Source organism: Pleurodeles waltl, chromosome 7 (assembly GCF_031143425.1).
Source record: "Pleurodeles waltl isolate 20211129_DDA chromosome 7, aPleWal1.hap1.20221129, whole genome shotgun sequence".
Lineage (NCBI taxonomy): Eukaryota > Metazoa > Chordata > Amphibia > Caudata > Salamandridae > Pleurodeles > Pleurodeles waltl.
Window position 1 is genome coordinate 77,463,307 of NC_090446.1, and position 243,793 is coordinate 77,707,099.

Here is a 243,793-nt window from a genome sequence, read left to right on the forward strand (position 1 = left end):
GACTGTTCTGGGATTAATTTTATTGTGATGGCCCTAGCAGTATGGACCTGGCATTTGGTACCCGGATCCTGTTTGGCAGATATCAGCCACAAGTGCCTCAATGTCCTGAGGCCTACTGTCACAAGTTCCATAAGTTGGGTTTCAGGCCAAACCCTTCTGATTATACATTACCAAGTGGCATTGTATACAGTCAGATTTAGGGGGGGAGTTGGATAGGGGTCCTGCTCCAATCATTGACTTGCTTCTTTTGGCAATCTGGCTTTCAGCTTTGATCTGCATTCTTTACTTGTTTATCATGAGCTGACACACCAGAATACATTTTAGCTAGAACTCTGGGCCAGACATTTGACCATCTCGTGATGCAAGATGTTCAGTTTCACTAACGTGTGCAACATGTCACCAGCAAAGGAAAAATGCTTGGTAAAGGAAGCAAGTTATGCTATTTTATGTGACTGAATCTTACAACCACAGAACATTTTCCAGACAGTTTGATTTTAGAAGGTGTAAGGGTAGGAAAATGTTGGAAAAATGTGAGTTCATAGGAGACAATCAGAGAATGGGAGAGGATGAAATGTGGGTCATACCCAAAAGGTAAAAACATTGTGGGCATTATATTTCCACATAAACCCAGTAGCTTTCACCCCTGAATTACACACCTAACTTAAGTATCAAACATTTTTGGAGTAAGTGTTCAAGTATGGTGGGGAATGTCCCCAAGCACCCCATGTTTTCATAGGGTTTAGGGGAAAAGGAGAAATAAAAGGGGAATATATTTTTCCTGATACTGCCTACACCTGCACATTGTCTGATAATACCAATAGAGCGAGTAGAAAAACAACTAAAAACCAGTAATTGTTAAGAGTACTCCAGTAAATTTAATTTTGTGAATTCCCAAAAAATCCTAAAAGAGAGAAAATCGCAATTCATACACTTACTCATTTTTTTAGGTTGAGGGTGCAGGCGCTCTGGCCTGTTGTAATTTATCTGTGGCCTTTTAACCACACCCACTGCACGCCCATCAGTATCACTCGTTCATGGGCTTGCATTTCAAAAATCCTTTGCTATCATTGGTAAATGCTTGATGCTTATCCCTCCTTAGGGCAGTTTTGTCACCGCCTTGGCCATCTGCCCTGATACATGGATAATTGCATGTTTGCCGACGTGTTTGACTGCGATCGAACTTCTTTTTCCTTTTGTGCCTCTCCTTCGCGCTCATGCTGATGGTGGCCGTGGCATATTGAATCGGCTAGCTTATGTCAAGTGTTTTACTTTTCATTTTCAATTTATGGGACAAGAAAAGTCCGGTTAGGAACTTACAACGGTAATAGCTGGTGCTCGAGCAAACGAGAGACCTACTGTATTGCAAATGCTTGTTTTAAATTTACCATGTTGTACAGCTCATCTGTGGAAAAATAGGGCCAGCTGTGGAATTACCCTTAGAATCAGACAAAACTCTGTTCTTGAGAGATAGAAATCTAAGGGGGGTTTGGACCTGAGTGATGGGGGGTTACATCAGAAAAGTGAGCTAGAGATGGGGAGGGAAAGAGGTTACCAAAGAGAGTTGAAAGATGGGTCGGTTGCTTGAGAATAGGAGAAGGAAGGTTTTGGGACACAAAAGCCTGAGAAGCATAGCTGTAGCCTAATCATTGTCCCTTGATGTGATCAATGAACCTAGTGTAAGAGATCTCAAGAGTCAATTACAGAACACACCACTTAATGCCTTTTAGATAAGTCAATTTGCCTTCTCTAAAAGTAGTCAGCAACGCTACTGCCCAACTCATCTCCAAAATGAAGAAATGTGATCACATCAATCCAGTCCTGACCTCACTGAACTAACCACCTACAAAGAACAAGTACAAAGAACTGACACATCTACAAGCAGGAATTTCACTGGTGCAGGAGGGGCCTGTAGGAAAGTACCATCTTGCCTGGCATGTTACCCCCATTTTTCACTGTATGTATGTTGTTTTAGCCCTTGTGTCACTGGGATCCTGCTAGGCATGACCCCAGTGCTCATAGTATGTGCCCTGTATGTGTTCCCTGTGTGGTGCCTAACTGTATCACTGAGGCTCTGCTAACCAGAACCTCGGTGTTTATGCTCTTTCGGCTTTCTAAATTTGTCACTGCAGGCTAGTGACTAAATTTACCAATTCTCATTGGCACACTGGTACACCCATATAATTCCCTTGTATATGGTACTTAGGTACCCAGGGTATTGGGGTTCCAGGAGATCCCTATGGGCTGCAGCATTTCTTTTGCCACCCATAGGGAGCTCAGACAATTCTTACACAGGCCTGCCACTGCAGCCTGAGTGAAATAACGTCCACGTTATTTCAGAGCCATTTTACACTGCACATAAGTAACTTATAAGTCAGCTATATGTCTAACCCTCACTTGGTGAAGGTTGGGTGCCAAGTTACTTAGTGTGTGGGCACCCTGACACTAGCCAAGGTGCCCCCACATCGTTCAGGGCAATTTCCCCAGACTTTGTGAGTGCGGGGACACCATTACACGCGTGCACTATACATAGGTCACTACCTATGTATAGCGTCACAATGGTAACTCCGAACATGGCCATGTAACATGTCTAAGATCATGGAATTCTCACCCCAATACCATTCTGGTATTGGGGGAACAATTACATGATCCCCCGGGTCTCTAGCACAGAACCCGGGTACTGCCAAACTGCCTTTCCGGGGTCTCCACTGCAGCTGCTGCTGCTGCTAACCCCTCAGACAGGATTCTGCCCTCCTGGGGTCTGGACAGCCCCAGCCCAGGAAGGCAGAACAAAGGATTTCCTCTGAGAGAGGGTGTTACACCCTCCCCCTTTGGAAATAGGTGTGAAGGGCTGGGGAGGAGTAGCCTCCCCCAGCCTCTGGAAATGCTTTGATGGGCACAGATGGTGCCCATCTTTCCATAAGCCAGTCTACACCGGTTCGGGATCCCCCAGCCCTGCTCTGGCACGTAACTGGACAAAGGAAAGGGGAGTGACCACTCCCCTGACCAGTACCTCCCAGGGGAGGTGCCCAGAGCTCCTCCAGTGAGTCCCAGACCTCTGCCATCTTGGAAACAGAGGTGTTGGGGGCACACTAGACTGCTCGGAGTGGCCAATGCCTGCAGGTGACGTCAGAGACCCCTCTTGGTAGCCAATCCTCCTTTCTTGGTAGCTAAACCTCCTTTTCTGGCTATTTAGGTTCTCTCCTCTGGGGTATTCTTCAGATAACGAATGCAAGAGCTCACCAGAGTTCTTCTGCACTTCCCTCTTCGACTTCTGCCAAGGATTGACCACTGACTGCTCCAGGACGCCTGCAAAACCGCAACAAAGTAGCAAGACGACTACCAGCAACATTGTAGCACCCCATCCTAACGGCTTTCTCTACTGTTTCCTGGTGGTGCATGCTCTGGGGGCTGTCTGCCTTCACCCTGCACTGGAAGCCAAGAAGAAATCTCCCGTGGGTCGACAGAATCTTCCCCCTGGTAAAGCAGGCACCAAAAGACTGCATCACCTGACCTCCGGGTCCCCTCTCATCCTGACGAGCGTGGTCCCTGGAACAAAGGACCTCTATCCAAGTGACTCCCACAGTCCAGTGATCCTTCAGTCCAGGTTTGGTGGAGGTAAGCCCTTGCCTCCCCACGCTCGACTACAGACCTGTGTATTGCGTGATTTGCAGCTGCTCTGGCTTCTGTGCACTTCTCCAAGGATTCCTTTGTGCACAGCCTAGCCTGGGTCCCCAGCACTCCGTCCAGCAGTGCTCAACCCTCTGAGTTGGACTCCGACATCGTGGGACCCTCCTTTGTGACTCTGAGCTAGCTCCGGTTCACAAATCTTCTAAGTGCCTGCTCTGGTACTTCTGCGGGTGCTGCCTGCTTCTGTGGGGGCTCTCTGAGTTGCTGAGCGCCCCCTCTGTCTCTTCCTCCAAGGGGCGACATCCTGGTCCTTCCTGGTCACCAGCAGCACCCAAAAATCTCTACCACGACCCTTGCAGATAGCAAGGCTTGTTTGCGGTATTTCTGCGTGGGAACACTTCTGCAACCTTCAGCACGCCGTGGGACATCTTCCATCCAAAGGAGAAGTTCCTAGCTCTCTTTGTTGTTGCAGAATCCTAAACTTCTTCCATCTGGAGGCAGCTTCCTTGCACCTTCATCCGGGGTTTCCTAGACTCCTGCCCCCCCCCCCCGGACACTACCGCGACTCTTGGGCTTGGTCCCCTTGCCTTGCAGGTCCTCAGGTCCAGGAATCCGTCTTCAGTGCTTTGCTGGTGTTTGTGGTTCTTGCAGAATCCCCCTATCACGACTATTGTGTTCTATTGGGGTAGTAGGTGTACTTTACTCCTACTTTTCAGGGTCTTGGGGTGGGGTATCTTGGACACCCTGACTGTTTTCTTACAGTCCCAGCGACCCTCTACTAGCTCCCATAGGTCTGGGGTCCATTCGTGATTCGCATTCCACTTTTGGAGTATTTGGTTTGTGTTGCCCCTAGACATATGTTCACCTATTGCATCCTATTGTAATTCAACACTGTTTGCATTACTTTTCTTACTATTACTTACCTGTTTTGGGTTTGTGTTTATATAACTTGTGCATATTACTTACCTTCTAACTGAGGGTACTCACTGAGATACTTTTGGCATATTGTCATAAAAATAAAGTACCTTTATTTTTAGTATCTCTGTGTATTGTGTTTTCTTATGATATTGTGCTATATGATATAAGTGGTATAGTAGGAGCTTTGCATGTCTCTAGTTCAGCCTAAGCTGCTTTGTCATAGCTACCTTCTATACGCCTAAGCTGCTAGAAACACCTCTTCTACACTAATTAGGGATAACTGGACCTGGCACAGGGTGTAAGTACCACAAGGTACTCACTATAAGCCAGGCCAGCCTCCTACAGGGCCCATGTCCTGAACTTTTAAACAACCCCACAGCTGACGCTGCTATACGCTATCGACATATTGCAGAGTAAGTGAGGCCTATCTCCACACTATGCTGAGACTGACCGTGCTTTCGTGGGAGATGGTTATCACGGACCACAAGGAGGCATTGCCATGTCTTTGCAATGGTTGCTCTTCTCTTTTCCAAACCCTCCTTCTTGGGTCATATTTCAGTCCCCTTGCACCCTGGCATAAAAAAGGCAACATTACAGTATATGGCCCAGAAAGGAAGCACAGAGAAAAACTTACTAGGCTGTTTCTGCACTGCTAGATACTTGGGTATTAGGGCTGGACAGAGCTGCCTTTCTGCTATGTCTGGAGAGTGCTGTGAGCTTGGAGCTCTCTCCTCTGAAACTTTCCTTCCTTTATCAGCTTCAGGTCTCACTGTCCTTCCAGTGAGAGTGTGTGCTGCAGCAGAGGGCAATGATGACAAAGGTAGGTTGCTCTTCTGTGAACCATGCACCTTTCCTCTATTAATTTCTCATAATTTGTATCTGTGTGTATGAGAGAGACAAAGCACTGCTGATGCATTTGCCTTTCAGTTCCTGGGTGAGCAGAGATTGTAGCAGCCATGATTACATGAGTGATGGACGATTTTAAAGCTGCGCTTATATTTTTACATCATATTTTTCTGTGAGTGGTGCTACCACCTTTTTCAGCAAAATAATTGTCCATTGTTTCATTTTGGATATTCTGACAATGCAAGGAGCCTTGAGTTGAATAGAAATGTCTGTAAAATCCTCAGTATCCTTTGTCAGCTTGGCAACACAGTTTCTGGTTCCTTAAACACTTAGGCCCAGATTTAAGAAGCTCTAGTGCCAATTAGAGTCCGTTTTTTTTTTTTACACAAATGTGGCATTAGGCTTCAAAAACTGCAGCGCCATATTTACAAAGTGGCGCAATATATGCATTGGGCCACTTTGTAACCCCTTGCGCCACATTATGCCTGCGCCAGGCATAATGTATGAATGGGGGGCATTCTCCTATTGGGGTGGGGGGAAAGGGCATAAAGAAACCTAGAAGATTTCTGTGTGCCATTTTTTTCGGCACTTTTAATGCCTGCTGAGAGCAGGTGTTGGAAGTTGGCTCTGTATATACTATTTCAAAGTAAGAAATAGTGTGCACAGAGTTCAAGGGTTCCCCTTAGAGGTAAGATGGTGGCAAAAAGAGATAATTCTAATGCTCTATTTTGTGGTAGTGTGGTCGAGCAGTAGGCTTATCAGAGGGTAGTGTTAAGCATTTGTTGTACACACACAGGCAATAAATGATGAACACACACTCAAAGACTGATTCCAGGCCAATAGGTTTTTATATAGAAACATATTTTTTCTTAGTTTATTTTAAGAACCACAGGTTCAAGATTTACAAGTAATACTTCAAATGAAAGGTATTTCACTCAGGTATTCTAGGAACTTTGAATAATCACAATAGCAAATACAGTTTTGACAACAATGGCAATAAGCTATTTTAAAAGTGGACACAGCAAAAATCAACAGTTCCTGGGGGAGATAAGTAAATGTTAAGTTCACAGGTAAGTAAAACACTTACAGGATTCAAAGTTGGGTCCAAGGTAGCCCACCATTGGGGGTTCAAGGCAACCCCAAAGTTACCACACCAGCAGCTCAGGGCCGGTCAGGTGCAGGGGTCAAAGTGGTGCCCAAAACACATAGGCTTCAATGGAAATAGGGGTGCCCCGGTTCCAGTCTGCCAGCAGGTAAGTACCCGCGTCCTCGGAGGGCAGACCAGGGGGGTTTTGTAGGGTACCGGGGGGGACACAAGCAGGCACAGAAAGTACACCCTCAGCGGCACTGGGGCGGCCGGGTGCAGAGTGCAAACAGGTGTCGGGTTTCTGATAGGAATCAATGGGGAAACGTGTGGTCTTTAAAAGTTGCTTCTTTGTTGCAGAAAGTTGCAGTTTGTTGAACAGGGCCGCTGTTCTCGGGAGCTTCTTGGTCCTTTAGATGCAGGGTAGTCCTCTGAGGCTTCAGAGGTCGCTGGACCCTGTTGGATGCGTCGATGTTGCAGTTTTCTTCGAAGTAGGGAGACAGGCCAGTGGGGCTGGGGCCAAATCAGTTGTCGTCTCCGTCTTCACTGCAGGGCTTCAGGTCAGCAGTCATTCTTCTTCTTTAGGTTGCAGGAATCTATCTTCCTCTGTTCTGGGAGCCCCTAAATACTGGATTTAGGGGTGTGTTTAGGTCTGGGAGGGCAGTAGCTAATGGCTACTGGCCCTAACGGTGGCTACACCCTCTTTGTGCCTCCTCCCTGTGGGGAGAGGGGCACATCCCTAATCCTATTGGGGGAATCCTCCTTCTACAAGATGGAGGATTTCTAAAAGTAAGTGTCACCTCAGCTCAGGACACCTTAGGGGCTGTCCTGACTGGGGGGTGACTCCTCCTTGTTTTCCTCATTATCTCCTCCAGCCTTGCCGCCATAAGTGGGGGCAATGGCCGGAGGGGCGGGCATCTCCACTAGATGGGATACCCTGTGGTGCTGTAGCAAAGGGGGTGAGCCTTTAAGGCTCACCACCAGGTGTTACAGTTCCTGTAGGGGGAGGTGAGAAGCACCTCCACCCAGTACAGGCTTTGTTCCTGGCCACAGAGTGACAAAGGCACTCTCCCCATGTGGTCAGCAACATGTCTGGTATGTGGCAGGCTGGCAGAAACTAGTCAGCCCACACTGGAAGTCGGGTATGTTTTCAGAGGGCATCTGTAAGATGCCCTCTGGGTGTATTTTACAATAAAGTGCACACTGGAATCAGTGTGCATTTATTGTGCTGAGAAGTTTGATACCAAACTTCCCAGTTTTCAATGTAGCCATTACGGTGCTGTGGAGTTCGTGTTTGAAAGACTCCCAGACCATATACTCTTATGGCTACCCTGCACTTACAATGTCTAATGTTTTGCTTAGACACTGTAGGGGCATAGTGCTCATGCACATATGCCCTCACCTGTGGTGTAGTGCACCCTGCCTTAGGGCTGTATGATCTGCTAGAGGGGTGATTTACCTATGCCACAGGCAGTGTGAGGTTGGCATGGTACTCTGAGGGGAGTGCCGTGTCGACTTGTCATTTTCTCCCCACCAGCACACACAAGCTGGGAAGCAGTGTGTATGTGCTGAGTGAGGGGTCCCCAGGGTGGCATAAGTCATGCTGCAGCCCTTAGAGACCTACCCTGGCATCAGGGCCCTTGGTACCAGGAGTACCAGTTACAAAGGACTTACCTGGGTGCCAGGGTTGTGCCAGTTGTGGAGACAAAGGTACAGTTTAGGGAAAGAACACTGGTGCTGGGGCCTGGTTAGCAGGGTCCCAGCACACTTTCAAATCATAACTTGGCATCAGCAAAGGCAAAAAGTCAGGGGGTAACCATGCCAAGGAGGCATTTCCTTACAGCAGGTGTTAAAAGGAGGCAGACGGTTACTCATAAAGGGCCTCAATGGGTTTGCAGGATTAGCGTAATAATTTTTACACTAATCCTGCAGGCTCCGAACTAGCATCAAAAATGTTGATGCTATTTCCCTAACTATTGCAGTGGTGTGCTGTATCTTAGATACTGTGTACACATTGTGGGGTTAGGGGGGCACTAAGGGGAGCAAGAAAAGTGGCGCTGCCCTGGGTGCAGCGCCACTTTTCTTAAATCTGGCCCTTAGTTAGAAATAATTTTAACTGCTCTCGACTACTTTTTCAGTGACCACTTCTTGTTTGCTGTTTTCAATTTCAGTTTTGATGAAACAAAATACTAGATTCCACTGACTTTCCCAGTATTTTTCTTGACCTTGTTATAAAGGTCCCAGCCAGGGAAGCTTGCACTACTGCTGTCAGCATTTCTGAGGGGGTGATGGATGTCTGCACTGGTGTTGCTTATACTGTAATGTTTGCCTGATACTTCACAAATATTGTAACTAATGTAAATGTGTTCTATTTAATTCAGAAGCATCAGTGGCACTCAATATTAAGTCAGGTTGTATGGATCTATTGTGCTTGAAAATGTCTCACCAATGTCCCCTAAAATGTGGGGCTCTGCGTTTCACTTTTGACCCAGGCCCCACGATAGCTTCTGACAAGCCTGACTATAAGGTGCTGCACAAGGGCACCCACAGTTAGCCGGCACACAGACATTCCATCCCAGAAAGGAAGAACTCATAACACTTATATATAAGACTTCAAATCACCAACTTCAAGAAAAGATCCACATGAAACACTTTCTCTCCAACAGCGGCTCAGAACTTCCTCCCAACTCATACCGAGCTGCCTCCCTGGCAGAATTCAAAACTACTCTAAAGAATCATCTAGCTGCCTTCCTTCACTCATGTCGAAGTACTCCAATTATGTATTTCTTTTATTTTGACTGGTGTTTTATAGCAGTTGCCTATATTGTCTTTGTAATATATTTGTTCTCACATTGATATGATCTTGAGGTTACTGATTCCTTCCAGTGCAGCCTAAATCTCTTGCTATGTCCCTGTATTTGCGTCCAGCTGTTATTTTATGCTTCCAAACCCTAAACTGGTCACCGGGCCTTGCCGGGGCGTGGTCTATTGGTAGCCTGACAGTGAACAGCCTATCAGAAATACCCAATATATCACTATCTGCTCCTGGTGGTTCTGTCTCGTCTTGGATCCTCAAACTGCAGGATATCTCAAAAAGCATCCTCTATATTTCAAAATGTGTTGTGAAAACAGAGCTTTACTTAGCGCCTCTGGTTTAAGTCTCTGTTGTTTTCTTTGAAATACCCCTCCCCTTCCCTCCTTTGTTTGCTTCCTCTATTTGAGCACAATCTTCTGAATGTCACATGCATGTTTCCCTTAATCCCTATAACTGTGTTTCTAAGAACTGCCCCCAACTCATATCAAACGCCAAACATCTCCTTTGCAGGTCACACCCCTGCAAACTAACAATACGTAAATTCCTCGTGCTCTCCCCCTCCCAGTGATCCCACATTGTAAGCGCTATATAACTGCAAATACTATACGGTTACATCGCTTGCCAAGATCCTTCACAGCGCCCTCTGCTGGTTCAACTCATAAGTGCAGCACTGACACAAACCAGCTGAAAGGGGTAGTACATGATTGGCTCCCATTCTCCTGATCCACCCAGAACTAGATCTGACCGGCTGCCTCCTGCCTCTGTACCAAATCCATGAGTCAACCAGCACTAGACACGACAGGTTTTGCCTGCACCAATCCCCAGCGCAAGAGATGCGTGATTGACAGCTGTGTACCCTGCTCCATTCGCTTGATGCTCCCATCGCTAGAGGTGGTTGGCTGCCGTCTGACTCGGTACCAAATCCATGAGTCACCCAGCACTAGACAGGGTAGGTTTTGCCTGCTCCAATGCCCAGCACTGGAGCTGTGTGATGGGCAGCTGTGTGCCCTGCACCATTCTCCCGCTCCTCCCAGCGCTAGAGGTGATTGGCTGCAGTCTGTCTGGGTGCCAAGTCCATGAGTCATGCAGCACTAGGGATGACTGGTGCTTGGTGGCTGATTCCTGCACCAGCCTTCTGAGCCGTCGAGTGATTGGCTGCCCTGCGCCCTGCACCAGTTGTCTGAGCCGCCGCACCTAGAGGTGTTTGGAGGCTCTGTGCCCCCCCACCAGTGCCCTCAGCTATCCGTCGCTAGATGTGATTGGCTCTAGCGCCTATTACTAGAGGCACACAGCGCTAGAGGCGGCCGCCCGCTGAGAGTCATTGCGTCAGTTCCCTCATCCATGCAGGTCTCGAGGTGATAGGACTGTGCCCCTAGGCCCCCCTCGCCAGGTGCGCTGCTGACTACAACTCCCCGTCATTAACGTAAATTCACCAAAATGGCAGGGGTAGCGAAAGTGTCATCGCACACCCATCGCGCGCCCTTTGTCCTTAAATGTCACTCTCACACATGTGCTTACACACACACAAAGCTACACACACTCTCCCATGTAAAAACTCACCCTCCTGCAAACACGCACACAACATACATTTAAAAGCATTTTTTTGTTTAAAATATGAGCTGTCGCTGTGTTCCAGGCACTGACTTTGCCACTTATGTGGCCAGGGGTCGCAGCTGCGACCCCATGACGTCCCTGCTCCCTCTTCTCCCCCTAAGCTCACCCGCCGCCACAGGTGTCGCACCCTGCGTCCGTGACGCTCAGTCACCACCTCTCGGCTCCAGGGGAGACGCCCTCCTGCGCCAGCCCTCGCCCACCACGCCCTCCTGGTCCGGGTGCAGCAGCCGGCGCTCCCTCCTCCTCGCCCCCTCTGAGGGATGCTGGCGCGGCCTCGGCTTCATTGCGGAGAGACTGATGCAGCGTGCCCCGCATACTGATGATGCCAGCCCCCACCCGCCAGCAGCAGTCACGAGCCCGCTCTCCGGCCCCCTCGCGCCATTCCCTCCCTCCGGCCTGCTCCCTCGTCTCCATCCCGCCCGCCTCGTCCCTTTCTCCCCCTTGTCTCTTTTTATTACCCACATCCCAGCATCTCTCCCTTGCCTGCCCGTTCCCTTTCTCTAGACAGCTACCATTTCCCCCTTTTCTCTCTTTCTCGGTTACTTCCATTCTTCTCTCACATGTGGTTTCCTCCGCTTCTCTCCCTCCTCATCCCCGCCCCCTCCCCATCCTCCTCCTCTTCCCGCATACCTCGTTCCTCCCAAGTAAGATTTTTCTACTACGAAGTTATTTGGCTTGGCTAGTTAGAGAAATGTTGCCAACATTTTCACATGTCACCCCAGCCCAGCTGTGTCTCCCCTCTCGCCCGGGGTCCCTCCCCTGGCGCGGAGCGGTCCCCCGCATCACTCTTTGTTATTCTCCGCCCAGTCTCAAGCCACGCGCCCTGCTCGTCCCCGGTCACAGGACCTACCATTAGCAGAGGAACACCCATCTTCTCTTGAAAAACACGGCCGGTGGGAATATGTGTGTCCAACATGCAGCAGATCAGGCGGGGGCCCTCAGGTTCCCGCCCTTCCCATGACAAAAACATACACACATTATTGCACTTTGCTTGTTTTATAGAGCCAAAGTGCCCATACGCACATCTTCCCAGGACCTCTCTTAAACATTTCTTACCCAGGTACAGGGGTACAGTAACTAATGAAAAAAAAATAGGTGCTAGAGCTTTTTGTCAGGAGACCACTGCAACTTGCACCACACAATGCCCCTGGCAGGCTGCCAATGTTCATAACAACACAACTATTAACCATCACCTACCTACACATGTAACAATTCGGTCTATTTCAGGCCTCTAAATCTATAAGAATGGCTTGGGAGGCAGGTAATATTCATTTAAAGCAGGGGTCCCCAACCTGTGGTCCGCGTACCCCTGGGGGTCTGCGAAGCCTCCTCAGGGGGTGCACGACTGCTTAGGAATGTAAATAATATAGACAGATTAGGTCCCCAGCTTTCAGTATTGACTTAGTGGGGGGGGGGTCCCTGGATTCCAGAGATTCAGTGGGGCTCCCCAGGTCCCAGTAATGATAAAGTGAAGGTCCTAAAAAGTCAAAAGGTTGGGAACCACTGATTTAAAGTATATTGGATTATTAATTAACTGTTGTTGAGGTCGCCTCTAAATTAGCCAGACCGTGCCACCTTCTGGCAGTCTGTTACAAGCACCACTGTTACCAATGAAGTGCCAGTCCTGAGCACCCAAAACCACCGGCTCACCATGAGCACTGCGGGTATAGCACTAAATGATGCCAACCACTGTCTTTCCTTGCTAAAATCTTCATCTGGCGACCCACAGCAGCAGTCTTCCAACACTTAGAAAATGGTGCAAGAGACATGCCCTGTAACCACACAACATCCCTTCCTGGCACAGACAGTTAGCTCCACTCCTGGATAGAGGTGCCCTATTACAAAAAAATGAGTCATCAGGCAAATGGACACCTAGGTTAGCGGTCAAGTGTTGGGCATGTTGAACTCTTGAGGTCTGTCTTGGGCCTTCCAGAAGGCCCCCATGCATGTCTCTAAGGGCTCTCACCCGAAGATCCACGGATATTGAGATCCTATGGGATTCTTTACAAATCAAGCTGGAGTCCCCCAGGGTAGAGTACACCGTTGTTGATGTGGGAAGGCTCCCACAAGATCGTATGTTCTAATTCAGAGGTCATCACCAAATATGCTTTGGTCCAGTTCATCGCAAGGGAAGCCTATGAAATGAAACACTTACGATCTAAGCTACAAATCAAAATGTCTCCAGAGAGAGTGCCTGCAACCCTCAGTAACTAACACGAGCTTCTAAATCCCTGTCAAATGTTTGATCCCATTGTCTCAAGGTTAGCAGATAAGTCCATGTCAATATGGGCCCTGCTTTCAAACCCTGAACAATCCATTTACAGTCTAATGCATCTGGGAGTTGTAGGCTTGGCTCTTGTCACTTGAACCAAATGGACACAAGACACCTGAAAAGAGTGATCAGTAAAAGGAAAGTCCAGGACTGGAGCACGGCATCCTTCATGAAGGAGAGTTGTTTGATAATTTTAAATTGACTGACGTCTGCCATCTACAGCTGTTGAGTTTCCCATGTCTCTAAACATCTGATGCGAAGACGTGGATGGGGATCTCTGTGGTGGTTCAATGGCTTGTAAATTGCTGCGTCCTCTATGCACCCTCAAGTCATCCAGGCATCCGCTTAGCAAAGGCCGTGTTATACGGGGAATGTGGAGCGCCGGAGAGACTCATAATCAGTCTGTGACCTAGAAATATATTAAAAGAATTCTTGTTCGCATCATAGTCATGCTCAACTCATAGCCTTCAATGTGCAGGCTTCATACAGCTAGGGTAACCCCCTGGACATGACCTGAACAGCTGGCAGTCTATGTCCTGCAACGTTCGAATGCATATTTCACAGGAAACAGGATTAGTTTCCTACAGGACACCCACAGCTTTCTAATGTAGCATATTTCATAGGGTAACAGGATCCCAAACTCACAACAAAATCCTGCAACTTTCCATACCTTGGCCTGGGGGAGGACCACTTACAACTATTTAATACAAATGTTTCTGTAGATTCCTTCACAGGCCCCAGAAAAGCAACTTTAACACATGGTAGCCCCTCGCCCCTGCCGAAGACACACATTCGGTGCAAGTCATTATTTGAAAATGCAGCAATCTCCAACCAGTTTGCTCACAACACCTGTCAGTCTCTCAGGTGTAAAGGAATCAAATATCTTACACAGAAGCTCAACTTTGAGTCAGGGGTCTCTGGGGATAAGGCAGGGGTGTCCTGTATCTGTTCTACCCATCCTATCAGGGGCACCACCTGATCTGGGAAAGCTGCTGAAAGAGTAGGCGGGCGTTGCCACTGGACCAGCCCAGGTCTGCTCACCTTCCTTACCAGGGAACCACATACATTCATGCCACCTGGAGGCGGGATGTGATTTCCAGCCTGCGTCCCTGTGACAAAGGCAGTTAAGAGAGGCGGGGTTTTCCCACCTTAGGGGTCCCAGGGCTCCATCTAGGCCAGATGTTCTGCTCGATGAGATAATGAGGCTCATGGGTGGGGGGTGTTTGGGGCTATAATTATGTTATTAGCTTGGCTTTGTGTAGGTCATACAGTGACTTGGGGCTTCTGTGATGGGCTAACCAGGAAAGGGTGTGATAAAAAGTAATTATCAGGCTACAACTACTTGCCAGGAATACTGTGCGCAAACTCTGACATGCACAAAAATACACCTGTGTAAACCCGGAGGCCTTTCGTGCGCACCCTTGAGCTCAGAAAGACCATCTAAAGATCCCTTGCAAGTAATGATAATAGCAGCACTCTCTAGGGGGCTGATGTGAGAGCCCCTGGCACCACTTTAGAGCTGCCTTAGTGTCATTTTTTCATGCTGAGGTGGCCTTTTCCCCGCACCATATTTTCAAAGTAGCGCAATGCATTTTGTTACACCTTGCACCACATTATGCCAGCGCTAGGCATTATGGGGGTCATTCTGACCCTGGCGGTCCATGACCGCCATGGCGGAGGGCGGCGGAAGCACCGCCAACAGGCTGGCGGTGCTTCCTGGGCGATTCTGACCGCGGTGGTAAAGCCACGGTCAGAAAAGAAGAGCCGGCGGTTTCCCGCCGGTTACCCGCTGGCCCAGGGAATCCGCCATGGCGGCGCTGCTTGCAGCACCGCCATGGGGATTCCGACCGCCTTCCCGCCAGCCTGTTTCTGACGGTGTCCACCGCCAGAACCAGGATGGCGGGAACGGGTGCTGTGGGGTCCCTGGGGGCCCCTGCACTGCCCATGCCACTGGCATGGGCAGTGCAGGGGCCCCCTAACAGGGCCCCACAAAGATTTTCACTGTCTGCTTTGCAGACAGTGAAAATCGCGACGGGTGCCACTGCACCCGTCGCACCCCTGCAACTCCGCCGGCTCCATTCCGAGCCGGCTTCATTGTTGAAGGGGCTTTCCCGCTGGGCCGGCCGGCGGTCTTCTGGCGGTCGCCCGCCGGCCCAGCGGGAAAGCCGGAATGGCCGCCGCGGTCTTTCGGCGGGAACCGCTTGGCGGGCGGCGACCGCCGACCGCCGCGGTCAGAATGACCGCCTATGTATGCAAGAGGGGCGTTCCCCTGTTAGGAGGCCCAAAAAAATGGTGCAGTGAAATTTAAAAGATTTCACTGCGTCATTTTTTCTGCCGTTTTTAACACCTGCTCAGAGCAGCCGTTAAAATGACGCACCCATTTAAATCAATGGGCATCCTTGTACTTGGCTACACTAGCGTCAACATTTTTGCTGCTAGTGCAGCAAAGCGCCACAATAGCGTCAAATATTTTGATGCTATTGTTTTAACTACCGCCATGGTGCACCATATTTTATGGTGGCGTTTAGGGGTGTGAGGGTGAGCGCAAGAAAAGTGGCGCTGCATTGGATGCAGCACTACTTTTCTTAAATTCGGTCCTTAGACTCTTCCAGTTTCTTGGGTCCCAGGCAGTGGCTTTACTACCAAATAAGAGAGAGTTAAACCCAGAAGTGTGAAAAACTTTTTATTATTCACTAGCACAGTTTTTGCAAAGGTGAAGCTTTTTTCCTGTTCTTCAAGACTGGGAAGTTGTGAATTTCGAAGCTTACACGTACCCCACCCAGGCGAAGTTTTGTTTCTACACTGGGAGATAATTTTCCCTCTAGTCGATCCCAAAAACTCGAAAATGCATGCAGAACATTTCTCGATATTTCTCCATCTGGTTACAGCTCGTGAATCTTTTCTGTACAGCTGCAAATATTTCCGGAGTTCTTATCTTCAAGTTTGACTTTTGTAGGGATTTTCTATGCACAGCAGAATTGCAGTGAAGGAAACTAGCTCTGTTTCTGAGGAATATACCTTAGGCAGAGCCATTCCGATGCTTGCGGTACAAATTGTTGCAAAACACAGTATTTTCACAAATAAGTGGCAAAGCAAAACACTTTGAGGCGTTCAGTAGAAGTTTGTGGAAGCTGCAAAAAAGTATGAACCTTGGCATACCCCCCCATGGGTGTAATCGACAAATCGAGAAATTCAAGTATCGGATTGGCTGCGGAGTTTTCCAAAAGTCTGCCTACCTCTTTATCCAGCATTTCCATGGTCAAGATATCCCAGAGTGGACTCTCAAGCCAGAAATGGAAGGTGCGTGGGCTGCACTCTGGAAGGGAATGCTGGTATGTGCCGGGTAAGGAAGCCTCAACAGTGCCATCTGTAAAGTGAGGCAGGCAGGGTAAGGCCATGCTGGGAAACATTGTGGTCAGGTTACTCTGGCTGGCCAGCGGTCTCACTTTGGGTACCTACCTGCAGTTTAAATTAATGATAACAAAGTTGTGAGCCATGAGGCTGTGCAACTTCACGCAGCTGCTGACCTCTGACCTCTAGTTAAAACTAAGCCTGACCTTGTCCAAGGTAACTGCTGCCTTCTTGGATCCTGATGGTCAGAACTCAACAGAATCACAAAAAGTAATCTAGGACAGGTTTGGCTTGAGACACAGAGCCGTGTAAATATATCAGGAGTATGAAATCTGTACCGAGAGGTGAGAATGGTTCAAGGTTTAGATGCTTCTGGATTTGAAACCAGAGAAAGAGTTGAGCATTTTAAAGAAGAGCCATAGCTGAAGAACTTTAAGGGCCTGATTAGATGTTGGCAGGGGGAAATACTCAGTCACATCCTTTACGGATATCCCGTCCACCATATTACGATCCCATATTATCCTATGGAGATCGTAACACGGCGGACAGGATATCCTTTATTTTTGTGACGGAGTATTCCATCCGCCGAGATCTAAATCAGGCCCTAGGTCGTGAACAAGGTCAGATTGGCTTTTATGCCACGGCTGCATGGTCCTGGTGGGTTGCCCTTACCATTTGGGGTCCCTGTTTACGTTTTATAATTTGGTCGGATCCATACGTTCAGATTTACATTACTTTCAGATTTAGTTTTTCTAATTTTGTAATTTGGATTTTAAATCTGAAAGGTATATATGTATGTGTATACATCTGTATATTTTATGGAGTTTATAACTCTAAAAAAGACAATACATTTTACACAGTGGCAGTCCCCACTTTGTAGTTATGGTTCAGTTGCACTTTTCATTGAAAAGGCATTTTTTTGATTTGCCTGTAACTTCTGACCCCGTTGATATATTTCCCTGACATTTAGCAATCTACTAATTCTGTCAGCTAAGTTTCAGCATAACATGTTTTGTGAAGATCTGTCCATGGGAAAAAGTTAATTGGGGCTAAAAAAAGAGTATCCTTTCCCTTAGGAAATTTTGCAAAAAGCTGGACTAAAAAGCGCTGAATGGATTTATACCCAACATGACATGAAAGCAGAACTCTACTTGAAAGCATACTTTTTAATTTGGTGTAAATCTATTCACTAGTTGTTGATATATTCACATTTTAAAAAAGGTGCCAGGTGGGATTTAAAAGTTTAACACTTTTGTATATCGCTCCCAAATCACGAATCACATTTTGAATTTTTTTCACAATGTGATTGGTTGGATTAGGTATGAAAATTAATGTTTAAGCCGTCTTGATACTCCAAGGCAGTACTAACTCTCGAGTTTCACACTCTAAAAAAAATGCCCACAGCTGTGAGGGGCCATCCCTCAAGGTGACCAATCCAGGCCAGTAGTATATTTTCCAGACGTGTGGAAAATATAATGCACTCTTGTGAAAAAAGAAAGTGTACAAAAAACTACAATCAAAACATTACGCTAACATGAGGGCCTGGCTTTGTTTGTAAGGAAGGATGTAGAGGGGGGAAAGGCCTTATGCCCAATCTCTGCTGCATAGTACCACCTAGGTTAGGCACACGGTTTACTCACACACCAGGCCATGTGCCCATTCCCTGCTGGGCATCGCCAAAGGTTGAGCACAGTGGGAGATGGGCAGCCATGGCAGGTTGGGTACAAGGCAGGTCCAGAGACTCTGTACAGCAGTTTTAAAAATGAAGCAAATCCGAAAAAAATACAATGAAATTTACTGAAAAAAGCTCAGTAAAAAATTGAATTATGGTTCTGGCTCAAACTTTTCAAATCACTAAAATTCACCTGTTATGGAGTTATGGTTAGCAACACCCACAACACATGCCATAACTTGTGCCACCCACCATGGTGCCATATTGTCATCTTGATCACTCTTTTGTTGGCCAAATCGCTTTTTTTGAGCATTGTGGATGGTGTTAGTTATGGAACACGGTGTGTGCATCGGTAACCATAACTGGCATATTTCAGTGGTTTGATGAATTTGAACTTGAACCCGGTCTGTGTTTCTTCAATGAATACACAGACACACATAGACACACACACAGACACACACATGCATTCTACTTCAGACAAAGCAACATCTGCTAACACCTCTTTTCTCCCTTTGTCTTCCACAATTGCACCAACTGTAATAACACAGATCTTTTCCGCATCCTAACCATCATATATCTCCCTAGCCTTTGCTTCACATACCCATCTTCACTTAAAGTATGCAGCACAACTAGTTTTGCCTTGAATGTACTCAACATCAAATGTGAAAACCTGCTTTCTAATTCTCGGTGACGGAGTCCATGCCTTTTTTTCTTAAATCTCTTTCTCGATGGTTAGCAACCAGTTCTGGCTTTAAAAGTCTCACCACACACAAAACCTTAATCCTCTAGAGGCAAATGCGTTTGTTCTTTCACAATCATCACCTTCCTCTAACAAAACCGCACTGAGTCCTTTGCACTAGCGTAGTCAAGTGACCAGGAATGAAAGGTTGCAACTTCGGTGACACCACCAAATCCATTTTAATCATCTCATACTCTCTTTGGCGCCCCTCACACCACACATAGTAGGATTTTACTTAAGAAAACTCTTATCCATGCTAATTTTCTAGACAAATCCACTGCAAACTCACCATAGAAAGCCACCATGCCTATGACGGCGCCAGCAAGTCTTCTATTTTTGTTTTCACTTTTTCACCAAATCCAAATTGGGCTTTTGATATTCTGTTCCCTAAGTAATTAATTCCCATCCTCCCAAACCTGGGCTTTCCCACCCTACGTGTCAGGGCACATCGCTCCATCCTTTCCTAGACCACCTTCACCCATGATTGTGTTAGGCCTTCTATGTTCATGCCCTAAAATATCACTTCTAGATGAACCTGACTCCTTGAAGAGCTCCTACAAATCCCTGTCATCACTCTGATACTTCATGTTCTGACCATTTCGAAAAATTGTCGATTGCTGCAATGATATACTTAGTCACATCCCAATTGCCCAAAATTGGTCCCAGAATATCTGAACTGAGATCCTCCCAAGGATTTTCTGGACACCTCCTGTCTCCAAGTGAAAGGCGGAACATTGATTGAGCCTTATCAGAGTTGGTATATGTTACACTGTTCCTTACACATTTTTCTACATCCATATCTAACCTGGGCCACCAATGAGATGACCTTGCCCTCCTTTTAAGTTTATCAATTACCAGGTGACCTTCAAGATTAATCTCTAAAATCTTTTGTCTCAATGTCTTGGGAGGTAATACTCTGTCACCTCTAAGAATGTGACCTGTTTCACTAATGGATCATTCATCCTTAATTTCTCCAAACTTCCTGCATCCTTCCTGCAATTTATTCTTCTCTGGCCACCCATCGGTAATACACAACTTTACTATTTTAAGATCTTCATTCTCCTCATAACCCTTCTCCCAATCCTTATCCACTATTGCCATGTATTCTTCACCAACCATGGCCATACTGTATTCGTCCTAAGAATTGTTGATGTCCTTACTCAATGGTAAAGGCAAATGACTTAAATAATCAGCTACGTTATTCTTGCTACCTGGTAAATATTCCACATCATATGTATAATCTAGCAACCTGAGTCTCATTCTTGGTATGCGGGAAGTAGCTATAACTACTCCCTTAGAAGTGAGCATTTTCACTAGTGGCTTATGATCAGTATGTAAAAAGAATCTGCTTCCCCACAAACACTGCCTGAATTTCTCCAAGGCCCATACTGCCACTCACATTTCCTTCTCTATAACTGAGAATTTTTCTTGTTGCAGAAGCAGCGAACGAGAAGCATATGCAACTGTAATCTCTTTGCCTACCGTAGAGATTTGGGTTAAGACAGCTACAAGGCCTTTGCCACTAGCATCTGTTGTTACAATAGTACGAGCAACTACTTTAAATTCCTGTAAAGGAATAGCATTACATAAATCCTACTTGATGGTTACAAAATCAGCTTGCAACTCCTCATTCCACTTATATTCTTGCTTATTCTTCGACACTTGTATTAACCCATACATTTACATTACAAAATTCCTTACAAAGTTTTAATACAATTCTGCAAGGCCTAGAAATTACCTAACTGCATCTTTAGACAAGTGAGCTGGAGCATTACTAACAGCTTCTATAACACTTTTCTTAGGGGAAATGCCCTCTCTACCAACTTCATGACCTAAATATGACACAGATCTCAAAGCAAATTTGCACTTCTTCAATTCAGCTTTAAGTCCATTTTCAGCTAATTTACTCAACACTTGTTTCAATATAGTATCATGTTCACGTTTGTCTTGGCCCATGTCTAATATATCATCTTGAAAGTATGTTACATTCTCCATACCCTTGAATAATCTATGCATTAAGCGTTGAAAGACTGCTGAGGCTGATGCCAGACCAAATGACATTCGAACAAATCTATAACAACCAAAGGGAGTGATGAAGGCTGCTAAGCTCCAGCTGGATGGATGCAACTGAACTTGGTGATAAGCCAATGTTAGATCTATGGTGGGAAACCATTTACATCTTTTGGATTGTGATAAGAGCTCATCAATCCTAGGAAGCGGGAAGGTGTCAATAACAATATTTTTGTTCAAATCTCTTAGATCAATACATAATCTTATATTACCATTAGATTTTCGTACAACAACTATAGGGGCCAACCATTCCACACTCTCCACAGATTCAATAATACCTTTATTTTCTAAGTTATCTAATTCTTCCAAGACATTTTTCTTGACTCCCACAGGTATGCCCCTGACTTTGTGGCATACAGGTACAGCTCCATCCTTCAATACAATCTTATGCATAAACCCACTTAATTTCTCTATTCCGCTTGAGAATACACTGGGAAATTACCTTACCATTTCTTCTTACATAGTAGTAGCAGGTTCACTTAAGAGCATGACCTGGTCATTACTGTTGGGATTGAGTGTAATGCCCAAGGCTCCCTGATCCATCTATCCCAACACAGAAGGACCCCTTTTCAGCTACATATAGTTTCCCTAGTGCTTCCCTTCCTTTATATTGGAATAAAACCTCTCTGTATTCCAACATTGGGCTGTTATTGCCTGTGAACATAACAGGATGTACATCAGTAGGGTTCAATTTATCTCTCAGCACTTTAACAAATTCGTCTTCCCACACTGAGCGTTGTATTATAGTGTAAGGTGACCCTGAATCAGCCGCAATTTGTAGTCCAACTCCTCCAATAATCATATCGCATAAAGGTTACTTTTTCTTTGTTATATCCATCACATCCAAAACAGCATCTTCAATGATGAAGATGTCATCATCACTCAAGGACTCATAATCTCGATCTAACTCTTCTTCATCATTTTCCACAACACATTTACCAAACCCACCTTTGTTTTTCTTTTTCCTGCATACTTTGGCGAAATGGCCAATAATTCCACAAAATGAACACTTGGTTTTATAAGCAGGAAAAATTATCCTTAGCTATGTGATCTCTACTTCCGCACCTAAAACACACAATACATTTGTCTTTTACATCTAACTTGTTTCTCTCCCACTGTTTCCCACTTTGTTTTTTTTCTGCATGTTTCTCATACTTTTTTATACTCCTTAGTAGTAGACACTTTACATACAGAACCTGCTTCCCGATTATTTTTTAGTGAAGCCTTAGCACTCCTTTGAAACATTTCTGCTTTTTTTTACTATTGCAATGATTTCATTTAAGGGTGCTTCACCAAACCCCTACAGTTTTTCTTGAATGCTCACATTGTTAGAGTGCAGAACAATTTGATCTCTTATTAGGTCTTCCAGTAATATGCCAAATTTGCAGGACATAGCTAACTGTTTAAGTACTGCAATGTAAACTTCCACTGACTGATTGTTTTATTTGAAAGAAATAAAATCTTTCTATAGCGACACACACTGCCGGTTGGTAATATGCATCTAGATCTTCCAAAGCTTCCTTAAATACATCTGTACTCATGTCTGGTCTTGGTTTCTTTTCAATTTGGCTACATACTCATAAGCCCTCTGGACCAAGATTGTGCAATAATATCCTCTTTTTCCTAGATGAAAAAACTTCTTCCCCATTCTCTTCCTCAATGGCAGACACATAATTAACGAAATAGTCCTTCCAATCTGACCATTTCATTTGAGGCTCTCCTACCCTTGGAACAAATGGTATAGGTGGGTTTAATCCTATGTTTGATACACTCATGTTCATACTATATCCCCTACACTCACTATGAAGGTGTTAGACATTGGCTGAGTCCTCGATTATACAACCTCAGGAGTTAATGGATTCCTTTTTTTTTTTTTTTGCACCAATGTGTTTCCCTATGCTTAAATGATAAGGATGTGTGAAGCAAGTAACATTGTTCAAAATTTACAGGGTGTGCACATCACCGATACACACTGCGTGATGTGATTTTTACTTTATTTAAATGGTAAAAAGGGTTGTGCATCACCGATATGCCTAATGGTTATCCGATTAGTGCAGAATGTGTGTATCACTGATAAACGTCAACATTGCCAATTTTTCCGAAGATTATCGTCAGACTCGTCTATTAAAAAGATACATGGTATGCGCATCACCCAACACGCATTGTGTGATGCACAATTTACTTTATTTAAAATAGTAAAAGGTGTGCACATCGCCTATGCACCTCACCATTATTCAAATCGAAGACGGGCGTTGCCAACGTTACTGAAGAGTTAGCGTACATCCTTCACTCAAGATGGCTGTACTTTGCTTTACATTTCTGCGTGTGTGACATCAGAGTGTCACGTGATAACATAAGGAGCCATTTGTAGATTGCGTGCAACAGCAGCGCATGCAGGCTTGCCACAGAATCTCATGTAGTATGAGGTAAGGTAGATGGGTGACACTCCAGCATAAGAAGGCACAGAATCTCGTACAGCGTAATATAAGGTAGACACGCGCGACAGTCTCAATGTAGCGCTGTTTTCCTCACCTTGTGGTTCTTCCCAGCCAATGTATGAAACTACGCCCATAGTAATTGCTACTGCTCACCATGTTGTTCATTGTTGAGCCTTATATTTTTCAGCTCTTACCTGACGGTGTCTGTCAGCCTGTTCTTCCTCGCAGCACCTGGTTGAGTAAAGTTATAGTATTTATTGGACAATAGGAAAAGCACTTCTTATCTTTCCCAAGGTAACTGCCAACTCCACTGTCCACATCCTAGAATTCCAGAACTCCCAAGGTCACTTAGTTGCCTAGGCGCAGGTATCCTATATGCCACAAAATAAACATATAATGCAAGGCACACAGTTGCAATCTCCCAAATGTTGTACATTCAGACTTTCTGAAAGATCCAGCTCCATGAGGTTTTTCAATTCCTGTAGCTTTTCTGCTCACATCATAGGGTCATCCTCTGCTCTTTTGTTTGTCCTTTCATAACACATATATCTCTCCTCTGCTAATGCCCATTCCGATGTGTCCCTGGTGCATTCATGAATAGTGGGTTTGTTGTGGAATACTCACCGTACAGCACTCCTTCTCTTTGCGAGCAGTAACCTCAGTGCTGCACATCTATGATTAATCTTCTTGATCTTAGGACAGGAATAAAGTCCAGGAGGCAGGACTCTCTAGCCTAATGCCTGTCACCTCTGTCAGTTGTTAAACTATTTACCTCCAGTAGAACTCAACCTTAATAGAGCTCCAGGTCATGTATAAAAATCCAGCATCCCTCATTCTGCATCTGTGATACCTGTCTAACTTAGTTGGATATATTTTGCAAAGTCTTGTGGGTGATAGCTAAGTGCGGTGTAGTATATAGAATTGTGCATGCTTAAACTGGGAGTTAGAAGACACCTCTTGTACCTTAGCACTTGCTCCATCCCCTTCTCCCTCTCACAGTAGCTCCCCACCTGTTTTTTAATGTTACTTTTATCCAATCCTTCTTCAGATCCTCCAATAGGTGGAACAACAACCGTTGGGGCACTCTCATATCTAATAGGACATCCAAAGTCCGTATCCCTTCTGGATTAATCAGGAAACATGTCCATACATCTTTAGCTGTCTTGGTCAGTTTGGTGATCTGCAGCAATTGGCTTGGGCCCACCACAAACAATTTCCCCACATCTGTAAATGCAACTTTCCCTTCAGTACGAGGCACCTAGGATTTCACCACCTCCCTCCCTCCATCTTGCTTTGGACATGGTACTACTAATCGTGAAGAAGGGTTGCCACCACCAAACCAGCAGCTTTTTAGAAAAGTGAGGTCTTCACCTAATTACCTTAACCACCATTTCCTGTACTGCTGGCTATTTGTCGCACTAGGGGTGGCCATCGTTTATCTAGTTGGGCCTCTGCCGCTATCAAACTAGTAGGTTTGCAGTTCCAAAGACCCCTCCAGTAACCTCTTTTCCCTATTATCATCCTTTGCATGCTAACTAGAGACGTGTTGGATGTGCACCACCAAGTAATACATTTCCAAATCAGGGAGTCCCAAAGCACCCCCCCTTCATTCCTAGCTTTAGGACAGTCAGCCATACTCGGCTTCTTTCACCTGCCCCTACTAGAGAAACCAAGAGGGTATCAATCTCTCTAAAAGTGACCCTTTTTATCTGACACATTGAGTTCTGCAAAACATAAAAACATCGAGGTAGGAGAACCATCTCACTATTGCAAAGCTACCTAACTGAGACTGGGAGTATGTTCCAATAGCGACTCTGAGACCTGTCGTCACCTTGCCCAGGTTGTAGGCATATTGTTTTTCAGCTGGCTGTGCTACTTGTACCCCAAGTAGTGAAACTTTTAATTATCCCATCTCAGTCCCAATTTGGGGAGTGCCTCTGAAAGGTGTCCTTCTAGCCCAGCCAGTCGGAACACCACTGATTTTCCCTTATTGATGTATAAGCCTGAAGCATCATCAAACACTAGGTATTTGGCTAATAGTCACGGAGCAGAAATCAGGAGCTGCTGTAGGTACGTAAGAGCGCCATCATCCTACAATGACACTACATTGGCTCTGTTTCCCACCTGAATGCTCCTCTCCTGCATTGTGATCCACATATGGGCAGCCAATGGCTTCTTTACTAACGAAAATAGGAAAGGAGAAAGGGCACAGCCTGCCCGGTTCCCTTCTCTATGCCCCAATTGTTCGAAAGGTACCCTCCAGATCTAACTCTTGCTGTAGGACCTGAGTATACAAGGGGATCAAGCTCAGGCAGCTAGAATCAAAACCCATTTTTGAAGGGCCACCCATATATAACCCCAGCCAATAGTGTCAAAAGCTTTTTCAATTTCAAGGGTCACCAACAGTTTTTCTATGTCAGAGCACTGTATGGCAAGCATACCATGTGTTAGTCTCAAAATATTCATGAGGGTTCTTCATATTGGTTTAAATCTGCATTGGTCTTAATTGAGAAAAGAGCCAATCACCTTTTGTAGCCCGTTAGCTATTGTTTTCAATAATACTTCAGCATCTACACTGATCATGGATAATGGCCGGTATGAAATTAGAAGTGAATAATCTCTGTCAGGTTTTGGCCGCATCACTATGATTGGCTCTCTCAAAGTTTGAGGTAATCTATCCAGGTATTTAGCTTTCTGAAATACTTCCACTAATTGATCAAGGGGATCCATATATATCTGATAAAACTCTGGCAGAAGCCCCTCAGATCCCGGTGCCTTATTTCTTGGCATCCCGTGGATGGCTATCATTATGTCTTCTTTCAAAATATCTTCATCCAGACGCTCCACCTGCTCTCCATTAAGCCTCAGAAGTGCTTTTCTACTCAGAAAATCATCAAACTGCATTTCCTGATTAATTTCTTTGGTGTCAGTGAAATAAAGGCACAGTCACCCCTCTTGCATATGTCGAAGAGGTGAAGGAGAAGAACTGCCCTCTACATTGTTTCTTTGAGTTATACTACTCAGTGTCTATCAGGTGTGCTTCCTGCAGGAATGACATTCTAATCCTATAATGCGTGAGTTAAGTGAGCATCTCTGTTGCATGATGTAATCATGCATATCCCTGACATTCCAAGACATTACCTTTACATTTCCCACCATGTCTGTTGGTCAGTATTTTTGGTGAGACATTCATGGAGGATGTATTGTGGACAACCACCCAGTTTCTTATTAAAACATACTGCCATGTTTCATGTTTGATTACCCTGAGTTTAATTCCCTAGCATCATGCAGGTCACCATAATTCCCTACTCCTGTGTAAACACCCTGATCTATGTAACCACAATGTTTTCCCATGTAACCCACACCTGTGATATCTGCCTCCCCTCCACACAGTGTATCATAACTCAAACTCTAATTCTATGTAACTGCTTAACTTTTGATTCATAGAACCAAATTAATCGGGTATTTTTCAGTCTCCAGGTCCCGTTTGCCCAGTAGGGCTCAGACATATTGTGAAGAGCTGGCCATCCCAGCCACCCTACCAATTAGATCCTGCTAATGAGCTGGTACAGAATTACAGTGTTGACATTGTCTCCCCTGTTGATCATATACCATTAGTGTCCCTCCCCACTTCGTCTTCCGCAGGCCACTTCAAAGCCAACCAGGTGATATAATTTCCACATGCCTTATGGCTCAAGCACCTCACCGAATCTTATAAAAACGTCATCATTTTTTAGCCTGTGTGCCATTCATATGACATTCACTCTATGCCTTGTGATCTTAATCCATTCTTCTGTTTCTCTTTCCAGAGCTACGTATACTTCACATACAAGTGTCATTCAATCTCCAATCTTAGTGATCTCTGGGAAAGCCGACTCTCGCTGTCTTGCCATTCCCAGAGTACCATCCTCTCCTGATTCGTTGTCTTGCTCCACCTCCTCCTCTCTGCCGACCTTGTGCAAACCCTGCTCCCCTGTCCTCCATCACTCGATTCACATTGCGTACTGGTCTTGTGTCCACCTTACCTGGGGGCTTTTTCTATAACAAAGATCTCAGACAATTCTCCTTGTCCCTTACATCTTAGAGACAATTTTCAAGGAACAGTTCCGGGGTATCTTGCTCTGATTACTCTGAGAACCCCAGATCCCACATAGCGAAGATGACATCTCCATGATCTGCCCTTTGTATCTTCCAATTCTTTGTCTACCTGTTGTGCCGGATCCATGACCGTATGGACCGTGGCCTGAAGAGCTTCCACCTCCTCGGTCAGGCTGGTTACCTTCTCCTCAGTCTCTAGCGAACGTTCATTAACTTCACAAAGTTCAGCCGCAAGAGATTTACCTCTATGGTCCAGGGAGTGTCCATGTGCAGTTCTGGAGCTTGCTTAGAGTGTTCAGCGGCCACGAGGATTTGTGCCCCAGAAGGTACCAGTGCTTCTGATAGGGATTGGTCTTCTTATTTATCTCAAACGATAATCACAAGCATCCCCAGCAGAGGGTCTGTGGGAGATTTAGATGATATCCAAGGTCACTCTTTATAGACACTTTCACCTCTCCTGTTCTGTGCAAAGATCTCTACCGTACATCTAGGTTTTTATCTATTCGTATTACTATATATATTTCTATATGACTCTCTCCCTATCGATGTATATATGTGTGTGTACACACACATAGACATGTCTATGTGTGTCCATGTCCATGTTACATATATCTATGTAAGTATATCTAGAGAGAGAGAAGAGAGATAATATAAATATATTAATGTTAAAAACACAAAATTATTTTACTATTTTAAAATGTAATGAACAGCGAAAAAAATTAAACTTTTACGTTATTTAAAAACAATTAAAATAATGTTAATTGATTAAACAACGCTTAGAAAAAGTTAGTATAAAAACTGTAATTGAGGATGGACATTTTTTAAAATGATTGTTTAAAAACTATTATTTATATATTTTTTAAAAACAATATAATTAATTAATTATTTAATGGTCACATAATTTGACGAGTTAATGCACTGTCAAATTGTACTTTATTAATTCTAGGTTAAACATATTTTACATTTATGTACATTTCGACTTTACTTAAAAAAAAATGTTTTTTTTCTTAAGAATAATGATTAGCTTAGGGAGTCCTCCGCAGTGGTGATGGGGTTCTCCACCTGCATGTTGAGAGTTATGAGTCGTGACTTTAGAAGGCCCTGCCACCTGACCTGGGGTCGTGAACTCATGCAGGTCTAAACCTAGGAAGCAGTGAGCATCAAAAACTGCTGAGTTACACATAGGTGTACAACTAAACACATAAAAGAGTAAATATACATAGTTATATTTACCTTTGTAGATAGACCCCCTAGAGTGCAGCCTAAATTCAGTTAAATTCAAGCTCCAGATTTTAGTGACTTAAAAGTAAACATCGTTTATTTAATGTTACAGAAACTGATGGGGCCTGGTGCCAAGTCACACACCAGGCGCAGAGCTGTGTGGGCGAGCAAATAATCCTCTCCCCTCTGGCCGACCTGAGCGGGTTGCAGGTGGCGATCTTTGTAAACATTCTTTTCATGAGCATGTCGAACGGAATTCGCTCATTATTTTCTGTTCTGGGCAGGGGGCGCGCACCACGGCATAGCGCGCCCCCAATACAGGTGCGGGCCGGATCGGACTGGTTTCGGCCGGCAGCCCAACTGTGGCTGCCGCGAAATTTTTTGAAAATCGCACTCACCCCGAGGGGTGAGCCGATTGGCTGAAGGGGGTGTGGTGGGGGCTCCCAGGTAATCAGCAGGGGCAGCCCGAGTTAGTTAAAAGGGGGACTAAAGTCCCTCTAGGGTCAGGTTGTTTTCTTGACCCTGGGGCTGCCCCTGACGATCGACGCTCTCCTCCAGAGGACTGGAGGACTTAATGGTCGAGATCTCCTGGTTAGCAAAGCGGTGTCCAGGGGCTGTCATTGCATGGTCCCATATAATTCCTAGGCGGATTTGGAGGTCGGGGCGCTCAGCGAAGGCCCTTAATGAATCAGCCAGACGGCTGAACAGCCGCATGAAATGGCTTTTGAACACATCAGCGCTAAGGACTGTTGGGCATGGGTGCCTACAAGAGGAGGCAATGTTTCATGAAGATGGAGTTCACCTGTCAGATGGTGGTCATACTGTGTTTGTTGAGAACCTGATAGCATTTTCAATACAGTGTCTCTCTCAGAACTGAGCTTATTGTCCTCAGGGGGAGGCCTGGTTGGTCGGGAAACCAACCAGGCCTGTGGGAGGGAAGGAGTCATGTTTTGGCACAAAACAGGTGGATAACCTTGGCATCAAGAATACTAGTGCAGGCGAACTCAAGACGGTATCATGAGCTTGTTGGCTCAAACCAGGGTGGCGGTGCTGTGGGTTTAGGAAAGGGGCTTGGGACGACCGCGAATGTCCATAGCTCCCCCCACGGTACTCCATTACATGGCCCTGGAATTTTTTAATTTGGGGGGATGAGACTGCGCCAGGGGACCAAGGTATGGCCCGGTTGCCCAGTATCATTCCCATTGGGTGCCAGGGGGGATCCCTTGCTTAGGGTTGGCTCTGGCATGGTTGGATTGGGGGACAGTTTTCATGCTGGCCCGCGCCCCCTCTATCTTGAGGGGGCAGGTGAGTCTCGCCTTGTGAAGCGTAATTGGTTTTGGGGGAAACACGGCCCCCAGTTTACAGACGATGCCACAGGTGCCCGGTGGGTGGACAACCATGACTCCTTTTTAAGATTTGAGATGTATATTGTAAATAATTATGGAAATTTAAGGATGAAAAGAAATACTGTACATATGATGATATTTTTATGTCGTGTTTATATGGTTGTGAATAAATACGGCCTGAGAATTGTTATATTCTCTATCGCAGGAAGGTTTCAGTCTGCTTTGTTTACTGTGAACATAAAGTATGTTGCTCCAAGTAGTGGATCATAGAGGGAAAACCAGTGTGAACTGTTTTTGTTTGTGGGTATCGATGCGGTCCCCCACCTGTGGGCAGGGGGCGCGCACCACGGCATAGCGCGCCCCCAATACAGGTGCGGGCTGGATCGGACCGGTTTCGGCCGGCAGCCCAACTGTGGCTGCAGCGAACATTTTTGAAAATCGCGCTCACCCCGAGGGGTGAGCCGATTGGCTGAAGGGGGTGTGGTGGGGGCTCCCAGGTAATCAGCAGGGCAGCCCGAGTTAGTTAAAAGGGGGACTAAAGTCCCTCTAGGGTCAGGTTGTTTTCTTGACCCTGGGGCTGCCCCTGACGATCGACGCTCTCCTCCAGAGGACTGGAGGAATTCTTTCCCGCCCACCCATCCCCAAAGAATAGCAGGATTAGGAAGACCTTAGGAGGGAAGGAGTCATGTTTTGGCACAAAACAGGTGGATAACCTTGGCATCAAGAATACTAGTGCAGGCGAACTCAAGACGGTATCATGAGCTTGTTGGCTCAAACCAGGGTGGCGGTGCTGTGGGTTTAGGAAAGGGGCTTGGGACGACTGCTACCGCGAATGTCCATAGCTCCCCCCACGGTACTCCATTACATGGCCCTGGAATTTTTTAATTTGGGGGGATGAGACTGCGCCAGGGGACCAAGGTATGGCCCGGTTGCCCAGTATCATTCCCATTGGGTGCCAGGGGGGATCCCTTGCTTAGGGTTGGCTCTGGCATGGTTGGATTGGGGGACAGTTTTCATGCTGGCCCGCGCCCCCTCTATCTTGAGGGGGCAGGTGAGTCTCGCCTTGTGAAGCGTAATTGGTTTTGGGGGAAACACGGCCCCCAGTTTACAGACGATGCCACAGGTGCCCGGTGGGTGGACAACCATGACTCCTTTTTAAGATTTGAGATGTATATTGTAAATAATTATGGAAATTTAAGGATGAAAAGAAATACTGTACATATGATGATATTTTTATGTCGTGTTTATATGGTTGTGAATAAATACGGCCTGAGAATTGTTATATTCTCTATCGCAGGAAGGTTTCAGTCTGCTTTGTTTACTGTGAACATAAAGTATGTTGCTCCAAGTAGTGGATCATAGAGGGAAAACCAGTGTGAACTGTTTTTGTTTGTGGGTATCGATGCGGTCCCCCACCTGTGGGCAGGGGGCGCGCACCACGGCATAGCGCGCCCCCAATACAGGTGCGGGCTGGATCGGACCGGTTTCGGCCGGCAGCCCAACTGTGGCTGCAGCGAAAAATTTTGAAAATCGCGCTCACCCCGAGGGGTGAGCCGATTGGCTGAAGGGGGTGTGGTGGGGGCTCCCAGGTAATCAGCAGGGCAGCCCGAGTTAGTTAAAAGGGGGACTAAAGTCCCTCTAGGGTCAGGTTGTTTTCTTGACCCTGGGGCTGCCCCTGACGATCGACGCTCTCCTCCAGAGGACTGGAGGAATTCTTTCCCGCCCACCCATCCCCAAAGAATAGCAGGATTAGGAAGACCTTAGGAGGGAAGGAGTCATGTTTTGGCACAAAACAGGTGGATAACCTTGGCATCAAGAATACTAGTGCAGGCGAACTCAAGACGGTATCATGAGCTTGTTGGCTCAAACCAGGGTGGCGGTGCTGTGGGTTTAGGAAAGGGGCTTGGGATGACCGCTACCGCGAATGTCCATAGCTCCCCCCACGGTACTCCATTACATGGCCCTGGAATTTTTTTATTTGGGGGGATGAGACTGCGCCAGGGGACCAAGGTATGGCCCGGTTGCCCAGTATCATTCCCATTGGGTGCCAGGGGGGATCCCTTGCTTAGGGTTGGCTCTGGCATGGTTGGATTGGGGGACAGTTTTCATGCTGGCCCGCGCCCCCTCTATCTTGAGGGGGCAGGTGAGTCTCGCCTTGTGAAGCGTAATTGGTTTTGGGGGAAACACGGCCCCCAGTTTACAGACGATGCCACAGGTGCCTGGTGGGTGGACAACCATGACTCCTTTTTAAGATTTGAGATGTATATTGTAAATCATTATGGAAATTTAAGGATGAAAAGAAATACTGTACATATGATGATATTTTTATGTCGTGTTTATATGGTTGTGAATAAATACGGCCTGAGAATTGTTATATTCTTTATCGCAGGAAGGTTTCAGTCTGCTTTGTTTACTGTGAACATAAAGTATGTTGCTCCAAGTAGTGGATCATAGAGGGAAAACCAGTGTGAACTGTTTTTGTTTGTGGGTATCGATGCGGTCCCCCACCTGTGGGTTACGGATGGCGAGATTCGTTATTAACGCTAGTAACACTTGGAGTGAAACGGTTGCAGCATTTAGGTCTGGTTACAGGCAGCTTTAGCTGCGTGCTAGACTGCTTGCAATCATTAAAGGGCGGCATATAGTGACAGGCTTTGGTTTTGCCCCTTTCTTGTGCTCACAAGCCCACAAGCGGGCATATGATTGAGCAGCACTCATTGAAGCCCATCTATCGCTTAGTTCCATTGTTTGAATCCAACCAGATGGGGGTAGTGGTGGTTTGTGGTTCACACCGCCTGTGTGCAAAAAGTATCAGGCATGAAGTATAGACAAGGTAGGTCCAAGGGGCGTATTTAAGAAAAGTGGCCCTGCACAGAGTGCAGGGCAACTTTCCTTGCACCCCCCCAAATTTCACCATGTGTGCGCCACATTTAAAATACGGCACACCATGGCGGTAGTTAAGGGACTAGCATCAGAATTTTTGATGTTAGTCGGGAGCTTTTCAGGATTAGCATAAAATTTTTTGACGTTAATCCTACAAAACCCATTGAGGTCTCATTGTAATCAATGGTGTGCCTCCTTTTAACGCGTGCTCTGATCAGGCGTTAAAAGTGCCGAAAAAAATTATGCAAAGAAATTTCTTGGATATCTTTGAGCCATTCTTTCGCCCCCCTCCCTAATGGGGTAACACCCCCTTTGCATCCATTATGCCTGGCACAGGCATAATGTACTGCAAAGGGTTACAAAGTGGTGCAATGCATGCATTGCGCCACTTTGTAAATATGGTGCAGTGATTTTTGCCTTGTTGGGCCACAATAGCGTAATAAAAATGATTGTAATATGGCGCAAGGCGGCGCTAGGGGCTCTTAAATATTCCTCATAGTGTTTAGACAGTTACAAAATGTGATACCAGGTATCCTGCTACTCGGGATACCAGTAACAGTGGCAGAACCCATTGTATCTTGAAATTAAAGTTCTTATAGCACAGCACTCATCATTGTAAGTCCATTTATAAATGTAATACTGCTTCGCATAAAAATACACCAGAGACTGTACTATTGCCAATACACCTTGGATGAAGGAACTAACATCTAAGCAAAAAAAAATATGTGAAGCATTACTATGTTTATATATGGAGTTACAATGAAGTGTGCTGTGATAGAAGAACTTTAATTCCATTGTTTATAATCAGGACCAAAAGTTATTAAAACAAGTGCTAACACCTGGTTCTGCGCAAAGGCTAATTGATGACCTTTAAATCCTTAATTGCAGTATTCAGGTATTAAACTGATACAAGTTTGCCCATAAAGTATTAATCAGTGTTGAAGTGCCAAATAATGAAATAATACTCTTATTGTCTGTGCCACATTATCCTAATTTACCCTTTTTATTTCAATAATTTTGACAAACCTGCAGCATTATTTTGGCTTCCTTTGCCACATACTCCCTTTGGTTTTGCCTCTAACCGATGCAGACATTAACAGGAACACATCTTAAATACAGGGCGGAGGAACTTTGCATGGTGTAACACTTTGATGTAGTTTCATATCTGAATGAGATGCTGTTAAGGCAGACCTCAGTATCAAATGGGCATTTCATGGTGTAGCTCCAAGACAAATACAGAAGGGATTGTGAACTCTTTGACAAATACATAAGTAAGAGGTTTTTCTTTTTGCACTTGCTCATAAATACATTAGGGAGGCATTTTACTTTGTTTCTGGCAAACACTATAGGAAGGAGCTTTACAAAGTCTTACTCAAAGAGGCCCTCCTGCATAGTTCTTCTGCTCAGGAGGGGCTAGACAGGTCTTGTTTTCATTGTGTACATTTGTAATTGCATGTTTGGCATTGAATTATGTATGAATTAAAGTCCTTTTTTTGTTTTAAAAGTAAAAAGTCTGGCTATGCGTTAATATATTATTCCTGTGTATTTTGCATAGTCTTAGGTTCCACCATACACCTCTTCAGTGAGTAAGCTTTGGACAGCTCTGCCTCCCTACCCTCAGGACAGAGTACTCAAGTGGTGGGCTTGGTATTCAGGTTGGGTTCCATTCAACCACGGCCCCAGGACACCAGAGGTGAAAGACTCCAGTTGTCATAACTGGAGCCCAGCAACCCCCGATTGCCCCGGGGACCCGCTTGCTAGTTCCTACATTCTCATGCAAACTGCAAGGGAAGTGTATTGTTAATGCCCTCTGCCTCTGAGGAAACCAGCCCTATTCATGTCCAACTTCCCTACCGCCCCCTGGAGTACCACCGCAAGCTCCAAAATCTGCAGTGCCAGCAGCTGCAGATAAAAGCAACAGTGCATCAAGCCACATGTGCCAGGAGCAGCCGAGTCGGCACAATGCGGCATTAGTGCTGTGGAATACCGACACCTAAAATGGCCACCACGTCCAAGCGTAGGGCCTTATTATGACCTTGGCGGAGGGCATTACTCCGTCACAAACGTGACGGTTATCCCGCCCGCTGTATTTCAAGTTCCATAGGATATAATGGACTCGTAATACGGAAAGCGAGAAATCCGTCACATTGTGACGGAGTAATCCCCTCTGCGAGGGTCATAATCAGGCTCTTAATGATGTGGCAGCTTATGGAGTGGGTTGATGGGGTTATGTATGTTATGAGGATTTGCATAGCGTACTTATCACCCGAAGGGGTATCCAGGTTGTGAGCTCCCTGCCTCCGTGATTGTTATGTATTGCTTTGACTCCCGCAGGGCTTCACCCAGAGTCACCTCCTCTCCATCCCACTACGCAGTAACATTGGTGGGTGGTGTGTATGCTCTGCCGTCGGCAGCGGCTCCTCCGTTATGGCTGAGGCGCGTTGCCCCACTGCTGGAGCCAGGAGATGAATGTATGCAAAATAAAATGATAATAAAGCAATTCATAAAACAGCTTAGTTATCATTTTATTTCATGGGATGGAGCTGGAGCAGAGTCTTGAGGGCATGGCCAAACCTCTACAGCAGCAGGGAGTGGCCAGCACAGGGCACTGCAAGTGCGCATGTAGGTTTGGCCAGTCGTATTAGGACGGCCAAACCGACATGCTCACTTAGATAGCGCCAGGTTTGCTGAATGGAGAATTGTGGCAAGGGCTCCCTCCCCCTGGTGGAGTGTAAAACCAACCCGCTTCATCCAATCCTGGTGCTGCTCTCATGCTGGATAATACCAGCATGAGAGCAACGTCTAGATTAGAACAGGTGAGTCCGAGACCCTGTGCATCAGGAGCTGGAGTCAGAGAACAACGAGGCGGCGAGGCGGTGTGAGGCAGGTAAGTTTTCTTTTCATTTTGAATTATTGTTCCCTGGCTACCCCACACTTTTCCCTGCTATCAGCCATCACCGTCTGCTACGCTGCATTATCTAGTGCATGAGTTTGGAGCTTTTTGGTGCATGAACGAGGGTGTACTACTGGGCACATGTACAGGATTGTGATCCTGTCTGGTGGCAGGCCAGCAACTCCAGTCAAGCTTGTAATGCAGCACATGCTGGCTGGTGTGGCTCCCAGGGATGATTCTCTGGGCTGACATCCAGGACAAACAGCTGCTTGAAACTCCTCAGGAGCTAGTCATGTGAACTCAGAGGCCTGGAGCAGTTCTTGGGTTTTCAAAAGTTAATAAACTGGCAGCCTGGGTCATTAATGCCCCACCCAATCTTTGGACATTCTCATCACGAAAAGCAAACTGTCAAGGCTCCCAAGTGGAAGAAGACTTGGGAATGGTTACTGCAGAACAGTCTTAAGAGGAAAACTCTCCAATCATTACATAAGCACACAGTGAGCCTTCTGCCACAGACACAATAGAAACATTATGGGATCTGTTAAAGCCCTTTTGGTAGAAAAGCAATAGACCATAACTACCAACAGCACTTTCACTCTCCCACAGACTACCAGACACACAGTGCTCCCACAGCCTGCCAGACACTCACTGCTCCCACAGACTGCCAGAAACACACTCCTGGAAGCAGTTTCACTCTCTCACAGACTGCCAGACACACACTGCTCCCACAGACTGATAGACACACACTGCGTCCACAGACTACCAGACACACACTGCTCCCACAGACTGAAAGACACATACTGCTTCCACAGACTACCAGACACACACTGCTCCCACAGACTACCAGACACACACTGCTCCCACAGACTACCAGAACACACGGCTCCCACAGACTACCAGAACACACTGCTCCCACAGACTGCCAGACACACACTGCTCTCACAGACCACCAGACACACACTCCTCGAAGCACTCTCACTCTCTCACAGACTACCAGACACATACTGCTCCCACAGCCTGCCAGAAAATCACTGCTCCCACAGACTGCCAGAAACACACTCCTGGAAGCAGTTTCACTCTCTCACAGGCTACCAGACACACAGTGCTCCCACAGCCTGCCAGACACTCACTGCTCCCACAGACTGCCAGACACACACTCCTGGAAGCAGTTTCACTCTCTCACAGACTACCAGGCACACACTCCTGGAAGCAGTTTCACTCTCTCACAGACTACCAGGCACACACTCCTGGAAGTGCTCTCACTCTCCCACAGACTACCAGACACACACTGCTCCCACAGACTGATAGACACACACTGCTTCCACAGACTACCAGACACACACTTCTCCCACAGACTGATAGACACACACTGCTCCCACAGACTACCAGACACACACTGCTCTCACAGACCGCCAGACACACTCCTCGAAGCACTCACTCTCTCACAGACTACCAGACACATACTGCTCCCACAGACTGACAGACGTACACTGCTCCCACAGACCCCCAGACACACACTGCTTCCGCAGACTACCAGATGCATCCTGCTCCCACAGATTGACAGACACACACTCCTGGAAGCAGACTCACTCTCTCACAGACTACCAGGCACACACTCCTGGAAGCACTCTCCCTTTCCCACAGACTGCCCGACACACATTGCTCCCACAGACTGCCAGACACACACTCCTGGAAGCACTCTCACTCTCTTATGGACTGCCAGAGACACACTCCTGGAACCTCTCTCACTCTCTCACAGACTACCAGATATACAAGGCTCCCAAAGCCTGCCAGACACACAGTCCTGGAAGCAGTCTCACTCTCTCACAGACTACCAGGCCCACACTCCTGGAAGTACTTGCACTCTCCCTCAGACTACCAGACACACACTGCTCCCACAAGCTGACAGACACACACTGCTCCCACAGATTGCCAGACACACACTCCTGGAAGCACTCTCACTCTCTCACAGACTACCAGACACACACTGCTCCCACAGACTGACAGACACACACTGCTCCCACAGACTACTAGACACACACTGCTCCCACAGACTACCAGCCTTATACTGCTCCCACAGATTGACAGACACACACCTGGAAGCAGACTCACTCTCTCACAGACTACCAGGCACACACTCCTGGAACCACTCTCCCTCTCCCACAGACTACCCGACACACATTGCTCCCACAGACTGCCAGACACACACTCATGGAAGCACTCTCTCTCTTATGGACTGCCAGAGACACACTCATGGAACCTCTCTCACTCTCTCACAGACTACCAAGCCCACACTCCTGGAAGTACTCTCACTCTCCCTCAGACTACCAGACACACACTGCTCCCACAAGCTGACAGACACACACTGCTCCCACAGACTGCAAGACACACACTGCTCTCACAGACTGCCAGACACACACTCCTGGAAGCACTCTCACTCTCTCACAGACTACCAGACACACACTGCTCTCACTGACTGACAGACACACACTGCTCCCACAGACTACTAGACACACACTGCTCCCACAGACTACCAGATGTATACTGCTCCCACAGATTGACAGACACACACCTGGAAGCAGACTCACTCTCTCACAGACTACAAGGCACACACTCCTGGAACCACTCTCCCTCTCCCACTGACTACCAGACACACACTGCTCCCACAGACTGCCAGACACACACTCCTGGAAGCACTCTCACTCTCTCACAGACTACCAGACACACACTGCTCCCACAGACTGACAGACACACACTGCTCCCACAGACTACTAGACACACACTGCTCCCACAGACTACCAGACATATACTGCTCCCACAGATTGACAGACACACACCTGGAAGCAGACTCACTCTCTCACAGACTACCAGGCACACACTCCTGGAACCACTCTCCCTCTCCCACAGACTACCCGACACACATTGCTCCCACAGACTGCCAGACACACACTCATGGAAGCACTCTCACTCTCTTATGGACTGCCAGAGACACACTCATGGAACCTCTCTCACAGACTACCAGGCCCACACTCCTGGAAGTACTCTCACTCTCCCTCAGACTACCAGACACACACTGCTCCCACAAGCTGACAGACACACACTGCTCCCACAGACTGCCAGACACACACTGCTCTCACAGACTGCCAGACACACACTCCTGGAAGCACTCTCACTCTCTCACAGACTACCAGACACACACTGCTCTCACAGACTGACAGACACACACTGCTCCCACAGACTACTAGACACACACTGCTCCCACAGACTACCAGATGTATACTGCTCCCACAGATTGACAGACACACACCTGGAAGCAGACTCACTCTCTCACAGACTACCAGGCACACACTCCTGGAACCACTCTCCCTCTCCCACTGACTACCAGACACACACTGCTCCCACAGACTGCCAGACACACTCCTGGAAGCACTCTCACTCTCACACAGACTACCAGACATACACTGCTCCCAAAGACTGCCAGACACACAGTTCTGGAAGCAGTCTCCCTCTCTCACAGACTATCAGGCACACACTCCTAGAAGCACTCTCCCCCCCCCACAGACTACCAGACACATACTGCCCCCACAGACTGCCAGACACACACTCCTGGAAGCACTCTCGCTCTCTCACAGACTGCCAGACATACGCTGCTCCCAAAGACTGCCAGACACACATTCCTGGAAGCAGTCTCGCTCTCTCACAGACTACCAGGCATTACTCCTGGAAACACTCTCGCTCTCCTACAGACTGACAGACACAGACTGCTCCCACAGACTGCCAGACACACTCCTGGAAGCAGTCTCACTCTCTCACAGACTGCCAGGCCCATACCCCTGGAAGCACTCTTACTCTCCCACAGACTGCCAGACACACACTGCCCCCACATTCTGCCAGACACACACTTCTGGGAGCATACACATCTCCCCTGACTACCAGACACACGCTGCTCCCACAGACTGCCAGCCACACACTCCTGGAAGCACCCTCCCTCTCTCACAGACTACCAGACTCATACTCCCAGAAGCACTCCCATACCATTCACCAACTAGCAGTCACTCGCTACCCGAAGCGCTATTGCATCACTCACAAACTAGCAGTCACTATATCCAAAACACTCTCACACTCCTCATACACCAGCAGCAAAGCTAAAACCAATAACTCCTCAATTGTTGATGAGTTTGCTTATGTGGGATTGTGAACAGGCAAATAGGAGAAGGCAAGAATGAATTAATAAATGACTGACAATGCATTAGTGATGAGTGAATGCATGAGCAGATGGATCTGTTGGCTTTGCCAATATGTTCTATATAAAACTGTGTTTTTGCAACATAAATGTGATGCTTCAGATTGGAAAATATTTTGGGCGGTATGGAGTACTTGCCCTGGTGTCAAAGAGGCATCAGTGAAACCCTCACCATCACCTTCTGTGTCATCGTGAGTTTTCTCAGGATTTACACCATTAATTTGCTTAAGCCTGCGTTTCCATATTGTGAATTTGCCAGGATTCGTGCATAAAATGGATTCCATTTGATTTGTTGTTACCATGAACTCGAATTGATTTGCAAATACTTTAAATTCCACAGCAACTATGCCTACCATGCTTTTTTCGGTTCTGTGTATTGCATGAATTAATCAGACTGTATGCATGCTTGAATTCCTCAAGTTGTCTTTATGTCATTAATGAACAATAGTTTCTGCATAGGAGAGATTCCACAGAAAGTATGTACATATTAGGAATATCTCAGCAGGTCAATACGCCTTTGATAAGACGATTTGAGCATGCCATGAATTTCCACATATATGGTCAGGTCATTAGTTAGCCAGCCTTCCTGCTTTCCACAGATTCCTGAGAATGCATATGCATAATGCAAAATAATCACGATCCAATGGGACCAACACATTCAGGGGATGTGTTCTTATCTACACAACAGATAACCTGGATGTGGACATTATCTGAATTGTCTGGGTAAGTGCATGGATTTGTGAATACCACAGATCCTGTGTGTGTTTCTGGATGCTGTGAAATAAGCGGTATATTTATGTGCCATGAATATGCATCGTCCAGGGTTCTGCATATCAGTAGATTTCCAGGATATGTGACTAAGATGATTCTACAAAATATATTCTCCTCATCCCTTCTTTAGGATTAGGGCATGTCAGGATTTCCTATGGAGCGTGAATAATCCATGCAATCACAGAATATGCATGATAGGTACATACAATAAAGCAGCTAGGATTTGGACATGCTACACATTTCTCACGAAACAGTTCTCATGATTTGTGCATGCCACATATTTCCAAGAGTCTGTGACTACAATGTTTCCCTAAAATGTGCATAATTTAAATAGATATATATTTGTCATTAACCAGTTAGGATTTCTACATACCATGAGTTCCCCACCACACACTAGAATGGAACTATGCATCCCATAATAGTTACACAGATTTGAGTATACCCGGAATCTGGCATAGTTTATGCATTCCATAAATTCTTTGTAATAGAAATTGAGAATACCATGGGATTTCAAAGATCTGTGTAACTGTAGGCTTTCTGGATACCTTGAACTCCAGATGATTTGCAAAGTTCTTGAATTCCAGAAGATGGGTGCGTTAGCACAGCATGCATTTCAAGGAGATTCAAAATTCCACTAATGAATTGGGGGCTGTGAAATCATGAATCATGAAGGATTTCGGCTAATCATGAATTAGAGAAGATTTATGTTGACTGCACACTCGCCAAGATTTTTACATACCATGAGATTCATAGAATTTGAGACTAAAAAGAGTCAATGAGGTATTGTTTACACCATAAAGTTCCCAAGATCTCCCTAGGTCATTAATTAGCCAGGGTTTCTGCATATCACATATTTAATGAAGCATTTGCAATGCAATAGGTCTCACATTTGCTATTGGGGCTGTACTGGGGTTGGACTTTTCTTGCCACATAGATTGATCAACCCTGCTGCATAATTTGGTCCTCTCTGCCACATAATTCCAATGGCCCTGCATACAACTAAAACACTTCCATTTACCTTTTTTCTCTATCTGCAACAAAAAATGGAACTATTGCCATTAATTATTAATTGTATTCATATTATTATTTTGGTGCACCCCCCACCTAGTGTGGGGTCCCAGAGATGACATAAACAAAAAGAACACATCGTGCTAGCCGTTTTGATGGTGGGCCCATTGTGCTATGGCCACCACACAGTGACTTATGGGCAAACATGTTTTGCAAAAGAAATGGCAAGCAAAGCATTATGGGACCAGTTTTTGGGTGCACTGAATATTGTAGTATCTTGACTGTAATGTTCTAAACAGACCCTAGAGGGCTCCATAGTAAACATAGCAAGCATCTGTAAGAAACATGGTCATGTAACCATATAGTCAGCCCCGTCAGGGCATAACCACCTGAAAAGAGAATGGCAGAATGTAATACAATGTAACCATATATTTAGCCCCTAGAGATCATAATGCATTACACATTTTCACACCGACTAGAATAATATTACAAACAAGGCCCTTAAAACACAACTACTCCCAACTGTGAAACAAAAGTTACTGCCATGAGAGAGCCTAAAAGACTCCGAATGGTGGGAGGAGTTATTATTTTGGGGTCCCCCAACCTAGTGTGGGGACCCAGAGATGACCTAGACAGAAAGAGCATGTCATGCTGAACAGTTTGGTGGTGGTCCCATTGTCGACGGACCACCACAGGAGTTATGGGCCAAAATGTTTTGTAAAAGAAATACCTCACAAAGCATTATGGGGCGAGTTTCCAAAGAGCAGTGAATATTGTAGTATAGGCTCTCCCGCTGTGAAAGGACAGCCACGTTGAGGATTTCTGTGTTTTATCTGTTTAAAATGCACCAGTTTGTATATTTTTCAACTGTTACTCATGTAAAGTGCTCCTCTGATCGAGTTTGTGCTATATGAAACTTCAAGTACGTAAGTGGTACTCATGTAAAGCGCTCCACTTTTTGAGGTCGGGCTATATGAAACTTAAAAAAATAAAATAAAATAGAAAAGGAACCCCTCCTCTCCACCTTGCAGCCTTTGAGCGTAGACACCACAAAGTAACAATGGCATGCCCACATACAAGGAAAAGGAAGAACCAACATACAGGCACGGAGCACGAAGTGGAGAGGCAAAAGAAACAAGCATTTTCAATGCAATAGGTCTCGCATTTGGTTGATGTGGTGCTATTGGCTTTGTAAATTCATACTGGACTTTTCTTGCCACATAAATTGGTCAACCCTTCCTCATAATTTCATCTTTTCCTGCCTTATGATTCTGGTGGCCCTGCATATAACTAAAGCACTTCCATTTACCTTCTTCCTTTATCTGTAGTAATAAATGAAAATGTTGCCATTTAGAATCCTAATTTAAATCAGGCATGCTACTTCCAAAAGAATACCACTTCCACCTCCCCACCGTCAGAGTTGCAGGCTGGCTAACACAATTCCCCCCAAAAAGACACAAGACAGCCACAGAGGAGAAATAAACTAAAAGGTTACCCAAACATATCAAGAGTGTTCAAACAATCATAGTGTAACAAGGATGTTAACATGGCCTGAATTATGGTCATAATTGAAATAAGGAGAGATTATTAAAACATATACAATTGTCATTTAAACCTTTATCAGAAGTAATCTTTTGGCCTTAGACTGTAATGCTCAAAACAGCACCTAGAAAGCAACATAACAAAAATATCATTTGTAAGAAACGTGGTGTTGTAACCATATTGTTAGACCCTAGAGGACATAACCCCATGTAAAAAAACAGAAGAAAGTAATGCAGTGTAACAATATACTTAGCCCCCAGAGAATATATTTAGAACTAGCAGGCATACTGCAATGATATTACAAACAAGGCTTTTAAAACAAAACTTCTCCTAGCTAAAAACCAAAACATTCCAGCCATAAAAGACATTGAATGGTGGGAAGGGTTATTAACATATTGTGGGGATACAGAGATCATGTAGACAGGAGGAGCACATTGTGGTCAATGTTTTGAAGTTGGGCCCATTGTCCTAGGACCACCATAGGCTGAGTTATGAGCAAACATGTTTTGTAAAAGTAATGCTCTGCAAAGCATTATGGGGCAAGTTTCCGTGCCACAAATATTTTAATATGTTGATATGACTGTAATGCTTAGAACAGCCCCTATAGGACACCACAATGAAAATAGCATTTGCAAGAAACATTGTCATGTAACAATATATTTAGCTCCTAAAGGACATAAACACACAAAAAGAAAATGGCAATAAATAATGCAGAGTAACCATATATGTAACCCTAGAGAGCACAGCACATTACATATTTTCAGATGTATCACACTTACATCAACGATGTTACAAACAAGGCCCTTAAAACACAAGCTAATCCCAGCTGAAAACAAAAGTTCCAGCCACAAGAATACTTGAAAAGACACTGAATGGTGATAGGGGTTATTATTTTGGGGTCCCCACTAAACTAGTGTGGGGACCCAAAGATGCAAGTGCATCGTGCTGAACATTTTGGTGGTGGTCCCATTGTGCTATGACCACCAAAGGCTGAGTTATGGCAAAAATGTTGTATAAAAGAATGCTTGCTAAGCATTATGGGTCATGTTTGCCCGAGTGCAGTGAATATTGCAGTATTGGCTCTCCCGCTGTGCCGGGAGAGCCACTTTTGCTTTGAGGATTTCTGTTTTACGTAGAGCATTCACCAATTTCAATCAAGTGTTTTAAGTGAGAGCCACAAGAAATGACTCTGATTGGGTAACTGTGAACAATATTACCAGTGCTTCAATACCACTGATCGAGTTCATGCTGTTGTGCTTGTTCGCGCCGTGAGCGCCATGGCCGCCATGCAGCAAGAGGAGGAAAGGCATATCGGCAATCGTGCAATAATGGATGTAACAGAGGCAGTATGCAAGGTGTGACAAAAACAGCCTCAAAAGTGAGACAAACGTGAAGCAATTACCAAGGACATCAAGTGATTTTTGAAAGGCTAGCCCACGGACGAGTGAAAGTGATAGGCGTGAGGTGGGCGTGGGTAAAAGCCCACAATACTTACAACAGGTCAAAGCGCTTGCGCGCTTGACCTAAAAAGTAGAGCGCCACACTAAGGCATGCAGCTGATCGTGTAATAATCCATGTAAAGAGTCAGTCTCCATGGCGGTAACAAAACAGCTTCAAAGCGGGGCAAGCATGAAGCATTTACCTACGAAATCAAGGGAACTTTGAACTTTGAAAGGCAGGCCAAGGAATGAATGAAAGAGATGGGCATGAGATGGGTGTGGTGAAAGCACATAGAAGTAGTGTACAACATGTCGTGCGATAGCGCACGCCGCTGCCTAGGCCCGACCTAAAACATGTGAGTGCACCATGAGTTATCCAGTAATAACGAAATACCAGGAAACTCAAAGGATTTATAGATATAATGGACCAGGAAAGATTTCTGCATGACATAACTAAGGCAGGATGTTTTACATAACACATATTGGCTAGATTTTATGCAAAACCTGAATCTGTTGGGTAAATGCATGTGGTCAGTAGATCAGGATTTGAAAAAAAACACGAATTCTCTTTTAAGGTCTGCATGCCATGAATAAACAATTCTTTTTTTACATTTGGGGCTCTGTGTGGTTTTTAGGTCTCCCCTGTGACAGCTCATGCAATGCATGTACTCTTGCTTGTGAGAGATATTAAATACACAAGGGGCTTGGAGCCCGTCCATTGCTTAACATTTGTTAGTTTCATTGTCACTCTTATTTGCTGCCTTCTAACTGACCAGAGTGTGTTGGTTTCACTTGCACTTCTTTTGACTGGAGCATGGACTAAGTACTGATGGCTTCAGCTTGAGTGCTGTCCTTTTGCTTATCGCACTATGATTCATGTACTAGTTTTTTTTTTCTTCTTCCCTGTTGTCCATTTTGTAACTCCTGCCATTTGTAGCTATTTTTACTATGCCACATGCACTTTGAAGAAGCCTTTTTTCAATTAAAATAATGCTTATTGTGACATTAGATGTTATCTGCTTTTAGTGTGACAGCTGCTGTTATCTGCTTCCAAATCTATTTTCGCTAAGACATGGGAGCAATTGCTTTCTTTATGCGATAGGATTTTTTGCCTCCTGTATGTTTTCTTTTTCACACATGGTTATCTGATTTGTTGTTCTGAGACCTAACAAGCATTGGCAAAGCCTTGAGACTATTGACTCTGCAACAGCCTTTTGTTCATGCTGTATAGCATGGGCATTTCTTACTTTGGCACTGATTTGTAACCATGCTGTATAGCAGCATGGCTTCTGTGCAGCATTAAAGACTTTGATGCATCCAACGCTAATGCGCTTTTAAAAAGAAAATTGTATTAGCCCTGGCTTTGTCATAGTTTTAGCCACAGTGCAAGGCATCGGCACTGTTATACAGCATGGCTACAAAAATTCCCACAGCCTATAGCTCTCACAGGGGAGACCTATTGGTTTTGCCAATGCTTGTTTTTCATATCATGAATTTACTAGGATGTATGACTAGCATGATTTTTCTGTAATTGGCAAATACCATCTCTTCTCCAGGATATGCCCACACCACTAATAAGCCGTAACATGTCCACATGTCCCAATCATATACATTCAAAAAATTGCTAAAATGTGCATCTACTCATTCTACAAAATCTCCAGGATTTATGCACAACCAGTGAATTCCCTTAGATTTGTGAATATTATGATTTGCACCTCAAATTTCCTGAAATTTATGCTTTCAGTTCCTTATCTATACTTAGCTAGGCCCTCTGCATATCCCAAAGCCTTCATGATAAATCCTCACTATATATTAGAATAGAATTTTGCTTACAATGGAGAAATACCACTTTTAAATATTTAGGTGTGCATATCTACCACAACGATGCAGATCTAAAAGAAGGAAACTTAGAACGAATGATCAGATCAGTAAAAAGCTCACTGCCCTTCTGGTGCTCCTGACCACTATCACCGATAGGTGGAGTCGCAGTGGCTAAAATGATAGTACTCCCCAGACTACTATACTATTTCACTGCACTGCCACTAGTACTACCAAAATCACTCTTTGTACAACTAACAAGAATACTGACTGACTTGATATGGGGAGGGAAACGACACTGTGTGGCCTTGGCCAAAGCTTACCTTCCTCTAGAAAAGGGAGGGATGGGTGCCCCACAGTTCGAAATGCATTACACAGCGGCGCAAATACACTGGATTATGAAGTGGCTGGAAGACCCACACTGCCCAGAAATCAGCGCTCTAAGCACAAATATAGGACACCCAGATGTACTGAGATGGCTCCTAGGTCACAAGGTCATCCCCCAACACAATAATGTATTGCTAAAAACAGCCGAATTCATATGGCGCCGATATGTAGACATAGGAACACGCACTCCGCTATATTCACCCAAAATACCACTACAGGCCACACCAGGAGTAGATAAACTGCACAGCAGACTAGATCTGTCAACCTGGGTCACGAAAGGTGTTCAGACGATAGGGGACCTCTTCTCGGAGGGGCAATTCCTCACGTATGAAACGCTAGCTGAAAAGCACAATCTAGGCAGCGGCGAATTTATCGAATACGGGGCAATACAGCGGTTGATACAAAACGCATGGAGAAGCAGTAATAAAGAACCACAAACATCACCAGTCCTACACGACCTACTCCAGGGCTCGGGAACACAGTCAGATATTTCTTGGGTATAAAGGATTCTACAAGCCAACCCAGAGGTAGCACAATCACAGGCCAAGATCAAATGGGAAGAGGCAATGCATACACCTCTGAGCACACAAGCATGGACCATGGCTCTCACAACTACACGCGAGATATCACGCAATGCCCGCTTCCGCTATACAAAATTCAACTACCTACATCAAACATACTTAACACCAGCCAGAATACAACGCATGTTTCCGCAAGCAGGGTATGACTGTCCAAGGTGCGGTCACTCACCAGCTGATTTCTACCACATGACATGGGATTGCTCACCAAAACTACACATATGGCAAGATGTAACCAAACAGACCGCACTCCTGACCGGGCTGACCCTATCCCCAACCCCCGAATCCTGCATCCTAGGAATACGCAAAAGACGCAGTAAAGATAAACAGAAACAGAGATGTGCAGACCTGGCGTTCATTATATTAAAGCGACTTATTGCAACGCATTGGAAATTGCCGAGTGCTCCCAGCGTATGCCATTGGTTATAGGACTTACTAACATGGGTGGTGGCGGAGATACAAATGGTGCGCGCGCTCTGCGATAGGGGAATAATAGTAAAGGGAGTGGAAATATGGGAAGCATTCATAGAACAGCTGGAAGAGAAAGAAGACACCCCCCCCCCCCCTGAACTGCACACACACATTAAATTAAATGGCCTGATTGTTACCTAATAAGATTAACAGCACAATTATACCGATACAGAAGACCTACCCAGACATGGAAAACGCGCGAAACATGCACAAATATCATAGCTACAACACACAGAACCACACAGACCCCCCACACTCCACACTATCACCCTCTACTGGACAATAGGATCAATGATCAAATACCTCACCACTCTCCAGCAAGCCCCTCTCCCTGTCCTGACTGGCACTTCGACGTCTCAAAGAGCCTCATATATCTCTTCAAGGTGACTTTTCTTTTCTTTTTCTATTGTTACCTTTAGTCGTTATTGCAATACAGAGCGAAATGTTTACTCGTACTCGTTTGAAATTTGATAAGGCGATTAACCTAACAAAGTATTAAGATGTACACAGAAACGACTAAAGCCAATATTGTAGCCTACTGCACTATCATGATCATGCTTGTAAACATTGCACTATATATAACAAAAGTTAATAAACAGATTAAAAAAAATATGTATATATTAGAATAGAATTTTGCATGGCAATAATTTCCAAGGTATTGTGGGTCAGATTTACAAAAAAGTCACACAAGGCAGTGGAGGCAGTGAAGGTGATGCGCTGCCTGCGTGGTTTGAAAGGGAGAGAGCAGACCAGCACCACATCTATTAGGATGAGGGGTCTCCTCCTGTACAAAAATTAGCTTTAAAGAAAGCATTTTCCTCTTTGTATGTGTACTGTAGAATGCAACACACATGCAAAAAGAAAAAAACAAGAAGAAATAAATATTTCTCATAGTTCGGCCATCCCCTGCGCACATCCTTTGTCTACAATTAATTGTAGATAGGGGTTTGTGTCAAAACTCATAGGTTGCATGGAAACATCCATGCACCACCCATGGAACAAATGCTTGATGCAAAGTAACACATGGCATGGCATTACAATCCAATGCAATTGGTGATTAACATTGGATCGTAAGAAGGAACCCAATGTTTTGTGTTGGTCTGCGACAAAAAAGTAGGCAAACAAGATGCAAGTCCTTTGTAAATCTGGGCCTATGCATTTCAGGAATCACTCAGGATTTGTGCACATCTGGAATTCCCCAGGAATTATGTAGTAAAAGAATCAAAGGATGTCAGCAGCACAGAAACATTGTGTAGACTTTGAAGATACCAAGAACTCTCCAGATTTTGTGAACATTGTAAATTATCCAGGGTTTGTGCAAAGCATGACCATTAGGGGATTTATGCGTTTCATGAATTAGGATTTCTCCACTCATTAATTAGTCAGGATTTGTGGGTACCACAATTCCACCTGCACTTCTCCATATCATGAATTCCCAGGAACTGTGCATTCCATGAATTTGTGGGACTGCGGTGTGATAGTTGTGTATTCTGGTCCGCGTATCTTAGTCTACTTAGTGAACATTTGCTCGGACTAGCAGACCACAACCCCCAATGCATCAAATGCAGTTTAGTTTATATTTACTATTCCAAAAATATAAATGTGTAGTACAGCATGGATGCCAAGTGTTCAGTATTTAAGTGGTCACACAGCTGATATAATTGCTTTAGAAAACATTACATACATTTTAAGCAAGTATGTTACTACAGGTACAATGGAATTTTTGAGAATGGAGTGTGATGAAGGACAATAAAACATAGTGGCCAACAGAATGCCTTTGGTCCACTCATAAATGTTAAAGTTTCAAAACAAGGAATAATCTTCAGGCCATCATGAGGATGAAAAAGGCTGAGCGATTGTACATCAATTCCTAAATATGTAGTGGAGAAAGGGATGTTTAAAATATTGAGCCAACAAGTTCAGATAGACTTTTAGTGCTGAACCCATGAGTAAGGTCAAATGAAATACAGTAAAATGATGTAGTGCTCAATGTAGGCAATGCCCTGTTTAAAAATAGAAGCCAATTGCAATTAAAAAATCTGTAAATTTGAAACGTTAACTAAGAAGTGATGCTTTAAGTCCCAGCAACTAAAGGATTAAAAAAAGTACTCTTATGTATGTAGTATGTATACTAATAATCAGGCAAGATTTTTGCAGGCTATGAATTCCAGTAAAGTTTTGCAATGCAAAGAATGTGGAAATTGGGTGTATTATATAGTGCAGCTGTGCAACATCAGAGTGTAATACATTTACATTTCGTTTGTCAGACTTTCAGCTCAACCCAAGGTAGCTGTGGTTTTGAGCCGAAAGACACAAAGGAACAAGACTATAGCATTTAAACAGCATCAAAACAATTGAAGAAATGGACTAGTCACCAAAGAAATCTGACACCAATTTATAAAAATAGACTGTATTTTTGTATATTTTTAGACACCACAGTGAAAAAAAATACACTGGAGGGTTCTGGAGGATTAGAATTTACAAGGTATAGTGTTAGACCTGACAGTCTTAGGGTGGTCACCCCTAACATTTTGCCTGCCTCCACTTTTTTTACACTGTTTTTGCTGGTTTTAGGACCCTGTGCACTTTACCACTGCTAAACAGTGCTAATGACATTGGATCATACCCAATTGGCTTATTTAATTTACTTATACGTCCCTAGTAAAGTGCACTTTATGTGCCCAGGGCCTGTACATTAAATGCTACTAGTGGTCCTGCAGCACTGCTTGTGCCACCCACTTAAGTAGCCCCTTAACCATGTCTCATGCCTGCCATTGCAAGGCCTGTGTGTGCAGTTTCACTGCCAATTCGACCTGGCATCTACAAGTACTTGCCAAGCCTAAAACTCCCCTTTTTTCTACATATAGTTCACCCCTAAGGTAGGCCCTAGGGCAGGGCGCTGTGTAGACAAAAGGCAGGACATGAACCTGTGTAGTTTACATGTCCTGGTAGTGTAAAACTCCTAAATTCCTTTTGCACTGCTGTGAGGCCTGCTCCTTTCATAGGCTAACATTAGGGCTAACCTCATTTACTGTTTGAGTGGTGGCTTCTCATCTGAAAGGAGTAGGAAGGTCATATTTAGTATGGTCAGAATGGTAATACAAAATCCTGCTGACTGGTGAAGTTGGATTTAATATTACTATTTTAGAAATGCCACTTTTAAAAAGTGAGAATTTCTCTGCACTTAAATCCTTCTGTGCCTTACAATCCACGTCTGGCTAGGTTCAGTTGACAGCTCCCTTGTGCATTCACTAAGACAAACCCCAAACACAGGATGCTCAGCCTTAATTGCATACATCTGCATATTGAATGGGTCTTCCTGGGCTGGGAGGGTGGAGGACCTGACACTTACATGTCAAAGGACAGTAGCCTGCCCTCACACAAAGGACTGCCATACCCCCTATTGGGACCTTGGCAGACAGGATTGAACTGAAAGGGGACCTTGTGCACTTCTAAGCCACTCTTTGAAGTCTCCCCCACTTCAAAGGCACATTTGGGTATTTAAACAGGGCCTCTGCCCCTACCAACTTAGACACTTCCTGGAGAAGAACCTGAACCAGAACCTGCAACCTGCCAAGAAGAACTGCCTGGCTGCCCAAAGGACTCACCTGACTGCTTTCAGAGAAGGACTGCTGCCTTGCTGTTGCCCTGCTGGCTTGCTGCTCTCCGGCTGTGCTGAAGAAGTGCTCTCCAAGGGCCTGGATAGAGCTTGCCTCCTGTTCCCTGAAGTTTCAGGACCAAAAAAACGTCATTCCTGCAAGAAGAACTCCATGTGCGGCGAAAACTGACGCACAGCCTGCCAGAAGCGACAGACAGACTGCATCGCGGTGAGAAAATCACCACATGCCGAATCGGACCGACGCAGCCTGACTTCACACGGAGAAGATTGACAAAGCGCCTACGTAGCAACCGGAAATTCGCCGCATGGCCCACTGGATCGATGCAAATCCGAGCCGGAACAACGCAACCCGATTTCCTGAGAGGAATCGACGCAGCGCCTGCTGTGCAATAGAAATTTCCACGCAACGCCCACTGGATCGACGCAGCCCCTGCGACTTCATCCTGCCGGCGCCGGATTTCAACGCATCATCCCAGGGGCGTCCAAAAACCCCGCAACCCGAAGAGGATCCAAGACCGTGCGCCAGAAATTGACGCAAAGCCTTCCCTGCGTGAAAACTAAACGACGCATCGCTGAGTGCGGCCCAAGAAATCGACTCACACCTACCTGTTTTCCACACATCTCTTCCTTAGTTCCTTGCTGAGATTTGGAACGCAAACCAGGTACTTTGTGCTTGCAGGAGACATTTGTTGCTTTTAAGGGACTAAAGACACTTTATATCATTTTTACAGTGATATCTCAACATATACTTATTGGATCTTAATTGTTTTGACCTGCATTTATCCAGATAAATATCATATATTTTTCTAAACACTGTGTGGTGTATTTTTGTGGTGTTCTACTGTGTTATTGCATGATCTACTACACAAATACTTTACACATTGCTTCTAAGTTAAGCCTGACTGCTCAGTGCCAAGCTACCAGAGGGTGGGCACAGGATAATTTGGATTGTGTGTGACTTACCCTGACTAGAATGAGGGCCCTTGCGAGGACAGGGGTTAACCTGACTGCCAACCAAAGACCCCATTTCTAACATTGGTGATCAGCGGTGAGGATAGGACTGGTATGTGTGCAGTGACATACAATAGCTAAGTGTTCACTACCTACCCACAGTTGAAGGTCAACTTGATTTTTTATCTTTTTCTGCAATTTCATTTTCTGCCTGACATTTTTAACTAAAATCCTCACTCAACATGTCTCTGGATGGGTCTCGAGCTGGAAATGAAGATTTTGACTTAGCCATGCTGGAGACATATACTGTCAAACATCTGAAAGGGTTTTGCAGGGATATGGGAGTACCCACACAAGGTGCCTCTAGAAAGGAGGAATTTCAAATGGCACTGAGGGCCTGGGCAGAAGCCCATTCAGAGGAGGATGTTGAGGAGGAGGAGCAAGAGGAGGGCCCCTCAGAGGATTTTTTGCCATTAGGGGAGGATGTTACCACTGTGATTGTCCCCCCTGCCAAACCAGGGAGCACTGTCCCTGACCATGGCCTGACTGCAGAGAAAAGGAGGGAGGAGAACTAATTCCAATTACAAATGGCAAGGTTAAAAATGTAAGCTCAACAGAAGGAGAGGAGGACAGAGAGAGAAGCCAAAGCAGGTGAGATAGCCTTGGCTGAAAATAAACTTTTGTTGGCTCGTGAACTGAGTCTCAAGGAGCTGGATATCAAGGCAAGACAGTCTGAGTCCAGCAGAGATGGTGGCAGCATACATGCAGGACCTGTTGGGGAGAAAAAGGTTAGTGGACCCAAAAGTGTGGTGCCAAGTTATGTGGTGGGAGATGTCATTGATAAGTGGTTGGCTGCCTATGAAGTTGCACTAAGGACTCATGGGGTCCCTGAGGAGCAAAGAGGGGCAGCCTTGTGCTTTTATGTACCAGTAGTGGGGAGGGACACACTTCTTACACTAGATACACAAGATCAAAATATATGCACCCATGAAAGTCGCTTTACTTGCCAAGTTTGGGGTGACTCCAGAGAAATACAGTCAGAGGTTCAGGGACAGCACCAAACTTTCCACACAAATTTGGGTAGACTGTTTTGATTTCTCCAATAAGGCACTGAATGGATGGGTGCGAGCAGCAAAGTAAATGATTACAAAGGATTATATGATTTGATTCTGAGAGAGCATATGCTCAGTATTTGTTTTACAGAGTTGTGCCAGCACCTAGTAGACAGTAAGCTGACTGATCCCAGAAGTTTGCTGAGGAGGCGGACCTCTGTGTTAGCACCAGAATGTCCAGAAAGGTATCTGGGGGGACACCCACAAAGGTATTCAGCGTTCCCAACAGAAGAGAGAGGGGGGTGAAAAACTTAAAGATAAGGAACTCTCAAAAGGCCCCAAAAACAATTCCCACGGGGGGTGTGGTAACCAGACCCCGCCAAAATTTGTGAAGAAGCCAGGGTACTTTGATAAAAAGTTAGGGAAGTTTATCTCCAAATGCCCTGAGTGCTACCAGCATTTACACTCTAAGGGCGACTCCCAGTGTCCCAAGAGGGCACAGCCCACCACTGGAGGGCAGACACCTGGGTTGGCTAGTGTAGTGCTCGGGGTTGGGGAGACAGTCCCAGTAAGTGTTCGGGAGCAGATAGAGGTGTCCCTAGTATCCCTGGGAGATAAGGAAATGGTGCCAAAAGCCCACATGCCTGCCAATACTTCCAAGTGTAGGCAGTGGGTCACCATTGATGGGCAAAGGGTGGAGGCTCTGCGTGACACAAGAGCCAGTATGACTACTGTCAAGAGTCAGCTGGTGTCAGCAGAGCAGATAATCCCTAATACATTTCACCAGGTCATAGTCGCTGACAATTGCAAGAGTCACCTACCGGTGGCTCTGGTTCCCTTTGAGTGGAGGGGGGTCTCTGGTACTCTAAAGGTAGCTGTGAGTCCTGTCATGCCTGTAGATTGTCTGTTAGGCAATGATTTTGAGCATACTGCCTGGAAAGAGGTAGAGCTCAGATTCCACCTGGAGAGGTTAGGTTTGCCTGAGTGGGTCTGCATGACCACAAAGTCCATCGCTGCACATGAAGGGAGCCAAGGGCGCCTGGAGCCTGGAACAATGGCCCAGACAGCTGCACAGAGGAAGGGCAAGAGGCGCAGGAAACCTGCCTCAGATATCCCCACTGTGGTGGACGGGGTCCCAGAGGAGGATGCCCCTGAGCAAACTTGAGAGGATATTGCCGACCTGGGGAACCTGCCTGAACTTGCTGGCTGGCAAGTAGAGGGAGGGCCAACCAGGGAGGAATTCTGCAAAGTGCAGAAGGAGTGACCCACTCTTGAGGGTCTGAGGCAACAGGCCTCAGCTCAAGCAGCAGGAGAAGCCTCTGGCGATCACCATATATACTGGGAGAATGATCTCCTCTACAGTGAGCCTAAGGCTCTGGCCATTGGGGCAGCACTTGTGCTGGTGGTCCCCTGGTGTTACCGGGCCTTCCTACTGGGCCTGGCTCACGACATAGCCCTGGCAGCACATTTGGGCCAAGACAAGACCTTTGCCAGGCTTGTCACCCACTTACATTGGTCTAGAATGCAGGTAGCCTCAGACCATTTCTGCAGGGCCTGCCCCACCTGCCAGGCTACTGGGAAGACAGGGAAAAGGCTTAAGGCCCCCCTGATCCCACTCCCCATCGTTGGCACCTCCTTTGAAAGGGTGGGCATCAATGTCATTGGTCCCTAAGACCCCAAAACCGACCTAGGCAGCAGGTTTATCCTGGTTTTGGTGGACCATGCCACCCGCTACCCAGAGGCAATCCCTCTGAGGACGGTGACTGCACCGGTGGTGACCAGAGCCCTGATGGGAATATTTACCCGTGTGGGGTTCCCAAAGGAGGTTGTGTCTGACAGAGGCACAAACTTCATGTCAGCGTACATGAAGTTCATGTGGGATGAGTTTGGAGTAACCTACTGGTTTACCACCCCTTACCATCCTCAATCCAATGGGCTTGTTGAGAGATTCAACAAGACCCTAAAAGGCATGATCACTGGCCTACCTGAGGCCATGAGGCGTAAGTGGGACGTCCTCTTGCCATGCCTTCTCTTTGCTTATAGGGAGGTGCCCCAAAAAGGGGTGGGGTTCAGCCCCTTTGAACTTCTCTATGGTCACCCTGTCAGGGGACCAGTAAGCATTGTGAAAGAGGGCTGGGAGAAAGCTCCCAAGACACCTCCCCAGGATGTGGTCAGTTACATGCTGGCCCTCCGCAACCAGACCCACACCTGGTCACAGGGTTGATGTCCTCAGAGTCCTCTTGGTGCTGGCAGAAGTCCAGTTGCTACAGGACTACCAGTCGCACAATTTTGCAGTCATGGCCCAATCCTTCCTTGGTCAATAAATCATCCTCTTGAGGCCCTAGATGCACTCCGATGACACTCCTGGGTTCACCAAACTCAGGTGCAACTTTGCGCAATGGGTCATGGTCCCTAGTGCTTCACGGTGGTACTTGGTGGCACGCTGAATACTTTGGGCTACCAACTTACCACAGCAGGCTTCTTCAGTTGTTGTGTCCCTGTGCTGTGAGCAAGATGCCAGTCAGCTGGCCCTTGGAATCTCTTGGCCTTGGCTGGGTTCTGGAGACAACTGCTCCTTGAGCAGGACACAGCAGGCACAGTGCCTCTTCTTTGCTAGCTAGTAGGTGTAGCAGGTGCAGCCCATGACGGTGCAGTCTCTCTTTGCTGTTTGCATAGTGCAGCAGGACAATTCTTCCTGGTTCCTTTTTCCATTCCAGTCGATATATGAGTCCTTCCTCAGTCCTTCTTCCATTCCAGTTGAGATATGAGTTTGAGGTACCAGGGGTGCGTTACTTATGTTCAGAAAATGCCGGCAGGGCATGATGCGGTTAGTAGCCAATGGGCTATCAGGTTCCCTCCGACCTGATGACCACTTCCCAGGATGCACCATTCTGCCCACTTCCAATATGGCAGGACCCCTCTCCCGACATGTGGAGCTCTCCAGCCCAACTCAGAGGTGGGGCTACCCAGCGGCTACATGCCCCTGGAAAACCGGTTTGGCAACTGGTTTCCACTCTCCTGTCCCAGGTGCCAGCCTATCTGCCTGAACAATGGAGCAGCCCCTCTCCCAAGTGTTACGAATTTGCCCATTTGCTCATCTTTTGGCCAACACCTGGGAGGTGACATCTCCTTCCACAGCAGGCCTCTATTATTTTTGTTCCTGGGACTTATTAGCACGTCTTCCTAGCTGTCTCTCTGCGACAGGACCCTGTGTTCAAACAATATGGGGCGAGGGAACTAAAGACAACACAGTGGACACTTTGCTAAAGTCGCACATCTTGTTACATTCATTTTGAGCGGACATATAAGTCAGGCATAGTTTATTAAGTTGTTTGATACCCTGGATGACCTACTTTGGTCGCAGTGTTCCATAGTTAACACACATGAGGGATCAGCGTGTAACTTTCTATTCGCCGATTGGGTGACCAAGTTTTACCACAGTAAAACTGACAGTTTCACGTTTTTACTATCAGAACATGTAAAATTACATGATTGCCAGTGGGATAGGTTGCACCCTGCCTTAGGACTTGATAGGCCTGCCACAGGGGTGATCTTTTACATAAATCAGAGGAAAGTCTGGGTTTGCCAATACTTTAAATGGCAAAGTCGGGCTAGTAGTTTGAACTGCTCTTCCGGTCTGCGAATGGCAAGGCTGGGAATCTAGTTTTACTCATGTCACACTTAGGGAGGCACAACCAGTGCAATCCATGAGGGGACCCTCTAACTTACATTCCTTGGTTACCATTTTCTAGGGATTTACAGGTAAATTAGCTTAGCCAATTGGGTATGAGCCAATTCGACATACCAGTTTATGGGTCTGGTTAGGAGGCTTGAGTGCACTCTCAGAGTTTAAAAAACAGAAAAATCCAGTGGCATCTGGCGACAATATTCAGCGGCATGGCAGGCAAACTGGCACTGAGAAACACCAGCAATGCCCTTTGGCCCAGTGCCAAAGCTCTCAATGTGGCTTGTTATAAACAGTATTTTTAATGAGCCACGACTGAGATCTCTGGAGTGGAGCCTGAAGACAGTGTGAGCTTCTCACACTGCTTATCAGTGGGTCAAAGAGGTGCCACTGCCGACTAGAGCAAAATGAAATTAAATGTTAGGCCAACATGCAGTCACTCAATCGCTGTCATGCATTATACTAACATTTTAAAGTTAAACTTTAAAGTTAACTTTAGAACGTTTATGTAATGTATGTGACTATTTATACTGTTTAAATATGTGTAATAAAAATACAATATTTACTTACCTACTGCTTGCATGTCATCTGACTCTGGTGTTCTTCTCCAGTCATCCAGGGCCCTTATGCAAAATCCTCTAACCAGTCCAGATGCTGCTCTCATGCTGTTAATCAGCATGAGAGAAGCGCCAGGATTGGTGGTAGAGGGCTGGCCCGGCACTCTTTCAGGCACTTGGTGCCTTTGCCTTCTATCCACTCAGCTGTCTAAGACAGCTTGGGTTGGAGAGGTTTAACTCCTTCCCTGCCACGGACGTAACAGTTACGTCCTTCGCTGTGGCGCTGAGGCGCCAAGGATGAAACCATTACATCCTGGACCTGGCTCATGGGGGGAGCGCTGGCACTCCCCCCCTCCCATGGGCGGGGATGGAAGGGGAATCGCTTCACCTTCCACCCCCATCCCACCTCACTGACATTTGATGATGTCAGCGCGCAATGGCGCGCTGACCTCCTCAGAGGCCGCCCCCCGTGCTGAAAGCTCAGCTTCCAGCGCGGATCGGAAGAGAAACGCAAAGTATTTCTCTTCTGATCGAGGGGGTGGGGGAAGGAAAGGAAAGGCCTTTCCTTTCCTTTTATGTCTCTTTGAGCATTTCTGGAGCCTGATCGTGAAGCGATCGGGCTGCAGAAATTCCCACTAGACACCAGGGATTTTGTTTTTGTAGTATAAATAATGAAGGGGAGCGACCCCTTTGGCAAGGGTCTATTTTAATTAGGCCGATCAGCCCCAGGGAGAGCAGAAACCACTAGACACCAGGTAGTTTAAAAACAAATTGTAAACAATGAAGGGGAACGACCCCGCAAGGTTAGCTCCCCTGGGGGAAATTGTTTATTAGGCCATTTCTGCACCCCCGTGGGCAGATCGGCCTATTTTTATTTTTACTTAAACAAAGAAGGGGAGTGACCCCTTGAGCAAGGGTCACTCCCCTGAGGGGCAAATTCTTTTTAGGCCATTTCTGCAACCCCCCAGGAGCATAGTGGCCTATTTTTATTAGGCCAATCTGCCCCCCGGGGGCAGAAACCACTAGACACCAGGGATTCTTTTTTCTATGTCAGTTTCGTGCAAGGGGAGCGACCCCTTAGGCAAGGGTCACTCCCGTGGGGGCCACATTTTTGTTAGGCCATTTCTGCCCCCCTTGGGGGCAGAACAGCCTATTTCTATTTGGCTAAACTGCCCCCAGGGGGGGAAGAAACAAATTAGGCACCAGGGATTGGCATGTGTGTGTGTGTTTTGTTTGGGGGCAGCCCCTTGGGCAAGGGTCGCTCCCCGTGGGGGCACATTCGTGTTGGCCATTTCTGCCCCTATCGGCCTATTTTTGTAACGCTCGTCAGAAAAAGATGGTGGGGGTATGGCCATACCCCCACCCTAAATAAATGAGGACAAAGTTGTTCTGCCCACTGGTGGGCAGATTGGACAATTACCCCCAATCTACTCCCCAGGGAGCAGAAAGCCTACTAGATGCCAGGGAATAAAAAAATAATAGTGGGCTGGTGGCTACCAACCAGTATGGGCATGGTTATGCCCCACCCCAACTGGAGTGGGTAGCAGTCTTTCAGCTCTCCTCCCGCACACTAAAAGATCTTATCCCAGCTGCAAGCAAAAGGACATTTGAATATTTTGGGTTTGCATTTGGGCCATGAGAGCTTGTCTAACTCTCAAAATCGTCCCACGTGGATTGGTGAGGGCTGCACTTTTTGGACTTTGGTACGCTGCCATGTAGAAAAATCTAGGAGACCTAGACACATTTGAAAACTGAACATCTGGGTGAGTCCAGGGTGGTGTGCTTCACATGCACCCGCACCATTTTCTTACCTAAAATGCCCTGCAAACCTCCAAATGTTCTTGAAATCACACATTTTCCCCACATCTATACCGATAAAAATTCTGCCCCACTTCTCAACCTAAAAACGTTTTTTTTCAGACTGCCCTTTTGGCCCCGCTTAGGTTCCCCCTCAATTTTGACATGTTTTTGGCTCTTCCCTGTCACAGGCACTTGGCCTATCTACATAAGTGAGGTATCATTTTTATTGGGATGCTGAGGGGAACGTTGGGTGGTAGGAAATTTGTGCTGGTGCAGTGATTCCACTCAGAAATGTGGGAAAAATGTGATTTTTAAGCTAAATTTGAGGTTTGCTGAGGATTCTGGGTAAGAAAACACTGGGGGATCCACGCAAGTCACACCTCCCTGGACTCCCTCAGTGTCTAGTTTTCAGAAGTGTCTGGGTTTGGTAGGTTTCACTGGATGACTGCTGAGCCCAGGACCAAAAACGCAGGTGACCCCCCCCCCCTGCAAAAACAGGTAGTTTTGTATTTAATAATTTTGATGTGCTCACGTAGAGTTTTGGGGCATTTCCTGTCGTGGGCACCAGGCCTTCCCACACAAGTGAGGTACCACTTTTATCAGGAGATGTGGGGGAATGCTGGGTAGAAGGAAATTTGTGGCTCCCTCAGATTCCAGAACTTTCTATCACCGAAATGTGAGGAAAAAGTGTTGTTTTGCCAAATTTTTAGGTTTGCTAAGGATTCTGGGTAACAGAACCGGGTGAGAGCGCCACAAATGACCCCATTCTGGGTTCCTCTAGGTGACTAGTTTTCAGAAATGTCCAAGTTTGCTAGGTTTTCCTAGGTGCCGGATGAGCTAGAGGCCAAAATCCACAGCTAGGCACTTTACAAAAAACAAGTCAGTTTTCTTTGGGAAAATGTGATTTGTCCATGTTGTATTTTGGGGCATTTCCTGTCGCGGGCACTAGGCCTATACACACAAGCGAGGTACCATTTTTATAGGAAGACTTGGGGAAATGCTGGGTCGAAGGAAATTTGTGTCTCCTCTCAGATTCCAGACCTTTCTGTCACCGAAATGTGAGGAAAAGGTGTTTTTTTTGCAAATTTTGAGGTTTGCAAAGGATTCTGGGTAACAGAACCTGGTGAGAGCCCCACAAGTCACCCCATCCTGGATTCCCCTAGGTGTCTAATTTTATTAAATACACAGGTTTGGTAGGATTCCCTAGGAGCTAAAGGCCAAAATCCACAGCTAGGCACTTTCCAAAAAAACACGCCAGATTTCAATGTGATGTGTCCGTGTTGCATTTCCTGACACAAGCATTAGGCCTAAGCACGCAAGTGAGGTACCATTTGTATCGGGAGACGTGGGGGAACGCAGAATAAAAGGACAAGTGTTATTGCTCCTTGTCATTCTCTATATTTTTTCCTTCCAAATGTTAGACAGTGTGTAAAAAAGACAAGTATTCGATAAATGCCTTGTAATTCACATGCTAGTATGGGGACCCCAGAATTCAGAGATGTGCAAATAACCACTGCTTCTCAACACCTTATCTTGGGGTATGTCCCAATAAAATGCCAAAATTGTGTTGAAAAGTTTGGTTTTCTGATTCAAGTCTGCCTGTTCCTGAAAGCTTGGAAGATTGTGATTTTAGCACCACAAACCCTTTGTTGATGCCATTTTCAGGGGAAAAAACACAAGCTTTCTTCTGCAGCCCTTTTTTCCATTTTTTAAAACTAAATTTTAGCTGTATTTTGGCAAATTTCTTGGTCTCCTCCAGGGGAACCCACAAACTCTGGGTGCCTCTAGAACCCTAGGATGTTAGAAAAAAAATGACACAAATTTGGTGTGGGTAGCCTATGTGGACAAAAAGTTATGAGGGCCTAAGCGCGAACTGCCCCAAATAGCCAAAAAAAGGCTTGGCAGCCGAGGGAGAAAAGGCCTGGCAGCGAAGGGGTTAAAGTGCGCATGTCAGGTTTGCCGTTGCAAGACATGGGACATGCGCACATTAAACTGCTGTCACCACTCCTCCCTGCTGCCACTCTGCATCAATTGCTCTGTTCCACCCTTACAGCTCGGGCTGGCAGAGGAGAAAATAAAATAGTAATGAACTCAGTTTACTACCATTTTATTTTCACTTTTGCTGCACCTGCAGCAGAGGTGGAACAATGCTCATCCGCCCAAGTATAGAAGCTCCGCTGGCAGCATCAGTGCAAAAACAAGAAGCACTTTCTTACAAACAAGTAGTTATATTTTGTGCAAAACCTTCAGTAAATGAAGGTTGGTGTGGAGCAGCCACAATTTGTATGTGCCAGAAATGTCACTGGATAAAAAACTTTTTAGCTATTGCGTCAAGAATTTTCAATTCTATTAAGGACAAGGAGGCGAGGATTATGCTTCTCTTCCTTTACTGATCAAAACACAGCAGCCAAAGAGTTAACACCATTAAACTACAAATCCCATAATCCTCAGTAGTCCATACTGGCCAATCCCAGGCAGTTCCCAACTATAAGAGTCTCCATGTTAATCTCTCCTCCTCTTTCTTTGCGATAGACGAACACAACAATCCTTCAACTTGCCACGTAACATGTTGGCGAACTCGGAGCACAACTGGAAGATCGAAAATCCGGTCTGAACTTCAATCACCTTTGGAAACGGTACCTAAATGAAAGAGACACATCATAATATCTTTGTAATGAATCAATCTCAAGGGGGGGAAAAACATGAATTTGAATGTAATTCATCATCACGAATTATATGTGAACAATTAAACATCAGACATTGCAATTGTCAATAAAATACGGGCGGGATAATCCTCGCCTCCGTGTCCTTAATAGAATTGAAAATTCTTGATGCGATAGCTAGAATTTTTTTTATTCTATGTCTGGACCGGAGGCTTCGGATTATGCTAGTTTAAAGTTGATCCACCACATCAGATGCTATATTCACAATGGTCTTATGATAAAGTACCTTAACCGCTTCTGTGCCTTGGACGAGATCATCTCGTCCAAGGCTACAGTTCCCCTGTGCCAGGAACTGGAACTTAGGCAAGAGTCGCTCCCCTTGGGGGAAAATTATATTTTGGCCATTTCTGCCCCCCTTGGGGGCAGATTGGCCTATTTTGATGAGGCCAATCTGCCCCCAAGGGGGGTAGAAACCACTAGACACCAGGTAATTTTTTTATTTTTATTGTTATTGACAAAAGGGAGCGACCCCTTGGGCAAGGGTCGCTCCCAGGGGGGGCATATTTTCGGGAAGGCCTTTTCTGCCCCCCCTGGGGGCAGATCGGCCTACTATTAGGCCGATCTGCCCCCAGGGGGGGCAGAAACCTCTAGGCACCAGGGACCATTTTCTTTTTTTTTTTTTCATTTTTTTTTTTTGGTGGGGAGCGACCCCTTAGGCAAGGGTCGCTCCCCTTGGGGGAAAATTATATTTTGCCCATTTCTGCCCCCCTTGGGGGCAGATTGGCCTATTTTGATGAGGCCAATCTGCCCCCAAGGGGGGTAGAAACCACTAGACACCAGGGAGTTTTTTCTTTGCGTGAATTTCACGCAAAGGGAGCGACCCCTTAGGCAAGGGTCGCTCCCTGGGGGGGACGGCAATTTATTTTAGGCCATTTCTGCCCCCCCTGGGGGCAGATCGGCCAATTATTAGGCCGATCTGCCCCCAGGGGGGGAAGAAACCTCTAGGCGCCAGGGCAATTTTTTTTTTGTGTTTTTTTTTTGTTGTTGTTTCTTTTTTTAGAGATGGGGAGCGACCCATCAGGCAAGGGTCGCTCCCCTGGGGGGGCAAATTGTATTTAGACCATTTCTGCCCCCCTGGGGGCAGATTGGCCAATTTTAGGTCAATCTGCCCCAAGGGGGCAGAAACCACTAGGCACCGGGGATTTGTTTTTTGGCGCCAATGTCACGCAGGGGGAGCGACCCCGTAGGCAAGGGTCGCTCCCGGGGGGGGGGGGGGGGGTGGGGGTTGGGGGGTCAAATTTATTTTAGGCCATTTCTGCCCCCCCGGGGGGCAGATCGGCCTATTATTAGGCCGATCTGCCCCGGGGTGGGGGGGCAGAAACCTCTAGGCGCCAGGGGAATTTTTCTTTTTTTTCTTTGTTTTTTTTTTTTAGAGATGGGGAGCGACCCATCAGGTAAAAGTTGCTCCCCTGGGGGACAAATTGTATTTAGACCATTTCTGCCCCCCTGGGGGCAGATTGGCCAATTTTAGGTCAATCTGCCCCCAAGGGGGCAGAAACCACTAGGCACCGGGGATTTGTTTTTTGGCGCCAATGTCACGCAGGGGGAGCGACCCCGTAGGCAAGGGTCGCTCCCGGGGGGGGGGGGGGTGTTGGGGGGGCAAATTTATTTTAGGCCATTTCTGCCCCCCCGGGGGGCAGATCGGCCTATTATTAGGCCGATCTGCCCCCGGGGTGGGGGGGGCAGAAACCTCTAGGCGCCAGGGGAATTTTTCTTTTTTTTCTTTTTTTTTTTTCTTTGTTTTTTTTTTTTAGAGATGGGGAGCGACCCATCAGGCAAAAGTCGCTCCCCTGGGGGACAAATTGTATTTAGGCCATTTCTGCCCCCCTTGGGGGCAGATTGGCTGAGTTTAGGTCAACCTGCCCCCAAGGGGGGCAGAAACCACTAGGCACCGGGGATTTGTTTTTTGGTGCCAATGTCACGCAGGGGGAGCGACCCCGTAGGCAAGGGTCACTCCCCGCGGGGGAGGGTGGGGGTTGGGGGGGCAAATTTATTTTAGGGCATTTCTGCCCCCCCCCTGGGGCCGGCTGAGCTACAGGCCAAACACCACAGGTAGGCACCTTGCAAAAAACACCTCTGTTTTCTGTGAAAAAATATGTTGTGTCCACGTTGTGTTTTGGGCCATTTCCTTTTGTGGGCGCTAGGCCTACCCACAGAAGTGATGTACCATTTTTATCGAGAGACTTAGGGGAACGCTGGGTGGAAGGAAATTTGTGGCTCCTCTCAGATTCCAGAACTTTCTGTCACCGAAATGAGAGGAAAAAGTGTTTTTTGGGCCAAATTTTGATGTTTGCAAAGGATTCTGGGTAACATAACCTGGTCAGAGCCCCGCAACTCACCCCATCTTGGATTCCCCTGGGTTTCTAGTTTTCAAAAATGCACTGGTTTGCTAGGTTTCCTCAGGTGTCGGCTGAGCTACAGGCCAAAATCCACAGGTAGGCACTGCTTTTTATAAAAAAATGTGATGTGTCCACGTTGTGTTTTGGGCCCTTTCCTTTCGTGGGCGCTAGTCCTACCCACACAAGTGAGGTATCATTTTTATCGGGAGACTTGGGGGAACGCTGGGTAGAAGGAAATTTGTGGCTCCTCTCAGATTCCAGAACTTTCTGCCACAGAAATGTGAGTAACATGTGTATTTTTAGCCAAATTTTGAGGTTTGCAAAGGATTCTGGGTAACAGAACCTGGTCCGAGCCCCGCAAGTCACCCCTCCTTGGATTCCCCTAGGTCTCTAGTTTTCAGAAATGCACAGGTTTGGTAGGTTTCCCTAGGTGCCGGCTGAGCTAGAGGCCAAAATCTACAGGTAGGCACTTCGCAAAAAACACCTCTGTTTTTTTCCAAAATTTAGGATGTGTCCACGTTGCGCTTTGGGGTGTTTCCTGTCGCCGGCGTTAGGCCTACCCACGCAAGTGAGGTATCATTTTTATCGGGAGACTTGGGGGAACGCTGGGTGGAAGGAAATTTGTAGCTCCTCTCAGATTCCAGAACTTTCTGCCACAGAAATGTGAGGGACATGTGTTTTTTTAGCCAAATTTTGAGGTTTGCAAAGGATTCTGGGTAACAGAACCTGGTCCGAGCCCCGCAAGTCACCCCTCCTTGGATTCCCCTAGGTCTCTAGTTTTCAGAAATGCACAGGTTTGGTAGGTTTCCCTAGGTGCCGGCTGAGCTAGAGGCCAAAATCTACAGGTAGGCACTTCGCAAAAAACACCTGTTTTTTTCCAAAATTTAGGATGTGTCCACGTTGCGCTTTGGGGTGTTTCCTGTCGCGGGCGCTAGGCCTACCCACGCAAGTGAGGTATCATTTTTATCGGGAGACTTGGGGGAACATAGATTAGCAAAACAAGTGCTATTGCCCCTTGTCTTTCTCTACATTTTTTCCTTCCAAATATAGGAGAGTGTGTAAAAAAGACATCTATTTGAGAAATTCCCTATAATTCACATGCTTGTATGGTCACCCCGGAATTCAGAGATGTGCAAATAACCACTGCTCCTCAGCACCTTATCTTGTGCCCTTTTTGGAAATGCAAAGGTTTTCTTGATAGCAATTTTTTACTCTTTATATTTCAGCAAATGAATTGCTGTATACCCGGTATAGAATGAAAACGCACTGCAGGGTGCAGCTCATTTATTGGCTCTGGGTTCCTCGGGTTCTTGATGAACCTACAAGCCGTATATATCCCCGCAACCAGAGGAGTCCAGCAGACGTAACGGTATATTGCTTTCCATAATCTGACATTGCAGGGAAAAGTTACAGAGTAAAACATAGAGAAAAATTGATGTTTTTTTCACCTCAATTTCAATATTTTTCTTTTTCAGCTGTTATTTTCTGTAGGAAACCCTTGTAGGATTTACACAAATGACCCCTTGCTGAATTCAGAATTTTGTCTACTTTTCAGAAATGGTTAGGTTTCTGGGATCCAGCATTGGTTTCATGCCCATTCCTGTCACTGACTGGAAGGAGGCTGAAAGCACAAAAAATTGCAAAAATGGAGTATGCCCCAGTAAAATGCCAAAATTGTGTTGAAAAATTGGGTTTTCTGATTCAAGTCTGCCTGTTCCTGAAAGCTAGGAAGCTGCTGAGTTTAGCACTACAAACCCTTTGTTGATGCCATTTTCGGGGGGAAATCCACAAGCCTTCTTCTGCAGCCACTTTTTCCATTTTTAAAAAAAAAAACGAAATTTTCACTGTATTTTGGCCAATTTCTTGGCCTCCTTCAAGGGAACCCACAAAGTCTGGGTACCTCTAGAATCCCTAGGATGTTGGAAAAAAAGGACGCAAATTTGGCTTGGTTAGCTTATGTGAACAAAAAGTTATGAGGGCCTAAGCGCGAACTGCCCCAAATAGGCAAAAAAAGGCCTGGCACAGGAGGGGGAAAAGGCCTGGCAGCGAAGGGGTTAAATGTACTATCTGAAGACCAATCTGCCGTTGCCATGATATCCTCTAATCTGGAACCCGCTCCAAAGGATTTGGAAGCCATAGCTCCCCTAATGGAGTGAGCCCCAAATGACGAGGTATCAATACCAGCTTCTCCCAAAAGCCATTTGACCCACCTAGCCAACGTTGCCGACGAGACCGGACCAAATGGCTTCTGAAGGGATATTAACAACTGACCTCCTGCATCTCTTCGAGATTCACGAGTAGAATTCTCATAAACCTTCAAACATTGAACCACACATAATTTTTGATTATGAGGAAAAGCAGGATAAGAAATACATCTTGATGCCGTCTTTGTTCTTCTAGAGATAGTGAAAGAAACTCCTGTAGGAGTAAATACTCTACCTGTCAAATCCAAAGCCTTTACATCAGAAACGAGTCTGCATGAAATAAGGCACAAAGGAACAGCCAATTTGGCCGACAGCTGTTTACGTGATAAATCATCATTGCAAGGCCATGCCCTAATAAAACTAAGGACAATATCAAGGTCCCACAAAACTGAGTAGCGTGCTTGAGGAGGTTTTACCATTCGAATACCTTGAAGAATCTTGGGGATCAAAGGATGCTCACCAACAGGCTTACCATCTACCTGGGGGTGACCTGCAGAAATAGCAGATCTGAAATTATTAACCGTTCTGTAGGCGAGACCTTGTGAAGCTAATTCTGAGAGAAAATTAGCTATCATGGAAATCTGGGCCCCCATGGGATCAATATCCCGTTTACTGCACCAACCCACCCATCTCTTCCAGGATGCTTCATATCGTTTATGGGTGGAGGGGGCCCAGGATTGAGACAAATAGAACAAAGGGGGTCATTCTGACCTCGGCGGTAAAATGCCCTTACCGCCGGTCATAAGACCGCCATAACACCGCCGCGGCCGCGGTCAACCGCCACGGTCATTCTGACCCACAACGGCCAAACCTCCAAAAATCCGTCCTCCACTGCAGCCCGCCACATCGGCGGGCAGCGATAAACTGGAGATGACCAAACCTCCACCGTCACGCCAACAGAAATACGCCCATGCCATTACGACCCACGAATCCACACGGCGGTCATTCAAACGCGGTATTCCATTGGCGGTACACACCGCCGCGGTCAGAATACACACACATCACCAAAACACAGCCACATTGGACAATTTGAAATACACACACCTGATACACATACACACACCACTCCCACACAATCAACCAACTATAAAACACACACCCACATCACCCACAAACCCCTGCGACCCTAATTACTGAGAGAAGGAGAGAGAGACACAGCAGACAATCCATAGCAAGACACACTGAGGCACACTACACCATCACACACACCACATAGTAGCACAAAGCACCACTCACCAACACACTCCTCATCACATACACCACCCCACACCTCACCCACACCACCCCATGGCACCCCAAAGGCACCCACGCTTTTCGGACCAAGAACTCCGGGTCATGGTGGAGGAAATCCTAAGAGTGGAACCCCAGCTCTTCGGCTCGCAGGTGCAGCACACCAGTATAGCCAGGAAGGCGGAGCTATGGCAGCGGATCGTGGACAGGGTCAACGCGGTGGGACAGCATCCCAGGAATAGGGAGGACATCCGCAAAAGATGGAACGACCTACGGGGGAAGGTCCGATCGATGGTCTCCAGGCACAACATCGCGGTCCAGAAGACTGGCGGCGGACCCCCACCCACCCCTCCCGAATTTACATCGTGGGAGCAAGAGGTCTTGACCATCCTGCATCCTCAGGGCCTCGCTGGAGTAGCCGGAGGAATGGACTCTGGTAAGTCCCATCTCAACTACTATATCCCCCCCACCCCACCAGCATGCCAACCCACACCCCCACCCTCACCCCCAACCCCCCAGCACACATCCTCCCTGACAATGTCTCACCAGCACAACCCACCCATCCCAACACCAACTCCTGCATGCCAACACAAATCATGGGCACCCATCACCTAAGCATGACCACTGCACTAACCCCTCCCCCCCACTAAATACCCTCACAACACCTCCCTCCAGGGAATGCCTGCACTGGGGGACAAGGGCACCCACAACACGCATGCTATTGCACACACAGAAATAATAACCAAACTCTCTTACCCCATGCAGGACCCGAACGACAACACACCAGCCAGGAGGGTCCAGAAGTGTCCATCCCACCACCGGAACAGGCCCACACTGAGGATAGCAGCTCTGTCGACAGTGAACCTGATGACCAGCCCGGACCATCGGGGACCTCTGGGCAGTCGGTTCCCCTCAGGCAGCCACAGGCCACACCAGACCCGACCCCCTCTGCCGACACCAGCACAGCTCCCACCCAGCGGGCCCATGCCTCTGTCTCTAGGACAGCTCAATCAGCGGTGTGTCTGCCACTACAGGGCACCCAGGCTAACCCAACACCCCAACAACAACAGGGACCTGGGGGCAGTGGTAGCGGGCACACCGTCCAGGGGACAGAGGCCGGGGGAAACCGGGCAGCTCGGAGGGCTGCTGTGCAACAGGGGGGGGGAGGAGAGGCCCAGGGAACCCACTCTCCAAGAGGCCCTCACCACCATCATGGGGGCATACCACCACTCCCAAGAAACGATGGCGACGGTACTGGCCAGGTTCACTGAGATCCAGGCACAGCAGGAGGAACGCTACATGGGGTTCAGGGAGGAGCTGAGAATCATCGGGACCGCAATGGGGACCATCGTCCTGGCCCTCCACAGGATAGAGGACGCGTTGCGGGACCATGGTGCACCACACAGGGCCCCTGTCACTAGCCCGGACCAGGAACAGCCTACCACCTCCGCCGGCGCTAGTGGACAGGAGGTCCCAACACCTCGACAGCCCCCCAGAACCCCACCTCCTGCTGAAGAACAACCACCCCGTAAGAGGAGCCTGAGACCAAAGAAAAAGACAGAGTAGGATGTCAAGACCCCCGCCTGCAGGACATACCCCCTCAAGTCTTCCCACTGTCCCACATTGCCACCCTGTCCAACCATGAACTGCCTATGCTCCATCCTTCCACAGGCAAAAGGACAATGCACCTGTGAGACTGAGAACTGGACTCTGCCATGTATATTCCTCCACCCCCACCCATCACCCTTAGAATCACATGTACCGATATCTAGCACTGTAAATAAATCACATTTTGCACACAAATCTGTTTTGAGTCATGCTGTATTATTGACAAATGTATTACATATTACTGTTCGATTTCTGTTCTGTCAATTAGTCATGACAACATACCAATGTCAATACGCTGTATTTCATGGGCGAACCAAGCAGAAGTCAGGTACTGAGTCAGACAGCACTGAGAAGGGAAGGGAAAGGCAAAAATTAATGAAAAACATCTGTGGGGAACTACAGAAAGTACAGATGCAGGAGGCTATAAGCAATTGTGAAATGGCGTGGGTGATTCTTACCTGGGTGTTACTGGAAATACTGTTGTATCACTCTGTCCCTATTGTCTGTGTCGTCCTCTGAGTCTTCCTCCTCCTCACTCTCCACAGGCTCCACGGCTTCTACAACACCACCATCTGGACCATCCTCCTGCAGGAAAGGCACCTGGCGTCGCAAAGCCAGGTTGTGAAGCATACAGCACGCCACGATGATATGGCACACCTTCTTTGGTGAGTACATTAGGGATCCACCTGTCATATGCAGGCACTTAAACCTGGCCTTCAGGAGGCCAAAGGTTCGCTCAATCACCCTCCTAGTACGCCCATGGGCCTCATTGTAGCGTTCCTCTGCCCTTGTCCGGGGATTCCTTACTGGGGTCAGTAGCCACGGCAGGTTGGGGTAACCAGAGTCACCTATTAGCCACACACGTTGTCTCTGTAGCTGCTCCATCACATAGGGGATGCTGCTATTTCGCATCACATACGCGTCATGCACTGACCCTGGGAACTTGGCATTTACATGGGAGATGTACTGGTCAGCCAAACAGACCACCTGGACATTCATCGAATGATAATTTTTTCTGTTTCGGTACACCTGCTCATCGTCTTTTGGGGGTACCAAAGCCACATGGGTCCCATCAATGGCACCAATGATGTTGGGGATATGTCCAAGGGCATAGAAATCACCCTTCCCTGTAGGCAAGTCACCCTCCTCGGGGAAAATGATGTAGCTCCGCATGAGTTTCATCAGGGCAGACAACACTCTGCTCAAAATCTTAGAAAACATAGGCTGAGACATTCCAGATGACATGGCCACTGTGGTCTGGAATGACCCACTGGCCAAAAAATGGAGGACTGACAAAACCTGCACCAGAGGGGGAATCCCTGTGGGTTGGCGGATGGGGGACATCAGGGCTGGCTCCAGCTGGGCACACAGTTCATGGATAGTGGCACGGTCAAGTCTGTATCGAAGTATTATATGGCGTTCTTCCATTGTCGACAGGTCCACCAGCGGTCGGTACACGCGAGGATTCCTCCTTCTCATCGCAAGTCCCAGCGGACGGTGCCTAGGAAGGACAACATGGAGCACAGAGTCAGGCAAACCACAGGTACGTACAGACAGCTTGCACAGTTAAAGAATGGCAATGGGTTGAAAGGCGTGTATGTGTGGCAATGCAAGGCCTAGGCCTGTGTGTCGCAGTCAAAATTAAGCCATGTGGGCCCTTGAAATGGCGGCTGCCTGACCTGTGAAGTGGGACAATGGGATGTGAGGTCAATGCGCTGGCGGGGCACACCGTGGCGGTAGGCGCTCGAAGACCGCGGCGCAAAGCCGCATTGGTTAACATTGAAGCCTATGGGTTTCAGGAGCCAATGACGAAGTGCGCCGGCGGTCGCGGTACGCACCGCCGCGGTACGCACCGCCGCGGGCGTGACTGCCATTTTCTATCTGCTTAATCACTCGAGACCTGATCATCCACAGGAGAGGACCTATACTGCAAGTGCTGCTGTGACCTCGGTCTGGAAGAGACAATGGCTGCTGCGACTGGGGAAAGGGCCCCTGCCTTCACGTCTGAAGAGTTGCAGAAGCTCGTGGATGGGGTCCTCCCCCAGTATGCGCTACTCTACGGTCCTCCAGACCAACAAGTGAGTACACCGGGTGCTAATGGAATGGGCTATGCCTGTGTGGATTGGGGTGGATGTAAGTTGGTGGGGTGGGGGGCGAATGAGGAGTGCAACGCCCGACAGATGAGAGCATGTGCCATATGGCAAAGTGGGTGGGTGGGGGCCAATTACATCTAACATGCAGGTCATTGATGATTTCCTCCTTTCCACCCTGTACATGTCTAATAGGTCAGCGCCCATCAGAAGATCGAGATTTGGCGTGCCATCGCCAAGGAAGTCCGGACCTTGGGGGTCCACAACAGACGGGGCACCCACTGCCGCAAGAGGTGGGAGGACATCCGCCGCGGAACAAGGAAGACCGCAGAAACACTGCTGGGGATGGCCTCCCAACCTAGGAGGGGTGCCAGTCGCACCATGACCCCCCTGATGTCCCGGATCCTGGCGGTGGCCTACCCTGAATTGGATGGGCGCTTTAAGACATCACAGCAGACACAAGGGGGTGAGTATCAGCACATTCTCCTATCTTTCTGCGCAGTGGAGGCATCTGGGTGGGGGAGGAGGGCTGTGGGTGACATTAGGCCAGGGCGCTTTCTGTAGTGTAGTCCTCTCCCTTAGGCATGGCCCTGTGCCCCCGGCCCCCACCTCTGTAGGGTGACAAGTACAGCCATTGAAGGTCCAGCATCTCCCATGTGCGCGTTTGACGTCTCTTGGCCTGTTGTCTTAGTCAGTAGTACTGAGTAGTGTACCCCGAATGCGCGGCTTAGTGCATTAGGCACCTGTGTCTGTCCTCTCCGCCAACGGTGTTGACATTGCATGCACTCAACCTGGTCTTCTTTTTTCTCCCCCCACCCTTTCTCTTCATCTTCTTGTGCATGTGTGCATTAGCATCATCAGGCGGAGGAGATATGGCATCGGAGCACGAGGGAGCTGCAGGACACAAGGCCCCGGTGGGCCCAGGAACAGACACCGAGGGCACCAGTGATCCGGAGGGCGAGGGGAGCACCACGACGGGGACCGCTGGTGAGAGCAGCGAAAGCGACACGTCCTCGGATGGGAGCTCCCTAGGGGTGGCGGCAACATCCGTGCCCCCCGCCTCTACAGGTACAGCCGCCACCCAGCGCACCAGCCCCGCCCTCCCAGCAGCCCCTCAGTCTTCGCTCCGTGCCGGTTCGCCCAGGAAGGCGCGCGTCTCCTTCGCCCCAGGCACCTCAGCCCTTGCCCCTGTTGCCCCTGCTGCCCTCAGTGCGGAGCTCATTGACCTGGTAAGGACGCTCATTGTTGGGCAGACGACCCTTTTGAATGCCATCCAGGGTGTGCAAAGGGAGGTGCAACAGAGCAATGCGTACCTGGAGGGCATTCATTCGGGTCAGGCTGCCCATCAACGAGCGTTCACTGCTCTGGCCTCAGCACTGACGGCAGCCATTGTCCCTGTTTCCAGCCTCCCTCTTCTGACTGCCTCCAGCCTGTCTCTGTCTCCTGTTCCTCAGCCTATCCCATCCACACCATCAGACCAGCCTGCACACACCTCAACACCCAAGAGCAGCTCATCCAAACACAAGCACCACAGATCCCGCAAACACTCAACACCCAGATGCAGACATGCCAACAGCCACTGCCACCCCTGTGTCCCCCTCCTCCTCGTCTCCCTCCTCCCTCCCTGTGACGTCTACACTCACACCTGCATGCACCCCAACATCAGCCAGTGCTTCCATCACCACCTCACCCTCCAGTACAGTCCACACTCGTGCAGTCACCACCCCCACTGCCATGTACACGTCCCCTGTGTCCTCTCCCACTGTGTCTGTCACCCCCTCTTCCAAGACACACAAACGCAGGCAGCCACCCACCCAACAGCCATCCACCTCACGACAGCCTACAGCACCAGCACCTTCACCCAATGACAGCACACCTGACTCTCCTACAACCACCTCCTCTACCTCCACTTCCATCTCCACTTCTCCTACCCTTTACCTTGGCCCTAAAAAACTTTTCCTGGCTAACCTTAACCTCTTTCCCCCCGATGACCTCCCCCATCCATCTTCAAAGAGTCCCAAGAGCACCGCAGCCACCACCAGCCCAGCTTCGGGTGTCACTGTTGTGCCTGGGTTCTGGAGCCCACCCTTTGCCAGCAGTGACACATCGATCAGCAGCAAGGACACGTCCAGCCCCCCCCCCCCCCGGCAAGAGGACCCGCAAAAACAAGGACCGCCGTGCGAGGACCGACAGGGCTGCCCCCAAGGAGCAATGTGCGGCCACTTCACCACCCACACCATCTAGGGGAGGCAAGGGCCAGAGAGCCCCATCAAAGGAGCGGAAGGGCAGCAGGAGCGCGGAGAAGGTGGACCCCACATGCCACATCCCAGCTGGGAAGGAGGACACTAAGGAGGCCAGGAGTCCGTCCCCGAAGGGTCCAGAAACGTCACGGTCCGAGGGCGACTGAGCAGGGAGTCGAGGCCAGGTCTGGCTCCCTTGACCTGCTGGATGAGCACCGCTGAACAGGGCCCGCGGTGCAGAAGAGCACCGCTGAACCGGGCCCCGCCGTGGAGAAGAGCACCGCTGAACAGGGCCCCGCCGTGGAGAAGAGCACCGCTGAACAGGGCCCGCGGTGCAGAAGAGCACCGCTGAACAGGGCCCGCGGTGCAGAAGAGCACCGCTGAACAGGGCCCTGCCGTGGAGATAGGCACCGCTGAACAGGGCCCGCGGTGCAGAAGAGCACTGCTGAACAGGGCCCCGCCGTGGAGATAGGCACCGCTGAACAGGGCCCGCGGTGCAGAAGAGCACCGCTGAACAGGGCCCCGCCGTGGAGAAGAGCACCGCTGAACAGGGCCCGCGGTGCAGAAGAGCACCGCTGAACAGGGCCCGCGGTGCAGAAGAGCACCGCTGAACAGGGCCCCGCCGTGGAGATAGGCACCGCTGAACAGGGCCCGCGGTGCAGAAGAGCACCGCTGAACAGGGCCCCGCCGTCTCAAGCACCGCTCCGCTGGGCCCTTCCTCTGAGGCACGGCTCCGCTGGGCCCTTCCTCTCAAGCACCGCTCCGCTGGGCCCTTCCTCTCAAGCACCGCTCCGCTGGGCCCCGCCGTCTCAAGCACCGCTCCGCTGGGCACCGCCGTCTCAAGCACCGCTCCGCTGGGCCCTTCCTCTGAGGCACCGCTCCGCTGGGCCCTTCCTCTCAAGCACCGCTCCGCTGGGCCCTTCCTCTCAAGCACCGCTCCGCTGGGCCCTTCCTCTCAAGCACCGCTCCGCTGGGCCCTTCCTCTCAAGCACCGCTCCGCTGGGCCCCGCCGTCTCAAGCACCGCTCCGCTGGGCACCGCCGTCTCAAGCACCGCTCCGCTGGGCCCCGCCGTCTCAAGCACCGCTCCGCTGGGCACCGCCGTCTCAAGCACCGCTCCGCTGGGCCCTTCCTCTGAGGCACCGCTCCGCTGGGCCCTTCCTCTCAAGCACCGCTCCGCTGGGCACCGCCGTCTCAAGCACCGCTCCGCTGGGCCCTTCCTCTCAAGCACCGCTCCGCTGGGCACCGCCGTCTCAAGCACCGCTCCGCTGGGCACCGCCGTCTCAAGCACCGTTTATGGTTCACTGTGCCCACCATGCCTCCTCCTTGACCAGTGGAGACTGTCATCCACCTGATGGACTGTGGCTTTGCACTCCCCAGGATGGTCCAGTGGGCAGCCCACCCACTGTAGAGACATTGAGAGACTGTGGCTTTGCACTCCCCAGGATGGTCCAGTGGGCAATCCACCCTCTGCAGAGACTTGAGAGACTGTGGCTTTGCACTCCCCAGGATGGTCCAGTGGGCAGCCCAGCCACTGTAGAGACATTGAGAGACTGTGGCTTTGCACTCCCCAGGATGGTCCAGTGGGCAGCCCACCCACTGTAGAGACATTGAGAGACTGTGGCTTTGCACTCCCCAGGATGGTCCAGTGGGCAGCCCACCCACTGTAGAGACTTGAGAGACTGTGGCTTTGCACTCCCCAGGATGGTCCAGTGGGCAGCCCACCCACTGTAGAGACATTGAGAGACTGTGGCTTTGCACTCCCCAGGATGGTCCAGTGGGCAGCCCACCCACTGTAGAGACATTGAGAGACTGTGGCTTTGCACTCCCCAGGATGGTCCAGTGGGCATGGTGGCTCCTCGTGGATCTGGCGTCGTGGACTCATGTGGCTGTGGTGCCCCCCCCTTCCCTTCCCCCTGAGGTGCCTGTAGTTTTTACATCTGATGCCCCTGCAGTGTTCTCTCCAAAGGACTCAGGTCTCCTGTGTGGGCTTTGCCCTTGTTTCTCAAGACTTTGGCCCACGGACATGCTGAATTCGTAGGATGTGCAGGACTTGTTACTTCAGTTATACACTGATGTGTATGTCATTGGTTTTGTTGTGGATATCTTTCATGGTTGTACGCTAATTTTCTGGAGCTTTTTGGTACATAAATATTTATTCCAAATATGATTATGTCCTGGCATTTTTCAGGGGTGTTTGGGTGGTGTCACTGTGACTTGGTGCTCTGCATTGGTGAGTACATAGTTGGGGGGGGGGGGGGGTCGCATATGTGTGTGCCCGTAACCTTTCGTCCTCCCCCTCCCGTGTGTCGTAGGTGCAGTACTCACCGTTGTCGTCTGCGCCGGACTTCGTACTCGTGGTAGATGAGAAGGTAGACGAGAGCAGGTAGGATGTTTAATTCGGGTTCCATGCTGTCCTCCTTCCTCCTGGAGTGCGTAGTGGTGAGCGTTTTCCCGTCCGTAGTCTGTTTCCGCCGTGTTTTTATCGGCGGTGCTCCTGCTCCGGAAAAGGTGGCGTATTGGTGAGTTGGAATAGTGTGGGCGGTACATTGTCTGCCGCCTGTCTGTTGGCGGTGACCGCCGCGCTGTTTGTTTGTACCGCCGTGGCGGTCGGAGTGTTAAGGTGGCTGTCTGTGTTGGCGGTTCCCGCCAGGCTCAGAATCCAATTTTTTTTACCGCCAGCCTGTTGGCGGGTTGGCCGCCGCTTTAACACCGACCGCCAGGGTTAGAATCACCCCCAAAGTGTCTCCTGAAACTCCCAGCACTTGACATTGTCTCCTGAAAGTCTCCATGCCATGAGGTGGAGCTGATTCTGAATGACTAGAGGATGGGGAGATCCCAAGGGATCCAGAAGAAGAGACAGGAATAATGGCAGACGTACTGGGGGGGGCACATGATAGTGCCATCACCACCGGAAACCACGCTTGGGCTTTCCATAGCGGTGTCACTAACACTAACTCTGCGATTTGCCTCTTTACTTCAGCAAGGACTCTCTGAATCATGGAGAAAGGGGGAAAGGCATACTGAATGCTGTGAGACCAATTTTGGAGAAAAGCGTCTGTTCCAACAGCTAGTGGGTCCGGTCTCCAGCTGAAAAATCTCGGCAGTTGGGTATTGAGTTGGGACGCAAACAGGTCCATCACACAGGGACCCATCTCTCCGAGAGATTCTGAAACAATGACTGATGCAGCATCCAATCGCTGCTGTCCTTCAAAAAACGTGAATTCCAGTCTGCCACCACATTGGTGTGACCCGGAATGTACTCCGCTATTACATGTATCTGATTCTGAAGGCAATAATGCCAAAATTCCTTGGCTATCTCCGCCAGCATGTGAGATCTGGTTCCTCCCAGTCGGTTGATATATCTCACTGCTGAAACATTGTCCATCCTCAAAAGGATACAACAGCTGGCTTTGTCAGGGGAGAGAGAACGAATCGCAAATGCTCCCGCTAAAAGTTCTAAACAATTGATATGGAGGTTCAGTTCCTCCAAGGACCAACGGCCCCTCGTCTCCACCGAGCCACAACGAGCTCCCCAGCCCCAACGGCTGGCGTCTGACTCTATGATCATTTCCGGAGAGAATGCAAAGATGGCCCTGCCATTCAAGCCTCCATATGATGAAGCCACCAGAGAATCTCCGTCTTGGCTTCCTCTGATAACGGAATCTGATCCGTATAAGAGAGACCCTTGCGCAGATGCAGAATCTTCAAACATTGAAGAGCTCTGTAGTGCAACGGACCCGGAAAGATCGCCTGAATGGAAGAAGCCAGAAGTCCCACCAATCGGGCTAAAATCCGTAATGATATAGTTGGAGAGGCAAGGGCTTTCTGTAATTCTTTCTTGATAGAGGCTCTTTTCGCTAAGGGGAGTCTGAGTTGAGCCTGAATAGAATCCACTTGGAAACCTAAGAATTCTATATTTTGCGAAGGAACCGTTACTGATTTCTCGCTGTTGATCAAGAAACCCAGGTCTTGGAGAATTTGAATCGCCCAGGAGAGGTGAAGAGAGACCAACTCTTTGGATTGCGCCATGATCAACATGTCGTCGAGATAGATAATGAGGCAAACGCCTCTTTCTCGAAGGAATTGGGCCACTGGACGGAGAAGTTTCGTGAAGCACCACGGGGCGGAAGACAGACCAAAGGGGAGAACCTTGAATTCGTACCATCGGTGTTTCCATTGAAACTGAAGGAACCGTCGATGAGGGTAAAAAATGGGAACTGAGAGATAGGCGTCCTTGAGATCTAGACGCACTAACCAGTCTTTCTCTTGAAGCAGGTCTCTCAATATATGGATACCCTCCATCTTGAAATGATGATAGACAATCCATTGATTGAAATCTTTCAGATTTAGCACCAAACGAAAACCTCCTCCTTTCTTTTGAACTAGAAAAATGGTGCTGATGAACCCGTTTGGGTGAGGAGTTGTGGGTATAATTGCCTGTTTGAGCAGCAGACTTTCGATTTCTGCGTCTATAAAATTGCTTTCTGCTTGGGAAAAAGGAGAGGCAACGGGTGGCAACCCTGTTGAGGGGTGCTGTAAAACTCTAGTTTGTAACCTCGGACAGTCTGAAGAACCCAAGGGTCTTGGGATATACGACCCCATGCTAGAGCATGTCTCTCTAATCTCCCCCCAAGAATTACTTCCGAAAAATGAATAATTCTCTCCTGCATTGGATGAATCTTGGGCACGATCTGCGCCCCGGTTTCTGTAGCCACGTCCACGGCCTTGACGGCCTCTGGAGGGGTAGAAGCCTGAAGGTTGATAGTATCCTTGCCCTCTAGGGGCATAGCCGGGAGAGGTCTGCTGGAAACCACGGCCTGGTGCTCGACCTCTATAGCGTCCGGCCCTGGTAAAAAGACCGCCTGTGAACATTCGTTTCATGGAGGATTGGGCCTTATCGAGGGCTGTAAAGGTGGAGACGTACTTGCCCAAGTCTTTCACAAATTTCTCACCGAATAGGAGACCATTAGCTAGGGGACCCGGTTCCGTGGGTGCCAACTCTGCTAATTTAGGGTCTATCCGCATGAGGAAAGATTTCCTGCGTTCGGAAGACATGGCGCAATTTGCGTTACCTAGCAGGCAGATGGCTCTTTGGGCCCATTCAAGAACAGCTTGAGGGTCTAAGATTGCATTGGTTTCCTTAGCTTGCACAGCTAAATCCAAAATTTTTGTAATGGGACCAGACAGGTCCAGTAGTTTGTCCTGGCATCCCTTCCAGGCACAATCTAGTACTTTTTTAGGATCTTTGGTAAATTTCTTGAGGAAATTCACCACCCTGGGGTCAAGCTCAGGGGTGTCCGCCACTTTGCCCACTCAAGAAGGGCGGGGGCATTCCGACCGCAGGATACTACGAACATCTTTATCAAAGCTCTTACGAAGTCTATCCTGAACATAATGGGCTACTTCAGTGCAAGGGACCCATTCCGTTGACCTGGGATAAATAATGTTCTCTGTGTCAAAAAGAAGATTCCCTTGGAGGGATGCCTCTTCACAGGTGAAGCATTTAGATTTCCGTTTGTGTTTACCTGCAAGTTTTGGTTCTGAAACATCAGAATCCGATTGAGAATCGGATGTTTGCGAAAGTTCTTTATGCGCCCCCAAAGGCACAGGTAGGCCATCAGAAGGAGGTAGGAGATCCGAACTGTATTCATGATCGTTGAGCATGGCCGAAGCAATTTGGGAAAGGATCTCTCCTGAAGATAAAGGGCCCGTCGGTCCCATATTAATCAAACCAGGATCTCTGGATTGAGATTCAATGTTCCGTGACCCAGAAGGCAGGGGCCCCATCAATTCTCTCTGTCCATATCTGACCAGGGGTCTGGTAAATGGTTTAAGCGCTTTTATTAAGGCCTGATTGACAGAATCTTGGACATGGTGGCCAAGAGCTTGCACCAATCTCCCCTCCATCTGTTCAGGGAAGGGACCTTCCACTTCCTCTTGGTAATATTCATCCTCCCCAGCAAAATAAGCCATGGCAGGATACAAATGGAGTTGAAGGGAGGAGGCAACCCCAGCAGGCAAAGAAAACTCTTTGATAAAGAGTGAACTCAGTTCTTGCACAAAGTGCAATTTCTTATTTATTTATTTTAGGGTCTTACATATATTGTGGAGGGAGCACCTGCACTAGCCTCCTAGGCGAGGCCTGAACGTTTATTCGCGAGGGCACAGACAGCTCTCAATGCGTCCCGTGCGTCGCTGAGACGGAGACTCCGATGAAATCGGAAGCTCCGTCTCCGCGCATGCGCGGGCCGCAAGAGGAGTAAAAATAGAGAGCGGACTGCTCTCTGGGCAGGACTCGCTCGGTCTCCCTCGGAGACCGAGTAAAATCAATTTGCTCCAGTCCGCGAACGTAGCGTAACAGTCAAACTGCGTCGCGGGCGGAGAACAGTTTACACTGCACCGCGCGGTCGGGAACGCAAAAGAGAACGCTCCCGCCCACTCGCAGATACAATAAAATCGGGAAGACGGACTCCTGTCTCCCGATTGTCGAGTGCCGCTCGCCCTGCTCCCACTCCACGGGACCCAGATAACAATCACAAATAAACACAACAGCACTTATCTGGCACATAGAAGAAACGAAGGAACTCAACTTCGGCTGCGCAGCAGCAAAGAAAGAGGAGGAGAGATTAACATGGAGACTCTTATAGTTGGGAACTGCCTGGGATTGGCAAGTATGGACTACTGAGGTTTACGGGATTTGTAGTTTAATGTTGTTAACTCTTTGGCTGCTGTGTTTTGATCAGTAAAGGAAGAGAAGCATAATCCGAAGCCTCCAGTCCTGACATAGAATTTCAGCATGTCAGTACCTACTGAGGATCTGAATATACTATGAGTCCCTCAGCATGGGTGTGGATCACAGGTTCACTGCAATGATTTGTGAGTGTCCCTAGTTGGTGATGTCATTCACATGGCATGATGTATATTGCATGCATGCATATCATCAATCACCTGCTTTTTATGCTATTAAAAAACCTAGAAATGTTACCAATAGTCAGAAAACAGGATGTCAGCATGTCAGGGTTTGCTCAGATTATTACTGGCCTTTTTCGATCTAGTCATCTTCATACCACACTGGTGATGGAGAGAAGAGGCCTTGCCTGCTGGTTCTGCTTTTGGGGTTGTTCATTTTCCTCACCCCATAGGGGAGGGTCATTAATCAACAATTTAAAAGTCTGGCTTGGTTCTCAGGTGACTCTATCTCCTTGTATTGCTGGGTCTTATTAAATGCAGGTGGATAGTAAATGGTCAGCGCAGGCGGTCAGTGCATTAATGTGCTCTCTCCCAGCTTACAGAGTGTGCTCTGCTTTGCAGCATGTGATGTGGCAATACCCGCCAATGTGTTATGTCTGATTACATTGTAGCATGGGTGACATCTTCCTCTACGTGCAAGAAACAATGCAAGAAACTACAACACAGCATTACTACTATATATGTAGGAGTCTCAATGGAAGGCTAGAGAGCACAGATTGCTGTATAGATGGTCTTCATGGATAATTGGCTGCAAATTTCATTTTTGTGAATAGAGTTGGTTTGGGAGCACTGGAGAATTAAAGTCTGGAGTAGGTCTGATGGGAGAACCAAGTGGGGATTTGTTTATTCTTAGCAGAGCACATGGAGAAACCCCCAGGGGATCACTGACAGAATATCAGAAACACAAATATCGTGTGGACAGAATATTGTGTCAAAAATACAGTGAACCAAAACATTGAGAAGGTAAGTGTAAATAGATAAGCACATATTTTCTGTTCTTAACACAACATCTACGAGCTCTAAAGAAATATATATTGTCAATGTACATATATGTGGAGTTATATATAGTTACATTTTACTTACTGATAGCAACTTACCTTCACAATATTTTTGTCCTCGATGTTTTTGACACATTTTTTGTCCACCATATTTGTGTTTCCATTGTTCTGTCTAAATGCCCCATCAGGTAGTAAGCAGGTATAAAGATAACAGTCTGGGCTAGAACTGAGAACTGGATCTCAAATGGAATAACACATTAAGGGGGTCATTCCAACCCTGGCGGTGGATGACCACGGAAGCACCGCCAACAGGCTGGCGGTGCTTCCCTGCCCATTCTGTACCGCCGCGGTCAGAAAAGGGGATCCGGCGGTTTCCTGCCGGATTTCCCCTGTCTGGGCTGAATCTCCATGGTGGCGCTGCAAGCAGCGCCGCCATGAAGATTCCGACCCCCTTCCCGCCACCCTGTTTCTGGCGGTTTTTACCGCCAGGAACAGGATGGCGGGAACGGGTGTCATGGGGCCCCTGGGGGCCCCTGCACTGCCCATGCCACTGGCATGGGCAGTGCAGGGCCCCCCTAACAGGGCCCCAGCATTATTTTCACTGTCTGCATAGCAGACAGTGAAAATCGCGACGGGTGCAACTGCACCCGTCGCACCACTGCAACACCGCCGGCTCCATTCGGAGCCGGCTTCTATGTTGCAGGGCCTTTCTCGCTGGGCCGGCGGGCGCTCCTTTGGCGGGCGCCCGCCGGCCCAGCGGGAAAGCCAGAATGGCCTCCGCGGTCTTTTGACCGCGGAGCGGCCAAATGGCGGTGACCGAATGGCGGGCGGCTAAGTGCCCAAGAGCAAAGTAAGAATGGCAAGTGCACCAGCACAAGTCTAGTTGCCTGAACACACTACTACTCATACCAAGCATAGTGTTTCCAGGTGGGTCCTGTGCACCGCTGCCTCTAAAATAGATTCTGAGTTGGTTTTTCAGAATTCCTGCTGTGCTTAGGAGATGGACTATATGACTGCACAAGAGTCCGCAGCAGACAAATGTTGGCACATCAATGCCTTGCCTGAGTCAGACCTCAGTCAGATAATCAAACCTATACTGGTCGTACACTTGGCTGTATGCCTCTGTAGGGTGCTGATTGATGATACCCAAATTCCTCCTCCAATACAGAATGCGTACTAACTCTAATAACAGGTATGCATTCAATTCTGGACATAGAAGCCATATTGGTTCATGGGGCCTATGCACAATATTGGTCCAATGGACCTAGCCACCACCAATATTTCATGCTTAGTGGTTGGAGGGAGAAAAGAGGATTGACATGTTTGGGTGTCTCTAGGCCTGGGTGTCCCTGGCACAGCACCTCTTGGCTTCTGGTTTCATACCTTCTTCCAGAGTCAGTATGCTTCTCTGTTTAGGAGACTGGTGCATGATTCCCCCTAGAAGTGCTCTGCAGTGATCTTTTTGTTTCTCTACCTTGCTCTGGAGTTGGGAGTGTGCACCAAGACCTCCTTTCATCAAGGAAGAAAGTCTCCCATGCCTAGTGGTGGCACAAGCCGGTTGGGTTAAACTTGTTACAGTTTGTAACCTACATAGCTTTACCTGCGCCCCTTCTAGGGATGAAGCCAACTGACCCTTCCTGGTAACTACCACATGGTCTATCACAAGTGGACCTGCATACATAGGTAAGTTGTATGCGGTTATCATGATGGGACTGGGTGCCTCTATATGGGTGGTCCCTATGATGTGTGTGGCTTCAGAATGGTAGTTTGCTTTGTTGACAGCTGTAGATGTTGCTGGAGGCTATATTCCCTTTATTCTGCTGCCTATTTCCAGCAACTCAGTCGGTGAGGCTCAGGTTGTTGTGGGTTACATGCACAAGTGCTATAATGGAGCAGACATGAGACCTTCGCGTGGACCACATTGACTGGAATCCTGAAGGTCAACATGGGGCCTACAAGAAGCTGATCTTCTGAAAGCAGAGCCACAGGACACAGCAACCTGCTGACACCTGAGAGAGAGACAAAGATGTGCCTTGTACTAATCTGTCCTCTCCCTTGCCTTGCCGGGGGTTAAAGGTACAGGCCCAACAACAGCCCCTTAATAACTGAGGCCCGGGTGAAGTAAGCTCAAACCATTGAAAGTATTGTGGGATGTCTCCTAACACCATTAATTCTGAGACACGTAAATATTACAGAACGTGCCACTTTGCCATGGGGCTGGACACTTTACAGAACTTGTTGGACTTTAATTTGGCTAGTTCTCGCCACATTGTCAAATGTATACTAGCACCTGACAACTTGGATCACCTGGCTCCAGCTGCCATAACATGAGAACATAAACTGGCCCATTAGTTTAGAATATCAGCTCCCCTTTTGCTTCCTGAAAATCCTGTGAGGTATGAGGAGCGGTACACTCCCTGCTTCCTTGCTGCCTTCTTTTGGATCCACAGACAGGCTCCAGGAGAGACGTAAAAGTCCACTGGTGGTCTGACATGAGGTGAAGGATGAGTTGGGGACATAACCAAACTCACTTTGAGAACCACAAGGATTAGCTGCTTAGAACAGCCAAGAGGACTGGCAAGAGAAGCCTATATCAAGACCAGTGTACTGCTGCCTTTGCCACTGCCCGGCCTCTATAATTTGGTTCTATGGTCGATACTCTGCAACCTCCCTTGAAATGCCCCTCTGCCCATATCTCTCTGGAGACTCAACTGTGGGGCAAATCATTGCTTTTGTAACAGGTTTCTAAAGGTGCTTTGTCACATTTGGCCTCTCGCTGGTCTTAAATGATGTTGTTTGGCTCGCTAGATGTTTCCCATGAAGTAGTCGTTGATGCCCATCTCTGATGGATGATGTCTGCTGTTTCATGGATGGAGGTGCAGCTTTCCCTTCTCTCGAAGCTCATCGGTATCCCCCAAAATCTGGGATTTCATCTGCCAGCACCAGAGATCCATAGGAATGTGATTACTGCTGGGCACCCCCAATCTTGACTGGGGCTACATTGTCCAGCAGCTGGTATCCTCCTGTGTGACCAGTGGGTGACCTGTAGAAGTTCTTCTTGCACTCCTGCTTGCGAAACCTGAAAAGACTGTGCCCTTACATAAAAATATGACTCTGATCCTGTTGCACACCCAACACAACTGCCTAGTGTAGGTGTGGATGGCTGTGTTCACACTGCACTAGAGTATGTGCGCACAGAGATATTGCCCACATATTCTGGGTGTTAACTGGACATGAGTTTCGAAACCTCACCATCCTACAGAATTAAGCCTTGACTCTTCAACATCACACCCTTTGAAAGTCAAAGCCCAAAGAGGAGGTTCTTGACCCTGAGTAGTGCCCAGGGTTTAAGGATGACAGATAGCACTTGTCACAATGTCTGTCCAGTAACTTTGAGTCTCTTAGGTCCGAGAGGAGAGGCCTGACTGTGGCCTTTAACTAGGGCAATTTGGGCACGTCCTGTTACAACATTTCCAGATCTTCTCAAATTTCTTCAGACACCCTGTCCCTTCATAAATTTTCTTTTCCTGTGTGGCTCATATCCATTCCCCTTTCCCAGTCGTTTTTACTTGGAACCACTGAAGATATAATTTACACAGCATTTCTCTTTTTGGGGTAGGAACCATAAATCTAAAAACTCATCATTAGCTGGTATTTATCGCGCCTGCTAAATTATGACACAGCGGGGTAGGGCCGGCTTTAAGGTGGTGCAACCGGTACTGTTGCACTTGGTGCTCACCTGTGAGGGGTGATGAGGTTTGAAATAGTTTCTATCTTTCATAGCACCTGCTGCAGAGTTCCTTTGTGTGTAGCATTTTTTGAGGTACCAATAAAAATGTAAAGAGAACTCGATGATTAATAGTCTTGCTGGAGAGAGATGGCGTTTTGTCTAGTGGGAGTTTTGACTTAACATAAATTAGCACAGAGAGTTAATATGCCTGCTGCAAAGAATGTGTACATGCAGCTCACAGACCTGTATTTTATGTGGCTAGCTCAGTGGGTTACTGCTTTTGTCACAGAGATCCTTTTGTTACCTGCAGTTCATAAGTTACAATCTTTCTATAGCACATTGACCTATAAACTGTCATCCAAGAGCTGCATGCAAACTGCATGATATAGGTTAGTATGTTATGTTTTTTCAACAGCCATTCATTTTCCTAATGTTGCTAAAATGGGTTCACTTTGCTAGGAATACATATTTATTAGTAAAGTCAACCCAGCCACTGAGTCACATTTTAAATCCTGAGTTTGTGCTTCTCCAGACCAAACACTCATAAAATATACTGACTAATAGTAGGGATGACGATATACCTATGCCTTGTAATCCTCATTGTCTTATGTAACAGTTCCTATAGACTGATTTACACACATATGATTAATTGTCGCAGTGCAATGTGTGTGTGATGTAAAATGCTCTGACAGCTTACACTGGCATGAGTAGCATTATAAAACAAATGTGATTCATGTAAGAAGGGGGCTATGGGGATAAGAGTGGCATTGCTGGAGGGTGGTAGTGAGAGAATCCATGGAGGAGGTCACTGGGGCAGGGAAGGGTGCCAAAAAAGATTGCTGCGCAAGGGCTAAGTCCAGCTCTTCTGGGTGGAGTCAGATATTACCAGTTGCAATAAATATCTTAGCAATTGCAGGGCTGCTCATAATGAAGGACTGTGATAAATATATCATCAAAATAGGTGTGTCAGTGCGCAGGGTGTGTCACATGCACACTGAGATTGGTACTGCATTCTTTCAAACAACATGTACTCTTCTGGGTGGATACTAACTGTGACAGCGTGTGCACAAGTGGTGCCCAGGAGACAGAGAAGGATGGGGTCCCCCTACTTAATTACTTTTTGCTACGTAGACCTTGGCTCTGAGAGCTCCCCCGTACGGGGGGACTCTAAGTACCTTAGCTGCAAAGACAGTGTTGGTGCATCTGTACTCCAGATTCTATTTAAGAAGTGGCCAGTGAACCTACAGGCACATACTCTGACTCTTTGAACCCACCATATCTCCTCCTAAAAGTCACTAAACGCAATAATCTAAAGGTGCTTCATTGCGATGGTGCCCCATCTGCTTGGTGTGTGTAGCATTGTGGCTTATATCACGCTGATCCACTGCCACGGTGCTCTATCTTCAGGGTACTTCATCGTCATGGTGGTCAATCTCCAGGCTGAGCCACCACCATGGTTCTTCATTGTCATGGTGGAAAATCTCCAGGCTGATCTACCGCCATGGTGCGCCATCTCTACAGTGCTCCATCACCATGGTGCCCATCTTCCGGGTGTACCATCTCCGGGTGTACCATCTCCATTGTGCTCCAACTCCATAGTGCTTCATCATCAATGTGGCCCATCTCCAGGCTGCTCCATCCCCATGGTGGCCCATCTTCAGGCTGATCCTCCTCCATAGTGCTCCATCTCCGCAGAGCTTCCTCACCATGGTGGCCATCTCCAGGATGCTCTATTATCATGACACCCCATCTGCAGAGTGCCCCATCCCCGTGGTGGCCCAACTCCTGGGTACTTCATCGCTAATGTGCACATCTTGGGGGTGCCTCATCTCCAGGGTACTCCATCCCCGTGGTGGTCCTTCTCCCGGGTGCTTGATCACCATTGTGGCCCATCCGGGGGAAGCCTCAATCCAGGGTGCTCCATCACCATGACGACATACATTCCATACGACACACAGGACTCCATTGCCCAAGCATATACTTCAGTCTTAGGAGTATAGGTGGGGAAAAAGGTTCATTGTTATGCTGTGATTCCCCAGGCAAATGAGCAAGTGCTCCCCGTGTGAATGAGTATGCGCTGCAAGAGAGAGGTGGGGGTCACTCTATTGCATGCAATGTATTGTAACTCAAAAAAGATCACATTCACTGTATCGAATTCCAGCAAATCATCAATCTAAGAAGATAGAGTTAAAACATATGAAATCTGCACTTGCCTTTAATACTTCCCTTGACAGTACAGTGATTGGGAATAGGTGAAATCAATATATTTCAGGCTGATATTTTTGATCTTGATATTTAGATCTACAACTTCAGTGAGGTAACCTGCGCCTGCACCTAAAACCTGCTGTGTTAATCTACGTTCCCTCTCCTCTCATTTCCATTTGATGCATAAAGTACACATTATAGGTCCTGGCTCTGGTCTTCAGCGCTAAAGTTTCAAAGCCGGATGTGCTAGCAGCCCAGGCTTCTCCAACGAATAGCTAGTGAGCTACTGGTAGCTCTCCAGCTAAAGGTAAGAAGCTCTCCTGTGTGCAGCCTAGCCTACTAACTTGGAAGCTTTTGCTTGGTTGAATTCATGTATGTTCAGAAATTGATGTTTGCAGAAAAATAGCTGCATTTTCAATATATATTTAAAGCTCATATTTGAGTGATTACTGATGTGGTGTAGGAGGAGACTTGATTCCTAATAGAGTTAAGTTGGTATCTGAAGCATTACAGCTATGCCTGTTATGTATTACCCATCTAGAGGCTTTCAGAATTGACAGTCTCTTTTCACGTTATTGCTGGCAACCGCGCCTGATGCACCAAGTGATCAATACTAGTAATCTTGCATACATGACCACTGAAGTAAGCTTATTGGACGTGGTCACTATTACAACTGTAATATTATTCGTAGCTCAGGGTGATTTTTTTTAAACGTAAGGAGCTCTTATTACAGAACAGGTTGGAGAGCCCTGTGCTAGCCCATAGGTGGAGAAGAGAGGAAGCCCTGACACCTGATGAACTTGGCCTCTATACTTGGTGAGCACATCTGCTGGTCTATCTGCTCAGAGGTAACAGAGCTCGGCTCCTTCTTGTTGGCTTGGATGAGTTTGGGCTGACGTCACCTCACACTCTCCCTGGGCCAAATGCCAGTCCAGCAGATGATGGAAACTTGGCTGCTTCTAGCTTCAATTTCTACAAACAGCATGTATTGCTGCTGTCAGCTTCTTAATTCATCAGTGAGCTCCAAGAATGCTGTATGTATGAATGCAGAAGGTAGCGAGAGCCAAAGAATGTCCCATGACCCTGTTAGGTTAATGTGAGATGAGGGACAAGGCATGCTATGTGGCTTTGTTAATGAATCAGGCAATGGGGACTCGAGAATGTTCCGGGCCCTCATTAGCCCAGTAATGAAATCCAAGTAATGTTTGATCACCCCAGCAACTCATTAGGTGTTGAAGTCCAAGGGATAATCTGTGGTCTCATGAAAGCAAAGGAATGTTCCATGGTTGAATGGACTCTTTAAGCAATGATCTCACTCGTACCCCTACTATTCCCAGTCCTTACTTTATTATGTTTATCCTCTCTTGACAGGCATCCTGTTGCCAAAATAAATCCCCTTTAATGCAAAAGTACCCGTGCCAATAGCCCCACGTTTGGGTATAATTAATAAACTTAAATATTTCCCAAATTCTGATTTTAAGTTTGTCTATTGAGACACCAGTAGTAGGATCCTAGAAAGGTCATGATTTTGTCAAGTCAAATTTGTGTAAGGTAAGTAAGTACCAGCAGCTTATGATGGGCAAGGCCTTTTTCTGGGATTTCCTTACTGGAGATGGAAAATGCCATGGCCCATTCTGGATCACTTGATAATCTTATAAAGCAGGTTCAGCAGTCCATGATATCTTCCTAATTTAGGGCCATCCTTTCATCCAGATAAGGAAATTCTATTGTGTGCCCTTTAACCAGACCTGTGAATTGGTTTAGTCTCACCTGCTTCTATTAGATGCCTTGTGTCCTGAGTGTCTGTGACACTCAGAGAATTGTAGACGGAGCGCTGAATTCTATCTCAAACACAAGGGGCAAAGCATTTCTTTGTTCTCTTTAGGTACATGGACAGGTAGGGATTTTCATTAAGATGCACCAGAGCAGACAGGGCCATCCTCAGTGTTGGCCATCATTTGTGCTGAGGGAAAGGAGATTCCCCTTTAGGCTATTTGTGGAGGTGTAACCAGGGGCACCTCTTAATTATGGGCCTCTCTTTTCTGGCTACAAGTGAAAGCGCGAAGAGTACCTTAGGACTCTCCTGGCTTGAGTAAACTTATAAAATGGTATTTGAGTTTGCATTAAAATAGATGTGTGCTACTGTATCCACGCCTGACGGTTGCTTTCTGTGAGACAAGGCTCAAGATGAATGGTATATCTCTGTACAGTAATCAACTGGGACGCGGAAGAAGGTGAGGAGGCCATCTTCGTTCTCCTGGTTCTCCCTTCTTTCCTCCAGTCGTCATGGCCCTCCCTCCAGCACTGAAACACTTTGTTTAACCTTCGGGGGACTTGCATAAAATGTGCTCCCCTGTTGCACTCTTTGGGATGACAAACCTCTTGGGGCAGGTAGTTTATGTGAGTTCATTTTGGGCAAAAGGAGGCCCCTATTGTGAGGCACTCCAACCTCAGAGTAAGGATGAGGAATGGAGAACTCGGGTGATGGAGTTTGACTGTAGGCTATTAGCGAATGTGGGAACAGTGGTAGTAGGAGATTGCTCACTGGTCAGATAAGTTCATCAAGTGAAGGACTCCAAGGGAGCGATGGGCCATTTATTATTGGGATAAAGGTAATAGTTGGGCTTCAAAAGAAGTGAGATCCAGGGTATATTCCACAGTCCCAGGGATTCATAATACAGCACAAAAGGGATAGTTCCATTATCTTGGGTTTCACCAGGCAATGAGAGTCCACAATAGTTCATGGATCTAGGAGCTCATCCGACATAGAGATATAGGCAAAGCTCCATGATTCTATTTAGATACCGGGCCACCAGGAAACAAGACAAGGGAAGCATTTCATCGTCTCAGGCCTCATCGTGCAATGAAATACTGAAATATTCTATGGTCCATCGGGACATCAGGCAACAGGATACAAGAGATATTAAATGGCTATACGGACTCATCAGACAGTGGAATGGAATGCTTTATGAAGTGATGAATTCCATGCGCAACTAGGTCTAGGAAATATTTCATGGTCAGCTAGACTCACCCAATGTCCCAATAGGCTCTGTGATCCAAGGGAGTGGTCCATGAGCTGACAAATGTATCCAGTAACAACATCAACAGAATAAAATAAGCTCCTAAACCTGGGATACAATGTGAAAGATTTGGAAGCACAGATCAAGTGATGCATACAACTTTAAGGGAAATTGTCACTAGTGACTAATATTAAATCATTTACATGGCTAGGTTCAGTGACAATGTAAATTATTTGCATTTCGATTCATTTCATGTTAATTTATCTTTTTTGTAGTCGTAGTTGGCATATTAGCATACAACACCAAAATGGAACCAGCATATCATCCCCATTGCCACCCTCCCCCCTTCCCCCTACTGCACCCACCGCTGTCTGCCATAGATTAGGTATAAGCATTCATGGAGCAAAAACTGTGTGAGAATAATCAAAACATCATGTGTCAACTCATTGGGGGCCCGACTCATCTTCAGGCAGCACAAGCCCATTCACACCCAAGGCACCTGCATCCATCAATGATTTCGAGATCCTAATATTCTTACCCCCTAATAGCCCAACATTGCCAACACCAATATGGCCAACCTATCTAAGGTGGCCTACCATTCGGTTTGAATAGGTCAGCAAGCATGGCGGAACAGGCCTGCAAATCATCTGCCAATTTATTATCCCTCTGGCATTGAATACGGCTCTCCTCCGTAACTGCCCATTCAGCCATGTCCCTCGCCCTCTGTCCCACCCGAGGAGGGATTGGAGAAAGTCAGTAAATGACCACCATGCATTTTGTTAGGATCAATCCCAACACCAGGAACTTCCTGCTCAGACCCTTCTTCCTACTGGCAGGGAGTAAGCTTGAGAGGCATTGTCTGGGATCTCTTGGGACCATCCAACCTGTGGCTGTGTTCAACTGATTGGCCACTGTCTGCTAAAAGGTTCTAAGAGTATGGCACCCCCACAACATGTGTAAAAAGTCTGCATGCTCAACCAGATACCAGGGACAGGTAGAGGCCCTCCCTAGATAAATGGTATGTAACGTGGCCGGAGAGAGATACTTTTGGTGGATAACATCATAATGGATTAGTTTGAACCTCGCATTCGCCGTGGCGGTCTGTACTGCTGTGTGTGCACAGTTTACCACTCCTTGTCTGCAATTTGTTCTGCCTGTGCTTCATGCTACCTACCTTGTACCTGCAATGCGCACAGTGGAGCATCGTTGCAGAGCACCCTATATAAAAAGGAGATCAATCTACATTCACCCGCCATATCAAGCAGAGTAACCAGTGCACAAGACTCCTTGGGGACATCCGGGAATGAGGGCAATATACCACGATTAGTGGGCGCTATCTTAGCAAATTGTAGAAATTGTCCCTGGCCATGGTTAAGGGTCTCCACTGCATCCTAGAGCGTAATAAATCTGTCATTTAGATATAGATTACGTAGGGTATTACAGCCTCCTGCCAGCCACCTATCCAGTGCCATTGTGTGCGTTATTTGGGTGAAGGGCTGCAAGGACCATGTGGGCATGTCTGGTGAGTAAAGAGAATGCCACAGGACTCGATGTACCACCCAGTCCCATGCTGTACACACCAGACATACCACGTCGGGGACCGAGTTGGGGACTCTCACCAGAACATCAGGAGTTCAGGAAGGGGAACATCACTGTAGGAGGCTGGCCTGTCTTATGGTGGGTACCAATGGTACTTACACCTTGTGCCAGGTCAAGTTATCCCTTATTAGTAGAGTAGTAGTGTTCTAGCAGCTTAGACTGATAGAGGTAGCTATAGCAGAGCAGCCAAGGCCGAACTAGGAGACATGCAAAGCTCATGCAATACCACTTATATCATATAGGTACTATATCATAAGAAAGACAATACTCAGTGTTACTAATAATAAAGGTACTTATTTTAGTGACAATGTGCCAAAAATATCTCAGAGGATATACTCCCTTAGGAGGTAAGTAAAATACACATAATATACATAACAAATCAGGTAATTAAAACAGTCAGAAAGTAGTGCAAACACTGTTGAATACAATAGGATGCAATAGGCCTAGGGGCAACACAAACCATATGCTAAGAAAGTGGAATGCGAACCATGAATGGACCCCTAGGCTACTGTAGTGTGTAGAGGGTCACTGGGAGTGTAAGAAAACATGAAGGGTGTCCAAGATACCCCACCCCAAGACCCTGGAAAGTAGGAGTAAAGTACTAACGATTTCCCCAGAAACACACTAAAGTCGTGATAAGGGATTTTGCAAAGACCACAACAGACTGCAAAGCACTGAAGACGGATTCCTGGACCTGAGGACGTGCAAAGGAAGGGTACCAAGTCCAAGAGTCGTGAAAGTGTCCAGGGGGGGCAGGGGCCCACTAAACCCCAGATGAAGGTGCAAAATGGCTGCCTCCGGATGGAAGAAGCTGAAGATTCTGCAACAACGAAGTGTTAAGAAGTTCTACTTCGTGCAGAAGATGTCCCACAGTGTGCTGGAGGATGCAGAAGTGTTTCCTTGGCAAAATACCGCAAACAAGCCTTGCTAGCTGCAAGAGTCGCGGTTAGAGAAAAAGGGTGCTGCCCGGTCCCAGGAAGGACCAAGATGCCGCCACTTGGGAGAGGAGACAGAGGGGGCTCTCAGCAACGTAGAGAGCCCACGCACAAGCAGAAAGCACTTGCAGAAGTCCTTTAACACAGGTTCAAGAAGACTGAACACTGCGGTTGTCTCAACACTGCAAAAGGAGGTCCCACGACACCGGAGATCAACTCAGGGAGCTGAGCATCGCAGGACAGAGTGCTGGGGACCTAGGCTCGGCTGTGCATGCAGGATTTTGTGGAAATGTGCACAAAAGCCCTTATAGCTGCAGTTCACGCAGTGCACAGGATTACCGTCTGGAGAGGGGAGGCAAGGACGTACCTCCGCCAAATTTGGACAGTTGGACCACTGGACAGCCTGGGTCACTTGGGTCCACCACCTTTGTTCCAGGGGCCATGTTCGTCAGGATGAGAGGGGTCTCAGACTACCAGTGAAGCTGAAGTTTGGTGCCTGCTGAAGCTGGGGGAAGATTCTGTTGACCCACTGAGATTTCTTTGTGGCTTCAAGTGCAGGGTGAAGGCAGGCAGCTCCCAGAGCATGCACCATCAGGAAACAGTCAAGAAAGCCGGCAGGATTAGGCTCTACAGTGTCGCTGGTAGTCTTCTGGTACTTTGTTGCAGTTTTGCAGGAGTCCTACAGCAGTCAGCGGTCGATCCTTGGCAGAAGTCGAAGAGAGAGGTGCAGAGGAACTCTGGTGAATTCTTGCAAGTCATTATCTCACTAAGCTCACAGGAGAGACCCTAAATAGCCCTCAGAGGAGGATTGGCCACCTAGTCAGGTAAGCACCTATCGGGAGGGGTCTCTGCCATCACCTGCTGGCATTGGCCACTCAGAGGCCTCCAGAGTGCCCTCACACCTCTGGAAACAAGATGGCAGAGGTCTGGGACACACTGGAAGAGCTCTGGGCACCACACCCGGGGTGGTGATGGACAGGGGAGTGGTCACTCCCCTTTCCTTTGTCCAGTTTCGCGCCAGAGCAGGGACTGGAGAGTTCCCTAAACCGGTGTAGACTGGCTTATGCAAGGAGGACACCATCTGTGGCCTTCAAAGCATTCCCAGAGGCTGGGAGAGGCTACCCCTCCCCAGCCTTTAACACTTATTTCCAAAAAAGAGAGGGTGTAACACCCTGCTCGCAGAGGAAATGATTTGTTCTGCCTTCCTGGGACTGTGCTGCCCAGACCCCAGGAGGGCAGAACCCTGTCTGTGGGGTGGCAGCAGCGGTAGCTGCAGAGAAAACCCCAGAGAGATGGTTTGGCAGTACCCGGGATCCATAGTGGAGGCCCGGGGATGCATGGAATTGGCTCCCCAATACCAGATTTGGCATGGGGGGACAATTCCATGTTCTTAGACATGTTACATGGCCATATTCAGAGTTACCATTGTGAAGCTACATATAGGTATACACCTATATGTAGTGCACACGTGTAATTGTGTCCCCGCACTCACAAAGTCCGGGGATGAACTATGTGGGGGCACCTTTGCTAGTGCAAGGGTGCCCTCACACTTAGTAACTTTGCACCTAACCTTCAGCAAGTGAAGGTTAGACATATAGGTGACTTATAAGTTACTTAAGTGCAGTGAAAATGGCTGTGAAATAACGTGTGCGTTATTTCACTCAGGCTGCAGTGGCAGTCCTGTGTAAAGGTTTGTCTGAGCTCCCTATGGGTGGCAAAATAAATGCTGCAGCCCATAGGGATCTCTTGAAACCCCAATACCCTGGGTTCCTAGGTACCATATACTAGGGAATTATAAGGATGTTCCAGTGTGCCAATTGAAATTCGTAAAAGTAGTCACTAGCCTATAGTGACAAATTTAAAGGCAGAGAGAGCATAAGCACTGAGGTTCTTATTAGCAGAGCCTCAGTGACACAGTTAGGGCCATATGTATGAAAGCTTTTTCCCATAGACACAGAATGGGTAAAATCCTTTCGTACATCTGGCCCTTAGTCACTACACAGGTATACACATTCAGGCCACAAACAATGAGCACTGGGGTCCTGGCTAGCAGGATCCCAGTGAGACAAGCAAAAACAAACTGACATACATGTAAAAATGGGGGTAACATGCCAGGCAAGATGGTACTTTCCTACAACCACTACAGGCACTGCGGAGTAAACATTTCTCCCAGTTTGATCACTTGTCCAACCAACGCACTGCATGTTGTAGCTACGCAGCGAGGTAATAGAGCTCCAAGTTGGGCAAATCCAGCCCCCCTCAGCTCCAGGGCCTTTTTAAAGTTGCCAGACTTACTCTTTTCCACTCTGCCGCCCAGAGCAATTCAACGATGATCTTGTCCAATTAGAGGAACTATTTACTAGGGATGTCAAACAATGCACCTTGAAAACCGCAGACATCGCGCAGTATGATCATTTTCACGAATGTCACTTTACTCATTAAGGGTAAGCGAAGCATGTTCCAGAGTTTAACAGTTGTCTACTGCCTTCCAATATTCAAAGATTCAAACACCCCTGCCTCCCTTGTGATCCATTTCCCAAGATAAGAAACCTCAGGCTAGCAGTCTACCAGGGGAGGTCCAGCTGCGGGAGCTGATGGTGCGGGGTCTTTCCCAGATCACCTAATGGAAACTGGCCCGATTGACAGGGAGTCCTGAGACTTCTCTGAACTCCAACGGGTCTCTAACAGAATAGGGACCGAGTACATTGGCTGTCTCAAATAAGCCAATGAATCATCTGCATACAGACAGACCACATGTGTGGTCTCCTCTGTGACCACTTCCTAACTGTGCAGTGCCAAGCGCCAACGGTTCCATAGCCAGTGTGAACAATAGCGGTGAAAATGGGCACCCCTGTTTAGTACTCCGTTGAAGGGGGAATTGATGGAACACCCTGCTGCCAATATGGACCATCCCCATGGAGGCCCGAAAGAGCAATTGTACCCACAAGAACTCCCAAGACCCCATGAGATGGCATTGAATACCTGCTCAATATCAAGCAGGGCCCGTGCATAGGAGTCATCCCACATTTCAGGCCCGTGCATTACCAAATGCAGGCCCTCACTACGACTTTGGCTGTCAATTCCATGGCTGTCAGTGGCCAGGCGGATTTGTGGAGATTTGGCTTTGGCCAAACCCCACAACTCGTATTACGGCGATATCTCAAGACCGCCAGACTCGTAATGAGGGCCACAGTCTTCTTAAATTACAGAGTATTTCTGAGGGGGATGAAACCGCATTGGTCTACGTGTACCAAGGTTGGCAGGTGGCCCTGCAACCTGCTCGCCAGATGCTTGCTAAGTATTTCAACATGTTTATTTTGTGAGAATATTCAGGACATGGTGCTTGGATCCAGCCCTCTTTGGACTACAATGGACATCCTAAGCTAGGGAACGCAAGACTGTTTTCTGAACTAACAGAAGTTTTCAAACAAGCCTTGCCTTTGACGGAGGGAGGAGAGAATCTGTACATTAAAGCAACTAGCAGGCTTGTGACACAAACATAGACCACCACAAAATGGCGTTATACTTCAACGAGAGGCCTAAAAGGGCTCACTGTTGTTGAAGAAGGATTTAGCTCCCAGGTCATGAAATAATTTCGGATTTGGCAGGGAGGCATCAGAGCGCTTTCCAGCAGAAGCGACACATATCAGTCACAACGTCGATACCACAAAGATGCAACGAAGGTGGATGCGTAAATGGGAAGGATGCTGTACAAAGCGCTTTACAACAGAATCGTAACCCATCAATCACAACATGGACAACACAGAGGTGCAACGAAGGTGGAATGAGACGCCGCCAAATGAGAGAGACGCTGTACAAAAGTGGGGTTTAACAAAAGTTGGTGCAGGTAGAATCTTCAGCACTGGGTGTCATGACCTGTGGTCAGGTGGCGAGATGGAGGGAGAGAGTTCCACAGTCTTGTGGTGCTTCCAGAGAAGGATGGTTCATTTAATGCTCTCAACTTGAGGTGGGGAGTTCGAGGAGAAGGGACTGAGTGCATCTTGAGGGTAGAAACGCTCTTGATCAAGTGTAAGAGAGGAACGATTACCTGTGTAATTTGCACCCTGTTTTCACCAAGATGGCACATATGAGAGGAGCCACAAAAATGCCCCCCCCGTGCAGAAGGCGTAACGCGTTGCTACACACTAGGAGGGAATAGAACTCCATTGTGTTCATGGTGATTAAAAGGTGTGACCTTTTATTCTCAGAACTTACACTTTTGAAATAAATTTTTACCGCTTTACCTGTGGTCTAGAGCGTCGACCATGGCCCTTAGCACATAAGAAATGCTGTGAATTCTTCCTTAAACCCAGACCCAAACGCCTGCGCAGATTCTAAGTCATTATCCCCATGGACAGGGTGTACCCGGCAAAGACTCGAGATTCTCCGTGACATTTCAGAATACGCGAGACGTTTGGCATTTTTATTTAAAAGGAAAAAAAACTTGACTTCCACAGTTTCCAGATAGCAATAGAAAATTACCTTTGAAGACAGATTTTCTCCAAGACTGGCGGTGCATACATTGAGGACGTTTATTAAAACAACTGAGTTTCTCTAAAGCCGTCTGACCGCCGCGCGGAGCACCGGGCTACAGCTGTATTGTGTAGTTTTGGGGTTGTCATGACGTGGTCTGTAAAAGCCCAGAGCTGCAGCGGGCGTTCCCCTGAATATTTTCGGGCCTCGTGCGGCGTTCAGCCCTTCGGCAGGGGAATGAAGCAATGTCTGGGATTTTTAGCCAAAATGTCGACTTTTAATGTGTTCCCTGGGCTCGAGAGTTCCAATCAGACGCCGTCCCACCCATATATTTATATTTTTTTTAGATTATCCATTGTTTCCAAGACCTGGGAGAGGCTGAGACGACTTCGGATAATCAGAAAGAGAGAACTCGAGGAGGAAGGCAGAGAGACAGACTGGGAGGAAAGTAGCGCCGACCGGAGAAGCTTCTGGAACTGAACGTGAGTTTGCGTTTTCGGAGGGGCGCGGGCTGCATTGGTGCTGCAGGAGCGCGCGCCGCAGAAGGGCGGGGGTGGAGGGGATGTTTGCTTAGATGGACGAAACAATACTGGGCTGTGCGAGGGGAAGGAAAAAGCGAAGGAAGGAAAGGAGGGAGAAAGGAAAGGGAGCGAGGGAGTGAAGGAAGGGAAGTAAAGAAGCTAAGGGACACAGGAAGGAAGGAATCAAGGAAGGCTGAATTAAAAAGAAAAGAAGAAAGGGAGGAAAGAAAGAACGGAAGAAATGAAGAAAGAACGAAAGAAAGAAAGAATGGAAAGACAGAAACAGAAAGAATGGAAAGAAATAAAGATGGAAAGAAAAAAGATAGAGCAGGAGAGGAGAGGATGACTGAATGAATGAGAGGGGGGACGGCATGGGAGGTGGTGAGGGAAACAGGAAGTGAGGAAGAAGAGTAAGAAAGGAGAAGAAAAAGGAGTGAGGAAGGAAGGAGGGCTGGAAGGAAGTGAAAACGGTTGAGGGAAGGGAGTGAAGTGAGGAGGAAAGAAGTAGTGGAAAGGCAGAAGAAGGAAGAAAGGAAGCGCAGAATGAATGAATGAATTCAGGAATGAAAGGGGGGACAGGAAGGAACTTATTAAAGCAGGAAGGAAGGGGAGGAAGTGAGAGCAGCGAGGGAGTGTAAGGAGGGAAGAAAGAGAGGAGCAGGAGGTAAGGAGGAATTTAGAAAGAGGTAGAACAAGAACGACACAAGCGGGAGGATGAATGAATGAATGAAGGAGGGAAGGAAGTGAGAAAGGAACAAAACTAGGGAGAAACGCAGGAAGGGATAGAGGGAGGAAGGGAACTGAGAGGTTAAAGAGAAGGGATGGACGTTAGGGGCTAGAGTCGATAGGGAGAAGGGTGGAAGGAAGGAATAAGTGAAGGAGGAAGCGAAGAAATGCGAGGAGGGATGGGGAGAAAAGAAAGGTGGGACAAAGGAAGCTAGAAATGAAAGAACGAAAAAAAGGAAGAAAGAAGTAAGTTAAGGAAAGAGAGATGACAACAGCTAAATGAATGTGAAAGGAGTAGAGAATGAAGGATGGAGGTCGGCAGGGTAGGAAGGGCGGATGGAGAAAGGCGTAGGGGGAGTCGAGGTAGAAAAAGGATGAAAGAATAAAAGGAAATGAAAAAAAAACAGCCAGCAGGCGGATTTCGGGAAGGACAGGACAAGAAAAGTAAAGAAAGGAGGGGAGAGATGCCTCTAATTTTTGCCGTTCCCAACCCCTACTTTCCTTTCCTGTTTCTGATGCTCGATTGTTGCACCCCTTTCTTCCTTGACCCATGTTTCCTCAACCTCTGTATTTTGTTCACCCCAAAAAAACTCCTTGTCCCCGGTTCTTCCAGATGAAGACACCCCTAACTTCTTGGACCTCTGCTGTCCCGGCCTCATGCCGTGGTACTTTATTTTCTTTGAAACCCTGGCCCCAGGGGATAAACCCCCTAATAGTTCCTTTTCCTCCCTATCCTTCCCCTTAAATTGATAGCGGTCTCCTTTGCCCCCGACCCCCTGTTTCACCGGCCACATTGGTTACACCCCTACTTCCCTGGCCCTCTGCTTCCCCGAGCCCTGGTGATACGTCCCTTTAAATTTCTCCGCCACCTTAGCTCTGGCCGCAGGGGTTGCACCTCAGGAGCCATCTTTGCCCTCGCTCTCCTTGACCCCTGGGTTGTCCTCACCATCCTTGACCTCTGTGTGTCCCCTATTTTACCGGCGCCAGTGGTCACCCAACCCACCCTTCTCGGCTGTCTGATCTGATGTATCCTCCTCTCCTCCTAGGGATGATGTTGGCCCTCCGCCCAGCCCTGCTGCTCTGCATCCTCGTTGCCTCCCTCCCCGGTGAGTCATCCTTTATCTGTTGCCATGGAAACGAGGGGATGGATCCTGCAGATGTGCAGCTTGGACCAGGCCCCGAATACTAACGGGAAGGTGTGGTGCAGGAGATGGGCGGGGGAGGGGAGAGTGCTGCGACAGCGGATGTTGTATAGTGCTGATGGGTGGTCATACGATATTACAGTGTCATCAGTCCCATGCTCAGCCCCCACCTTGTACTTGTAGGGATAGCCCTTTGGATGCTGCAGCAGAAACGGTCACTATGGAGACGAGGATGGGAGGGTGGGATCGTGGCGGTGTCTGCAAAATCCACAATACAATCAGTTCAACTGATGTTTTCTTTGGGGGGACGCGAATCTGGGAGCATTCTTACCGTGTGTATGACGGATTTGTCTTTGTTGGGAGTTAGCTGTGAATTTGTGGATGTTTTTGTGTGTGGTGGTGAGAAATGCTGGAAATATGCTGCGCTGTGCGCAAACTGATAGGATGCTGAATTTGCCTGAGTAGGAAAGAGTGTTTTGATTATTGGGTGGATTTCGATGGACCTCAGACACTTTCCTTTGTTTTAGATGCAGGGCTTTAAGTGGGGCGGGTCCTGCCGGTGCTCGGCACCGGCACTTCTGCAAAGCAGGTGCTTAGACGGGGTCCTATCGGGCTGCCGTTTTTTGTTTTGACCCTCAGGGTGAAAAAAAACATAGCAGCTGTGCAGAATGCACCACCCTGCGCTGCCTTTGATGTAACTTCAAAGAAACTCTTTATAGTTCTTTCACAGTCTCATCGTTTCAGAACTGAATCGTTTTCAATATCTAGGCATTGTTGTTGCTTATTAAGCATATGCAACTAACAACCATTGACAAACCCAATAGTCCTGGCTTGTTGTAGGTGTAATGTTACTTGTGTTGTATATCTGGATGCAGTGACAGAAAGATGCAGCGAAATGCCAGTCGGGCGGAACACTATGCTGAGCACAGATTTTTAACTTACGCGTTTTTAAGCCACTCCTTTAATTACATCGACCACGCCCATGTGAGAGACCCTCCAGTTTTTTTCATTCCACTTGAAGCCCCAATTTCTTGGGTTCCCATTGAAGGCTTGGGGTGGGTTAGCTGCATGTCTGCTGGAGCATGTAAAGCTCTATTGAGGGGTTATTTGGGATGTGTTTGGGTGTGGGTGTATTGAGGGATTCTCTACAATCCTTTCTGAAAGACCATGTTTGTTGAGGGGAGGGGTCCTGCGTTTGTTGAGTTGTGTTGGTTGTTTTTGAGGCTTGCTAGGTGCTTGTTCTGCGTTTGTTGAGTTGTGTTGGTTATTTTTTAGGCTTGCTAGGTGCTTGTCCTGAGTTTATTGAGTTGTGTTGGGTGTTTCTGAGGCTTGCTAGGGGCTTGCTCTGAGTTTGTTGAGTTGTGTTGGTTGTTTTTGAGGCTTGCTCGGTGGTTGTGAGTTGTGTTGGGTGTTTTTGAGGCTTGCTAAGTTGTTGCTCTGCAATGTTGAGTTGTGTTGAGTGTTTTTAGAGTTGTGAGTGAGTTTAGAGCTTCCCAGTTGTTTCAGAACTTTAGACATTTATTAGGAATGTAACAGGTCGATAGAAGCATTCATGGACGTATGCTGGAGGGGGACAGAGGATCTTGCCCAACCCTGGATTTAGGTGCAGCCTGGTGTGCAGGCTCACAATGCAACTTAACACTACGGCCGTCATAGTGTTACGCTGCCTGCACTAGTACAGCCGCAGACCTGCCAAACAACAGATGATGATGTTAACGTTATACCCCCCACTGAAAACAATTCTGTGGTCGCCATGGAAGCATTACTTACATTTTCCAGTGATTAGGGGTTTGTGTGGCTTCTGAAGGAAACCCAAAAAGAACAGATGATGGACGAGATGCTGAACAGTGCAGACATTCACCCCCAGTTGCAAAGATCTGGGTTTAATCCATTGTTTGTTTTGCTCACTACGCCACACCAGTTTGGACCCAGCCATAAGCATATCAGTCTTGACCCTGTTCCCCATCGGAACAGTCCAGCTGGAACTGCCAAGTCAGGTCCTAACTGGGCCGGAAACAAGCATCCTAGGACCATTTTCAGGGTATCACCCTTCATCAGTCAGCTAGCTTGAATTCAGTGGTGCAGTGAGCACAGGACCCACGTCTGGGCATACCTTTCCCTCTTGGGGCGACAAATGCAAAAAGAACAGATGATGGATGGAATGCTGAACAATGCAGACATTCACCCCCAGTCGCAAAGATCTGGATATAATCCATAGTTTTTTTTGCTCACCACGCCACCTCAGTTTGGACCCAGCCATATGCAAATCAGTCTTGACCCTGTGCCCCATGAGAACAGTCCAGCCTGAACTGCCAAGCCAGGTGCTCCCTGGACCAGAAACAAGCATCCCTGCACAGGTTTCAGGGTATCATCCTTCATCAGCCAAACTAGCTTTAATGTAGTGGCGCAGTGAGCACGGGACCTAAAATGCAAAAAGAACAGATGATGGACGGAATGCTGAACAATGCAAACATTCACCCCCAGTCACAAAGATCTGGGTTTAATCGATTGTTTTTTTGCTCACCACACCACCCCAGTTTGGACCCAGCCATATGCAAATCAGTCTTGACCCTGTTCCCCACGAGAACAGTCCAGCCTGAACTGCCAAGTCAGGTCCTCCCTGGACCAGATACAAACATCCTAGGACCAGTTTCAGGGTATCACCCTTCATCAGCCGGACTAGCTTAAGTCCAATGGCGCAGTGAGCACGGGACCCACGCCTGGGCATACCCTTCTCACTTGGGGCGACAAATGCAAAAAAGAACAGATGATGAACGGAATGCTGAACAATGCAGACATTCACCCCCCAGTTGCAAAGATCTGGGTTTAATCCATTGTTTTTTTGCTCACCACGCCACCCCAGTTTGGACCCAGCCATATGCAAATCAGTCTTGACCCTGTTCCCCATGGGAACAGTCCAGCCCGAACTGCCAAGCCAAGTCCTCCCTGAACCGGAAAAAAGCATCCTAGGACCTGTTTCAGGGTATCACCCTTATTCAGCCCGGCTAGCTGTCGTTTTTGCATTTGTCGCCCCAAGTGGGAAGGGTATGCCCAGACATGGGTCCCATGCTTGCTATGCTCCCAGAGTCAAGCTAGCCTGGATGATGAAGCGTGATACCCTGAAACCGGTCCCAGAATGCTTGCTTCTGGTCCAGGGAAGACCTCGCCTGGCAGTTCGGGCTGGACAGTTCCCATGGGGAACAGGATCAAGGCTGATTTGCATATGGCTGTGTCCAAACTGGAATGGCATGGCAAGCAAAACAACTGATGGAATACACCCAAATCTGTGACTGTGGATGAATGTTTGATTTGTTCTTCATTCTGTCCATTATCTGTTGTTTTTGCATTTGTCGCCCCAAGTGGGAAGGGTATGCCCAGATGTGGATCCCGTGCTTGCTATGCCACCATATTCAAGCTAGCCTTGCTGATAAAGGGTGATATCCTGAAACCACTACCAGGATGCTTGTTTCTGGTTCAGGGAAGACCTCGCCTGGCAGTTTGGGTTGGACTGTTTCCTTGGGGAACAGGGTCAAGACTGATTTGCATATGGCTGGGTCCAAACTGGATTGGCATGCAAGCAAAAAAGCTGATGGATTAAACCCAGGTCTGTGACTGGGGGTGAATGTTTGATTTTTTCTGCATTCCATCCATCATCTGTTGTTTTTGCCTCTGGATGAAACACGATATTTTCCAGAGCGGAAACTGGTGCATATTTTAATATAGTTTAATGAAGTTATACATATCCTTGTGGTTAGTATTTTTGGAGTCTTTTAGGACAAATAGTTGGGATGAGGGGTGGCTGAAAGTTTGCATTTGGTGGGTTTTTCACTAAATTCCCACATGATAAGTGCCATCTTTTGGATTTGTTATTGATCTATGTAGGTTTGCGAATCAGTGCATTTTCCTGTGACTCATGAATTCTCTGGGGCTAGTTTGAAGATATTAATGGTAGTTAGTTGGTATTGTTGTAGGTACGTTGCAAGTTTATTTATCTTTTATGGAGGATCTTGTATCAGTGGTGTTCATTAAAGGTTTTTTGTAACTGGTTATTTATTTTCTTTTCACTGGAAGATTGCAAAGGCTTCTTTTGACTTTTGGTGTATTTTGGTTTTAGGATTTGCTGGAGAGTTAATTTTTTTGGATCTGTTGATGGTTTTCGGGAGTGTTATATCCTGTGAGTTAATTGTGAGGTTGTCTTTATTTGCTTGGGGCAGCGAGATGTGTGCTTGAGAGATGATAAGGTGGGGGATATTGTTTCTGTTTGATGAGGTGTATTGTGGTGGATTGAAATATTTCAAATTTTTCCATCCTTCCAGCTTGATCCTCACCCCAGCCTCCCCCTCCAGCTGGTCTGTCTCATCATTTACTCAACATCTTACTCTTTACCCAACTCTAAACTTGCCAAATCTCAACTTTTTCTGTACTTGGTGGTTATTTCCTTCCTTCCAGTACTTACTGCACCACTTCCCTTGCAGCCTGCGCCCTGCTTCCCAGTTGCAAGCTCTCTCATGCATCTACAGTTTCCTCCTCCCTCCCCAATACACGCCTCCTCTCTTACAACTCCCTTCTCCCTCATCAATCTACCATTTTATCCCAGCTCCTTCTCCTTCTCTCCTCCCCAGTGCACATCTTACTCCCCCTCCACCTCTCTGTACTTTCCTCAGCCATTACCCCCACCATCTATCCTCCCAGTTTCCAGCCCCCATTTCTCCTTTCTTTTTCCTCATGTGCTCCTCGTCATTGCTGACATCAATCCATCCTCCAAGGCCCCATCCTCAAATCCCCAACTCGTTTCCATTCCTTCCTCACTGTTCCCTACCTTCCCTCGCATTCCTCTGTCATTGACTAAGCCTAAACACACGTCTACCCCTTCCTCTGCGGCTGAGCAGTTCTCTAGCTCTTCCTCAAACATACCCCATTCTCTACCATTTCTCCTATCCCTCTACATTTTCCACCAGCATTTGCCACCATACCCTTATCCCGCCTTAGCTTCTGCACTGTTCCTTCTGCATCAGATCACCCCACCCAACCTTCATTCTCCTCTCTAGCTCAGGACCCTCTCCAGTGTCCACATGGACCTTTAACCCCCCCACTCCCTTCCTGAAGCTGTATCTTACTCTCTCTTTCTCCCAATGCTTACACATTTAGGCTGCCTAGCCCCCTAGACCCTACTTTTTCCTTAGAAATCCTTTCATCCACAATCTCTACATATGCCCCTACTGCAGCTCGCCTCTGTCCCCTCCAGCTTCTCATGCCCACCATCCTTGCTACACCTAGTCACCTCTCTTCTTCTCAGGTAACCCGTTTTCTCCCAGTCTCTAACCTTCTCCTTTTAGCCTCCCCAAGCCCCCTGCACGTCTTTACCCACAATCTCTAGATCGTTACTTTCTCTGGCTTCCATCTATCCCCCCTTTCTTCCCATGACCACTTCTCTTCTTCTCAGTGAATCCCTTTTTTCCTTCTTTCTAACTTTGTCTTTCTCTCTTTAGCTTCCTCAAGCTCCCTGCACCTCCACACCAACAATCTCTAGATATTTTCCTCCTCCAGCTGTCCCCCCAACTTCCCATGACTGCCTTCCGTATGCCTTCATAACCATTTGTCCTCCTCTCACATACCCCCTCCTGCCAAAGCCAGACACGTTTTGTTCCAATGAGAATGCCATTACTACACATATCCCTTTACAATGCATTATGTTGTAAAAAGCATGTGTTTTAAAGGCATATGCGTGGTAAAGATCCCCCCACCCCCCTCGGCCCAATACCCCCTGCCCAAAAAACACCTCATCCTAAAACCTAACCCTCCACCCCTCCCTAAAACAGTCCCCCCACCTCCAGACCCAATCCTCCATCCCAAAAACTGACCCCCACCCTAAAACCTAACACCCCACTCCCTTCCCCCTCCCTAAAACAGTCCCCCTCACCCCCAAGCCGAGCCCCCCTCCGCCCGTAACGTGAAAACCACCTGCCCTAAAACATAACCTTGCTCCCTCCCTAAAACAGTACCCCCAGGCCCAGTACCACTCCAAGACCGAAAACCACCCCACCATAAAACCTAACCCCACACCGCCTAAAAGAGTACCCCCACCCCCACCCCAGACCCAATACCCCTGCCCTAATCCCAAAACCGACCCCCTGCCTGCTCCCTAAAACGGTCCCCACCAAGCCCACCTACCCTCCGCATTTGATCTGAAAACCACCCACTCCCTAAAACAGTACCCTCCCCACCCCCCAGGCCCAATATCCCCCTAAGCCCGAAAACCAACCCCTGCCCTAAAACGTAACCCCTGGCCCTCCCTAAAACAGTACCCTCCACCCTCAGACACTATCCTCCACCCAAAACCCAAAAACTGACCCCCCTGCCTGAAAACCTAACACCCCACCCGCCCTAAAACAGTCCCCCAACCCCAAGCCCAACCCCCCACACATAACCTGAAAACCACCCCCACCCTAAAACATAACCCCACACCCGCCCCCTCCTTAAAACAGTACCCCCCAGGTCCAATACCCCCTCAAGCCCGAAAACCACCTCCTGCCCTAAATCCTTAACCCCTCCGCCTCTTCCCTAAAACAGTCTCCCTAAGCCCAACCGCTCCCTCCACACTTAACTTGAAAACCACCCGTGTCCTAAAACAAAAACCCTCACCTTCCCCCCTCTCCTTAAAACAATACCCTCCCACCCGAGGCCCAATCACACTTACCTCACTCCTAAGGTGCGTCACAGCTGTTCTGAGGAAACAGAATAATCTGTCTGTTTCCTCTAATGATGCCAATAGCCTTCACCATCATTACAACCCATAGCCCTTACCATGCATAGCATTACAATAGTTGTAATGGTATCTGTGGGAATGGCTATTCGTTGTAATGACACATACATTGTAACACATGCGTGCTAAAGGCTAGTCAGGGAAACATCTGCGTAGTAATGGCTGTTTCCCCCCGCCACCAACTCCATACCCACCTTGCCACCCACTCTGCACTGCTTCTCCCTTCCCATCCCCTGTAGCTGCACTCCCCCATCTCTACTCCTGCTGTCAGCTGACTTTTTGCATGGCTGGGGATGAGGTCACTTTGTCTGCATGCTTCAGCCCCTGCAGTCATAACCGGCCTCTCTGCTTTTCCTCTCTAGCCTGGCACATTATGGAGGTCAATGCCCAGCAGCAAGGACAACTTGGTAAGTGATGGTGTGTTTTACTATGAAATGCCCATCTTGGCTGCATCTAAGCCCCTGCCTTTCTCCTCCCTCTTTCCGTTTCTTATAATCTGCTTGGCCTCCTAAGAAACACCTTTGGGCCTTGCAATTTTCTGTTTTGTAAAAATTAAGGACATGTTTTGTAGTGTGAGGGCAAATGTGAAAGAAGGGTGTGTGCTAGAATTGTGTGCCCTGCTATACACCAGCACCCACTATAACAACTGAAGGTCAGCAGTGTTTCTAAGGGCGTGCCCAGATGTGGACCATGCCTCGGCTTTGTTTGACCTTTTGACCTGCCCCTCTTGTGCCCCACCACTGCAGCAGCTCAATAAATGAGGCGACACAGAAAACAAACATTTGTAATGCAATTGGTCTCGCGTTTTCTTGAGTTAGAGCTATTAGCGTTGTAAATTCCTAACTGGACTTTCCTTGCCACATAAATTGAAAGTGAAAAGTAAAACACTTGACATAAGCGGGCCGATTCAAAGGACCACGGCAGCCATGAGCATGAGCAAAAAGGAAAGACACAGAAGGAAAAAGAAGTTTGCTCGCAGTCAAACATATTGGCAAACAAGCAATTATCCATGTAACAGGATCGATGGCAAGGCGGTAATAAGACCGCCCCTAGGAGAGACAAACGTAAAGCATTTACCAATGATAGCAAAGAATTTTGGAAAGGCAAGCCCATGAACAAGTGATAGTGATGGGCATGTTGTGGTTGTGGTTAAAAGCCCACAGATAGATTACAACAGGCCAGAGCGCTTGCTCGCTCGTCCTAAACAGACACTGCACCTTGACACACACATTAATTTGTTCTCCTGTTTTTCATTCCAAAGCAGTGTTGTACGCTTAAAATGTGTAAATCTAACTTTTTATATATTACCTACTGGTGGTCGCTAAAAAGTAGTTATAGTTAGGACCGAGTTTCCATAGGAAAAGCATTTGTTATATAGGCTAGATTTATCCTGACCCCATGGGACTGATGGATGGGTCTATGAGGGACCCCTCATGGGCAAGAAACTGCCCCAAAACGTTTTTGGGGGGCCTACAAGGATCCTCGAATCCACCATGGTGCTCGGCGAGGCCCCCCTTTTGAATCCGCTACAGATCTGTGGATCCAGAGCCCAATTAAAAAAATATACCCACTCACACACCCACTCACTCCCATACCCATTCATATACTCACACACCTACTCACAGACCCACAAAACCGCTACCACACCCAGTAACAGACGCACACACCCACTCACTCACACCCACTTACGCACACACAAACGACAAAACCACTAGCTCATCAACTCATAGACCCACATAGTCACTCATACACCCACTCAGACATCCACTCACACACCCACTCACACACCCACAAAACCACTTCAGCATCCAGTCACAGACCCACACAGTCACTCATACACCCTCTCACACACTCACCCCTTACACATATACACGACCACTCACACGACCTTATAGCCACTCACACAATCACTCACAGACCCACAAAACCGCTCACACCTACTCACAGATGCACACAGCCACTCATAAACCTACTCACACACCCACTTACCTACACAGCTGCTACCACATCTAGTCACACACCCATACAGACACTCACTCACAGACCCGCAAAACCCCTCACACACGCACACAACCAGTCACACACCCACTCACACACCCATACAGCCACACACCCACTCACAGACCCACAAAACAACTCTCACACACATTAAAAACCCACACTGCCTCTCATACACCCACTCACACACCCACTTACACAACCACTCACGCACCCACTCACACACAAATACAGACACTCACAGACCCACAGCGTGAAGTTGGCTGCACAATATTCAGGTGGTTGGCCGCATGGCCTGGTCACAGGCCAGGCACTTCTGCCAACCCCTCACCATGCATGGCCTTTGGCCATGCACGGCAGAGGTTGGATTAATGTATATTACTTTACATTAAAAACCCTACAAATTCACTCAAAAAACAAAGGTTACAGGGACATTATGGTTAGGAAATAGAATTTTAAAAAACTTTAGAAATTCACTGAAAAGAACAAGGTTACAGGGACGTTATAGTTAGGTTCATATTTAACACACACAAACCCATAGAAATTGAGCAGTTATGTTATCTATAGAAACAATAACTCATGAACTAAGGTAACTATAACACACACCCTCACCATGCACTGCCAATTACCCAACATATTACATCAGCTATGACATCTTCTATGACAACATTAATAATATCACTGCAACATTTGCAAAAAAATTATTGATAAGAAAATTGAGATGCTGGGGCACAAGTTATGGTTATTCTATGTGTGAAATCTGAACCTAACTATAACATCCCTGTACCCTTTGGGTTTGTAGAGAATATATATATATATATATATATATATAAATATATATATATATATATATAAATAAATAACCTACTGGAAGTCCATGTGGGTAGTTATAGTTAGGACCTAGTTTCCATAGTAAAATAGTTTTTTGTTTTGCCAATAACCTTTACGCCGTTTGATGACTGTTCACAAAACTTTCAAAAATAGTACAGCAGTTTAGATACTGTGTTGAAAGATTTGGGGCGATTCGTTAAGCTGGGGCAGAAAAAGGGGAGGGAGGGTCTCAAAATGCATTATTCCCATTAATTTTCCCATACGGTCTTTAGACACGACTGCAGCCAGAACTGCAGAACAGAAATACACCAAATTTGGAAGGAAGCTAGATCTTGGTGCACAGATCGTGCTTTTTGATATTTGGTGTAAATCTGTTCAGTAGTTTTAGAGTTATGAAAGGAAAAATAAATATAGATATCAGGGCGGATCCTACGCACAGAACTCAAGCTGAGATCTGATTGGCTGTCAGCATTGTCAAAGCGCCCTCACTTGCTGGGAGCAGAGATTTCCTCTGTTTCCCAGCAAGTGGAGATGCAGACAGGGAAACAGAGGAAACATTGCTCTCCCAGAAAGGTAGCTGCATGTTTAGCAGCTCCCTGTTTGTGACAGCAAAGCTGGCTCCCCCAGGAGGCAGGGAGCCGGCCAGGACCACAGGGGCCTTCACGCTCCCCTGCGGTCCCCAACATTGTGATTGGGTGCCCTGGGGGACACCCAGGTCACATGGCCAGGCCCCAGGGGATGGGGTGCCAAGGTGCTGAGATCGAGACAGAGGTCACCCTCCCAAAGAAAAAATGTATGGCTGGGCCCTAAGGGGTAGGGTCCCTGGGGCCCATATTGGCCTGGGGAAATGGGCCGCTTGGCCCACCCTCCCCCCAAAAAATTAAATGTTTAGGCTGTGCCACAGGGGATTGGCCAGTCCCTGGGGCCAACACCTGCTGCACCTGGCTGAGGGCCTTGTAGAGCAGCATGAGTGGTTATAGGGGATGGCCGCAGACCGTGTGCGGTGGTGGTTGGATTAACGTATAGTAATGAAAATTATTTTTTGTGAAAAAAAAATAGAAATTTACTGAAAAAATGAAAGGTTACAGGGAAGTTATAGTTAGGAAATATAATAAAAAACCTAGAAACTCACTTAAAAAAGAAAGCAAAGGTTACAGGGATTTTTTTGTTAGGCTCACATTTTAAATGTACCAAACCATAGAAATTAACCTGTTATAGTTAGTTATCTCAAGTAACTATAACTTGTGCCCTAAGGTAACCATAACTCACACCCTCGCCATGCACTGCTAATTACCCCACATAATACATCATTCATGACATCTTTGATAACATCATTCATAATATCAATGTAACATTCGAAGTAAAGTTATTTAGCAGAAAACTGTGCATGGAAGGGTGTTTTTTAAGTGAAAAAGCGTTGGGTCCATTTGCTGAATCTTCACAAAACTTTTTTTTAAAAAATCATCTATCTCAGGTCCTTCCTAGAAAGGTTCGACTTGATCCATCAAGTGGGGGAAGAGAAAACCCATGGCAGTTCCTATAGGAAAGATTTGAAAGTGATACAGAAAAAATTGAATGGAATCAGATATAAGATCTCTTTTATTAGAGTTTAAGCAACAAATACAACCATCATCCCGTCTACATCCACTGGCCACTGGGGAAGGAACATTAAAAAGAAAGGAAGAGATGCAGTGTTTGGAGATAAAAAGGGGATAGAACAGGGGCCTAGATGTCTAAGAATTACTGGTTAGTTATGTAAACAACTAGTTTATGCTAGACGGAAGGGAAGAGGGACATGCCACATGTAGCAGGCAAGTTCAAATCCTGTCCATCCAGTATGCTCATAGGAGGAACAAGTAATGAGCGACTTCTCAAATGGGGTGGGAGGTCTACCAGCATGAGGGCGAATTTAGGGCTGGAACAACCAATGACCGATATGTATGTACTGCCAATGAGTGTTATTGGGAGATCGAATGCTGTCCGAAGCTGGGGGAAAATTCATAAAGCCATCAGCATCAGAAAGATCGCCCAACCTTTTACAGTTTGCCTCCTGCCATGGATTGTAGGAGGGGCCAGATAATGCTGGGAGAAAGTCTGGATTCCCCAGTATTGGCGTCTGCGGGGAGATGGCAGTGGATAGTACTTTCCGCACCTGTTCATTATCCCACACCTTCATAGTGGTGCAGAGCACTGGGGAGATGTATACCCCAGTGTACCTTTGGAAGCCATGGAACCTTCCATATGTGAAAGTTCACTACTGCTTGGTCAATGAAATATCAGTGCTTTTCGCTGCTAGTACGGGACCACTCCACCATATAGCTTAACTGTGCTGCTTGCTAGTAGCCCATAAAGAGAGGGACCCCTAGACCCCCCCGCCTGGGGCAGGTACGCTTGTACCTTTGCCACCCTCACCTTCTTCCCATCTCAAAGGAATTCCCAAAGAAGACTCTGCAGCTTTTCTAGCACCTGAGGTAGGGGCCGGCACAGTAAGTGCCTTCAGATGGAGCGTCATCTTGACCGTTGTTAAGTGACCTATCCAGGAGAGACTATAGCCTTTCCAGTTAGATAAGTCTGAGCGAGCAGTTGATAGAAGTCAATTGTAGTTATGCGCTGCTGTTAGAGTAGGAGTGAGGTATAGCTGCAGGCTGCATATACCTGGGCCCTGTGTGGCCCAGGTAAATGGAAAGTCAACCTCCAGTAGGACCCAGTCCGTCACTGAGATGGTAAGGTTTAGTTAGGAGGACTTATGGAAGTTGGACTTAAAAGTGGAGACTCTCCCAAAAATGGTCAATTCTTCCACAGCCGTTGTCAGGGAGGTATATGGATTCAACAGGAAAAGCAGAACGTCATCCACATAGAGCGCAATTTTATGGGATCTGCCACCCATGGTAAGGCCTGCATCTGTGGGTGGTTGTGAATCTGTTTAGCAAAATGTTCCAGGCCAGGAGCTCGCTCCATACGCTGCGCAACTCCACCTGACTGTGCCCGTGCCCTTCACCCCGCCTTCGCTACTGCCACGAGTTCGGGGCCCTCCACCACCCGCAGGCACCCGTCTGTGCCTCATTCCTGGTATCTAGTGGGTTCTGTGAGTATTGTGTGTTTGTTACTGTATCTGTCTCTGATTTTGTGTCATCCGTGCCATTTGCTCTTTGGTTGTGCCATTTCTGTGCTTTTGTGCTTCTGTGCTTTTTTTTCTGTGTGCCTTTAATCAACGCTTTTCTCGAGCATTTCCTGCCTGTTTTTGGCTTTCAGCCGCTCCTTCCTGCCGCTGCGGCCTTGCTGCTCCGGCCCCCTCATGCCCCCAGTCGCTCCCATTCGCTTCCCGCTCCCGCCTCCCAGCTGCTCCTCCCTCCCACCTCCCCTTCTCAATGACGTCCGCTGGCACGCTGGAGGTGCACCAGAGGCAAGCCCGTCTGCGCCCGTCCGCACCTAGATCGCACCCAGTGCCAGACCCCCGGGCCCGCACTCCCCCCAAGCAACCCGTCACCACTACAGTGCCAACAAACTCCATGCCCTCAACCCAGGCCGTCTCATCTTCCTGCTTTAACAACCTTCAGATCTTCAGATGGATCCCCACCGAAACAAGAAGGACGGTCACCCACGCTCTCGTCAGCAGCAGACTGGGCTACAGCAACGCGCTCTATGCAGGGACCACAGCCAAGCTCCAGAAGAAACTACAACGTATACAGAACGCCTCCGCATGCCTCATCCTCAACATTCCTCACCGCGACCACATCTCAGCCCACCTCAGAGACCTGCAGTGGCTCCCTGTCACCAAGAGGATCACCTTAAAATCCTCATCCACGCTCACAAAGCCCTTCACACACAGGCCCGGCCTACCTCAACGAGTGACTCACCTTCCACACTCCCACCCGCCAACTCTGCTCCGCCAACCTTGCCCTCGCTGCCGTCCCTCGCATCCATCGAACTACATCCGGCGGCAGATCCTTCTCCCACCTCGTCGCCAAGACCTGGAACTCCCGCCCTGCCCACCTTTGACAGACCCAGGACCTCCTGACCTTCAGGAAACGCCTCAAGACCTGGTTATGTGAGCAGTAGCAGTCCTTCCCTCCCCCCCCTCCCTCAGCGCCTTGAGACCCTAGGGGGTGAGTAGCTCGCTTTACAAATGTTTGATTGATTGATTGATTGATATACAAGGCAAACAATAGAGATGACAGGAAGCAGCCATGCCGTGTGCATCTACCAACATGGAAGGGCTGATACTGGAGACCATTAACCCTCACTATCTCCATGGGGGAAGCTTATCTGCATTGAATCCACCGACAAAACCGTGGGCCCCGGCCAAAATGAATCAATACTGTGTGAAGGTGTGGCCAGAGAACCTGGTTGAATGCCTTCTCTGCATTAATAGACAAAAGGAGAGCATGTATTCTGGAGCAGTGTGTCTTGTCTAGAAGATGGCAGAGGCGCTTGGTATTATTGCTGCAGCCCCTCTCGGGTATAAACCCAGTCTGTTCAGGGTCCGCTAGTCCTTGCATATAGGAAGCCAGCCAGGATACCCATGAAAATCTTTGCATCAATTAATTAATAATGATATGGGACGATACAAGGAGCAATATTTTGGATCCCTCCCTGGTTTAGGAATAATGGTGATAGTAGCCAATTGCACTGTGGGAGTCAGGGAGCCAGTGGTGCTAAAAGTATTATAAAGCCTTGCTAGTATTGGGTTAAGAGCGCCCCGAATGTTTTTAAACATTTTACGCCATACCCATCATGGCTGGGTGCCTTACAGGCTGGAGGCACTGTATTGCCATAAGGACTTCATTGGGAGTAATGTCTTTATCTAAACTAGCAGCGTCTGCCTGAGGAATACTGGGCAAGGGGACTGAGTCCAAGAATGCCTCAGTACTTCCAGTATCCAGATCCTCTGTGGATTAGAGGCGAGCATAAAAAGATTCAAACTCACAGAGGATCATCTCCTACTGACAGGTCTGAGTGCCATCAGACTGTATCAGTTCAACTCTTTGGTGTTCTGCCTGGGAACAGAGTTGGTTGGCTAAGAGGTGGCCTGCCCTAATCCCTCCGGCATAATATTTGTGCTTTATGTGCAACAGAGTGTAACCAGCTTTGTCTGTATCCATGGCTTTTAATTGTTTGCAGTCTGTATGGAGTTGCCACCTGATAGTAAATGATCCCATACATTTATGTGTGTCCTCCAGGTTTCTGCCAGTGGCCTCTAACTGTGCTCATTTATTGCATCTATCTGTTACTGTTGCTGCTATTGCAATAAATTCTGCCCGTAGCACTGCCTTTAGAGTCTCCCATAGCAGTGTAATGGATGTGGTCGTGGTGTCACATGTAGCTAGGAAGTCTTCTATAGCAGTTTTAATCTCTGTGAGCATGTTGTCACATGGGAAGAGTTTAGTATTAAGATGCCATGGGCGGGGGGATGAGGTGGAATTAAGCAGTGTAAAACATAACCTGATGGGGGAGTGATCCGACAGTGCCGCCATCCCTACCTCTATTGCAGACACCACACTAGTAAAATGTGAAGAGGTGAGGAAAAAATCTATGCAGACATAGTTTTGGTTGGCTGCAGAGAAGAATGTGTAGCCTTGGGCTGTCAGATGTGTCTGTCTCCATATATCTGTGAACTCCACTTCCACCAACCAGTGCTTGAAGGCGGGAGACAATGCACCAGTCTAACCTGGTCTCTGGATAGATCTATCTAACTGAGGGTCGGTCACTATGTTGAAGTCTCCTCCCACAATAATATCCATGTCAAGGATGTTAAGGATTAATCTCAGTGCCTCTGTAAGGAAAGGTTTGTGGCATTCATTGTGGCCGTAAAGGTTTGTCAAAGTAAACCTATGCCCTTTTGGGTCAATATGCAGTAAGATGCGTCTGCTGGGTATTTCAGCGTGTGTCTGTTACTTTCCCAGGAAAGTGTGTTTCCAAAAGTATTGCTATCCCAGCTTTTTTCCTAGGGCCTGATGAGTGGAATTGGCGATTGAACCACTGAGAACGCAGCCACCTCCAGTCGGCCCTGAGCAGGTGAGATTTTTGCAAGAGGCAGATGTCGCACTTGGATTCCTTAAAAAGAGAGAGGAGTGCCAATCGTTTCACAGGTGCATTGAGGCCTCGGATATTAAGACTGATTACCTGAACCATAGGTATGGTTGAAGACGGCCTAGCGGGCGCTGATGAGGCCCGTGTAGATGCATGGGCACTGTGCATGTGTTATCCGTGTAAGATGGCAACAGAGAGAGTAAACATATATAAGTCGTCAGAAATAAGGGGAAACAAGAGAACAAAGAACAGAAAAACAGAGTGATACCCCGCCAGGGAGCCCATTCAACAAAACTTTGAGGGTCCATGTCGGAAGGTCGTGGGCTTCCCATCACTGTAGCAGATTATCGGAGGGAGCTCCGCCAGGAAGATATAATCAATGGTGTACAGAGTCAAATTCGAGGAGTTAAATCTAGCAGCGACCGATTTACTACAAGTTCCAAATCCAGGTGATCCAGCTGCGAGCTAAACAACTGTCATCTCAATAATCGCCATCCATTTCCGGGGCATTATCGGAACACTGTAAACGGCCTAGAAGTGCATCTTGCTCCTTGCGACTCGTAGTGTTCGGAGGCTTGTGCAATTTGTCCTTCTTCTGATGTGATGAGAGTTGTGGGCCTGTGGAGGGGGACGTCGGGTCCCCCAGAGATGAGGGGGCTGGTGGGTCCTCAGATAGCAATGGTATTTCCATCATCAATCGGGCCTCTTCTAGTGTTCGAATAGACTGTGTCTCATTATTCCACATAAATTAGATCCAGAAGGGATGCCCCCATTTGTACTTGATGCCCTTCTTAAGAATGAAGTCCATCAGGGGGGAAGGGTTCGGTGGTGCTGTAGTGTTAGAGATGAGAGATCTTGATACAGCCCTATCTTGTGACCTTCAAAGTCAATCGTGGATTTTTCACATACGGCCGACAGTATGATCTCCCTTTGCTTATAGTAGTGCAGACATGTGAGAATGTCCTTTTCTTGGCCCAGGAATTGAGCAGGGCGGCCCCCTCTGTGGATGCGTTCTAGGACAATGTCTTGATCCGCAACTCTGGTGCTACATGGTGAAAGAGACGGACTGCAAAATTCTCCATCAGGGGTTGGGATAAAATATCTACTTGTCCATGGGACAGGTTGCTTCATAAATCTACTTGTCCTGTAAGCATATCTACTTGTCCCTTTGTTGCCATGTAGTGCAGTGACAAATTATGGCAGCAATCTCATTAGGTAAGAGGTCTGATAACAGCCTCTGTGATTATGCCTTGGCTAATATAGTAGGGCTTGAATACTTGCAACTTCAATCCCTACTATAGCAATTTCCTTATTTTGCCACCTTTCTGCAGATATACATACTGCGGCTGGAGGAAGCAGTTAGCAATAGCTTTAGGGCTGTAATGCCTTTGAGTCTGTGCAAACCTACTGACTTGCATTTTTTAAAGGATTTTGACCAGCTCTTCTTTAATCTTTTCCTGTACTGAGAAACGTTGGAAATTTACTCCTGACAAGGGCAGAAGTAGAAGTTCTTCCAGGGCTGGGAAAAAAGTGACTGGAGGGAAAGTGAACTTGTAAGCGCTCCCCAGGGTACCAAAACAAATTAAAGAATTTGAATTTAAATAACGTACATTAGGGAGGAAGATTTTCTTGATGATCAGTATAGGTTATAGAAGACAATCGAGCCTAAAAGTGAAGCTGGTCGCCCCTGCTTTCAAACACAAATGTCTGAAACCTCAGAACCTAACAGAGCAGTTGACCACATAGTTCAAGCTGAGAAAGTGTCCAACTGCACACTTTGCATGGTTGAAGCCCAAGTGCTGAGGTGTGGTATTCCACCTGTGGGGTGATTGGCAACCAGCTGGGCATTATGGTTCTCAACCCCACATTCTGCACGGCCAACAGCTTATAACAGCTCTTAAAGCCCATTATCTTATTATAAGTGCTCCATTTTGACTTTGGAAAATGATTTGGGAGTTTGCCTTGAATGGCAGGTACAATGGTATATAAGGATATTCTGTCATCATAGAGCAAAATGTTCTTATATATTTATATTTCGCTATAGAAACCCAGGGGCATATTTATCAAGGTTTTGCTCAAGGGCGATGTAAAACCTTGATAAATAGTCCCATGAGTCTCTAATAACTACGACAGCCTGCTATAGAGAAATATAAATATAACATAAATTAAATTTATCAAGCCATGCGAGGCCGCTGTGCATGGCCCTGACTGGCTTGATAAATCTAGAGTAACGCAAGGCTGCGCAAATTGCTGCTTTGTGCTACTCTGCAGCAGGGATGCGTGCCATAGATGGAGCATTGGTGTTCCCACACATTCACCCATAGATTCTGACACATTCCAAAACTTATTAACATTGGTAACCCTGGGAATGCGTTAGAATTGTACACCTCCCACCAGAGGCGCAACAAGGAAATATCTTTATTTCTCCTTTTTCATTCCTCTTTCTAAGTGTGCTGCAGTTTGCAGCACACATGTAAAGAGAATTATGCCTCCAAGGATTGTTTGTGTGCAGGAGGGTGGCTTTGCAAGATGATGCAAGGGTACCTGCATTGGCACTAGGCAGCCAAAAGTGCGCCAGTGCTAGGAAAGGACCGGAATGTGGCGTATAATGACAAATACAGCACATTCCTGCCCTTTCCCTATCACGTAGGGCACCACAGCAAGGCGACGTACTGCATTACTTTGTGTGGATTTTTAATAAAGGTTCCTGGGCTAATCGCATATTTGTTGGTGTCACCACATTGCTGACTAAGAGGGACATGGCTGGGTGATGGAATTCCCCCAGTGCTCGGCCATGGTGGAGTGGAGGGAGGGAGTGGACCGGTGAACTCACCATGAACAGTCTGTTTACATTGCCCACGATTGTCCCAACAAGCATGACAAGATATAAGGGAGGTAGGGATCATACTGTGGACTGGGGATGTGATTTGATCACGGCTGGTTACGTTGTGACAGTGAAATGCGAATGTAATTGTACTTTGCTTGGTGGTATTAAAAAGAATAAAAATGTGTTACTAAAAAAAATTAGAAAAAAGAAAAATACTTTTCTTTGCAAACCTATTTGTGTGCGCCCAGGAGCTGGTCCCTGGCTATGGTACTTTCCTCTCCAGCTAAAACACATTTTCCACCATCCATGCAGAAGAGTGCAGTGTGCTTGTAGAGGCGGGTTTTTGTCCTGTTTAAGGGCGGTTCCAGCTTGAGGAGGAGCAGTATTGTCAGGGTGGGCAGTGTGGTTTGGAGCACATGATGCTGAGGCTCCATTGTATTCCTGCCTCTCCATCTAAGCAATATTTATCTGCCTACTGTGCCATGAGTTGAGGTGCTTCAGCGTTCCAGGGGTACCAAAAGAACATTTCTTTGGCATAGCTGGAAAATTGATTGCTTGTCACTGATGCTGCATGTGACAATCTTCGCATACACTTTTTTTTTACCAGCTGGAATTGTGAAAAACTCCCAAAAGATGAACTGAAAGGTGGTGCTTGTGTCTTTTTCCTGATGCTGCTGCGTATTGCCTGAGAGCTGTTCTTGCTGTTCAGGTAGAGATTCCATGTATGCTTGGCTGAACCCCAAAACATTTTCAAAAATGAAAAAAAGACAGTGCATAGGGTGTGAAGAGTATGAACAACAATCCCTAATAAGCATAATAGGGTGGAGTGTCCTGTCTAGACATCAAACTAATGACATTAGCCAATGAAATGGTATTCTTTCTTAGACTATTACATGTATGTAGTACCATTTGCATGTACTGCAACACGGAAAGACGTAGAAATTTCCCTAAAACATCCAATATACCTTTCCTGTTTGGGCCTGTGAGGAAAACTCTAGGCTCAAACCTTAAATAAAACTACCCTTCAAAATGAACCCAACTGTTTTTACAATTTGTTTTAGAAGTTCATGGTCCCGCGGCACTCTGGTGGGACCCAGAACTGGAACTAAACCCACACACGATTCCCACAGGACTCTGATTGTTTCTATGAATAGCGAGGTATCTTATTGGAGGTCAAAATAAAAAATACAAAATGAAAGCAGCCATTTGATTGGCCACACAGGGGACACAACTCCAAAAAGGCGACACACTTCATAAACCATCTCAAAACATTTTGCTAACCATCATTGCTGGATTGTACTGGACAGAAATGTGAAAGCGCCTGAGGACTTTGCATCCAAATAGCATAGTTCATGTAAACATGCAGAAGAAGGAAGCTGTTAAAAAAGAACAAACTGCTCTGTGGGAAGTTCTGCCACAAGAAGAGGAAGAAAAGGACGACAATCTACAGAATTTCAGCATATATTACAGGTACTGCCGTAAAGTTACGGCCTGTGGTGAAGTGAATGAAAGAATATGCAGAAGAGCCACGGAACAGCATTTGCAAACAGAACAGAAAGACATGCATAAAAATTAAGAGAAGAAAAATGTCACAAAAAGTTTTAAACAATATTAAAATAATTTACAAAACCTAATTAAATCTGACAAAAATGAGTAAAACAAAACACATTTTAAAACAATATCAAAAAAATTACAAAAGCAGAAGTTGACAACTGCAAAAACTGTGGAAAGCAAAGACATTTTGAAAAACAACACATAAATAGTATCCTATCTTTTCCACAAATAGGGTTGGGCACCCACGGTGTAGGGCGTAACCCCCTGTCCCACATGGCCAATAGCTGTGCTCAGTGGGAGAGCTGGGTTAATGCGATCAAACTCCAACAGATTCACTGGAAAAACACAAAGGTTAAAGTGACCTTATAGTTAAGTTTGGTAATAAGACTTTAGCTTAGTTTTAAAATAATCTAGAAATTCATTGAAAAGGTAAAGTAAGGTTATAGTTAAGTGATGAAATAATGTATAAACTAACGTTTAAAAACTAAAACATCGATTAAATTAACCAGTTATAGTTTATTGAGCTTACAATAACTCTGGCCCTGATAGGCCTTGCTTATGGTCTCACATATTACATCGCTAATGACACGTTAAATTACATCATTGATAGTGATATACTACATAGAGTTACTGAGTGTACACATGTTGCCCTGTAATCTGGAAATGGTGTAAATCTTGGCAGCAGGTGTGATTTGCATATTGAACCTTAGATGCTGCACCGTTTAAAAAGCACTACACAAATCCCTACACTAAAGTAAAGGCTGGTTGCCCCATATATGGGTTGTAGAGGAATGTTTGAAAGTAGGTTGTGGCTTAAAGCCAAAGATTTTCCAAAATATCTGTGAGAAAGACCCAAGCTTCTGTTGACAATAGATTATCCACCAAAGAATATCTCTGCATGTGCCTATGTTAAATAGTTGTAATACAGTGCTATAGACAAATTCTCAGGGTGTTTATAAGGTAATTGCTGATTGCTGAATAACATAGGGATGTTCCACTTAGTGGTGGTTTATTTCACACTGGGGGCCTCATTATGAGTTTGCAGCGGCGGAGGCTGCCCGCCAAACTCGTTAGGTCGGAAGACCGCCAGTTCGGCCTTCCGTCTGCTGGCCCTATTATGAGTTTCCTACGAAGGAAACTACTCACAACATTGAAGCCAGCTCGTAATCGAGCCTGCGACAATGTTGCGGCCTGTTGGGTTTGACAGCACCTGTCGCACTTTTCATTGTCTGTAATTCAGGCATTGAAAAGGGTGACTGGGCTGCCCATTGGGGGCCCTGCACTGCCTATGCCAAGTACATGGGCAGTGCAGGGCCCTCCTTGGGGCCCCCGGCACCCAGTCTCTGCCAGCCTTAGCATGGCAGTGGGGTGCCGGCGGTCGGACCATGGGGCTTTCGCCATGGTCATAATGTGGCTGTCAGACCGCCGCGTCCAACCGCCACCGCAAGACTTTTGTAAGCATGGCTGTGAGATTGTATACCATTGTGCCCTTGTCAGGAATGCATGTTGTGCATTTTGCTAAAATACGGAGAGTTGTCCTTAGGGCCTGGCAGAAGGTGTCTTTTCAGTGGCAAATGCATACCTGTTAACCTCTTGACTTAAAATTGTGGGTTATGTGAAGTCTTTAAGCTGGTAGTCCCAGTAGGGTGAATGGAAAATTGGCCACAGATGTAGTGTGCTAAATTACTTCAAGTCCAAAAACCCTATAGGATAGTGTCACAATGATTGTATGATGTAATTAGTGGTGCCATCGGTGATGTAATTTGAGATGTCATGAGTGATGTCATTTAACATGTCATGAGTGATGTAATGTATGAAGTCATAAGGTTTGCATGCCGGGGACAAAAGGTATAGTTAGCTCAGCAAACCACGACTGGTTAAAATTGCTGGTTTAAAACATTAAACATTAGTTTGTATCTTATTTCAATGTCTATCTAAAAAAACATTGAAGTGGCCCCATCAGTTTTATCTGGACATATACTTTAAGGGGTCTTTGAAGGTCAAGGGCCAGCTTGCCACAGGCAGATAGGCTTTAAAAACATAAATAGGGGAGCAGAAAAGGTTCTGAGTATAAAGAGGTAGCTAAACCTCACAGCTGGGACAGTCATTTGTGCATGAATAAAAAGCAGAACATTCTAATGCTCTAGGTAGGTATCTGGGGGCTGTTCGTAGGGCGTCGCTTGATCAGTAAGATTAGGGGGCGGGATTTTACAACAAATACAACAATAAGGGCACATGAGAGGAGCAGTGGAAAGGGAGACAAGTGTGGATTGGCAGGGGTATTGAGTGCGAGAAAACACAATATTTTGTAAAGTAATCAACATTTTTGAAGATTTTCAAAGTAGAAAGGGAGAGAGTGTGTGCACTTTTGTCTGCGTTTAAGTAAATATCCCTGGTGCCAGCTTCAGCTATAAAATAAATAAGTCACTTAATGGACTACAACAAAATGTTACTACATTGAGGGTCCCATTACAAGTCTGGTGATTTTGTGCCCGGTTTCACCCACCCCTTTTGATTTGCAGACACAGGTGTGATCAGTATTTTCTGGAGATGGAAATGCTCCAGATCAGTCGTTCTTAATCTGCGGTCCAGGAATCCACGTGGTCTGCAACACTTACTCAGGGGGTCTGTGAGTGCTTAAAAAAAGAAATAACATTAACTGATGAATAAAGTGCATATAAATAAAGAAGCAAAACGTCAGTTGAAAATTTTTAAACGTTTGTGAATCTGGATAAATTTGAAACTGGAGGTTAAAAATGAAGTTGGCGTCCTCATATTTGTTAGCAGGAGCAGTGCAAGTGCACCAAACAGAATATAGGGCCAGATGTATCAAACCTTTTTGCGATCGCAAACGGCCCAACGTTTGGTATGTAACAAGTCCACTTGTTACCGAATCGCAAATTGGATTTGCGATAATATAAGGATTCGGTATTACGAAGGGGCGTGTCAAGGGCATCCCTTCCTAATACTGAATCGCAGAGGTATGTATGATTGTTTTGTGACCGTGAATGCGGTCGCAAAACAATCGCAGTTACCACCAATTTCAAATTGGTGATAACCTATTCGCAAAGGGGAAGGGGTCCCCAAGGAACCCCTTCCCCTTTGTAAATGCATGTGAAAACGTTTTTGTAAGAGCAGGCAGTGGTCCCACAGGCCAGGGACCACTGCCTGCTCTTAAAAAACGAAAAGAAAACTTTGAATTTTACATTTTTAAACGCATCCCGTTTTACTTTAAGGAAAACGGGCTGCATTTAAAAAAAAGCATAATAGATTGCTTTATTGAAAAGCAATCAGAGAAATGGTGGTCTGGTGATTGTAGCCATTCGCAGTGGCTCGCAAATTGCGATCTACCGCATGAATATTAATGAGGTAGGTCCATTAGCGAGCCCTTGCGAATCGCGGTATGAAGCTCCTGGAGTTTCATACATTCCAATACCGATTACTTAATTGCGATTCGTAAGACATTGCATTTGGGTAATCGCTATTGTTATGAATGATACATCTGGCCCATAGTGTGGAACGATGGGCAGCCTACATTTTAATTTGAAAAGCTCCAGCCTTCCCACTTAAATTAACATTTTTGATTTTTTAAATATTTATTTGTGAATTAAATAAAATATTTAATCATTTGTGTATTTGTTTGGTGATGCTTGTTTCTGTGTATTGTTTTGAAGTTCAAAGCATTGTAATTGCTTAGGGGGAGATCCCAGGTCCTAGTAATGACTCAGTGGTGGTCCCCAGACTTCAAGAATGATTCAGTGGGGGTTCCCGAATTCCAGTAATGATTAATTGGGACTCCAAAAAAGTCAAAAGGTTACGTCACACTTTGGGATTTGAGGGGAAAATAGACAGGAATGTGTACTTCAGCACCTATTTACACAAATATTTGTGCAGTACTTGATTTGGACACTTCGCCTTCTTTCAGCAGCAGGTAGAGCATATAGGTAAAACACGCATGAGCTGCTGATCTACTGATTATCTTGATGCGTCATACTAGTTGAATCAGTATTACCACAGGTTTCTGCCTAGTTAGCATTGCCTCCTTTACTACATTCTCAGGCCTTCTTGATGTGAGAAGGTGGTTCTGATCATCTAATCTGCCTGGATTTTTTGCTTTTTGATCACCTGGTTTTTGACCTTTTACAGTCCGGAGCTTCATAACTTGGGATCCACCCACAGTAAACTTGTGGTAAAATGGACTGCGTGTGGTGACCGCCAGTGCCAGCCTTTTAAGGCAAGGCTGCTGTGGTGCAGCAAGGATAAGAGGCACCTACCTGGTTACACGTGGACACGTGCACATGTGTGCGCACATGCGTGAGGGCTGCGCGTGGGAGACTGCATACAGATAGCCTGGCACCGAAAGGAACATACAGAGTGGGTGGTGATCTGGAATGGGCCTTATAATGTAAGTGAAAGGGAGAGTCAATGTACTTTACTGTCTTGACTGGAGGTTCACCCCATTATAGTCCTATTGGAAGGGCTGCCTAAGGTACAACTCCAGTTCCCTAGGGGCTACAGTCTCCAGAGTTCCCCAATGTACACTGTAATTTGTATGAAAGAATACTGCTGTGGAGTATAAAAGCAAATATTTACAGCTTATTGATCATCCAGGTTTGGCACATTCCTCTGACTCATCTCTGGTTCAGAGCCCAGACCTTTTGTGACCCTGCTGGGCTGGGATAATTACGTTTCTCACCAGACGCTGGAACAAAGGCCGCACCTTTCAAAGGAAGCAATTAACCATGCTAAAAGTCAGCTCTGAAGGAGGAAGGACTTGGTTGGAGTGGCACTGTATCAATCAATCAGCTGTCATCCTGTACAAGGAAAGGGCCTGCCCCAGGCCACTCAACAAAAGAGGGAGTTCAAACCCTAGAGAACATGTGGCAACTGACTCCTGGGAGACACCATTTTGAGCTATCCCAGAAGGCTGTGCAGGGAAGAGTAGGCAGGGGCAGAGACGTGATGGGGCACACAGGATAGTGCTAGTCACTCCTGCCCCCACTTAATGGGACCTGCACATGGGGCTCCACCGCCATCCTCTAACTTGCCTCAGGTATGGGCCAAGGCCTGGAGGCTGCCCCAAGATGGGGGAGAATGCTGGGGAGAGCTGTTGTGCCTCCCCTGCAAAAAATGAGAGCGCAGGGAAGTGCCATCGCACTCCCTGTGTTATGCAGATGGGGGCCCGAACACCATCCAAGGGCCCGAGGAGACCATCCAGTTCTTAGAAGAGGGAGCGCCGTTGGGCACCCACGCCATAATTGCAAGAAGGGTCCCAAATCCCTTCCTGGGACCCCATGCGACCGAAGACAAGCCAGGGAGTGCTGTCACAATCCCCATTAAGATATGGGCAGGGCCTGAGCCCAAAGCAAAGCCAGAGAGCGCCATTGCGCTCCCTATGAAGGTACCATCCCAGGGGGCCCAGGAACCCATCCCTGGGCAGCTTAGTGGGGAGAAGGCGGGGGAGCAGGAATGGCCTGGGGTGGGCTCCCTGTGTCGCTCCCCAGCAGAACACGTCTGGTGTGGGGGTGTCTGGGTGGGCCTGGACCCCCCTGCAAGAGGAGATACTACAGCACGAGTCTCTGGCTCTACGGGTGAGCCACTCTTTACATATGTGCGCTCCTAGAGGAGCGCCCCATAATGCCTTGCAAGGCACCTCATTTGGATTTCGCTTGTTTTTGGCATTGGTGACTCCAAGGAAAGTGGGGTCACATCAAGCAGTGTCCTAAACGCATGGGGGAGGTTTTCTAATGACCTCACCCTCAGTCTTTGGGGACTACAAAGGGATTACCCCTTATGGTTTTGGACAAGTTTTAAATTCCTTTAAAGTGGAGCTTTTGCTTAGCAGCTGAAGGGGGATACCTTCCCTTGTGGCCTGCAAAGGGACCAAGTGTTTGAAACATATAGAGAAACACCTTCTAGGGGTGAGGTCCTCTAATTGTGAGGTCCTTCAAGCACTGTGTAAAATGTACAGTATTTTCGTGCTGAATTGCGCCAATTGGATGTGATTCACTTGGAGTGTGATGAAATACTGCTAATAGCCCCCTTGGGGTGAAGGTCTATAATTTCCTCAGGTGATGTAATTATGAAGGTTATGCCCTTTAGGTGCTATGGCTAAATTGAATTTTTCAGGCTAACAATGATCTTGATAACCCAGACCAGTCAAACATGCCTACAACATATTTTTGCAAATGCTTTATTTGAATAATGAAACTGATAACCACTCATGATCAAGGTAGAGATTGTCAGAATTAAGGCCCTCATTACAACCCTGGCGGTCGGTTTTAAAGCGGCGGTAATACTGCCAACAGGCCGGCGGAAAAAAAAATGGAATCACGACCATGGCAGAGACCGCCAACACAGACAGCCACTTTAACACTCCGACCTCCACGCGGTAGAAACAAACACTGCGGCGGTAACCGCCAACAGAAAGGCGGAACACAATGTACCGCCCACTGTATTATAAGGCACCAATCCGCCACCTTTTCTGGGGCGGTACTAACGCCATCAAAAGCACGACAGACACAGTTCTTGGAACGGGAACCACTCACCTCTCGACACCCTACGAGGAACCATGACGCCATGGAGCCCGAGTTACAGGTGCTACCAATGTTGGTTTACCTCCTCTTCTACCAGGAGCAGCAAAGACAGCGGCAACAATCACAGTGAGTAGTGCACCTAGTTCACAGGGGAGGGGGGAGGAAAAAGAGAGTGACAAACACACGCAACACCCCACCCCCACCCTCACCCACAACACCATACACACAAATACATGCAGCAACATTACATATACGTAACCCTCTGGAAGAACGCAAGGACAAAAGGAAATGATTGTAACGAGTATAATCATCCAAAATTCAGATATGGAAACAGGTCTGTAATAGATCATTATATACAAATAAGTACAGCAACTACACATACTGATACCTGCCTCTAAATGGAGAGAACACTGCTGGGGCATCAGGTCGAAAATACACAGGCACCTCAGGGGGAAGGGGAGGGGGGGCACCTCAGCCGGATGAAGGGACGACGTCACTGCTCCACGAGGGGGGCTCCATGCCCACAGAATGGTCCTGGGGAGTGCAAAGCCACAGTCTCTCAAGTCTCTCAAGTGGGTGGGTTGCCCACTGATTGGTCCTGGGGTGTGCAAAGCCACAGTCTCTCTAGTGGATGCTTTTCTCCACTGGTTCTGGAGGGGGCTTTGTGCGCAGAGTGCTTCATCCTGCCAAGGACAGGGGTAGTGGATGCTGTTCTCCACTGGTTCTGGAGGGGGCTTGGTGCCCAGAGTGCTTCATCCTGCCATGGAATGGGGTAGTGGATGCTGTTCTCCACTGGTTCTGGAGGGGGCATGGTGCCCAGAGTGCTTCATCCTGCCAAGGACTGGGGTAGCGGATGCTGTTCTCCACTGGTTCTGGAGGGGGCTTAGTGCCCAGAGTGCTTCATCCTGCCAAGGACTGGGGTAGTGGATGCTGTTCTCCACTGGTTCTGGAGAGGGCATGGTGCCCAGAGTGCTTCACCCTGCCAAGGACTGGGGTAGTGGATGTTGTTCTCCACTGGTTCTGGAGGGGGCATGGTGCCCAGAGTGCTGCACCTGGGGTGTGGCAGTTCCCATTCCCTCACTTGGGTGTGTGTGCCACGAGATTTCCTGGGAACAGGTAGCATGATACTCCATGGAGTCAGAGACACACTCCACCCTGCTGCGACTTTGCCTGCCAACTGCTGGTACTAACAGTGCTGGTTGTGGTGCCTCATGTAGTCTGTGCAGGGTCCAGGACGTCTCCTGCAGCCTCGGACGGCTGCCCACTGGGAATGTTGTCCATGTCGGCTGTGGTGGCACTGTCTGTGCACGTCGCGGGGCAGGTGGCGGTGGTTGCGACGGTGTCTGTGGCAGAGATGCTGCCGGTGGTGCATGTGTCAGCAACTGTGGAGGGAAACAGCAGGACGTCTCCTGCAGCCTCGGATGGCTGCCCACTGGGGATGATGCTGGGGACTGTTGCTGAGGCAGCAGACATGCAGGTGGCGGTGGTTGCGGCGGTGTCCACCGCCGTACAGGTTGCTGTTCTGTTTGGCAGAAGGGGTGACACCAGTCCCTCAACCAGAGGCTCCGTGCCCTGAGCTGACATTCCTTTAGCCTTGTGTCCCTTCCCCACCTTGGAAGTCGCTGCTGGGACCTTGGCACTGTCCCTTTTTGTCTTGGAGGAGGCCTTGCTGGGTGGTTGGTGCTGCTTTTCCCTATGGCATGTGGGCCCCTTCTTCACCTTGGCAGGTGGCGGAATAGGGTGATCCTTGGCCTCGCTAGGTGGCACACTGGCAGCCCTGATGGGTGCCGCCCGCAATGTTACTGGACTTGCAGGGACATCAGTGCTGGAGGATTTGGTGGTTGAGGTGCTGGGCTGGGATATGGACATCCTGGCCTTAGGGGTAGGACTTGGGGGGGGAGGTGTAGGGAAGAGGTCAATGTTAGCCAGGAAAAGTTTTTTAGAGACACTGGGACGGGAAGATGGAGGGGGTTTGGGAGTGGAGGAAGAGGTAGTAGTTGTAGGAGGTGTACGCCTTCTGAGTTTGGGTGAAGGTGCATGGGCTGGAGGCTGTTGTGAGATGGATGGCTGTTGAGTGGGTGTGTGCCTGCGTTTGTGTAGTTTGGGAGGAGGGCTCACTAGGAGAGGACACAGGGGACGTGTAAATGGTAGTGGGGGTGGTGATTGCACGTGAGCAGTGTGTGGGGATCGGCATGCTGGTGATGGAGGTAGTGGCTGAGGATGTAGTGCATGGAGGTGTGAGTGGAGATGAGACTGGGAGGGAGGAGGAAGACGTGGAGGAGAGGGACACAGTGGAGGCAGTGGATGTTGGCGTGTCTGCATGGGGATGGTGCTTGTGTGAGTGCCTGTGGGATGTGTGGTGCTTATGTTTGCCATGTCCACTCTTGTGTGTTGAGGAGTGTGCATGCTGGTCTGATGGTGTGCTTGGGATAGGCTGAGGTACAGGGGATTGGGTCTGGGTAGTGGAAGTTGGAGGGGGAGGCTGGACATAGGGACAATGGCTGCCATCAGTGCTGAGGCCAGAGCCTGAAATGCTCTCTGTTGGGCTGCCATGCCATAATTAATGCCCCCCAGGTATGCATTTGTTTGCTGCAAATGCCTCTCGACACCCTGGATGGCATTCAAAATGGTTGATTGCCCAACAGTGAGGGATCTCAGGAGGTCAATTGCCTCCTCCCTGAGTGCAGCAGGACTGACTGGGGCAGGGCCTGAGGTGCCTGGGGCGAAGGAGATGCCCACCCTCCTGGGTGAGCGGGCACCGGAAACAAGCTGAGGGGCTGCTGGGAGGGCGGTGCTGGTAGGGGGGGTGGCAGCTGTACCTGTTGATGCGGTGGGCACAAAGGTGCCTACCCCCGCAAGGGAGCTCCCATCAGAGGAGGAGCCACTGTCGCTGGTGTCTCATCCTGTCCCCGTCATGGAGCTCCCCACGCCCTCCGTCCCACTGGTGCCTTCAGACTCTGTAAATTCACCCTCCAGGGCCATGTGGGTTACAACTCCCTCCTGTTCCGGTGCCAATGCTCCTCTGCCAGATGATGCTAATGCACACAAGGACAGGGTTACAAAACAAAAAGGGGAGGAAAGACAGAAGAGACACATGGTCAATGCCTTCAACACCACTACCGTTAATGGACACAACACACAGGGAGCAGCCCTATTGAAAGGAAATGGCTCCCTGTTGCAGTTACCCCCAACGTTTTGCCTGATACTGATGCTGACTTGACTGAGAAGTGTGCTGGGACCCTGCTAACCAGGCCCCAGCACCAGTGTTCTTTCACCTAAAATGTACCATTGTTTCCACAATTGGCACACCCCTGGCACACAGATACATCCCTTGAAAAAGGTACCAGTGGTACCAAGGGCCCTGTGACCAAGGAAGGTCTCTAAGGGCTGCAGCATGTGTTGTGCCACCCTTAAGGACCCCTCACCTAACACATGCACACTGCCATTGCAGATTGTGTGTGTTGGTGGGGAGAAAAAGGCAAAGTCGACATGGCATCCCCCTCAGGGTGCCATGCACACAAAATACTGCCTGTGGCATAGGTAAGTCACCCCTCTAGCAGGCCTTACAGCCCTACAGCAGGGTGTACTATACCACAGGTGAGGGCATAGCTGCATGAGCAATATACCCCTACAGTGTCTAAGTCCATTCTTAGACATTGTAAGTACAGTGTGGTCATATTAAGTATATGGTCTGGGAGTTTGTCCAAAAAAAACTCCACAGCTCCATAATGGCTACACTGAATACTGGGAAGTTTGGTATCAAACTTCTCAGAATAATAAACCCACACTGATGCCAGTGTTGGATTTATTAAAAAATGCACACAGAGGGCATCTTAGAGATGCCCCTGTATTTTACCCAATCCTTAAGTGCAGGACTGAATGGTTTGTGCCAGCCTGCTGCTGAGAGATGAGTTTCTGCCCCCCTGGGGTGAGAGCCTTTGTGCTCTCTGAGGACAGAAACAAAGCCTGCTCTGGGTGGAGGTGCTTCACACCTCCTTCCTGCAGGAACTGTAACACCTAGCAGTGAGCCTCAAAGGCTCAGGCTTCGTGTTACAATGCCCCAGGGCACTCCAGCTAGTGGAGATGCCCGCCCCCTGGACACTGCCCCCACTTTTGGCAGCAAGTCCAGGGGAGATAATGAGAAAACAAGGAGGAGTCACCCACCAGTCAGGACAGCCCCTAAGGTGTCCTGAGCTGAGGTGGCCCCTGCCTTTAGAAATCCTCCATCTTGATTTTGGAGGATTCCACCAATAGGAATAGGGATGCTCCCTCCCCTCAGGGAGGAGGCACAAAGAGGGTGTAGCCACCCTCAAGGACTGTAGCCATTGGCTACTGCCCTCCCAGACCTAAACACACCCCTAAATTCAGTATTTAGGTGCTCCCCAGATCCCAGGAAATCAGATTCCTGCAACCTGAAGAAACTGCTGATCTACAAGCCTGCAGAGAAGGAGGAAGACGACAACTGATTTGGCCCCAGCCCTACCGGCCTGTCTCCAACTTCGAAAACCTGCTCCAGCGACACATCCGACAGAGACCAGTCACCTCTGAAGCCTCAGAGGACTGCCGTGGACTACAGGACCAAGAAACTTCTGTGAACAGCGGCCCTGTTCAAAACCAGCTATTTCTTTGCAACAAAGAAGCAACTTCCAAGGACTTCACGTTTCCCGCCGGAAGCGTGAGACTCTACACTCTACGCCCCCGGCTCAATCTGCAGAAAACTAACACCTCAGGGAAGACTCCCCAGCGACTGCGAGCCCGTGAGTAACCAGAGACGACCCCCTTGAGCCCCCGCAGCGACGCCTGCAGAGAGAATCCAGAGGCTCCCCCTGACCGCGACTGCTTGTAACAAGGGACCTGACGCCTGGAACCAACACTGCACCGGCAGCCCCCAGGACCTGAAGGAACCGAACTTCGACGCAGGAGTGACCCCCAGGTAACCCTCTGCCTAGCCCAGGTGGTGGCTGCCCCAAGGAGCCCCCCCCTGTGCCTGACTGCGCCGCTAAAGTGACCCCCGGGTCCCTCCATTGTTTCCTACCTGAAACCCGACGCCTGCTTTGCTCACTGAACCCGGCCGCCCCTGTGCCGCCGAGGGTGTACTTTGTGTGCCTTCTCGTGTCCCCCCCCAGTGCTCTATAAAACCGCCCTGGTCTGCCCCCCGAGGACGCAGGTACTTACCTGCTGGCAGACCAGAACCAGAGCACCCCTGTTCTCCATAGGTGCCTATGTGTTTTGGGCACCTCTTTGACCTCTGCACCTGACCGGCCCTGAGCTGCTGGTGTGGTAACTTTGGGGTTGCCTTGAACCCCCAACAGTGGGCTGCCTAGGCTCCAGGGCTGAGACTTGTAAATGTTTTACTTACCTCCTAATCTAACCTTTACTTACCTCCCCCAGGAAATGTTGATTTTTGCACTGTGTCCACTTTGAAAATAGCTTATTGCCATTTTTACAAAGACTGTACATGATATTCCTAAAGTGTCTAAGTGAAGTACCTTACATTTAAAGTGTTTAATGTAAATCTTGAACCTGTGGTTCTTAAAATAAACTAAGAAAATATATTTTTCATTATAAAAACCTATTGGCCTGGAGTAAGTCTTTGAGTGTGTGTTCCTCCTTTATTGTCTGTGTGTTTACAACAAATGCTTAACACTACCCTCTGAAAAGCCTACTTCTCGACCACACTACCACAAAATAGAGCATTAGAGTTATCTACTTTTGCCACTATCGTACCTCTAAGGGGAACCCTTGGACTCTGTGCACACTATTTCTTACTTTGAAATAGTATATACAGAGCCAACTTCCTACACCTATGCACTAGTCCATGCACTAACAGTTCAGGGGAAAAGCACATGCCCATGAGGGACTCTGCCTAGACCCATTTGATGCACAGCTGGAACCCACAGGAGCCTGACTAGGTGTAGAGGGCCACTACCACTTTTGGGTTTGGAGTGCCACTGAGCCTGCCAAACAATGGATCTACCTTGGCACGTCTGCCCTGGCCTAGGGGAACCCACAGCCCACTTACCCCACCCAGAAACCTCATAAAGCACACAGAGTCAGCTGAATGAGACTGTACTCACAACCTTGTGGCTGCATTGATGCCCTCAAGCGCCCATCCAACTCAAGGTATGCCACCGCCAGGATCCTGTACATCAGGGGGATCATGGTGCGACGGGCACCCCTTCCACGTTGGGAGGCCATCCCAAGGTGGGCCTCCGCCGTCTTCTTGGTCCAGCGGCGCAGGTCCTCCCATCTTTTGCGGCAGTTGGTGCTCCGTCTATGGTAGACCCCCAGGGTCCGCACTTCCTTGGCGATGGCACGCCAAATCCCCTTCTTCTGGTGGGCGCTGACCTAGAGGAAAAGTGAAGTAAGAATGGATGTTACTCCCCCATCTGGTTCTTCTTACTCATTGGCCACAAACCTCCCACTCTGGCCCAGAAAAACATATACTTACCATCCTCACATGCTGACCTCTGCCCCCCCGTATCTTCCATCCACGCCACTCCATACATTCATGTGCCATGCATCATGCTGACAGTGTATTCACCTGTTTGTCTGGCGGACCGTAGAGTAGCGTGTACTGGGGGAGGACCCCAGCCACCATCTTGTCCAACTCCTCCGTGGTGAAGGCAGGGGCCCTTTCCTCAGACACTGTAGCCATTGTTGCTTCCATACTCAGGTCACAGCAGCACTTGCAGTGTAGGTCCTCTCCTGTTGAAGGTCAGGTATCAAGTGAGTGAACAGATAGAAAATGGTGGTCACGTCGCGGCGATGCGTACCGTCACCGCCGGCGTACATCGTCATTGGCTCCTGGAACCCATAGGGCCCAATTAAAACCAATGCTGGTTAGCACTGCGGTCTTCGACCGCCTACCGCAACGCTGCACAACGCCAGCGCAGTTACCTCATTTCCCCTTGTCCCTCCTTACAGGTCAGGCAGCCCCATTTCAGGGGGGCACATGGCAGGGCAACTAACTGTGTCACAGCACTTTTGGCCAGGAATACGGAATTGGTCAGGACAGACAGCGCCACACACCGATTACATCACGATTGTTCTAAACACCCTTGTGAAACCTTTGTGGTGTATGACCCTCTGCTCACCCTTCTCCTCCATAGGGCACTTCCGCTGGGGCAGGTGATGAGATGGCTTCATCCTCCGGTATACAGACCCCTGGTGGACCTGTCGACAATGGAAGACAGACACATCATTATCACCTACAGACTTGATCGTGCCACAATCCATGAACTGTGAGCCCAGTTGGAGCCAGACGTGATGTCAGCTATCTGCCATCCCACAGGAATCCCCCCTCTAGTGCAGGTCCTGTCAGTACTCCATTTCCTGGCCAGTGGGTCCTTTCAAACGACAGTGGCCATGGCATCAGGGATGTCACAGCCAATATTCTCTAACGTGTTGTCCAGATTGTTGTCTGCCCTGCTGAAACACATGTGCAGCTACATCGTGTTCCCTCAGGTGGAGGATTTGCGCACAGTGAAAGGTGACTTCTATGCCCTGGGACATATCCCCAACATCTTTGGTGCCATTGATGGTACACATGTGGCATTTGCCCCCCCGCAGGAATGAACAGGTGGATAGAAACTGCAAAAGCTACCATTCTATGAATGTGCAGATGGTGTGTTTGGCAGACCAGTACATCTCCTATGTGAATGCCAAGCATCCTGGCTCAGTGCATGACGCTTACATTTTGAGGAATAGCAGCATCCCTTATGTGATGGGGCAACTCCAGAGGCACAGTGTGTGGCTATTAGGTGAGCCCAAGGTCCCAACACAGTTGACATAGGTGTCTGGGTATGGGAGAGTCCCTAAGGGTTGGAGGATGTCTAACAGTTGTCCCTGGATATTTGCAGGTGACTCTGGTTACCCCAACCTGTCATGGCTACTGACCCCTGTGAGGAATCCCAGGACTAGGGCAGAGGAACGCTACAGTGAGGCACATGGGTGAACTTGGAGGATAATAGAGCGCACCTTCGGCCTCCTGAATGCCAGATTCCGGTGCCTCCATCTGACAGGTGGCTCCCTATACTACTCACCCAAGAATGTGTGCCAGATCATCGTGGCATGCAGTATGATGCACAACCTGGCTTTGCGATGCCAGGTGCCTTTTCTGCAGGAGGATGGGCCTGATGTTGGTCTTGTGGCAGCTGTGGAGCCTGTGGACAGTGAAGAAGAGGAGGCAGAAGAAGAAGATATAGCCAATCGAAACAACATCATCATGCAATACTTCCACTGAGACACAGGTAAGAGACTGGCACTGGTCCTCTCATATCATACTACTGTTGGACATTGCCTGAATCTGCCTTTTTACCTCTGTGTATGGACCCTGACATGTCACTTTGGCTTTCCATTTCACAGATCTGGGTACCACTTTCTGCCTTCTGCTATGTTTACTGATGCCCAACAACTGTCGAACATTGGTATGTGAACATGAACATTGACATTGCTATATTTCTGAGAGGTTGCAATTATACATTTGTGAAATACAGACTGACTCCAGATTGATTTGTGATTCAAGGGTGTTTATTTCTGTGCTAATAAGTGAAGGGGGCTGTGCAGTGGGCTTGGGTGATGGTGGAGGAATGTCCATGGTAGAGTTCAGTCTCTTGGTATCACAGGTGCATTGTCCAAGGGGGCATAGGAAGTGGAGTAATGGCACTTCAAAGTTGTCAGGGTTACAAAGTGGGACAAAAGGGTGACAATCAGGAGAGTGTTATTTCCTGGTGGGGGTCTTGGCAATGTTCTCTGTCTTGTTCCTGGATCTCAGGGACCGTTTGCGGGCTGGTACTCCTTCTACAGGGGCTGGGGGGCTGGTGGCCTGTTGGTCCTGTGGCGGGACCTCCTGTCCAGTAGCGCCGGCGGAGGTGGAGGGATGTTCATCGTTCAGGCTAGTGTCAGGGGTCCGTTTGTGTGCCACTGTGTCCCTCATGGTGTTGGCCATGTCTGCCAGCACCCCTGCAGTGGTGACCAGGGTGGTGTTGATGGACTTCAAGTCCTCCCTTTTCCCCAGGTAGTGTTCCTCCTGCAGCCGCTGGGTCTCCTGAAATTTGGCCAGTACCGTGCCCATGGTCTCCTGGGAATTATGGTATGCTCCCATGATGTTTGAGAGTGCCCCGTGGTAGTGGGTTCCCCGGGCCTGTCCTCCCCCTGTCGCACAGTAGTCCTCCCAGTTTCCCTGTTATCCTGTGCCTCTGTCCCCTGAACCGTGTGCCCACTGACCCCAGGTCCCTGATTGTCTTGGGTTGATGGGTTTACCTGGGGTCCCTGTAGTGGTGGACACACTGCTGATTGATGTATCCTGGGGACAGAGGGATGGGCCTGGTGGGTTGGTGCTGTGGTGGTGTTTCCTGAGGGGGAGGTTCAGTGGTGGTTTGTGACTGTGGCAGGGGAACCAACTGTCCAGGTGTCCCTGATGGGCCGGGCTGGTCATCTTGATCCAGGTATGCAGAGCTGCTGTCATCACTGTGCGCCTCTTCTGTTGGGAGACTGGATATGCCTGGCACCTCCTGTCCGGTGACGTTGGGTATGGGTCCTGTTGGGGTGTAAATGTATAGTTATTGTATCTGTGTGTGCCATCTTGTGCAATGGGTGAGTTACCCTCTACTCCTGTGCTTGCACTAATGTGTTTGACCTTGTGTGATTAGTGATTTTGGGGTCTGGGTGGGTATCTGTACTGGTCATGCTTTGGTGATGGGGGTCCATGCATAGGTGTTGCATGCAGGGTTTGGTATTGGGATGGGTGGGTTGTGACGGTGGGGCATATGTGAGGTGTTGGAGTGATGGGGTGAGGGTGGGGGTATGTGATGACATGCAGGTAGGGTGGGGGGGATGTAGTAGTAAAGTTTGACTTACCAGAGTCCAGTCCTCCTGCTACTCCTGCGAAGCCCTCAGGATGCATGATTGCCAAGACTTACTCCTCCCATGTTGTTATTTGTGGGGGAGGAGGTGAGGGTCCACCGCCAGTCCTCTGTACTGCTACCTGGTGTCTGGATACCACGGAACGCACCTTCCCTCGTAGGTCGTTCCACCTCTTCCTGATGTAATCCTGTGTTCTGGGGTGCTGTCCCACTGCGTTGACCCTGTTGACGATTCTCCGCCATAGCTCCATCTTCCTAGCAATGGAGGTCTGCTGCACCTGTGATCCGAAAAGCTGTGGCTCTACCCGGGTGATTTCCTCCACCATGACCCTGAGCTCTCCTCAGAAAACCTGGGGAGTCTTTGAGGTGCCATAATGTGGTGTGGGTGATGTGTGAGGTGCTGGTTGTTGTGCTGTGTGATGTGTTGTGTTGGTGTGTGTTGTTTGAGGTGCGTGGATGTTGTATGAGTGATGGTGTTGTGTGCCTGTGGATGCTGGTGTTGTGTTTGCTATTCTCTCTCTCTGTGCGTCTTCAAAAAAATGTTGTTGTAAGGGGTTGTGGGTAATGTGTGTGTGTGTGTGTTTTATAGTGTTGTGGGTGTGTGGGTGTGGTGTGTGTATGTGTATCAGGTGTGTGTATTTGGAATTGTCCAATGTGGTTGTGTTTTGTAAATGTGTGTGTATTTTGAGCACAGCAGTGTGTACCGCCAATTGATTACCGCGGTTGAAAGATCGCCACGTTGATTCGTGGGTCGTAATAGTGTGGGCGTATTCCTGCTGGTGTGACCATGTAGGTTTTCCTATCGCCAGTTTATCACTGACCTTTGGTGAGGCGGACTTGTGAGGGTGTCTGCATTGTGGCGGATTATGAGATGTGGGTCGTAATACCTGTAGCAGATTTCCGCCACGGTATGTTGGCGGCCTTCAGCACGGCGGTAAGCGGGATTTACCGCCAGGATTGTAATGAGGACCTAAGTGTTCTCACTGTAAGTCATACTAAGATATTGCATATTCAGTATACATAAATGTTTTGAAATATGGTTTGATGATCTAAAGTTCCCTGTGAGAGAGATTTAAAGTATTACGCGATGTCACCCAGAATTATTTCCATCTGCTTTTGTGAATATATGTAAATTGTTGCATAGTATTGAGTAGTGTGTGGAATAAATGTACTTTTTCCATTTACAAAAAAAGAGCACAGACTTGACAGTCACTTATTGAGTGTTATTGTTGTGTATTTGCAAATGGTGATTACTAGCCCACTCCACCTGGATTGAGTAAACCTTGGAGTGCTCTGTTTCGCTTCCCTGTGAGAGTCAAGCGCTGCGGTAGAGTGATTGGTTCCCAGTGGACGACAAATGTGGACCCATTACTTCACGTCTATATGATGTCCTGTGTAGGATATCTGTGCCACCATTCACTCTTTCATTTGATGCTAGGAGTCTGGTGCGGCTATTGTAGTATCAGTTTTTAGACCGATACATTCATTTAAGCTGACGCTTATGATTTGTAATTTTGACACATGATAAGCTTTCATCTTTTTTGACCATTGTTGCACTGACTTCTTGATATTGGGGTTGGCCATTTACCTGAAAGCATATGGTCTGAGGATGGACTTATTCATTAGCCTAGAGACCGAAATGTCAACACAAGTTGCACAGTACTGCATGCCCAACCATCGTATATGTAAGTGAACTAATGAACAATTTGAATGGACACCACAACATGCAAGACTGGACTACTACACGTGCATTTTCGATACTTGACATTGAAATATTATTTGACCTGTTAGACATATAAGCCCTCTTACTACAGCTAACCCGTCATGTTTGATGCATTAAAATAACATAATCTTGATTCATTTAAATAATTGTACATGTACACCTGTCTTGTTTTACTTTTAAATTTGTGTTTTGTCAAGTCTATATTTATTATAGTAATAAGATGTGACATTTCTCCACCTTTCTCTGAAGGATTCATTTTAATAATTTGCTATAATTTTCTATAGCTAAGCGTATAAATGAGACTGTTTGCTTTTTGTACACTTCCTTCTTAGCACATCCCTGCATCATTCATATTTTCAAGCAGGGTTTTGTCACACGCACAAAACATAGGCCCTCATTTGGACTCTGGCGGTCAATTTCACTGACCGCCAAAGCCCAACCCGACAGACGACCGCCAGTGCTGGCAGTCAGCAGACTGCCATATTACAAGTGCTGGCTGCTTTCCGCCATTATTGAGGCGGAAAGCAGCCAGCAGTCATGGCGGTTGGTGCTGCAGAGGTGGTTCCCTCGCCTGCACCGCCACGCCAGAAGGACTCCGCCTGCCGTATTACAAGCCATAATATGGCTGTGCGGAATCCTGCTGGCGTGGTGGTGACGGCAAGGGAAGACCGCCAGGACCCATCCCCTCCCGGACGTCCCCCTCGACTGAGATGGCAAGTGGGGATCCGAAAAGGGAGCGGAGGAGGTCTGTCTGTTTGGGTGCGTGTGCGCATGTTTGAGGAGGGGGGTGCTGAATGTGTGCGTGTCTGCGAGTGAATGTGAATGTGTGTGTGCATGCATGTGCTCTTGTATGGGGGTGTCTGTGTGGATGAATGCGTGTGTATTGGGGTGTCTGTGGATGAATGCGAGTGAGTGGGGGTGTCTGAGTGCATGTATGCGTGTGCTGCATGTGTGTGTATGTCAATGCATGCGAGCGTGAAGTGGTGGGGGGATCTGAGTGTGTGGACAGGTGGAGGAATGTATGGGGACATGTGTGAATGTGTGTGCTGGCGACAGGAATGAAGATTCCTGTCGCTGGATGCGTGACCGCCAGGGTTTTTGTGGCGGGGTGACTGCCACAGAAAGCCTGGTGGTGTGCAACCTCATAATCCGGACGGCAGGTTGAGGCCTGCCACTGGGTTGGAGGTGCTTCCCGCTGGCCATGGCGGTGCGACTGCACCAGTGGGCCAGGTGGGGTTGTGGAGGCTTGGCTTTTGCTAAGCCTCACTACTCTTAATGTGGCAGTCCTTACCACCGGCTCCGCGGTGGAATGACCACCACTGCAAGGCTCAGGGTCTCATGACCGCCAACTCGTAATTTCTGTTGACATCCAGAATGGACTGAAGTGCTCAATAGTTGCGCTCATTTGTGTGACCTTTATAATACTCAGAAACAGTGTCAAGCCACAGTACAAGTGAGTGCAAAGCAGTGACAGACATATAAGGCAATGAATTTAGTGAGACAGCTACTAAAACCTCTCTGTGCAGGGTGATAAGTTTAAGAACACTAAAGTCAGAGGAGCACTTAACTTGACTTTTTGCACTCTAGTTGAGGAGGTGGAAGTGGCAGGTAGAAGATGTAAGCTTTTAAGTGTCTACTGAAGAACTCTTAGAGGAGCATACAAAATTATGAAAGTACTTGACATCATATTGAAAAACATGGGGGGGCGTGGAGGACTGGGTAGTAGCCATACGTTAAACTCTGGGGAAAGTGGAGGCCGCATTATGGTGTGGGCTGAAGTCTGCAGTGTCTTCTGGGCACTGTTATGGACTAAGGAGGGAGGAATAACCACAGTGGCCTCAGAGCTCCAGGAAGTGATGGATTTTTGGGAAAAGCTCAGTTAAATTACCGAGGACACTTGCAGAGAGTCTAGAAGTGCTTGAGAACTTGTGGAGGAAATCTAACTTCTTGCCACACTGGCACAGGTGGAAGATATATCTGAGGGGCTGAGGGCCTTCTTTGTGGAGCTGTTGACTCCAGCTGATTATGAAGGTCCATCTTTGTTGGAACATGCTTCTCCTGCACCTGTGCAGTCAAGATAGGTAGCAAACATCCCCTTCAGCTGCACAAATTTGATAGTTTTGTCAGATCCACAGTGGTGCAAAAATTGCAGAGGGTATGAAACATGGACTGCAGTTTGATAATAAGATCCTCTTGTGTTCCCTGACATGAGTGTGCACACAGGAGCGATGCATTGTCTGGCAGAACTACAGAATGGTCTTCCAACATAATCATGAATCCTTTCTCTTTGTGGATCCAGAGGTGGCAAAATCCTGCTCAGAAGGCAGAAAAGGGGCCCCAACAGAGGGCTACAGTAATGAACGATTTTGCAGTGGTTATTATCCATGGTCTGCAGTTGGAAGTCCACCTTATGGCACAAGATGTGCTTTAGGTGGGGGAAAAGCTTTGCAAAAGTGTTTAATGTTTGCTGTGCTCTGTTGCTTCTCTCCACGTTGTCTACCTACCTCATCAATATTCATAAGATAGTTATGAACTATTCAAGCCCCATTGACTGTGCATATGAGCATTTTTAAGGAAGGGCCAGATGTATAAGCTATTTAGCGGTCACAAAGCCTGCGATTTGCCGAACCACTGGGCTTGTGCCCGCCTACTGGCTTGTACTAATGTACTAAACCATTTTACGATTTGGCAGTTGATTACTGAAAAGCAAAATACACTTAGAAGTGGGGATGTGTTTACAGCATCCCTTCCATACTCTATTTCTCAATGCTGTCTATCAATTGTTTGCGATCTCAATTTCAGCAACAAACCATTGACAGTCTGACTACGGCTTTGGCGGAGGGGATTTCTCCATCCCAAATGTGACGGATATCACGCCCGCCATATTACGCGTTCCATAGGATATAATGGACTCTTAATTCGGTGGGCGGGATATCCGTCACATTTGAGACAGAGTAATACCCTCCGCCGAAGTCATAATCAGGCCCTATATGTCCAAACTGTATGTTAATGATTTTGCATATTTCGGAGCATCCACCCTTCTCCTTCTACACTTTATTATTGAGACTGATAGTGGTGGCAGCATAAATCTATAACCAGAGATGCACACCTTCTGACGATTACCCCAATTGCTCCCTTGATGCAAAGTCTGTGAAGCCTCCCATAACTGGGTTCCTTTATCTTCATGATGTATAGGAGACATGGGTAATGTTTCCTATTTGAATCCATAGGGCCCAAGGAGTATGTGCAATGCAGCATTAAGTTCTCCATCTTGAACATTGGAGCCTGCACATTATTGTCTCCTATCTCCCTCCGCACAATCAGTTGTCTCTGAGTTAAATGACCTCCTGTCTGCAGCCTGTCCACATTTCACCTGAGGTGGCGTAACCTGGTTTTCAGATGGGCAACAGGGATGAATGACTTGGAGCGGTGGCGAACAAGCCAAGATCAGATGTCCCAGGATTGGAGGGACCCTGGAAATTCATAAGTAGCAGACCACAAGGCTAGCAGCAGTGTATATTAAAGGTTGGTCACCCCAGCTAGTACTACGACACACAGCAACCGAGGAGATCTGCATCAGCCAGGAGACACACTAACAAAATCTGAGAGTGGCATCACCATGAAATTGCTTATGTACTATGGCTAAGCCTGGGAAAATCCTTGGATTATGCTTTTCTGGTAACTGTTGAGAGAAGGAAGAACTTAACTGTCTGTTTGAAGAATTGAAGTACAATTGCCAGGAGAAATTACCTGTTCTGCTGACAACCATGAGAGTGAGGTAGCCTTCTGGGCTGTGACTGCTCCAGAGACATGAGATTGCCAAAGCCACCTGCCCAGGAAAAGAAGCACATCCATGTCACAGTGAGGCTTCATCACCTTCATGTGTTAAGAAGTGTGAGCTTGCTGCATATTTGACCCTCCTTGTCCCTGGAGATCCAGAGAAATCCAGACTTCAACCTCCAGCTTAGGAGACCTTGGCTGGAAGTGGCTGCCCGGAGTAAGGAACCATTGGAATCATCTTTCGAGCCCAGATGGCTCAATTGTGACTCCTCAGTAACTATCCTTTGTCACCTGACAAACCGCTGACCGTTGTTCACGACTCTGGACCCGTAGGTGCCCCCTGCCATTGGAAAATTCCATGCGCTGTGACTGGCGGGATCTGAGATTATCACTCAACTCTGAAATCATGTAAAAGGTTGGCATCCTAGCCAGCCAAAGCCCTACGAGTAGCCTTCTACTGCTGCTACTAAACTGATACTTCAATAATTATGCCCACCTCCACCGGGCACTCACGACCGGACACAGCATCACTCTCTATGGAGACCACTAGAAAACCCGAAGAAGAACTTTAGTTCTTTGGCGCTGGGTTCTTTAGGCACAAGCCAGTGTATCACGTCTATGGCGACATTCCAATCTATAAAACTGACCACAGTCACTGCCTACTTCACATAGCAGCACCAATGATTTTTTCTTTGAGGTGCTCTCTAAAAAAGACTTTGAATTTTTCTGAGGACAAACATGATGATAGTGCAGCATAATCTTTCACTCTCGTGGAACATGGACCATATGGCTCAGTGTTCAACTAACATCTAGAGTATACAAAAAGTGATGGATGGAATGCTTGAAATAATCTCAGCCACTGGTAATTACTTGGGGCAGTGTCCCATCACATTGTTATTTTGCACACCATGCCACCTTGGTTTAGACCAAGCTATATGCACATATACAAATCAATCATGAACCCGCTCCAGTGGGAACAGCCCAGTCGGAATTGCCAAGCCAGGTCCTCCCTGAATCTAGCTCATACTTCTAAGGAGCTTCAAAGTGGCCCAGATGCTACGTGGCACATCTGGTTTTCCATGTGTATCTCTAGTGTGTGGACTGAGGTAAATACCTGTATGAAAGTTGTTTTGGTAAGTTATACACTGTCTGTATAAACCATAAACCAGATGGTTTAACCGTATACTACCTCCTGGCGTAACCCTTGATTGCCTGACCTGCCTGAGGTGCTGAAAGGAAGCACCTGGAGTGCATCTGTATTATGTCTCCAGGGCACCAACTACATCATTAAACATTAGAGTGAATGCCCAGTAACACCTGACAGCTCGCACGCCTCAAGAAAAAGCCTCACGTGGATTGAGATTAATGGCAATCTGCTTTTTGGAACTCGCTCTACTGCTTGGAGAAAACTCATCTTAGAAGGGGTTGCTCCTGTAGAAGACAAGTTCTAAGGCCTCAGTTGTTGACCTTCAGCCCAGGATCGCCAGGTTTCAGTCCCGGCTTCTGCACTTGTCCAAAACAATGTGTGATTTTGGGGAAATCAACTTATTTCAACTTGTTTCCCAGATTGTACTGTGCAATTGTGTGCTGTCCAATTAAATGTCTCCTCTCCCCATCAAACGGTGCTTCCCCCACCCTGCACCCTCTCTTTCTGTGTCAGTCCCTTTCCATCTCTCTGAAGTTGTCCGAATCCAGTCATGAACAAATTATTCCGTTTTTTCTTAACATTTTGCTGATTGCAGCTGTGAATTTAATATGGATAAAACGGCATTTATTTCACCAAAATGTACAGAACTTGAGAGGCCGGAAAGAATTCAGTTTTGAGTAATGAGCCTCATATTTGAGAGAGCCCTGCTAGGTAGGGGGGAGGGGGGTTACCGCCACTCCTCGTGGTGGAGATTCTGGAAGGTGAGAAGCTGGTACTTAACACACATTTGAGCAGAATTCTCTGTACTCCGTTTTATCCTAGCAATCATGCTTTAGTAATTGTTCAGGGAACGTTGAGACAGCTGTAAAAGGCATCCCAAGTGATTTCTTATTGTATTCGCAGTTGTAGCTTTAATCGCCTTGGAGACGGGTTTGTGTTTTATTTAAACCCTTAAAATGTCTCTTGCTCTTAGTTAATAATTGTCAGCACGCATTAGAATATTTCTGGGCAGTGGCTATGTCTGCAAAATTCCTTAATCGTGGCACTGAGCGGGGAGAACCTTCCAGAGCGGACGCAGGTCACCTCCTGTAGACAGGAATGTTCTGGGCTTTCATTTGACAACCCTCTTCGTTCTGGGAGCTCTGGTCTCGGCTCACTTCCTCCCAACATATTGCAACACTGATTTGCAACCAGAAAACGCGGATCGGAACATGATTTTCTGCTGAACTTGGAAGCTGCTCTAATTGGAACAATGGCTCCCTCATCCGGTCAGCGCGAAGACTGCAGATTCTTTCAGCAGATGCGTCGCAAACATTTTACCAGGAAGTAAATAGTCTGAGAGATGACCGAGGGCCACATTGATGGCAGCGTGGTGAGGGTCTGGGTGTTGTGAGGTGGACGTAGACGAAGAGAAACATACATGGTGTTGGTAGTGAGTTGTTGGGTTGCTTTGAGGGTCAAATCATATCATTTCTATGCCCTCGTCCCCTTAATCCCCATTATGTGGTAGAAGTGGGCGAGCCAGAGAAGGCTCAAGGCAAGCTCGAGCCAGATGCCCGGCTCTTGCTCACCCTAAGGTCCTCTCTGGTCCTCGAGGCCAAACAAGCTGAGCCCTCATGTGGCTTTTGTCTGCCACCCAAGCTGTAGCCTCTTGTGCTGAGAATTAAAGAGAACGCAATAACTTTTCATGTAAAACGAGAGAGAGAAAGAGATACTCATTCAGGCCCATATTTATACTATTTTAGCGCCGCATTTGCGTCCTTTTCTGACGCAAAAGCAGCGCAAACAACAAAATACAATTATATTTTGTGCGTTTGCGTCAAAATATGACGCAAATTCGGCACTAAAAATTATAAATAAGGGCCTCAGTGTCTGAATTGCATCGTGTAGAACCAGGAAACCTTTCTTATGCAATGAAAATCAATGTATATCTCTATTTTTACAGAAGTAGTCTTTGATCAATTCTATAGCTCCGCATTTGTTATGGATATTTTGAGAGAACCGCTTTACCGTAGTATTTGGTGTTCCACGCTGTTTGTACGAGAGAGAATTGTTTTTGATATCTTCTTCATCATCGGTACTCGCAAACATTTTCCCAGGGACCCAAAAATATGGTCTGTGGCCTGACCAAGTGCCACATTGATGACAGGAGGGTGAGCGAAGGGTGATGTAAGGTGCCTTTGTCCCCTTAATAGCCTTTATGTAATGGGGTTGGATAACCCACAGATGCCTGGCTGTGGCTCAACTCGAGGTTCTCTTGAATCCTCAATTCCAAAACAAACCGAGCCTTCATCTTGCTTCTGTCTGCCACCCATGCTCTAACCCCATGTCCCAAGAATTAAAGACAAAATACTAGGTTTTGATGTAAAACGTGAAGGGGGAAAGAGATACCTATCTAATCTAGATGCTGAAACCAGAAAACCTGGGATCAAACCCTGTGTCCCTACTTGACCAAATTGTGTGATCGGAGGCAACTGTTTTGTTTTACTTAGCCTCCGTTTTCTTCATTATCACATGAGTGCACCTTGAAATAGACGAGCTCAGGATGTGCACTGTACAAAACTTTCTCTTTGGTTTGATTTTAGAAACTATAATGTTGTTCCACGTATAACAATAACCTAGTCCCCCCAGGGAATACTCATGGCAAATGACTTACCCCTTGGTTCATTAATGGCATTATTGGAAGGGCGGTTGGATGTATGAATGTTTCTAAGTTCTTGTTTGAAAAGAATCATTTTTAATTAATGCCTCTCAGTAAAGTGATATAATCTGATTAATTAAGATAAAATGCTTATGCAAGTTAATGAAATACACTTTTTTGAATTTTGAAGATATTCTATCCTATTTTTACAGGTTTGTTGTACAATAACTTTAAAAATGAATATGTCCCTAAAGATAAGGGGTGCAGAACACCTCCTTAGCTTAATTACTTTAGTTAACATGTAAAGAAATACCCTATTTACAGCTTTCTGAATGCTAGTGCTGTGTGAAGTAAACAGCACCCCTGAGCTCCTGTTTACCCAGGAGCTGCATGTGAAGGTCAGGAGGACGGTAAGTGCCGCACTTTGAGTATCCCTGCCTTATTTGAACAAAAACACCTTCTTCCTCTGGTTGAGCACACAAAATCCCTGGGCTGATGCCACATACAGCTTTTGGGATTGCTAGTGTTCAGAGTTTTAGCATTCTAGTCTCTCACTGCATGCCATACACATGTACACAGGGACGTGCAAACAGTAAACAGTAATATCCATGTCGGAAGGCAAGGAGGGATAAGTAATTCAATTACTTTCTAGAAAGAACATGAAAAGCGGTCCTGCAAACAGGCAAAGTGAACTGTGGGAGACCCCCATGGTCAAGGTGTGGCAGGAGAAAGAGGGATGGAGTTCGAGGGCTAGAGTCAGAAGGAACGGATTGTGACAGTCACCTCATTTAATTTTTAAAGAGCAGTGCCCCCCTAAATTGGTAACGTGATAAGTCTGTTCTGGATTATTAAATTGGTCACAGACTGCATTTTAAAATATGTTATGAGGTTGAGACACCTGCTGCAGGGAGCTTTGGGAACCAGCAGGTTCCATGGTGTTATAGAAGTGAGATAACTCCTGAAGTTCATGTCCTTTCGGGAGAGACCTGTGTGTAGTCTAGCCGCAGGTCTGATTCATCATAGAGATCACATTGAGCTGGTGTGCCTCTCACAAAGCCCGATGTGTAACATGCAGATCACAGATTTGTATCTTGTATCTTACAACAGATGGCGTGATGTGTTGCTACTTTTCCTGCAGAGAGCCTTCTGTTACTTGTAGTTCACAGACTGCTGTTCTTTGTAATATAGCTTGCGAGTCTAGTGAGTTATAAGCTGTGCCAAATCACACAGCATACGTTTATAACCGTACTGTTTTCTTCAGTCTTTCATCGTTGTGGCATTGCTAAAAAGCAGTGCTTTTGATTGCAATAAACAGTTATCATAAAGGGCTTTATAAATGGTTAGTAGGCTAATTCTTCATTTGGACAGATACATCTGACCTCCTCAAAGGGAATGCATAGCACTTTAATACAAAGCTTGGAAAAGTAAACAATCTGGCTCCAAATACAGTTTATCTTTTAAGTGCTTGTGAAGTGACAGGTGGGTCTATTTGTTTCCTCAATGGCTCTGGCATCAAGCTGTTAGGCTTCAGCAAGCTCCCAGCCAGGATGACACTTGAAGAAAAAGAAGTGCTGATGGAACTTTAAGTGAGGCATTTGTATTGGGCTCAACTGAAACAAAGAGCATCCCTCACCCCCTGCAGGCACTGAACAAAAACAGGGCACAGAAAGTTAGGGCATCGTTGAATGTGTTCCAGTGTCGAGAGTATCCACCAGGACACATTCATCACACTTCACTGGGGCCAGGGCCATGGAGTGGAACAATTATACCTGGCTGATCTGGGGTCCAACTGCATCCTCCTGCTTTCTGGTACAGCGTGCACAGCTTCTCCATGGGTTGCCTCACATGACTGGATGTCTTTGAGCTGCCTGCAAGCTGAGGCTGCTGTCTGGGGCTACAGTCATCTATTTTTGTGCTAGGAAAATATAGTTACTGCTATAAATAGAATAAAACCATCTATGTGTGCCTCCACATGCCCCTAGTCATGACCTCTTTTTGCAGACTGCCTGGCTTCCCCTTCTTCCCAAGGAGCATCCTTTAGCGACAGCAGGGGTTATGTTTCTACAAATAAAGGGCACTTCAGCTCATTAGAGGCAAAGGAGAATGAGTGTGAATGTGTGGGGAAACTTAAGGGTCTCTTCCACTCTACTATCCACTACATTGAGCCACCCCTAGTCCTCAGCTTTGCACCTCTGATTACATTATTTGTTTCCAGATTTACGAGGCCTGTCAGTATAGACTTCAGTAAGGCCTCTGACTCAAGTCTGTGCTGAGCCAGAAGGTTATTTAACCAAACGTACAGGCAGTTCCAGCTCCCACATTTCAGACCATTTCTCACTTTGCTGCTGTCTACCCAGCATCCGCACTTCAGAGGTGTAGGTATCATTAGTACAGGAGGACAGTGTCATGAAGAGCAAGCGTGAGAGAGGCCCACCGCAACCCAATTTTGTCTCAATCAGGGGGAAGATGGTCCATTTTCCTTGCTTACATCAAGGCTGATCACTGTGTCTGCCCCAACAATATGTGAGTGGGAGAGTTAGCATGCTTCACAGGCCTTTTCCTTCCTCAGCAGAAGTTTCTTTACAGGTGGGCGTCTGTAAAAAGGCCCAGACACAAATTGACCTCGGTTCCGAAGCAAGAAAACCGAGCTGTAAAGCCATCTTCAAAAAACCCATATGGTGGCAATCTATTCTATAAAATACGTCTTTGATACTGATATGGCTATTCCTGCAGTGAGAGGTGTAGTTGAGAAAAGTATCCACACAGAAAAGGAAGTGTTCCCTATCTTAAAATCTCGCCCCAAGCTGGATACAAATGTGGGTGAGTCATGGCCCCTCAGTCAAAGCCTAAAGGCACATCAAAAAGATGGAGAGGGAAAACAAATTTAATAGGAAAGAGAGGGCTCAGGAAACAAACTGCGTTGTAGAGAGAGGGCAGATCTCTTACCAAGGTCAGAAGAGTTACTAATGTCAGAAGGGTCCATGAACAATTACCAAATTGCTTCCCCGGTGGCGGGGGCTTCATATGTAACTTCAAGCTTGGCGATTGTGAGGAGTACAGAGGGCACAGTGGCATATTCCTTAGCTGGTCTGTCATCTCCCATTTTGTCTTCTCTGAATCCAGTGGCCACCCCGTTTGCGGATTCAAGTACGAAGAAGGTTCCTGCAGATTCGCCTAATCCTTAACTTAAGATCAGTGTAATGCGGTGTAAGATCGATGCCTGAATACTGGACTTCAACCCACTCTTTAATTCTGATCTAATTTTGAATATGTCTGCTTTACTTGCCTGTTTCATGGACAGTGATACTTTAAATCTAATCCAAAGCAGAGATATTAACTTGGTTTCTTTACTACATGGGATCCAAATTAAGGGTGACTTTTTACAAAATTCTGAAAGCGTGGAATGTAGAGGTATTGATGTCCAGTGCTGGAAGAGAGGGGCGGACTGGAAGCAAGCATGAACCGATGCCGGGGTAGTGAGGGGGGTAGGGGATTGCCTTCCCCTTTGCCCTTTAGTGGTGATCTGTTGAGGGATGCCTATGGGCTGCAAGTACACCTCGGAAACAATGGTAGACAGGTGGTATATAGGGAATCCACACCAATCCCAGACCTAAGTGCACATGATGATACCCAAAGATGGAATTGGTTGCCCATTGTTCTAAAAAGTGCACGCATGTACAATCGCCCTTAGCTGCCACATAATTAGCAATGAGTTAAAGGTTGTCTCCTGGAAGACAGCCAGAGTAAACAATAGCAGGGAGAAGGTACAACTCTTTAGCTCTCTAAAAGAGGATGTGATCTGCCTCCAGGAGACATGGTGTGATAGGGAGTTCCAGTGCGATGACTTTTTCACTCTTGGCAGTAAAGCAAGGCCCTCCAGGTGGTAAAGCAATTGCCTGTTTACTATATGCAGATGATATAAGAATTTCGGATCTTACCCCTAAAGACCTAAATGGTTGTCTGCAGGCTTTGTAACAACTCGTTGATGCTCATCACTGACATTCCGAAAAGTAAAATCATGTGTTTCCATAGTAAGAAGAAACCCAAATACTCTATTTCTTCTTGGTCTCTGAGCTCCCAGAAGTTGAAGTAGTAAGCTCTATGTTTTTGGGGAAGATAATGTGTGGCAATCTGAGTGCTAAGGCCCATATTGAGAATAACAAGAGTAAAGCTCAGGCCAGGCCAAAGGACCGGGTGCTCCTTACAGGGCAACTGGCAGAAGACATTTCTCTTACCTCCTTGAGGTTTATCAAGCAAAAATCCCTGCCTCACTACTTTATGGTCTGGAGCCGATTGGAATAGCCAAATGGGGCTTCTTAAATGTGAAGGAAGGGCAAATATTAAGAAATATCACTTCTGTTAACTGCGCTGCTTTAAGGTTAGAAATGGGTTTAAGAAGCGCTTTTGTCCAGGGCCTGGCAGGAGTGATATGCGGGCTCTCCTGCATAGCGAGGAGCAAAGAAGACTCGTAAAGTTCACTTATAAAGAAAGAAATTCTAGAAAACAAAAAGGACAAGTCATTAATATATAGAAATTTCCTCTTTGCCGTTAATCAGCTACACTTATATCCCAACTTGGTCCTTACACTAACAGTGACACAATTAAAAGCCAGCCTAAATCAGGCCATCTGGGCGCTAAGCTTTTGCTTGGACAGGGAGGTGTGGTTTAAAAAAAGGGGTTTTCAGTACATAACTGACTCCATCACAGCAAACTGAGTGCAGCCATATATTGGAATTTGCCTCACATGTTGAGATGCTTTTGGATCTGGCTGAGCTGGGGATGCTCCCGCTTAATCCCTTATGACCAAATGGTACGGAATCCCCTCTGAATGTAATTTATGCCATGACTGGATTCAAAACCTGAACCACGCCCTCTTTGTCCGGTACTTTTATTATACCGACCAAAATGGATGAGGCCCACATGCTTGCAGTTATCTATACGATAGGTCTCGCAAGCACTACAACCACTTTATGCGCCTCCTAATTAATCTTTTGTTATAGAATCTTTAACTTCTTTAAGTGTCTTTTAAATTTGTATTAATTTTATTGTTGCTACAGTATGGTAGTTTTAATGAAGATTGGGATTTCTGTGCATATTATGTGAATTTCTTTGCGCTATGAATATATGTATATTTTACAAGTGTTTTTATGTGGATCTCTTCGGAGTTTCATAACATAAATTAAATAAACTTGAAACTTGATTAGCTGTCCTTGCTTGACATTATCTTTTCTCCAGGATGTAAACTGAAACAGGTTTCAGCTACTCAGTGCTGCCACCCTGTGGACAAACAAGCGTTGAGGGGGGAAGCCAAAGAGCCCTGTGAGGCTAGGCTTCTCCTGGCTCCATTATTGACAATCCTTGCTAACCAGCTAGGTCTCTTTCCACACCAGTGGTGGGGAGTCCTTTGTTTTTTAAATGTTCCTTCCTGTTCACCCCTGCTGGGCGGCAATTGTAGATTCTGCACTGGCATTATGTGGGAAGGACGATCTTGCCTCCACCACATATATCCACGGCCACTGGAATTATGTTTTCCGCATTTGCCACATAATTCAACATCTGCTGAATAATCGACATATTTTAGCAAAAACAAATTGTGTTTGTAGCTCAAACGGACAAAACGTTACTAAAAACGTGGGAACAAATGTTGTTATGATGTAGAAGGCCCTTCACAAAGCTGAATGGTCACCTTTCTGTTGTTTATTTCTGTATTTGGGTGTTACACTGATACCAGTGAGGCAAAAGTTTTGCCCAAACGGGTTACCATGTGTAAAAATGAAAAATAATAAAGTAATACTATTGCAAAAATTGCCACATTATGCTGCATAATTTGCCTTTTCTTGGGCATATTTTAGTCAACCTTGCTGCAGAATTTTGTCCTCCCTGCTATTTGATTCCAATCCTCCTGCACCTATATCTCCATTAACAGCAAGGCGATGCATAGAGTGTTATTCACTTTACACATAGGCTCCTTCACACTGAGTACTACACCAGTGGTTCCCAACTTTTTGATTTCTGTGGACCCCCACTTTAACATTAATGGAACCCAGGGACCTCCACTGAATCATCATGGGAATCCTGGGCCCCCCACCTGAGTCATTACTGGAAGCTGGAGACCTAATTTGTCAATATTTGTAAATATTTTTTAATTTCCTAGGCTCTCGCAGATCCCCTGAGAAGGCTTTGTGGACCCCCAGGGGTCCCCGGGCCACAGGTTGGGAACCACTGTACTACACCATGGCACAGTATCTTGCAGGCAGAGAGGACCTTTTTTGTCTGAGGACCACTTGTGACTTGCCTCAAAAGCTTTAGCACTCACTGAATGTAACATAATTAATTTATCCTTATAGATGAGGCTGAGCTGAAGAAGCACCGGGGAAGGGAAGCCTATTTCTAAACACAGGTGTAATGCGCCCCCTGGTGCCTTAGGAGTGTTCCTGCTAGAAACAAGATTGATCCCATCAGAGATAACATCTCAGCCAGCCCACAGTGCCATGAGGCCATATCAATGAAAGAGAACGCTATATATACATGCACCCACAAAAGGAATCTGCATTTGAAAATGATCCTTAATGAGTAAAGGAAGCGAGGTTCATCACTACAGTGACAGAGAATGAAGGCCGGCTTTACGGGGTGCGACCGATGCGACTGCACTAGGCGCTGACCTGGGGTGGGGGGGCACTGACTTTGGGGGAGGGGCGCTGTATTTAACAATAACTTACAGTAGAAACACACCTGCTACAGAGTTCTGTGTGCGCCCAGCTTTCAGGCAGCAATAAAAATATGAAGATAACTCTTGTGATTAATGTTCCTGCTAGAGAAAGAGATATTGGAGTTTTGCCTAGTGGCAGTTTGGACTCGCTGTAAAGTAGCGTAGATGGTTAGTATGCCTGCTGCAAAGAACAGATCTGTATGTTGTGGCTAGATGAGAGGATTAATAAAGCCAGCCTTTACCAGTGCTTTAAAACAAATGAAATGTATGTGAGAGAGAGAGCTACGGAGAGATGAGGGGCATTTTTGCCAGGTGGTACTGAAGGAATCCGAGGAGGAGGTCATGGGGAGGGGGTGCCAAAAAATATTGTTGCGCCGGGCGCCACCAGTGCTAAAGTCGGCCCTGGAGATGATGCAGGGAGCTGCTAAGGGTGGGGAGCAGCTGCTTCTAAAGCCAGGAGAGTGGTAGAGGAAAAAGTAGTACGGCATGCATAGCCCTACAGTGGCCCTTCTTTCATCCTCTTGTTTCAAACAACTATCATCCAGTAATGTGCTACAAGCAGCCACAGTATTCATCACGCCCAGGACATTCCTAAAGAATGTTTGAATTACAGAGGAGACTCAGTGAAGCTCTTGCGGGTTAGGACCTGCTGCGCGGACATTAAGTGAGTTAAGGGGCCCAGGGTTTTTAAGAGAATACAAAGAAGGTGGGGAAACAGAATGGGTGAGGTTACAGAGAGAGTGAGGTCACAGAGTGGGTGAGGTCATAGAGAGATGGAGGACAAAGAGTGTGTAAGGGAGTTTAGAACAGATGAGAGAGCATATTGAGTGCACAGGCCCTGAGAGGGACGGGGGTAAGGACTGAGAATCGGTGAGGGTCTCAGTGGTGAGTGGTTACAATACAGAGTTGATAGAGGGCACAGAGGATGAGGAGGCATTGCACAAGGAAGGTGATGTGTACGTGTATAGAGAAGGTAGGTGGCACAGAGTGGGTCACAGATGCAGAGAAGGCGAAGACACAGAGTGGGTCACAGATATAGAGTAGCTGAAGGCACAGAGTGGGAGAGACATACAAAGTAGGTGAAAGCACAGTGTGGGTCACAGAAGCAGAGCAGGCGAAGCCACAGAGTGGGTCCAAGGTGGAGAGTAGGCAATTGCATGGAGTGTGCCACGGATATGGTGAATGCACATAGTGCTAAATCAAACACACAAAAGGTGATGGGAGGATGCTTGCAATTCATCTAACCACTGGCAATTGCTCAGATAGCATCCCAACCTACTGTTCCTTTGCCCACCAGACCACCTCGGTTTGGTCCCAGCAATATGCAATTCCATTTTTACCCTACTGCAGGAGAACAGTCCAACCAAAACTCCCACACCAGGTTCTCTCTGAACCAAAACACAAACTACCGAAGAGCAGTTTTGTCCTGATTGGGGTTTATCAGTGGGGTATACCTTGGTGTGAAAGGCACAGCGAGCAAGGGACCCATCTCTGGACATGCCCTTGCCACTTTGGGCGGTACAGCAAACACACAAAAGATGACGGGAGGAATGCTTGCAATTTGTCTAACCAATGGCAGTTCTTTAGAGTAGGAGGCTGAGATGCCTTTGTTCTCCTGTTGAGCCCTCACTCTCCCAACATTCTGGAATTCCATCACCTCTTGATTCTAAACTACATCAAAAGGAATTCATTAAAATATGGTGTCCTGGTAGGAACAATATTAATAGTTAGATACATGGGATTCTGCAATCTTTGTACAAACGGCAGTCTCAAATTTCTTTATAATTGACAACTTGTGATGTACCCAGTCGCCGATCATAAAGAAAAGAGAGGTCAAAACTTGACTATAATGAGTTATTACAGTCGAGTTTTGACATCACAATGCCTGGTACTACAGCCGAGATGAAAGGCAGGTCAGGTCATCTGGCCTAATTAAAGCAACAAAAGTGATGCTTTTCTTTTATCTGTTCTATTTTAATAGCTTACATCACCAAGCAGACAGAATATGTTTATTTTTTTGTACTCCTTGAATAGAGAAAAGCTAGAATCTTTCTGCATGTTTCAACACATTCCAAGCTACTGCAGCTTCTTTTAAACTGACTTGTATTGAACTGTTTCTAATATCTGTCTGCAACAAATATTTAACAGGTTTTTGATGTACTCAATTTTATATTAGAGGTGTTATTTTAATTCTTCCTGTTTTTGCAAGTATGCTCGCTCTTTCATATGAAAGAGATATGCCTCAAGGCTTTAAGTGGTTTGTGGGAAAGGTGATGGCGTGACCATGCATTATATCAGATAAAGTACCCCCTGGCATACACGAAAAGGATATCGCAAGTCACCTTGGAGTTCCATAACCTAAAAAGGAACTCGGCATTCAGCTTTGTTCCTCTGTATGGTTATGAAACTCCTCTGTGACTTGCAATATCCTTATAATGTACAGTGGGTGTACTTCGTCCTTTATATAATACATCACAACACTTTCACAGCCCCAGCACCCTCTATTTTATAATATGCCAGACTGCCTACAATTTAGAAGGTGGTTCTGCTTGTCGCACCAGGTCAGAACGGAAGAATCAGAGACCCTGCATTTAGTTTGGCCTCGACCTTGCATTAACTTCTAACAAGCCTGCTTACCAGACCCTCGCATGCCAACATTTTAGAAGAGGAAAGAGGGAGATTTGGGGAAAAACAATGAGGGGAATTTTAATTGTAAATGTATTTATATAACGCTTACAACCCCTAACGAGGCACCGAAATGTATTTTCTTCACTTCTGTTAAATGGAAGCTGGAAGGTGACAGCCAAAATAAAGACAGTTTTGGCATCTAAAAAGGACTTAAGCCTACACCCCTCTTCCCCTCCCCCCCCCCCCCCCCCTCCCCCCTCCATTTCCGCACGTCCCCACCGCTTATTACATTTCCGAATAGGTTTAAGTGAGCTTCTCGTGTCCCGGGCCTTCTCTCCAATTGGAATGGTTTTAATGCCACCTGGTGGGATTTTCCAGTACTACAATACCAGTAAAACAAACAGCTGTATCGGATAATACATTTGGACAAGCTCATCCAAATTATATTGCTTTAGAGAAACAAATTATGTGGCAGGATTGACTTAATGTCAATGACTTAATGTGGCAATAAAAGAGAAATTATGCGGCTTATCGTACCACATTTTGTAGCATATTATTTCTATTTCGTTCTTTTGTCATTTTAAAGCATTAGTATCTCTGGGCAAAAGTTTCAGCAGATAAGCACCTGTTTAAGACACGGTTACACACGCAACACCTATTTTTGGTTGGAACTATGTAGCTGATGGTGTAGTATGTTGCATCTTCTGTAAATCCTTAATCATGGACACTTAATTAAGGTGAAAATGCCAGAGAATGTCATAATTCCAGTGCTGGGCCTCCACGTAGATATTGTTTTCTCTTTCTCTCTCCCTCTCTCTCTCTTCTTCTCCTCTCTCTCTTTCCCTCAATGACATCACACTGCGGTTAGTGTAAACACTCCAATGTACATGAAGCATAGCAAATGCGGTGTCCCAGTTCTTCGTTTCTATAGCTCTTTGCAGGGAGTTTGGTGATTTGCTTGGACACGCTAAAGATGCTCTAAAAATGTGACCGTCAAGTAGTCACCTCACTGTGCTGGTGCAGTCGGTAATCTCTTGTCATATCTGTCATCAAACATTTGCTGCTACAAATGTAGCGTTTTTATAAAGCATCCAAGACTCAACTGAGGTGTTTCAAAGTGAGCCCTAGTTTTACAGACTGAGCAAAAATAGTCGAAGAAAGTGGAAGTAATTAGGTCGAGGTCATACGACATGGTCTATTGCTGGACTAAATTAATTTTCATCAAAGACTCCCTGGCAGTAAAAATCCATTTATTGATCTAACGCCCAGGTAAAGATTATTACGGGCATTTTATGGACCACTGAACACAATTGTAGACAAGACCCCTCTGAAAACTCTGTTGCACAGATAGCATCTGAAAGAAAACCCTACAAATCTCATCATTGTAAAGCAAAACCTACATTTCTCAACTGAATTCTCAACAGGTGCCAAAATTGTCCAGAGGAGCTTTTTAGTAAATGCTCAAAAATCAGATCTAGAGGTGGGTGGACCTCTGATTTACAGATGACCGAGCCTAAGCTGGCTGCCGACCTAGTCTGCCACCAGGCTACAGTGGCCAACACAGATTTTCCGTGCTTATGTCTGCTATGCCAGGCGTGGATGACACAGCCTTGGAAAATGTAGAAATAGTCCCAGGCGCAGGGAGAAAACTCTGTGCACGTCGGGCCATTTGTATTTTTGTTGAATGAAAATAAACTCTCTGAAGAAATAATTTTGTCAATCAGATACTTTAAACATGGTACCTGCTGTGCAGACCTCCAGGGCTGTGAAGGCAGTTGCAGCAGAAGGGCCAGATTTAAGAAAAGTGGCGCTGCACCCAGCCACTTTACTGCACCCCTTAGCGCCACCCTAACACCACCATGTGTGCGCCATATTTAAGATACGGCGCACCATGGCGGTAGTTAGGGAACTAGTGACAAAATTGTTGACTCTAGTTCATAGGTTTGCAGGATTAGCGTAAAAAATGTTGACGCTAATCCTGCAAAGCCCATTGAGGCCCACTGTAGACAATGGTGTGCCTCCTTTCAATGCCTGCTCTGAGGAGGCGTTAAAAGTGCTGAAAGAAATGATGCAAAGAAATCTCTTAGATTTCTTTGCACCCTTTTTTCAGCCCCCCTAATGGGGGAACGCCCCCTCCGCATACATTATGCCTGGTGCAGGCATAATGTAGCACAAAGGGTTACAAAGTGGCGCAATGCATGCATTATGCCACTTTGTAAATTTGGGGCAGCGATTTTGGCCTCATTGGGCCACATTGGCGTAAAAAATGATGCTAATGTGGTGCAATGAGGCGCTAGGGGCTCTTAAATCTGCCCCTTAGAGTTCCCCACTGCTGGACACACATACACCCTTTTGCAAAAATAGCTTTTCTCTGGCCCCTCCTTGAGGACTGGCCTTAACAATGCACCCCACATCCATCCAACACAGGGATCACCGGTCAGGTGACACTGCCAATAAAAAGCCGAAGTGCATGTGCCCGTGGCCAGTTCACAGTACAATATACGAGTGTCCGTGTTATCAGTGTCGTCCTTTGCATGCATGAGGGCCTAGGCCCAGAAGACTACACCCACCAGGCAATCCAGGATCTCTAAATTCTGCATATGGTTCTCCACGAGGGTGGTACAGCCAATGGCCTCTGTCATGCTGGCAAACAAGCAAACTGCAAACCAGGGACTAAGTAACCCCCTTGAAGTACTGAGGACAGGCCTGTGAACCGGGCATCTTTTGTCTATCACTGGGCTCACCAACTACAGAACTAATATTAAGTTCTAAGCACCAGGATATGAGGCACTGGGTAGGATGTGCATGATCAGCATAGGAGTGGAAGTTGACGTGATACCCCTGGGGCATGCCTATGAATGTCCTCTTGTACGTGATAGACACCAGTTTGGATAAAGGTATGCAGAACGACACTTCATACAGAACCAGGGCAGGTGGCATCAACTCTGTCTTGCTTGTTGGAATGTAAAAGTTCTGTTACAGATGAACTGCAAAATATACAACCACGAGGTCCGGAATGCAATGGAGGACCATAAGGAGAGGATTTATGCTGATTTTCTGGCGGGCGGCAAAACTAGACTTTCTTAAATCCAAGGTTATTTTATGCTGTTTGACTAATTAACTTCTTACAAACTGGCAGTGCTACACATCTCTGTTGAGCTCCAGAGAGTGCGAAGTACATATGAGGAGCCGCATTGAAGAACAAGAATGGGACAGCTAACAAGCCTTGTTTATGTGAGATCTATTGTTTTTGTCAATGTTTTTTAGCCATGTTGTACAGCAGCGTACCAAGGTTGAAAGGTTTTAAAAAATGCTCTGACACGGTCAACGCTGATAGATGAGCACAGGGCAAAATGTTTCCTTGCAGCCCTGACTCATATCAACACAGGTGCAGAAGCATGAATATTTAGCTGGTTCCAAACTGGCAGGAGAATGTCTGATCCAGAAAACGGGAATTGTCCTGTAACAGCTGATCAGTGAAATAAACCACTAAAAGTTACAAAATTCAACAGGAGAGTTAAAAGAGAGCATGTGTTACTAAAGTAATGGTACAAGCCTCATACTCATTCTAACAGGTGTGTCGGCGTTTAGTAGCAACCCACACAACATGTCCATTCACACCAGGGACTATCTCTAATCAATTTATCATGATGAACCGGGACGAAGGATGCTGACAGTGTACACCAAACCAACATGAGCAGAGGAGATTGGCCATAGCAAGAGCATCGTCCCCTGGCAGATTCAGTACTGCACTCAGGACGGAAACCTGCCTGCATCTGGGCTTGGAGCTGCACCGGAACTATCTGACGAAGGAAACCTGCCTCCACCTGGGCTTGGAGCTGCACCGGAACTATCTGACAAAGGAAACCTGTCTCCACCTGGGCTTGGAGCTGCACCGGAACTATCTGACGAAGGAAACCTGCCTCCACCTGGGCTTGGAGCTGCACCGGAACTATCTGACGAAGGAAACCTGCCTCCACCGGGGCTTGGAGCTGCACCGGAACTATCTGACGAAGGAAACCTGCTTCCACCTCGGCTTGGAGCTGCACCGGAACTATCTGACGAAGGAAACCTGCCTCCACCTGGGCTTGGAGCTGCACCGGAACTATCTGACGAAGGAAACCTGCCTCCACTGGGGCTTGGAGCTGCACCGGAACTATCTGACGAAGGAAACCTGCCTCCACCTCGGCTTGGAGCTGCACCGGAACTATCTGACGAAGGAAACCTGCCTCCACCTGGGCTTGGAGCTGCACCGGAACTATCTGACGAAGGAAACCTGCCTCCACCTGGGCTTGGAGCTGCACCGGAACTATCTGACGAAGGAAACCTGCCTCCACCTGGGCTTGGAGCTGCACCGGAACTATCTGACAAAGGAAACCTGTCTCCACCTGGGCTTGGAGCTGCACCGGAACTATCTGACGAAGGAAACCTGCCTCCACCTGGGCTTGGAGCTTCACCGGAACTATCTGACGAAGGAAACCTGCCTCCACCTGGGCTTGGAGCTGCACCGGAACTATCTGACGAAGGAAACCTGCCTCCACCTGGGCTTGGAGCTGCACCGGAACTATCTGACGAAGGAAACCTGCCTCCACCGGGGCTTGGAGCTGCACCGGAACTATCTGACTAAGGAAACCTGCCTCCACCTGGGCTTGGAGCTGCACCGGAACTATCTGACGAAGGAAACCTGCCTCCACCTGGGCTTGGAGCTGCACCGGAACTATCTGACGAAGGAAACCTGCCTCCACCTGGTTTTGGAGCTGCACCGGAACTATCTGACGAAGGAAACCTGCCTCCACCTGGGCTTGGAGCTGCACCGGAACTATCTGACAAAGGAAACCTGCCTCCACCTGGGCTTGGAGCTGCACCGGAACTATCTGACGAAGGAAACCTGCCTCCACATGGGCTTGGAGCTGCACCGGAACTATCTGACGAAGGAAACCTGCCTCCACCTGGGCTTGGAGCTGCACCGGAACTATCTGACGAAGGAAACCTGCCTCCACCTGGGCTTGGAGCTGCACCGGAACTATCTGACGAAGGAAACCTGCCTCCACCTGGGCTTGGAGCTGCACCGGAACTATCTGACGAAGGAAACCTGCCTCCACCTGGGCTTGGAGCTGCACCGGAACTATCTGACGAAGGAAACCTGCCTCCACCTGGGCTTGGAGCTGCACCGGAACTATCTGACGAAGGAAACCTGCCTCCACCTGGGCTTGGAGCTGCACCGGAACTATCTGACGAAGGAAACCTGCCTCCACCTGGGCTTGGAGCTGCACCGGAACTATCTGACGAAGGAAACCTGCCTCCACCTGGGCTTGGAGCTGCACCGGAACTATCTGACGAAGGAAACCTGCCTCCACCTGGGCTTGGAGCTGCACCGGAACTATCTGACGAAGGAAACCTGCCTCCACCTGGGCTTGGAGCTGCACCGGAACTATCTGACAAAGGAAACCTGCCTCCACCTGGGCTTGGAGCTGCACCGGAACTATCTGACAAAGGAAACCTGCCTCCACCTGGGCTTGGAGCTGGGGCTTGGAGCTGCACCGGAACTATCTGACGAAGGAAACCTGCCTCCACCTGGGCTTGGAGCTGGGCTTGGAGCTGCACCGGAACTATCTGACGAAGGAAACCTGCCTCCACTGGGGCTTGGAGCTGCACTGGAACTGTCTGACGAGGTGTGTCCTGTGCACGCTTGGACTGGAATTTGCCCATCCCTTTGGATTCTCAACAATGGACTAGTGCCACGCAGGAATCTAGGGCCTGATTTACAAGGCTTTTGGGCCACTATTGCATCACTTTTTTTTAACACAAGGGTGGTGCAAGCAGTGCTTTACACTGCTCCACATTTTACTTAAAGTGCCCATTCCTAGTTGTGTTCAAGAAGACTGGACATTGTGTCCTGGAATCCACAGGAGTGCTGTCGTGCTCTGGGGAGTCTGCACAAGATGGCCGCCCTCACTCCACAAGATTCTGCAGGACATCATTCTTATCATTTCCCGTTCCAACTTAGACACAATGTTAAGCCTGCATGTGCTTTCTTCCCAAAGCATTCTTGCCACTGTGGGTCCAGCCTCTTGTTTACAGGGGTATTTTTTCATTTTGTTATTTAATAAAGGTAATTCCAAGTATAATACTGTCAATAGCTGGACACAATGTTTGTATTTTCTTTTCTCATCTGGTTTTACTCTAACTTCTAGAGTCACAAGTGATTCCTTTGTGTAGCCATTATGCTGCTTTATGGTGAATTTCCTCGCAGAAGGGCCGATGCAGTCAAGGATGGACACTGGCTGGTTGAAAAGGCCAAAAGTATTAAACTCCTCTAAGGCAACCATGATGAATCTGAAATGGATAAAGTGGTCGCATAAGCAGACCCGGCACTCAAACCACCCAACAAGATTGAAAGAGAACTGGAACTTCGGAACTGAAGGCAAACTGTTAAAAGGGGAAATTTAAACGAGAAAACAGGACCTTCAAGTGATGAAGAGAATATCAACAGAATGGTACTGGAGCATTTGTAACTGAAGGAATGTCAGGACCATGCTCCTTTTTTTGTTAATAAAATACAGATAAGACATGAACGTAAGATGTGACAAGCAAGAAGGCGGCAGCCATGATGGATTGGTTGTTAACATTACTTACCATAGAACGGGCAAATGAAAACATCTGCTTCCTGTCACGTGATAAAAGGACACGAGGAATCGATGTGACGTCATGTAAGTCTGTACACAAGAAACCACATACTTGAAGAGTTAGAGGTGGCAAACTGAAACTTCAGTGAGAGAACAGTATGCGTGTTAGGGAAAACACCCACACTATGGGTGGCCTCAAGCGTGTTATGTGTGGAGCTGCGCCACAGACACGCAGCAGTTGCCAGGTTTGTCCACTGCCGCCCGGGGACAAATACTGGAGCTCACCTCCGAGGTGTCGACAAGTGTCAAAGAACGAGAGACCGCTCATGCAGTCTCTTGGAGGACCAGGGCGTTGGTAGAGGTGCAATCACGAGACACTCATGCAGAATCACGCAAGCTCGCTCACACCTCAATTTTGGATGCAGTGATGAGGCAAGTACAATGTTAGGGACCACAAATACTTCTCAGTCTTTTCCATTTGTATTACCTTCGTTGCAGGAGGTCAAAACAAACTAATAAACACCGTATTCTCACTACCTGTGGTTAAAACGAATGCTAAGAGAGGGGCAGAAAGATGGAAGAGCAATCCACACTGCTGAGTGGTATCCTGCGTGGAGTTCGAAAACGTTGCTTCATATTGAATGGAACTCATTTATTTTGTTATTTCAGCTACAAATTAGCTTTTTTGACAATGTATTTTACAAGAACCCCTGTCAGGAGTTGTCTATTCCAGCAGTACTGAGGTAGAACCCAACCTTGTACCACGGCTGTTTCATTGACCTCCGGTGTAGTCTTTCCAGCCCTGCTGTTTCCAGGGCCTGCAAGCTTCAGTCCTGTTAGCACCAAGTCTGTAAGCCTCGATTCTGAAAACTCTAGTTCTGGAGGCTTCAGTTCTGCACACGCCAGCCCTGCAGTTTCTTAGGCCTGAGAGCTTCAGCCCTTGGAGCACCAGACCTGCAAGCCTACATTCTGCAAGCTCTAGTTCTCGAAGCTTCAGTTCTGCACACTCCAGTCCAGCGGTTTCTGGGCCTGGTGGCTTCAGTTCTGCATGCACCAGATTTGTAAGCCTACATTCTGCAAGCTCTAGTTCTGGAGGCTTTAGTTCTGCATACTCCAGCCCTGCAGTTTCTTAGGCCTGAGAGCTTCAGCCCTTGGAGCACCAGACCTGCAAGCCTACATTCTGCAAGCTCTAGTTCTGGAAGCTTCGGTTCTGCACACGCCAGCCCTGCAGTTTCTTAGGCCTGAGAGCTTCAGCCCTTGGAGCACCAGACCTGCAAGCCTACATTCTGCAAGCTCTAGTTCTGGAAGCTTCAGTTCTGCACACTCCAGTCCAGCAGTTTCTGGGCCTGGTGGCTTTAGTTCTGCTGGCACCAGGCCTTTAAGCCTACATTCGGCAAGCTCTTGTTCTGGAAGCTTCACTTCTGCGCACTCAAGCCCTGAAGTTCCTTAGGCCTGCGAGCTTCAGTTCTGCATGCGCCAGATGTGTAAACTAAAATTCGGCAAGCTCAAGTTCTGGAAGCTTCACTTCTGCACACTCCAGCCCTGCAGTTTCTTATGCCTGAGCACTTCAGCCTTTGTAGCACCAGACCTGCAAGCCTACATTCTGCGAGCTCTGGTTCTGGAGGATTCAGTTCTGCACACTCCGGCCCTGCAGTTTCTTAGGCCTGAGAGCTTCAGCTCCGGGAGCACCAGACCTGTAAGCCTACATTATGCAAGGCCTAGTTCTCGAGGCTTCAGTTCTGCACACTCTTGCCCTACAGATTCTTAGGCCTGGTATCTTCAGTTCTGCATGCACCAGATTTGTAAGCCTACATTCTGCAAGCTCTAGTTCTGGAGGCTTCAGTTCTGCACACTCCAGCCCTGCAGTTTCTTAGGTCTCAGAGTTCAGCTCTGGGAGCATCAGACCTGCAAGCCTACCTTCTGCAAGCTGTAGTTCTTGAAGCTTCAGTTCTGCACACTCCAGTCCAGCGGTTTCTGGGCCTGGTGGCTTTAGTTCTGCTGGCACCAGGCCTTTAAGCCTACATTCAGCAAGCTCTAGTTCTGGAAGCATTAGTTCTGCACACTCCAGTTCTGCAAACTTCAGTTCTGTGAGCACCAGTGCTGTGATCCTCAGTACTGTGAGTTCAATTCCTTTGAGCTTCCATTTTCAAGCTGCAGTTCTCAGTGCGTAATTGTAAAAAAAAAAAAAAAAGTGTAGGTGTCCAATCTTTTTTGAAGGAGGCTTGCCATCCACATACATTTTTGGCCCGGCCTTCTTCCACCACTGGTGCTGGCTGTTAATTCATGTGAACCTCCACATATAATGACTAAAGAGGTAATTTGGTTGGTTGTGGCTCGCTTCACTGTTGACTTCAGGGCACGTAATAGAGTCAGCCACAACACCATTGGTCACTTTATATGTAGCTTCTTATGAACGATGAATGGTTCATGCTTTGTCTATCGCTACTGGCTTCAGTTTGTTATTCCACCACAAAACTGTGCAGTAGAATAACAGACCCCTATTCTGTTTAGTTGTAATCTTTCACAATCAAGGTGTGTGGGACACTAACAACTGCCCTGGTCCCCAAAAATAAATGCAGGTAGTGCCCACTGGCAAGCACCAGCTCAAATTAACTCCAGTCAGTTCTATCTCTCTTTCCTGTCCTCCTCCTTCCTAGAAACTCCAGTTCTGTAAGATTCAGTGCTGAGACCTCCAGTCCGGCAAACCTCTGTTCAGCAAGCACTGCTGGTACCATATGCCTGATTGGGTCAAGGTTCAGTTCAGCTCAAATGTTACCCTGAAGACCCATGCCCTTGATAATACTGCTGTGATAGCTGCCTTCTAACCAAGATCCAGACGTTTTTATACCTTTGGGCTTTTACTTTCCAGTGCTGTTTGGTGCAACTTTACACAGTTTACTCTAATCTAAGATATGTAAAGGACAGACTGTGTAGCTCCCTGAAGGGGGCACACGTACCTTGTGCAGTGTGGTGACCATTGATCATTCCATCAAATCCATTCCCACGCCTGGTTTCAGAGCTAGATCATCAGAGTTTGCAAGTGGGCTAACCAAAACACTTGCTCACTCAGTATCAGTGCTGCAGGGCAGGGGAGGCTCCCCCACTATGGTAGAGGAGCATCACCCCCCCTCCCCCTCCCCCACCAGAAGCAGCAGCTGCAAAACTTTCATAGTAACATAATAAACTCTGTTTATAATGTTTCTACTATAAAAAGGATGGGGCCACAAGCGTGGCCGGGACAGAGTACTCCCCCTCAGCGCATTTGTGTTTGGCCGGCCGTCTGGGGCCAGCCAAACACACATGCGCAGTAGGCTCTCTCCAGCCCAGCAACACAGTTGCCAGGCTGGAGAGAGCATACACAGGCTCCCTGTCTGCCTGGGAGCGCCCTGGCTGGGTGCTCCAGCCAATACTAACGCTGCTCTGAGCAGTGTTAGGATTGGCCGCAGGACAGGCTGGAAGCCTGGGCCTGCAGCCTGCAGTGGAGGAGCGGATGGAGCGGTGCAGCAGTGGCAAAAAGGTTTGTTCTATTTTTTTTATTATTAACATTTTTTGCCCCTGCCACCCACTGGCCTGCCCCTTTTCCCTACTGCAAGCCCCACCTGCTTAAGGACCAATGTGCCGGCCTTGTTCTTATGTTCATAAACAGTCCACGGATACATTTGTCATATACCTGGTCAACCAAAGATGGCGCCAGTTTAACCTTCTATTCAACTGTGCATCAAACCAATTTATCAATCAATCAAAAAATGTGTAGAGCGCTCTACTCACCCGTGAGGGTCTCAAGGCTTGGGGGGGGGAAGGCTTGGGGAGGGGGGTTACTGTTCGAACAGCCATGTCTTGAGGTTCTTTCTGAAGAGCAGGAGGTCTTTCGTTTTGCGAAGGTTGGTGGGGGGGGAGGGGAGTTCCAGGTTTTGGGGGCGAGGTAGGAGAAGGACCTGCCTCCTGTGGTGGTGCGTTGGATGCAGGGGACTGTGGCTAGTGCGAGGTCGGCAGAACGGAGGTTGCGGTGGGAGAGTGGAAGTTCACTCTTTCGTTGAGGTAGGTTGGGCCGGTGTTATGGAGGAATTTGTGTGCCTGGATGAGGATCTTGAAAGTGATCCTCTTGTCAATGGGGAGCCAGTGAAGGGATTTGAGGTGTGGTGAGATGTGTACGTGGCGGGGAAGGTCCAGGATGAGGTGTGCGGCAGTGTTCTGGATTCTCTGGAGTTTGCGTTTGAGTTTGAGTGTGGTGCCGGCATAGAGGGAGTTGCCGTAGTCTAGCCTGCTGCTGATGAGTGCGTGGGTGACGGTCTTCCTGGTCTCTGTGGGAATCCATTTGAAGGTTTTTTTCAGGGCGCGGAGTGTGTGGAAGCAGGAGGAGGTTAGAGCATTGATTTGCTGGGTCATGGAGAGGGAGGGTTCCAGGATGATGCTGAGGTTGCGTGCGTGGTTTGCGGGGGTGGGTGCAGGGCCTAGGGCGGTGGGCCACCAGGACTCGCCCCATATGGTTTTGTTGGGGCCGAAGATGATGATTTCGGTTTTGTTGGAGTTGAGCTTGAGGTGGTTTGTTGTCATCTAGGTGGCGGTGTCAAGGAGTGCAGCGTGGAGGTTGGTTTTGGAGGTGGTGGGGTTGCGGGTCAGGGAGATGATGAGTTGGGTGTCATCTGCGTAGGAGAGGATGGTGATCCTGTGTGGTCTGAGGATGTTGGCGAGAGGGGTCATGTAAATGTTGAAAAGTGTGGGGCGGAGGGAGGACCCTTGGGGAACTCTGCAGATCATTTTGGTAGCAGTGAAGTGGAAGGGTGGGAGGCAGACTTTTTGGGTTCTATCGGTGAGGAAGGAGATGAGCCAGTCTAGGGCTTTGTGTTGGATTCCTGTGTTGTGGAGGCGTGTGCGGAGTGTGTGGTGGCAGACAGTGTCAAAGGCTGCGGAGAGGTCTAGGAGGATGAGTGCTACGGTTTCATCACATTTTTTAACGTTTACATTGGAAAACTAGAACTACATTGTCCCCACTGCGTGCACTAGTTGCCGCATCTCCAGGTGGCAAGGATGAAAGCTGACCCCTAATTGCGTTACATGGGTTCTGAGTTTTCAGCACACAGCAGTGCAGGGGGTCAGCCCTTGTACCACTTTGAACAACTATTTAGTATTATTCTAGACTTCTGGGAACTTAGTCCAGAAAAATTACAACATAGTCTCAAAAAGGCTTGGCAGTATGTCTTTGTGGCAGCTGTTTACTCCATCATAAAGTTTGCCTTCTCCTCCACTGAGAATGCATAGTACAACAATTTGTATGTTGCATCTTCCCCAGCGCTGGAGCATGCAGATGAATTATGCCACAAGGGAGCTGCGATCAAACACTACTTTATTCCTCAGCATACACTAATGCACTGTGCATTACATCATACTTTCCATTACCCACACCTTAACACCTCCCTGTACATTATGTACCTTCTGTCCAGAGTCGGCCAAGAACGATGAGGATTCTAGTGCGCATAACTTCAAGATGCTACAGTGGGTGTGCGTGTTTTAGTGTCAAGCTGACATCAAACCATGGAGCGGGCTAAACATTTTACTGCTACAGCAGCCATATTAGTACAGGAGAGCTGTGAGCCTGCAGGCTACTCTGCTCCCTACAGGACTGCTGAGCACCCTTCAGGGCGTCTTTGAGCTGTCCAATGCTTAATTTGAGCCAGTGGTTTCTGGTGGGGATCACCAGCACTTATTGTTGAGGACCTGCACTTATTTTTCTGCATCAGGCATTTACTGCAGCAAAAAACACATATGGGGAAGACAGGGGAAGAGAAAAACGAAAAAGCGTCCTAATGGAGAAAGCAGAAAGCTGCAAGAGTGAGTTGTAGGGACAGGGAGTGGCTGTAAAGGGATTGAAGAGGCCCGAGATGGCTTCAGGATTACGCTGCCTCAGTATTCTGTGCTCGCATATTTAATTGCAGCAGCCGCGTGTTTCAAAGTAGAGCTTTTAGGCACGGGCACATTTTTATTTACAAATTAAGCACTGGAGCTGTGGAGAAAACTGTTTGCTTTCAGAAAAGAAAGAGGCCGGAGTGACATTTTGGCACGGGTAATATGCTTGTCTTCAAATAATTTAGAAGAATAAAGCACTTGGCAACATAGGTACAGGACAGGAAGTTAGGAACAGATCCTGGACAGAGAACCGCCTTAAACAAACAGGACCGCCAGATTACATAAATCCAGGTTCTCTTGTTCTATTTCATTTTGAGGCACGGGAGAGTAAATCATCCGCCCAGAATCACATGATGTTGAGGCCCGGTCGCTGTTGAGCCGCAGATAGTATTGATGGGCCCTGCGATCTGTTTAGGAAGGGATGACATCACTAGATTTTACTTCCGCGAACTGCCATGCCAGGCATGCGATCCCTGACAGAGGAGCCCACCAAAGGCCTCTAGGAGCAGGAAATAAGCCCGCTACGCGTCATGGTCATTTATGGATCGTTTGAAACAAATAAATATTAATTTGAGTCAAAAAATGTATAAAATCAGAAATGTAAAGCGAGGCGAAACGAACGCGCCAGCCATTCGGCACTTCACAGCGCCTAGAGTGGAGCGGCCGGCGCGGAGGCTCTAGGGTGGGCCAGGCACACATCGCACAGTTAGGTGGCTGTTCTTTACGGAGACCATGGCCTTCTGGCAGCTCACCAGCTAGGGTCTAAATGACCCTCTAAACTTGTAATCATTAGAAAGGACAAGAGGCCAGCGTCTCGGTGCTTACAGCACAATTTGTAGCTCGCTGAAGCACAATTAATTGCCTAAGCATCCCAGGTCTATGTGATGTGCTGCACCAGTTCAGGTTTTTTTATTTGAATTATGGGACCCGTAGTCTTGTTTTATAATGGAATAGACAAGACTACGAGTCCCAGAATTCAAAGATGAAAACTGGACTAGAGCTGCACACCATGCATGGACGAGGTAACTCTGCAGGGCTGCCTAACCATAAAGGAATAACGTATTGCTTGTACTCAAGGATCTTGGAAGGGCGTCTGGCCTGAGGCCATGGAAAGAACTCCAGGAGACATGAACATTTAGGTGAATCAGTGAACTGGAGCTGGAGCAGCCCAAGGCTTTCCTGATTGTTTACAGGGAAAGGAGCATCTGTTCCACTCAGATGCAGGTGTAATGAGCCGCATCTGCCAGGGACCAGGACCACTCCCCTGATATTTCACGTGAGCATCTTTGACTTAAGAGTCATTTAAACCAGCGCTGCCAAACCAATGCTAATGCGAGGAGGGGCTCATTGCCGCCGCCCTCGAGAGCCCCCTTGCCCCCCTCCCACACTCACCCCACCACCGAGGCGGACATCATTCTCTGAGGGAGTCACACACCCCCTGGAGGCAGCGTGTGAGGAACCAACCAGCTCTGGGTACTGGCACCCCAGGGATGAAGTGTCAGGCTCAGGCTTTCAGAGGAAGTCAGGCAGAAGCAACTGCTTCAACAACATGGTTTCCATTAGAAACCAGGGTGGACCAGCCTAGAAATATTTTTCCTGGCTTCAGATGATCGGTGTTTTTGGTAACTGGTGATAATCCAGAATGTGGTTGAATCTTCAGGAAAGCCACTATTTTTAAGAGTTCTAGGACATTTTGCCAAGGGGATCTCACAGACGTTTAACGCAGGTCCCTGCGACCCCTGTGGTGCATGGGTACCCCAACCTTTCCAGGCGCCCCAACTATTCAGAGGGGCACCATTGACCCAAAGCCAGTGAATATTTGTGAGATATGGGAGACTCAGTGATCCCTAATATTGAGGAGAGGCCATAATTGTGCATTACGCCTCTGGGATCTCACGCATACAGTGTGCCACTGAGTGACTCCGGAGCAGGCGCCCATTTTTTAAATCTCCCATTTCAGACTCTGTTTTTTAGGAGCGAGTGGTAGTTGGTGGAGACAGGTTCAGTGGGGTGGCCTCGCTGTCGGTGATGCCTGCCCGACTCAAAAGGTCTTTGTTGACGACAGACCAAAAAGCAGAAAATGGAACAACGTACAGATGTGCCGCTGGAGCCAGCCACGGGTCCTGCGGCACATCTGTACGTTTTCATTTTCCGCTTTTAGGTCTGGCAATAAAGAAGACCTTTTGATTTCACTAAAATTACATGTACATCATACTACTCCAGGCTTTCAGCCAGCACTGCTCATCTATTGATATGCTGTTGTATCATTCACATTCCTCCTCAACCCACTGCAGCATACTGCTTAGGGCAAGGGTCAGCCCTCCTCAGCCATTGGCTAAGCTCATTGTGAGTGGCGGCATGATGCCCTTTCACAAGGAGCACATCCAAACACAAAGGCCCATATTTAAGGAAAAGTGGCACATCAGAGCTGACGCGTCACTGTTTTTGGGGCCCCCTAGCGGCTCCTAATGACACCATGGTTGTGCCGTATTTTTAATGCGCCGCACCCTGACGGTCGTTAGCACAGTAGCATCAACATTTTTGACGCTATTATAGCAAAGTAAAAGGAGGCCCATAGATTTCTATGGGAGCATCATTTTAACACCTGCTCTGAGCAGGCAATAAAAATGACACCAAAAATGGCACAGTGAAATCTGTTGAATTTCACTGCGCCATTTTTGCAGGCCTTCTAGCGCCGGAACGCCCCCCTTGCATACGTTATGCCTGGTGCAGGCATAATGTGGCTCAAGGGGATACAAAGTAGCGCAATGCAAGCATGGCGGCACTTTGTAGATTTCACATGGGGAAAGCCACTTTAGCGCCGCCTTAGCATTAAAAAAACTACGCTATGGTGGCACTAAGGTGGTGCTAGGGGCTCTTAAATATGCCCCTGAGTTGTTCCCTTTAGTTCCAGACACCAATATGGCAATGGTTGCTTTTTAAGACAAAAAACATTTTTTTGACTTTTTTTTAATATTGACAAGGACCGTTCAGCTTCACTAACAATAACGTTTTGCATACACTATGATAAACATAAAACAAGCATTGACAAAGCCAATAAAGGCTGCCAGCTAACGCCAGACCTATTGACTTTGCAATTGCATGTGGGTCTGGGCAACCAAGACCTCTTGCTATGAACCGTAGACCGACAGGGAGGCTCTAGTCACCCTCTTCAGCTCTTGGCTTATTTGACAACATTTTAACTTGAACTGGCTCGATGGATTGCCCATCAAAGCCAACAACATTTTGTGGATGTTTACAGTTGTGCTGTTGTTTTGTAGCACCAAGGGTATTTCCATTCAGCCATGCTGTTTCCCCAGCTGGCAGTGGCTTTCCTGTTGCACCCACACCGATGGCATTATCCACCAGCCCCTAACACTTCGCCACCCACCTGAAGCCCCCCAACCTCTTATCAGCCCTTGGTATTGTTCCGTCTGCAGCCTCCAAAAGATGCACCTGATAATGGGCCTGCTGAATTGGGAAAACAACTTTTGCATGTAGAGGTGGTCGAAAAATGTATTCAAATTTCGAACCGTTTGAAAAAAAATCCAGGACCAGGCAATTTATTTTCCTTAATTCTAAGTGAATGAAGGTAAATAGATTGCCTGGAACGCTCACAGCACACTTCCAACCACCTCCCCCTGCAGGGAATCTGTGGGCTTACCTGCCTGCTGTGTGCTGTGATGCTCGAGCAGGCAGGAGCAGCACATCCGCCTGCATGCTGCAACTTTTTCTGTCCGCGGCAGGCAGAAGCATAAACCACGGAAATGGCGGAATTACACATATTACTGCACCAGTTTACCATGGATTTGGAAAAATGAAAGGATTTCTCTTCCCTCCTTTTCCAGGTGCACCAGTTCTTGAAGTTATGTGTACTGAGCATCACTCCATCTTTTTGGAGATTAATACCGGCATGGGACATTGCCTTTCTGTCCCTCCTGCACACCTGGCCACCACCAGAGCCACAACACACGTGTCCTGGTTTGTTTTCATTGCTTTCACCAAGGGCACCTCTTTTCCACATAATCCTGTTCACTCCAGTTTTGTTTCTGTTTGTGGTATTTCAGGGGGAAGGGTTGGAAGAAGCTCTTTTCAGTTTCTATTAAACGTGGTAATAATTATTAATCAAAAAGAGATAGCTTGACATTTTTATTTTTGCTGAAAACTGGACAGCAAGGAACTCTGCAGGAGGCACGCCTACATTGTAAGTTATTGCTAAACACGGCGCCTCCCTGACACGTCAGTGTCCCCCACCCCACCTCCAAGGGCAGCACCCAGTGCAGCTGCACCGGTCGCACTGCCCTCAGCCGGCCCTGGTAGCAGTAGTTACTGGCACCGGTCCTGATAATGGACGAGGAGATAGGGAAACACTGCATGGAACTCTGCTCCCCTGATTCTGAGTGAGACAGTGCTCCCACGCCTGTTTGTACCGGACCTGTTTTTACCTGGTGGTAATTCTGTCCAGAAAAATTGCATGAGACCTTTTACCATCTTTTGTCTGGTGGGAGGAGCATACACTCACTTCCCTCCCTACTTGTCATACTCTCCTCCATCCAGTTCCACCGCAGAAAGAACCTGCAGCCACATGTACCACATCCTCACAGCGGGCGGTAAATGTATGTGTTTAACCCCACAGAACTGGAAAATGGGAGAGGTTTTACGACCAGTAAGTCCAGTCCCACACAGTAATTTTCCATTCCATGAGGTTTTATTCGTAATTGTATAAAACTGGTGTGGTACCTCACGTTAATGTAAATTTCATATGTGGATTTACGATCCTGCCAGTACCATGCAATTTGTAAACAGACACCACCACTCAGTGCTTATTATGTAAATAAAAACGTGCTGGTGCCAAAAGCTTTCTTTTGAAACACATGGCTGCTGCAGTTAAATGTCCGAGCACAGAATACCGAGGCAGCCTAATCCTAAAGTCATCTCGAGCCTCTTCAATCCCTTTACAGCCACTCCTTGCCCCTTCAACTCACTCTTGCAGCTTTCTGCTTTCTCCCTTTGTGGCACTTTTTTGTTTTTTTACTCCTCCGTCTTTCCCATATGTGTCTTTTGCTCGCAGTAAATGCCTAATGCATAAAAATAAGTATTGGCCCTCAAAAATAAGTGCCGGTGCCTCCCACCGGAAACTACCAGTTCAAATTATGCACTGCCACCACTGGAATTATGAGATCCTCAGTGTTTCCAAGATCTGTTTATTATCACACAGAGATTAATCTTTGTGTGAAAATCTGGGGAAAATGAAGAATTATTGGGAAAATTGGATCCTTTATTGCAGATTTCCCCAGTAATTCCTCGTTTGTAAATGGAATCACCTGGGTCCAATTTGTAATGGACTACATTTTCCTCTGTACGAAGCTGGCTTTCTATATGGTGTACTAAAAAGAAGTACACCATTTAGGGGGTCCAGTGTATCCCCAATTGGTTTGCACAGGCAAAAGTAGATTGGACTAATGCTCTATTTTGTGGTAGTGTGGGCGAGCAGTTAGGCTTATCAGAGGGTAGTGCTAAGAACTTGTGTTCACAGAGGCAATACATGAGACACAGACTCAAAGAATAAATCTGAGACCAATTTAGAAAAATACCACTTCTTTTTATGTATATTTTGAACCCAAGAACTTTGTAATAAGGTAAGTATGTTTTTATGCTTACGTTCTTTTCACTTGCAAAAATCGACAGTGCAATTTCAGAGTTCTTCAATGTTAACCTATGGAAGGAAAACACATTCAGCAAGCAAGCACTTTACGACGACTCACAGGACCAGTCTTCTAGACTTAAGGTGAGTACTGGGCAAGGGTCAGCACTGTGGCGGCCGGGATCAGAGGTGTAGTTGGCATCGGCTTTCCAATGTATTTCAATAGGAATTGGTCCCTGTGAATTTAGGCTGCAGGCCCTGGCTGCGGGTGGGGAGCAGTCAGGGACAACCAACAGGTAAGTCGCAAACTTGGGGTACTTAGCGACATAAGTGCACCTTTGTTCCTCTTCACCAGGGCCCAGTGGCGACAGATGCAAAGGTGTACTTTGGCATCGGGTTTCCTTGTTGGGTTTTTATCCAGGATCGGTCGCGGTTGGTGGCTCCTGTGGTCTGAGGCTGCATGCGTCAGCGTGGTGTCCAGGAGGGGTGAAACCACAATGGACTCAAGCTCAGGAGAGTTGGAGAATGTCCATTTCAACTTGGGCCAGTGGCAATAGTTGTAGTGTTTGCTTGAGGCAACGGGTTTCTATCACCACATAAGACGCAGGAGAAAGGGCCTGCGTGCAGAGTCATCAGGCGACTTCAGGGAGTCCAGGAGGGCTAAAACCACAATGGACTTGGACTTTAGACAGCTGGGGAACCTTGTTGGCACCTGTGGTCCGCCTCACTTTGGGCCGTGAATGGCAGGTGCAGTGGTGACTCCAGATGTCAGGTCTTTGCTGTTCCGGGGGCTGCAGGGTCCTTTCTTTAGAAAGATAGTGCAGAGTCCTTTCTTTGGAGTTGGTTGGGGAGCAGGTCCACTGCTCACAGGAGTCCTGAGCCTTTATCGAAGGCAGGCGGTCAAGCCATCTCCTGGTGCAGAGTCTGTCAAGGAATGCAGACAGGCCAGCGGGGTTGGTACAAGGTCAGCTGCCTCTTCTTTTCCTCTTCTGCTGGTGCATCTTCTCTTTGCCCTTTGTCTTCCTAGTTCATCAGGATCTGCATTCTGGGGTTCTGGGATACCACCTAAATACTTAATTAAGGGGTGTTACAGGGAGTGACAGGTGGCAGCCAATGGGTTGGCCACTTTTAGGGTGATACACCCTTTCTGTGACCACTTCCTCTGGAAGTGGGCATAACCATGACTCTAGTGGCCTAATTTCTTTCAAACCAAGAGGGAGGAATTTGAAAAGTGGTGTCCACTTCAGCTCATCCACCTTAGGGGTGGTACTAGCATGAAGTGGGCACACCTTCTAATCTGCCTAATTTTCCCACCTGTCTTGCTACCAAGAAATGGGGTCAGGGCAAGGGGGTCGGTCATTTCCACTGTGAGAAAACAGGGCTGATTGCAGAGGCCCCCTAACTTTTTGCCCCCATTTTCCACTTTATGCTGGTGTTTTCCTGACTCTGATGGTGACCTGGGTACTGCTAACCAGTCCCAGGGCCTGTGCTCTGTGTAAAATGGATATGCAAATTAGGCTAATTATAATTGGCTAAGTTAACCTACCTATATGTCCCTAGTATATGGTAGGGCATGTAGGTTTAGGGACCACAGCATAGGTGGTGCACCCATAGGTGCACTGCTGAGGTGCCCAGTGTCATTTTAAAGGCAGGCCTGCCTTGCTGGCTGCTTTTAAATTAAAGTTATATGCAAATTCGACTTTGGAATTAAAAGTAGTTCCAAAGTCTTAAACTACCTTATTTTTACATATAAGTCACCCCTAAGGTGTGCCCTATGCCCCTAGTGCTGGGTGCCATGTAAATATAAGCAGGGACTTTATAAAAATAGATTTATAAACCCTGGTGAGGTAAAAACAGCCAAATTCGTTTTTCCCTCATTGAAGTAAATGGCGTTCATAGGCTAGAATGGGGAGACTTTGTTTTAAATTTTAAAGTCTCCTTAAAAGATGCATACCAAGAATTTGGTATCAAATTAATTGTTGTAATAAATCCCACAACTTCCAGTTGTTGGATTTAATATAACTTGTTCAGGTAAAAAGTTTTAGACTTTACCTAAAAAGTTGCCAATTTCAGCTGCCTTGATGAGGTGTGAAGTGGCCTGGCTTCACACAAAGGAATGTGCTTGTGGGAGAGAATCTCCCCTCAGCAGATGGTGAGGCAGGAAGGGGGAGGGCTGCCAAACTGGTCTTCAAAGGCAGAGAAGGACATTTGGAGCAACCAGCAACACCCCCACATCCTACAACCCCAGACAACTAGGTGCCCCCTTGATTAGATTAGGAGAGGGCAGGAGAGGGGTGTGTTTATGATTTTTAGCCACACCAGTGGGTGGGCTCAGCCAGAGGTAACCTCCAAAAATCAGATTCAGCCATGTTGGATTTTTAGAGAATGTTGCCTTCTGGGATGGATTATTGCCACACTTCCCAGGAAGTGGTCATCACAGGGGGACGATCCTGTACCTGATTGGAGAACCAGGACCCCCCTGCTTTTTCACCCAGGAGCAAGGATAAAACTGGCAGACCTGCACCCACACCTCAGATCCCCACCAGATTTCAACAAGAAAAGAACTAAAGGAGAAGAAGGACTGCCCTGCTGGACCCCTGGCCTGCACCTGGAACCTGCACTCAGAAGGACTGCACCAGCTGCACACTTGGGCTTCACCACAAGAAGGACTTTGCCTGGCTTCAACTGGTTTAAGGAGGGACTCCCTGTTTGCTACAGGTGAAAAATTGCTACCCAGAGTCCCCTGCACCAACTCCTGAAGAAAGTGACCAGCTGACCACTGTCCAGTGGCCAAAAAGGAGTTTGCGCCAGGTGCATTCTAGGAGTTGTAGTCCGCATCCCCCAAGGACCATCTCAGAACTTCTGGACCCTTGGGGTGAGCTGTGGACCCCAAAGGAACCTTAAAAGAACATCTGGGTGAAGCCCCAGAAGTTTGGAGAAGATTTGAGAATTTTTGTAAAAAAGCTCCATAGAGGGACCGACCCGCCGCGGAAATTCTAGCCGGCTTGCCTCAACCGCGACCCGGCCTGACTTGGTGGTTCGTCCCGGTAAAGAAAAATCTCTGAAAAAGAGACTAAGTCCGAAGGTAAAAAGTTGACCGGGACCTCCCAGCCATCGTATCCGAGAAGGGCTCCATGGACGTCGGATCAAGATCCAGGTTTACCCCGGTCGAAGGATTTTCACCTCGAAAAAACGACTAAGTCCGAAGGTAAAAATCTCCACCGAGGAATCCAGCATCGCGTATCCGGAGAAGGGCTCCAGGAGGTCGGATTGGACTGGCAGGTTCGTCCCGCTGAAGAAAATCTTCAAAATAAAGACTAAGTCAGGAGGTAACTTTTTAACCGAGGCCTCCTGCGACCTGTAGCCGAGCAGGGCTCCATCGCGGTCGGCCTGAAACTTTGACTTTGCCCCGGTCGAGGTGCAACCAGATGACCCGATTGGCGCTTTTTGTTTCTAAGCGCTAGAAAAATAATAATTCTTTAAAAATTCATATCTCCGGTTCCCTTTATCCGATTTTATTTGTTTTGGTGTCATTTTAAAGATACAAATATAAACTATTGTTATAAATTGGTTTTGTATTTTTAAACTGTTTCCTGTGTTTTATTTAATTACTGTTTTGTGATATTTGAATGCTTTACACACTGTCTCCTAAGTTAAGCCTTGATGCTCGTTGCCAAGCTACCAAGGGTTGAGCTGGGGTTAATTTACTGAGACCTAACTGGACCTAAATTGAGGTTAGTGGCTTGTTGCTAGGTGTAGGTACCTACCTGCCCTTACCAATAACCCATTTTCCAACATTTTTGGTGGCAGCAGTGGGAACCTGTACTTGTGTGCAGTATCACGTTACAGTTTTAAGTAAAGCAAATTAAAAATCCTTTAAATTGTCCTAGTGCAAAAACATTTTTTTTTAATGTTTTTTTTTTTAAATTAATTTGGATTAATTTAAATTATTGAATTTTTGTAATTTTTCTAAATTCTTGTTTCCAATTTTTGCAAAAAGTTTTTGTTGACACAAAACCAGGGAACCATGGAGCTTGATCTGGCTAGCCTACCCACACTGACAGTAGTCCAGCTTAGGGGGTTGTGTACTGAAAGAGGGTTGCCTGCAACCACTGACCTCAGGAAGCAAGTCCTGATCAAATCCCTGACAGCATGGGCTGAGGCCCAAGAGGTAGGCCCAGAGGAAGCTCCAGAGGAGGAAGAAACAGGGGAGGATGCTAGCTCTAACCACTCAGGGGAGGGAGGGCATCTGAGCCTAAGTGAGGATGAGGAAGAACGGTCCTCAGTACATACAGTCACTAGGGGCAGACTCAAAGCTAGTGGTGGGAAGGGGGTCCTTTCAGGAGGAGAGAACCCATCCATCAGAGAAAGAGAGCTGGAGGCCCAGCTAGTATACATAGCTTTGGAAGCAGACAAGCTGGCCCTAGAAAAGAAAAAGTGGGCAAAGAAAGAGAAAAGAGATGGTGGCAGCGACAGAGAAGTTGAGGTGTCCATGGGTGGGGGAGTTTGCCCCAGATTACCCAAGGGGGTGGTTCCTGCTTATGTAGAGGGGGATGAAATAGACAAATGGTTGGAGGCCTTTGAGAGGGCACTCCAAATGAGAAGGGTTAGGCCTCAATACTGGGGTTCCCTTTTGTGGGAGTTGGTCCCCAACTCAGGGAGGGATAGGCTTCTGACCTTAAGGGGGGAGGAGGCAGATTTGTACCCTAGTATGAAGAGGTGCTTAACCAAGAAGTTTGGTCTGACCCCAGAGCAGTATAGAATGAAGTTCAGGGACACCCAGAAGGTCAGTACCCAGTCTTGGGTTGACTTTGTAGACACCTCACTAAAGGCACTAGAGGGCTGGATTATTGGTAACAAAGTAAATACTTATGAGGGGTTATACAATCTGATCATGAGAGAGCACATCTTGACCAATCGTACCCAAGAAAGGTTACGCCAGCATCTAGTGGACTCTAAGCAGACCAACCCTAGAGAGCTAGGGGAGGCAGCTGATGAGTGGTTGAGAACCAGGGTGGTTGTCAAGTCCCAGGGGGGAGACTCCAAGAAGGGGGGGTCAGGTCCCCAAAAACCTAAGGAGGGAGGTGGTAAGCCCACCACAGAGACTCCCTCTGTACCCCAGAACCCTAAGAAGGAGGAGAGTAAATCCCACTCCCACTCTGACAAGCAGAGACAGGGAGACCCAGGGTTAAAAAAGCTCTTGGACAGTAGGGCTTGCTTTCACTGTCAGCAGACAGGTCACTTCAGAGGAGATGCAGCCTGTCCAAAGAAGGTGGTTAGCACTGGGCTGTCCAGTGTAGCCATGGAGGAGGACTCCTCAGATGATGAAGTCCTCCTAGCATTGAGCTGGGAGACAGGACCAGATGGTAAGCTGGTGATCCCTGAGGGTGGAAGTAGGCACTTCCACCCCATTCAGGTGAATGGGATCCCTACCACTGGCCTGAGAGACACCTCTGCCAGTCACACTATAGTGAGTGACCGGTTAGTGACCCCAGACATGTATGTCCCAGGAGAGACAAGGAAAGTCAGGATAGCCACAGGGGAGGTCACCTCCAAACCTGTAGCCATAGTGCCCCTAGAGAGGGAGGGTATCCTTGACTGGTTTAGGGTGGTAGTCAGTGCTGACCTCCCCCTGGATTGTATCCTGGGCAATGACCTCCCAGAGGTGGGTCTGGTCCCAGATGGGGCGGTCGCCCAGGGCGCCCCCCCAAACCAAAGTCCTGGGGAGTCAGTCCCTACAGTTAGGAGACAGGGGTCCCCAAGAAAAGGAAAGAAGAAAAGGAAGGGTAGGCCACTCTTAAAGAGAGTTCCAGGGAGCCAAAGGCCTTCTGCCCCAGTAGGGGGGGAGCCCAGAATTGGCACTGGTGAGGCCTCACCTGACCCCAAGGAGGTCCTGAGTAGTCAGGCAGCTGTCCAGATGTAGGGTGTTGCCCCTGCACGGACAGAAGGCAGAGTGGAAGGAGGGTGTCTGCCACAGGAGGTGGTAGCTCCCCACTCTAGACAGCAAGAGGGGTGCCAGGACCCCAAAGTTGCCCCTAAAGCAGCTCAGCCACCTGTCAGTGGAGAGCTTAGGGTGTGGTTCTGGGTACTGACAGCTGTCAGTAGCCTCTGCTGGGTGCTAGCCTTCCTGGCAGCACTGTACTTGGCCTGGGAGGCAGACCCCAGGGCCAATAGCAAAGTAGGCCCCCTGAACCTATTGGTCATGGTGGGGTTGCTCAAGTGTTGGGTGACCTCTTTGGGTAAGCTAGGTGTTGCCCTAGCAAAGTTAGGAGTAGGGGAGGTGGGCACCTCACTACCCAAGTTGGCAGAGAGAGAGGAGGAAGACCCTCCTAGAGGGAAGTTTCAGTTTGAGATGGGTCCTTTCACTGTTGGGATGACTTCACTACCCAGAGGGAGTGACCATGACAGGAGGATGTAAGGCAGAGTAGGCCCTGCAAAGGGACAGCCAGTTTTCTTCACTGTCTTCCTCGCCTAACAAGCCAGGAAGACTCTCCCAGGGTTGGGCTGAGTCTCCTGGGCGTGTGGGCTGGGGGGGGGCTTGTGTGAGAAAACAGGGCTGATTGCAGAGGCCCCCTAACCTTTTGCCCCCATTTTCCACTTGATGCTGGTGTTTTCCTGACTCTGATGGTGCCCTGGGTACTGCTAACCAGTCCCTGGGCCTGTGTTCTGTGTAAAATGGATATGCAAATTAGGCTAATTATAATTGGCTAAGTTAACCTACCTATATGTCCCTAGTATATGGTAGGGCATGTAGGTTTAGGGACCACAGCATAGGTTGTGCACCCATAGGTGCACTGCTGAGGTGCCCAGTGTCATTTTAAAGGCAGGCCTGCCTTGCTGGCTGCTTTTAAATTAAAGTTATATGCAAATTCGACTTTGGAATTAAAAGTAGTTCCAAAGTCTTAAACTACCTTATTTTTACATATAAGTCACCCCTAAGGTGTGCCCTATGTGCCCCTAGGGCTGGGTGCCATGTAACTATAAGCAGGGACTTTATAAAAATAGATTTATAAACCCTGGTGAGGTAAAAACAGCCAAATTCGTTTTTCCCTCATTGAAGTAAATGGCCTTCATAGGCTAGAATGGGGAGACTTTGTTTTAAATTTTAAAGTCTCCTTAAAAGATGCATACCAAGAATTTGGTATCAAATTAATTGTTGTAATAAATCCCACAACTTCCAGTTGTTGGATTTGATATAACTTGTTCAGGTAAAAAGTTTTAGACTTTACCTAAAAAGTTGCCAATTTCAGCCCTGCATTGTTTTTGCTGCTGTGCTCTGATTGGCCAGCCTGCAGCAGCTTAGCCAAGCTGCCTTGATGAGGTGTGAAGTGGCCTGGCTTCACACAAAGGAATGTGCCTGTGGGAGAGAATCTCCCCTCAGCAGATGGTGAGGCAGGAAGGGGGAGGGCTGCCAAACTGGTCTTCAAAGGCAGAGAAGGACATTTGGAGCAACCAGCAACACCCCCACATCCTACAACCCCAGACAACTAGGTGCCCCCTTGATTAGATTAGGAGAGGGCAGGAGAGGGGTGTGTTTATGATTTTTAGCCACACCAGTGGGTGGGCTCAGCCAGAGGTAACCTCCAAAAATCAGATTCAGCCATGTTGGATTTTTAGAGAATGTTGCCTTCAGGGATGGATTTTTGCCACACTTCCCAGGAAGTGGTCATCACAGGGGGACGACCCTGTACCTGATTGGAGAACCAGGACCCCCCTGCTTTTCACCCAGGAGCAAGGATAAAACTGGCAGACCTGCACCCACACCTCAGATCCCCACCAGATTTCAACAAGAAAAGAACTAAAGGAGAAGAAGGACTGCCCTGCTGGACCCCTGGCCTGCTCCTGGAACCTGCACTCAGAAGGACTGCACCAGCTGCACACTTGGGCTTCACCACAAGAAGGACTTTGCCAGGCTTCAACTGGTTCAAGGAGGGACTCCCTGTTTGCTACAGGTGAAAAATTGCTATCCAGAGTCCCCTCCACCAACTCCTGAAGAAAGTGACCAGCTGAGCACTGTCCAGTGGCCAAAAAGGAGTTTGCGCCAGGTGCATTCTGGGAGTTGTAGTCTGCACCCCCCCAAGGACCATCTCAGAACCTCTGGACCCTTGGGGTGAGCTGTGGACCCCAAAAGAACCTTAAAAGAACATCTGGGTGAAGCCCCAGAAGTTTGGAGAAGATTTGAGAATTTTTGTAAAAAAGCTCCATAGAGGGACCGACCCGCCGCGGAAATTCTAGCCGGCTTGCCTCAACCACGACCCGGCCTGACTTTGTGGTTTGTCCCGGTAAAGAAAAATCTCCGAAAAAGAGACTTAGTCCGAAGGTAAAAAGTTGACCGGGACCTCCCAGCCATCGTATCCGAGAAGGGCTCCATGGACGTCGGATCAAGATCCAGGTTTACCCCGGTCGAAGGATTTTCACCTCGAAAAAACGACTAAGTCCGAAGGTAAAAATCTCCACAGAGGAATCCCGTATCCGGAGAAGGGCTCCAGGAGGTCGGATTGGACTGGCAGGTTCGTCCCGCTGAAGAAAATCTTCAAAATAAAGACTAAGGTGGTCATTCTGACCCTGGCGGCCGGTGACCGCCAGGGTCACCGACCACGGGAGCACCGCCAACAGGCTGGCGGAGCTCCCTCGAGCATTCTGACCGCGGCGGTTCAGCCGCGGTCAGAAACGGAAAGTCGGCGGTCTCCCGCCGACTTTCCGCTGCTCGGGTGAATCCGCTCCGCCGCCATGGGGATTCTGACACCCCCTACCGCCATCCTGTTCCTGGCGGGTCTCACGCCACACCCCCTACCGCCATCCTGTTCCTGGCGGGTCTCCCGCCAGGAACAGGATGGCGGTAGGGGGTGCCGCGGGGCCCCTGGGGGCACCTGCAGTGGCCAATGGCATGGGCACTGCAGGGGCCCCCGTAAGAGGGCCCCGCAAAGTATTTCAGTGTCTGCAAAGTAGACGCTGAAATACGCGACGGGTGCAACTGCACCCGTCGCACCTTCCCACTACGCCGGCTCCATTCGGAGCCGGCGTCCTCGTGGGAAGGTAGATTTGCCCTGGGCTGGCGGGCGGCCTTTTGGCGGCCGCCCGCCAGCCCAGGGCAAATCTCAAAATACGCCCCGCGGTCTTGCGACCGCGGAGCGGTATATTGTCGGGGGAAGACTGGCGGGCGGCCTCCGCCGCCCGTCAGTCTCGGAATCACCCCCTAAGTCAGAAGGTAACTTTTTAACCGAGGCCTCCCACGACCTGTAGCCGAGCAGGGCTCCATCGCGGTCGGCCTGAAACTTTGACTTTGCCCCGGTCAAGGTGCAACCAGATGACCCGATTGGCGCTTTTTGTTTCTAAGCGCTAGAAAAATAATAATTCTTTAAAAATTCATATCTCCAGTTCCCTATATCCGATTTTATTCGTTTTGGTGTCATTTTAAAGATAAAAATATAAACTATTTTTATAAATTGGTTTTGGATTTTTAAACTGTTTCCTGTGTTTTATTTAATTACTGTTTTGTGATATTTGAATGCTTTACACACTGTCTCCTAAGTTAAGCCTTGACGCTCGTTGCCAAGCTACCAAGGGTTGAGCTGGGGTTAATTTACTGAGACCTAACTGGACCTAAGTGGAGGTTAGTGGCTTGTTGCTAGGTGTAGGTACCTACCTGCCCTTACCAATAACCCATTTTCCAACATCCACCATTTGGAGTGACCTGGGTCTTATTACAAAGGTGGCCAGGCCTTTACGGTTTACGCAGGAACCACCGCTAAACTCCAGAAACGTCTGCAGCGAATAGAAAACGCCTCCGCCCGCCTCGTCCTCGACATACCCCGCAACAGCCACAGCTCCGCCCACCTGAGACACCTGCACTGGCTTCCCGTCAACAAAAGGATCACCTTCCGGCTCCTCACCCACGCACACAAAGCCCTCCACAACAAGGGACCTGAATACCTCAACCGTCGCCTCAGCTTCTACACGCCCATCCGTCAACTTCGCTCCGCCAACCTCGCACTCGCCGCCGTCCCTCGCATCCGCCGCACCACGGCAGGTGGGAAATCCTTCTCCTACCTGGCGGCCAAGACATGGAATTCCCTCCCCACCAACCTCAGGACCACCCAGGACCACCTCGCTTTCCGGAGGCAACTCAAGACCTGGCTCTTCGAGCAGCCGTAACCCCCTCCCCCTAGCGCCTTGAGACCCTCACGGGTGAGTAGCGCGCTTTATAAATGTTTTTTGATTTGATTTGATTGATTTAAAGCTCCCCGACTTGGAATGTCCATCATGCCTGGTGGAGGTGCTAACACCCCCTCCCAGTGGAGGCTTATGTTTGTAGGTGTCCAGAGGGGTACCTCTAAGGTGCCCTCTGGATCTGTGTATTGGTAAATCCAACACTGGCATCAGTGTGGGCTCACCAGTAAAAGATGTTTGATACCAAACATCCCTATCTTCAGTGAAGCCATCATGTAGCTGGGGAACTCGTACTGACCTGTCCAGCACTTGTATTTGAAATGGGTAAAGTTCTTGCCAATTGGGAAAACAACTGTACAGTTTTAGGGAAAGAGATCTGGCACTGGGGACCTGGTTAGCAGGAACCCAGTGCACTTTCAGTCTAATTTACACCAGATACCAGGCAAAAAGAGTGTGGCGGGGGGGTGCCCATGTCAAAAGAGACACTTTCCTACATCCTAACCCTTGGAGATACAGAATATCCTCTGTTGTCAATAACTCAGAAGGTGGGGAAAATCCAGTACATTCATGGGTTGGGACAATTGGGGACATTTTCCAGCCCATTCATAATGAGGGCCTTAATTGCACATGAACAACAACGCATCTGGCCAGTGTTTTAATGTATCATGTGGCTTGGTGTTTACACGTGCCTCAGTGCACCCAACGTCCAGTGAGGCAGGACCCTGATGCACTAGGATGTAAACTTGATGTGGCCAGGAACTCACCTTTCCAGTCAACTTGGTATCAAGTGTTTTGTTTTCTAAATCTGGATTTTAGGAATTAAGGGGATCATTACGACTCTGGCTGACGGCGGTAATTTGGGGAAAGGTACTGCCAACAGGCTGGCGGTACCTTTTCCCAAATTATGACATTGGTGGTTTGGCCAAACCGCCAATGTACCACTCCGTCCGCCAGGGTGGTAACAGCCGCCGGGCTGGAGACTTTGGTCTTACCTTTTTACAACCTGTGAAACCAGTGGTTGTAGACAATTAAGAGTAAATTTACGAGTGTAAAGTCACTACTAGTAACTTTTCACATTTATGTGAAGGTCACCACTACTTTGGTGAAGAACTTCCTAAAATAAAATGTATTAACAATTTATTATTTTTTTAGAACAATATTATAAATATTTTAATAATATACACCATAACATAACAAATTATTTATTAACTGCAAACGTATATAATAAAATGCTAAAGCAGGTTAACTAAGGAAATGTTTATTAATTATTTAATTTAAATATATGTATTTAATTTCTGAATAATATTTCCCAAAGAATAATAAAAAAACTTCCCACAGTGTAATTATACTTTTATATGAATTACATTTTGTTAAACGTTAAGTGCTAAATTCATCTAAATTATTTTTTGAATAAACATTTAAAGGTTTAACTTAATTTTAAAATGAGTTCAACACTAAATTCTAAAAAAAATTAAAAATGGTTTCATAATTTAGATTTATTTTAACATTAAACAACATATTTGCATAGAATCCCAAATAAAATGGATGTACTGATACTTTGGGCCCAGGGCTGCTTCTATCCACTCTACCAGTAACCCACCTTGCCCCTACATTCAATCTCTAAACATGATTTTTGGGGTGCAACTATTTCATGTATTAAATATGGAATGCATTACATATTTCATCTCCTTTCCTTATCTCATTAAAATGTATTAATCTGTCCCATAAGAATCAATATCTATATTTGACCTTGAATTCATCTATTCATGTCAGTTCAACAAGACAAGTGAAAGCCTTAAAATTACAATGATTTTTTTATCATAAAGTCTCTTCAGAAATGACTATAATATCTGTATCCTCAGATTCCTTGATTCTTTACATTAGAAGAGCTCAAACATCAAAGTCCGTAAGGCATAGACACAGAGGACCTGATTACCAGGTTGTAGGAAAGGGTACCACCATCGAACAGTATTGGATTCCAGGCCACCAGCTTGGCAGTCTGCCTGCTGAATTACGATGTTTGCAGGTTGCTGAATGGGAGATCACTGGAGTCCCGCCGACTCCGTCAGCCGTTCGCCGACCACCTTGACAGCAGCATGGGGAAAGCAGCTGTTAGAGGGAGATACAGACAAGGTTCCCGCCATCCAGATTACAAAGTGCCTTTCTGTCGAGCCGACTGTGGCAGGAAGACCGCCTATTTCGAGATAGTGGGATCAAAGAAAATGGGATGCAAGCTCCCCCATAAGTATGTTTCACACTTTTCTGCTATTGACTGGATTGGGCACATATGGTCTGGACTCCAGCAATCGAAAAGTACTTGTACAAGTTCGTTTTTTCACATGTATCATGCATATGTGTACATTTTACACTTATTTAGTCAAAACGTACCCACCTGCATCGACACATATGAAAATATATTTCTGAATTGCTGACCGCCTCCTGCACTGGTCCCTTACCTTCAGAAACAGCACCGCTGGGCCACCGGTGACACCCGAATGTGGCAGGAGAGAGGCCGCCGACTCCAAAGAGTACTTGGGACCAGTCCCGCAGTAAGACCACCAAACTCATAATCAGGCCCAGAGATCTTTGCCAGTGTTTTTTGTTGGTCCAGGGTTGTATGTTCATGAGGGTTCATGAGTTACAGCTACAATCTTCTTAATCAACTGTTGTTCCCGAAGCTACATTAAAATCTGCAAACATCCCAAAATTGAAACTTTGAAGCCCATGTTCAACTGAACTCCTCAAAGAGCAGGGACCCTCTACTACAGAATGTTGGAGAAGTTTTGCACCTCCTAATTATTATTGTAGCTGCTGTGCATTTTTTTCAAAACCCTTGAGGCCAAAATAGCCAAATGATTACATGTAGCACTTGTACTTCTAGACACCAAAATATAGAAATGAATGAATAGATTGTTCATATTAATCAGTTACCAGTTCCAGTCATGACTAATAATCAATATATAGTTAGGATAAGTCAGATGCTCCAATTCCCAAGAAAGCTACCACCTGCTTTACGAGTTTCCTTAGTTTTATTAGAGACACAAATGTGGTCCATTAACCCAGGAGAAGCTTGCTTATATTTTGATTCTCTGGTTTGTGTCAAAGTAACTTAGGGCCTCTTTACAAGTTTGGCGGTCCATGGACTGTCATGGTGGCTGTCAGAATGCCACAACTTTGACGGTTAGACCGCCGTAATACGAGTTTGGTGGTTGGACTGCCAAAAGACTGCCAGTGTTATGCCAACACTGCCATAATCAGTAGGGCGGGGACCGCGGCGTCTTATTGGAGATCCTAGCATTGGGACCGTCATGACTATTAGGACCTGCCAGACTGCCAAGCTTTTAACGGGTGAACACACCACCATTGGAAGCTTGGTGGTCAGGCAGGTAAGGGGCCCAAAACTGGGACCCCATGTGAGCCCTCCATAAAATATGGGGTTTGGGGGCACACTGTGTTCCTTACGCAGCGTGGTGCATGAGCACAGTCTGCCCATTGTTGCCGACAGGTATGGGAGCATGGGTGGCAGAGTCTCCATTCTACTGCCCTCTGCCTTCACCCACCAGTCGTGCCAGCCCCATGGGGAACTTGTAATCTGGCAGCCCTAGGACTGTCGGCCTGCCAAACTCGTAATGAGACCCTTAGTTTTCTCTTCATGTACACTCTTTTACTTTGCCTATATCCTGTAAATTATCACACATTATAGGTGTATTTGTGAAAAATAGTCTTGCAGAATGATAGAGGTAGATAGAGAGTGGGAAAGGAAGAAGTGAAGAACCTCATAGACATCTCTCTTTGGCTACATGAAGTCCTGTGACTCTGAACATGATATAGCTAGCAGGTCTATGTGTATATTTCATGTGCATAACTACATTTCGACAGCTAAAGAAACTTCTGCTTTTTTTCAGGCATCACACTTGCGGACACCACCAAAGAGCCACCAGGTACAGTATGATTTTAAGCGTTGGTAAATCATAATATAATTAACTAGGTGCTTAATTTTGTGAACAAAAATAAGTGCCAGGGTCCAGAGTTTTGCTCAGAAGCCAGCAGGTGGCGCTATTGAATGCAGGAATGCTGAATGGCAAGGCTGCGTGACCTTGACTCCACATTGTGCCTCTTCATCCACCACCAGACTCTACCTACTCCTGTATCTCACTCTTAGACGTTCTTTTTCATCCTGGCTTTCTCCTTTTATCACGTTTTTACACCATTTTCCCTCATTGGCTTCCTTCTTCTTCCCCTGTGTGTTTTTCTCTCTTGCCCCAGACCACCGGCTTCAACTAAGCAATGGCGTAACTTTAACAACCAAGAGATTAGCAGAAGTCTGGTTGTTATTGCCAGGAGGCTTGGACTCACCACACACGTGACACCGGAAGCCGCCAGGAGGCTAGAGGGGCAGAGGGGCAGAAGTTACGAAGCAGCCAGAGTGTCTAGAGACGTCAACAGCAATGGACCTGCTTTGGACTCTGTGACACTGACTGCCACATTTTACTGCTCTGTCCTCTCCTACTAAATTAACTTCTGCCCCCCCCCCCCCAGCTACCTGTATATTCATCCCATTTTTAGGCATTTCTCCAACAGCGTAGTGTTGACTGACTTTAGGACAATGCTTCAGGGTTGGTTAACAGGGTGACATCCAGTCCCATGGGAGGTTCTTCAGGGTGAAAGGGAGAGTCATTCTCATGTGTTTTGTTTGGACTGTCAGAGCAACTTCTCCTTGTTTGTCTGACGTGTATTAATCGCATGGCTGTCAGTTCAGCTTGTCGTGGCGGAGGGGGAGGTTGGTGGAATTCATCCCATTTCAACATGAACATCAGTCACCTGATGCCAACTTTCCACATTTGTCTTGGAGCTTCAGGACGCATTGCCATTTCATGAGCGACGTCCCAGGTGACATTTACATATTTTAAGATGCTGCTGACAGACAGGGTGACTCTCAGAAGGTTGACAGTGGGAGTATGTTGATCACTACTATGACACTCCAAGGAACTCTAGGACACCCCAGTGTCTCTCCTTTCTGGTCAAAAGATACAATTTAAGAGGAGGGATATTTTTGATACCTCTCTGCAGGTGTCTGATCCAGAGGCTAATCCAGAATCCCCACATAAACCTCTCTCTGGGTGTGTGCTCCATTCACTAATACAGAATCCCCACATAAACCTCTCTCTGGGTGTGTGCTCCAGTCACTAATACAGAATCCGCACATAAACCTCAGAATCCGCACATAAACCTCTCTCTGGGTGTGTGTTCCATTCACTAATACAGAATCCACACATAAACCTCTCTCGGGGTGTGTGCTCCATTCACTAATACAGAATCCGCACATAAACCTCTCTCTGGGTGTGTGCTCCATTCACTAATACAGAATCCGCACATAAACCTCTCTCTGGGTGTGTGCTCCATTCACCAATACAGAATCCCCACATAAACCTCTCTCTGGGTGTGTGCTCCATTCACTAATACAGAATCCGCACATACACCTCTCTCTGGGTGTGTGCTTCATTCACTAATACAGAATCCCCACATAAACCTCTCTCTGGGTGTGTGCTCCATTCACTAATACACAATCCGCACATAAACCTCTCTCGGGGTGTGTGCTCCATTCACTAATACAGAATTTGCATATGAACCTCTATGCGGGTGTGTGCTCCAGTGGCCTGTACATAATCTGCATATGAATAACTCTGCAGGTGGATGCTCTATTCACAAGTACTGAATCTGCATATGAACCTCTTTGCAGGTGCGTGCTACATTCACTAGTACGGAATCTGCATATGAACCTCTCTGCAGGTTGTGCTCCATTCACTAGTACAAAATTAGCATATGAACCTTTCTGCAGGTTTGTACTCCATTCACTGGTACATAACCTGCATATGAACCTCACTGCTGGTGTGTGCAGCGGTGGCTAGTACAGAACCTGTTCCTCTCTGCTGGTGTTTGCTCCATTCACTAGTACTGAGGCCCATATTTATACTTCTTGACGCAAAACTGCGCTAACGCAGTTTAGCGCCAAAAAAATTAGCGCCGGCTAACGCCATTCTGAAGCGCCATGCGGGCGCCGTATTTATTGAATGGCGTTAGCCGGCGTTAGCCGACCGGCGCTGCCTGGTGTGCGTGAAAAAAAAACACGTACACCAGGCAGCGCCGGCGTAGGGAAAAATGGCGTTTGGGCGTCCAAAAATGGGGCAAGTCAGGCGGAGGCAAAAAAAAACGTCTTAACCCGATTTGCGCCATTTTTTTGGGGCGCCCAGACGCCATTAACATGACTCCTGTCTTAGCAAAGACAGGAGTCATGCCCCCTTGCCCAATGGCCATGCCGAGGGGACTTCTGTCCCCTGGGCATGGTCATTGGGCATGGTGGCATGTAGGGGGGCACAAATCAGGCCCCCCTATGCCAAAAAATTTTTTAAAAAAAATACTTACCACAACTTACCTTTTCTTCCCTGGGGTGGGTCCCTCCATCCTTGGGTGTCCTCCTGGGGTGGGCAAGGGTGGCAGGGGGTGTCCCTGGGGGCTTGGGAGGGCACCTCTGGGCTCATTCTGAGCCCACAGGTCCCTTAACGCCTGCCCTGACCCAGGCGCTAAAATCTGGCGCAAATGCGGGTTTTTTAGTCCCGCCCACTCCCGGGCGTCATTTTTGCCCGGGAGTATAAATCCGACGCAATAGCATCGGAGTCATTTTTTTAGAAGGGAACGCCTACCTTGCATATCATTAACGCAAGGAAGGTGTTCACGCAAAAAAATGACGCTAACTCCATGAACTTTGGCGCTAGACGCGTCTAACGCCAAAGTATAAATATGGAGTTAGTTTTGCGTCAAATTTGCGTAAAAAAAAACGACGCAAATTCGGCGCAAACGGAGTATAAATATGCCCCTGAATCTGCATGTGAACCTCTCTGCAGGTGTATGCTCCATTCACTAATACAAATTCTGTATATGAAGCTCTCTGCTGGTGTGTGCTCCAGTGGCTAATACAGAACCTGCACCTCTCTGCAGGTGATTGCTCCATTCACTAGTACTCCATCTGCAAATGAGCCTCTCTACAGATGTGTGCTCCATTCACTAGTGCATAATCTGCATAGGACCTCTCTGCAGGGATGTGCTCCAGTGGCTAGTACAGAATCTGTGTATTAACCCATCTGCTGGTGTGTGCACCATTTTCTAGTACAGAATCTACATGTGACCTCTCTGGTGGGGTGTGCAGCAGTGCGTAGGACAAAACCTGCACCTCTGCGCAGGTGTGTGCTCCATTCACTAGTACAGAATCTGCATGTGACCTCTCTGCAGGTGTGTGCTCCATTCACTAGTACAGAATCTGCATGTGACCTCTCTGCAGGAGTGTGCTCCATTCACTAGTACTGAATCTGCATGAGGCCTCTCTGCAGGAGTGTACTCCATTCACTAGTACAGAATCATCATGTGACCTCTCTGGTGGGGTGTGCAGCAGTGCGTAGGACAGAACCTGCACTTCTCTAAAGGAGTGTGCTCCATTCACTAGTACGGAATCTGTATGTGACTTCTCTGCAGGAGTGTGCTCCATTCACTAGTACAGAATCTGCATGTGACTTCACTGCAGGAGTGTGCTCCATTCACTAGTACTGAATCTGCATGAGACCTCTCTGCAGGAGTGTGCTCCATTCACTGGTACTAAGTCTTCATGTGACCTAACTGCAGGAGTGTGCTCCATTCACTAGTACGGAGTCTGTATGTGACTTCTCTGCAGGAGTGTGCTCCATTCTCTAGTACAGAATCTGCATGTGACCTCACTGCAGGAGTGTGCTCCATTCACTAGTACTGAATCTGCATGTGACCTCTCAGCAGGAGTGTGCTCCATTCACTAGTACAGAAGCTGCATGTGACGTCTCTGCAGGAGAGTGCTCCATTCACTGGTACTGAATCTGCATGTGACGTCTCTGCAGGAGTGTGCTCCATTCACTGTTACTGAATCTGCATGAGACCTTTCTGCAGGAGTGTACTCCATTCACTAGTACAGAAGCTGCATGTGACGTCTCTGCAGGAGAGTGCTCCATTCACTGGTACTGAATCTGCATGAGACCTCTCTGCAGGAGTGTGCTCCATTCACTAGTACTGAATCTGCGTATGAATCTCTTTCTTTGTGTGTCAATTGGATTACGGTTATAAAGGTGGATTGTACAATAGATAGCATTAAATGCTGCAGACGCTGAGACAAAGTCTTCTCATTCAGTTTCCTGAAAATCAGTATGAAAGCTGAGAGCAGTGAGCTAAATTGTGTCACTTCCTAAAGTGGCCTGATAGTTTCCTGTTGGAATTTGTGTGAGGCACCTGCAGTGTTAGGAATCTTGAGACGTATTTACTATTATGTCATGCACACAAGTGCAGTAATTTAAGGACTGTGCTATATCTACAAAGATATAGCCCTGCTGCTCTCTTCCCAACTACTGGAACGAAACAAAAACATGTGTGAGTCTAGCATGGGTTTTGAACTGGCAGGTTAGCCTCCATTACAAAACACAATGCTTAGACTGACTCAATCCTTTATCACATTGTGTGTGTGTTGTAGAGTTTAGCACATTTGCATATTGGGGACAATTTGGAGAAAATAAAATTTTTCTCCTATTTTTCATCTGCCTCAAGAAGGCATATTTTTGGTGCAAAGCTCTTTTTACAAATGTTGGTTTATAGGGCTTGCTTAACAAAACATAGGTAGCATGAGAATGCACACATAGCACGTGCAGAGCAACTACTTTATGCAAAGTAGCTCAACATTTAGGCAATTTTCCAGCACAAAACAAGATTCACCCTGGAAAGTAAATCTCCAATAGACACTTTGGGCCTGATTATGAGGCTGGCAGTCTTCAGACTGCCAACCTCGTGGTGGTGGTCAGGACGACCGCTGCTGTGGCGGTCCTACTGCCACATTAAGACCCTGGCGGTCAGACAGCCAGGGTTCTGCCAGCGCTGCCAGGATCCATGATCCCGATAGCCAGGCGGTGGTGGAGATCGTAATCCGGCCGGGCAGCACTGCCCTGCAGATCACAAATTTGTTCTCCCCTAGACTTTTTATGGCAGTTTCACTGCCATGAAAATGCTGGCAGAGAACAACTGCAGGGGGAAGCAGGGGGGGCCTGCACTGCTCCTGCCCAGCACCATTGCAATGCAGCCAGTGAACATTGCGAGGGTTCTGGTGCATCCTGCGGGCTACAGTATTGCTGCCGGCTTGATTGCGAGCCGGAAACAATGCTGTAGCCTGTTGCCTGCTATGCCGGCAGGCGAAATCAAGGTTTCCACCCGCCGACCTATTGGGAAACTCCTAATAGGTCTGGCGGGGTGGTCGCCACAAAGGCGGCAGCCACCATGTCGGGAGTTTGGCAGACGGGCTTTCCCATCCGCCAGACTCGTAATTAGGGCCTTTGTGTTGGTTCATATCACTTTTGGTGACTTTGAAGCAGCGTAAACAGTTGATAAATCTAGCCTGTCATTTCCTTGCATGTGAGTTACATACAATGCAATTTCTTGCCATGTCAGACATACATGTTCACATTAGACAATCCATTGGTGACTTTGAAACTGTCACTGTGTGTGTTTTTTGTTGCTGATTAGCAGGTCTGTTCAATATTTAGCATTTTTCACACAGTTATGCTGTTTTAGCTCATCCTAAATAGAATGCAGACAAGAACAATCTTCTTTTTTATCGTTTCCAAATAATTTAGAGGTGGCCTAGCAATGACATTTGTTATTCCAAGGCGTCTTGATGTCTCCTTAATGTCATAATCACCTCTAGGAGGCCAAACATTACCCTCTTTGCTACACACAGCAAAATCGAAAGCTGCAGAAACCTTCCTAGTGGCTGAACACTGCTGTGGTAATCAAATGTTACAAAAGGGCACTTTTACTCAGTCTAACATCACCTGTTAACTAAGTTGCAGGTTAATAACTACCTTGTTCATTCTGCTCATATTATGTGATAGAGTTAAACCAATTTAATCATTAATATAATTGCTTGCAATCTGCCTAGATCATCATAATTTGGACCAAGTGAGTTTTTGATTTCTTTGGTGTGTAAGGCCATGATCTCTCCCCAGAAACCTTTTAAGGTCTTTGCTCTTCACAATACTTCATTTAGGTCTGGCCCAGAGACAGCTTTAGCTAACCTCATCTTTTGCAAAATGCGTATATTACACTGGTGGCTTTCGAGCTAGTGTAGTCATTAGTTAGGTCAGACTTTCCATAGGAAATGCATGCTTTCTTTTATTAATAACTTTGGCACAGTTTGATAAGTCTACCAAAACTTTAAAAAAAACGTTGATCCACTTTGGCTTCTTCATTGAAAGTTTTGAGCTGATCCATCAAGCGGGGGCAAGGGAAGTGGGGGAGGGGAGGTTTCCAAAGTGTGATTTCCCATTTTAATTCAATAAGACAGTTTGGTATCTGATACAGAGAAAGCAAAATTACAACAAATGTGCCATAAAATTAGAACTTTACTCAAAAAGCGTGCATTTTGATTTGGTGTAAAGCCGTTCACCCGTTTTTGAGGGATTAGTGATTAAGAAGGGGTTTGTGTTGGGCATGAAAGGTTTAAATCCCAGCAGGTAGGCCACAGAGCCAAGGTGAGGTTGGGCATAGGGTCAACCTCGAATATGATGAAAAAAAACTCATAAATTCACTTGAACAAAACAAAGACTAAAGTGTCTATATTAGGGTTTGGCCATAAGTTCTTCACAGGCGTATTCTCAACTTAGAACATGATCAAGAATTCACAAAAAATCATTTAAACAAAAAGGTTAAATGGATTTTATAGTTAGGTATGGTAATAACATATTCAAATTTGTTTAAAAAAACGGAAATTCACAGAAAAAAACACAAAGGTGTAAAATGCTGTTATAGTTAGGCGCTGATGAGAACTAATGTGTAAAACATGACAAACCAATGAAATTCACTAGTTAAAGTTTAGCTTGGATGATGTAATCAGTGAAGTCATAAATGATGTCATACCACATGTTGTGAGTGATGTCATATGCGAAGTCATAAGCAGTGCACGGCGTGGGCACTAGTTATAGTTAGCGTTGGTGAATTTCTATGTTTTTTTTAATTTAAAACCTTAATGTTGTCACTGACAAATTCACTTGAATATAACGTTACATTAACCATTGTTTTTTCAGTGAATTTATATATATATATATATATATATATATATATATATATATATATATATATATATATATATTGCCTAGTGTTGCTCGCCACTAGCTAGTTATAGTTAGGACCTAGTATCTGAAGTAAAAGCATTTTTTATTTTACTAATAACTTTGGCGCCGATTGATGAATCTTCACAAAATTTAAAAAAAAACGTATACTTTGCTAAGGTCAGCCTCTTTCGTGAAAGTTTCCAGGTGATCTGTGAAGCGCAGGAGGAGAAAAAGGGGGGGCTCCAAAACGCGTTTTCCCCATTCTTTTTCCCATAGGACCTTGAGACACGCCTACAGCCCGAACCACTGAATGGAATTACACCAAATTTGGCATGAAGGTAAACAAGTATCCTGACCCCATAGGACACATAGAGGGGTCAATGCTGTAGCTTGTTAACTGAGGTTTCCGCCCGCTGACCTAGCAGGAAACTCTTAATAGCTCTGGCGGGGTGATTTCCACGAAGGCAGTGGAGATCCTGTCGGAGTTTTGCGAACAGGCTATCCTGTCTGCTAGTCTCTTAATAAGGACTGAGGTGTTTTGATTTGCGGGCTACTGGAGCCCTGCTCAGACCACTATGTTTACAGCCTCAGATTACTGGTAACCTGAGTGCAGCAATATATAAATATATCTATATCTATCTCTCTCTCTCTCTCTCTATATATATATATATATATATATATATATATATATATATATATATATATACCGAACATAGCGGCAGTTGCCATTAGATAGTTATGGTTAGGACCTACTTTCTATTTCTGTAGAAAAACAATTTTTATACTTGTGTATATCTTCCCAAAAACAATTTGTCATTCACGTGGACTGCTGTCTGGAAAGTTTCGGGGTGATCCGTCAAGAGGGGGCCGAGAAAAAGGGGGGATACTAAAAGACTTTTTCCCCATTCATTTTCCCATAGGAGTTTGAACAGTGATAGTGCAGAAACCACTGAACGGAAATACACCAAATTTGGCAGAAAACTAGAGCCTGGTCCAGTTAGCAACATTTTTGTGATTTGGAGTAAATCCGTTCAGTAGTTTTAGAGAAAATGAAGGTAATCCAAATTTGTATGTATAGGGACTCAAAGACTTTGTGAGCCCTCAGTATCTTGTGCTGAGATCCGATTGGCTTCCAACACTTCAACAAGGAAGTGCTTGCATTTATGTTGGGACTCCACTAAAGCTGTGTCTCAGAACAAAACAGGCAAAAAAGCAAAAGGGGACAGGGTAGGGACATCCTGGCCCCTTACCTTTGGTGCTGGGGTCTCCTCTGGAGGGACCCCTCCAGAGCTAAAAAGCATTTTTTTTAATTTATGTGCCACGATTCATGATGGATCCCATGAAAAAAAAAAAAAAAGACAAATGTGGGCTCCTGCGCATGATAAACCTGAAGCCCCTGGGTGGGCCAAGTCCCGGTGGCATTCTCATTTTATTGCAGAGGGGGCATGCTGGCCCTTCCGCTGCCTCCACCGGGGACCTTCACTGCCCCAGGGCAAAACAAAATCTGTGTGCGGGGAGCCACCAGGGACCCCTGCAGCCCTGGTAGCTGCCACCTCCCTGAGGCTCTAAAGAATTGTAATGGAGGGATGACTGCTCCCCCCTCACAGCTCCGGGGACCGTCACCTCCCCGGGTTTAAATCAAATTTAATGTGGAGGTGGCAACATGGCCCCCCACTTCTGCAGAGACCACCACCTCCTGAGGGCTTTAAACTAATTTGAGGTGGGGGGCTGCACAGACCCTCTGCTGCCCTGGGGACCCCCACCTACCCAGGGCTTTAAATTAATTTGATGCAAGGGGGCCACCCAGCCCACTGGGCCCCCAGGGGGACCTGCTACCTCACTGGGCCTTTAAGGAATTGTAACAGGGGGCCACCAGGCCCACACCCCACAGCCCCAGGGATGCCACCTCCTTGGGGCTTAAATCAAATTTAAATCAAATTTAATGCAGGAGTGCCACATATCCCCCCGGGGACCACTACCTCCCTGGGGCTATAACAAAAAAGTGAAGTGAGTCTTTTTCTGACCTCTGCAGCCCCGGGGACCGCCACGTCCCCAGGGCTATGCTAGTTGGAGGAGGCCAAGAGGCCCCATCTTGTGGAGCCGCTGACGGCCCTGGGGACCGGTAGCCCCCAGGGCCAGCTCGTGCTATGTCTAGGGGTGCTCACCCCTGGGACATAGTTGTTTGCTTTAGCTGTGTGTAAAACAAACAAAGTCTGCTTTCTACAAGAGAGAGCTGTCAAACATCTCTACCTTGCAGAAAGCAGAGTTTTCATCTGGTTCCCTGCATGCAAATATGCAAGCAAGGAGCTGCTATTTAAAGCTGTTCAATGCTTGTGGGAGCAATACTGGCTCCCACAGGACGTGGGGAGCCAGCTAGGACCGACTGGGCCTTGAGGCTCCCCTGCGGTCCTCTCATGCTCTCTCTCTTCCATCCCATGGTGGGATGGAAGAGAGAGAGAGAGAGATGGTAATTGAAATGGTCTCGCCATGCAATGAGTACACTACGCAGTCACCTCTGGCATAATGGTTAAGGTCACAGACCCACATGCTGAAAGTTGAGGGTTCTAGTCAGGTGTGTCTCTTGTCATTTCTCTACTTTAATTTCTTTAAAAATTTAATTTTCATACTTCAAGATGATCTCAATCAAATACATTTTTCTTTTCATTTTGTCCAGAAATACCTCATTCTAAGTATATCGTTAACCAAAGCCTAAAAAACTCTCTACTCTCTCCCTTTCTCTCTCTTTTTCTCTCTCTCTCAGTTTCTCTATTTCAATCTCTTTCTCCCACTCACACACCCACTCAGACCCTCACTCACCCGCTTACAGACCTACTCATACCATTGTGCACCCACGCAGCCCCATTCACACCCTCACACACCCGCTCAACTACCCACTCAGACACTCATGCACCCACTCATAGACCTAGTCAGACTCTCACACACCCAGTCACGGACCCACTGAAACCCTCACGCACCCACTCACAGACTCACACAGACACTAACGCACCCACTAAAACACTGATGTACCCACTCTCACACCCAGTCATTCACGCACATACTCACAGACCCACTGGAACCCTCATGCACCCACTCACAGACTCACACAGACACTGATGGACCCACTAAGAAACTGATACACTCACTCTCACACTCAGACACTCTCACGGCCACTGTCAAACTCAGATAACCTTCTCACAAGTATTCCCAAACCCAGAGAAACAAACCGCTGCCAACTCCCACACCGCACAGCCAAATTGCATAGGGTTGGGTGGTTAGGTGGTTGGCTACAGGTGATGGTTGGATTAACGTATAGTAATAAAAGTTACTTTACTTTAGAAACCCATAGAAATTCACTGAAAAACCAAAGGTTACAAGGACGTTATAGTTAGACTCACATTTTAAATGTACGAAACTATAGAAATTCACCTGTTATAGTTAGAGTTATCTCAAGTAACTATTACTCGTGCCCTTAGGTAAATAAAACTCCCACCCTCGCCATGCACTGCTACCCCGCAAATTACCACACTCATGACATCTTTGATAACATCACTGATAATATCAATGGTGAGGGCACAAGTTATAGTTACCTTAGGGCATTTATGGCGATTCGCTGTGGATCTGATGAATATAATTTTTAAAAAATGGAGCGTGGGCTCCCATGCTTTGTTTTTTTTAGCCCACGGGTGGGCCAAGTCCCGGGGGCATTTGTTTTTGGAGAAGCCCCGGGGATCACCACCTCCCCAGATAAATCAACCTGGCGTGGTGGAGGCCCTTCAGCCTCCCCCGCTCCCTGGGGACGACAACGTCTGGGGCAAAAATGTATTGTAACCTGGGGAAGGCCCGATGGCCTTCCCCACAGCCCCCGGGACCACCACCTCCCCGGAGCTTCATGTTATTGATTTGCGGGGGGCTGAGTGACCCGCTGCAGCCCCAGGGATCACTACCTCTCTGGGGTAATTGTGCTCTTGTGTGAAGGGGGGCACGGCCCCCATGCAGCCCCGGGGATCACCACCTCCACGGGGCATTTGTGCTGTTGTTCTCGTGGGCCGCACAGCCCCCTGTGCATCAGGGATCACCACCTTTTTAGGGCAAAAATATTTTTAGGCATGGGGGAGACCCGTGGCCTCCCCCCTCTGCCCCCAGGACTGCCACCTCACTGGGCTTCTATTAGTTAAGAAGTGGGGGGGTCATCCATCACCCCACACTGCAGCAGGGATCGCCAACTCCCCATAGCTATATAACATAAATAGGTGGGGTTGCCCAGCCCCTCTTCCCCACCCTGGGAACCACCACCTCATCTGGGCTTAATTAGTATTTAGTGCAGGGACCTTGTGACATTTCCAATCACGGCTACAATATCCCCAGTGGCTTCACATTCACCCTTGACATAACATATAAACGACACCTTGAGCTCCCATAATCCCTCTAAATAAGGGCCTTAACTTTATTTTTGTGAGTCCATTGTGAACATATACCCTCATGATTTCCAGCTTTGTCTCATTCGTATAAAGCAGCATCCATCTTGTGCCAGAAACTCCTTTTCAGAATTACAAGATGGATCCTTTCCCAAACTGACCGAGATGCATCTGTGTATACCCGTCCCATTGCCAGTCCCAGGCAGAGGGATCTGCTTTATGATAACTTCACCAAGTCTTCCCCAGAATATTGAACTCATTCAAAGAGCAACTGGATAGCCTGCATATGTAACTGCATAAGGAGATGATAGGGTCTTCCTTGTAGTCCGAGCTACAATTTGCAAGAGGTCCTAGCCTTGGGACTTTTGCTTACATGGTGAGACATCCTTAGGAGCTTGACAGTGTCCCACCCCTTTGATGAGAAGCTTCAGTACACGAGGAGTCGTCATTAAGCAATGGCACTACTGTAAATGTCCCAGTTCTTAGTATCGACCTTGTGGCTCTACCCTACCTCATCTTTTCACATTTGGAGGCATAAAATATAAAGCAATTGTTTGGTGTGGTTTATTTCTGATGACTACTTTTCATATAGACTTGAGAATGTGTTTTTTGTTACATAAGATCATTGTATTTTTACAGTCTTTAGTGGAGTTTATGGTCATGACTCAAGAGAAAAGAATAAAGCTCAAGTTCATGCATTTTGGGTCGCGGGTTGTTCTTCATGCTTTGCTCACTATTGGTCACAACACACATGACAAAACACAGTATTGGTGGTGCTTCTGGTGGTGTTATATTCCCTAGTTTTTACCAGATTGTTGTCTGATTTGTGTCTTCCAGCACCCAATGTCAGCTTACCATCAGATGAAGCAGGTAAGGAATTGTCAAGTCATACATAGCTGTGTTAGAGAACAGCTCTACAAGGAACTTTTGGAGGTTCTGCTAGGGGCAGTTGCCAAACAGCAGCCAGTGTATTGGGTGCTGCCCTGCGGGCCTCTTTCCAAGAAAAGCAGCTGGCATCTTAACAGAAGTCCCTTTGTTATGACATTGGAGTTAAAGATGGATCTGCCTGTGAATTCATGCATTACCTAATGTTTTTGTTTCTTTTCTCTATCAACCTCCCTGCTGGTCTTCCCTCCTCTGGTTTACTCTAAGGTCTGCTATGCGATATTTTGTTTGAAAATCACAGGGATTAAAATAGGTCAGCCAGGCAATCATGAAACACCTACCAACACATGGACCAACATGAACCTTGGCGAGTAGATTACAGATTCTGATTTCTGATGTAGCATATACTGTAACCCTCAGAATATTTCCCTTATATGGCACATGGGACTCAGGTGCAGAAGACACCATGTAAGCATCCTTAAAGCTCACAGAGTACCCTTTGACATAAACTATGACCTTGATGCGCAAATCTAGAATCAAAGTCCCCCTAGTGGCATCAGATTAATTCCTTGACACACAAACACACGATTTATGAGCACACCGCATACCTTCAAAATGACCCTTTTGGCATTACTTTTATTTAAGGCTTATTTGAGGTAAATTTGGAAGAGATGCGATCGTTTTTCCATCATCTGTTTAGAAGAAGACTCCACATCCTGCTTTCCAAATTGGAGTAGGTCCTTAAAAACAGCATGCATGAGGTGCCTGGAGTCCTTTCTTCAAAATTACAGAAATAATGTTTGGCAGATGGGCTGTTGTAGCCAATGGGTGCAGCTGAGCATATCAGCCCTAGGCAGAGGGAACCTTCTTGGGATATCTGTACCAACCCCTTCCCTTGTACTAAGCAATTGCACAAGAACAAAGTGGGAAACCTCCCCCACTGGATGCAGCAGGGTAATGCAGTATACTATCCTTGTGTTTGCTAGTCATTGAAACACCCATCTTTCGAGAGCTTCCTAGCAATGAGATCAGAGCATGCATCATCGGGACAATCTATGGGACCCAACAAATTCTGTCTTCTCTGTTCAGGATCTGAAACCAAAGAGGAGAGACACTTAGGCCCTCATTATGATCCGAGATCCGCGCTGGCGGCCAATAGAAGACCGCCAGCGTGACTACACCCCCCCCCCGCCGGCCGCATAATGTTTTCCCCACTGGGCCGGCCCAACTGGGAAAAGGGCTGTAACACTGACAGTGGCTCCAAATGGAGCCGCCTCCAATGTTGGTGTGCGGCGGGTGCAGCTGCACCCGTCGCACAGTTCACTGCCCGTAAACCGGGCAGTGACCTCGCGATGGGGCACTGCACAGGGGCCCCTGCACTGCTCATGCCAAGTGCATGGGCAGTGCAAGGGGCCCCAGGGGGCCCCTTAGCACCTCTTCCGCCAGCCTTTTTCTGGCAGGGGAACCCGCCAGGGAAAGGCTGGTGGCAGAAGAGATCATTATCCGCGGGGCAGCGCTGCTTGAAGGGCTGCCCTATTGGAAAATGATTCCCTCCACCGTCAGGATGCCTGTCTGCAGCAGCCTGGCAGTGGAGGAGGGCTGCCATAGACGGCCCTCACTGTGTGCATTATATGGCAGTTCAGACCGCCGTGCTGGTGGTGGTCTTTGCACCCGCTGCCGGCATGGCGGTCTGAACTGCCGGGGATCATAATGACCCCCTTAATGTGACCCTACTGTCAGATAAGTCTATGATACACTACCCTGTCTCAACTTGTTATATTAGCAGGCTGCTAATCTGTACAGCTATTGTTAGGTGCTATATTTTGTGCTTTGTAGCCGGCATTTATGAGCAGATGGCTGTGCATTGTGAGTCGCTCTCTCTTCCTGTGGGCGCTTTGTAGCTATATTGTTTTTTGCCACTGATTTTGATGAAATGTACTATTTTTCTATATTGATCAGTTGTTCCCCCACTTCTGTCTTCCAGTACCAGATGGTAGCTCGGCTTTGGATGCATCAGGTATGTTTCCCAGAAGACTTTTAACACCTACAAAAGCAATGGATGCAGACTCTTGAATTGATTATAACTTCTGGGAATCACTATAATTAGCTGCCCCTGACTACAAGGTCGATTTAGAGCTTGGAGATAGAGTTTACTCCATCTGGATGGCAGAGGACATTACCGCAGCCATTCTGAGGGACCTCTACCCACCAAATATATAGATGTACTCCAGCCCCATGGACATCTCTCTAGAATGACAGGAATCGCTTTCATGGCAGTACCTGTCAGTGTGGGAAAAGTTTGACAGGCTGTACCATCAGCTTGAAGGCTGGCAGTCAAACTTTCAAAAAGTTTCTTTTCCACAAAGTTCATTTTTGGAAACAAAAAACGAATGATTGCCACATCCTGGGAGTTTTTCCTGTCCCTGACAACCAGTTTTTTTTCTGGCGGTGACAGACAGGAAAAAAGGCATTACAATAACCAGCCTAAATAGGACAGATAGTGTGATGTCCTTCCTCTGATGAGCCCTACTCTACTGTGCCATTAATGGGATTATTCTGTTGACAGCTGACAAACACAGTGGGGGCTCCATAGACAGAATACTTAAGGTTCGCGTGTCACAAACAGAGGTGGGTAGGCCAAGGGTTTTGCATGTACCCTGTCACCAGATTCTAAGTCAGACCCTTCATTTTGTGCTCATGGAAGCCATTATAAAAGTAAACAAACTACATGCAACTCAGTCTTGATCATGCCTCAAAGAGGTAATCCAATCTGAAATCCAGTGTCATGACCCTACTGAATCTAATTACAAGAAACTCCAGCCATGTTCTACCCTAGTTGAGTCTCATCAGGAACTACAGTTAAAGTTTCCAAGAAACAACACTCCGAAACCCAACTCTCTCTGGCTTAAGGAGACACGTTTAATTATTTCTTAGTTTTATGATTTATTTATTTATGGGGTATTTTGCAAACCACAATCATTTACCTTAGATAGATATAGATCTTGGAAAATTGTATAATTATTCTGATCTAAAGTCAGGTTTCTGATTTATTTTGAAATCTCAAGGGATTCAAGGGGAGGGAGGTATTAAAAAAAAAAAGCCCCATAGGACCCTAGAAGACATTGTCACCATATTTTAAACTTAGGAACTTACATTAAAAGTTAGTTCGTGGAGTGCAAGGTTTAAATTGGGTCAGACTTTTTTTTTTAAAGATTCCATTGGTGCATATGGCTTTTGAAAAACATAAATCCATGCATAAGGTATGCCATTTTGAATGCAATGCACTTAGCTACTAATAACTAATATAGGGCACCATAAACATGATCAGATTATTTTAGCCTATAGAATGTGTGGGTTGTGGGATTTTTAATATGTTGTAGTTTTTCAAAGCTTGTCTTGGTTGGGCCTGAAGAGACAAAATTACCAAAATCCAAGCAAACCTGTTTAAAGTCATTGATAGTCATCACTCTCAGAGGAAGAACTGCAGAGGAATGAGTCTTCAAATCAAGTGAAACAGGAGGATTTTATCAATGCGGTTGTGTCGTGAGGACCTCTAGGACCTGCATTGGTCACCCCAGTTTTAGCTTGGTTTTACAGTTCGACATTTTATTCATTTTAGTAAGGCTGCTTTTTAGTGATGATGTTTACACGTTTTTACCAGCTTGCTTTTATTGTAGGAAAGCAAAAAAACATGCTGCTTGTTTAGTTAGCATTTGCATGACATATAATCAGTATTTTCTGTCCAAGGTTAAGGAACATGGTACATGATATGCTGGCTGGTGTTGCCCATTCAGGAGACAGCTTCTATCACCTAGACACGGCATTGCATCAGAACTGTGCTTCTAACATTGTATGGTTTATTATATAAACGGTGCACAGATCCAGGGAGGGCAGAGAGCATTCCAGCCATGGCTATCCTGGGCCACATGCTGAGTGACATGCACCTCGGCTGGCGCTGATCTACCAGCTTCCAAAGAGGATTGCCATCTACTTCACAGGCTGATTTCGAACACTATTTCAAGGTATGGTGCTAATCCCTTAGATCAGGTCAGGCAGAAGGGTACACACAATATCCTCTCAGCATAGACATATGGTTAGGTAGCAGCCTCTATCACAATTAGAATCACATACATCATGGTTGGATTGTTCGTCTTCTTTACCATGTTCGTAATGCTAATTAACATGATTTGTTTCATCTGCCTAATATATAGCAGCTCACTGTTTATATGCCAGATTGCGATTATTTCAATAAATGCATTGAAAACCTACCCCACATCTTCTTTTCTCACCTTCACATGCTAGAGTAATAGCACGAAAGGGTGCGATCTTTTCCACTGCTTCCCTGAGAAGTCGGAGTGTCATGTTCAGGTTGCCATATTCACGTTTTACCCCAGTGGGTTTGGAGGTTTGGGTGAGACACTGTAAATTAGCCAGGAGTTAGGCCAGCACTTACTAATTGCGTGGATAGACTCAGTCTGCCACACTTTGCCGTTCTGCCGTCCTAAAATGCAGTTCTGTTACCAAAGTAGGAACGGTATAACTGTGACATGCTTTTCTATGCTCAGATAGCAATCAAATATTTGAGCATCCAAGGAGGGAGAGATGAATGTTCTTGGATAGTGACCACTTTGAAATTGATGGAGAGGAAACATGGAAACATTTTTGCGAAAGAGATGACAATTGTCAGGGCAGGCAATCCCAATGAAGTCTATGGGAGGTGTCTTGCTTGTTCTGAAGGTTAAGATGGGTGAGCTGAGAGGTAGGGCATTCCTGCCCTTGGTTTTTATAGCTAAGACTATATTGAACAGTCTCATGGTTTGGCTACCACAATGTACTGTAAAATGTTGGGCCTGATTCACAAAAGTAACTTGACTTTTGAGTATGTTTATACTTTGGAGTAAGAGTATTACTTTTCAAATTCACAAACGTTGAGTGTAGACTTACTACGAAAGTGCAAGCTACATTACTGTACCCTCAGATTAATGTAATTGGCTTACGATCATGTGGTATGGGTTGTCCCTCCCTAAACACCTCCCTGACCCACACCAAACCCCTCCTACTCTTCCCTAGACCCTTACCCTCTTCTAAAAGTTTACCTCTTTTCCGACCCCCGTTATTGGCCTATTCTCTACTGACAGTCCAACTAATCACTCGTCAGATGATTTCAGAAGTGTCTACAAATCAGGAAACAGGGATCTCGATGGGTGAGCACACCAGTCATGGTACATTTGAAGGCACATAGATTACAATCTTTCCACTCTAATGCAGCATGTGCTGTTTCATGTAACACCTCAAAGACTTCCCTTGCAGGTTACTTCGGTCCAGAGGGAGGTCCAAGCTTCCAAAGATGAACACGACTAACGGAAAAACGGCCTACTCTCTAACTATATATGTTCCCCTGAATCAAAAATCTTCATTCCTAACCCCAAATGAGGCTTTCCTATTCATTGTTTGCCACGCAATTTAAATAATATACACACATACTGTGACCCATCAGAAAGAGGGACACATATAAAAGTATTTTTTTGTTGTCCTTGGTGAATGCAAAAGAGATGTTTTCAGCTTTGCATGATGGTCATGGAAATCATCCTCTATCATGCGTCAGAGGTTTCCTTGCAGAATTTCAAGACGGATACTGATGCAAACAGTGAGATAAGTTTTGGAGTATGGCACTGGTAGAGCACTACTTGCTATTGGGTGTGTCTGAGAATGTCAGTCCCACCAAGAAAGATCCTCCTTATGACAACTTCACACATTATACTTAAAGCATTACACAAAGATGGAGGGAGAATCTTTAAGCCCCTTGAATGTAACCAGATAGATGAGGTAGTGGCTAGATCTTTCAGTGTCACCCCCAGAAGCTGGAATTGAAGAAGGGATCTCCCCTGGGTCTGTATGTAGACAGCACATTCTGTCCTAGTTTGTACCATGCACAACTTTAAACAGGTGCTCCGGGTGCATACAGGGGTGGTGACCCTATTACAATTAATGTGCTGTCCTCATGGCAGCGGCAAACATGCGCTGCACTCCGTACAGTGCAATCAGTGAAATACAGATTAGCTGCTTACAATCCGCTCCGCGTGTCACCTGTACTTTAAAGAGAGAAGAAATCTGCCTTCAGGCAGGTGCAGGGAGTGACTGCATCCACCTGCAGTGGAATTTCTTGGGAAGGGGGGTCATCGGGAACCCCTTTCCTACCACCAGACGTCTACCTTAATGAGGCGCACTGACAGGTCAACACTTTTTTGTGGTGCACCGTCAGTGCTCCTTCTAGAGTACTGTTTGCTTCTATGCTGATGTTCATAATCCTGCATGCACCTTGTTACTGACCTATATAAACCAATTGCTCAAATATCCAATTGGTTTATATAAGAGAGAAGAAAGGCACATTTTTTCAAACACAAGGTAAGTGAGCCATGCTATTGAAGAACAGAGTAATTCCCAACTGAGAAAATCATACATTAAGAAGGGAATAATTTTACAGACCGTATTGCTGCCATATGCAATAGAATAAAAAAGAAAAACAACAGTGGGAGATCCTGTGATGGTTGTAGAGGATTACCCTTCAAATTCAAGCAGGTTATATGTGGAATAATAATGATTCCTGTGATTAGTGGCAGTTTCTTTCCAGAAAATAAGACAATATACCAATTGTTTGAGACTGAGGACCTCATTACGAGTCTGGGGATCCTACAACCGCCTGACTTGTGGTGGTGGTCGGACTGCCGCACACCAGGCAATTAGACTGCCTAATTATGACCTTGGATGTCAGACCTCCATATACAATTGAGAAAAAAGTGTTACAAAGGGTAGATATTTTTGTCTGTCTACAATTTAAAGTACAAACTCTTTAATCCATAATTCTGCAATACCATAAAAACATGAAACAATGAAAGAAGAGACCAATCAGGGCAATATGAAAAAAAAAAGAAAATTAAATAATAATACTGGTTAAAAAGTACCAAAAAATCCTTTTACAAATGAAAGCATCAAAAAATAGGAACAATCATCTACTGTGACTTAAAAACCTTTATTACAAAAGAACATACCGACCCTCAAAGAGCATACACCTCAAACACATTACAAACACTACAACCTTACATAGGAAACTTTATCAACATAAGTACAACCACTTTATCATCGTATGTCCAACCACTTTATCAACTTGAGAACAACTACTATTACAACTACCTAAACTACACAAGCTACACTATGTTACACCAAAATGCTAATTAAGATTAAACAAAACAAAAACTAGAAAATAGCAAAATCCATTACAGTAAACACATGTACCCACACCCTACCCTACCCCAACAACCGTAGAAAATACGTTAAAATAAGTTGTACCTTAAAACCTGAGCAGCAGCAGCAGTGAACCCTAACAGACTGGAACTAAAACTGCCAAACAATGATTTTAATAGAATTCAAATTAGAAATAGCAAACAAAAGACAATGTTAAGAAATGGATATAAATGTTTGAACAAATGTACAAAATATGGTAACATGTATATGCAGCATATACATTTAAAAATTATAATAATACACAATATAAAACAAAAGTACTAGTTATATTATCTATCTATCTATATATAAATATATATACATATATATAAATATATATATACATATATATATATATATATATATATATATATATATATATTTGTTATAAAAATATTTACATGCAGTTTGCTTCAGACACAACATTTATATGTGAAGAATGTAATATGTACCATGTACAAAATAAAAGAAAAAATGTATTTGACCCAAAAATGTATAATAAAAGTGACGGCACAAAACATTTAAACTCTGTGTAAAATGTAAATATTTGTATACAAAACCAAAAAGTAACACTGTTATTGTTTTATGTTATAAGAAATGTATATGAATGACATGAAAAAAGAATGTGTATTCAATAAATATTAAAAAGGTATTTATAAAATATTGTAAAATATTTTCATTGTCATTTATTTATCTATAAATCAATTACAATCAAGTACAATTTCTACTATAGTCACTTATCTAGCACAAATACAAACAAAACTCAAATACAACGCTAAACAAAACAAAAAGGATGTTTAATACACTTAAAACCTAACAATATACTTACTTAAAATACTTAGACAATAAAATCAATGGAACAATAAAGGAGGTACATATACTGTGCCCACTCAAAAGGAATTAACCTTTAACAGCTTGATACACACTAAAGCAGGAACATTTACTATGCCCATTCCAAACTAAACCATCTAGGGAAAGATGTGCGCCACTAAATGGGTCATACATACTAGCCCTACTCCAAACTAAACCATCTTGAAGAAGCTGTTGGAAAATAAAGGGGTCAAATGTCCTATTCACACTGTAATCGAAATAATCTTGGGAGAAAGTGATGGATTTAAAGGGATCAAATTAAGTATTCATACTCCAAACTAAAGCATCTTGGTGAAGGGGTTGGACATGAGACCAGCAAAATGTACTATTCCCACTCCAAACTAAACTATCTTGGAGAAGGTGGTGGTCACTAAATGGGTCCAATTTACTATTCCCACCCCAAACTAAATCATCTTGAGGAAGGTGTTGGACACTATAAGGGACGGATTTACCATTCTCATTCCAAACCAAACCATCCAGGAGAAGGTGTTGAAAATTGAAGGGTCACATTTACTATTCCAACATAAAAAAATCCGTAACACTACGACATCATTATAATATAAATTAAGTACAAATATATTTCATACACTAAAATACAATCCCAAATATCTTTCAAATAAAAAAAAACAATATACAAAAAAAGAAAAATATAAATATTTTAAATCTCAGTTGAACATGTATTTTGTTGAAATGTTCATTATTTACTTTATGAAATGACATAGACTATATTGAATTAAATTGTTTATACTAAAACAGAATGTAAATATAATAGACATTTGTATTAGCCTTGTAGTGGTGGTCAGGACCGCCTCTGCTGTGATCAGACAGCCAGGGTTTTGCCGTCTCCGCTGGGATCGGTGATCCTGACTGGTTGATGGCAGGTGCAGGTCGGAATCAGCCAGGGCGGCGCTGCATGCAGCACCGTCCTGCTGATTACAAATTGATTGTCCACCAGCTTTCTCATGGTGGTGACATGCCATGAAAAGGCCGGTGAAGAGCTGGTGGAAGGGGCCACAGCACCCTCAAAATGCTCACTGTCTGCTGTGCAGACAGTGAACATGTGAGGGTGCTGGTGGACCCTGCAGGCAATAGCATTGCCGCTGGCAACCTCGTTTTCCTCCAGTCAGCCTAGCGGCAAAGTCTTAATGGGTCAGGCGAGGTAGCCAGTGTGGTGGCATCCTCCCCACGGGAAGTTTGTTGGACGGGTCTTCCCATCCGCCGAACTAATAATGAGGCCCTTAATATTAAAGATCTATTTATGAGAGACAAGAAATAAATATCCAAAGAAATTCATAAAATTATGAAATTATATATATATTCATAAAATTATATACTAAATTTTGTTTGAAATATAAATGTATTTTTCTAAATTATAAAATTGCATTAACATTTTTTTCTTTAGGTTCACATTTCAAAATATAAAAAAATAATAAAGTATCTATTGGAAAATAAATCAGCTATACAATAAAACAAAAGCATTCACATCTATAACATGTAAAAAACTAGTTTTAAAATTACATTTTAAAATTAAAAACTTAAATTACTTTAAGAAAGCCTATGTTATTAAAATTATCCCCAACCTTTTCCCCTACAAACCAAACATCCTTATAATCCTTTAGAAATTGTAAAATACATTTTAAATACATTTCTACAACAATATAAAGAAGAAAACACCCTGCTACTAAAAATATTATATTGCCTTAGAAATTTTAATACACATTTTAAAACAATTTCTTGATCAATATATACAATAAAAATAATCTCAAATTAATTAGCAAATTTAAAATCAAAAATGTATTTTACATTCAAACACATACAACAAATAAAAACTATACTTGAAATGAACAAAAATATAATAAAAAATGATATTACTAACAACAGTATTTTTTACAACAATATATATAACAACAATGTCAAGCACATATCTACAAAATATCATTCTTACCTGCTATATTCCTTTTGATGATATCTCCTGTATTGCAATATTCTTGAGATGATATTCTAAGTTCACGGTATAAAAAAACTCGACATTTTATCCAAACACCCCAGACAGTATGGAAGAACTCTATCACTTGGCCACACCACCAATGCATAAGGGCATATTTACAAGAAAGCGACGCATCATAGATGACGTGCCACTCTTCTTGCGCCCCCACCTACCGGCACCTAACGACACCATGGTTGCGCTGTATTTACAATTCCGCACACCATGGCGGTCCTTAGCACAATAGCATCAAAATGTTTGACGCCATTGTGGCGCTTTGTGACCCTTGCGTCATAAATGTTGATGCTAGTGCAGCAAAGCACAGGGAGGCCCATTGAATATAATGGATGCATAATTTTAATGCCTGCGCTTAGCAGGCGTTCAAAATGATGGAAAAAATGGCGCAGTGAAATGTTGTAAATTTCACTGTGTCATTTTTTCAGGCCTCCCTGCGTTGGAACGTCCCCACCCTTGCATACATTATGCCTGATGCAGGCATAATGTGGCGCAAAGGGTGGCAAAGTGGCGCAATGCAAGCATGCTCGGCAGAAGAGCCACCTTAGCACTGCCTAAGCATAAATAAAAATACAATATAGCGGCGCTTAGGTGGCGCAAGTGACTTGTAAATATACCCCATAGATTGAAGACAACCCTACCAAATGTCACCATATAATGTATTTTTGTAACATATGCAATACAGGATAATCTCCATTTTGATAAGCTTGGATCGAGCCATTATCTAAGATATTGTAGGGTGTCCTCTAACTGGAAGAGATCACCTTTTCCCTATTTGTCAATGGTGAGCAATCTTCAAGGAGTGTGTCAAAAGTGATAGGCGTGGATCAGGCATGTCTAAGCTGTAAGTAACAGAAGATCTCATTCTGTATCAGACTGTATTCGCTTTTCAGTTGTTGTTTGCGGTTGTTCTGATTATGAGTTCGGCTGGGTGACAGGGTCATCAGTGTTTCATTTTTTAAAAAGAGACTCACTTTTTGTGTATGGTGAGCACCCAACTAAAGCATAGCAACGGCTAATCAAACTTTCTGTTCCTGCACTGGAACCAAGGTGGTGATGTCTTCTATGGAGGCACAGAGTTCACAACAGGGTCAGCAGCGGTTTCACTTTACGCGGGGAAAAAATCCTTAAGGATGGGGGACACAATGTCCTCCACCACGGTGACGGATAGCTGATTGCCTGCCCAGCGCTAAATCAGGCCTTTCATCTTTTCACATCAATAGACATCCCTAGCAGAGAGATCTCAGTGATGTCCCACTTAGGATATCCTGCCAGCTGGGATATCTCTGAGAGAATCTGCATTTACGTACTTGGGGCCTGATTTAAGAAACTTGGCACTGCACCCAGATACGGCGCACCACGGTGGTAGTTAGGGAACTAGCTTCATAATTGTTTACACTAGCTCGGAGATTTGAAGGATTAGCGTAAAAAAATATGACACTAATCCTGCCAAGCCCATTGAGGCCCATTTTAAACAATGGTGTGCCTCCTTTTAACGCCTGCTCTAAGTAGGCGTTAAAAGTGCCAGAAAAAAATGACCCAAAGAATTCCCTAGATTTCTTTGCGCCATTTTTTCGGCTCCCCTAACGAGGGAACAACCCCTTTGAATACATTATGCCTTGCGCAGGCATAATGTAGCGTAAAGGGTTACAAAGTGGTGCAATGCTTTCATTGTGCCAGTTTGTAAATTTGGCACAGTGATTTTGGCCTCGTCAGCCCACATTAACATAAAAAAGTGATGCTAATGTGGCGCAAGGAGGTGCTAGGGGCTCTTAAATCTGCCCCTTGGTGTCTGTGGTTGGGGTGCTGACTCAAAAGAAGAGAGCTCAGGTGCCAGTATTTGCTTTTGATGATGTTGTAGTATTTTTCAGTATCAATTAATTTATCATTGTATTTCAATATTTCAGTGCCAGATGGCGACTCTCCACCAGATGCACCTGGTAAGGGATGTTTTTCAGTTCTTACTTTTCTCTCTGTTTCTCTATGACACTTGAGGGTGCAGTGTGTATTTATGTGCCTGTCTCTGATTGCTGTCTCTATTTTTAGACAACGCATCTATCTGTCTGTCTGACTAGACTCCATCCCACATGTTTCCTTTGCTCACATTTGCTCATCCTAAGGTGTCTTTACGAATGCCAATATGTCTGCCTGTCCTGAAATATCTGGAGCTGTGCCTTTGTGTCTGGGATAGCTACAGCGGTGCCCAGATTTGGATTTCACATGTTATGGTGCCCAGTCACATGTTCATGTGTTGTTGGAATTGACATTATACCATCTTGGACCTGTGCGAACATCACACGGTGGCCCCCTTGTCCCTCTCTTTACTCTTGACAGACTCCTGTTTCCTCCTGAGGGGTTAGGCGATGAGAAGGGGGTGGGCATTACAGAAGGAACACTCATCCTGACACTGTCCTGGGCTACCATCCTAAAACTGACCTAGCGCTGCCATTTCTACCCCAGGGACTACGGGTAATGATGGTAGTGCCAGAGGACCAAAGGGGAAATCCAGGGGTATCAGTTGCTCCCCTAGGCAGCCTTATTGATGCCCATTGCTAGGCAGCATGTATCGATCTTTGTTGTCTTAAGCATTTCTGTCTATGGTGAACTGGAACAGTTTTTTAAAGCTGTATCTGCCTGCACTGTCTCAAGTCTGCTGTCTCTGAATGGAGCTTCATTTGTTTCAGTTACTTTTCCATTTTGGTGGATCTTTATGCAGTTTCCACCAAAGTGCCTTGATTTAAGCCTGTCTGGAAACCGATAATGAAGACTTAGGGGGTCATTATGAGTTTGGCCGACAGAAAAGGCCGTCTGCCAAACTCCTGCAGGGAGGTTGCCGCCAGTGCAGCCACCTTCCCGTGTGCCCCATTATGAGTTCCCGATGGGTCAGTGGGCAGGAACTGTGTTTCCACTCGCTGGCCCAGCGGGGAACAGCCTACAACATTGACACCGGCTCATAATTAGGCCGGCGGCAATGCTGCAATGCGTCAGGTGCAGCAGCACCCGTTGCAGTGTTCACTGTCTGCAGACGGGTCTGGCCATGGGGGCCCTTGCACTGCCTGTGCCAAGTGCATGGGAAGTGCAGGAGCCCCCCTGGGGCCCCCAGCATCTCTTCTCCGCCAGCCTTTACATGGTGGTGCTACCACCATGTAATGCTGGCGGAGAGGGGGGTCGTAGTCCCCACGGTTGCGCTGCATACATCGCTGCCCTTGCCGATTAGGACCACCAGCACCGCCAGTCCCTCCTGTGGAGGTAAACTGGTGGTGCTGGTGGTACGACCGTGGTGCAACCACTACGGTCATAATGTGGCAGTCAGACTCCGCCAAAGCAGTCGGACTACTGCTTTGGCGGTGGTCAGACCACTACTGCAATCCTGGCAGTCTCAAGACCGCCAGGGTCATAATGACCCTCTTAATTTAGCGTTGTGCCGTGGGAGATTTGCCTTTATGGTGTGCCTGAAACTGTGTATCAGGGAGCCAATACCTAGGTCTGTCTGAGTTGCCTAAGCTCTTCAACTGGGGGTGTCATCAGCTGTGTGTTTGGGTGTCTCAGACTCTACCTCCCATGTTTGCCCTACAGAAGGAGCATCTGTTGCTGTTCTTGTGTATCTTTCTTCTATTGTTGTTCCGGTAGGATTTCCACCATTTATTCAAACCAGAAATTAACAATCTTATCTTTAGGGTTTCAGGATAATGATACACTAAAAGCCCCACTTGTCCTTGGCTCAAACTAATATTCACACAGACCCAAATATGATGTATGCAGAACAGTGTTTGAATCATGCCTCTGAACATCATGCACCTCACTTGACATCACCCATCGTAATGTCCAACATTATTCCATTTATACACCCGAACAACCCCCAACTCTGCAATCCAAAAAAGTGGTGTGGACCCCTGAGCAAACCGGATTGTTTGCTGCCACATGAGGTGTGTGAAGTGCTAAACAAATGCCGCAGCACAGTACAGTAGTTCTGGAATGCGGTTGCCACCTCACCAGTTGTTTTTCTGCCAGACTGATACTTTCATGCCAAAACAGGTAGAAACGTTATGAGCCTCATTAAAATCTCAAGCCAGTATCCTCCCCTTTTAAATAAAAACTAAAAGTAACTTCTACACGATGGAAACACACCAACAGTCTTTTTACAGCTCTCAAAACTATTCATAATTATTTTGTACATTTATTCAGGCTAAATTGCCATGGAAAGACTACAGAAGATGTTTGCATCTCCCAACCATCCAGAACCTACCCCAACATGCCCGAGCCTAAAAAAACATAAATATGGCAGACATTTTCAGGAGTGGCTCGTGGGATGGAAAAGGAGCGGAATGCCATGTGGCAGGGGGCGGGGGGTTTGATACACGGCAAAAAAATAAATAATGTAATTTCAAAAAACGTACCTTTTTGAGCCGTGCCGCGCCTCTCCGCTCCCATCCACTCCTCGACTGGACTGCAGGCACAGGCTCCCAGCCTGCCCTGCGCCCTATCCTAAGGCTGCTTTCATGCTGCTGGCAGCATAAAAGCAGCCTTAGGATTGGACAGAGCGCCAGACTTAAAGCCTGCTGTCTCCAACCCAGTAACGCAGTGTCTGCATTGCTGGATTGGAGAGAGCCTAGTGCGCATGTGTTTGGCCAGCCCGAGACAGCTGGTAAACATACATGCGTACTGAAGGGGAGTGTGCCAGTCACAGCCCCGAGGCCCCACCCCTTTTACTATAAAATGAGAATAAATGTCATTTATTATCATTTTATAGTAAAAGTTGTGCAGCTGTTGCTGCTGGCGTGGAGCGACGCTCCTCCGCCCTAATGGAGGAGCCGCCAATGGACATTTTTCTCTGAGAAAGGTATTTACCTTACCCTAGAGAAGGTGGTCACTTTGACTGTAAAGATATATATTAAGCAGAATTGTCCTGGTGCATTCCAGAGATGTGGCAACCCTGTATCCAAGTCAACTAACTGACATCTGTTTTCTCCTACAGTGACAGTCGGCAATGATTCGCTTGCAGAAGGTACTCATTCACATCTGTGATCTCATATCACCACATGTACATCGTATACATCTCTTATTTCCAGCAGATTTATGGTTTGATAGTTTCGTCATCCTTCCTTCCTTGATCAGTATCATTTTTAGTACCCTGCTGTTTTTATGATTCTAGTCTATCTTCATTCTCCCAGCTTGTCTTCTCTTTTTATACCATAGAGTTTCTCCTGCCTTTAACCTAATTTCCCTCCTCCTCTTTCCCATCACTCTCTTTTCCTTCTCTTCTAGTCTGTTTTTTTTCTTTGTCTGAGTCTTTCTTCAATATTTACTCTTCTTAGCAGCCCCACACTTCCCGATAATACTGAACTGAATTCGTCAAATAGATATGACTAGTATTTCTTCACTATATTTACTAATCTAGAGTGTACCAGTCACAGTGTAAAAATGATTAGGTTATTCTACTTGTTATGGAAGGATTTGTTTCAGTTGTGTGCCATTTGTTCAAAAATAGGGTTTTACATAGTCATGAAAACTAGCACCCCAGATGTGTTTATTTGGTTTGTATATATGCACAACAAGGTAAGGCGCAAACCTGCACCCTTAACAATAATTAAACAGCTGTGGGAGACATAATACCACAACATCATCACAGTTATACATTGTACAGGGCTTCCAAGAGCACAGTCAGCAAAAAATACAGGTTGCAAGAGAGCATATTGTCATCACGGTACAGGCTGTGAGTTTGTCACAATGTAAGTCAGGTCTTGTCATTGGCGGGTTCCAGGTCATAATATTGTAACCAGTCTCCTCTAGACTTTGTAGAAGTGGACACCCCCTGCTCTGGTAGGTGACATTCTCCACTGCCATATATATGTCCATCCCTGCTCTCCACATTGAGTCTCCTTCACCCCCCCAATGTTTAGCCACATTCCTCTTTGCCACCACCAAGCCCAGATTGCTAAAAAGTAGTTTGGCTTGCAGGACTACCCAGGAGAATACTTTTGGCTCAAGAAGTAATATTGACATCCAGTATGCCGTGGAACTCCCACACTACCTTAGACCAATAGGTTTGAATGACTGGGCAACCCCAAAGTGTATGCAGAAAGGTTCCCAGTGTGTCAATGCATACCCGCAAGGAAGGAACAGCGCCTTCTCCATTTTATGTAGACATTTGCTGTTATAATATACTGTTTGGTGTATCTTGAGTTGTATTAGATGCAACCGGGGCTTAATGGCTACATCTTGTGGATGTACCAGGGCTGCCTCCTAGTCAGTGTCACCCAGCTCCCCTATATCTCTCACCCACCGGTCTCTCAACTCAGGGCCTGATTTAGATGCTGGCGGTAATTGTCCCGCCATCAGTTTTCCGAGTGACAGCCCGCCTGCCGCATTGGCAGTCTGCCTGAAATATTTAGAATTTTACCGACTCCACCAAGAAATCCCATCTGCCGCCGTGGTGCTACAGGAAAGAGTGGCTGACGGCCGGACTTCAGCCACACTTGCTGCTGAACAGATTTGGATGTGCCGTACCGCCGAGCAAAAAGTAGCGGTCAGACCTCCACGTCTGACTTTGTGGTTTAGGGGAGGAAGGGGGTGAAAACTCAAATTTCTCCAGGTTATCCTTCTCTTTCGGGCTGGACACGACTGAACAGGACCCTCTATTGCTGCTGCCATGGGACCCTGGAAAAAACATGACCACACTCCTGATTCTGGACACAAAGGTAGTCAACCCGCATTGGTTGTGCACTGGGGGTTGGAGTATTGCACATGGGCATGGGTCCACTGTAGACGTATACATGTTACAGTAATTTTATTAAATTACTGTGACATGCATATGTTGGGGACATGGGTGGGCCAGACACAGGTGGGGACACACTGGTACACAACACATATTGAACACATACAAAACTGTCATTAGGGCATCATTGCCAAATGAATGCTGGCACTAGAAAGATGGTACATTCACACTTGTCAACTGTGGTGGTGTGTGCACACTGCAAGGGGACATGTACCTGTCATGTTGTACTTGAGTTTTGTGTATTAGTCAGAACATGTATATGTGTGTGCGAAGTGATTGGTTGGGTGAGGTTTATGGAGGTGTAGTGGGTGAAGTGGTTGTGTCAGTATGTGTTCCACTTGCATATAGCGTGGCTGTTGTTGTGTATGTTTTGCTGTGTTTTGTGGTGCTGTGTGCAGGAGTCCGGTGCATTTTGTTGTGTTGCAGTCACTGTTGTGATGTATATAGTTGTGCTTATGTGTGCGTGTGTTTGTGTAGATGAGTGTGTTGGTTGTTGTGTTTGTGTCATGTGTGGGTGCAGTGTCACTAGTGTGTGTATGTTGAGTGATGTATGTACTTGTATGTGTATTTGCGGCATGTAGGTATTGTGTTGTGGTGTAATGGCAATGGATATTGGTGTGTTGTGTAATGTGTGATGCAGGGGGACACATATGTGAAGGGTAGAGGAAGTGTGTGTAAATGAGCTCTATTCCATTGCCACTGGCATTGTCCGATGTCCATCCCTCCATCCGTCAGAAAACTGCCGCCAGCACACCTCCTGTCCAACTGTAATATCTAAATATGGCCAGCGGGAATCTGCCTGCCTGATAGCTAGGAAGAGCACTCTTTCATGGTGCTCTTTGGCTCAGCCGTAATACAGTTAAATATGGCGGGCAGAAGACCATCGAATTGGCGGGCTTCTCAGGTCTGCCGATGACACAGCTTGGCGGTGTGACCACCAAGATCTAATTCAGGCCCTAAGTAAGCTAGTCCGGCATGTTGTTATTGAATGACCTATATGAGTATGAAACTACTTTTTCCTCAATCTCACTGGTAAGTAGCCTACCCTCTAGGGAAGCATATTCCGGTATATCTGTTTCACCTAATCTCTTGGCTTGCCATGTGTTCAAATCAGGTACATTCCTTGCTAAATGGCATCCCTAGTTGCGTTTCCTAGCAACATCAAGGGCCTCATTATGAGGCTGGTGGTCTTAAGATGTCGCCGCTGTGGTGGTCCAACTGCCACATTAAGGCCCTGGCAGTCCGACCGCCAGGGTACTGCTGTCTCTGCCGGGATTGGTGATCCCGACAGACTACCTGTGGCAGAGATTGCAATCAGCCAGGACGGCACCTGCATGCAGAGTTGCTCTGCTGATTACGACCTCATTCTCTGCCAACCTTTTCATTGCGGTGTTACTGTCATGAAAAGTTGGTGGAGTACAGGTGCAGAGGGCCACAGGGGGGCCCCTGTACTGCCCATGCACTTGGCATGGGCAGTGCAGGGGTCCTCCTGCCCAGCACCCTTGCATTGTTCACTGTCTGAACATTGCAAGTGTGCTGGTGCCCCCTGCAGCAACAGCATTGCTGCCGGCTCAATTTTGAGCCAGAGACGATGCTGTCTCCAGTTTCCCGTTAGGCTCGGTTTCCGCTCATCACCTTAGCGGGAAACTCTTAATGGGTCCGGTGGGGAGGTCGCCAGTATGTTGGCAACCTCTTAGTTGGAAGTTCGGCGGACAGGAAGACCCGGCCGCCAAATTCCTAATCATGCCCCAAATCTGTTTATATGTTTTCTGGATTTTTCCAGAGCACAGACGAAGCTTGGGTTCCCCGAAACCTTTCGATATCAAGGACTTAGTAAATGTACCAATTGTGAGACAGAGAACCTGGTGGACTATAACACCGCAAGCTTCCTGTACACTAAATGGAGATTGTGTTCTGGGTAACAATCAGACGTGTGAGACTCACAGGAGTACTGTTGTTAGTACCCTCTTTCACCATGAATAATCAAAAAAAAAATATGCACTAATGATATATCTTTATAATTTGTATGTGAAATAAAAATATTAAAATCCTTTTATTGCATAAAATGTGTATAGTAGTAACTGTAAGAACAAAAAACTACAACATTTTTATGGTAATTCAGGGTGTCACTCTATCTATCCTCCAACCTCTCCCTTCCTGACTCTATTTAAACTGCTTTAGCAGCTAAAGGTGACAACCAGTATACTCATCTTTGAAGAAGATACTTTCAGCTTCTGCGTGAAAAACTCAGTCTCTCAGCCCCAGGAAGTTCCTCCCTTAGGGTCATATTTACAAGCCTATGGTGCCACCTTGCGCTGCCCTAGCATCATTTTTTTATGCTAAGGCAGCGTTAAGGAGGCCATTCCCCTGCACCGTATTGACAAAGTGGCGAAATCCTTGCATTGTGCCACTTTGTAAACCCTTGCAACACATTATGCCTGCTCCAGGTGGAGGTGTTCTGACGCCGGGAGGCCCGAACAAATGGCTCAGTGAAATGTAAAACATTTCAGTGTCACTATTTTTTCCAATATTTTTAACGCCTGCTCAGAGCAGGCATTAAAATGATGCACCCATTTTAATCAATGGACCTCCCTGTTCTTTGCTGCATTAGCGTAAAAATTGTTGATGCTAGGGAAGCTGATGCTATTGTCCTAACAACCGCCATGGTGTGCTGTATTATAAATACGGTGCAACCATGGTGTTGTTAGGTGGCGCCACTTTTTTGTAAATATTTCTCTTGTTCGCATCAGGTTTATATACTGTTCAAGGCTCTTCTATTGAATGTTATTAAGAATAACGATCACCATATTACTTCTCGCTGAAAGCCACAGAAAACAACAATCAACATGATCTCTCACCTGCTTATTGGCTCTGCAACACATTGTTGATTGTTGAAAAGTTAAATACGACCAGTAGCACAAATCAACAGAAAGCGCTAGTCAACATGTAAGCTGCAGATAGAATGTAGTTGCTGAACTATCAGATCAAACTGAAATAAACATAAAACAGCATGTCTGCAAGCAAAAAAGTTAAATGTAATGTGTTTATAATTGTAAAATATGCAATTGAATAACATGAATCTATAAAATACAATGGGGATTGCTGGACTTTTTTGCTTATGCAGGGTCATCCTCAATCTTTTTGCCTCCTGCCTCCTATTTTTTCTGACCTGTTGCTGTTGGCTTCTGAACTCTGAGCACTTTACCACTGCTAACCAGTGCTAAAGTGCATATGCTCTCTGTGTAAATTGTATGTAATTGGTTTATCCATGATTGGCATATTTGTTTTACTGTTAAGTCCCTAGTAAAGTGCACTAGAGGTGCCTAGGGCCTGTAAATCAAATGTTACTAGTGGGCCTGCAGCACTGGTTGTGCCACCCACATAAGTAACCCTGTAATCATGTCTCAGACCTGCCACTGCAGTGTCTGTGTGTGTATTTTTACACTGTAAATTCGACTTGGCAAGTGTACCCACTTGCCAGGCCTAATCCTTCCCTTTTCTTACATGTAAGGCACCCCAAAGGTAGGCTCTAGGTAGCCCCAAGGGCAGGGTGCAGTGTATGGATAAGGTAGGACATATAGTAATGTGGTTTATATGTACTGACAGTGAAATACTGCCAACTTCGTTTTCACTGTTGCAAGGCCTGTCACTCTCATAGGATAACATGGGGGCTACCTTTAAATTTGATTAAAGTGTAGATTCCCCTAGAGAGTAGATGGACATGTGGAGTTTGGGGTCCCTGAACTCACAATTTAAAAATACATCTTTTAGTAAAGTTGATTTTAAGATTGTGCGTTTGAAAATGCCACTTTTAGAAAGTGAGCATTTTCTTGCTTAAACCATTCTGTGACTCTGCCTTGTTTGTGGATTCCCTGTCTGGGTCAGTTTGACAGTTGGGTTGTTTTTCACCTCGCACTAGACAGTGACACAAAGGGGGCTGGGGTGTAACCTGCATTTCCTGATTAGCCCTCTCTGCTAGGAGGGAGGGGTGGAGTGGCCACTCTCATCTGAAAGGACTGTGCCTGCCTCTGACAATGCCGGCTCCAACCCCCTGCTGTGTGTCTGAGGCCTTGCCTGGGCAAGGCAGGATTTCACAAGTAGGTGTGCGTCCCCTTTGAAGAAAGGTGACTTCAAAGACTAAAATGGGTATAAGAAGAGCACCCTAATCTACAGACTTTAGAAACACTTCTGGAACCAAGAGGAACCTCTGCCTGGAGAAGAGCTGATAGCTGAGGAAGAAGTGCTGCCCTGCCTGTGACTGTGCTTTGTGGAGCTTTCCTGCAGTGCTGCTTCTGCCAGAGTAAGAGGGCAAAGACTGGACTTTCTGTGCCTTCCATCTTGTGAAGAAATCTCCAAGGGCTTGATTTAGAGCTTGCCTCCTGTTGTTTGAAGTCTCAGGGACAGCAAAGACTTCTCTCTGCCAGCACCTGGAGTTTCTGGAGAGACTCCTGCTCTGACAAGTGGCGCCCTATCCAGTTCCTGGGCCCTTGGAAGGAAAGCTGGTGGAAATCCAAGGAAATCGACTTCGGACGACTCCGGACCGACGCCGCTGCTGAATCCGGTAACGCCGCCTGCACCCGACGCCGTGACCTTCGCTGGAACGCAACGCTCTTCGCAGGCCTGATGCCGCTGCAGCCCCGCTGAAGTCCGATACTCCGTGGAAGTCGCCACCACGTCGTGACCGACGCCGCTCGAAGTGCACGGATTCAACGTTTCGCACAGACGCCGCGATCCCCGACTTCGCGCATCGGCTTGTTTTCACTCTTCACCAAAGGTACTGTACTTGGGGGTCTACACGACTCCGTGTTCGGCGCCGCTGGTGTCGGTTTGTTGGGAACGACTCCATCACGACGCCGTGTTAACATCTCATCGAAGCATTTTTGTTTCTAAGCGCTATTTTTGGAGTTTAATCTTTAAAAAATCATAACTTGACTTGTGTATGTTGGATTTTTGTCGTTTTGGTCTTGTTTTGTTTAGATAAATATTTCCTATTTTTCTAAACTGGTGTGTCATTTTGGGGTGTTTTCATTAAGTTACTGTGTGTGTTGGTACAAATACTTTACACCTAGCACTCTGAGGTTAAGCCTACTGCTCTGCCAAGCTACCAAGGGGGTAAGCAGGGGTTAGCTGAGGGTGATTCTCTTTTACCCTGACTAGAGTGAGGGTCCTTGCTTGAACAGGGGGTAACCTGACTGTCAACCAAAGACCCCATTTCTAACAGGGATTTTAATGCAGAAAAAAGTGAAGATTACATCATCCCTAGATTGATAGTTAAGCAATTATGAATACATGTATACATGGATATCTTATGAGCAGGAATAAATAAAAAAAAGTATGTTAATAATGCCCAGTGCCTAATCTGAAACAATCCAAAAAGCAAAAAACAAGAAGCTGGCTTCAAATGACTATACAGGCAAACAGTAACAACTTCAGATTGTCTTTCTCTTCATAATACTGACTTTGGAATGAATTAGAAGCTTTAAACTGCAGCATCGAAAAAGGACTCAGAAGTATGGATGCTGTTGTTCCAAATTCTCTTTGTAACAAAAGAGTTAAAACACTTATGATTCATTGGGAGGATACTCATTCTCACCAACCATTGATTTTGACGCGGCTACTATTGGTTAAACATTCAGATGTTGAAACTAGAGATGAAAATAGGGTTGAAGGTGCAGTGTAAAGTATAACTGGTCTTGCAGAATAAAAAAGATGGTTGATAATGCTGCATTTGGGTGCACAGGTAATGACACAGCCGTTAAATCACATATGGCAGCTCTGATGATGGATAGCTGCATTCACAAGCAGGATGTCTAATGTATTGGGATTGGTTGAATTACTTCAACAAGATCAACATGCGAAATAGCTGATCCTTTGTATGGAATATCCGGGATGACTATTTCATAACAGGACAAGCACTAACAAACAGGTCACTCTTGAGGAGTTTGAAATCTGTGAAAAGGCAAGGTCCAGTTTTCCTATAGCTTGGGAAGCAAATCCACTTCAAAGTAGAAGTCATAGCTTCTCAGCATTTGTATTCTGTCAGGTTGGATGCATTTGCATCCACGTTTTGCATATTTCCTTATCACCTTTATTTCTTCGCTATGATAAAAAAGGGAATTGCACAGTCTACTATGAGGAGTATAATAGATGTTCCACCAAACAGATTTCAAAACAATGAACTGAAGAATGACATGATGAAACCAAAAAGATATCCAGTCAATAATCGAGATTGAATAATCTTTACAACATGAAGAATAGCAGTTATGTTTGAAGCATGAAAGTTGTTGTGCAATAGATCAGCAAATTGCATTGGGAATTGAGTCCCCAGATGTTGCTGAGCTTCAAAAAGGGTTGTTTGCAAGTCACGAGGTACTCTCGCAGAGGTTAAAGGTACCTTTTTATGTTAAAATAACAATGGGCTTATCTACGTTAGCAACACATATACTTATCGTCTTTATCAGGCAACATTCACAAGATATATTTGTCCGGGGAGGATAAAATGTAATGCCACAATACATTAATGCTTTTTGAAATGTTAACACATAGACAGACTCTGGAGTCATCCCACAGCAGGATTCATTTGTTCAGATTATGTAAGAAACATTTCTTAGAAGTGTGTGATAAGAAGGAATGAAAGAAGCAGGTGCTGTGAGGAGCTCACAAGCAAGGTGTGGCTTAAAAGTATTACAAACCCCATGAATAGTCAAAAAGTCACAAAGGAGTTAGTGCGTTAATGAATTAGTACATGCAGATGTGCAAATGAAGGCAGGATTGTCTTTTGTCTAACAGCTAAATTCAAAGGGGAATATCTAGGCATGGTATAGAACGGTGCTGTGTAGCCGTTTATACCAACTAAGAGATATATACTACTGATAGTCCTAAAAATGAAAGGTAGTGATTGGTAAGGACATTATTTAGTGCAAAAGCTACATAAGTTTTGAGTCTTCAGCAACAAAGGAGTGTTTTCTATTTGTTTCATTGATAGAAGATTGGATGGTGCTTCTGTCTAAACGTAATACTATACAGGAGAAAAAGAGATGTTTGGTTTATGAGCTGCCATGGCACTTTTTTGAATTTTAAGTGTCTGTAATATACAATTTAACTACTTTAAAGCTCATATTTGGGCCTGCGCTTGTTACAAAGTTTTCAAATCTTCTTTCAAAAGATTGAATAACCAAGGCAATGATCAACATTGAGTAAATACATTTGAAAGAGTTTGAAAACCATTATAAATCACTTTGATTCTAAATCATTGTAAAGGTATGCATTATTTCTCCATCTGTTTCCATCATTCTTTCTGTGGCTTCTCTTTCAGAGTATGCCTGCTCTTAGTTTAGCTTAGCATATATTAGCATAGACACAAACATTTTATTACTTATAGGGTATAACTCCAGATGACAATCACTCAAATTCACATCCTCACTGAGTTTTGACTTGTAGTGTTTTACAGCACTCAAACTAATCTGGGATGGCCACCTTTGACATAACTCCCCTACCCTGTAAGTGGTAATATTCATGAGTGAATATGAGGTACATCTAGAGTCTTGTTTGTTTGCTAATGGACTAGCAGCATTCATACATACATTAGTGTCTGTCTATGCCATCTGAACCAAACAGTATTGAATTGTATGTTCCATTTTGCACCATTTCAGTTAAATCACCATCAGTGACATTTTCTTTCAATTTCCAACCTCTTAAATGTGTCACTTTTTTGCAATAGATGGTGTTTTTAAGTCTCTGAGAGATGCAAAGCTTTTGTTAGTCGATAACTTAACATCCTTTTAAAAAGTATCATACCTCTAGGAAACATACATGCTCTGAACAAGGTATTTTCTACAATGTTGCAAGTATAGTTCCCCAAACACTAGTCACAATAATATTTTCATTCCAATGCGCATATTCTTGTTAAAAAATGAATGAACTGTGATGAACAGATAAATCTGTGATCAGAAATCAAAATGATTTTCAGCATTTCAGGCCCTAGAAAATAATAACATGCAGATATATCAGATCTGTCATCACTGCTAAAAAATGAAAACCTTTTCTGAAACGTTTGGGACTGTTGTTTGGGGGAGTTCAACAATGCTCCCACTGTACATAATTATATATTTCTCTCAGGCTGTCTGTTTGATGAATGAAAGTAATGGTGTCCATAATGATGAAAAGGTCCTGATGATTCTCTACATTGAGACAGGAATCCTCATTATCTAATGAAGGAGACAAACCATGGTCAACCATCAGTTGTTTAACCACATTTATGTCCCATGAACTTTAAAAAAAGAACATGGAATGATAATGTCATCCAAAGAAAATTTTAAAACATAAGAGTTCTCAACCATTTCTGTAAAATGTACAATTGGATAAGAAACCCTTTCCCATATGATGCTGTCAAGCACAGGATATACCGTGATGTTAACAGCATCATATTGCCTCTTGTTTTAATTAAAGATGGCACTCCCGGGATCAACATTTTAGTAGTTTATTGCATCATAGAAAGATCTCCACACACAGTCAAGCCAGGCACAGTCAGCAGCTGAACTGCCAAATTCAATGTCCTGAACACATAGATGTCATCATGGAATGTTGCTTTGTTATAAGGATACTCACAGCCTCAGTGTGCCTAAAGCTTCTTAAGCACAACATAGCAGTTCTGTGTAAACAAGAATGTGATTCCAGTTCCTAAATCACGAAAGACAGCATCAGCTTCTCAAGAATATATTTCCCATGTATCAACAACAAAATTATAATCTGTATTATAATCCACACTGATTTTATATTATGTATTCTTTTTTTATTGCTCAACACTTCTTTGCATGTTTTCCCTTTTGGTCTTCATCCTGATATCACATTTCTTACTTAAAGTCTCTTTTTCTCTCCTTTGGTATTTCAGACTCCCTGTTTTTGTTTTACCTTTTTACCATATTCTGTCTTCACTTTCTTCCCCTCCTTAATTCCTCTTTTACTTTTCAACACAATTTATTTTTCCTCCTTTATCCTCCTACCTCTCTCACCCTAGCAATTTTCTTTCTCTGTCTTACGTGACCTTTTCTCAATATCTGTCTTCTATCGCCAGGCTCTGTGTCTCACTTTTTGTTTATCTTCCTTGTATCTCATTTACCTCTTCTTTCAATTAGTCTGTCAGTCACTCTTCCAGGCTTCTTTATGACTCTTTGGAGGCCTACTCCATCACTTGCCTTTCATGTTACCCATCACATTTTTCCCTAGACTGCCGTGAGGTTCAGTACCCCTGCACCCGCATTTACTCCGTGCTTCGCCCTGTAAAACAGTGCCTGGGCCAAGTCTGCGTCAGCAGGTAAGGTGATTAACAATCATTCATCACTTCAGAGACAGGCCTCCCACTGCCCCAATTCTGTCTTTAGCAGACAAGCTGCCTTGTCATCACATAAGTGGTTGTCATTTAAGGAAGAAGGCAGCATGTTATGTGCTAATGAAGTTTCCAGTGAATATACACATCTCACCTAGCTTTTTCAAACAAGGAAATTTAAAAAATCTGGATAATATAATACAAAGAGGCATACATATAAAATGGTGTTTGTGGTGTGTAACTTCAGTTGATTAAAAATGATCAAAAACAAAGTTAAGAAAGGTAGTTGGACACCACACCAAGTTATTTAGAGGTTTAAGTGAAATGTAGGATTGGAGTGAAATTAAATTTGTATTTTGATGAAATTTGGGACGTGTATATGAAAATGTTAAAATGTTAAAAAAATAATTGGTGTATATAGGAATATTTTCTGAGGGTTTGAAAACTGTTCAGATTGGTTATAATAAATAAAACAAATATCTATAATAATAGTTTACGTAGACTCTTGTGAACACTAGTGCAAGTAAAAATCAGGTATTTATAAAAAAAGTGTTCTGTTTTTTCTCACTCAAATTTTATAGGAAGGATAGAAATGTTGGGTCCAACTCATGATCTGTATTTTGTAGTATATAAAGTATCACTGCAGTAGTGCTACGTATGTACTACAAAATGCAATTCACAAATTTGTGAATGGAAATCTCCACCTCGTCTATCTTTTCTATGAGAAGAGCTCCAGACATTTAAGTATATTACTTAATATACTGCTTAGTAGTAAATGGGGAGTGTTGGAAGGGTTTTAGAGTAAATTAAGTAGGGGGATAGGGAGGGACAGGCCACCACAAACATATACAAAAAAGTAAGAACATTGCTTAGTCACAAGGTACAGATCCTATCCATGAAGGTAAATCTACACATAAGGATTTACACATATGTAAATAAATGTATTCTTGCACATCGGTGTAAATCTAAGTATTTTTGCTGTTCATCATTTCTCAGTGAAGATGTACATCTGTGCGTAGGCTTACATGTCTCCACCCCCTAGACCAAGAGAGTGGAATTTATGAGTGTAGAGTTACTGTTATTAACTTGTTACACATAGGTGGAAATCTTCCCCACCAGAGATTTTCCTATGCTAAAGTACAAAAAAATAAATAAACTTTATTAATTCTTTAACATAAATATTAACATATTTTGATGCAAAATGAAAGTAAAATGAGTATTGTTAACCATTACCTAATAAAATAAAATGTTACTGCACCTTCACTCTGCAAATCAAATGTACATTAAATAATTACATTTTTAAAATACATGACATTTACAACTATTCAAACCAATTTGAAAAAATCTCTCCCCACTAATACATTAATTTGTAATTAATATTTAGTATATTTAAGTAAAGGTTGTTTTAATTATTTTAAATTTACCTCTGTGAATAGGCTCCTTTATTTGTTTCTCCTCAAATCCTAAGCAGGAACAAAAATTAACATTCTGGCCACCTTCAACATAAACACCATTTCTTAGGAATGCACATTTTTAATTGAACATCTATATCTTCACTTTCAAGATATTAGTATGCTCTTGATTGGATAAGAAAAATCTCTCCATTTCTGAAATACGCATTTTGTCAAATTTCAATTTTGACTATTCAAAGGCATTTCCACATGTGTTAGTATGCTTAGAATACATTTAAATATGTGACGATGTATGACATTATTGCAACTTTTGCCATGGGGAACTATGAAGTTAACTTAAGTGTGACACTGTTATTCTTAGTCGATAGGTTCTTTCTGATCATCACCCTGTGTCTACTCCTGCCACCCAATGGCTGAACTGGAAACTGCTTTCAGAGCAGTAGTAATGTAGAGCTTTGCAGACAAGTGAGGCATATGCCTTTGTAGGTCATACGTATCATGCAGCCATCTCTAGAAGCGTTGATGGATTTAATTGGGAAGAAGTCATTTCTTTTCATTTGCTTCCCCTGAGGTATGAGTGGTTGATGGTAGCTCTTAAGATTCTTACTTAAATATATTTTTCTATAGCAGGGCTAAGTTCAGAGTATGAGGCATATGACATTACATGGATTTTACCAGAGAGAGCTTAAATTAATCTCCCCCGGGAGGCTCTAATCCCACTACTAGAATCAGCTGCCGTAACCTGTTTGTACTGCTACGCTGATAGGAGTGGCACTCTGGGTGCCCCCCAATACCGCAATAGAGTCTGACATCCAGTTGGGAAGGAAGACACCATAGACATGCGGAGAACTGACCAAGAGACTCTTGGCTGAGACCTCCTGTATAAGAAAACAAAATATGTTAGACAGAATTATAACATAAGGGGCATGTTGTCATATGGATACAGTGCACGGAACTCTCATCCCGTCAGCTAGGTTGCAACCCTATTAGGCATGCATGCCAAAGTTGCTACCCATTGGGCATGCCTTATGTGCACGGAGGTGGGTGTATGGGTAGGCTATCGCCAAGTAACATTATATGTTCACCTTGCTGTTTGGAGTACGTTTTTATGTAGAGTTCTCCACACCCACATTTGTCTAATCCTGAATGCAGTGCTAAATGCCCAGTTTGCCTTGTCTGTACGATGTGCCTTGCTGAAGGCGAGAATCATATCTAAATGTTCACTTTCAAAAAGTTTTTTTAGTTTTGATTCTGGCAATGTAAAGAGTGGACTTTGTTGACTTTATTTGTATGAGAAAATGATGGTATCTGAGCAAATTATGATAAGGGTTGGGGTTGGTCAGTGTTAAGCATTTGGTTGCTCCGGTTAGGGCTGGCATGAGTGGGAAGGATGGACTCTGATATCAGTAACTGGCTTAATCTGCTCCCTAGGGCAGGAAGTGGGCATTCCAGGATTGGAATTTGTTGAACCATTACAGATTTGAAGAGTTTAACAGACATTTCGCACCTAGCTCGTATGTGCAAATCTACTTTGGGTAAACATTTGCACATGGGTAATGGATATAACAGCTTACATTTGTGAGTACCACTGGAAAGATGTGGCTTCCACAGCTTCCAGGGATTACACCTGGAATTCTTTTAAAATTACAATAAATCATAAATCTTAATCCATGTGTAGACATCATGTATGCCTTGCAGGTTTTTTGCAGCAATTTCCAGTGGGCACCCACATGAGTTATTTTACCAGGACTGCAAAATACAACGTACATGATCCACAGGGCCTTTTGCAGGAAGCACATTAACTGCATCTGTGAATCGTTGTATCCCATATATATATATTTATATATATATATATATATATATATATATATATATATATATATATATATATATAGAGAGAGAGAGAGAGAGAGAGAGAGAGAGATTTTTTGGGTGCATGAACAAGGGGACCCCTTGTACTAGCTGTAAAATTAATTCAGCAAAATTGCATATGTGTCAGAAAGGAACTGCAGGTACAAGTGCAACCTACCCTAACCAATCATCCGGAAATGGGTTGGGGTGGACCATGCAGTGCTTTCTATTGCCAGCTGACGGCCAGCACCTTGAGACCCTGACGGGTGACTAGCTGCACTTTACTAATATTGATTGATTGATTGAGCCTGTCTTGCTCCCAGTCACCGTCCTCAGCCCCCCGCCCTCTACAGTCTCCCCTGTTTTCCACTTGCTGAGAGAAGGTGGTAAATGGGAGAGGAATTTTCCATGGACTGGAAAAGGTGTGGAAAAGGGCCAGATAAATCTGGGTCTGCATGGTATTGCCCATTCTGGGGGAAAGGGATCAAAACTGTATGCTGCAAAGGTGCAGTTACCATCAGGAATCAGTGATTCATGACCTGAAGATTTCGCCCCCCCCCACACTGTGCAATGTGTAAGCAGGCGCATAGACACCAGCAGCAGGTGCCTTCATTCAGCATGGTATCCTAAATTGAATGGTAAAGTAATTCTGTTTCGCTTAATAATCACAGATTCCCTTATCAATTTCTTTTGAGACAAATTTTCTTAAAAGAATGAATGTGTAATGTTAGAGAACTGGTAGATTTAGCTAAATCTGCTTTGAATCTCTCCGCCCATATTAAGACCACCCCGTCCTGCTGCCACCCTCCAATCTGAGATACATTTGCTTTGTCCTGAACTACCACTGGTAGACAATGAAGCAAATAGACCCCTCCATGTCCTACTGTCTCAGCTACAGAGCAGCAGGATAATATATTGTATGTTTTTTTTATAAATTTTACTTTTTCCAGCGTGTTCCTTTGTAATGTCACTCTGTTCGTTTATGTATAATTTTGGCATTTCCCCCAATCACTACTCACCATCTCTTGTTTGATCTTTACTTGTATCACATGGATAATGCACTGTCGACCACTCCTGGTTTCATGTGGAGCAGTAATCGGCGCGTTTATATGCTCAACAACGAGATCTGCAGCCGGACCATGTGCAAAGAGGACGAAGTCATGCAAGGTATGAGTCCCGCTGCCAGGCTCAGACCACCGCAATTTGTTTATGTTTCCTGTGTGTGTCGATTAGAAGAATGAGGAAGGTTTACCTGATGGTCAAAAAATTAGGAGAGAAGGCAATGATCATAGAGGAGCAAAAATGGGTGGAATCATGGGCAGATGTCAGAAAAGAGACAGGAACAAGGACATCAGGGATGGAGAAGGAATGGACACCTGACATTTGATCCTAGAGAAGCAAGATCTACCTGAATTTCAACCAAGCCTTTAATAATTTTTAAACAATACACAAATAAAAAATAAGGAGGACACACTGGTAAAGGCAAGCAGATAAACTTGACAAAGGCTCAACTCATAAGTGACATAAATTTACACAAGACTGATAAATAAAAAATGCCATGCTAGTCTTGTTTTATTTGGACTTGTTGCAGAATTTCGGGGACAGGGAGGAATTATACAACAGCAGAAATTTCAGCAACTAAAACTTGGGACAGAAAATTGAAGACAAAATGGACTCAGTTGGATGATAGGTGGGACAAGATGGGCAAGGCTGGGTGGGTACAGGTAGCATGAAGGGGCACATCTAAAACTTTTGAATTGTGCCACAGCCTCTCATGCCCTAAACCTGAGGGGACTTTCTAGATCTCTCCCTAGTCCTCGGTACTTTGAAAAGTGATCTGGTTGTCCTTGTACAAACAACTTTGTTTTTAACACAAAGGCAAATTATTCAAAGAAGTAAATATAGGCTTAAGTGAATCTCTTTTTGGGTGCTTTAATGTTGAAAAAGACAACAAAACTAAAGAAATATGACCTAGTAATTCAAAGACTTCAGTAGGTGACATGGGGCCAGATGTAGCAAAGGGTTTTTCCCATTCTGTGTCAATGGGAAAATGTGTTCGTACATATGGCCCATGGTTCTTAAAGTATGGTGTCCAGATCTGAAGCCTGTAAAGTATCCTTCAACTGGCAGAAGTCAATTTTCTTTCCTTCAGTGTAACCCTGTCTCACCTTTGCTCCATCTGGCAACATATTGTTTCTTACAAATCTTAGTGGCTGCTCTGTCTTCTGTCTTCCTCCCAGGACTAAAAAACATAAGGCAGAAGAATAGTCCTCCCTGCCACTTCATTCAGTTATTGAATTGACTTCCATTTTTAGTCATGGAACTCAATTACTGACAGAGGTTTAAAGTGAATGTATTTGGACTTTTGAAGAAGTGAAATGACTTCCAAAGTGTTTGAAATGAACGTGTATGTCTTCCTTTCTGAAAAGATTACAGGCACATGCAACACAAAAAGACTTACATATGAAGGGGAGTATACATTTCTTGTGGACTTTACACAGCAGGAGGGTCCCTCAGCTTACTTTGTTTCCTGCAGTGTTCTTGCAGTCTGCTCCTTGTACCCCCAAATCTTGTGGAGGTCTACATCAAGTGATAGTAAGGGGCACACAGCTATAAAGGTGACCCACCACCCAGAAACAGAGACAGGATGGGATCAGTGGCACAACTTCCTGCTGTTCACCTCGTCTTCTGGATCCCAGTCCAATGCCCCACCCCGTGTACCACATTCCCTAGTTTATTTGTGATTTGGGTATACCCCAAGCTTCTGCCTAGCGCCATATTTTTTTAATTTCCAGAGGGGAGTGGTCAATAGCCCCGATTCTCTCCACTGCAGGGAAATAACTATGGTGGCTTGCACAACAGTGATGTCTACAAACCATTATGTAAACATGTATATGATACTATCTTGTGGAAAGACAGTAATGACAGTACAGGGTTGGAAATTTGCTGTTTCAGAGACTGTTCTTAAACCCAAAAGGTTAGGAATGAGCCCTGCGAAATTGAGCAGAATGTCGAGCAGAACCCAAAGGCACATTCAAATCTGCCCTTGTTGCAAAGACGTATTAAGGATACAGGAGAGGAAACTTCCCTACACTACTCTCAGACTTACCTAAGCTGCTTTTGGGTCTGAAAGAGTGGTCTTGTCATTTCAAGATTAACTATTTACTGGTCCCAAAATACTGGTTGCTATTTGTGACCAGTATTTTTGTGAAGAGTTAATATTTTTACAAACTGATCTATGTTACATAAGGACAGTTTGCAAAAAACAGAATCAGGTTGAGTTCCAATCTGACCTACCTTAATAATAGTCATTAGCTAGGTCAGAAAGTGCTACTAAGGGCCTGATTTAGATGTTGGCAGTCGAGTTACTCCTTCACAACTGTGATAAGATTTATATTTTGGCAGATGAGATATCCATCACCGTTGTGACAGAGTAGCTTGTCCGCCAACATCTTCGCCAACAAGTCCAATAAGCCACAATCACAGTGATTGTACCCTACAAGAGTCTGCAGGCCCCCATATCTGGGATTGATTTTCTGTAATGTAAAAAAATTTAAGTGCAGCCCATTTACTTAATGGAAACAAGGTTATTTTAAAAAAAGTGTTATTGTTTTTTAAAGTTTGTTTAAGAGTTGGTAGTGATCCCCTAGACCACTACCTACTCCCCAACACACATTTTTTTCATTCTCAAAAAGCAAGGGAATCCAAAAGGAGCCCTCTTCCTTTGTAAATGGGTAACCACCTTCTTTGAGGTGTTGGTAAATTTTCAGTGTTTTGCGACAGGGTTCCAGTTGCAAAATACTAATACATTTGGTATTTAGAAGGGATGCCTACAACATGCCCCTTCCCAATGCCGGATTGGTATCCATTTGGAATCCCATTTTCCTGACTCCTAAAATGGGATTAGCACATGGGGAAAAGCTTTTTAGCAGTTTCAAAAGCCGAATCGGAGTACTTAGTTCACTGGCCCAAAATTCCTGAACGCCACTCTCCTACAAAGTGTCCTGCCAACCAGTGGCGTAACGGAACTTGAGGGGGATCCCCTGCAAAGTACCTTGAGGGGCCCCCCTTGGACCCAGACAGGGGCCTGTCGCCTGTGCTTAGTGTACTGTGCTGAGGGCCCCCCCGGAGCTTGCCCCCTCCCCTCCACACCGTGGGGGCTTTGGGGGCTTCTGTTACACCACTGCTGGCAGCATTTTATCTTATAGGCTGTCTTTAGAATGGAATGCAAACCTAGACTCTTTCACCAACAACCTACAAGTGCAATGAGCCATTGTAATTTTTTTCACTGTAAATCACCCCTGTTATTTCTCTCCCCCACCCATCCACATTTCTTTTCCCACCTGCCTACCTCCTCCATTTTACTCCGTCTCACATGCTTTTCCTGGTAACTTCCCTATCCCCTGACTTTGCACTCTCCTCCCGCCTGGTGTAAATAAATTTCTCTCGTCCCCAGAGGAGCGCTGCCGCCAGAAGATGGGCCTCCCGCCTCGACGCACCACCAGGTCCCACCGCCCTTTCCAGTGGCTGCACTACGGCATCAGGGAGCTTGGAGTTCTGTGAGCTGCCCCTAGGTTGGATGAGGAGAACGCAGTGACACAAGCCGACGATTTTGGGGGGGCAGCCCCCGACTGAAATGTCTATATATCTTATGTAATCCATTTCAGTGGTTACCTCATGAGGGGTATATATATAAAATTAGAGCAGAATAGGTGAGGGTTGTATTGAAGGCTCAGCTAGTACCACTGCCGGGCCGTCAGGTGCTGCACAGGAGGGTCTGGACGCCCCTCCAGGATCTCAGTTTGTGCCATACTCAGAATAGCCACAGGTGTCCATACTCAGAATAGCCACAGGTGTCGCTGTCTCACCAAGTATCGCTCTTCGCGGGTCTCTGTGCTCGCCAAGAAAAACTCGCCTATCAAATCCTGTCCTCAAGTGCCAACCACCAGGTACATTCATTCAGGCTGACAAATAACTTTCAATACAAAATAAAGTTTTCACACTGCTTTTCTACCTGACCACCAAGTTCGACTAACTCTGTTGCCTATTATTTTAGGAGCAAGCCATGTGACCCCTTGATTTTTCCTAATACCCCTAACGCCTTACACCTTCCCTCCATATCCAAAGTGCCAGTAACTGGGAACAGATAGGAAAAAGAGGGGGATTTCGAACGAAAACAGGGAGTGGATTTCCCCCTCTGACATAATGAAGGGGTGGAGAAAGTTTTAAACATGAGAAAACTAAAATACGACCATTTTTACTTTAAATTTTCGGAATTCACCCAACTCCAAAACTGGCAGTGACTTAGAATGTATGTCAGGAGGTGATTGACTCACTGAGTGGGCACTGATGCAAGCTTGCTCCTATTACTCCGACCCCCATACCACCCCCCCCCCCCCCGGAAAGAAGTCGAACCCTGCAGGAACTGGTGCGGAATCACCACTTCCTGATGTCAGTGCCCGTTCTCAGAGGGTTGTTTGTAATTCTGCTGTAACTTGGAAATGCCAACCCCTGCCAGCACTGATGTTTCTGGGGACAGCATTTCTGATGCAATCCCCGCTCTCCTCTAATGATGAGGGCATCAGTATTTTCTTCTGTCCTGCCTCCATTCCGGTTCTTCCTTCCTGTCTAGGTTGGGGTACACACAGAAAACAAAGTACACTTTTGTTTGTTTACTTTTTTCTTCTGAATTGGCTTTTTGCATCTTCAATTCTTGTATCTTTAGGAGTTAAAAGAAGGATTCTGGCTTTGTTTGTGTCTGCACCGAGATTATTTGATACTGGGCTAAATGTATTTTTAAACTGTTGAATTGTGTTTTTGTAAGTTTTACATTCCTCGAGGTTGGGGAATCTCCAGGCTGGCCTCATGAGTCTGGTGTCCACTGGCCTGTATTTTGTAACATCAGCAGGGATGCCCCTGCCCGTTCAGCACAGAGGCGGCTGGAGGTCTTTAACCCATGTCCCTTCCCCCAGTTGTAGCAGATAAGGTTGGCACACAGCGGTGCCACACAGAAATCATTGAGATCCTGAGGGGGGAGTTAGCAGACAGTCGCCTCATACAACCTCGCTGTCTTCATAGCTGATGGTGCTAAGTCCGGATACCTTCACCCATTCCACTGCACTTGATAGGGAAATATGCTTACACCTTTGTGTGAAGATACATATCGAAGCTGTGTTTAAAAATACACAATAAAATAAGTTTTACAAAATATTTATGTGCAGATTCCTTTTAGAGTAGTTTGCAATTCAGTTCCTTGCATTTCTCCAGGTTTCATGAACTATGGGTCAGATGTATCAATATTAGGAATAGCGATTACCTAATTGCGATTTTTTGCAAATTGAAATCACTATTCCTAATGTATGAAACTCACAGAGCTTTATTAGCGATTCCTAGTGGGTTAAAATCGATCTACCTCATAATAATTAATGAGGTATTTTGGAATGTGCGACCCATTAGGAATCACAGTCATCACAAGGCTGGCAGCCTGCTGGGTTCGGCAGACCACCATAACTGTGATTGCTTTTTAATAAACCATTTTTTTTAAAAATACAGCCCATTTTCCTTAAGGGAAAACAGGGTGCACTGAAAAAACAAAAATTAAAAGTTTTCTTTTCATTTTTTAAGAGTAGGCAGTGGTCCATCGGACCACTGCCTGCTCTTAATGAATGTTATTAGAAACATTCACAAAGTAGAACGGGTTCCTTGCGGACCGCTTCCCATTTGTGAATGGGTTATCACCTACTTGAAGTTGGTGGCAAAATGCGACTGTTTTGCGCCTGCATTTTGGTGGCTAAACATTCTTACATACCACTGTGATGCGATATTTGGAAGGGATGCCCTAAACCCACCCCTTCCTAATAACGAATTGGTATGTATTCGCTATTCCAAACTAAGATTTAGTAAAATATTACTGAATTGCAACTTGGAATTAATACATACCAAAATGCATTTCTTCGGTTCCAAACAGCCCAATTCTGCAAATTGGGCTGTTTGTGACCGGAAAATTCATTATACATCTGACCCTATATGTGTTAAGATTCTTGCATGCAGGAGATGTTTCTGTTCTGTGTTTTGTTTTATCTGTTCACTCGCCTTCAACGTTTGTATTCAGGAGTACAGAACAAACTAGGACTAAGGAGAGTGAAATACCTATGTAAACCTGATTGCCCCACTTTGCTGATGCTTTTGACAAATGGCAGTGGTATTAAACTTTTATGGTAATAGATTGTACTCTGAACATTTTTTAGACTGGTCCTGGTTAAATAGCTTTTTGCCATGGGTTCATCCTTCCTTTCTCCAACTTCTCCAACTTGAACATTCTTAGGACAGGTATTCTCACCCTTGCTGAGGATTGTGTAGCAGCCAAATGATGCTTGATCGATAGCTTAGTGTGATGACTGGAAGGCTGCTTTAATTCCAATAAAGATATACCGTACAGTACCTGAAACAGCCCTCCACGGCAAAATATGTATGGGAAATAGTGACTTTAGCAACACAACTCTCCTAGCACACGCTGTGCAGAGAAACATGATAGGCCGAGGTGCTCAAACACCAACCAATTGCATTTTGGTGTCAAGTCTGTCCACAAAGAAGACATCTATGAGAATAAAATTCCTTCACTTTAACAATTAACTCTCCATCTGGAATTAGAAGCTGTGAGGGAGTCAGAAACAACATGTTTAGAAATGACATATATGCCCTTAATGTGGTTGCATCTTCTCTCATTGAAAATAGGCACTACATAGGAACTTTTGAGAAGAGGGCAGCAGAGCCTGAAGAGTGACTTCGGTGTGGTTGATGGTGGCAACTTGGAATGTCAAATATGTGAGTGAGCAGTAAAATGAGGTAGCTGATTGCAGGGTCAAAACTTGAAGAACTGAGGCTGGTAGTGAAACTTGAGAATGTACAGAAAACCTGAAGGAAGATGGTTCACTATATCTACACATACATGTATAGGCCATGGGAAAATTGTTACCTGCTCCTTGCATCAGAAATCTGAGCTTCAAAACCACACAAATTGATGCACAGCTTTCTTAAAGTGTTTTGTTTCCCTATTGATTGTGTCTCTTCTCTGCATTTTTCACACTTGCCATTCAAGAACTGAGGCAGAGCACAGCAGTGTATTGGTGGTGCCAGTGATGCCCACCGTCAAGAAATGTGTTCTATGAACAAAGAAAGCTTTGGACTGCTGCTAAGAATGGAAACACAAGATACCATTATTTGTTTTTTGGAAAACATTAGGTCAACATTTAGCTCCAATGTGTGCTTCGTCCAAACAAACCCAACCACACTGCCTACTGGAAATTGTTTTATAGTAATGAGATCAGATCAAAAGGGGGAAAAGACAAGCTGGAAGATGAAACACTATTTTCAAAATTTTCAGAAACTAGGAACGGTAGTCAATCTTCATGACTAAGCCAAACTTTAAGTTGAACTTCTAAAACATTCAGCATTGAAGAAACAACTACTAATTTCCAGCGTTCAATATTAAAGCTGAGGTTTCCTGGTTATGGGTTGCACCCAAAGTGCATGCCCAGCTCTAGTCAAGGAGAGCTTCTAAAATCTAATACCAGACCACAAGTGGACCAATATGGTCATAGTAGCTGGTGGAGTTGAAAGGGCACAGGCCTTTGTATCTATTTGCAAGAGCTGAGAGGGCTTACTGGTCTCCCCACTATAAAATCAGCCAGTGGTGCTGGAGCAATTTTCATAGTGGGAGCGGGGGGTGACATCAATGTTACATCACTAAAGACACAGGGATTGTAAAAAATCCAAGCATCACTCAAAGAACAAGCTGAGAAAATGTGTTGAGCAGGAGACAGGTATGTGTATAGTACGTAGTTGATGATGCATTTGGGCAGACACTGTTGCAAATATATTACTCAAGCATTTTGTGGTCACACAGTGTAATTTACAGACAGCACTTTTTCCATTCAAATTGCCACTAAGTTTGCTCAGACATACGTTTTACTGATAAAACTATACTGCACACAAACAATAATGAGTGAAAATCAGATTTCAGCAAATATTTTAATTGTGCATCACCAAGTGCATTGGTTTGTTTTGATCCTATTAAAATCTTTAATTGCATCACACTTCAGCATTACAAAAAGCCATATGCAAACCAGTCTTGACCCTGCTCCTTGTGGTAACAGTCCAGCTCTGCCTAGCAAGCTAGGTTCTCCCTCAACTGGAACACAAGCAACCCAGGACTGGTTTCACCCTAGATATGAGCTCATCAGCTGGGTACAGATTGGTTCCAGTGACAGTGAGCATGGGACCCACGTCTCACCCTAAGTGGGAATGGTATGCCCTGATATGGGTCCTGTGCTCATTACACCTCTGGATTCAAGCTAGCTTGGCTGATGAGGGGTGATGCCCGAAAACTGGCCAGGATGCTTGTTTCTGCTCCAGGGAGGACTTGGCTTGGCAGCGTGGGCTGGACTGTTCCCATGGAGAGCAGCTTCAAGATTGATTTGCATATGGCTGGGTCCACACTGGAATGGTGTGGTGAGAAAAGAAACCGATGGATTTAAGCCCAGATCTGTGGCTAGAGGTGAATGTTTGACATTGTTTAGGATTCCGTCCATCATTGGTTCTTTTCACATTTGTTACCCTAAGTGGGAAGGGTATGCCCAGACATGGGTCCTTTGCTCACTATGCCTCTGGGTTCAAACTAGATTTTCTCTCAGTATCAGCGTGTACAAACATCTCTGCTCTACTGTGGATATGCAAATCTTTGGGGGACTGATCAGAGGTTCTCTCTCCCTTTCAGTGTGGACAGACATCTCTGCTCTGTTGTGGGTATGCGAAGATTTTGGGGGACTAATCTAAGGTTCTCCCTCGGTATCAGTGTGGATATACATATCGGCTCTATTGAGATAACCCAATCTATGGGTCACTAATGCAAGCTTCTCTCTCAGTGGCTGTGTCAATAAACGTCTCTGCTCTTTTGAGGGTATCTGAATCTGTAGGGCACTAACAGAAGATTCTCTACTTGTGGGAGTAAGGTCAGATGTCTCTGTATTCTTAAGCTTATCTAAATCTGAGGGGCACTAACAGGAATGTCTTACCAGGATGCAGTGTGATCAGACATCCCTCCTCTTTTGAGGGTATCTTATTTTAAATGGTAATAGTGTAAGTTTCGTCCTCGCAGGCAATGTAGCCAGTCCTCTCTGCTGTTTCAAAAATTAGCCACATTTTGGAGGACTTCCTAGTGGAATGTCTTTCCTCATAGGGATGTGTCCCTGCTCGTCACTAGGTCTTTAATTGTACGGGACGCTCCTTTTCACCTAAAATCTTGGAGGTATTTTTTATTTAAGGGCGACTTCAGTGTTTTATCGACTATCACAGATGTTGGATGTCGTGTGCATGTATTACACCTTCTCTCTGTCCTCGTGTGTCATCTGCCTTCATGTCCCCCCCGCCCCTTGTCCTCGAGCCCCACCTGTGTCCTGACAAGACTAGGAATAGAAGCCACCTGTCAGTCCAACCTGCAGCAGGTGAAAGGCATCTCTGATTGGTCGATCCCTCCCTGCAGGGTGGGAACGAAACATGCATTCGTCAGCAAGTCTGATGCGCGTGATGGCTGGAATGTACCAAAACGTAGGTGCGGTACGAGGTGTATCTTTATAGAGGGCAGAATGTGTTGCACGAAGATGACAACTGCCTGGGGAAAGACTCAAACGCATAGTAAGGTAGCTTAGTTGGTTGAGCATCAACTGCAGAGATCTGGCTGTAACCTGCAGGCCACAGCTTTCAGTCCTGGCAAAGCCATCTCTACCCTTCATCCTTTCCAGGTCAATAAACTCAGTATAATTGTGTTTCTAATACCACCTACCTTACAAGCACTGACTCTGTTTATGGGCAGCTCACATGACTGCAGGGAGTGGGAAAGGAGGTAGCAATCACTGGTGTGCACCGGAAGTGGTGAGGCTAATGTTGCTGGGCGTCCATATGGAGTACGTGGGTAAGTAAAAATGTAAGTGACCTTCTTCTGTAGCGCTGACTGTGACCCATCAAGTACCCATATGCACCCTGGAGGAATTAGTAACTAGAACAAGGACTTTTGAAAAATAAAATTGCTTCCTATCGAAATGGAAAAATGTGTGTAACTTCCGCGTTTATGATGCATATACTCCTGATTCACAAAGCTGACAGTGTACGTTTTCCTGCGACAAACCTTTGTAAATTGTGTATATTCAGAAAATGGATAGTTCATAGCAGGGTGGATGAAAGCCACAAAACTCTTGGTGAGTCACAAAGGAGCAAAGAATTTCGGTTTATTGGGTTCTCAAACTCCCCTTTGGCAGGAACAAGGACATGGTTCCAGTATACAAGAAGTCTAGATTGAATATCCTGGCTTTAATGACTTTGCTGCAAAAATGGCAAAAGGCTTTGTCACTTTCTAGCTCAGCGTGGATGGCACTGCACTTCTCTTATGCTTAAAAACTGCTAGAAAACAGATGTTTGAGGTGAGCATATTCAGAGTAGTGGTGTTATAGGGTGCTTCAGTAGGAGCTGCGCTCCACCGAAACCTAGGGGCATATTTATCAATGTGTTGCGTCACCTTTACGCCATTGGAAGGCCGATGCAACACTATAGTAAGATTTATAAAGCCTTGCTATGCACCTTCCGAGGCCATGAGTGGTTTGATAAATCTGGAGTAACACAATGCAGTACAAATCGCTGTGTGTTGTTACTCTGCCCTGCAGAAGCGTTCCACTGGTGGAGCGTGGGTGGTCCCACGGATCAACCCATGGATTTTGGTGCATTCTCAGATCTACCAACACTGGTAAACCTGGGAATGCATCAAAATGTGACACCTCCCCGGGGGAGGTGCAACGAGAAGAAATATCTTTATTCTACCTCCTTGTTTTCTCTTTCTTAGTGTGCTGCAGCACATTTAGAAAGAGGAAATGACTCTGAGGATTGTTTTTGTGCAGGAAGGTGCCCTTACAGCATTAAAACAGTCCTGCCTACAATGCAGGCACCCTTCCACCACGGTGCATGGGTGCCTGCGTTGATGCTAGGTAGCCAAAAGGCCACCAGCACCAGGGAAGGACAAGAATGTGTTGTATTATTTTAAATATGGTGCATTCTTGCCCATTCCATTTCATACAGTTCAAGGTGTCTTGCTGTGCTGTGCTGTGCTGCACTGTGTGAAACCTTGATAAATGAGCCCCCTAGTTTTTTTTTGTTTTTTTTTTACACAGTGGCAGTTGCTACTATGCAGCTATAATTTTTAGATATATCTGTAACTTTACTCCTCGTGGACAGATATACACCAAATTTGTCAGACAAGACGTATAGTCAGTTGATGTCTGGCATGCCAATTTTTGTGTAATTTTGTGCAGGGCAAAAAAAGGAATAGGGTATGAAAAGTAAGGGCCTGTTTTATGAAAAGTTAGCAATGCCTTTGCGTCATTTTTTGACGCAAAAGCGTTGCAAACTTACAAAATACAATTATTTTATAAGTTTACGCCGCTTTTGTGTAAAAAAATGACGCAAAGGCGGAGCTAACTTTTCATAAATCAGGCCCCATGTGTATTCCCACTTTAGCTCCCAGAGGAAGTAAGGTGAGAGGCCGAGGCATTGTGTGTTTGTCATTTCCCTCGTGAAGGGAAGGACAGACTTTCCTGCGGTCAGACCAACAAACTTCCACAAATTCCTTCACTCTACTGCCTTTTATTTTCACCTAAGACAAAGAAGTGCACCAGCTTGGAAAAGCCATCCAAGAGGTCGGGTATAGTCTGATCCCACGAGTACATTACCCACATGATTGTAGATGCATTATAACCCTACTCCTGACTTCAGTATGCTTTTTCTCCGAAAGCGATATCACATTTGTTTCTCCAAATTACATTGCAATCAATACCTTTATTGTAACATCTCTAATACAGGAACTTGGAATACCTGTAAATTGTGCCCTTGCTGATTTGGAGGGAGTGGGTATTCATACACCTTTCTTGAACAGCTGAAGCACGCTCGGTGTGACTTGTTCCTTGAAGGAAAAGCTGCACCGTGCAAAGCATTCTGGCAAATTCATTCTAATGGGATACAAAGTGGAACAGGAACAATGAAGAGCATGTATATCATGGCACAGTTTAGAATTATTGATATTTCTTGCACCAGTACTTATATGTATGATGGTTACTTATATGGTTGACCATGAAGCATTAGATAATTTCAAATTTGAAACATCTACTTAGGTCTGTGCAACACATTAGAGCCATTATCAATAATATCACCTCTCAGTCTCTCCTATACTGAGACCAGGACTAGACTAAGAGACAGCTGGCTCTCTGCAGGGACAAGGTAATTAATGAGGGTTTAGCATGTACCCAGAACTACCTGAAGACTTGGAAGGGAAAGGACAGGACAGGAGCTGAGGGTGGGAGCAGTCAGATTGTTGAAGCCACACAAAGCCCCTTTGTGTGTCTCTGAGCGACTTCAAAGGTTTGGAATAAGGCAACGCAGCACAAATCCCTGTGTTGATTTACATTGTTCTCAGTAGGCATTCAATGGGCGTTGCATGGGTGTTCCCATGCAACTCCCATGGACGGATCCCCACATTTACAATGACTTGTGAACCTGGGGATGCGCCAAAATCCTGTGCCTCAACAGGGGAGGTGTAAAGGGTAGTAATTTCTCTATTTCTCCTTTTTCTTCTTTTTTCTATGTGTGCTGCAAAGAGAAATATGCCTCCCAGAATTGTTTTTGTGCAGGAAGGTGACCCTTCATGTATGAAAACAATCCTGCATGCAACACAGGCACCCTTGCACCATTGTGCAAGGATGCCTGCATTGGCACTAGGCAGCCCATGGTGTGCCAGCGTAGGGGGAAAGGTCAGGAATGCACTGTATGCCCTAAATCTGGTGTCTTCATGCCCTTTTCCTGTCACGCAGTGCAGCGCTGCAAGATTACTCCAATCCGATAAACCTGCCTCTGGGATAAGAACACAGATCTAGCAAGGAGGAGTTCATTTTGCAGAGTCATGGACGGCACACAGTTATGGAAGAAAAGTACAGAGCCAGTCTCCGTGCAAGAGGAACCTAGCCTCTGGACCCTCTGTAACAATAACTAAGAATTCA

The 243,793-nt window shown here is 46.4% G+C and overlaps 1 protein-coding gene across 5 annotated transcripts; it reads left to right on the top strand.

Annotated features, from left to right (window-relative positions):
* Positions 1-98,299: 98,299 nt before the first annotated feature.
* Positions 98,300-235,910, top strand: MFAP5 (microfibril associated protein 5). 5 transcript variants are annotated; one of them, XM_069243000.1, is made up of 11 exons: positions 98,300-98,435; positions 100,247-100,306; positions 107,468-107,512; positions 187,625-187,660; positions 200,140-200,172; positions 202,172-202,204; positions 212,245-212,277; positions 215,313-215,342; positions 226,338-226,425; positions 230,794-230,867; positions 234,157-235,910. In XM_069243000.1, the coding sequence occupies exons 2-11, from the start codon at positions 100,249-100,251 to the stop codon at positions 234,261-234,263; spliced, it is 537 nt and encodes a 178-aa protein (XP_069099101.1). In that variant the 5' UTR covers positions 98,300-98,435; positions 100,247-100,248; the 3' UTR covers positions 234,264-235,910. The 5 variants fall into 5 exon arrangements, with proteins under 5 accessions (XP_069099101.1, XP_069099104.1, XP_069099102.1 ...); XM_069242999.1 differs by having other exon boundaries at positions 98,328-98,435; positions 100,181-100,306; XM_069243003.1 differs by lacking the exon at positions 107,468-107,512.
* Positions 235,911-243,793: the final 7,883 nt, after the last annotated feature.

Bases quoted from the DNA above. Each gene is read 5' to 3' on its own strand.
- MFAP5 (XM_069242999.1), top strand. From the start codon at position 100,225: ATGTATCCTCCTCTCCTCCTAGGGATGATGTTGGCCCTCCGCCCAGCC. The intron at 187,661-200,139 runs GTACAGTATGAT...TGTGTCTTCCAG, and splicing joins CACCACCAAAGAGCCACCAG to CACCCAATGTCAGCTTACCA. The intron at 212,278-215,312 runs GTAAGGGATGTT...TTTCTCCTACAG, and splicing joins CTCTCCACCAGATGCACCTG to TGACAGTCGGCAATGATTCG.